This window comes from Peromyscus leucopus, chromosome 1 (assembly GCF_004664715.2).
Source record: "Peromyscus leucopus breed LL Stock chromosome 1, UCI_PerLeu_2.1, whole genome shotgun sequence".
Lineage (NCBI taxonomy): Eukaryota > Metazoa > Chordata > Mammalia > Rodentia > Cricetidae > Peromyscus > Peromyscus leucopus.
Genome location: NC_051063.1, coordinates 65418317 through 65704354, shown reverse-complemented (window position 1 = coordinate 65704354; position 286038 = coordinate 65418317). Strand labels below are relative to the sequence as shown.

The 286038-nt window shown below is 47.6% G+C and overlaps 5 protein-coding genes across 19 annotated transcripts; 3 read left to right on the top strand and 2 right to left on the bottom strand.

The window, feature by feature from the left end:
• Window positions 1–14003: 14003 nt before the first annotated feature.
• LOC114693052 (MAPK-interacting and spindle-stabilizing protein-like) lies at window positions 14004–27447 on the bottom strand. Of its 3 annotated transcripts, none has more exons than XM_028869282.2 (2): window positions 27360–27447; window positions 14004–15237 (listed from the first exon to the last, which is right to left on the bottom strand). In XM_028869282.2, the coding sequence occupies exon 2, from the start codon at window positions 15146–15148 to the stop codon at window positions 14087–14089; it is 1062 nt and encodes a 353-aa protein (XP_028725115.1). In that variant the 5' UTR covers window positions 15149–15237; window positions 27360–27447; the 3' UTR covers window positions 14004–14086. The 3 variants fall into 3 exon arrangements, with proteins under 3 accessions (XP_028725115.1, XP_028725103.1, XP_028725095.1); XM_028869270.2 differs by lacking the exon at window positions 27360–27447 and adding an exon at window positions 27123–27204; XM_028869262.2 differs by lacking the exon at window positions 27360–27447 and adding an exon at window positions 26177–26296.
• A 113-nt stretch (window positions 27448–27560) lies between these two features.
• Ppp2r2d (protein phosphatase 2 regulatory subunit Bdelta) lies at window positions 27561–65697 on the top strand. Of its 3 annotated transcripts, XM_028869231.2 has the most exons (9): window positions 27561–27679; window positions 27762–27854; window positions 49090–49187; window positions 51056–51221; window positions 51752–51864; window positions 54247–54424; window positions 55394–55558; window positions 57362–57623; window positions 64864–65697. In XM_028869231.2, exons 1-9 carry the CDS (start codon window positions 27673–27675, stop codon window positions 65141–65143), a joined length of 1362 nt encoding a protein of 453 aa, XP_028725064.1. In that variant the 5' UTR covers window positions 27561–27672; the 3' UTR covers window positions 65144–65697. The 3 variants fall into 3 exon arrangements, with proteins under 3 accessions (XP_028725064.1, XP_028725073.1, XP_028725084.1); XM_028869240.2 differs by lacking the exon at window positions 51752–51864 and having other exon boundaries at window positions 27570–27679; window positions 54374–54424; XM_028869251.2 differs by lacking the exons at window positions 27561–27679; window positions 27762–27854; window positions 49090–49187; window positions 51752–51864 and having other exon boundaries at window positions 51092–51221; window positions 64864–65381.
• Window positions 65698–75282: 9585 nt separating this feature from the next.
• On the bottom strand, window positions 75283–95740 carry Bnip3 (BCL2 interacting protein 3). Its single transcript, XM_028869294.2, has 6 exons — window positions 95589–95740; window positions 84955–85102; window positions 84261–84342; window positions 78671–78777; window positions 78448–78597; window positions 75283–76264 (listed from the first exon to the last, which is right to left on the bottom strand). The coding sequence occupies exons 1-6, from the start codon at window positions 95617–95619 to the stop codon at window positions 76219–76221; spliced, it is 564 nt and encodes a 187-aa protein (XP_028725127.1). The 5' UTR covers window positions 95620–95740; the 3' UTR covers window positions 75283–76218.
• Window positions 95741–131501: 35761 nt separating this feature from the next.
• Jakmip3 (Janus kinase and microtubule interacting protein 3) lies at window positions 131502–265367 on the top strand. Of its 11 annotated transcripts, none has more exons than XM_037209519.1 (24): window positions 131502–131906; window positions 185430–185673; window positions 203451–203948; window positions 218761–218976; window positions 220308–220427; window positions 221355–221501; window positions 222102–222233; window positions 224007–224042; window positions 224740–224799; window positions 227099–227230; window positions 228578–228706; window positions 229540–229623; window positions 231092–231154; window positions 233098–233196; window positions 234369–234467; window positions 234553–234612; window positions 237483–237548; window positions 238364–238432; window positions 238519–238596; window positions 240832–241035; window positions 242008–242073; window positions 244032–244073; window positions 244656–245558; window positions 262134–265367. In XM_037209519.1, exons 2-23 carry the CDS (start codon window positions 185539–185541, stop codon window positions 244788–244790), a joined length of 2670 nt encoding a protein of 889 aa, XP_037065414.1. In that variant the 5' UTR covers window positions 131502–131906; window positions 185430–185538; the 3' UTR covers window positions 244791–245558; window positions 262134–265367. The 11 variants fall into 11 exon arrangements, with proteins under 11 accessions (XP_037065414.1, XP_028725241.1, XP_037065422.1 ...); XM_028869408.2 differs by lacking the exon at window positions 131502–131906 and adding an exon at window positions 131917–132283 and having other exon boundaries at window positions 227102–227230; XM_037209527.1 differs by lacking the exon at window positions 131502–131906 and adding an exon at window positions 131917–132283 and having other exon boundaries at window positions 234553–234606.
• A 1186-nt stretch (window positions 265368–266553) lies between these two features.
• Dpysl4 (dihydropyrimidinase like 4) lies at window positions 266554–279899 on the top strand. Its single transcript, XM_037203045.1, has 12 exons — window positions 266554–266716; window positions 270413–270501; window positions 271242–271426; window positions 273008–273172; window positions 274686–274747; window positions 274849–274929; window positions 275449–275517; window positions 275938–276058; window positions 277304–277460; window positions 277806–277947; window positions 278939–279109; window positions 279582–279899. Exons 1-12 carry the CDS (start codon window positions 266678–266680, stop codon window positions 279897–279899), a joined length of 1599 nt encoding a protein of 532 aa, XP_037058940.1. The 5' UTR covers window positions 266554–266677.
• Window positions 279900–286038: the final 6139 nt, after the last annotated feature.

Below are 286038 nucleotides of genomic sequence, written 5' to 3'. Positions count from 1 at the left end.
TACTGAGTGCTATGGATGACTTAAATCTCCACTTGACACAGCACAGCAGCAGCTGTCTCTGGGGAACTAGAGGCAAATTTCACCAGTCTCTTGGTATTTTCCTGGTCTCCACTTTTTATAATACAATACATGACTTCTGAAACTGAAAGCTATTTCTAAGGATATGTTCGATTTACATCCCTGAGAAACTGTCCCACAGTAGGAACCACCACCCCTAGGGGACCCTGACAGAGGGTCCAGTTTCCTTCAGGGAAATTCTGGAGTTTGTGAGGTGTTGGGGAACTGGGTCTGGTCTTAGGCAAATGGAGAAAGGATCAGAAACCACCACCTTGGATCGAGGATGAAGCTCAGTTGGTAGAGTGCTTACCTAGCATGCACAAAGACCTGGACTGCACCCTCCGCATCACTTAAACCAGGTGTGGTAATGTATGCCTGTAAGCATGGCACTCAGAAGGAGCAGGCAGGAGGATCAGAAATTCAAGGTCATCCTGGGCTACAATAGACCTGTCTCAAAAAAAAAAAAAAAAAAAACCACCACTCTCCCTCCCCACTGAGGGCAGAAAGCACTGGGCTTTACCAGCATTGAGGGTATCCTGAAACAGACCTGAAGTTCACTGTCCCTGACACTCCAGGACCCCATGGGACCCTTCCCCAGCTCAGACTTTCACAGAGCCTAGGATAGCCACAGGGCCCACAGGGACAGCCGTCTTTGATCTCCAACAGATAACAAATTGAAAGTGCACATGTCTTCCTGGGCTAGTTACTCTGGAGAGTCTCAGAGCAGCCTGTGATCTGCGTTGGGACACTGCCCCCTGTGGACATGAGAGCAAACAGTACTGCTCCTCCTGCCTCCCTCAGTGGAGCTGGCCAGCCCCTGGGGAACCCTTCCTCCCAGAAATCCCCAAGAGCAGAGCCCCGTGTGTCCCACAGGGGCCAGCACAGGCCAGCCCCCTTGCCCAAGCAGGACCCTTGCAAAGCCCCAGGAGCCTGAACACCAAGCACCATACACCGTGCCTTCCCCCAGGACCTGCAGGGCTGAGGCAGATGTGGAGGGGAGATGCTGGGGTGGTGCAGCTTCACCCAGCACCCCACCCAAACACACACACACACTCACACACACAAACACACACACACACACACACCCCACCTTCACCTTGCCTCCCCATAAGCAGTCCATGAATGGAAGTGGAGTACAGAGTGACTTTGTACTGTGGTCAGGGAAGAAAGTTTCCCCGCTGGCCAACCTGAGAACCCCCTTCCTCTCCTATTTTCCCAGGTCTGAATGATCCTATCTCCCCTGTCACCTGACAGTAAAGTGCAAGCAAGTTTTAAATTCAAAAGAGATTTAAGAAACTGGCAACAGCACCCATGGACACAGTTCCTGCCCTGCACTTCTGGGAATGCAGTAGCCACACAACAACAAAGTGACCCCAGGTTAGAGGTCAAGGTGAAGCTGGTGAAGAAGTGTGGTACAGGAGTCAGGAGCTGGTGCCCTGAAACGTAAAAAGGAGGCCTTAGTCGCTTTTCCTGTGGCTGTAGACCTGTGTTCCAGGGTTAACAAAAAGCCACCCTTGTTTGTTTGCCACTTTAATACATCAAATGCTACACAGGTCACTCTGCATCCCAGGCCAGTACCCACTAAATGCTGGACAGTCATCTGAAGCCAAGCAAAATGAAGAGCCACTGTCCAAGCTGGAGGTGTACAGCCCTACAGTGGCAGACGTCTTAACCCATGCTGGGGAAAGGCCTGTACCTGCCTGGGCTTCCGGGGGCCCTGCCTGCCATTCCAGGGCCTTCTGGGGCTGGGGCCTTCTGGGAAGCCGTGAGTGTGGGCCTTCCTAGGTTCCTGTCAATAGGCATGCTCCAGCTGGAATGACACAAACACTGAGTACATCCATCGGGATGGTACTCAGGGCAGACTGCAGCCCCCGACTGCAAGTCAGCTTTGACACTCACACAAGGCACTGCTGTCCCACCCCCACCTGCCAGAAGCTCTGCAGCCAGCTGAGCCCTTTCCAACTGCCAGATCCTGGTGATATCTGAAAGAAACAACCAGACACTGCCAGTGCAGTCTAACCAATTAACCTCAGTGAGCTCAGGGGTCAGGAGAATGGGGATGACCTGGAAAGAGGCCAATGGTTCTGCCTCTCACTCTGCAGGTGGTCTAGAGCAAGCTCAACTCACCTTGTTTGTGACAGTGGGGCTCAGCAAGGACATAGGAGCTGGAGATGATATGCTGAGAAGTCACCAAGGTCTGACCACTCGGGCCCTGGGCTCCAGGCCAAGGATCCCCATGTAAAGGTTTGGCAAGAAACCAAGCCAGAGTGTGCAAAGGCTTTGTCAACTGTCAAGAACTAAATAAATGCTGGGATTGTTATTTCTTGCCAAGTTACCCACCTGTGTTCTCTAATTGCCAAGTACTCCTGAGCAAAACAGATCTGGACGCCGGGGCTCATTAGGAATTCCAGGCGATTCCATGTCTTTTGCTGACCTCTGCATTAATTCTTGCCCCGTTCTTCCCTCATTAAATCCTATTCCTGGGAGCTGGTATTAGCTCCCTAGTCTCTCCCCTGATTAAATAATGACCAGGGATCACTCATTTTAGGTGTTCCCCACTTTCATGACACCACCAACCTGAGGCATCCCATCTTTGGATGTGTCTGTTGCTGTGGGTGCTGACTGACCTGGCAGATGTCACCAAATCACCTTTGGTCTCTCTCCAGGCAGATGCCTCTCATGCCATTTTTTTTTAAAGCTTGTAGCTTTCATGGGAGAGGAAAATGCACTTCTATAAATAATTAGGTTGGGATTTGATCTTCCCTGCAGTTAAAGGACACTAATGAACCCATTCTGTCAGCAGAGTTCTCATCTTGAAGTTTGGGGTGGTTTGAGATGCCCCCACTGATAGCCATGGAGCCCTGTTCTGGGGTCTGCCTATAACCCTGCCTCTGCATTAGCCCCAGCTGGTCATCCAACTAGTGTTTAACAAGTCACCCTTCACAGTCCCTGGCCTGGCTTCTGAGTGTTTCCTGGCCTGGATTAGAAAAGCCAGCCCTAATTTCTTACAGGTACAAATACGAATTATTTACAAATGCAGTATTTGTAAATAATCAACAACCCAATTCAAATATGGGCAAAGGACCTGAGCATCTCATTTGGCAAAGAAGGTTGCACAAATGGTGAATGAGTACATGAGAGCCATCCCAGACCACCAGCCTCCAGAGAAACGCCAATCAAAACCACAGTGAAGTACTGCCTCCCACTGTCAGATGGTCACAGCCAAAAGGTGGGACACAGCAAGTATGAATGAAGACGAAGAGAAAGTGAAACCTGTGTACTGCTGGGAAAGTAAATGGTATGGCCCGTGTGGAAAACAATACAACCCTTCAGAAAATTAAAGACAGGGCTTGGAGGTGGCTCAGCGGGTAAAGAGTTTGCTGTGCAAACATAAGAACCTGAGTTCAGATTCCCCAGTACCCACAAAAAAAGTCAGCCATGGCACATATCTGTGATCCCAGTTGAGGAATTGGAGACAGAAGGATCCCTGAGGATTGAGGGCCAGCCAGTCTAGCCAATCAGTGAGAGACCTTGCCTCAAAAACTAAGGTGGGGTGCAATGGAGGACAACACTTGATGTCAGCCCCTGGCCTCTACATATGCACATGTGAGCACGTGCATGCACATGTACATAGGCACACCCACCCCCAGCACACACACATTGAAAACACAACTACTTTATGATCCAGAAAGTCTACTTCTGGTTAGACACCCCAAAAAATTGAGAGTAGGACTAGGGGTGTTGCACAATCGTTAGAGCACTTGCTTGACTTGAACGAGGCCCTTGATTCAAATCCCCAATTCTGAAGAAAAAAGAATTGAAAACAGATTGAACCACATTTTGTAAACCTTGTGAACAGCACTGTCATTCGCAGCCCAAGTACCCATCAGTAGGTAAGTAACAGGCAAATAGATAAGGAATATGTTGCTTTGATCTGTTCAGATTGCCGTAACAAAATGGCATAAATTCAGTAGCTTATAAACAACAGCTCTGGAGGCTGAGATGTCCAAGGTCAAGCCACCAACACATTCAACATCTAGTGGGCCTGCTGTCTGCCTCACGGGTGGCACTTTCTCACTCTGTCTTCCCATGGTGGAAGACACAAATGAGTTTTAAATGATGGAAGAGACCTCTTTTACAAGGGCACAAACCACATTCACGAGGCCTTGGTCCTTGTGGCCTAGCTGCCTCTTGAAGTCTCAATCTCTGAATCCTAGTACACTGGGAATCAGGTCTCAGGGTGACACCAACACTCAGGCCTTTATATAACTGTATATACCCTGCCCTATCCACGCAATGTAACATCAGGCAGCCTTAAAATGGAACCTGGAAGATACAATGCTGAGTGACGTACACCAAAGAAAGGTAATCTCCTCAACTACGACTGTTGTTATTAAAAACTGCCCGGTGTCACTTAAGTTCCAGGAGTCCTAGAACCACACCATTCAAGTGATGTGGCGTCACCGATACATGCCCTGTGGCTGCAAGGGCCTGGGAAGAGATGGCTCAAAAAGCTAAGAACAAATGGGGTCACGAGTCACCAGAGACTGGTATGTTAGTTGGGCTTTTGCTGCTGTGACAAAGAACTTAAGTAAACAGCTTGAGAGAAAAGACTGCACTCACAGCTTCAGAGGGTCAATCCACAGTCACTTGGCTCCATTGTTTCTGGGCTGTGGTCAGACAGAGCCTCACGGTGGGCCGCATGGGGTGAAGCAGAGCAGCTCACCTCATGGTGGCCAGGAAAGAGAAATCAGAGAACCAAAGAGACCAAGGGCAAGCAAGGTACACCCTTCAAAGGCAAGCCCTAGGAAACCTCTTCCTCCAGCCAGGCCCGACTTCCTAATGTATCCAGCTCTGAACTCAGTGTGTTCATCCCCGGATAAAATCTGCACCCTCCTGAGGCAATCGCCTTTCAACAGCGCCACCTGCTGGTCACCAAGCCTTGGCAAATGTACCTGTTGGGAACACTGTATCCTCAAACCATAACAATTGGTCATAAAAATCAAACAAATATGATATTAAATATACATCAGTGGAGATAACAGGAAGTTGGTTCGTTAGAAGAATCAGAAGTATGGTCAAAGGGTGGACTTGCCATGACAGAGACAGTTGTCATTCAAATACTAGCCTCTCTGTGGTCCTTTAGGGCAGCGGATTTTCCCAGCATGCACAGTGGCAGCCTGGGTCTTCCTTAGGAGAAACCAGACCAGATACAAAGAGAGATCCACTTCAAGCCTCCCGCTAGAACTGCACATTCCAATAGTAATCCCTGGCTACATATGGCCACTTCATTTTGATTCAAACAAATTACAGATAAATAAAATAGTCTTTAACCCAGTCTCCAGAGTCTTGTTTCAAGTCCTCAACAGCTGTGTATGGCTAGCAGCATATACTGAGCTGCACACAGAACTCTCCCAGCATGCAGTTCCTTCATGGGGCCTTCCAGCCCTTGGGATCATATGCTCCCAGCCTGTGCTTCAAGGGCATCTGGAGAAGAGGTGGGTTCAGGTCTCCTCAGCAGTTCTAGGGCACTGAGGAGTCCCAAAGGCAGGAAGCAACACAGGAGAGTCACCCTCCTGCTCAGGGGCGGGCTCCTGGAATGCACCCACTTGGAAGCAGCAAACTGGGTCTGCACCATGTTGGTCTCCCGGGAAAGTGAAAGAAAGGCAAGTTCCTAAGGCTGGCTAGAGAGAACGGCACTGCTCTTCTCCTGGTGAGGAATCTCGGGTGACATAAATCCATGGTTAGTGATTAAACCACCAGTCTCACCCACATAAGGCCTACCATTGACCTTTCTCCTCCTAAAGCCTTCATAATTGCTTTTATTATTATGCCAGAATTTTATCTCAGTTGAAAGTTTCTTTTTTTGCACCCTATTAAAAGTGTTAATAAGCTGCAGTTAAGACCTTACCTCACAATTATGTTGAATAGGCTAAATAAATCAACACTGGTTCTTAGTCCATTTAGGGGGAAAATTGAACTGCTGTGAACTTAAATATTTTAAAAGTCAGAGCTGATGAACATGTTAATGCTGTCCAAAATTAGCATGCTTAATTTATGGTGACAAACAGGAGGCCATTCCCTGAAGAGCCCTGGGAGGAAGGACCACAAGAAGGCAGGAGCAGTCAGTAAAATGCATTTGGCAGAAGGCTTCTAGGAGCTTCCTGGTTCCCTGGTCCATGGTGTCTCCTTCTTATTTACACTCCAAATTCAGATGAGAAACCCCCTTTGTGTGTATGTGTGTAAGGTGGGAAGGGGGTGCCTCATGTAGCCCAGGCTAGTCTTGAGTTTGCTCTGTAGCCAAAGATGACCTTGAATGTCTGCTCCTCCTATGCCTGCTTCCAGAGTGTTGGAATGATAGTCATGTACCACCACACTAACCTGAGAAGCAGCATTTTTTGTTGTTATTGTTGTTGTTGTTGTTTTGAGACAGGGTTTTCCTGTGTAGCTTTGGAGCCTGTCCTGGAACTCACTCTGTAGCCCAGGCTGGCCTTGAACTCACAGGGATCCGCCTGCCTCTGCCTCCCAAGTGCTGGGATTAAAGGCGTGCGCCACCACTGTCTGGCGTGAAGCAGCATTTTAAAAAGCCCCTGCCTGGCAAGAGCTGGTGAGAGGGCTCAGTGGGTAAGAAAGCTTCACAACAGGAAGACATGAGTTTGCATCCCAGTGGCCATGCAAAAGGTTGAGCATGGCCAGGTGTGCAGCCTGTAACCCCAGCAGTTTGCCGGGGAGGGTGGCAGAAATAGGAAGATAGCTGGGGCTTACTGACAGCCAACCTAGGATTCAGTCAAGGGATTAACACGGAGAATGATAAAGCAGGACAGCTGACATCCTTCTCTGGCCTCTGCAGGAGTATGCACACAGCTGCAGGGCATACCCATGCACACACATACATGTGCACATACACCACACACACAAATACCACAGGTACACACAACAGCAACAATAATAAATAAAAGCCCCTGACAGATGCTTATGTGGGTAAGCTCCATGGGAGCCATGCAGCTCTGCACACTTCCTGCCAGCACTCTGTGAAGCTCATCTCATTCTCAACCATCCTACCCCTGTCTTCCCCCTAATATGGTAGAGATGTGCCTTGAGAGTAAAATCCAAATGGACCCCCAGACCAACGGTCTAACATACTTGGCCTGCCGCATCTTTAATGAAGAGATCCAAGGGCCGAAGTTGAAGAGCTGGGGAGACTTAAGGGGTGGAGTGCTTACTGTGCACTGAGTTCAGATCCCCAGCACCCATGTCAAAGCTGGGTATGGTGATGTACATCTATAATCCCAATGCAGGGGAGACAGAGACAAGAGGACCCCAGAGCTTGCTCTCTAATGCAGCTAAAATGGCGAGCTCTGGGCTTAGTGAGCAACACTGTCTTTAAAAAATAAGGCAGAGAGTAATAGATGAAGACACTCAACATGAACCTCTGGCTTCTGTATGTGCACACACAGATGGGCAGGTACTTACGCACAGGTGCATACATAGGCATACATCGAACTCAGAGAGAGAGAGAGAGAGAGAGAGAGAGAGAGAGAGAGAGAGAGAGAGAGAGACCACGGTTGGAGACTGGGTAAGTAGCCCAGTAGCAGAGAGCTTGCCCAGTGTGATGGTTAATCTTCATTGTCAATTTGACTGGATTTAGAATTACACAGGGAACACAGCCCAAGCTGTGCAGGTCAGGGTGTTTCCAGAGAGGTCTCACTGAATGGCAAAACCCACCCTAAATGCGGGTTGTACCATCATATCCCATGGGCTGGGGTCCCAGGCTGAATAAAAAGAAAGCTAGTCTAGGCATGGTGGCATACACCTTAAATCTTCACACTTGGGAGGCAGAGGCAGGAGGACCTCTGTGAGTTTGAAATCAGCCTGGTCTACAGAGCAAGCTCCAGGCCAGCCAGGGCTCCAGAGTGAGACCTTGTCTCAAGAGGAGCAGGAGGAGGAACAGGAGGAGGAGGAGAATGAGAAGGAGGAGGAGGAGCAGGAGGAGAAGGAGGAGGAGCAAGAGGAGGAGGAACAAGAGCAGGTGAAGGAGGAGCAGGAGGAGGAGCAGCAAGAGAAGCAGGAGGAGGAGGAGGAGCAGAAGGAGAAGCAGGAGCAGAAGGAGAAGCAGGAGCAGAAGGAGAAGCAGGAGCAGAAGGAGAAGCAGGAGCAGAAGGAGAAGGCGGCAAAGCCAGGTGGATCTCTGTGAGTTCAAGGCCAGCCTGGGCTACAGCGTGAGTTCCAGGAAAGGTGAAAAGCTACACAGAGAAACCCTGTCTTGAAAAATGAAAACAAAACAAAAAAAAAAAAAAAAAAAAAAGAGGAAGAGCAGGAGGAGGAGCAAGAGCAGGAGGAGAGGGAGAAAGGAACCTGAGCAGGAACACTTGTCTTTCCTTTCCTTGACAATAAGTGCAGTATGGCCAGCTTCCTCTTTCCTGCTGCCATGCCTTATCTGTCATGGTGAACTGCACTCCCAAACTGAGTAAAAATAAAGCCTGCCTTCTGTACGTTGCTTTGTTCGGGCATTTTATCATAGCTATGAGAAAAGTAACCAAAAGCAACTAGCATATACAAGACCCTGGGTTTCAGCCCCAACACAGCACAAGGTCAGTCCAGGGTGTAGTAGCTCAGTGGAAGAGTGCTAACCTAGCCCAAGTGCTGTGGGATGGTTGTGGTGGTATTGTATTCCCCAAAATATTGTGTACCTTAATAAACTTATCTGGGGTCAGAGAACAGAAAAGCCACTAGTTAGGCAGTGATAGCACACACCTTTAATCCTAGCATTCCAGAGGCAGAAATCCATCTGGGATCTCTGTGAGTTCAAGGCCACGTTGGAAACAGCCAGGCATGGTGACTCTCGCCTTTAATCCCAGGAAGCAAGCCTTTAATCCTAGGGAGTGATGGTAGAAAGCAGAAAGGTATATAAGGTGTGAAGACTAGAAACTAGAAGCATTTGGCTAGTTAAGCTTCAGGCTTTCGAGCAGCAATTCAGCTGAGAGCCACTGGGATGAGGACACAGAAGCTTCCAGTCTGAGGAAACAGGACCAGCTGAGGAATTGGTGAGGTGAGATAGCTGTGGCTTGTTCTGTCTCTCTGACCTTCCAGTATTCACCCCAATAACTGGCCCCGGGTTTGATTTTATTAATAAGAACTTTTAAGATTCCTGATACAGATGGTCCTTCTGTACACTGTGAATATGTATTACTCATTGGTTAGCAATAAAGCTGTTTGACCTATGGAAAGGCAGGAGGTTAGGTGGAACAATCACAGTGAGGACTCAGATGAAGAGGGGCAGAGTCATGGGAGACACCAGTGAGCTACCCAAGAAGCAAGATGCTAAAGGACAGGTAAGGCCACGAGCCACGTGACAATACATAGATTAATAGAAATGGATTAATTTAAATGTAAGAACGAGTTAGTAATGAACTATGGCTGAACATTGCGTAATTAATATAAGCTTTTGTGTTTATTTGGGACCAAAAGGTCAGGACAGAAAACTCTGCCTCCGTTTACACTTGAAAACCCTGGGAGATTCCCCTTCACTACAAAAGCTGGCCCTAGGTTCCATCTCCAACACCAAGGGAAAACGAACTAAACCAGAGTGGCTGGCTCCAGGCTGGGGGTAAGGAATACCAGACACAGGCCTGCCCAGGGATGGGTGCCACACGCAACTGGTGAGGCTTTCTAACCCGGAGCAACTTGCCTTAAGAGAATGGGAGGGTGTTGGGGGGAAGGGGGACACAGATGATGACACCACATGCCCAATAAGAGGCCAGGGCTGTGGAGCTTCTGCACAGAGAGACAACTGGATACACTTTAACAGGCATTGGGGGTGTGGCCTGCAGTTGACACTCATACGAAAAAATATAGCTTAGTTGTTTTCTTTGTAAATGTCAATATTTTGTGATACATAACAAAGTCCTTAATTCTGTCACTGGTTAATGGGGTCTCTGTTTAATTTTATTTTGAAACAGTTTCAATATGCAGCCCAGGCTGGCCCTGAACTCACCATCCTCCTGCCTCAGCCTCCCAAGTGCTGAGATAAGGAACAGTATGAGCCACCATGCTAAAAATAGGTGAGCAAGTTCTTGTGGAGCAAAATCAGTGTTCAGGGAAGCTCATCATTTTTCTCCAGGACATTGCTTGTTTCTGAGACAATAGAACACAGAGCATCCACTTGGAGAGGTGTGTCTAAGCTCTGCCCAGCAGGGGGCGTTAACGCCGAGCACAAATCTTCTCCCGCCAACTTCATTTCACAACAGCCCTAGAGGTGCCATGAACCAGGCCCAGGAAGCTTCCACACCTGTGCTGGACCTCTCATCCCTCCCTAAAGGGAGAGACAAACACCTCTGCTGTAGTGGGTAGCCACTCCAGTTTTGATCTGGAAGTTCCAACCCCCATTGAGGCTTCGGTAACTGTCACGCCTACAAGGTGGGGCCGAGAGGACCCTGAAGACCTGAGATGCGCTGGCTCTCTTGGTTCCTGGACCCCAGGACGCTGAAGGTAGACCAAGCAGAGTTCTCCAAAGAACACTGCCGGACTGCGCTACATCTTTCCCAGACTCTGCAACCGATCCCTTCACTTGTAAGTTACCCTACAAAATAAACCTCCCTTTTAACTACGTGGAGTGGCCTTAATAATTTCACCAATACTCTGCCATCAGCTATATGGCCCAAGAGCTATAAGGGAGGGAGGGGGAGAGGTGGGGCCTCTAAAAATCCTCTACCTCCAGCACAGGTCAGCATGAGTCCTGTGTTGTTAATCAGAGTATGCAAAACTCTAGGCTGACATTCCACTTCAGTATTCTGTAAATGTACTCAAATTGCTTATGTATTGTTATTTATTTTATTTATGGAGTCTCGATTTTCCAAGTAAATTATTCTCCCCTGACTCTAATATATTAGTTTGAAATGACAAGTGTTGCAACATTCAACACAAAATGAGCTCCGAATTAAAGAGATGTGAATCTTCAGATGTGGCGATAGAAATGTCCAGAAAGCCATTTGAAGTATGCGTATTTAAAACGTCAAATAATGGAGAGGGTTAGTGGAATTTAATGAGTTACGGCCTCATGTTTCTTAAAATAGTTTCTGTCACAGGAAGGCTGCTCAGACTGTAAAGTACCCAGGGAGGAGAGGACCTTGTGTGCCCACACCATGAACATTGCCTATTTCTAGCTACAGGCTTTTCAACTGTTCATTGGCCACATTTAACCAGGGGTAACTCGGGTGACCTGGACGGTGACTCAAAAAGGTCTTGCTCAGTTCCCAGGACAGCCTCTGACCCAGGATTCCCAAAGGGTCTGCTCCTATGTTCTGAGACATTTGTAGCCCTGGAGAGACATGGGGACTTCAGATTCACTGACTGATGGCACACTAGGGGACAGCTGGCCTGCCTGTGGGTGTAGAGGGTTCCCAGAAGCATGCTGGAAAGAAATTTAAACAAATCCATCAGTCCACAACCAAGAGTAGGAAATCCACATGGGCCAGGTGCCAAAGGGCCATAAAAAAAGGTGGCCTGGGGTTTTTCAGTTCTGGTCTTAAGAGGACATTCATTTTTTACTCAAGAATGTGTCAAACTCACCCAAGTTGGCCTTGCTGCCCTGAGGGACAGAATATCTGTGGCTTTTCAAAGCAGCCAGGGCCACTAGCCAGTCATGGGGAGGCTAGGGTCTCCATGGTCCCTGATGTGTTCAGGTCCACCAAAGTTCCCTCATACAAGGCTGTCTCAAAATAATTTCCTGAGCAAATGATGGCACTACACACACGGCAGGCAGGCTGTATGAGACTAGTGGTGTAGGACTGAGCAATCACTTTGCTCCTAGCTGCTGCAAGCACCATCCAGCCCAGGTCCCTAGCAGCACTGAGCAGAGATCTAAAGGACTGGGACTCATTCTGAACATATTCTGCTGCAGCCAGGTCATCTCCTGCGGGCACTCCCCTAATGCCCGCTTTGAAATAGGAGGTTGCTCCAGTCTTGGAAACACTCAGCCCTAGGCCACAGAAGTAAGAAGCCTGTTTTCAGGAGAACTTCCTAGAGGCCAGGAGCATGGGATAAGGACCAGGTGCCTGGGCTAGGCTCAGTGCTAGGGGAGGGAGACCCAGTGCACAATCCAATCCTGCAGATCAGAGCAGGGGGTCCCCACCACTCCGCCCAAAAGGAAGATGTCCCTTGCTCTGGATCTTCCTTCTTTTTCTTTCAGTGTCTCTTAGGTGCTACAATCTAGATAGTACTTACCCACTGTGGCCTCGCCCTGGAATTGGTCATCTGGTGCTCCCTCAAGCTGCAAGATATCCAAAGACCTCAGGACTCTTCAAACTCACTTTTGGTCCTAATGAAGGATCCAGTCCTGCACCTGCAACTTTGCACCATGGAAGGGCCCTGAGAACTATGGCAGTGCTCAAAAGACCCTCGGTTACACCTATAATTCTATCAATTATATCAAATTACACCTGCAATGTGGTAAATCTGCTTTGTTTGTCAGAGTCTGGTGTAACTCAAGGGCCTCAAACTCACTATGCATCGATAGCTTTGAACTTCTGATCCTCCTGTTTCTACCTCTGAGTGCTGGGATAACAGATATGCAACATCATGCCCGGTTTATGTGATGTGATTATACTAAGCAAGCACTCTAGTAACTGAGCTACACCATGGCCAATAGCTTCTTTTTTACAAGTTTATTATTTATACTCATGTGTATATGTGCAAGTCTCTGCATGTGAATATGTACCTGAGTCCAGATGTCCATGGAAGCCAGATGCATTGGATCTTCTGGAGCTGGAGTTACAGGGCCTTGTGAGCTGCCAAGGCCCTCTCTTCCCATAGTTTCTTTCCTCTTAATGGACAGGTTCTCTAGCACCAAGGTGAAAGAAAACTTCTAAGCCTTTTGTTACAAAGCCTTTTAGAAAACTCACTAGTGGCACATTTCTGTCTATCTAGGAACTCTAGAGGAAACCTGATTCCTGTTAAAAAATGGAACCCAGACAGTATAGTTTAGCATTTCCTTAGAGGTCACAGCAGTGGGGATTGGCAACGTAGTTCACTGTTCGGGGTTCCCAGGTCATTTCCCAGTGCAGAACTGTGTGCCCTTTCTGCAGCTGAGCAGAAAATCTCAGCACCCAACCAATCCAATGAGCAGTGAGCATCTTGCTTCCTTCTTTCTTGCAGGGGACAGCCCAATGACTTACACCTGAAACAATGGATGCTAAAGAGAGAAGATGGCTCTGGTGAGGAGGAAGAGGAAGACAAGCCCGAACCTCCCAAGGAATCCCAACAGTACTTATCTCACTTCAGGCCTCTTCTTGTTCATTTTACAGACAAATTAGTTTAAAAAAAAAAAAAAAAAAATTGTTACCTTGGGGAAAAAAATCCCCTTAAAATGAGATACAAGAGCACCACCCTGTGGTGAGTCTCTTTCACATCTGTCTATACGTTTCCTACCATGTTCTGTACTTTCCTTCTAACAAGGTCATGTGTGTGAACACCTGCAGTAGCACATGTAACCCAGAAGGTACATGTGGCATCTGAGAAGGGGAGCCTCACTGAGGTAACCCTGCCACCCCAACCAAGGAAACCTGGTGAAGGCAGACTAGGGTGAGGGGTCTCAGAGGCTGACTTCCCCCCACACCCCACAAGAGGCAGGTGCCAAGCCTCAGGGCAAGCTTCATCCCTGGTACGCCACAGTCCTCAGTGGTGTAGGCCTGGTCTTCACCACCAACCCTGCAGTGTTGCGGCCCTGACCACTGATCTGGAAGGGTGTGGGCAGATCCTAATGGAGAGCCAGGCCTCCTGGGAAGCCTTTAGCTGCCACTGCTTCTGTGACTTCTGCACTAGAGAGGCCAGAACTTGATGCTGGTTGGTATACTGGTGAAACCTGAGGACCCAGCTGTCCCTCAAAGGGACCCCACTAAAAACAACCAAGCCTGCAAAGTTGGACAAGGCCCAGAACAAAAAAGTAGTGGTGTGGTTTTTTTTGTTTTTGTTTTTGTCAAAACAACATCATACTGTTTATTACAAGTGTGCCTTTTATCCCCACTGACAAGAGTCATTCAGATTCTGAACTGACACGCTGAGAATTAACATGTAATATAGTCATTAAACATAACAGCATCATTTTGGGGTCAGTAGTATTGTGTCCTTGTTGTTTCCCCAAGGTCTCAGCTTCATGAGTTAAAGTCTTGATGTCTCCCCAAGTTACTGGCTTCCTCTTCCTCTTAGAACGTCTCCTCTTGATGGGTTTGTCATCGACCTTCAGCTGCTTCATTTGTCCGGTGGTCTCCGGGGTGCTCTCCGGGGTGCTCTCCTGGTTGGATGCATCAGGACGGGAGCCACCTGGGACTTCGTTCGTTTTCTGTGGGCCACCAGGCACTGATGGAGCACCAGAAGGTCCTGAAGGCTCCATCACTTGGTAAGAATTATTCGGAGCAGAATGGGGTCCTGGCACGGGATATGATCCTGCAGGGGCAGGATATGATGCTGGTGGTCCCCAGGCTCCCGGTGGCACAGTGCCCCATGGAACAGGCGGTGCTCCTGACACTGGAGGAAGAGCAGTGGGATGTGGTCCTGGAGATGAATATGGCATATTAGGATGCTGCCCTCCTATTCCTGGTGCCCAAAGTCCAGAAGACATGGATCCCCGTGTACCTAAAGTACCAGCTGCAGCTGGATCTGCGGGTGTACCATACGGCTTGGGTAGCTCTGGAAAGGGTATATTTGGTGTGGCATAAGGCCCTGTAGGACCAGGGCCTCGTACAGCAGGGGCTGAATAAGGGCCACTAGGTTGGAGACATGAAGGTCCAGAAAGAAGAAGGGATGCTGGAGATTCTGGTGGTGGTCCAGTTGGAGGGATGGACGGATACATCCCTGTTGGTGCTGGTCCAAAAGATACAGCAGAGGGTGCTATACTTGGTGGGAGTCCAGCTAGCACAGCAGGGGGAGCACTTATGATACTCCGAGGGCCGGAGCCTGGCCAGCCTTGAGGATGCTGGCCAGCTTTTGCATTGCTCACGGCAGAGGTTCTGGCAGGGGACTGTTCAGGTAGCACATACGCCAACAAAAATTCATCTGACATTTTCCCGGCAAGATCTGAACCTGTGGCATGACGCATAGTGGTGATGAATCCAAAGAGACAGGCAATGGAGAACCAGCCTGAGCAAGCTGACTGCTTTAAGTCTGCTTCATAAAGGAAATCGTGCCCTAAACAAAACAAAACAACTGGTTGATCAGATCCCATTGTGAACCTTTAGTGGTCTGGTCACTTCTGCAAAATGAAAAGAAGGCCTGGGAAGACTCAAGTGGTAGAGACTGGGTGGTTGGGGACAGAGACAAGAGGGGCCAGCATGCAGGGAATGGGGGTAAGGAGAGCATGTAAAGAGCAGCAGTGTGAAAAGAGATGGTTCTAGAAATGTTTCCACTGTTGTTTTTGGAAAATAGTCTTGTAACTGATTTTAAAAGGGGTAGTTGTATATTAGAAAAATTCTAGTAGACTGAAAATACCCAAATTGAGAAAGAACATTTACAGAAAACTAAAGTTGACTTCTTCCTTAATGGTGAGAAAGTAGAGTGTTTCCACTTGCAATCAGGAAGTACAAGGCTGGGGTGCCCATTTCACCACTCCTACTTGGCCAGCATCAGAGAGAAGGCCCAGTTAATGGGAGACAAAGACTACAGCAAGGGAAAGACCATGGAGGTAGATGAACAAAGGGAACAAGTCTCTGTTCCAATTATTCGACTGTCTACATGGAAAATTCCAATGAATGGACCACAACAAAAATACCTCCAGGAAGATATGAGTGATCACAGCCAGGCTGCAGGACAGTCACCACACAAAAGCCCATTTCTTTCCTGTGTACCAGCCCTACAAGAGTGCATAAGCAGGCTGGAGAGATGGCTTAGCGGTTAAGGGCACTGGCTGCTCTTCCAGAGGTCCTGAGTTCAATTCCCAGCAACCACATGGTGGCTCACAACCATCCATAATGAGATCTCGTGCCCTCTTCTGGCCTGTAGGCACACATGCAGACAGAACACTGTATACATAATAAATAAATAAATCTTTAAAAAAAAAAAAAAAAAGAGTGCATAAGCACCAAAAGAATTAATATCAGAATTCCAGAATCATCAAAACAGCACAAAGTCAAAGAATCGACACTACCTAACTTCAAATAAGTTCGTAGAGTGACAAAAAACAAGACAGCGGTATACTTGGAATAAGTAAATAAATAAAAACAATGGGATGGAAAAGCTAGTCTGGAAACAGGTCCACACAAGTTTCAACAGATCTTTGACATGACAATGGTACAAAGAAAGTCTATTCCACAAAAGGTGCTGAAATACCCAGATGTCCACAAGCCAAAACAAGTAACTCAGCCAAAGATGGACTCTTCTCAAAAAAGTAGCTCAAATGGATTATAGACCTAAAGACAAGGCATAATAAAACACATAATATTACAAAAAAAAAAAAAAAAAAAAATAGGCAAGACCTTTGTGACCTCAGGTTTGGCAATGAGTTTTTAGACACAATACCAAAACCAAAATTGTGGAAGAAAAACTAAGCTGGGTTTCTCTAAAATGTAAAGCTTCTACTATGTGAAAACCTGTCAGATTGAAAGAAATGGTCTCAAAATATCCCTGGTAGGGCTGTCCAAGAGACTCCCCAAATACACGGTGTATTGCTGTTGTCCTTGGTTATCACCACTCCCCAGAAGTGGAACCTAAGTCCCTACTGCTAAAGATACCATGAATTAAAGATACCTGTTCAGAAACTGGGCCCAGAGACCCCTGAGCTAGAACTGACCTAAATACCCCCTCCTTGAGGGCTAGCTTTCATGGTACAAGAAGACACCATGCAAGCTTCTAAAGAAGGGAAGTTAACCAACAGTCCGACCCAGCATCTCACAATAACCCTAAGGGTGCAGCAGTGGCCCACATACCTTGGCAGTAACCAATAGGTCTCTAATTGGACTTGAGCCCCATTCAAAAACAAGGAAATGATGCCTGGTACTGGAAGCCTAGCTAACTACTCAAGTGCTAGTGAAGGTATAGATACTGGAGGAAAATCTATAACCACATATTTACTAAACCATCAATCATACTCTCTAACAATAATTTAAACATTTGTCTGTCCTTATATCCATCATCAAGGAAACTTCCCTTTGCAACAGACAGAAAACCACAACCAATGAAAATGCAGTTGTAGAGCCCCCTGCCAGTGGATACATGTACAAAACATTCCTGCACCCAAGGCACAGAGAACATTGTGGAAGAGGGGACAGAAAGACTGTAAGAGCCAGATGACTAGGAACTTAGTTGGCTGTAAGAGTGTGTCTCCTGGTAATATCAGAAGCTACATCCATAAAGTCTCACCCACATGAGTTCCCAAACATGAGCTAAACAAGGACAGCACCAATGGACATGCCGTAGTGGACAGAGAAAAGCCCACAAGGCCTCAACCCTACACAAGGAACTATAGGCAACTAAGGAAAGCTGGGAATGGGAGAGACTATCTTCCCTAGGGAAGGGCACACTAATTGGTTGTCCAGTGCCAAACGGTCAGCCCTGAAAACATATAAAAAGGTAGCATTATACAGACTGAATAGGTTATATTTAGGAATATATTTATACATACACACACACACACACACACACACACACACACACACACACACACACACACACACATATATGCAATAACAGTTAAAAAGGAAGCCATAAATTTGAAGAAGAGCGGGGAGGAGTACATGGGAGGGTTTGAGGGAGGAAAGGGAAAGGAGAAATGTTATAATTTTTATAATCTCAAAAATGAAATAAAAATATATCTCTGGTAGAGCTAGTGTCAAAAAACACAGAGGCACCCAGAGAAAGAGGGCTGGTTGGTATACTGGTCATCCAGCTACTGTAACCAATTGCCAGACTTCATGACTTTCAGCAACAGAAGTGTATTCTCCCTCAGCTCAGGATACCAGATGTTCACAACCAGCCTCACTGTAGGCTCAGCTAGGCACCTTCCAGAAGTTCTAATGTCCTTCCTTCTTCCTTCTAGCCTCAGAGGCAGACAACGAGACAATGAGAGGACATCACTGCAGCGGCCCCCTCAGTCTCCATCTCATCTGCTCCTCTGTTTTTCTCCCTTTACCTCTACAACAAAATTACTTTCCACGCTATCAGGGGCTCCAGATAACTATGTTATCATCTCAAGTACCTTAACTAGGGACTGGAGAGATGGCTCAGCAGTTAACTGAACCCTAGCTGCCCTACAAGCACTAGACACATAGGTGATACACAGACATAATGCAAACAAAATACCCATACACATAATAAATAAATAATTTTAAAAGCCTCTCAGCTTGATTATATCCAAAACCTCATGTCCCAATGAGGCTTCACTCACAGTTCAGGGAATGGAAGCATAGATACATCAGCCTCAACAGTCAGCACGGGAAAGGATTAGTCTAAGGAGAAATGGCATATGAGATCGCATGGAGGCATAAGGGGGCCTCAGGCCCCCTGGCTGGCTTCAGCACCTAGGTAAGGTTTAGAGAGGCTCTCACATTTCGAGAGGAATCATGGGAAGTTTCACTAAGAGTAGTATCAGACAGATGCTGGCATTTTTTGTTTTCATTTTGATTTTTCTATGTGTAACCTTGGCTGTCCTGGAACTCACTCTATAGACCAACCTCTCCTCAAACTCGGAGATCTGCCTGCCTCTGCTAGGTTCTTATGATGACTCCTGCAGATGGTTGACAGAAGGGCTGAGGGGGACAGAGATCACTGAAGAAGGGTCAGCTGGACATTCCAGCTCAGAGAGAAGCTAGGGCAGAAGCTGCCAAATTGAGTCTGTCTCCCAAAAGAACTTGTGGGCTTGGCTTGTGCCCTGGGAGAACCAAGGCAGCTCAGACCTGAGAGCAGACATAGCCACGTGCTCAGACCAAAAGCCTTGGTCAGCCTAAGTTTCCTGCTTCACCAGTACAGGGGACAGACACTATTGCTGCTCTTCTAAGTTAAGACTTGATTTCTACATCAAAATAGTAATAAACCACAAGGAGTACATGGGATATGTTTTGCCAAGGACATGGGTCATGTTTATCAAAACTTCACAGTCACAAACAAGATGTCTGGCTGAAGGCCAGATGGGTCTCCTGTGAAGACCTGAGCCCAAAAGTCTCACCCTTGAGCCAGACACAGAACAATCAGCCATGCCTTAGAGGCAGCCATTGCATTTTCCCCAGAAGCCCATAGGGCAGAAACCTCTTCTGCTTTGTGAGGGTGACTGGGCCAGGTCTGTCAAGAAATGAAAACTTGTGTACACACACACACACACACACACACACACACACACACACACACCTGCCCTGTTTCCATTCACTGTTTCCTGCTTTCCCTTCTTCTTCCTCCCACTCCCCCATCTCTGGCAGCAGGTGAGAGACAAGGCCAAAGGTCAGGGACAGGGCATGTCTAAGCATCCTAATGACCTCACCCCCACTCAAAAGGCTGATAAGAGGTTTCTGTCCAGGATTTTACAGTGGGTTTGCGAGTGTGTAAAGATTCTGTCAGCTTATAGGGGTAGGGCTCAGTTTCTGATCTCAAGAGATTTCTGCTTCCAGGATGCTTTTGTGAAAACAGAATTCCAACCACCTCCCCATCACCTTGGTCTCTTCCAGGACTTCCAAGGTTGGCACTGAGCTGCTTCGACTGTCTCAACCAGCAGAGGGCAGCAGCTCCCTGATGAAGAAAGCACCAGCTGCCAGCTTTGTGCTTAAGGAAGCTCCTCCAAGAAGGGCTGGATCAGGCATCTGATACTTCTATGGATATATATATATATATAGTGTGTGTGTCCTGATACTTCTATGGATATATATATATATATATATATATATATATAGTGTGTGTGTGTGTGTGTGTGTGTGTGTGTGTGTGTGTGTGTGTAGACTAGGACCCATAAATGATTCCCACCTCTCTGTGTGTGTGTGTGTGTGTGTGTGTGTGTGTGTGTGTGTGTGTGTACTAGGACCCATAAATGATTCCCACCTCTCTGAAGCTCACTAACAAAAATATCTCTCATTGAGGCCACAAATAAGGTTTATGTAGAATTTTAGTTTACTTTCTGGTACCCTCCTAACTCCTTATGCTAAGCTAGGAACTGTTACTCCTAACTATTAATGATGAAGAAACTAGTTCAGAGAAGCATTGGTGGCACACACTTGTCAGTATATACCTGTGTGCACACCTGTGATCCCAGCATTAGGAATACAGAGGCAAGAAGGCCCAGGAGTTCAACATCATCCTGGACTACAAGGTCAGACTGGCCCACATGAGACTTACAAGAAAGAGAGGGAGGGAGGTGAGTCTTCCAATCTGGTGGAGCAGAAGCTTTGGTTCCTGACTTTGTTGGGCTCCTGGCCTTGGCCATTAGGGTGACACCCTCTATATTCACCTAACTCCTGCACTGGAGTGTGGTGGTGGGGAGCGCTGCTCCAGCTGGACACTCACATTAGGGTAAGTCCCAGCAGCTACTGCCAAGTTCCTAAGACCAAGCTCCTGTGTTAGTCTAAGGGATCAGAGGACAGGACATGGGGTCACCTTGGGTTAAGTTTTGAAGAACATATTCTTGCATACCTGTCCCTTCCTTGTTCTGGATGGGCAGGAGATTCAGCTACAATGAGTCACGAGGCTTCATGTGGGTTCTGTTCCTGGTGGTGGTGTGTTTCTAACAGTGACTCATGGGGTTAATGTCAGGTGCTAATATGAAGAGGCTGCCCTAAAAGGGCTTTCCACAGAGCAAGCAATCTGAGTTGAGGCAGAAGAGAGAAGACTGTGCACTGGGGCTCTCCTCAGAGCAGCCTTCACTCCCCAGATCACATCAATCAAGCTGACATTTCCTCCCACGAGAAGATGAGACAACTCACATTGTTAAGGAGCTTTGATGTACAAAGAGCTTTTCCCAATATACAGGATTCCTAAGTTACTAAGATAAATGGGGGAAGATGTGACATTTATTGTGCATAATTTAAGTTCCAATAGGTTCCCAGTGAAGAAAAACTGCAAGTCGCTGAGCTGAGTGTGCCTCCAGTTCCATGCCTTCTGCTGCCATTCCGGCTCTGCACTGCTCTCAAGCTGCCTTGATTTTGTAATTTAGAGAACAAAGCCATATTGCAGAATATTGGGAAGCTGTATTTTTATTTTTGAAATGAAGTTATCCCCATCTGTGAATTTTTCTTTTCAAAAAAGCACTCAAAATGAGCAAGTGTTTTTCTCTCACTTTAAAATATGTGAGTCAAAAATTCAAAAAAAAAAATCAAATAGCTGACAGTTTAAAAAAAATAGAAAGTGCACAGGTATCTACCAAATTTAGAGAGGAAACGTTTTCACAAGCCTCTACGCCAGAGACCTGCTGTGCATGGATTCAGTGAAGTCTGCTCTGCTTTTAATTTAGGGCCTGCTGTGTTGCTCCAAAATGTAGAACAGAGACGTGCCTGAATATCTGTGTATCAGCTCAAGATGAACAAACCAAGCTGCACCCTATGTCAACAAGGACAGCAGGTCTCAGCCCTCTGCTTCTACCTCTGCCTCCCCTTTAGAAATGGGAGGAACAGCACCATGGAGGGCAGCAGACGGAGCTGATGCACTCCCATAGGTTAACATCATGGCCTCCGGAGTTCCTGAAATAACGCAGGTAAGTGGTAAGGCAAGTGCTTTCTACTGACACCAGGACTTGTGGATCCTGAAAGTTATGAACTTGGTGCTGAGTCTCCACTCCTAGGTAGGATGCTATGTCTAGAGTGTGGGGAGAGATTAGCAGTAAGTGCCTGATTCATACACTAAGCTCTTCAATGGCCTCTGAATTGCCAATGACACACATGCACAGATACCAGGAACATCTTCCAAATCCAATGGGTACATATCAGGTAATGCACCTGCTTCTGATACCTTGGGTGACACCCTAGAGATTCCAGAAGTGTCACTGGAATCTGGCCAAGAGCAATCTCAGGGGTTCCAGGCAAGGAGGCTGGCAACTGGGTAGCAAATACAGCAAAGTATAATTGTCCCAGGACTCCTGCTCCTGCCTGTCCCCAGGGCTTCTCTGTGCTCACCTGCCTTCTCCCCCAGGTTCCTGCCCAGCCCCAAGGAGCTCCAAAGTCTGAATCAGAATGGTAGCTTAGACTGAAGTTAGTGCTGGCATATAGCTACATGAGTCAACCAAGTTTCTCTAGTCTTGCCAGATTAGGCCATGATTGACAATACTACTACTCCCATTGAATTCCTATTAACAGAGTCAAAGAGCTTTGGAAACAGAACCTTTTAAGAAACTGGAGACTCCTGTTAACCATGATCCTCGTGGCTGACCTGCACTGGCTACCTGACTACCCAGTATAGGGACTCAAGGTCTGTGTTCACAGCCCAAGGTGGTAGCAGCCCTGATGCTTCACCCTCTACAAGACAGGTGTGCTGCAGAGGCCTGGACTTCTTCTCCAGGCTCAAGGTTCTCAGGCTCCTTGGATTTATGGTACAGGAGAGCTTGAAGAGAATACAGGGTGAGCACCACCAGAACAATCCATAGCTTCTCTTGAGGTCCCATTTCCTGCAGCAGAAGCCTCTTGGAGGATGCTCCCCTGCATGTGTGGGTGGAGCTAGTTCCTTAGGTCTCCATGTTGCTCCCCAAAGAAGATAAGTCTCATCTGAATGACATTCCACTCCCACTTCAAAGACACTGAACTTCCCGCACCCTCTCTGTCATCTCATTGCTTCCTCAACCCTTATCACCCATCAAGCTCACTGATGCTCCCCCAATAGCCTCAGCACCCACCTTTCTGGCTAAAGCCCAGATCCCTACTTTTTGCTGAGCTCTCACAGACTCCCTCCTGTCCCCCTCCTTACACAGCAGACAGATATGACTCAAAGATGACCTGTTCCTGATGGACTCTGAGCTCCTGTGCACAGAGACTAAATCAGTCTCCCTCAACAGACAGTATTTGTCTTATCATTACTTACTACTGCTGTGGAGACCTTAAGACCAAAGAAGGCAGGGGCCAGAACTCCTATGGGCCATTCTTTAGAGACCTTAAGCACAGTAACTTAAGGTCTCTAAAGAATGACCCACAGGAGTTCACATGAGGACAGGACCACACACTTAGAGGAGGACAACAGAGACAAGAGAAGCAAGTGGGGATAGAGTGGAGGTGGGGAACACAGGCAGGTACTATCCTACTCCATATTAAAGTAAGCAGTAAAAAATCATGAGGCTTGAGATGGCTCTGCCGATCTTCCATAGGTCCTGATTTGGTTCCTAGCACCCATGCCAGGCAAATTACAACTTCCTGTAACTCCCAATACTAGAGGATCCAACACACTCTTCTGGCCTAAGTATAGACATGCATACATTAAAAAATAATAAATTTGGCCTGTGCTGGCTCATTTTATGTCAAGTTGACACAGGGTAAAGTCATCTGAGAGGAGGGAACCTCAATTGAGAAAATGTCTCCTTAAGATCTGGCTGTAGGTAGAGACCCTGGCAACAAAAGTAGCTACCACCGTTAGTTAATCTTTCATTCTATTGGGCATGATAAATTTAATTCAGTAGTTATATATACATCTCGATTGGCTTTGAAAATTATAAATTTATAAACTCAAGTTCCAGTTGCTTCTGGGATACTATCTTACAAGGACTTCAACGTACAGTATGGCTCATTAAGGAAGGGAATGGCTCAGTTGCCTTTAGCCTACTGGCTATGGGTGAGATAGGACCTCTGTTGGTCTTTTCTGTATTGAACACATAGATTGCAAGCCAAGGGCCACTTTGAGATCTTTGGCAGCAATTAACTATGCAGCTCACACACGATTGAGCCTGTATGATAATGAGTATTCAGAGACGGGTAATGCCTGGGGGGCACTCACCAAACTAAGACAGAGCACCTGTGTGGCCTGGGCAGGCATTCTCCATGATGGGTAAGGTGACCTGCTAATGTCCCACACAACCCAAGTCAGAAGCTTATTTTTTAATAAAAGAGGGACCTGTAGGGCCCTGGCCCCCATTTTGGGTAACTGTTGTCTTGCTTGGGGACCTTGACCTATGCTAATTCCCTGCCAGGTTTCACCCTCCTGAATGCTTAAGGGAAGTTCCTTATCTGTGTATCCTGAATAATGGGTTTTAACAGCTTAGATGCAAGATTGTAAAACATCAGTGGCGAACTTCTGCCCTCCAGAGTCCTCCCATTGTGCTGTAAGACTGTATTTAAGACCTCCTCCCCCTTCAAGAAATGACATTAGGCATTTAAAATTTAAAATATATATATATATATATTTGAATGAATGTGAATGTAATCTATGAATACCACAAATGTGATTAATATCATGAGTGTAACTAATGAATATCATGAGTGTAATTTAAAAAAAATCAAAAAAAAAATCTGGCTGTAGGCAAACGTGTTAGGCATTTTCTTAATTAGTGATTTATAGGGAAGGGTCCAGTCCATTGTGGGTGTGGCCACCTCTGGGCTGGTAGTCCTGGGTTCTATAAGGAAGCAGGCTGACCAAGCCATGAGGAGCAAATCAATATGCAGCACCCCTCCATAATCTCTGCATCAGCTCCTGCTTCCAGGTTCCTGCCCTGTTTGATTTCCTGCCATGACTTCCTTCAATGATGGACTATAATGTGAAAGTTAAGTAACTCCCAACCCCAAAGATCATGGTGTTTATCATAGCAATAGTAACCCTAACTAGAACAGTGGTCCAAGCCTTTAATCCCAACACTCAGGAGGAAAAGGCAGAGGAGTTTCTGAGTGAGGCCAACCTGGTCTACATAGAGTTCCAAGACAACCAAGGCTACATGGTAAGTTCTCGTCTCAAACAAACAAAACAATGAAAAAAAAATTTAATTAAACTGCCTTTTAAAAAGAAAATAAAATCATCAAAGCCAAACTCATCCAAAGTCACTATAAGAAAGGTTCTAGTAAGCCAGGTGGTGGTGGTGGTGGTGGTGGTGGTGGTGGTGGTGGTGGTGGTGCACACCTTTAGTCTTAGCACTCAGGAGGTAAGGCAGGTGGATCTCTGAGGCCAGCCTGGTCTACAGACTGAGTTCCAGGACAGGCTCCAAAGCTACATAGAGAAACTCTGTCTCAAAAAAAAAAAGGAAAAAGAAAAAAAAGGATTCTAGCCCCAGACAGTGGCAACACAGAGGTCAAACTATGACCCAGTACTTCAAAACAAGCCACAAGAGCCAGTTCAGCATTAAAGTCTTATTCTTCAACATCTAATGATTTGTGACTACACCAATGATCACAGTGCAGCTACGCAGAGGGGACTCTGAGAGGTGCGTAAGGACAGTCCATTTAAGAGGTAAGGAAGTTGAGGTTCTGAGATGTGACATTCACAGTCTGTCTGGATCTAAATCTCTGCTCATTGTCACAGTGCTGCATCAAAGACAGAGCTAGAGCTGATGCACAGACAGATGCCCAGGGCAGCAAGAGCCTGCTTTCCAGATGCTTCAGATAGAATGTGCAGAAGCCACGTGTGCCAGCATCAGAAACTGAGTGATTCCCCATTCTTCACTTCAGTGATGTCAGGTTGGATGCAATAAGGGTGGTAGTGATGGCTATCTCCTCCTCCAGGTGCTCACGGCCCCCCTTTCCTCCTTGATCCTTCTCCTCCCTCTTCTTTTTACTCAAGAGTTCATTTTCTGATACACACTGCCCATCACTAGTTATTAGGGCAGCTATTCACATTCAGACTACTATTCTTCATACAGATGCATCCCGGTGCACATGGACACACATCTGACAGTGGGAGCCATTTTTTTCACGGCATGTTTTAAACATGCAGCTACAATTTGGCAGAATGGAATATTTAACCTGGTGTTACTTGAGATACCTATGCTCTATATGGAGTTCAAATAAACTTAACTTAGACCCCAGTTCTGCAAGCAGTCTCAGAATGTTCCTTCCAAGGCCTGGAATTCCTTCTTCAAGTCTCTTTGGCTGCCCAGGGTCAGCTCCTCCCCAGCATGTGCTCCCATGATTATGCATGTGCTCTTAACAATCCTGAAGCTCACTACTCCCACACCTTCAATGCCCGTGTCTCCCTCTTATTCTTCTCCATTAGTCTCACATACCCAGACACCTGCACCTCATTTTATCCTCCTACTTACCGCACAGTTTCTTTCCGAAGCAAACCTGGGTGCTGCTGATGGAAGGCACTGTTCCATCATGACTCTCCCCACTCGTGGCCACGGCCAGCCGTCTCATTAGAGTCCACCCTCCTGAAAACGGCTTCCTGCCCCTACCTCCTCGCCTCCACTACTAGCCTTCCTCGGCCATTTTCTCTGGTTTCTTGCTGCCCCTTAAACAAATCAGGAAGCTAGGTGTGGTGGAGGCCAGCCTCGGATTACATGGCAAAACCCTGACCAAAAGCGTGTGTGTGTGTGTGTGTGTGTGTGTGTGTGTGTGTGTGTGTGTGTGTGTAATTGCAAAAGAATAAATTCAAAGAACGAAAAAAGAAAAGGTCTGGGTGGACCTGCGTGTGCACTGGCTGTTCCCACTTCTACCAGCTGCCCAAGACTTCGCAGGGCTTGCACTCTTGTCTCCTCCAATCGCTCTCTTAAGATGCCAACGCTCCTGCTTCTCCTTCTCCTTTCCCTCCTTCTCTGCCATGTTTTTCTTATTGTCTCTTCTCCATTGAGGAGTAACCTCCACCAGGACAGATGAAATCAACTCTACATATGCAGCGTTCCAGCCAAGACTGAGAACAGGCAGGAGCCTGCTAAAAGGCAGACCAGCATTTGTGGAGTGGGGAATGCTGTGGTTTGGAACAACTGCCCTCTAGTGGTACAATACGCCCACTGCCAACTTCACAGTATCTATGAAAGTTGATTTCGAATACGTCAAGCCCACCAGCGAATAATCCCTCTTTATGCTTTAAAAAAAAATGAAAAATAAAAAAACACCCACAATAAAAGCAAAAATCGACAACAGCTCCCTAGGGCTATACTAAGAGATCAAGGACCCCTCTGAAGTAGCATTCTGATGCTAACGGTGCGCAGAGGCTAAGAAAGATACTGGGGCAAGAGAGCGTGGGAGATGGGCAAAGTTACGCACTCAGGTGCTGGGCTCCAGATGCTGGTGGCTCAGAGGCCCCGCCTGCCCACTGCCGAGCGCTCTCTATCTGCAGATTCACGGAGGTACCGCGTCTCCGTTGGCTCAGCTGTGGGGAAGGGTCTGGGCCTACGGGCAGCGAGTCCAGCCGGCTGCAGATGCAAGTCTGAAGGCCTTAAAGACGCAAGCCTGGGGCGTCGCGTCCTAGCCTTCAACACGATTCGAGAAGGCCACCTGTACCTGCCGGTGGACTATTCCGAGACGTTCTTTCCACGGCCTGCAGCGGCTACGCGTGTCCAACCTCAAGACGGCTCGCGCAGACGCAGTCGGCGCGCGGTGCGCTCCCGGCAGCCCCCGCGGCACCGGCCATCGGAGGAGGCGGAGGGGGATGACGTCATCCAGCGGGGCGACGGACATTGGGCGCCATTTTGAAAAGGGAAAAAATTCCCTCCCCGGCGGCGGCGGCGGCGGCGGGAGCGGCGGCGGCGGCCGAGGCTGAGCGCTCGTAGCGCCTCGGTCGGCCGCGCTCAGCTGGGCGCGTCCCGCCCGCGCCATGGCAGGTAAGAGCCGTGCGCGAGCGGGCGGGTGGACGGACGGTGGTGGGACGGGGCGGGGCCGGCCTGACGGCGCGCTCTGTTGCAGGAGCCGGAGGAGGCGGCTGCCCGGCGGGCGGCAACGACTTCCAGTGGTGCTTCTCGCAGGTGAAGGGCGCTGTCGACGAGGACGTGGCGGAAGGTGAGACCCGACCGACCCCCGAGCCCCGGGAGCAAGGTCACGCTCCGCCGCCGGCCCGATTGAGGCCGCCTGTGCCCTCCTGGCCGGTGCTGTCCTGTGCGACCCTCGGGCCGGCCAGCGGCCGAAGAGAGGGAGGGGCGGCTGTAGGGAGCCTGCGTGGGGAGAGTCTGCGGCGGAGGCCCGCCTCGGGGATCTGTTGGGGAGACGGCAGTGGACGTTAGCCTTGGGAGGCTCTGTGGGGGATGGCCGTGGACGCCAGCCTCGGGGGGTCAGTGGGCAGATGGCTGTGGACGCCTGCCTCGGGGGTGGGGGGTCAGTGGGCAGATGGCCGTGGAGACCAGCCTCGGAAGGCTGTGGGGAGTCTTGAGGAGGTAAGGCGGGAGACACACATCAAACCATGCGGGGTAAAGTAGGTAGGTCTGTGGCCACAGTCTCTGGAGTCTAGGGTGTACAACTGTCTTGAATGCGGGCCCCCAGAGTCTGTAGGGAGGCAGGGCTGTAGACACTGGTCTTTGACTGTGGCCCTGGGATTGAGCTAAGAGTTGGTACCGTAGGCCCATATGTTGGGGGGTGGAGGGGCATGGCCGTTGGTCTTGAGGCCCTGTGGGGTAAATCATGTCTCACACACTGATGTCGGGGCCCGTGTGGTATAAAAGGGGACCGTGGACTCTGGTCTCTTTGGGGCCTGTACAAGGGAAAAGGAGATCCATGCAAGGCTTTTGGTCTCTGGGGCCCATTCGTGAGACTGAACTCTTGAGACATTGTGTGCTCCGGGTGCCCTCCTCAGGGGACGTAGGTGTGCCAGTCTGCCCAGTCCGATCTCAAGCCAGAGAGACACTGGTCAGCCCTGGGCTTCCATGTCTTGGTTGTGAGGCTCTGCAGTAGTGGCATTCCACTGCTGAGTGTCTTCTCTTCCTCTGCTGCTCTTTCAGAGTCACCCCTCCAGACTTCGTTCTCGGGTTTTTTGGGTTTGGGTTGGTTGGTTGATTGGTTGAGAAAAGTTCTTGGTTTTGTAGCCCCGGCTGGCCTTGAACTCCAAGGCCGTTGAGTCTGCCCCATCCTGCCCAAGTGTTGGGATGTCAAGCACACACTTAGCTTTCTTTTCTACGCTTTTATTTATTTATATTGTGTGTGTGTGTGAGTGTGTACTTTACCCTGCACAGGTCAGGGTTAAAGGACAACTTGTCGGAGTTGATTCTTTTTACCTTAAGAGTCCCAGGGATTGAACTCGGGTCATCAGGCTTAACAGCAGGTGAGCCATCTGACCAGCCCCCCTCCTCACTTATTCCTTAAAATTTGTTTACATATTTTTGGGTGTTTTTGTTTTTGTTTGTTTTGTTTTGTTTTTGAGACAGGGTTTCATGTAGCCCAGATTAACCTCAAACTCCTTGTGTAGCTGAGGCTGGCCTTGAATTCTTTTTGTTTTTGTTTCTTAAGATGGATTTCTCTGTGTGACAGCCCTGGCTGTTTTGGAATCAGCTCTGTACACCAGGCTGCCCTCAAACTCATAGAGATCCGCCTGCCTCTGCCTGGAATTAAAGGGGTGGGATGTCAGGAATGCTAGGATTAAAGGCGGACACCACCACACCCGGCTTTGGCCTTGAATTCTTTGGCGTTCACCACAATGCCCTGCTTTCTGTAAGACTGTTGCTTTGTCTTTCCCCTAATCCCAGCTTTAAATGTGCTGTGGCTGAAGGTTAGTAGACAAGGAACTAAGAGAGCTTGAGGGTTGTGGAATCGATTCCTAGAGACTGGAGCATCAGCATTTTATAGTAGAACCATTGAAACTTGTTCAGCCATCTAATAAACATGGACCTTTCCCTTTCTTTTAAAAGAAGTCTGTTCACCCCACCCACCTTCCTTGCCACTAGCAGCCTCTTCTCAGATATCTTGTCCTGCTTCTTGTTTCCCCCTTCACCCTGTCTCTTCCTGCCAGTGTCTGGCCTGACTCATGACCCTTGAGAACATCTGGAGGTCTGTGGTCCCAGGGGACAGACAAGACCAGACCAGGTAAAACTGCTCTCCGAAAAGTTGCAGAGATACGTGGTTTGAGATTGAAGCCAGATGACTTTTATGTGAAGTAGTTTATTGATTTTGTTTCTTCTGTGTTGGCATAAAATGTATTACTGTGTTTCATTTTGCATGTGCCAAGTAGGTGACAGGTCAGCCTTACTTCTGTGATTATTGTAGCTATGGGAATAATGGTGGTAAGAAGGTGGGTTGGCCTTAATTTCTGGTTTCTGTATGGTTTGGTTTGGTTTCCATTGGTAAGTTAAATGAAAATAAACTGACTTTATACTTTGGAAAATGGTGTTCTTTCTTTTATAAATCTTGACAGAAGTATTTTGTTGCTTGTGTTAAACTGATTAGAACTTCTTGTGTTTTGTTTTAAATTTTGGTTTTTTTTGTTTTTTTAGACAGGGTTTCTCTGTGTAGCTTTGACTGTCCTGGAACTCTGTAGACCAGGCTGGCCTTGAATTCAGAGATCTGCTTGCTTCCACCTCCCACCATAAAAGGTTGTGTTGAGACTAAAGGCGTGTGCACACCACCTCTGCCCATCCTTTGTATTATAGTAAAACTTTGAGTACATCTAAAATTTTAGTTAGCAAGTCTATTGTATGTGTGTATAATATTGTGATAATTACCTGTATTTTTCTTTCTTTCTTTTTTTTTTTTTTTTTTTTTGGTTTTTCGAGACAGGGTTTCTCTGTGTAGCTTTGTGCCTTTCCTGGAGCTTACTTGGTAGCCCAGGCTGGCCTTGAACTCACAGAGATCCGCCTGGCTCTGCCTCCCGAGTGCTGGGATTAAAGGCGTGCGCCACCAACACCCGGCCTGTATTTTTCTTTTTAATTGTATGTGTTCACAGTTTTCTGTTTTAACACACATACTTCTTAATTCATCATTTATAATTTCATCGCTTTTTGTCAGACAGAGCTGTGGTATTGTTTGATTTATCAGTGATGGTTTAAAAAGGCAAAGGTAGTCATTGGCAACTAGGACTTGTTGTAACAACAAGAATCACTGCCCCAGTCCTATCCAAACTCAAGCTTGAAGAAATGTTGGTGAGAGATAATTAAAGGTGGCATTTCAAGGGTTTATTTCGTGTGCTGATGCTTGGACTTGAGAACTTAAGATATGGCAAAATTTATCTGTTGAAACTTGTAGCTGGTGAGACTTTTTGCTCAGCTCTGCAAAATTCCATGTAGCCCTGCTCCTGGCTTGTCTTTCTTTGGTCCTGGGCATAGGCAGTCAGATGTGTCCTAGAGGTTAAGTCTGAGGTCTTCTGACCTGGCAGGCAATACCCAGAGATCATGGGGGACAGAGGGTAGGGTGTAAATAGACAAGCCAGGCAGAGCAAAATGAAAAGGGCTTTTGTTTCCTCTTTTTAACCTAATAACCTCTGATACAGTATTGAACTGTGCACACTTTGATTACTTTTATGTATATAAGAATGAGATTTTTGCTGTGAGTCCAGTTACCATTTCTGCTCAAAACTATGGTTTCATTGTGTGGTCGGTGAGTCCTTTATGCCTGCAAATGGGAGCAAGCTGGGCACACAGGGAGATTAGTAATTGTCGTACTGATGGCCAGATGTGAGAGTGACTGACAATAATGATTGGTTCTCCTTCTCCTGTTGGAGAGTAGACTAGGAAGCCAGAATCAAAATAGCAAACCTAGGGGACTTCCAAGTACTGGGCTTTAGTCACTGCTTTAGGGATTAATTATTTGGGCAGATTTTGTGATGTGCAGTGATTCAACCACCAGCTCCTGCTCTTTATTCCTGAACATTCTTCCTGCAGGTGAATATTGCATGCCATTACAACCTTTTGCATGTTTGTACTTGGTACACTGAGTCCTCAAGCCTAAAGGCTTGTTTCCTAGGCCTTGCACAGGATCCAGCCATAAAGCGGTGATAGCTAACATTGAGTGCTTTGTGTGCCAGAAATTGTGCGGGAGCACTGCCTGTGACAGTTAATTTTACCTTTACCCATCTGAGAGGCTGTTCTTCCCAGTTTCAGATGCACAAACAAGGCACAAAGAGTGGTCACCTCAGCTCCATAGCCATATTAGAACAGAGGCTGCCTGTTTCCAAGGCCTGTGTGTGCTTTGCTGCTCTAGTAACCACTTTTAGCCAGCCCTGGGGAAACCCCTTGCAGAATCTATCTGTTTGTTAGCAGAAATTGTCCCACTAGCTGTTGAACTAAAATGCCTTTGAAAACACAGGAAAACCGCATGCTTTAAAAAGGAATGTTTATCGCCTGGAGTGGTAGAACACGCCTTTGATCTCATCACTCTGGGAGGCAGAGGCAGGTGGATCTCTGAGTTTTGAGGCCCGCCTGGTCTACAGGGTGAGTTCCAGAATAGCCAAAATTACACAGAGAAACCTTGTCTTGAAAAAAACCAGAGAGGGGTGGGGTTGGGGGATACTTAACAGATAAAGTCAGAAGTCTCAGAAGTAAAGCGTTCAAGTGTAGTGTCGTTTTCTCAAACCTCACATCAAAAAGTAAGCCTCACAGACAAGTTGTAACTGGAGCCCTACAAGGCAGACACCTACTACTTTTAAAACAAGCTTGGAGTCAGTTCACTCACAGGGAACCTCGGGGACTCTCCCTTTTTGTGTTCGTTGCTTTTCCAGAAGAAATGAGGGGAACTGATGGAGAGTCTTATGTTGAATTTGATGTTTTTGAGCTTGGTATCATAAGATCAGCCCATGGATAACAGCCAGTTTCTTCATGTCAGAACTCAAAATATTAAATGCCTTGTCTTTTTGTTTATTTTGTTGTAATAATTTTTTTCTTCATTTATATCATGTCTATACCTTCCTCAGACCCTTCCAATTCCTCCTATGTCCCCCCACTACTACTCAGATTCTTGACCTCTTTTATTACTGTTACACACCTCACATACACAGGAAGAATAAATCCAACCTATAGAGTCTATTTAGTAGTGTTGCTATGTATGTGTGTTTAGAACTGACCACTTGGAATTGGATAACCTGTTGTTGTTGTTGTTCTTAACTTTTATAAATAGAGCAGACATCGGAAGACAGTTTAGGGGAGTGATCTATGTGGGTTCCAGGGATTAAACTTGGTTCATTAGTTTTGGTAGCAAGCGCCTGTCCACTGAGCCATCTTGCCAACCCTGTCATTTCTTAATTAATCCATGAGGGAGTTTATTGCTTTAAATTCAACTTTTAACTTCTTTTTCTTTTTTAACCTAAGGAAATAATGCAAAATCAAACTAAAGGTCTATGTGCTTAACTCCAGGGTACACCTTGGGAATTATATAAGTGAGCTGGCAAGCTGAGTATCTGGCATATAAATAAAAAGATTTAAAAAAAGGAAAAAAGATAAGCCCTCCTTTGGGTCACAGAGTGTTTTGAAAGAAGCAAACTCCAGAAGGTAACAAAATGAGTGGAAATTGGGCTAAAGTCAGGAGGTAACTATGATTCACTGAATGTAAAATGCATCTCAGCCCAGCAGTGGTGACATACACCTTTAATCCCAGCACTTGGGAGGCAGAGGCAGGCAGATCTCTGTGAGTTCCAGGCCAGCTAAGGCAAAGAAACCCTGTCTGCAAACAAACAAACAAAAATTACATCTCATTTCATAGATAGTTAAATGTGGGGAATGTGGTATCAGGGATGGGATATTTAGTCATAGTCTTTATGTGTTAGGACTGATATCACATATGGAAATTGATGCTTAACACAGGTCTTTCTACTTTTTTCCCTTCTTTCTTTTATAGTGGCACAGGGTGTTTGGTAAGGTGAATTATTTCCAATCTGAGTTCTGCACTCTGTTGCAGCATTTTCATTTTGTCTGTAGGAACGTGTGTCAGGGAGAGCATCAGTGAAGTGAACCAGTAGTAGTAGTTTGCAGTGGAACTCAACTGAGAAGGAGAAATCAGACACTGCCTCTTCCCAAGGTCCCTGCAGTTCTTCATCCTCACTGCATTGGCCACTTGCATCTTTGAAGTTGGATCTATGACCAGGGAGTTGACCTGGTCACAGTTACATAATTAGGTGCAGTTTGCAAGATTGTCCTTAGCATTAAATGAACACTGTGTTTTTAGTCCTTGATGTGAAGATTTCTTGTTTGAAGGGAGATCCTCGGTTCAGGGTATATTCAGCAGTTATCAGTTGTGAGGGCCCCTACAGACCCTTGATTGTCTAGAAATCACACCAAAAGATTTATAATTTAAAAAAAAAAAAGGTGCAGTACTTTGGTTACTGGTTAAAGTACTAATCTGGATGTTAAATAACCAACTTGAAATGTTTGCTTTTAGCTGTATTTAAGCAGAGATTGCTTTTTACCTCTGCAGTCTACTGAATCCTGTCTTCTGGACCTGGCATTTTGATTTTTTTTTCACTGTTACCCTACAATGTTGCCATCTTTGCATCATTGCTCCTGTTTCTTTCCTGTTCAAGGTTATTCTTTTTGCTTCCTGTCTATTCTCAACATGCCACTGATCCTTCTCATTCCATCAGATTGCACCTGGTTGGTAGATCCCTGCTCTATCTGCTCTTCACACCTGACTGAGGACTGTCCTTTGACTTGACGTCACGTGTTAAGGCAGGGCTCTTCAGCTTGATGCCAATCAGTACAAAAAGGCAGGCTATATGGAAAGGCAGTGTGCAGAGATGTAGGTACAAACCCTGTTTCTACCCTCTTGCTAGCTTTGTGTTGGCTTAGCAGGACATTCCATTTCCCCATCCAGAAATTGGGGACTTTACCTATAACTATTACAGAGTTGATGAAATTCCAGAGAAAACTGGAAAGCTCTGGCAAGCAGGGACACAGCTGGTACCTAGGATACAACTTAGAGGAGCTGACCCTGTGCTGCTGTGGGAGGCATGGAAAAGGAATAGTGATATGAGGCTTAAGAAGTGCACTGAAGGGCTGCCCGTGCTTGGCCTAAGAAGTGCAGAAATGAAATTTGGTCAGTGGGTAGAGCATTGCATCCCTGCTAGGTGTAGGACATGTGGAGAACCAGAGAGGAGTGACCACTGCACAGAGGAGGTAGAGGTGGAAGGGAGGAAGTCAGGGCATGACAAGAAAGGAAGAAGAGAATGTGAAGTAAAGAGTGCTTTGAGGAGAGGTATAAGAAGCATGGCTTTCTGAGAAGTATGAGAACACAACTTGGTCCTTTGGCAAGCAGGAATGCCCTGAGAGGCAGGCCAGCCCAGCTAGTAATAATGCTACAGACCTTGAATCTCATGCCAAAGGCTTTGAGTTGTGCTATGAGTGACTGTGATCTGAAGGTCCTAAGCAAGAGTGATAAGAACTCTAACTGTATGAAGGTCACCATGGCCTCTGGAGTATGACTGGGTAGAGGAGCACAGATTCTAGGGAGGAAGTCAAACTCTCAGGAATTTGTACACTTCTCCACAGAGCCAAATGGCAAATAGTTCAGACTTGGCACTCTGAACTGTCCTTTCACTTGGTGTGACTTGGTTTGACAGTGTCCTATGTCAAGTGTTTTGGGGTTTTTTGTTTTGGTTTTGGTTTTTTTGGGGGGTTGTTTTTTTGTTGTTGTTTTGTTTGTTTGTTTTGTTTTGTTTTGTGACAGGGTTTCTCTGTGTAGTTTTGGCACCTGTCCTGGATCTCGCTCTGTAGACCAGGCTGGTCACAGAGATCCGACGCCTCTGTCTCCCGACTGCCTCTATCTCCCAAGTGCTGGGATTAAAGGCGCGCCACCACCGCCCTATGTCAAGTGTTAAACCTGTCTCTTCAGCCTGATGCCAGTCTAGAGTAAAGAAAGGTGGGACACATGGAAAGGCATTGTGCAGAGATGTGGGTACCAACTTTTTACCTGCTGACCTCAAACCTTCAAGGTATACCTTACTGGCCTTCCTGACTCTCAGGCATCTTACTTGGGACCCAGAAAACTTCCATGTGACTTAGACCTTTCAATATTTACTATATTTGAAATTAGAACAGCTTAATTTTTAATTTTTAAAAATTTTTTTACTGCAAAATAAATCTATATGTTAATCTATTAGTGAAAAACTATTTTTATGAAACAGGTTTAGTGAAAAGAATTCTATTGTCTTCCACTTAGGAATTCCCTTAAAAATGGCTTAATAAGAGACAGCTAATCCTCAGATCTGTCCCCAGATTGGGTCTGTCACAGTTGGTTGTTGAAGTTCATGAAGAAAATTTGGCCTCATACTGTAGTTAGAAAATGGAGAAGCAATTACTCTTTCCAGGGAGTGGTGGATGTTCTGCTCTTTACTTAGTTGGGGCTTTGTTCTTAAGCTAAACGTTGGGATCTGGACCATCGGGTTTTTTGTTTGGGTTTTGTGTGTGTGTGTGTGTGTGTGTGTGTGTGTGTGTGTGTGTGTGTGTGTGTGTTTTGGTTTTGTTGTTGTTGTTGCTTTGTTTTTGTTGTTGTTTTGAGACGGGTTTTTTTTTTTTTGTAGCCCTGGATGTCCTGGAACTAGCTCCGTAGACCAGGCTAGCCTTGAACTCACAGAGATCCTCCTGCCTCTGCTGCCTGGCCATTGGGGAGCTTGTATATCCTGTCAGGCCAGACTCCATAGTTCTTACTCTTGTGGGAGTATTTGTGTGTGGCGCTATTCTGATTTTTGAAGTTTTTTTTTTTCTCATTATGTTTGACCCAAGAAAATTATGTTAATGTTACCATTGATTTCCTCAGAAACTTCTCAGCAGGGGTAAGTGGTCAGCAGCAACAGTAGATACAGGCTCCCCAAAGTCTAATGTGTTCTTGAAAACCTGGATTTTATTATTGACAATAGATTTTATTCATAATTTTCTCTAAAGTAAGATACTCACTTTGCTCATTTTCAAAAATCTACCACATGTCAAAGTCTGAATGACCAACCTTGGTAAGCCTTTCCAAATGAAGAGAGCATTCTGTGAAAACAATGGCAAGGAGGTACCTTTCCTGGAAACAGATGTGCATGAAGAAGTAGCAGACAAACTTGGTGAAAACACAGAAAAGCCTGGTTACAGGAAGGGGAGCAAGTCAAGTCAGTGATTCTGGTGTTGGTCGGGGACAGTCCGAAGGAAAACTGGCTCTTCGCCTTTTCTTTTGCCACATGGATGTCCTGCAGAACTTGAGGATGCTGCTGCAGCATAGTGCTGGACTGGCTGCCAGTGGCCTCTACTTATCCACATTGGTCCAGCAGAGCACAGATCTGCGTTATTTCAATACAGCTTTGACCCTTGAGTTCTCCAAGGGTTCCTAAAGGTTCCACAGACCAAACTGTGAGGACCTCTGCCATGCAGGAAACTATCAATAGTGGAATGACCAAGACAAGGCAGGTTTGAAGAACAACCACATTTTTTTTTTTTTGTCTTGCTAGATTTTATTGTTTTTGTCCCAAAACAAAAATACAGTGATATTTATAGAAAGCCAAATGGTAGAGCTGCTATAAAATGAAGCCTCTCTTGGTTTTCCCACTGTCCTGGAATCCCTCCTAGGTCCCCATCTGTAATTAACAGTGTGTATGTTCTCAGCCATTCTTTGTATCATCTATCTTTATATTTTATGATTTAATTTATTTATAAGCAGCAGCTTCTCTCCTGGACTTGTAAATTCTGTTTGTGGCTTGCTTATTAGTGTATGGTTTGAGATCCCTTGCTAGGAAGTTTTGTGTTTGACTCCTTAAATCCTGGCCACGGCCCTTGAGCTGTAACTGCTGCATTAAGGTCATTTCACATGTGAAGAAATTGATTCCCAGGAAGAGTGAGTGGGTCACTTTGGGCTGCTACAGAGCTGCAGGTGTTCCAGTCAAGAGTTCTGTCCAGGTGTGTTATACCCACTGTCTATGATCAGATGTGCTAGATCACCTTCATCTGTGGTTCCAGTCATCCTTCATGGTAGCTGCATTCTGTTTTTTATATAGGTGTCTTAGTTAGGGTTTCTATTGCTGTGAAAACACACCATAACCACAACAACTCTTCTTATAAAGAAAACATTTAATTGGTGTGTCTCGCTTACAGTTTCAGAAGTTCAGTCCATTATCATCATGGTGGGGAGCATGGTAGCGGCGTGCAGGCTGACATGAGAGCCCTACATCTTGCAGGCAACAGAAAGTTGACTAAGACATGGGTGGTATTCTGAGCATAGGAAACCTCAGAGCCCACCCCCAGAATGACACACTTCCTCCAACAAGGCCATACATACTCTAAACAAAGCCATACCTCCTAGTAGTGCCACTCCCTATGAGATTATGGGGGCCAGTTGCATTCAAACTACCACAATAGGTACCCTCATCTATCATACTGACTGTACTTAGTACTAAAGTGATGCCCCAGGACAATCTTGTCCATTCATCTGCCTACCTTTTAGACTTCCATCCACTGAGAAGTAGGCACATATCAGTAGCTATGAAAAATGGTAAGAATTCAGTTTGCTTAGCATTCTAGAGTCTCTCTTTACTGGTGTTTTAGAGGGCAATTGCCATCTGTCTGAAGAGGTGAGATCCCAGCCAGGCATGGTAGCACATGCCTTTAGTCCAACACTTGTAGGGAGCAGAGGCAGTCAGAGTTCACTGAGTGAGTTGATTCAAGATCAACCTTATCTGCAGAGAATTCCAGGCCAACCAGGGCTATACAGTGAAACCCTATCTTTGTGGGGAGGGGGACAGAAATAATTAGATGAATAAATAAAATAAAAGACATGTGACCCCATGGTTCCATGTGTAGGAATCCTACAGAAATGTGCTGGCATTTCACCAAGAGGTGCTTTGCAGTTATAAAGCCTCAGGGCAGTGAAGCAGTGAGCTGGGCCATGGTGTATAACTGGTTAGAGGGGTCTGTGCTTGGTGAAAGCAACATGACCTGCTGAGTGACAGCACTTACCAGTCAGTGAGCCTGTATAAAAGGTGGTGAATGCCTGGTAGGATGGTACTGGCAGTTAATGTGTGTCACCTGTGGGTGAAGATGGAACTGTCATTGAAGAGGTCTTTTGCTTTTATTTTATTGCACACCAAAGAGCCTTTCATTTTTACAGTGATAAGGAGGGAAAGACCAGCCAGAGAAATCAGATCGTTGGTAACAGCTAAGAGGTGGCAGATCTCCCTAGTGAAGATCTTTGTGTCCACATTTCCAAGGCACACTGGCTTTTGTAAACTGTTCTAGGCTACTACTTTTTCATGTTTAAAATTACTTAAGTTTTTATTTTTCTCTTTTAATTGCCCTGCTCTGGGTATCTAGAACAAAACAGCTGTTTATAAAAGCTCCTTTAGGCCTGGCAGTGGTGGCATATGCTTTTAATCACAGCACTTAGGAGGTAGAGGTAGGTGGATCTCTGAGTTTGAGGCCAGCCTGGTCTCCAGAGCTAGTTCCAAAACATCCAGGGCTACACAGAGAGACCCTGTCTCGAAAAAAAAAAAAAAAAAAAGCTCAGTTACTTACATAAATAGAACTTCTCAGTTTCGTTGTTGTTGTATGTAGGAACCTGGGCTAGAGTACTGGTCATTTGTCACATCTTGATATACCCTATATATCTGACAGTAAAGCACTAGTAGCGATGTAGTGATGGGAATAATGCAGGCATCTACATTCTCAATGCCTCTACCTCAGCATTTGGTCTTGTTTGGATTTCTTTAAGAAATTAAAGCCACAGTTAGAGTTGAAGTCTATACATGTAATTTCTCAGTTGTACACCTCTGTCTCCTTGTCCACAGCAACAATGTCTGCTGTGACCATTGTGCAGCTTGCCCCTGCCTCTGAGTTGATGAGTCGGTGCACAGATAGTTTTTGCTTGAGCAGACTGACTAGGATCACTTTCTCTATGCCTTTTCCTACATCTTTCTTTATCTTCTCTCTTGTTAACTCTGACCCACATGGTGTATTCTGTGCCTGATGTCTCTGCATGGACTGTGCCACTGTGTATTATACCAGAAAGGACATGAGGCAGTTGTCAGAAGTATTCAGGATGTCAGAGATCATCCTTGAAAGAAATAATGTCCTCTCCTTAGAACCCTGGTAAATTCAGGTATGAAATAGTGGCATTCATGTGAAACAGACACTGAGAATATTTACCCTGTTTATAGTTTACTTAATCATTTGTTAAAGAGTTCAGAATTCAGTGGTTTGTTTGGTTGGTTAGTTTTTGGGGTTTTTTATTTTATTTATTATTTATTTATTTATTTTTAAGATTTATTTGTTTATTATGTACACAGTGTTCTGCCTGCATGTGTCCCTGCAGGCCAGAAGAGGGCACCAGATCTCATTACAGGTGGCTGAGAGCCACCATGTGGTTGTTGGGAATTGAACTCAGGACCTCTGGAAGAACAGCCAGTGCTCTTAACCGCTGAGCCATCTCTCCAGCCCCCTGAATTCAGTGGTTTTTAAAAAGTAGTCAGTTTACATCATGAGAATGTTTGTGTGCAGTTTTTGTAATCTAAGTAAAATACTACTACGAATGGGGAGAATTTATGGGTGAACAAGTAAGCATTGTGTACATTGTCATTTCTTTTCTTCAGATACTAGAGATTGAACCCAGGGCCTCAGACATACTGGGCAAGCATTCAAGCCTTTTTTTTTTTTAGAAAGCTTGCTGAATTGCCCTGTTGGCCTCCCAAGTAGCTGGAGTTATGGGTGCATGCCACTGTCTTGAGCTAAATTACCACTTGGATGTGTGTGTGTTTGTTTCAGTCAAGCTCTCACTGTGTAGCCCAGGCTGGTCTCATAATTGAAATCAGCCTCTTGGGTGCAGCATTTCAGGCATGTGTACTCATTTGCATGGCCTGTACCTCGTGGTTGTTCATTATCCCCACCAGAGCCTATGCCTGTGAGTATTCTCTTCCTCCCTTTGCTACACTGCTGCCAGCATACTCAGTCTTTAGGGAGTCTGTGTGTTAAGTAGGAGGAGCACACTAGTCATCCACCTGTCTCTGCTAACTCTTCTGTATTCCAGGCCCCTCACAACGCTGGGGGCATCAGCACTTCCTTCAGATTTACCTATTTCATGGCAGGATCTGATGAGGACTTTTGAACCATGGGTTTTCAACCTACCTTTTTGTAACACTGTTTTTAGTACTTGTTATTCTTGTTAAATTTTTATTTTCAAACAAATGTGTATCAGTTGGCAAACTTAGCTGTAATACAGTTTCTTCAATTTAGCGAGCTTTGAATTCCTACCTATATATTTAAACATATGTTGGTGTTTAGTATAAGGAAGAGTCTTTCAGGGTTGTGTATATTCCTAGTGAATGCTAATGAAGATGGAGAATGAGAAGCAAGCTATTGGGAAGGATTAGCAGCCCTGTGTTAGGTTTAGAATTCCAGCTTGAAATTCTGAGATATTTCTCCTTTTTGTACAGTTCTCAAAATGATGACTTTATTACATTAATGAGGAAATCTCGGTCCTTATAGTAGCCTGAGTCTAAAGTAAAGCAAATTTGGTCACTGTTTCTCTTGGAGAAACAGTTCCCTCTATTTGAGGGACACAGAAAGAAGAGCCTCAGTAGGGCCACCTTGATTTTGGACTTCTTGGCCTCTAAAACTATGAGAGAACTTTCCGTTCACTCTAAATGTACTGGCTGTTCTATGATCTCAGCAGAGATTGACTAGCCCTGGGAAGCTAGCTACCTCTTACTCATGGGGCCCCCACTCCTCAGCCTTTGCTCTCATGCCAAAGGGAAGCCCCGTGAAGGCAGGGTTTGCCCTGAGCATCATGTTCTCAGAGCCATACCTGCCATAGAGTGGTCCCAACAGTGTCTGTAGTTTAAAAAGTAAACTTCACTGACAGGTGGGTGCTGATAATGGAAGATGATTTACATCTGTTCCCCTAAACTGCCTGTGCCCTTATTGTTCACACTCAGCATTTTAAAAATTGGGTAAGAGGACTTGGTGGTGAATGCCTTTAAATTAGCCTTTAATCCCATCACTCAGCAGCAGGCAGAGCAGATCTCTGTGAGTTCAAAGACAGCCAGAGCTATATGGAGAGACCTTGTCTCAAAAATAATTAGTTAAAATAAAAAAATTAAGCATGGCCTGGAGAGGTGGCTTAGTGGTTAGAGCCTATACTGTTCTTCTAGAGGACCAGGGTTCCATTCACAGCACCTGAATTGGGTAGCTCATAACATTCTGTAACTCCAACCTTAAAAGAACTGAAGCCTTCCTTTGGCATCTGTGGATACACACACATAAATAAAAGTAAATCCTATGTAGGTGCATGTGTATGTTCTTAAGTGCTAGCACCAAGCTGTGGTGTGGCCTGCAGTTCATGTCCTGTCCTGCTGTGCTTACCATCACCTTGCTCATTTTCCTCAGCCACAAGGACCTCCCTTCCTAGTGTGTCCTCCCAGTACACATCTGTCACTGGCTCCCTACCACCTGCTGCTCTTCTGCCCTGCCCCCTCCTGGCCTTGAGGCTTCTTCTGAAGCCCATTATCAAAGTAAGATGCTTTCTGATTCCTGCTTTTGAGCAATAAGCACTACTGGTGGCTTAGCTTTTTTTTAGTAACATCACCTTCAGCCCATAGCTACCTCTAAAACAGCAGAATTGTGCTAATGGGCTATCAGTTTTATTGCAATGTGTTTCTCGTTACTAAACTAATTTGTATGTTTTCTTATATGGTTTTATTTTTCCTGGAGTTAATGCTTACCTCATTTTTATACAAAACCAGTTCCCCATCTCTCTCTTGTTCCCCCCCCCCCTCATTTGGCCAAATTGTAACTTTTTAAGATTTTCTTATTTGGATATATGTGAGTATGTACACGTGCATGAGCATGCCCACAAAGTTTCAGGGTATCAGATCCTTTGCTGCTGAAGCTTCTGTGAGCTGTGAGCTACCCTACATGGGAATCAAACTCTGGTGCTCTGAAAAAGCAGCAAGCAGTCTTAACCACATGAGCCATCTCTCCAGGCCAGCCAGTTTGTAGCTTCCAGCACTTTCTTGTAAATGGATTTGGCTTTTTACATATTCAAAAGCATTTTTATTCTCTCTTCAACCTTAATTAAAACTTAACTTTGTATAGAATCTTAAGTTAAAATTAGTTTTTTTCTTAGAGTTTTAAGGATGGTATTTATCCTTCTCTCTACAACCTTGGGTGGCCATCAGATTCTTCTTCCTTTTGTGAGGTTGGAGTCTCTGCTGCTCTGTGAGGATGTCCTTGTTCTGCACCTATGCCTCAGTTGTGGTGGGCTCATCAGCCCTTCTGCCTGCAGACTCTTGTACCTAGGAGACTCTGGTCCTAACCCTCTGATACTCTTCTCTTCTCTTGTCTCAGAACTGTCAACTGGGCCATATACCTCTGGAGCCCATCCTCCAGATGTATTTTTCTTCCTGTTGCCCATTGTACCTTGCAGTTTTTAGGCTGCTTACATTTCAGATAGAACTGCCTTCTCAGTCAGGCAGGGGTGATTGTAGCTGCCTCCCAGCCCTAAAGCTCATCCTAGGTGAGACAGGTTGTATGTGTCCCAGGAAGAGCTTGGTGTAACACTAGCACGGTGAGTGCTGTTAGTAGACAGCAGGGCTACAGACATTAGTGGTCACTTGTGATCCTTCATTAGTGGACTTCTGCTTTCCAAGTGTCTGCTTTGTTTGATTGACTTTTCTCACATCTGCAGATTCTGGGCTGTGCATTTTGTTTTAAAAGCAGAGCCACTATGAAGACAGTTTTGTGAGCAAGTGGCCTTGGAGAACTGTCTGCATTCTGGGCTTTAGCATTTCAGAGTGGTATCCTGGGGTGGGGGTGCTAGACTATCACCCAGCATCTCAGGAACAAGAAATGGGAATAGCCCCAGGGAATATTTCTCTAACTGGACTGTCTGGCCTTGGGGCAGAATAGCTAGAATTGTCTCAGTGAAGTGATCTAGGCATTCACGCAAGACCTGTATCAGCTGGACCACCACTTCACAGTAAAGAGCCTCAGTGACCCCTTTGCCCCACCACAGTGAAGTTGCAGCCAGTTCTGGGTGGGCAAACTAATACATGGTAATTTAGAAATCATTCAGTTCCTGTGGCAACACCATGTTTATGCTAACATCAGTCTCCTATTGTAAAATGGTATCCAGCAGAATGAATTGGTGTTGATCATTTAAATTTTCTTGGTTTTACAATCTGTTCACATTAGTTCATGTGTACATTTAGCTTTAGAGCTTATCCAGGCTTTACAAAGAACATTTCCATCTTTAGGCCCATACATGATTTGTGACTTAATGAAAATTATTTCTCGGCACTGATAGGCTTGGGAGTTCCTCTCTTAAAAGATTCGGTTTGTTTTAATTAAATCAAACTGAAAAATCATTGACAGCTAAAACATCATTAATTATGTAATATTGTCTATCCTCTGGGTATAAATGACATAGATTTTTTTTTTGGACCAATAGAAAAAGTTTTAATTTCATTGAAGCATATTAAATTATTTTGAGTAACTTAAGGGTAATAGATTGGAGGTGTGACTAAGTGGTAGTAGATCACTTGCCTAGTATACAAGAGGCTCTGGTTTTACGTAGGAGTGGAGTGTGTGCTGCTAATAAAAGTAAAAAGTGGTGCACGCCTTTAATCCCAGCGCTCGGGAGGCAGAAGCAAGAGGATCTGTGTGAGTTCGAGGCCAGCCCGGGCTACAGAGTGAGTTCCAGGATAGGCTCCAAAGCTACACAGAGAAACCCTTGAAAAAAGGAGCCCAGGTGATCATGAGGCTCATGCCTGTAATCTCAGTTCTTGGGAAGTGAAGGCAAGAGGATCAGAAGTTCAAGGTCAGCCTAAGCTACATGAAATCCTCTTAAAAACGGGAAAATGTGGTCTAGTATGCCACATCCAACTGAAGCATTCTGAGGAAAGTAGCCCCCACAGTGGGGTCAGCAAACAATACCTGTACAGTCAGGCCAGCTCTGAGATGTCTGCAGAAACTCTTGGAACTATTTGATTAGTGCACTGTGCAGTGTTAAGAGTGCTCTCTCAGAAACACTGGCAGATGAATTTCTGCCTTTCCACTGTGTCCAAGTTTATTGAATAACAATAAATTCACAAGGGGTGGGAGTTTTATTGGTTGTAATTTGCCAGATAGTCCTGTTTTTCTTGACAGCCAGCTAAGACAAACACTGGTCCTTTTGTTCCCATTGTAATTACTAATATTAACACTCAAATCCTACATTATACATCATCTAGTAATAGCTCTGTACATGTATGTGGGCTGCAGAATACCAAAGGGGTTAAAGAGGCCTTAGCAGAATTCAAACAGGGGCCTGCTGGAAATGCTGCTGCCACCTGAGGGTCAGAGTTCAGCCACAGAAGTGAGATGTAGAGAGGCTGGAGAGGCAAAGTGTAAACCACATCTAGGTAACTATGGGAAGATGATTGAATGGCAGGTCCAGACAGAGTGCTGGGTTGAATGGAGCAAGCAGTTGGAGCAGATCACATCATAGACCAGGCCAAGCTGAAATCCCTGAGACAGTCAGTTTTCTGCTTTTGGTGCCTTGATGCACACCCAGGTGGTCAGATGACAGATTAGTATGGCCGTTACAGTGTTAGGTGCCTACCTCTGCATAGGTTCCATTTGAGGGAGCTGCACCTTTTCCCCAGTCTGGACATACTAGACTTGGCTTTCCTGGTGATGACTTGAATATGCTCTTGTGCTCCTGTAGTTCTCATTTGCTTTGATAAATTTACAGGATGGCCACCCTTTCTACTTTTTATCAACCCAGTTTGTGTCTGTGGGCAGTACCAGGCAGATGGCATTTGTTTAGTGTCCACCCAAATGCAGTTAACCTACATTCTCAGAATGGAATTAAATACTGCTTATAAAATGGAGTCTCTTGGGACAGGGCATCCTAAAAAAAATAAGTTTTTTGGTTTTGTTTTTCGAGACAAGGTTTCTCAAAAATCACTGTTTTATACAGTAAGGAGTAACTTAGAGCAGGGCACAGTTTGAGCTCATCATACAACCCTTAGGAATTGCATCTATTCATTTGGGAGTTCTTTCCGTCATTTCAACCTTTGTGGAGAAGATGCTTACAGCTTTCTCTCGTCTGCCTGTCTGTTGTGACAAACACTATGACCAAATGAAACTTGAGGAAGTTTCATTTGAGGTTATTTCCACCTACAGGTTATAGTTTGTTGTTGAAAGAAACCAGGGCAGCAGAGACCTTGGAAGGAAGCTGCTTGCTTGTTTACTCCCTCTGACTTGCTCAGCCAGCTTTCTTATAGTCAGGGCCAACAGTGAACTCTGCCCTTGAATATCAATTAGCAATTAAGAAAATGCTTCACCAGGTAGTGGCACACACCATTAATCTCAGCACTTGGGAGGCAGAGGCAGGCAGATCTCTATGAACTCAAGGTCCTCTAGACTACAAAGAAAAGACCCTGTCAACACCCACCCCAACCTGCTCGCCACTGCTGCCACCACCAAGAAAAAGGAAAAGATGCTTCACAGACTGGCCACAGGCCAATCCGATTGAGGCAGTTCTAGTTGAACTCCCCTCTTGTCATGTAATTCTAGTTTTCTGTTAAGTTGACAGCTGAAGCTGACCTAAAAAGCTGTATAGTATTTATCTCTGTAAACTTCCTGCTTTAGTAGATAGTGTGGGAAGCACAGAGATCCATCTGCGACATGACTGGCCTCAAGGCAACTGTATTATAAATCAGCTGTCCTTACTGCCACATGAACTGCAGTCCCCTCCACAGGATATGCCCAGACTTCCTCAGAGAGTGTCTGGGCCTTGTTCTCATTTAGGCAGCAGGTGAAGTAGCCTAGATCCTTTTCTGGAAAATATGACAGCTTTTTCCCCCACTCACAGGCATGGAGCATGTTTCTTCCCTAGCCCCCACAGGGACACACACCATTTATTTGCTACAGAGGTTCTTCCCACACCTTGGAGCTGGGGAAGAGCTCATAGCCTTCTGGTTTGCCAATCTTGAACAGGGTGGCTGGCCATGGTGCCTATGCTTACACAGCCCATGGCTGCAGTCCCTTAGCTGTAAGAGTAAGCTCCCAGAGTCAGGCCTCCCTCGTAGCCTCTGACATATCAGGGAATCTCCCACTTCTGACATAGGAGGCAAATCCAGACTCCACCAGCAGCTACAGTAAATGTGTACTGCCTAACCCAGGCCACTATTTCAAGGGCAGAGGGTGGAGTCCGCAGGGTTAAGTGTGATGCTAGGCTACCAGGCCAACAGTGCTACCCCTGGCAATGTTGATATAGGCCTTGCAGTGAACTTAGTGTCTTCAGGGACACCCACATAGACACAGGAGCTGCTGGGCCTTGGATCGTATTTCTTCACCTAATATTCTGTATTATAAGTTCAGACCTACTGTGGAATATTAGTTTAAGATGTGTTACATTTGTATATGCTGTGGAACATTTTAATGAAGCAAAGATGTGTTGCATTCTTTTATGTTGTGTTTGTTTAACTCTGTGAAGCTTTGTTACTTTTCCTGTCTAAAACACCTAATTGGTCTAATAATGAGCTGAACTGCCAATAGTGAGGCAGGAGAAAGGATATGTGGGGCTGGCAGGCAGAGAGAATACATAGAAGAATTCTGGGAAGAAAGGAGGGAGGAGTAAGAAGAGAAGGTGAGGAGGAGGCTGGGAGCCAGCCACACAGCCAGACATGGAATAAGAAGGAAAGAAAAGACATACAGAAATAGAATAAGGTAAAACCCCAGAGGCATAAGGTAGATAGGATAATTTAAGAAAAGCTGGCTAGAAACAAGCCAAGCTAAGGCCTGGCATTCATAAGTAAGAATAAGCCTCCATGTGTTTATTTGGGAACTGGGTTGGCGGGCCCCTAAAGAGTAGGAAAAATAAACCAACTACAACCTACTCTCTCTAAACCTAAGGGCTTGCCACAAGCCCTGAAGAACTTTTTCAGTGCTTATATTGGTTGCTCTTTGAACCCATGATCTTTATTTCTGGTAAACTCATGCCTAAAATCTTGGTGTATGTGTATGTCTTAAGAAATCTTGAGGATTCTCACTGCCTCACTGTATAAGTGAACTACTGATAATGAATGGTCTTCATCCAGGCAGTGAAGTACAGGACACTGAAATGTACTGTCTGTAGTGTTTACAGAGGCTAGCAAAATAATAGAATTTTTTTTTTTTTTTTTTTTTTTTTTTTTGGTTTTTCGAGACAGGGTTTCTCTGCGTAGCTTTGTGCCTTTCCTGGAGCTCACTTGGTAGCCCAGGCTGGCCTCGAACTCACAGAGATCCGCCTGTCTCTCTGCCTCCCGAGTGCTGAGATTAAAGGCGTGCGCCACCAACACCCGGCTCGGAAATATTTTAATACTTATACTTCCTGTATTAAAACAGCCCTACTATTATTTTGTAAGAATCACATCTAGGAAGCTGGAGAGGTGATTTGGTGGTTAAAGAGCATTGACTGCTCTTGCAGAGGAGCTGGGCTCAGTTTCCAACACCCACGTGGAATATAACACCGTTTTCTTTTTCTTTCTTTCTTTTTTTTCTTTTTTTTCTTTTTTTTCTTTTTTTTCTTTTTTTTTTTTTTTTTTTTTTTTTTTTTTTTTTTTTTTTTGCTGTATACCTGTAGGCAAACATTCATGCACATTAAAAAAATATCATTTATTTTAAAAGTTGACATTTTAGGGCCGGGTGGTGGTGGCGCACGCCTTTAATCTCAGCACTCGGGAGGCAGAGCCAGGTGGATCTCTGTGAGTTCAAGGCCAGCCTGGGCTACCAAGTGAGTTCCAGGAAAGACTCAAAGCTACACAGAGAAACCCTGTCTCGAAAAACCAAAAAAGAAAAGAAAAGTTGACATTTTAAAATTAGGTACCATTCTTCTAAGACCAACCAGAGTGTTTTATGTTGTTTCCCTTTAAAAATTATTTGCCAGGGGCTAGAGAGATAGCTCAGCTGTTAAGAGCACTGGCTGCTCTTTCAGAGGACCTGAGTTTAGTTCCCAGAACCCACATGGTGTCTCACAACCATCTATAGTGGGACCTGATGCCCTCTTCTGGCATAAAGGCATTCATGCAGATAGAGCACTCATGTACATTAAATAAATAACTAAAGTAATAATTTCCTTAAGTCTTACCCTACTTTGCGAATAAAAGCAGCCCAATTTAGATAAGTTTGGTGTGTGCCAGGGACACCAGGTACTGAATCAGTGAAATCAGACCCTCAGAATTCACGTGTACTGGTGGTCTCTATCTTAGATCCAAAACGCAGCCAACAAGTGTATATATTTACCATGGAATGTTTGTTTTATCTGGGGAGAGAGTTTGTATGTGTTCATTTTTTGATCCTCACAAAAAATGTCAGTTGTGATTGACTCTGTCTTCTGTTGACAGCCGACATCATCTCCACCGTTGAGTTTAACTACTCTGGAGACCTTCTTGCAACGGGAGACAAAGGTGGCAGAGTTGTTATTTTCCAACGGGAACAAGAGGTCAGTGCTTTACAGTCCACAAATCAAAGGCATCACTACACCCTGCACATACTGCTTACCAGAAAGGAAGCCTAGTTTTCAGTGTTGGCTTTCTTTGACACTCAGTCCTGTTGCAATAACTGTGTAGAACTTTTTTTTTTTTTTTCAAACACTACCCTGGTAGATGAAGAAGAAATCTACTACTCACTGTGAGTACTCCTAAGCTGACGATGCCTTCATCCTATTGCAACAGGTACTTAGAAAATATTTTTGTTAAAAAAGCATGCCTGTCTTACATGGGTCCATAAGACAGCTGGAAAGAGTATGAAAATGTGGTATCTCTGGATCACTTGTATTTGACTACTATCCTTTGGGTTACCTGCTTCCCTGTGTCATAAGTACATTAAAGCACAACGATAAGTCATTGTCCTTTTTTCAAGACAGGGTTCCTCTGTGTAGTTTTGGTGTCTGTCCTGGATCTGGCTCTGTAGACCAGGCTGGCCTCAAACTCACAGAGATCCTCCTGGCTCTGCCTCCCAAGTGCTGGGATTAAAGGCATGTGCCATCATCACCCAAGTCATTGTCTTTTATCCTTGGATTCTGGGAGCAGCAGAGTTAACAGGGCTACACCCCAGACATGAGCAGTTATCCACAGGACAAGGCTTCTGCACCATGGAGCAGAAGGCAACATCTCCTGAGAGCTAGTACAAGCAGTAGGAACCAGAATGGAAACAACTAGATAAAAACACTCTGAACAAGACTCCCAGGCTACACATACCTCTTGTGCTTCGATTCCAGTTTTTTCTCTATTTAAAACTCATATCCCTATAAATGAGCCTTTAGCCATTAGGCCCTGATGTGGCCACATAAAACCTGTGTTTGTCTCGCTTTCTTTTTGTACTGGTATACTGGAACTGGAGGCCAAGGTTAGCTGGCAGGGACTGCAATAGGTAGGACTTGGGCGTTGTTCTTTCATTGAATTGTTGCTGCCTTTTAAGAACAGAGGTCCAAATCAGCAACTGCAACTCCCGCTGCTACAGCATTGAGGCTGCCAGAGCCTCAGCCTGAGGGAAAAGGGAATTCTGTTCCTTCACGCTCCAACTCTTTCAAAGCTACAAAGAGAACTTAACTAAATCTCTGTCCCTCTAAAGAACTCAAGATTCGCCAGCCTCGTCTACAGGGTGAGTTCCAGGACAGACTCCAAAGCTACACAGAAAAGAAATCCTGTCTCAAAAAGCCTAGATAGATGGATGGATGGATGGATAGATTTGCAGGTTGAGGTGGAATTCTGCTCCTCAGAGAGGCTGAATAGCAAGTTGCTCACCTCCTCTCAAGCCTTGGTGCTCCTCCTTGCCCCCACTTAAAAGCCCTTCTCCACCTGGCTCCTCTCTACCACTTCCTGTCAGCTAGTTGCTGACTCAGCCTCCTGGCCCCAGGTGAATTTTATTTAATCAAATAAATATAACACATCTTTGCATCATTAAACAAAAGTTCCAGAGCATAAACAAAAGTAACACACCTTAAAATAATATTCCACAACACTTAGGCCCTGAAACTTTGGCTACATTGTAAACTTAAAGGACCTGGGGCCAGTTTAACAGTTACAAGGAAAGAGAAGGTGGAGGAGGGGAGCACATCTACAAACAAACTTAATCATGGCCCCACAAAGCTGCTTGTCCACTGCAGAGAATACCTAGATGTGCAGTGAAAGGCTGCAGCCTTCTGTGTTTCCTTCCAAGTGCATTAATGTAAGCTTCCTCAGAGGTTTTGAACTAAGACCTTTATTAACTTCAGAATCTGTGGGATCATGTAATGCTCATGTTGATAGTAGTAAAGATGTAGCTGCATTGTGCTGTGTTCATTAAAGAAGCTGTCATGTTTCCTTGCAGAATAAAGGCCGCGGTCACTCTAGGGGAGAGTACAATGTTTACAGTACCTTTCAGAGTCATGAGCCAGAGTTTGACTATTTGAAAAGTCTAGAAATTGAAGAAAAAATTAATAAAATCAGGTGGTTACCGCAACAGAATGCTGCTCATTTTCTACTCTCTACAAATGGTGAGAATTGTAAAAGGCTATTTGATTTAATTTATTTTTAATTTTAGTGTGGATGGATTCTTATTTCAGATAATTCTAGAGGTTGTCTCTGCTTTAAACTTTCGAGAGAGTGAATTGTCAGCTAAGGTGAAAAAAATAGCTAGGAAATTCAAACTCTGCAAAAAGAAGTATTTGTATATTTGTCTACATCTTTATTTAGTTCTTGTATGTGTATGATGTATGTGCACATATGTGGTGAATGCGTATGTACACATGCTTCTGGAGGCCATTGGATGTCCTGCACTATCACTCTCCCATCATTCCTTTGAATAACCCCAAACAGTGCTGGGGTTATAGGGACATGGCTAGGAATTTGAACCTGGAGTCTCATGCTTGCTAAGGAACTGCTCTTAACCAGTGAGCCACCTCCCCAGTGCCAAGCTTAGACACCAGCTTAGGCAGGCAAAAATGTCCTAGAACGGCCAAATGATAGTGATACATGTTATTGGTGGTTTTTCTTTTAATATGAAGAATAAGGTTTTTATTTTCAGATAAAACTATTAAATTATGGAAAATAAGTGAACGGGATAAAAGAGCAGAAGGTTATAACTTGAAAGATGAAGATGGACGACTTCGAGACCCATTTAGAATTACGGCACTACGGGTATATGCTGTATTTTCTTTAACCTTTCCAGCACTTTTCAGAAATTAATCCAAAACAGTTAGATCATCTGTTGAAGTGTAACAGGCTCTACCTTCCTGGCTCATCTGTAATAATAGTAGTGGCCCTCCTTGTTGTGTACTTGTTGAAAATGGCATTCGTCAGTGTCACCAAGGTCACAATCTTCAGAAATACAGTGGTGCTGAGGGAAAGGCTCATGTTTGGTTTCCTGGCAGAGCTTCTAGTAAGAAGGACTCAGGCCAGCTGAGCTTCTGTGGTAGAATCCAGAGTGCTTGCTGGTGGAGTAGGATGACCAATGACCCAGCAAGACATTACCAGTGGAGCTGGTGAAGTTTCCTCTGAGCTAACTGTAGGACACTAGTAGATTTTTTTATTTTAATTCTTCCCCTCTTGGACCTGATCATTGATACTTTTAATGGTGGCCTCAGTGCAAACAGTGGCACCTGGGAAGGAGCAGAGCACAGCTATGTTTTGGAAATAGGTGGATTACAGGTGCTTCAGTGAGGTTTAAGACTTTGTTTGTTGAAAGTAGCTGTCTCCAGTGCTGCTGATATGTGGCAGCCTTTTTCCTAATAGGATGCCTCAGGCTCAGCAGCTGGAGTGTATGCAGTCTCTGATGTCCCACATGCTTGTGAAAGCTAGAGAGTGGTGACAGCCCCATGAGGGCTGTCCCTGCACAAAGATGGTGGGCAGACTTGGGCTGATTATCCAGGACAATTTTCCTCTTCTAACAGTTAGTCTGATACCAGGCCAAGAAAAGAGATACTGTTTGTTCAGGTCTAAGTCCTAGGAACTCAGATACCCTCTTCCATACCATTGATCAGTTTTGGCATAGTGTGCTGTGTTTGCCTGTCTGACTTAGTGTGGATACATTTTGTTTTATATATCCCATGGTGTACGGTGCTGCTGCCAAGTTCTCTGAAACCCCCTGCTCTGGCCTTACCTTCCCTGCCACCAGCTCCACCCCACTTGTGCACACAGCCCTTCACAAACACTGAGATCCTCTCCTCCCAGACCTCTGCATAGCCTATAAGCTCATGTGCTTATTGAGAAAACTCAGGTCCTACCAGGTCCGGTGTGATTTTATTCCAGGCTTCTTTGACAGAGTTAACCTGAATAAAACCTGTCTGATTGGTGGCCAAAGTGAACCATATGAGAGAGGTGATATTGCGTTGGCACAGTGTGAGGACAGAATCATTGGCCGGCAGTTCTGTGATATTCTTAGGTCTGTATTGGAGTTTCTGCTTCTCAGAGCTCAGAGTGAACCATCTGGCCTGAGCAAGAGATGGAGACATTAGTCTTTCAGGCATTTTTTCCCCTGTTATTTTAGTTCTTTTAACTGTGGTTAAAAGAGCCCTTTCAATTAGGATTGCGGTTGCTGCTGCTTTGGTTAGCTGGAAACAGTAGAGGATCATGGCAGTGTGTGTCTTAGCCCTGCACATTGTAGAACTGTCATTTGTGTTCTAGGGAACCCCAGGGTGTGGCCAGCACCAACCTAGGCTAAAATGAGAACAGCATCACTACACATTTACCTAGGCAGGCTCACTTTTATAGATTTGGACAGGGAAGACTCAATTGAGAGGTTCTTCTAAGCCTTTAAGTTTCTTAGTGTCTAGTTAAAGCAATAAAAATGACTCTAGCATTTGACCTTTACTGGAACCTTAGGCTTCCCTTCCCTGGATGAGAGAGATAGAAGCCTTTTTCTCTTCTCTCATGTGGTGCTGCTCCTTTAGACTAACTCTTAAGCCTGTGTTGGGCACAAGTGCTCTGGCTAGGCCATCTTTCTCCCTGTCTCTCCCTTTGCACCTAGCAGCTTATACCCCCAGAAGCCTCTGGGACCGTGGCACTGAGACCTTTACATGAAGGATTCAGACTGTAGTGAGCCCTACATCAGGAGGTAGAGCCTTCTCAGCCCAGAGGACCTCTTGCATGCTGTGTATTGATCCCTACATATGCATACACCCCACCTCTGTGGCCCATGAGTGGACACTGAAGCAGACTGCCAGTGCTATGAGAGCAGAAGTTTGTGCACTCAGCTATAAAGACAAGGTGTTGCTATCTCATGACTCAGCCCTGGTCACCAGAGAACTGCCAAGAGAATGGTACCTTGGTGACCTGGAGAACATTGATTAGGGCAGTTTACCTTCCTGTTTCCAACAAGGCCATATTACCTCTATATGGGAACAAGGAGGAATAGCTGTGAACAGATAGCTTTCCACTCTATATATACTCTGTAGCAGCTCTCCTGGTTTGAGGTGTTGCACAGCTCTAGTAAACTTCTGTTTATCCCTTTTCTTGTCTAAATACCATGTGCTATGCTGTTGTGACCTTTGTTTTGAATTCCTTTCTCCATTCCATTTTTAGGTTCCAATATTGAAGCCCATGGACCTTATGGTAGAAGCAAGTCCGCGACGAATTTTTGCAAATGCTCATACATATCACATTAATTCCATTTCAGTAAATAGTGATCATGAAACATATCTCTCTGCAGATGATCTGAGAATTAACCTTTGGCATTTAGAAATCACAGATAGAAGCTTCAGTATCCTTTACCAGGTACTGCCCCTTCTTGTTTCCATCATTATTGCGCAGTTACTTCTCATGGGCAGCTATAACCTGGTCCCTCAGACACTGACCTTTTGAATGCAGTATGTTCTAGAGTAGATCTTTGTGACTGGGTATTCCTAAAGATACATATCTCTGCCTGAACGTTCGTGTGAGAAACTTTCAGTCTCCTTGGATCAGCCTCTGCTACTGCCATCTGCCTCCCACCCCTTGCACTCAGGTGAACCATTCATGTCCTGCCTGACTGCTCTGCCATCAGGGGTTTGTCGGAGCTCTAAGCACTGTAGTTCTTGTCCCCGTAGAGGTCACAGTACTTATTCTTGCCCCAGGCTGCCTTGCTGTCTCATCACACAGTTTCTGTGAGGTCTCAGAGCCTTGACTCCCAGCTGCTTCTCTGGTGCTTTACCCTGTAACTCTGTCAACTTTCCATCTCCTTAACTTGAGGGTGTCATCAGACTCTGGGTCCCCTCTCTTCAGCAGCGTGACACTGACTGGGCAACTTGAGGCTCATACTGTCTCTAGTCCCTCTGGTTTCCTGTCTCTTAATTGTGGCAGCCAATGATACAATATAGACTCATACATTGCATTTTGTTTTTCTTAATTTCCATTGGCTGATCACCATGATTGACTTCTGCTGTGTTTGTATTGCTCTGGCAACTCTAAGCAAGCTCTTAAAGTCAAATAATTAGGAAAGCAAAATCATTTGTAATTTGATAATGTTTTATATTAGTTATAGATAGAAATATGTGTAGATGGCACTGCTTGCCTTTGTAGGTGTCATTCCGTGTGCTCTGTCATAGTCAGGCACTGTCCTGCGTCCACCTGAAGCCCCTTGCTATGGGCTCCTCTGTGGCAGTCTCCTGCAGCTCTTCCCTTAAGCCTCACTGCACAGTTGTCTGTCAAATTTCCCTTGGATGGCCAAGTATGCCTTAACATCGCACTCCAGACATCGTGGACATCAAGCCAGCTAACATGGAGGAGCTGACAGAAGTCATCACTGCCGCTGAGTTCCACCCACACCAATGCAACGTGTTCGTCTACAGCAGTAGCAAGGGGACCATCAGACTGTGTGACATGCGTTCCTCTGCCCTGTGTGACAGGCATGCCAAGTGTAAGTCTCCTAGGAATACCCTTGTTTTCCAGAAACTAGCTGTTTGCACTGGTGGACATCTTCCATGTCCTCTGCAGACCTGGAGCATGCTCATAAAGAGCTGCTCCAGCAGCTTTCCTCTGCTCTGCCTCAGCTTGGCATCTTCCCTGAGTTCCCCCTGACCTGGGTCCATCCAGGAGAGTACCATCATCATGGCCTCTTTTGTGTGGCAGGACCTGGGCCATAGCCATCAAGAGTGCATTCCACCTCTGTTATCTGTAGCTTTAAAGAACTGACCCAGGAGATAAAATGCTGTATGCCTGAGGCCCAGGAAGAGACTTGATCTCAACTAGAGGGTGGGGATGGAGGGTTGGAAAGATGGCTCACCTGTTAAGGTATGTACTGCTCTTAGATAGGACCTGAGTTTGGTTTCCACTACCCATTTCAAGTGGTTTACAACTGCCTGTACTCCAGCTTTCCAGCAAAAACAAAGCCACGCCCTTCTGGAGGAGCTTCAAATAAAGGTGCTCTAGAGGCAGAGGCAGGCAAACTTCCAGGCAAACTGTCTATAGAGTGAGTTCAGCCAGGGCTACATAGTAAGACCCTGTCCTAACAACAACAAAAACTCCAGTTCCAAGGGGATTTTTGTAAGACCCAACTTTAAAGCCTACTGTTGATGTCTGTGTTATTCTCATACACCATCTCAGAAAACCACCATGTATAACTGTCCGGTAGAGCTTCCCACTCTCATACTGGAGCACTTTTGCAAACAGGGAAGCAACTCTTGCTCAGCTACTCTGGAGTGCGGCACCGTGAAGTGTGTGCAGACCCAGGGGTGCTTAACAAAGTGTATCCATTGAGAAATGCTTCTCCTAAAGCCGAAGTGTATCATAGAATGCTGTTCCTGTTACAGTTCTGCAATGAAACGCTGCCAGGATGTGTAGCTTGGGTCTTCAGACGTGGTTCCCTCAGTGAACAACTTTAGGTTCCAAGAAGAGTTGACCTTGTCAGCACTACGTTAATTGAGTAAATGCTTAGTGTTGGCACTAGCTGGCTTCCAGTCTGTATGTCCCACGCAGAGCCAGCAAACATCACAAACGCCTACACAGAGAAGAATGAAGGAAACTCTGGAGAAGCTTCAAGTAAAGGAAATGTATCTCCCAACCTGAAGCATGATATGGCATGGGCATGGCTGTGTGCTGGGAGACCCAGTAGCTTGGGTAGAAGACCTCCCTCGGCAATGGGTACCAGGTGCAGGGAACTGTCGAGCTGCTGCAGACAAAGCTAGTTCTAAGAGGAAGCGATGATACTCTTCCATTCAGATCATGGTGGAGCAAGCCACTCACTGCAGTAGACAAACTCCTTTGCTCTCTGGACTGGTCCAGGAGTCCCATCGTGTAGCTAGCCACGATGTTGGCTTAAGTTAAGTGACACTCAGTCCTGCAAGCTCCGTGCCCTCCACATAGCAGGCTCTTTCAAGGGGCCCAGAGCACTGTGTTTGTGTGCTACATATATTCCTGTGGTGTGGTCAAATAGGCAGCACATCATGTCCCCAGCCCAGTGCCTTGAGGTTCAAACACTGGCAGTTGTGTTCCCATGCGTACTAAGGTGCTGGGTCCCCACAGGACTGTGGTCCAGGGTCTGCATGAATTTGAAGGCCTGTACCTTGCTGTGGGCACTGATGGTAGATGAAAGACAATCAGAAAGCTAAGGGAGTGAGGGTGACACCGAGTCCCCCAGGATCTCTGAGCAGCCCCTGCTGACTTTAGGATGGTAGTCTTCTGATGTAGCACAGTAGCTGAAAGTGCTCGCTTTGTTTTTCAGTTTTTGAAGAGCCAGAAGACCCCAGCAGTAGATCCTTTTTCTCAGAAATTATCTCGTCTATATCTGACGTCAAGTTCAGCCACAGTGGTCGGTACATGATGACCAGAGACTATCTGTCGGTGAAGGTATGGGACCTCAACATGGAGGGCAGGCCTGTGGAGACCCACCAGGTACATGAGTACCTACGAAGCAAGCTCTGCTCCTTGTATGAGAACGACTGCATCTTTGACAAGTTCGAATGCTGCTGGAATGGTTCAGACAGGTGAGGCTGCCGGTGTCATACCATGCTGGCATCCAAAGTGCTGGTTCTTTTCAGGGTCTCTAGCAAGCCCCTCAGACTGAGTGCTACCAGGAAGGGCATCTTAGTCAGTTGCAGGATGCTGATGGCTTTATTTGTTCTGTGATCTATCTCTGGAAAAACCAGTCATTTGAGCAGACCTTTCCTCACCAACAGTGCACCGTGGTTCATGATAGTTGTAGAGTGCTCAGTGAATGATTACACAGATAAGTGGAAGGAGGGAAGGGAGGAAGGGAGGGAGGGAAGGTAGGAAGGAGGGTCATCTATTAGTCCAAAAGGCTACCTTGCAGTTTGCCTCTATTTAGAGGGGTTTAAGAAACAAGCTACTACTGGGGCTGGAGAGATGGCTCAGAGGTTAAGAGCACTGGCTGCTCTTCCAGAGGTTCTGAGTTCAATTCCCAGCAACCACATGGTGGCTCATGACCATCAGTAATGAGATCTGGTGCCCTCTTCTGGCCTGCAGGGATACGTGCAGACAGAACACTGTATACATAATAAATAAATCTTTGAAGAAGAAAAAAAAAGGCTACAGCCCTCCTATAACTGCTGGGGCATGCTGCCTCAGTGCAGTCTTAGGCTGCATCATTTATCTCATACACATTCTGTACAGATCAAACTGTTTTTAGTGCTGCTGAGAGGTCTTTGAAATCATCCCAAAAGAAGTCATGTCTCAGATGATGTAATTAGATTCTCTGAGATCATCATTTTATAGAATTTCTGTTGAGAATTTAAGTGACTAGACACTGAAATGCCCTTCAACATAAATGGCTGGGATATAGTGGCACACAGTCTGAATTACAGCATTTTGTGCTAAGGCAGGACCACCACCAGTTCAAAGCTAGCTTGGGCTATACAGCAAGACCCTGTCTCAAAATGATCTCTAAATACCCAGAAACATTAGCTACAGTACAAGTACTTCATTAAGTAATAGTTGAGCTCACACACTAGAATTGCTGCCTCAGCCCCAAATGCTCATCCCTACAATGTGTCTCTATTTTGTACCCTTGCAGAACTTTGAGATCTGTTCTACCTGTGTGTTATGGGAGACCTACCTCACACTGAAGAGCTAAATGCTTGCCCAGGGGCAGAGCTGAGCATCCTTGGCAAATCTTTTCTTGGACTGCTCACAGATTAACTAGCATGCCAGTTTAGACGTTCAGAGGCCAAGCACTGCAGTCATCAGGCTAGAACAAGCAGCATGAGCTTCATGCTGGCATGGCTGCCAAAGTGATTTGTGGGCCTGCCATAAACCTTGAGGCTCTGAGTCTGGCATTGCAGCCAACTTATCCTGAGCTGGAGGAGAAGTGGGTTGGTTACTGTTTTTACAGCATGCAGACTCTATTTAATACCCTCTTCCTTAAGGTTCATGAATGTAGAAAGCATTCATGAATATTTTAAAACTCAATGAAAAGCTTGCAAGGCTGCTTCACGGTGTGTGTTGTGTTCCCCCACCCCACCCCAGCTCTCAGGACTCTACCAGTATGAAATCAGTTAAGCTCACAGGGAAAATTTATCAAGTGTATTCAGGAAAATGCTGTCACACGCAACAGAAACAATAGAGTTTCTAGGAATCTTCTTTATATTGTTTGTTTTTACTTTGACTGACAGGGTCTGATATATCCCAGGCTTGCCTCAAACTCAAGATTTAGTTGAGGATGGCTTTGAACTCTTGATCCTCCTGCCTTCACCTCCCATGTGCTAGGATTATAGATGTGTTACCTCGCCCAATTTATGTGGTACTAGGAATCCAGCCCAGAGTTTCATGCATTCTAGGCAAACACTCTGCCAACAAAATTACATCACTATGTCCTCGGCCCTTTTTTCTTTTTGGCACAGGTTCTTGCTTTGTAGCTTGGAGGGCCTTGAACTCACGATCCTTTTACCTCAGCCTCCTGAATTATGGAATTAGAGGTGTCCACTACCACACTTGGCATAACACCTAAGAATTCAAATGTAGTTAAGTCTAAGTTACAGATTATAAAGTAGGTTACAGATCTGAAGTAGGTGCAGATGAAAGGCAGAACCAAAAAGGTGAACAAAGAACAAAAGACTATTAAAATGTTCTAGGAGATTTCTAGCACAAACAACTTCTAGAAATGAGAGATACAACAGAACCCAGTCTAACTAAAGATTGATCAACTACAAGGAAGATCAGAAGTTACCCATAATACAACTCCAGAGCCCAAAGAGCTGGGAAACATGACAGTTAAGAAATATGGAAGTAGGGCTGGAGAGATGGCTCAGCAGTTAAGAGCATTGGCTGCTCTTCCAGAGGACCCAGGTTCAATTCCCAGTCACCCACATGGCAGCTAACAACTGTCTGTAACTCTAGTTCCCTGGGGTCTGACATCTTCACACCAATGCACATTAAATAAAGTTAAATAAATTATTTTTTAAAAAAAGAAAAAGAAATATGGAAGCATGGTGGCATGTCCTTGTAACACCAACACTGGGAAGCTGAGGCCTGGGCTACATATTGAGACTCTGTCCTTAAAATGATGACAACAATGTACTGAGGCTGTAGAAATGGCTAGGTGGTTAAGAGCACTAACTGCTCTTCTAGAGGACCTCAGTTCAATTCCCAGCCAGCTCACAACTGTCTGTAACTCTACTTCCAGGAGATGAAAGACCACTTTCTGGCCTTCTTGGGCCATAGGCACACATATGGTATCTACATACATGTAAGCAAAATACCCCAACACATAAAATAATTTTTAAAATTTTAAAAGGAAACAATATCAAGTGCAAAGAAGATACAATATGCCATACAGCCAACTGGAGAGGAGTCTCCAAAACTTTAGGGCTTTTGAAGGAGCTAGTATTAGACTGATGATAAATCTCCCGCTATATGATTAGTACATCCTAATTTTAAAATAGTAATGTCCAGAGGTTTTCAGCAGCTCATCCAGGAAGCACAGAACTCCACAGCAAAATAAGTGCAAAGGTAACCTGTCCACATCATAATGAAATTACAGGACACCAGAAGTGGATGTTAAAAGTGGTCTGATGGGGCTGGAGAGATGGTTCGGTGGTTAAGAGCACTGGCTGCTCTTCCAGAGGACCCGGGTTCAATTCCCAGCGCCCACATGGCACCTCACAACTGTCTCTAACTCCAGTTCCAGGGGATCTGACACCCTCATACCAATGTACATAAAGTAAAGTTTAAAAAAGTATTTTTTAAAAAAGACTTATTAAAAGTGGCCTTAAAAAAACACACACTATGCAGAGTGAATGTTGAGGCTGAAAACATACTTCTCCACAGAAGCTGCCTAACTCGGTTCTGTGTGACATCAGAATCCATGAGCCTGGTGAGTTCATAAAGAAAAGGTTTGTTTAGCCTCTGGTTTGGCCCACAGTTTTAGAGACTGAAAGTCCTAGATGAAATAGTTTGATCTGTTCAGTCTCTAATGAGCATCACATGACAGGTGTCAGAGAAAGAAATCACATGGCAAGAGGACGCAAGAAAACCAACAAAGCCAGACTCACTTTCTGTTCCTACAGAACTAACTGACTTCAGGAGTTAGAAAACCATTGTACACTTAGTGAAAGTTCTGGAGTAAGAGCTGAAGAAAGTCACCACAGGGTGTCCTTCAGCAGGACAGAGATCTAGGTGAACATCATGGATGCCAGTTGTAAGTAAAGTTGATGCCTTGTGACCCTATGGACGAAATGGTATTAACTTGTCCTGGGTAGGCAAAAACCAGAGCCCTCCCCACACTGCAGTAAATAAGGCCGGTGTGTTTAAAGACGGGGAGAAAATTCAGGAGAGCACATTTGCAGGGTCTGAAAATGGAAACAAGGCCTCAGAAGCCCAGGTCTGGAGGAAAAACATTACAGAATTTAACTGCATTAAAAATAATAGCCACAGGCTAGAGAGATAGCTCAGTGGTTAAGAGGATTCACAGCTCTTGCAGAAGACTAGTTCAGTTCCCAGCACCCACTTGGCAGCTTAAAATCACTTGAAACTCAAATATTTGGGAATCCAATTCCCTCTCTACAGGCATCTGCATGTGTATGATGCACACACACAATAATACTTTAAAAATAAAAAGGAGAGCCAGCCAAGAATAGTGGTACACCTCTTCAGTCCCAGCATTGAGGAGGCAGAGGCAGGAAGGTTTTTGTGAGTTCAAGAATAGCCTGGGCTGCATAGACCCTGTCTCAACCAAAAAAAAAAAAAAAAATCATTGTTGTGGCGATAGCTCAGTTAGTAAAGTACTTTCCATGCAAGCATGAGGATCTGAGTTTGGATCCATGCCACCACCTAAAAGCTAACTATGGCAGTGCATAGCTGGCTTCCCAGATGCTCCAGCATCTGGGATTCAGTAACCCTGTCTGAAAACAGTAAGATGGTGGGGCTGGAGAAATAACACAGCAATTAAAAACACTATCTTTTTTTCCCCAGAGGACCCAGGTTCAGTTCCAGCACCACATGGTAGCTCACTGTAACTTCAGTTCTAGGGAGATCTAAAATGAAACCCTCCTCCAGTCTCTAGGGGCAGTAGGCACACAATTGGTGTACAGATGTACTCACATGCAGAACAGGCACCCACCGGAAATTTTTATTTTTAATGAAGTGACTGAGAAAGAGACATGAGATCAACCAAAGACCTCCAGGTTCATGTGCATGCACATGTACCAACACACAAGTGCACATATAAATATAAAAAATAGTAGCCATGGAGATAAATGTTCATAATATATGAAGAATTACAAGTTTAAAAGAGTGACCACCAGGTATGGTGTGCATGGCTTTAATAGCACCTTGAAGACAGAGGCAGGTAGATCTCTGAGTTCACAGTCACACTGATCTACATAGTGAGCTCCAGGGCAATTAGAGCTACACTATAAGAACCTGCCTCAGAAAATAATAATGACTACTAGTTTGCTTTAGAAGAACAAAGTGGGAATAATGGCCAATGGTATTACCCTGCCTCCTGTAGTACTCAGGTAACAGCAGTGTGCTGGAAGAATTTTGCATATAAAGACAAGAAAATGTTATCAACCAGCCTGCTCAGTGGCCTCTGGAGAACATACAGCTAAATTACCTATGTGTAATAATAAAAGGCCCTGGGCATCAGTGAACAGACTGGCCTGGATCACAGAATTAGGAACAGGACTCAGGGTATAGCTAAGTGGTAAAGCACCTGCTGAATGTGGAGAGGTCCTGAAATTGGAATCCCAGCAACAAAAAAAGACCTGTAACTATTCAAAATACATCTGCATGGAAGTTACATCCATTTGCTTTTCGGGGAAATTGCCTTTCTGGGAACGGTGGGAGGTATCCTTCTAGAGAGTAGAATTTAACTATCTCAGAGATGACACATCCCCAAGACTATGCAAAGTTCTAGTAATGTTTGCTCAGTCCATTCATTCCTGGGGTCTCTCCTCCATCTGCTTGCCCAGAAGCTTCTCCATGGGTCCCAGTGAACTGGAGTGTAGTCTTTGGTACAGTCGCTGTCCGTGCCTGGTACCCTGCTGCTATGAAGCACTGCCTTGCTCTGCTCCATCTGCTTTGTTTTGGTCCCTGGGCAGGGGCAGACCTGACACTTGCTACCATGATTCTCTTGCTGCCCTCAGGTGCTGGGAAGGTCAGGAGATGCCTACTTTAGTGCAGGCACTGTCTGTCCTCATAAAGGACACCTGCTGGTTATTGTTTCACACCCATGCTGATGAGAAGATACTTCTTCCTGCTGGGTGGTGGCAGTGGTGCGCACGCCTTTAAGGCAGGAGTTTGAGGCCAGCCTGGTTTACAGAGCAAGTTCCAGGACAGGCTTCAAAGCTACACAAAGAAATCCTGGAGTAGGAGAGCTTGAGGTTTTCCAAGGAGAGGACAGATGTGGTTGGTTGGTCTTCACTTGCCAGGGAAGTCAGAGGGCAATGTGGAGTGTAGTTTTTTGGTTTTGAAATAGTATTATGTATTGTGTAGACCAAGCTTGCCTCTATTCACTGTATAAGTAGGTGTGTTGGCACACAGCTGTATTCCTTGCACCTACAGGAAAATCAGGAGTTTGTGGTCATCCTCCTCTACATAGCAAGTTTGAGGCCAGCATGAGCTACATGAAATCTTATCTCTATAACACAAAACAAAATCCTCCCTGTATGGCACCTGCTTGTAATCCCATCAGTGGAACATAATTCCCACGGGGACAACAGACACATAATATCACGGGCAAGCTGGGCAGCTAGACTAGTTAGAATCAGGGCAGTCCAATTCAGTGAGAAACCCTGTCTCAATAAGTAACTTGAAGAACAATTAAGGAAGAAACTTGTCAGCCTCGGCCTGCATGCACATATACAGTTAAATGACTTGCAAACCAAATGCACATTACTCTTTCCAAGTCGTGGATCAGATTGCTACTCTGACTCCTGCCTCAGCTGTCTGAGTGGTAGGTAGGATTACAGATGTGCACCATCCACTGAACCAGGCTTTGAAAGAAACTTAGAAATTAAATTAGTCACATTGTTTGATAAATGAGTTAGCCTCCATTGGGAAATATGACTGGCATATGACCAGCTTTGACTTAAATTATTGATGAGACACTAAGGCTTAAGGTAAACTATCAGTTCTTGACTAAGACAGATGGGATTTGTTGTTGTTGTTGTTGTTGTTGGGGGGGGGGGGTTGGTTTTTTTTTTTTTTTTGAGACAGTCTCTATTACATAGACCTTGGTGCCCTGGGCCTCTCTATATAGACCAGGCTTGGCCTCAAACTGACAGAGATATGCCTGCCTCTGCCTCCCAAGTGCTGAGACTAAAAGTGACTTGGACAGAGTTAGTTTTCCTCCTCTTCCTCTTCTCTTTCCTTCCCCTACCCTACTCTCCCTACATTCTACTCCACCGCCTCTGTCTCTCCTCTCCCCTCCCTTTCTGTTCATTAGTTTGATTAGGAGAAGTGGAGGAGTTCCGTCCCCAGCCCCCATGTCTGACAGCTCACGACCTCCTGGAAGACCCTCAGGGGTGGGGTGGGGGGTGTGGGCTCTGACACTTCCTTCTGGCCTTCATAAGCATGTGTTTAAAATGATGGGCCCATGACTTGTTACTTGGACATGAAAATCTGTGAATTCACTGGAGAACCTGCACTGCGTTTCTTTCCTCATAGTGTAGAAATTGGGGCTCGTGGAGCGTCCATGCTTCATGCCATTGCCCTGGGTGCTTCTCGCTCTGCGGGGTGCTCAGTGTCCCTCTTTTCTCTCCCGAACAGTGCCATTATGACGGGGTCCTACAACAACTTCTTCAGAATGTTTGACAGAAACACTCGGAGGGACGTTACACTGGAGGCCTCCAGAGAGAACAGCAAACCCCGAGCCAGCCTGAAGCCCCGCAAAGTGTGTACAGGGGGGAAGAGAAAGAAAGACGAGATTAGCGTGGACAGTTTGGACTTCAATAAGAAGATCCTTCACACAGCCTGGCACCCCATGGAGAGCATTATTGCTGTAGCTGCCACCAATAACTTGTATATATTCCAGGACAAAATTAATTAAGGAAACTGACTGGAGGACCAAGTGCTGTCTTGCATAGTTAAGCCGGTCGTTTTCTATCAAAGAAAAGGCATTGTCCTCTCCATTGAGAATAGTGACGCACCTCCACTTCCCTCATAGACACAGGAGAAGAAGGGTCTCAGCTGGAGTCTTGGGAGAGATGAGTGCTGCTGCTGAAGGGAAAACCTACTCGACGCTAAATTGGTGGACTTTGTTCAATAAAGGCCGTTACTCAAATGTATTTATTTAAGTCTGAGCCTTCCTTTCCAATTTATAGACCAAAAAACTAACATCTGAGAGGAAAAAAATCTCATCACATCTCTCTCCAGCTCTCCCCTCTGTCTCTGCCATCCATCCCTGGGCCTTAACCTGGACATGGTGTGGCCACCGCCCACGTTCCTCTCTGGCCCTGGAGCCCCAGTGGACTGCATCACCACTGGTGCAGGGATCCGCCCGAGCAGGCTCAGGCAGCTTTACTCACCCACTGTACCTGCCATCACACCTCTGTGGAGCTACTTAATAAACACAACACACTGTGAAGTGTTTTTAAACCCAAACGCCATTGCAGCCTTTTTCTTTGTTTCAGTTGCACATAATGAAATTATTCAGAATATTGCACTTTGGAACAAATTGAGCACTTTTTGCCTTTGGCAGAATGGTTGAGTCCGTACAGATTCTAAATGTAACTATCCTAAATTGCCACTTGGTTTCTCATCTTGGGAAGCCATAATTGGGTCCACCTCTGAAAAAGAAAATTACATGAAAGAGCAACAGAATTGTTGCTAACAGATTAACGCCTGGTTTAAAGTAGATCCCAGAGTCACTACATTTAGTGTGTATGTACTTTTTTTTTTAAGTACTTTGAAGAAAATATACTTTTAAAATATTGGTAAGATTATATGCATGCTAGATTTTATACTGTATCTCAGTAGACCTCAACAACTGTAGCTGGGATATGATGCCACCTGTACCTATGATTCATTTTAAAATACCTTGGAAATCAGGTCAAGATTTCCTGGCAAGAAATGTAAAAGTTAAAAAGAAAAAGAAACGGAGAAGTTAAAATATAAAAGTTTTTTAAAAAAATTAAAAAGTTAAAAAAAAAAAAAAAGTAAAACTACCAACACTTGGTCTGGCAATGGTGACTAACGATTTTAATCTCAGCACTTGGGAGATAGAGGCAGGGGTTAAAGGCAGGCAGATCTCTGAGTTCAAGGCCAGCCTGGTCTACTATCAGCACTTAGTGTTTTTGAAAGTCAACCAATGAGCTCCTGCAGGTCGGGGAGCTGGGCCTGTGCCTGCTAAGTAGGAAGGTGTGCTGATGACTGCTGATCACAGAACTAATGTTAATACCACTCCCTTTCACACTGAGTTCAAGATTGAAAACCTACAAGTATTTTTACCTAAAAGTAATCACACTCTCTGCCAGGCGTGGTGGAACATGCCCCTAATTCCAAAAGCAGGAGGCAGGAGCAGACATATCTCTGTGGTTTTCCAGTTCAGCCTGGTCTACATATCTAATACCAGGCCAACCAAGGATACATATGGAGACCCTGCCTCAAAGAATAAAAGTAGCTAGGTGTAGTGGCACACGCCTTTTATCTCAGGACTAGGGAGAGCAGAGGCAGGCAGATCTGGATGAGTTTGAGGCCAGCCTGGTCTACATAGTTCCAGGACAATCAAGACTGTATAGTGAGACTGTCAAGGGGGAAAAAAAAGTGTCCTGGATCTTGATTGTAGCAGCTTACAGTGTCTGAGATAAAGCCAAGTTATAAGCATCAGTCCCAGTACCCAAGGAAAAACAGTCCTAATATAGCAGGACTGTATGCTGTCTGTTCTGCCAAAAGGTTTGATACATTCCAATGTTAACCTGCATTTGCACTGGGGTATTTAGAAAACTTTCCATGCCATCCACTTGTAGAGGAGGCAGAATAGAGGTGAGCATGCAGCTTGTCTGAGCTTAGCTGTCCCCTCACAGCCCTGGACCTGCGTGGTCTCTTCCAGGGAGTCCAGGCTCTCCCACCTCTGGACTCCCTGTGTTGCTGTAGTATAGGCTATCAGGTGCTTTGGATGCAGTTACTAGTGTTGGCTAAAGAGTCGTTTCTGACAAATAGGCACTCTCTGAAGGCCTGTTTTGTTTCCATACACGATTCTTAACTGCTACAGCCCAGGCTGGCCTCAAACTTGAGACCCCTCTGCTTCAGTCTCCCAGGTACATGTCACCATGCCTAGCCTAAAGAAGGCAAGAATCCTACAGTTTTCAAGTTTAAATTGGTCTTATTATATTCAAACTTGGAATGCCTAGCATTTCTTCCTCTAGAATATTGCCTTTAAGAAAGCAGTTTCTGTCTGAGAGGTGGTGGTGCACACCTTTGATCCCAGCACTCAGGAGGCAGAGGCAGGTAGATCTCTGTGAGTTCGAGGCCAGCCTGGTCTACAGAGTGAGATCCAGGACAGGCTTCAAAGCTATATAGAGAAACCCTGTCTCAAAAAAAAAAAAAAAAAAAAAAAAGACCAGTGTCTGTCAAATGTTTCATTGCTGTGCTTCTGGGCTGAGGACCTAGACAAGAAAAATCATGTGGATTTGTTTTGGAGAGACAGACAGGTCTTACTGTGTGGCACTGGCCTGGAACTCTGGAGCAGGCTGACATCAAACTACAGCATCCTTAAGTGCCTCTGCCTCCTGAGTGCACCACTGGCGTACATGTGGAATTTTTTATTTTGAGACAGGGTCTCGATCCCTAGCAAGCCTAGAACTCTGCTTAGTCCAAGTTGGCCTCAAGCTCAGAAATCCTCCTGCTTCTGCCTCCACAGTGCTGGGGTCAAAGGTATGTAGCACCACAAGCACCCTATACATTTGAATTTAAACATGCATTTTTGCCTAAAGGAATGCAATCCGAATACATTGGAGGAGGAGCAGGAGTATTAAGTCATCCACTGATATAATGAGTTAAGCCAACCTGGGCTACATGAGACCCTGGGGGAGGGGTACCTAAGCATGATGGCATACACCTTTGATGCCAGCACACAGGAGGCAGAGACTGATAGATCTCTTGAGTTCAGCCAGCCAGGATTACATAGTGAGACCCTGTCTCAATTTTTTTTTAATTAATTAAAAGAGGCTGAAGAAATAACTCAGCAGTTAAGAGCACCCGCTACTCTTGCACGGGACCTTAATTCACTTCCCAGCACCCAACATGTGGCTCACAACCTGCTGTAACTCCCAGTTCCAGGGGGCTCAGTGCCCTGGAAGTACCAGGCAGGCAGGCAGGCATATGCATGTGCATAAACTCAGGCTAACCACTCATACACAGATAATAAGAGATCTTTTTTAAATTTTTTTTAAAATTTTTTTTCTGCCAAGAAGTGGTAGTGCACGCCTTTGATCCCAACACTTGGGAGACAGAGGCAGGCGGATCTCTGAGTTTGAGGACAGCTTGGTCTACAGAGCAAATTTCAGGCCAGAGCTACACAGAAACCCTGTCTTGAAAAAATCAAATTTTTCTAAAGTTGTTCTTCATGATGCAGTTGTGTATCAGTCATGTCATTTGACAAGCTATTGATAGTTGCATTCATCAGTGGCAGTAAAACAGATGCCAAGTAGAAACTATCCCAGAGGTCCTGGGACAGCCTTCCCGGCTGTTGAAAGTGGAGGAATGGGGGTGCCTGGCACTGTTCTGTGCTGTTACTCTTAGGTCCTGTCCCACTTGCCATGCCTGGAAAGTTCTTGTCCAGAGCTAAGTGTGGCAGCTGGCTTCTAGTCAGACGTCACACACTGCTCTCCTCAGCTGAGGGCCTGCAGTGGGAGCCCCGCTCATAGTGAGACCCAGTGGAGGAATGGTGGGTACCTGCTGTGTGCCTGGCATCATTATTCTGTGCCGGTGCTGTTAGGCCCAGCCCCAGCTACCATCCCTTTAAAGTCTAAAGAGCCAAGGTTCTTGTGTAGGCTAATGTGATGGCTAGCTGCTTATCCCTGGACATTGCAGATAGATAAAATACCCAAGGGTGCTGTGAAGGGGTCATTCTCTGCATGCAGCATGGCTAGAGAAGAGAACGGGCAAAATTCCATTCTGGGGAGCTGTCTGCCAGGTGACAGTGGGACGTGGATGGTGCAGGTCGCAGCACTTGTAGGGACTCAGCAGCACTTGCAGGGACTTGCTGCTCGCAGGCAGTTCAAGGCCAGCTTCATCTACATAGCAAGTTCTAGGACAGCCTGGACTACTTCAAGAGACCCTGTCCCTAAAACTAGAAACCTGACATTCCCACCTGGTCTGCCTGCTCCTGCCTGTAATTCCATCACTTGTTCTGCCTCAAGTCCCACATGCATTTCCTGAGGTATGTGTCACTCAGGACCAGCAGAGAGATTTTTGAGGCAAAGCAACAAGGAAATGATCAAAAGGGTGATGTCTCCAGTCCAGGAAGAGCCAATGTGGTCTGGAGCTCTCTCCCCAAAGTGGTCCTGCACAACCGGTTTTTGTTTTTTGTTTTTTTTTTTTTAAGATTTATTTATTTGTTATGTATACAGCATGTATGTCTGCAGGCCAGAAGAGGGCACCAGATCTCATTACAGATGGTTGTGAGCCACCATGTGGTTGCTGGGAATTGAACTCAGGAACTCTGGAAGAGCAGTCAGTGCTCTTAACCTCTGAGCCATCTCTCCAGCCCCCACAACTGGTTTTATGTCAAGTAAAAAAACTAACATTTTAAAAATGGAAACTAGTACCTACATATACCCAGAGCAGACAGGACCCTGAGCTATCAAAATGATGGGGTTAGAACTCCTGAAAGTGTCATGAAGTCAAGTGTTAGGTTGAAAAACAAAATCTTGGTGTGCAAGAGCATTATTCTAAAGAAAGCTTTTGGACTCAATTTTGCGGCTGTTTTGAGATGATGATTAAGTGAAATGAGGCTTTGGTGGCAGTCCTGAGCTGATGAGTGACTGAAGGCAGCATGTCCAGTTCGTAGTGTCCAAACAGTTGTTTGGAAATACTTTTGAAAGCTTTTGATTTTTGCAAAGCTTGTGGTCTGACGTTGGGTCTTGCACAGTTCAAGTACTCAGGCACAAAATCGTGTCCACCACTTAGACCTCACGCCATGGCTTGAGCAGCATGGCTCCTGGCTCTTGTGGCTGGAGGGCACTGTACAATGGCCCTACGCCAAATGCCACCCTGGGAGGGGCACAGCCAAGAGTGAGAGGTGGCAGCATTGTCACAGAACAGAGCTTCAGGGACTTGGCCAAATTCCACCATCACAGTAGTACTTATTTTCAGGTTATTAGGTGAACTGGGTGTTGTAAAGCATGCCTGTACTTGGGAGGCTGAGGCATGATATACAATGAAATCATGCCTCAAAAAGGGTCGGGGCGGGAGAGGGATAGGAAAGCACATCTTTAATCCCAGTGCTCTAGGATGTGGAGGCAGGCAGATCTCTGTGAATTTGAGGTTAGCCTCGTCTATGTAATGAGTTCCAGGACAGCCAGGGCTACATAGAGAGACCCTGTCTCAAAACAAATGCTTTAAACTCATCTCTTTATCTCAGGCCACAAACTCACTATGTAAACCAAGAATGACTGTGAACCTCCTGTCTCTACCTCCGGAGTGTTACCACACCCGGTTTGTGGTACTGGGGATCAAACCTAGGGCTTTGCAAATGCCAGGTGAGCACTCTTGTCAGCTGCTGAGCTACATGACCCAGATCTTGTTTTACCTTGCCGTGTTTCCCAAGCTGGCTTGAATTTGTGATCCATTTCCATATCCCAAGTGCTGGGATTACAGGCAGGTGCCACCACACTGCCCAGTTTTAGAGATGTTTTTTTCTTCCTTCCTTTATAGTCCTGACTTGGTTTTGGTTTTTTTTTTTGAGACAGGGTCTCTCTATAGTCCTGGCTGTCCTCAAACTTACAGAGATCTGCCTGGCATCTCTGACATATGAAACCATGCCCAGCAAAATTCGGTTTTTTCTTTTCTCCCTCTCCTCCACCTTTTTTGTTTGTTTGTTTTGTTTTTTGAAACAGGGCTTCTCTGTGTAGCCCTGGCTGTCCTGGAACTTATTCTGTAGACCAGGCTGGCCTCAAATTCTTGAGATCAGCCTGCCTATGTCCCCGACCCCATGCTGGGATTAAAAGCATGTACTGCCACCACCACCTGGCTAATGGGTTTTTTTCTTAATTAAAATTTAAAAAGTACTGTATAGACTTTGAAGTCCTCAAAGGAGTAAGGAAGGTCTTGCCCTGCTTCTGACCCTTGTATATTCTTGAATGTGTTTTCAGATTTTTAGACATCCCAGTTTTAGGTAAGGGTAGCTACACCTGTTACTTCACAGTTCTCCACTCTCTCCACAGCAGTCAAGGCCACAACTCTGACCAGAGGGCATGTATCTCAGAATCTACACTTCCAGAAATGTTCTGATGCTACCAGCCCAGGACCACTGTGAGTAAAGGGCACTATTTACTTGTTTTGTGGAACAACTGGGAAAAAGATGAGACCATCTTTTTTTAAAAAACTGACAAGAGCTGGGTACATGTGTGGAGGTCAGAGACCAACTTGTAGGAATCTGTTCTCACAGGTCCAGGGCTAGGACTCATCAGGCTTAGCAGCAAGCACCTTTATCCCCTAAACCATCCTGCTGGCCCCAGAACATCTCTTCTTGCAGTTCTGTAGTTTGCCTAATGGTAATTTTCCATTCCCATCATCCCCTCCTTTTGTATTAACTTGGAATTCTGTTAGGAAGAATGCTACCTGGTCAAACATGTATGGATTGAAGGGTACCTGTTTTATGCTGTGGGCAAAAAAGCGTATGTGATCATGACCTCACAACTCACATGGCCAGCTGGGACCCTTCAGGATGGGCACACAGGTATCTCCAACTTCAGTGGCTACTATCTGAGCTCTTCCTTTCTGGCAAGTTCCAGACTTATCTTCCTCTAATTATTGACTTCCTCAGTGAGCCAGGCTTTTCTCGTTAGAGTGTGACACTAAATGTAGGATCTATGTTTAGTGTCACTGTGTCCAAGGTGCCCTAAGCTGAAATGGCTGGACCCATTTCATCTTTCATCCAGTTAGATCCCACCATAGGCTTCAAGCAGCCTACTCCAGCCTGATTTCTTTGTAGAACAGATCAAAGACTGAGCTTTAATTACCCTTAACTTACTTTTTTACTCAGTATTAATATACACAACCTAGTTTCACGGTGCAAACTTTACTCAGGCAAGAAAACACCTGTTTACTATGATGTCCTTGTAGGATCTAGTCCAGACACTACTTGCCAGCTACTGGGCTCCTGCTTGTCACCCAGCCCCTCCGACAGCATGCTTTTGTAATTCACTTCACTTGTAATTCAGTGAAGTGCCCTTGTGTACTTATGTCTGCCCTCCCCCACTCCTTCCTATCCGCCCACTCCACCCACCACTCCCTGCCTCCTATGAACATCACATCCCATTCACTTCTGGCTTATTCATCTCAGATTTTTACACAAATGAGGAAGCGTGCTCCACTGTCTTCAGCTCTTTTCTCCTCAAGATGAGTATTTCTTTTGGGTTGAGCAGTACTGTGGGCTCAACTCCAGGTCCATTAGCTGGAGTTGGAAGACTGTCAGAATGTGCCAGCAGGGTGAGCTGGCCAGCAAGCTTCCCAGCCTTTGACTTACAGGGAGGCCTGTCCACTGGGCAGTTTGGCTTCTTCCCAGTATACAGCCTGGGGTCCAAGAGAAAGTGCCCCAATAGAAAAGTGCAGCTGCCTGCATTAAATCTGGATGGACCCAGGAACTAGGCTACATCACTTTGTCTTTGTCCTACCCATCAACTTTTCCAGAGTTCCAGGGGAGGGAGCATACACACCCATCAGAAACTACAGAGTAGACCTGCTTTAGAACCATCAGATTTCCGAGATCAAACCTTCATCTTCAGCACCCTTTTAACAGTCATGTTTTGCTTGCATTTTTCATGTTCTATTTGCTATGTCGCAGGAATCCATCAGTTCCTTCTATCTTAGCAGCATGCTCCTTGTGCCATGGCTTTGTGAACCAGCCTTTTCATCCTGCACAGGTACCTCAGAGGCTTAAATATGTTCATATTCTTGTGCTTTTTTATTTTGAACCTGTTTAATAGCACTTTCCTATGTAGACCAGACCGTAGGAGAATATTAACTATGTAAAGGTGTGTTGCATTTGTTTAACTATGTGAAGATGTGTTGCTGTTTCACCTTGCCTAAGGTATCTGACTGGTCTAATAAAAAGCTGAATGGCCGCCGGGCAGTGGTGGCGTACGCCTTTAATCCCAGCACTCGGGAGGCAGAGCCAAGCGGATCTCTGTGAGTTCGAGGCCAGCCTGGTCTCCAAAGCGAGATCCAGGAAAGGCGCAAAGCTACACAGAGAAACCCTGTCTCGAAAAACCAAAAAAAAAAAAAAAAAAAAAAAAAAAAAAGCTGAATGGCCAATAGCCAGACAGTAGAAGGATAGGCGGGGCTGGCAGAGAGAATAAGTAAGGGGAATCTAGGCTCAAAGGAGAGGGAGAGCCAGGGGCCAGCCAGACATGGAGGAAGCAGGAAAGTAGGACATAGAAAACGAAAGGTAAAAAGCCCCGAGGCAAAACATAGATGAAGAAAAACAGGTTAAATTAAGTCATAAGAGCTAGTGGGACAAGCATAAGATAAAGCTAAGCATTCATAACTAATAAGTCTCTGTGTCATAATTTGGGGTCTGGTGGTCCCAAAAGGCCTGCTACGCCAGACTGGCCTCAATGTTGTGGTCCTTCTGCCTCAGCTCACAGTGTAGAGTGCTGTGAATTAGAGGGAGGCATGAGCTTATTTTGCAATTCTTAAGGTCTTCAGGGGAAAGTTCTGACAATTCAAAACAAAGTGCTTATGTTGGCTTCTTGATGGGGTTTTTGTTGTTTTTTCTTTTTTCTTTTTTTTCTTTCCAGATCTTTGAAATATACCACATGCATGAAGATCCAAGGTGTTAGATCTCCTAGCTAGAGTTCTACACCAGTGCTCTTCTTAACCACTGAACATCCCTCCAGCCTGCCCTGGGTTTTAAGGTACTGCCCAGGTCTTCTCCACAGTTGTAACCATCTGCACTTCTGCCATGTCACATTCTACACTGTTAGCTCAAACCTGCAAGTCAGTATAGTTCTGCATCATCAACCGCATTAATTAGTGGCCAAAGCAGTTTTGAGTCAAAACAATTGGATTTTGCTACATTTCAAATTTGTTATTCAGTAACTGAACAGTAGTAGTTATGTTTAAATGGATGAGTGTTTTGCCTGCATACATATCTGTGTAAGACTTCTGTGTCTGGTGCCTGCAAAGGCTAGAAAAGGGGCATCAGACCTAGGACTGGAGTTACACATGGTTGTGAACCACCCATGTGGGTGCTGGAAATGAAGCCCGGGTTCTCAGAAAGAGCAGCCAGTGCTCTCAACCACTGAGCCAGCTCTCAATCCCCCAGGCAGTCATTTTTTTATATAAGCAGTCTGGTTGTGGTGGGACAAGCCTGTGATCCCAGAGGCAGAATGATTCTAGATTACTTAGTAACTTTCTCACAAAACAAACATACATACCTAGACTAGAAGCATAAAGGTGTGCAGGGCAAGGTAGCTCACACCACTAATCCTAGCACTCAGAAGGCAGAGTTCTCTTGAGTTCAAGACCAGCCTGGTCTATATAAAGAAAGAGTTCCTATCGCAAAGAAAAAATCTTTTCACTAAAGCCATTTGGAAGTATATTTCTGACATTCTGCCTGAAGGCTGAAGCATGAAAAAACTGCCCTTTTGCAACTATGGGTTAAAAAGAAAAGAAAAAGAAAGGCAGTAGGAGGGTGCCGCAGGAGAGATGATTCAGTTTCCAGCACCCTAGAGGGTGACTCACAACCACCTCCAGCTCCAGGGAATCCAGTGCCCTCTCTGGCCTCAAAGGGCACTGCACTCATATGCTAGTGTACCATTTAAATAAAAATAAAATATTCAGGAGTCAAGCGTGATGCTGCTTGCCTTTAATTCTAGCACTTGGGAAGCAGAGGCAGGCAGATCTCTGAGTTCCAGGTCATCCAGAGCTACACAGTAATACTATTTCAAAAAAAGAGATACCATCCCACCATCTTTCTCCAAATGAAAGCCATTTCCAGTAATCATTTAAATATAAACAAAAGACTGTTAAAATGTTACTTTTATTGAACTCACCTGAGTTAAGTGTGGGACAATGAAACAAGTACATGTTTTTATTTATATGGATATATACAGCATGTCAAGGAGGCAGCCTTTCAAAAACATGCTATGGAAAAGAGGAAGACTGACAATATGCCTGAATTAACAGAAGCTCTGGATACTGATTAACCCATATGCAAATCCAGTAATCTCCAAAGGATTTGGCAAAGATGTATTTTCTTTTCATTTCCAGTCTTTTAAAGTAAGACAGATTTGCTTACAATACAGCTGATTTTAAAAGCACACAAAATTTAACTACAAACAATGGGATTAAATGCAGCAGAGTGGTGAAGGTGCCAGCAACAAAACTGACAACCCAAGGCGGTGATGGCAGACAATGAGGCTGCAGAGTGGGGTTTGTGGATAATTTTAGCTTCGCCTGGCTGTTTAATTCACATAGTAAGAGGTCTTTACAGACACACCTGTTTAATTAACTACATTTGTATTTTCTACTATGTAATAGGATTATAAGGCCACAATATTCCTTTGGGACAAACCCTTTAATGATTTTAATATCACTTACTCATTCTTTTGAAGTGTAAAGTGTCTTAACTGGATTATGATTATAGATCATTTTTAAATACACCATTGCTACTATATTAAAATTATTTATACTATTTATATCTAATATTCAAAGAAAATTTACTAATAAATGCTACAATAGGTATCAGTCTGACATGCTCATTAATTGATCCCATAGGTATAATTATAGGTCATGATATTAGTCTATTCTGTCTAACTAAATCAGGAACACTGCATTTACAGAACAAATAAACACACGTAGTGCAGACACCCAAGGATCATGCTAGTTCTTCAGTTATCTGTCACAGCTCAGACATGAATCCTCACTGTGTGAACAAAAGTCAGCTCCAGTTCTTCATCAAAAGGTGCTAGTGGACGTTGTCAGACGCCTTCCAATGTAGATCCTAGACAGAAAAGGAATGGCAATCAATCAGGTCTCACAATTCTCAGGGCAGGGTCACTGTGATTACAGCTTGCAGAAGGGAACTAGCCACCTTATACTTAATAAAGTATGATTATCTGTATCTTTATCAAGTGTTTTAGTCATCAAATATGTATTTCATATTGGTCTAATTTTTCTTAAATTAAAATTTAATTTTGTTTTTTTTTTTTAAATTATATTCTAATGGCACAAAAGACTGAAAGTACAAAAAGAAACTAATAATATAACAACAGGGATTGAAACTCAATGACAAAGTACTTATAAGGGCCTTAACACACAGGTTTAAACCCCAGGACTGCCCTGCCCACACACACACACAAAGTACAAAACAACCACAAATGTCATCACTATAGAGCTTCGCAGTTCCTTCGGTGTGCAAAATGAGCTACACAGCTGTACCCCCCAAGAGAGGTGGCTTCACATCCACATCACTACTAACATCAAAGCCCAACCCAGGAATAAGTAATGAAGCCTCCCTTCCCAGTCAAGTAGAGAGGAGTGAAAGTCTAGGAAAGGAGACAGGAAAGAATTCCAGCTGGCCAGGTCTGTGCAGAGTTGGGAGAAAAAAGACTGTGGGCAGTGAGCTTTTCATCTCAAAAGACTGAAAGTTGCTAAGAGATCTTAGGTAGGGTGGCACCATCAAGTTCTGAGACTGGGAAGGATGCAGGACAGAGACAGTAGGTAGGAGCTGGATGCAGAAATGATTTCCTGAAGAGAAACTCAGCTTGGGTACTGAACATGTAGATTCCTAGACCCAATCCACACGCCTTGCTGGTTCTGTTCTGTTTTTGTGTTTTGAGACAAGGTCTCAGTGAGTAACCCTGGCTGGCCTGGAATTCAGAGATCCCGCCTCTGCGTCCCAAGTGCCACTGAACCCTACTACTTGTTAGTTCTGAGAAAAGTTCCAGGTGATTGGATGCACCTGACCATGAGACCAAGTACCAGGAGAGAACTACACATGGGGAAGAGATGAAGGCAGGTAGGATTCCAGCCCAGCAAGCTCAGGAGCCTCTGGCACCCAGGAAGCCATTTCTATAGGAGGGTCCATACATCTGTGGGTCTGCAGTACAGGAGTTAAGGGCAGTGAGGACTGGAATTGAATGTACCTGAGACCCACAAAATCCCAACAGATCAAACATGAAACAGACCAGGTGTCATAAACCACACGAACAGCCTTGGGGGTTAAGAATAAATAAGCAGACAACAGAGCCTTCAACCCAAAACATATCCCCAACTAACCAAGGCCAGAAGCCCACAGTGCCATCCAGGCCATTCCGATAACTCAAAGCCATACCACACTGTCTTTATATATGGTCTTATAAAATCATCCCCACGTGGATAGAGGAGAGGGTAGCAGTAGGCCTAAAGAAAGTAAGGGCTGGGGATGTAGTTCACTTGGCAGAGTGCTTAGCCACCATGTATGAAGCCCTGAGTTTAACCCCAGGGTCATATAAATTGGGTGTGGTGGCACATGCCCATAATCCCAGCATTCAGGAGGTAGACACAGGAAGAATGAAGCCTTGTGAGGCCAACTGGGAATCCATTTGTCCCAGTCCCTAGTGTCCCCTTGGTAGCCTGCTCTGGCTCTTCAGCACTGGTCTCATCTAGAGAATCCACAGCTCTATTCCCTGGTCTATTTTAGTCTAACTTGATACAAAACCAGAAAACCTGAAGGCCTTATTTATTCTACTATTGCCAAGAATTCAACAGAACCATCCACCCACTATAGAGGTGGCACAAGAAAGAGGCTGGACATGAGAACTCCTGTGTAAGACATGCTGGATATAGGGGCAAGGGCCTTTCACAGCACAGTTTCTGTACTTCTTGACATAACAGCAACTTGGAAGTAAGTTTGTGAAAATACACCAAGCTATGATCGATCTATCGATCGATCTATCTATCTATCTATCTATCTATCTATCTATCTATCTATCCTCTCTCTCTTTCTCTCTCTCAATAACCAATGAGAAGAACATCTATTCTGGGGTCTACAAATCTATCTATCTATCTATCTATCTATCTATCTATCTATCTATCTATCCTCTCTCTCTTTCTCTCTCTCAATAACCAATGAGAAGAACATCTATTCTGGGGTCTACAATTGCCAAGGCCCACCCTGCTAGCACTCACAGAAGCATCACTTACCCCAATCCAATGGCCAGCAGGTGAGACAGCAACAGAGAAGGAAGAAAAACCTTCAGAAAGTCTGCTGAGAAAATGCCTCCCTTCTTCATAACACTTGTGTTTCTCATGCTGAGAGTAGTTGTGCGCTTCGGGTGTTTAAAAAGGAACTCCCTGGGTGGAAAGAAACTACCATTCAGTATGTCCTCTTGTGAAGGGAAGAGCCCATGATACTGAAAACACTTACTTGGGGGGGATATTTTCTGGCCGACTTGACCAATCCCATATCCAATCTGAGTTTTTCTTCAAGATGCTTTCAACTTCTCTTCTTCTCTCAATGTAATCTTCCTCAGACTAAGGAAAAGTATTAATAAAACAAGTGAGCTTCCCACATTCACACCAAGAGTACCCATAGTCTCTTATGTCCTTGTTGAGGCCTTTCTACAGACTGCCAGGAGAAGGTGTGGTCCAGATTAAAGGTGGATCTTCCCACCTCAAAGATCTAGATGAAAGGTTTATCTTCCAACTTCAAAGTGGGTCTTGCAACTTCCAATGATTTAATTAAGAAAAAATCCCTCCCAGCTATGCCCAGTCATTTGGTTTTTAGTTAATTCTAGATGTCAAGTTGACAACCAAGAATAGTCATCACAATTTCACCCCTTTCGATTTAACACACAATCCTATCTCCTTATGCCATGCTTAATTTCCAAATGAAAACAATAACCAGGCCATAACTACACCTAATATGGTATTAACTATCCCATGTACAACTGCAAATGCATTATAAATTTAGACATTTAGGTAGCAATGTCCTTTGAGGGACATTCTTAGTATCTCAAACTAAAATATGTTAATCACTGACATTCTCTTAACTTACATTGTATGATAACTAAATCAAGTAAAGGAAACAAATATCTGTAAACACATTTTTAACAAAATATGACAGAAACATTCATGTCAATTATAGTCCTCATTTCTACAACTGGTCACATGGCCTTAGCAACTGAAATTTAGAACTACCTTCCTCTACTACCCATTCTGTATTTCCTCCACCTTCAGCAAGTATGTCAGGGAATCTTGGTTCTTTTCCTGGGGGGGAAGGGATATGTGACCCATACCTTCAATCCTGAAGAGTCTGTGCCCTTTGTCATCCTGCCTAGATTAAACTGCTGTAGTTTCCTATTGACTTCAATCACAGGACATAGTAGCTCTAAAGGATCCCCTGCATCCTAGACATGTTTCTTAGCTCCACGGTGGAGAAGCAATCCAATTTCCCCCTGCTAATCTAGATCAATCACCCTTCCCAACACTTTTATTCCTTTCTTAGCCTTGGAATTTTGCCTTTATTGGCTTAAGGGGATCACAAAATAAGCTTCCAGTTCAATGGAATGTTTGCTGTGTCTCCTGGCAGAACCACCCACCACCATCACGCAAAAAAAAAAAAAAAAAAAAAAAATTCTAGACCAGCAGAACTTAAGGTCACAGAACAAAAGAAAAAAACTCCCTAGGAGTAATCACGGGTGGAACTACTCCCTTTTCCAACCCTTGATTTTTGGATCCATGGATCCTGGTTATAGAAGAAACTGTACCATATACTGGGCACTGATTTAAAGGGTATACCACCTTCTGGAGAACCTTGCATGCCCTCCAGGCTGCTGAAACCTAATTGGCCCTGTGTCTACAGAAGGTTAATCCATCTATCAGAACAGCTGCTTCAGATGGTGGGGAACATGGTAATGCCAGTGGATTCCATGATCATGGGCCTACTGTCACAATTGTCTGGCTGTGAAGTGAATTTTTTGGTCAGAAGCAATGTTGTGTAGTGGATAAGCATTCTGTAAGCCCACTGATGGTGGTTTTGGCAGAAGCATTATGTGCAAAAAGAAAGGCAAATCCATGACTAGAATAAAAATCTACTCCAAAGTGTTGTCCTTTCCATGGAGAAAGTGGTTCATGTAGTCAACCTGCCACTAGATCTCTGACAGTACCATCCATGTCTAGGGCTCAGTGCTGGTCTCTGCTGTTGGCAGATCTGGCACTCAGCAGAAGGTGTAGCCAGTCAGCCTTGGTGAGTGGCAATTCATGTTGCCGAGCCCACACATAACCGCCATCTCTGCCACCTTGGCCACTTTGTTCATGGGCCCACTGGGCAATGACAGGAATGGCTCTGGAAAGAGACTGACTCTCCACAGAATGGGTCATCCTATCTACTTGATTACTGAACTCCTCTTCAGCTAAAGTCACCTTTCAATGAGCATTTACATGGAACATAAGTGTTTTCACATCCTTTTCCCATCTGGAGAAATCTGTAACACATACTCCTTCCTGAGATGTCCTCCAAACTCCTGACCATCCAGCCAATCCATTGGCTACAGCCTATGAATTCAGTGAACGGTCGTTTCTCTTTCAAAACAAAATGTATGACCATGTATACTGCCCAAAGTTTTTTTGCCCACTGTAAAGATTTCCCTTCTCTGGCGTTGTCTTTCAGGGTTGTCTCAGAAAGGGGTTGTAATGTTGTAGCTGTCCACTTCTGATTCACTATTTTCCCTGGCAGAGGCAACTTGAAAGGCCTTCAATTTGTCTTTCCAACCATAACAGCCCTCACTCCACAAGTCAGGGAACCAATGCAAGAATTCTGCCAAGAGTTCACGAATATAACTCTAGTTCCAGGGGATCTGACACACTCATAAAGACATACGTGCAGGGAAAACCCCAATAATTAATTAATTAATTAAATAAAACTTAAAAAAAAAAATTCTGCTAACTTCTTTTTTTTGTTTTGTTTTGTTTTTGTTTGTTTGTTTGTTTTGTTTTCTCTGTGTAGCTCTGCGCCTTTTCCTGGAACTCACTTGGTAGCCCAGGCTGGCCTCGAACTCACAGACATCCGCCTGTCTCTGCGTCCCGAGTGCTGGGATTAAAGGCGTGTGCCACCACCACCCGGCAGAATTCTGCCAACTTCTAAGTATACCTATCCTAAGTAAACATTCTGGGACTGGGGAAATAACCACCGGATGAGCTTAGGTACCACTGGACCTACTCTGAGTCAAACTTCAGCCAAAAATCCATTAACTGCCACCATAAACACCTACTTTAACTAGCACAATGTTTCTTGGGGTCTCCTGGAATCAACATCAATTCATATCCAGTATCCAAAAGACCCTAGAATATCTGGTTATTCCCTTTCCCCCACTGTACAGTTACCTAGTCTTGTCTCACACAAGCTGTCCTTTATGGACACGCCCACTTTGTCCAAGTCCTACTCAATCTGCTAATGTAGTAGGTTTAGGGACTGGAGATGTAGCTGAGTTAGCAACATGGTAAGCATCTACCTACCATGTACAGAGTCCTGGGTGTTCCATTTCCAACACCACATCAACAGGGTTCAGTGGCACGTGCTTTCTGTCTCTGCACTTGGGAGGGCTAGGGCTAGGGGAAGTTGAAGTACAGCCTAAGCTATAGAGTAGGAAAGGCTCCACCTCAGAATACTAGAAACATTGTTGTAATGTCATGAGGACCTAGATAACACCAGAACCTATTCTAGCAGAAGAAAATGAGAACATTCTAAAATGAATCAAATAGGTGTGGCTAAGTAAGTGGAATATTATAACAAGCTAGTTTAAAAGATGATTTTGAGAAAAAGCAGACTACAATTTCAGCTACATTTAAAAAATTATGTAACAGCACAAAATACTAATTAAGATGGTCTTCAAAATAGGAGATAATAGGAAATTTTCTCTTGTGTTCTTAAAATTCTGAGTACTTAAGTGGGGGTGGAAGGTATTTAAAATAATACAAAAATTTAAAAATATGACTGCTCCAAAAGTGGACATGCACTCAAGTATATTGTAGGTTGAGTGAGTTCCAAAAGCCTTTGGAGCCCAGATTGGGGCCAAACAGAGTTCCCCGAAGAAAGCCTAGGCTAGAAGTAAAGACAGTCGGTTTCTGGTAATGGGATACTGGTAAAAATCGGCACAGGAGGAAACAATGCTTTTAGTAGAGACCTTGCTTCCTAAGAGAGCTGCTGAACTATTAAAGATGTTATTCATCTTCACCATATTAAACATTATGCACTACCAGATAAAAATGATCAAGATTCCACTGCCTCAAACTACTACATAGAAATGGTATGGATAAGAACAGTCAGCTTAAGCAATAATCCATCTACATGTCTCACTCTGAGGTTCTGTGGTGGTTTAATTAAGAATGTCCCCCCTCCCCCAACAGGCTCATGTTTGAATGCCTAGTCATCAAGGAATGCCACTATTTGGGAGGAATTAGGAGAGGTGGTCTTGTTGGAGTAGGTGTGGTCTTGTTGGAGAAAGTGTGTCACTAGGTGTGGGTGTGAGTTTCAAAAGCCCAGGCCAGGCCCCTAGTTCTTCCTCTTCCTGCTGCTTACAGATCCAGATGTAGAACTTTCAGCTACTTCTCCAGCACCATGACTGCTTCCTGCCATAATGAGAATGGACTAAACCTCTGAAACTATAAGCAAGCCCAAATTAAATGCTGTCTTTTATAAAAAGTTACTGTGGTCATGGTGTCTCTTCACGAAAATAGAACACTGACTAAGGTTCTATCTACAATAATGCTAGGGACATCGTATATAAAGCTCATTTAAGTTTCTGTTAATATTAGAAAAGTGAGTTCATGGACTGGGATGTAGCTCAGTTTGCAGAATGCTTGCCCAGCATGCACAAGGTCCCAGGTTCTAGTCCCACACTCACTACAAAAGCCAAGTGTAGCTGTACACACCTATAACCAGTTCAGCACTAGCAAAGTGGATTTCCCAATAAATTAACTAATTTTTAAAAGACGGTTTTAAAAATATAAGCTGTGTGGGGCTAGGAAGATGGCCCAGTGGTTAAGAGTACTTGCTCATCTTCCAGAGGACCCAAATTCGGTTCCCAGCAGCACCCAGACCAGATGGCTGACTCCTGCCCATAATTCCAGTTCCTTTGGCTTCTGGACACCTGCAGTCATGTGCACATACCATACAGACATAGACACACACAATTTAAAATAATTTTTTAAAAACTCTATTAAAGCTGGACAGGGGTGGTGCTGGACAGTGGTGGTGCTGGACAGTGGTGGTGCTGGACAGTGGTGGTGCTGGACAGTGGTGGTGCTGGACAGTGGTGGTGCTGGACAGTGGTGGTGCTGGACAGTGGTGGTGCTGGACAGTGGTGGTGCACGCCTTTAACCCCAGCACTCAGGAGGCAGACCCAGGCGGATCTCTGTGAGTTCGAGGCCAGCCTGGTCTACAGAGCGAGAGCCAGGACAGGCACCAAAACTACAGAGAAACCCTGTCTCAAAAAACAACAACCAAAAAAAAAAATAATAATAATAATAATGCTGCTGTTCATGCATAGGTCTTGAATTTGGTTCCCACCACCCACACCAGGCAGCTTATAGCTGTCAATAACTTCATGTCCAGAGGATCTAATATCCTCTTCTGGACTCCTTGGACACCTGCATATATATAGCGTTCTCTCACACAGACACACATATATGCATAAATAAAACTTGAAAAACACAGATCTCCAACACTCCTGTAAAATGACAGGCACAGTGGAACAGTTCTGTAATCTCAGCCCTGGGAGGCAGAGGTAGGAGTATCACCAGGGCTCACTTGCCAGCTTGTCTAACCAAACTGGTAAACTCCATGTTCAATGAGAGACCCTTTCTCAAAAACTAAGGGGGAAGCAAAGGTAGTGGTGTGTGTGTGTGTGTGTGTGTGTGTGTGTGTGTGTGTGTGTGTGTGTGTCAGAGATATTATGCAAAAGTCACCAGACTGATGATGTGCTAAACCTTATAGCATCCTCCTCTCTATGGCTTACCAGAGTGCTGTTTTTCTCTCCAAAGCTGTGGGTGTCTATTTCAGCTCTGTTGGTATCTTGTGGTGTCTGGGAGCGAGGTGGGCTTGATTAGGAAATGGACAAAACAGAGCAGCATGTTAATTCTGTCATAAAAAGCATAAATTCCAAGCAGGACCTCAATAAAGGGGATGGAGAGGGCCCTCAATAGCATGCCTCTTCCCTTCTGCCTAATACCAGACCAGGCCAAACAATTCCTCAGTCTTTTCAAATGAACATACAGGAACCAGCTAGACAGCTCTGAGGGAAGCTCCACCCTTCTGCATGATCTGTTGCATAGCCCTCAGAAGCATCTGACCTTCGATCACTGACTCTCAGACACATACCTTGGATTCAAGCCCTAGTAGTGCTACCTAGGAAACAAGCCAGCTGGGGGGCATGAAGGAAACTGCTCAGAGTCAGTATTCACAGTGAACAGATGGGGGGGCGTATATTAATGGACTTTGTTATTTGTCCCTAGGTTTAATATGTCCCCTCCAGACTGAGCCCCAGATCACTCCCTCCCAGCAGACTCCAGGGTTCCTTGTACCAGAATTGCCGCTGAAGTTACTTCCAAATGTGGCCTTAGACCTGGAGGCCCACCCACAAAAGCATGCACAACTGTGATTATTCATCTGCTAGGAATATCAACACTGTAAGAGACATCCAGAAAACCTACCTGTCACAGTGAGAACTCTTGGAGCTACTTCGTCCAGATTCATGCTGGGCATCCAGCAGTATTTTTTCCATGTCACCATTATAAATAGAGACGGAGGCTGGAACACTGCTCCCATTCCCATTGCTGAAGTGCAATTCTACCCAGGAACCTGAAGACAACAAAAAAAGCAGTTAGAAATCTGCCCACTCATGGGACTTGATGATGTATACTTTAGTCCAGATACTCTTGAGTTCAAGGCCAGCCAGGACTACATAGTAAGACCTTGTTTCCAAAACAAGAAAGAAAGAGAAAAAAGGGGGGGGGGGGGTGAGAGAATGAGCATGCATTGCCCACTCACATTCCCAGGAAATCCCAAAGGTGGCACATGATGAGCCATCACTCTAGGCCCTACTTGAATCCCACTTTAGACACTTGCATTTCTGGTCTGCTGGTCTCCTTAGGTCCAGTAGGCAAGGTTCCTGAGGCTGAGACACTGCACTGTATCTTGACATTCCTTTATTCCATGCAGGTATTCTACAAACCTGTTGCTTTACCAGGGACCAAGATGGGGGTCTTGTTTAGGCTGGCAAAAGAACTGGAGGTCTGGCCCCTTCTGTGAGGTGGGTTACAGTCATGGGTCAACATGTCTTACCAAAGACTTAAACTATTTTCACATTCCAGGGTCATATGGCCCTGAGGCTCTGTGAAATTCACATTTATGACTGTTGGTCTGCATTTATACCAGAAATCAGATTAGCGAGTTTTGAAACAGAAGTTAATTTCTGGTTACATTTCACTCACTAGAGGGATCTACCTTTCAAGTATTCACTTACACAAATCTTTTACACTATAGAAGTATAGCATAACACACATTAAAAATGGAAGTCCAGGGGTACAGTTTGGTTCTCCAACACCACAAAAATAAAAGAACACTTTGTACTGTTACATCAGTGGCTTGCTTCCAGTTTGGGCTGCTAAGTGCATCTATAAACAATATTTTAAGACAGGCAGTGGTGGCACACGCCTTTAACCCCAGCACTCAGGAGGCAGAGCCAGGCAGATCTCTGTGAGTTTGAGGCCAGCCTGGTCTACAGAGCGAGATCCAGGAAAGGCTCCAAAGCTACACAGAGAAACCCTGTCTCGCCATAAAAAAACAAGGGCTAGTGCTGTCGCTCAGTGACAGTGTACTTGCCTTGAAATCATAAGGAAGGCCCAGTACTGCCAAATGTTTGTGTGTGTGCATGTGCATATTTTTCAGCAGGACATGGTGGTACACATTTAAATATTCAGCAAGGCTAAGGCAGGACTGCCAAGCTTGAGATCAGTTTGTGCTACAAAGACCCCTATCTTTAGAGATGTAATTCTAAACAGTCTTATTAAATAAGAAACACAGAGCCAAATAAAAAGTTAAAAGCCCAGAGATCGAGCAGTAGCCAAGAGCTAAGACCACCTTATCTTCCCAGTCCACTCGCTGCTGTCCTTCCCCTGAGAGAGACCTTCTTCCTGTGTCCTGTCTTTTTATTGCCTTTCTGTTCTGCCTTCTCATTGGTTCTAAACCCAACCACATGACTTCCTCATCACTGTGTCTCTACAGACCTCCAGGTCTCTATAGTTCGGGTTACCACTTGGCTGTGTCCTTGAACACACAGAGACTCTGCCTGCCATGTGATTGGATTAAGGGTGTCCGCCGCCGCCGCCGCCGCCGCCGCCGCCACTGCTAAATAGCTTGCTCTTAGCTCTGATCCCCAGGCAATTTTATTTATTAACATACAAATAAAATCACATTTCAGCACAAATAAAATATCACCATACATCTTTAAAAAATAAATTATGTGTGTGTATATGTACACACACATACATACATACATACACACACACACACACACACACACACACACACTCCCACCTGTAACTGTATAGTCATTTTTACTATGTATCTAATGAATGGGGTTACTGGGTGAAATGCAGTGTTTTAACAGATTAATGCTAACAAACTACTTTCTGACACAGCTGAACCAGCACGTCCGTAATCACAGCATGAGTTTGTGCTACTTCACACTGTGCCAACACTTGATTACTGGTCTGACTTTCATGCTCCTGGATTTGAATGCTATGTTTGGCAACAGGGGCGTCTTTTATTGCAGACCTGCCTCTGCTTCCCACCCTATAGTGCTTGCTTGCTTTCTGTTTATTTAGTGTTTGTGTATCAATATGTGGGCACCTGTGCATGGTATACAAATGGAGGTCAGAGAACAACCTGCAACAGTTGGGTTCTCTCTTTCTATCATTTGGGCCCTGGGGATTGAACTCAGGTTGTCAGGCTTGACAGCAGGCCCCTTCTATCTTGCTGGCCCCTGGTCTGTCTTTGGCAGAATCTGAGTGTATGTTTAAGTGTGGGCCTCATTCTGGGCCCAGGCTGATTTCTCTATTTTGATTCACAGGTCCATTTGTTTATAGAAAATCTTTTGTTGAGCCATTAAAATGGTTCAGTGGGTAAAGGTGCCTGTTGCAAGAACACATGCATGCACACAAGGCAATAACAAAAAAGAAAATCATTTAATAGATAAGAGGTAGGCTGGGCATGGTGGTCCATGACTTTAATTCTAACACTCGAGAGGCAGAGATAGGAGGATCTGTTTGAGGCCAGCCTAGTCTACCCATCAAGTTCAAGGACAGCCAGGACTATATACAGTCCCTACCTTAGAAAAACAAAAAATGGGCCAGGCAGTGGTGGGGGCACACCTTTAATCCCAGCACTCAGGTAATAGAGGCAGGAGGATCTCTGTGAGTTTAAATCCAGCCTGGTCTACAAATCGAGTTTCAGGACAGCTAGGACTGTTAAACAGAGAAACTCAGTCAGTCAGAGTCTCTCTCTCTCTCTCTCTCTCTCTCTCTCTCTCTCTCTCTCTCTCTCTCACACACACACACACACACACACACACACACACACACATACACATACACATACACACATACACACACACCCCCATGGGAGGGAGGGAGGGAGGGAGGGAGGAAGTGGAACCACTTCTAATCAACTCACTGAGTTGGGGAATTAGAGCTTGTAAGAGGCCCTAGTTTCAATCTCCAATACCAAAAGGGAGGAAGGGAAAAGGCAAGAGTCACTTCAAGTTCAAGGCCAGCTTAGTCTACATTGAGACTTTGTTTCTAAACCACCCCACACACACATCTCCAAAAAGAAAAAGGAATTATGCATGATGTCACACACCTATAATCCAAAAAAGATAGGACTTAAGAGTTCAGGGCCACCTTCAGCTACCAGTTTAAGGAAGCCTGCGCCCTGTGCTACACGTGACCTCTAAAACCAACAAACTCCCCCTTAAAAAACCAGGCATGATGGGCATACCTGCAATCCCAGAATTTAGGAGAAAGAAGCAAAACTGTTGCAAGTTTGAGGCCAGCCAGTTCCAGGCCAGCCAAAGGTACACAGTGAGAGTCTCAAAAGCAAAACACACATACATGTGCTCTGGGAGCAAGAACAGCTATACAACTTTCCAGAACACCAAAAAGAGGTGTTTTAACACTCAGAAACCTGGCCTGTGTACTTGTTGTAGAAAATATCACATCAATCAGGAAAAAAAAAATAATCAAAGGCCCAGAAATAAACTGGATTTATAGTTTATACCATCAACAGCCTCTCAGTAAGCTAACAAATCATACAACCCAAAACTGAAAATAAACACAATTTTCCTCATTAGCCTCTCAGATTGCCTCGTGGAGAAGCAGGTCTAGCCCACATGAAGCATAACACCAACTCAGAAGAAGGGCAGAGTCCAGAGCCTCTCAGCAGCTGCACAAAGGCAGAGGCCCCAGTGCCCTCTGAGACCTGCAAATCCCCACATTCCAATTCCAGACTCTCTAACGTTATTTGCTGGCCTTCCTCCCTTCACTGACTGATGACACTCAGAAGCCAGGGATGGTGGCTCATACCCAGATCCCCTGTAGTTCTGAGTCACTAAGGCAGGAATGTTACTCTGAGTTCAAAGCCATCCTGGACTACAGTGTAAGCTCCTAAACCTAGTCTACTGAAGGGTACATAGCTTCAGCTATGGGCAGTTCCTTTTGTTTAGGTCAATCTAGTATTCAGAATTTGAGCCTGTCCCAATTTATTTGATGAAGCTTAATGTTATCCAAACCTTTTCTGGTATCTAACATAAATGTTAGCACCCACCCCTGATGGCAAATATAGACTTTTTCACCCACCCCTGATGGCAAATATAGACTTTTTCAATCAGGAGTCCAAGGACTTAATACTATTCTGACAGTATCTCCTAAAATTAGTATCCAGTCCCATAAATTAAAGGCTGAAACCCACAAGGATGCCGCATATCAGACACCAGTCACAAGTAGAGTACAGGCCATCTACACTGCTGCTCAGTAAATTACAAATTTAAAAAACAAAAACAAAAAGACTCATTCAGGATCCCCACAGACCCCTCAGATTTAATACTTTGCTAGAGCTCAGAACCCAAGAAAATATGTTGCTTAGTTTGTGATACAGTTCAGAAGCAGCCAGATGAAACACACACACAGGGCAGGGAACACCATCTTCCTGTTGCCAACTCCAAAGCTCCATGAACAGCTTTGAGCTCTGGCTCAAAGCTGGGCTGTAGTGGCAGTTTCTTATATTTTAAACAGCCCATCCACCAGCTCCCTCCCTCCCTGGTGGCCCTAAATTTCCACGCTCTGATAACTTATTAGTGACCAAACTGTAGCCTGAGGCTAGCTATTCTGGGTCCCCAGTAAGTCATCTCACTAGCATAATCTTAGGGGCTCCTTACAAAATGGACCTGAGTAACAGGATCAAATAAATTCCCCCTAGCTAAGAGATTTGTTTCATGTCAGTCTCAGCACTGGGAGTACCAGGAGTTCAGGCCAGGCTGGTGCATAATGGAAGACCTATCTCCAAATATAAAAACAAAAACCAGGTACTCAGGAATCCCACAAGTTTAGGAGCTTGTAAGAGGAACTGAGCCAACAGCCAGATGTGTGTGCAGTTACTGCACCAGGGGTAACTGACAATGCAGGGAGCCCCTGTCTCTGTCCTGGTCTAGACCATTGTAACAGACTCCACAGAGACTTACACAGGAGTCATTTCTCACAGTTGTGTCACAGTTGTGGGAGCTAGCAAGCCCAAGCTCCAGTCCTTTGCTGTCTGTGAGGAAGCCAGTTCCCCGAACAAGACCTTTCACTCGGGCTCATCACAGTGCAGCAGAGCACTGGTCCTGCAGTCCTCACACTGGTAGCACTGGACGACTGTCAAAGAGACAGATTCATGTCTTGCAGTGCTTTCAAAAATCATCAGGAGGCCCAGCACCTTCGAGGGGGAAAAAAAATCCCATTTAGAATGATCTGCTGCAAAAGCCTGGGTCCAAAAGCTCCATCTCCGGGAATGATTTACTAAGGAATGAGTTTTATCATTAACCTGTGACTGGATAGGAAGTGTAAGTCCTGGAAAACAGAGAAGACTATTCATTTACATACACCCTGCAGTTATTCATCCATCTTTTTAAACAGGAAAGATTGGGTATGCAGCTATAATACTAATAGAACACTTGGAAGTTGAGGGCAAGTTTAAGGCCAGCCTGGGCTATATAAGCAAGAAAATAAATAAATAAATAAAATTTAAAGCGTTTTTAAAAGGAAAAGAGCACAGGATTGTTTCCTAACAACATTTTTGGTTTTTTGAGACAAGGTTTCTCTGCAGCTTTGGAGCCTGTCCTAGAACTTGCTCTGTAGCCCAGGCTGGCCTCCAACTCACTGAGTTCTGCCTCCTCTGCTGGGATTATAGGCCCATGCCACCACCACCCAGCCAGGATTGCTTTTTAACAAACAATTTCCTCAGTCAACACAGAAAGAGAGCAGTGCTGCTGGCCCAAAGCCCTCATCTCCATTTTCCACCCCTTTCTCCCCCTCTCTGAACCACACCAAGACACAAGGCAAGTACAACTGACATCTCCCTGCTTCGGGAGCCACTGGGAGGTGAACTCAAGTTCCCTAAGAAGAAAATGCTCTTACTCTATGTGTAAGAGTGGTCTGCCTGCATGTATGTTAGTGCACCATGTATGTGCCTGGTGCTCAAGGAAGCAGCTCCCCTGGAACTGAAGTTATTGGCGGCTGTGAACAAGTAAGTGCTCTTCTTAACTGCTATAATCTCGCTAATCCATCATTTGGTTTTGGAGACAGAATCTCACTATATAAACCAGGCTGGCCACTGTGTTAGTTGGTTTTAATTTGTCAACTTAACACAACTTAGAAACTGAGGAGAGGGCTTTTTAAAGTATTTTATTTGAACTTGCAGGAACTGGTTCTTTCCTTCTACTATGTGGGTTTCTAGGGACCAAAATCAGATCAACAGGTTTGACAGCAAGTACCTTTACCTGCTAAGTTATCTGGCCAACCTCATACATAGGAAGTGAGTCTAACTGAGGAATTATTTAGATCAGGTTGGCCTATGGGTCTATCCAGGGAACACTTGTCTTAATTGATATAAGACAATCCAGCCCCTCGTCAAGGGGTCCTGAACAGTTCAAAAGTCAGAGAAAGCTAAATAGAAAACTAGCAAGCAGGTAACATGGGTCCACTCAAATCCTCTCCACTCCTGACTGTGGATATGATGTAACTAGCTTCATTGAGCTGATCCCTCAACTTCCTCAATAATGGAGAGTAAGCCAAATTAACCCTTCCTCTCCTAACTGTTTTTGGTCAGAAGTGAAACTAGGTCAGCCATCCAAGTTAGGATCCTCCTTGAGTGTATAGTTCAGCTGACTAGAGTACTTAAAAAGCATGCTTACTTACAGCTGTCGCTTTATGGCACCACATAAATGGTGTATTGGCACGTGCCTGCAATCCTAGTGCTCTAGAAGTGGAGCGAAGAATAAAAGTTTAAAGTTACCCTTGGCTACTTACTTACTAAGTTCAAGGCCAGCCTGGGATACAAGACCATCTCAAAAAAAAATTAAATAAAAAAGCTATCTCTACTTTAGTCAGCCACTAGAGTACTGAAATTACAGGGCTGCTCTACCCGCCTGCCTTCCAGGCTGCTTATATAATGACAATCCAGGGAAGGTAATCCCCTCTGTGTACTACCCTCTATATCCCAAGGCAAAATTATAGATTGTCAATGCCTAACAATAACTACAGCCAACAGACCCCCATGTGGAGGAAACACAGGGTCCCTATTCTCAAGGCCACCCTACTTCCTGGGAGTAGCTGGACTCAATCCATGGTTTTCCAGAAACTGAGCCCAACTTGTAAACAGACTTAGAGATTCAAGCAAATATGCTGACAAGCTCAAGCAGAGACAACATCCAACCAGAGCTAGAGGTCCTCAGAGAGGAGCAGGCAGGCACACAACCTCGAAACAGAAATATAATGCCAGAGGAGAATGATGCAAGTACTATAGCATTCCAAGAAAGCCAAGCAAGGGAGCACCAAGTCTGGGGGAAGCAATGCTCCCAAATCACACAAGTCTTCTCCAGAAGTGACTTTTGCTGTCTCAACACTTGACTTAGGAGGGGAACAAGAGACTAGGCTGGCAAATGATTCTGAACAGAATCTGCCTGGTAGACAATCCAGGCTACTGGCTTCCTTTTCTGTCACACACACTTGTTTTATTGACCATGCTTCGTGTAGCCAGGCTGGCTTTAAACTCCTGATCTTCCTCCCTCCATCTCCCAATGCTGGGATTACAGGCTTACATCATGTCCGGTTAAGCTACTGGCTTCTAAGACTAACTAGTGAACTTGTCTCTCTGCCTATTGCCAGGTGGTGCCTGTCTAATGCATCCTGAGTCAGGTGCCCCCAGGTTTCCCTCTGGTACTAAGCAATCTGTGGCATGTCCTTAATTCAAGTAGTCATCCCTATTTTCACTTAACCTCTGGATCTCAGTATGACTATTTGCAGGGGTGAATTCATCTACAGCCTAGGAGGAACCTCTTCAGTCTAATGTTTTTCTCGTCATACAACCCTGCCTGAGTCTGCCTGTAATCACAGAATCACTTATCAGAACCAGTTGCAGACAGGGCAGCTGAGTGAAGACGTTACAGAGTCTATAATAGTGGGCCTTTCAGGGAGAGGTAGCAGATAAAGCACAGAAGTATCACGAAGCTTATGTCCCCTCCTGCATGCCAGAAGTCATACAAAGAGGAAAAAGCCAGCCCTGCTTTTAAACGCCTTTCAGTAAGATGGACAAGAGGTTAAAAGGAACAGAATCAATCCATTTTGTGGGTAACACCTTCAGAAAAACTAGTCCCAGAGGTTGCTAAGGGGAATATTTGCTGTCCCACCTACCAACAAGGCTTCCACAGCTCTCAGCCTCAGAAGTAAACAAGAAGTGAGCAGAACAGGCGGGCAGAGGAGCTCAGACTCCAAGCTGGGATTCACATTTCATAGGGCAGCTGAGATACGCCATGTGACTCAAATGACCCCTCCTACCCCGGCTAGACGGTGAGCCAGTGCCGGGCTGCACGTACACCCCAAACAATGGCCCAAATCCTTAGCGTGAGTTTCCACACGGTAACCATCTTTTTATAGAATAAGCAAAGCAGAAAAACAAAAATCATCTTAACCCCTGAAATGACAAATGACAGCCTCGCTTTGCCAGTGACTCAGCAGTCTAAAGTGTATGTCAAGGAATTAGAAGGTAACTGAGACCTCTCAGGAGTACCCAGAAACTTCCAGAGATGAAACCTAAGTAACAGTGTTAGAAATAAAATCTCAATAACTACAAACATGACTTTACAGCAAATGTTATAAAACATCCCTTGATTTCATTTTTAAGAGAAAAGACAGTCTATCAAAGGAGAAACTGCCACTGTTCGAAGTTAAGGAATAAGTAAAACCTGAATTACAAGATTTTTTTTCTAATGTGGTTGTAGTTTTAAAATACAGATTCTAGAATATATTAGGCTGGTTAAACTGGTGTACTAAAATCTTATTTAGAGTAATAAATGCAGATCACTAAATCTTAATAAATGCTTTTTAAAAATTCTTAACACAACCTAGCATGATGTTGTACGATTTGATTCCAGCACTCCAGTAGACAGAGACAGGTAGATGTCTGACACAGCCTCGTCTACACAACAAGTTCTCAGACACCCAGAGCTACACAAACCATGTCTCAAAAATAGAAAACAAATCTTCACACTAAGTTGGGTATGGTAGCACATGCCTTTAATCCCAGTACTAGGGAGGCAGAGTTCTGACAATTCAGGAATAGTGAGACCCTATCTTAGAAAAAAAAGTTAAAGTACTCACTTTAAAGGTTTAGATGGCTCTCTCATGTTTATTTACATGCTCATTTTACTTAGTGAACTCTTGCTTCAGAGAATACAAAGGTCAACAGGATCCTCCTCCAGTTCTTGGGTCCTTTAGGATTAAGGCTGAGCTCTTAACTCAGACCCACCAGGTGGCTCTCAGAAATGTGTGATGGCACACACCACTCTAGGGTGGCCTTGCAAAGCTAACAGCTGTCTGCTCAGTGCTGTTAGTCTGGTAAAGGCTGCGTGCCAAGAGAGCCTTTTTGTTGTTTGTTTGTGAGACAGGGTATTGCTGTGTAGTCCAGCCTAACCTTGAATTTGTCAAGACTAAGATTCACCCTCCCCATAATGGGATTTCAGATGTCTCACCACACCCAGCCTAGCTTCCATCTTCTAAATCTACAGATCACTTCATCGCTTACAGTGAGCCTACTGAGCAGAATTATAAGCACTTTACCCCACTTTTGTGTTGTTTGTGGCTCTTCCACGCTGAGCTGCACCCCAGCCCTACTGTCTCTCTCTGTCTTGTCCCCCGACCCCGACCCCGGCCCGTCCACCTCCAGGTTTCTCCGTATAGCCCGGGCTGTCCTGGAACTCTCGCTCTGTAAACCAGGCTGGCCTCAAACTCAGAGATCCGCGTGCCTCTGCCTCCTGCGTGCTGGGATTAAAGGTGTGCGCCACCACACCACCGCCTGGCAAGATAACAATCTTTTAACTCTAAGAGGTAACAGTGGTCTGAAGCCTCAGATCCTCCTCTTCCATTAGGAAGAGATGACAAAGCAAGCCAGGGCTAAAGATGGGGGTGGGCGCGAACTGTTCATCCCAGCTACTCCAGAGGCTGAGGCAGGAGGGTTCCAAGTTCAAAGCCACTATGTCTTTAAAGCATAAAATGAAGACAGGTAGTGTTGCTCGGTGGTTGAGCTCTTACCTCGCACATCCAGACCTGGTTCCATAGCCGGTACCAAGTAGGAAAAGTGAGAGGCACCATGACCATAAATACTGATGGGTTCAATCAAAGCACTGAAAATTCAACCTGAAACCTCTGGCTCCCTTAAACAATGTTGAACCAGGCGTAGGGGTAGCGGAAGGCCTGTAATAAAGTGAGCTTGACTCAGGAAGCTGAAGAAAGGGGATCGCAGGGAGTTCGAGGCTTGCCTGACCGAAAGAGATGGAAAGACACAGAACAACTGACAGTGTGAACAACAGACCACGAAAGATTCGGCCCGGCCTGACTGTAAAGGGACTGTCTGTAAGATGCACCGAGGCTCATCGCCCAGCCCCGGCCGCACCTCACAGCATCGCGGCCTCCATGCCACCGCACCCCGGCCCCGCGACCCTGCCGCCCCCGCGGTCCCCCTCGGCCCAGAGCCTCACCCTGCAGGTTCTCCTCCCCGCTCTGCGACATGGTGGCTCGGCAAAAGAGCCCGAGCCCAACTGCGGCAGGGCAGGCCTCAGCGGCGGTCACCGAGAGCTACGAGGGCCACCCGCAGCCTGCTCAGCTCTGAGGCCAGGCGACGCGGGGCTGAGGGACAAGGGGCGGGGCGGGGCAGGACGCACGCGGCGGCGGCGCCCATTGGCTGGGGGGCGGGGCTTGCAGGTGGAGGAGGAACGCGGGGCGCGTGCGGCACGTGCGGCGCGTGCGCGGGGCGGGGCCTGGGTGGGCAAGGGGCGGGGCCTGGGGCCGGAGTGCGCTGGAGGGCGGCTGTTTTTTAAGCTCCGGAACCGAGGGGGCTGGGGGCGGGGCCTGAGGCTCGAGCAATTGGGACGAGGACGTGCGCGGGTAGGGGAGAGGCTTGGGGCGAGGTCTGATGCCGGAGCGTTGGGACTCCGAGGTGCGTGCCTTGCAGAGGCGCTAGGGGAGGGGCCTGAAGCCGGGCTAAAGTGGGCACGGCATGGGCGGGCCCTGAGGTGGGCGTGGCGTGGAGAACCAACCGCCAGGCTTTGGTGCGGCTGGCGTAGGTGTGGAGCCTACCGCTGCTGCCCGCGGTTGACCCACTCTGTGCCCCTAGCTCCCGAACCTGCGGGCGCCAGCGACGGGAGCACACGGTGGTCTCGCTGTCTCTGTGCACGCTTCCAGATACTATTTCTTTTAAGAAACCACCCCCAATCCTGGAGTGGTTGTGTATGCCTGTAGTCCAAGCCCTGGTTCGAGGCCAGGCTGGGCTGCACAGTGTGAAGCTGTCTAAAATAAAGCAAAGCAAAAAAAAAAAAAAAAACATTGCCAGCATTCTGCTGCAGCGACGATGGCGAGTTGTGGAGTGCCATGGCAAGCTGCAGTCTGCAGGCGGGGAAGAACAGAGCATTTTTGGACGGGAACAGAATTGGAGAGACCGTTGGAGGGACAGTGTTGAGAAGGATTCTGCACTGTCCCTGTACCCTATCCAGTCAATCCTCTGTTCTTGGAGGTTGGAATTCCCTCCCGATACAGTTCTGGGATAGAGAAGGGAAGTGTGAATCTTAAAAGAAGCAGTGTTAGCAGCAGTGGGTGGGGTCACAAGAAGCAACTTCTTCGGTGGTTTTTCTTTTCCAGACAGGGTGTCATGATGGAGGCTGGTCTTGAAATGTCTGTATATCAAAAGCTAGCCTTAAATTCCTGCTTCCACCTCCCAGTTCTGGGATTACAGCTGTGCAGCTCTGACTTCTTTTTTGTTTTGTTTGGAGTGCTGAGATTATACCCAGGGCCTAGCACATGCTAGGCAAGTACACTGCCCTGAGCTCTGTCACCAGACCTTGTTGGATGTGTTTTCAGACAGATTTGTAACAGATTGGGGTTACAGACAGCTCCACCACTCTCAACCGAAAATTTTCTTTCTTACAGTGCTGGAGATCCAGCCTAGGGCCTTCCAGCTGCTAAACACATTCTCCACTACTGAGCTCCAGCACCAAACCGCTTTGTCTCAACCTTGGAAGTGCTGGGATTACAGGCATACTACCACACCATGCAAGAAAGAAACAAGAGCCATGGTGCTGCTTGGCTATAGACTCACCATGTCTTGCATGCCCAAGGCCCTGGGTTCAATCCCCAGTTGCATAGTTATGTGTGCCTGAATAACAAAGGGAAAAAGAAAATGACCTGGAAATTCTCTACACAGTATACTAAAAAAATAAAATAGAAAAAACGTGGATTAGAAGTGTTTAGGAATGTTATAAGTAGACATGTTTATTATTTTTTATGAATTAGGTATATTTAATAAATAAGGCTCAAAATTTCCTAAGGTCTGTTCTAGGTAGCAGAAACTCTCTTGAAGATATCATGTCTAGCCTCCTTGTCTTTCCCAACTTTGGGTTTTTTTTTTGTTTTTTTAATAACTTATTTTTTTAGTTATAATGATTATTAATTACATTTGTGGTGGATCTCTGAATTAGAGGCCAATCTGGTGTACATAGTAAGTTCCAGGCCAGCCAAGTTACTTGGTGAATCCCTGTCAAAAGAAAAGAAAAGAAACCTATCTGGGAAAACTTTACAGTTCCTGAGTGAAATTCCCAACTTACCCCTTAGTTAGGGTTTCTATTGCTGTGAAGAGACACCATGGCCATGGCAACTCTTAGAAAGGAAACACATTTAATGGAGGTGGCTTACATTTTCAGAGGTTTAGTCCATTATGAACAGGGTTCAACAAGGTAGTGTGCAGGCAGACATGGTGCTGCAGAAGTAGCTGAAAGTCCTTAGATCTTGACTTGCAGGTAACAGGAAGTGATCTGAGACAGTGGGCATGGCTTGAGCCTATATGAGACCTCAAAGCCCACCTCCACAGTGACACATTTCCTCCAAGACCACACCTACTCCAACAAGGCCACATCTCCTAACAGTGCCACTCCCTTGGGGGCAACATTCTTTCAAACCACTACATACCCCATACCCATTGAAAGTCTCAGTGAATCCTTCCCTCAACTGCCACAATACCCCAGACACACTCACCTCCATTCATGATTAAACAAATAGTGCCAGTAGTGTAGCTCAGAAATCTGGGACCTTTATTAACAACTTCTAGCCAGCTGTGGTGTACTTATAATCCCAGCACTTGGGATGTCGGCCAGAAAGAGTTCCAGGCTGAGCTTTACCAACATAGTGAGTTTGAGGCTAGCCTGGTCTACATGAGACGCTGTCATGATAAATAGGTAGATAAATAAATAAATAGCATAAATAAAACAAGGGCCTTGGAGATGGTTCAGCAGGTAAAGGACCTTGCCATTGAGTCTGACAACCTGAGTTCAATCCCCAGAATTCACATGGTAGAAGGAAAAATCTCATGCCCATAAGTTATCCTCTGACCTTCACTTATACCAAGAGCATGCACATGCACATGTTAATAAATAATAAATGCAAAAATATTTTTAAATTAAAAACCTCAGAAAATGTTAAGTTCTTTATTTTATTCATTTATTGAGATAGGATTGTCAGGCAGGTGGATCTCTGTGAGTTCAAGGCCAGCATGGTCTACAAAGTGAGTTCCAGGACAGCCAGGGCTACACAGAGAAACTCTGTCTCAAAAAAAAAAAAAAAAACCCAAAAACAATAAAAGGAAAAGAGAGAGAGAGAGATGGATCTCACTGTGTAGCCCTGGGTGTCCTGGAACTCACTATGTTAACAAGGATAGATCCACCTGCCTCTACCTCCGCCTCCTTAGTGCTGAGATTAAAAAGCATGGTTACCCACACTGGGCTAGTAATTTATTCTTTAAAGAAATTATAGTTGACTGTATGTCGAAATTCACACCTATAATTTTCACATTCTAGCGGCCAAGACAAGATCATAAATTCATTAAAATGTATTTATTTATGCATGTGTGGGAATGCTCATGCCGTGCTCGTTTATTGAGGTCAGAGGACAACTTAAAAGAGTTGGTTCTCTCCTTCCACACCGTGAGTCCCTGCTGACAGGCACTCTTACCAGATGAGTCATCTGGACAGCCTGAGCATGCAGTAAGATCACGTATAGGACAGTGTCTTTATTAGGGTTTTCTATTACTGTGAAAAGACACCACGACAGCAACTCTTATAAGGAAAACATTTAGTTGAGGGGACTGGCTTACACTTTCAGAGGTTCAGTCTGTTATCATCATGGAAAGGAGCATGGCAGCACGCATGGAGGAATAACTCGGAGTTGTACATCCTGTGGGCAAGAGGAAGTTGTCTGAAACACTGGGTGGTATCCTGTGCATAGGAAACCTCAAAACCCACTTCCACAGTGACACACTTCCTCCAGCAAGGCCATACCCACTCCAACAAGGCCACATCTTCTAGTGGTGGCCCACACGTGTAATTGAAGCCTGTGAGAGGTAGCGGCAGGAGGATCTTCTGTTCAAAGTAAAATCTGAGTTACAAGAGACTGTCTGGGGGGAAAGAAAGAAAGAAGACTAGGGATATAGCTAAGTGTAGATTTCTTCCCTAGCACGTATGAGGTCCTGGGCTCAATCTCTAACACTGACAAAAAGAAAAAGAACAGAGTGACAACCGCCCAGAAACAAGGATCAAATTATCCTAAATGACTTTCTACCACAAAAAAATCATTTATTTATTTATTTATTTATTTATTTATTTATTTATTTAATGTTTTTGAGACAAGGTCTCTTTATGAAGCCAAGGCTGGACTCCAGCTCATGGATGGCAATATTCCTGTCTCAGCTTCCATGACACTAGGATTACAACATGGCTCTTCCACACCCATTTAAGGTTATAGAAACTTTGACAGTCACCAAACAGAAAGCCAAGAATCAATGTGTTGACAGAATGCATAGGTGAGGGACAGGAGGTGAGGGTGGGGAGATCAGAGGATGGTGGGAACATCTGGGTTTAGACGCCATCAGTGTCAAGTTCTGAGCCTGAGGGCAGGGAGGCTAGGCAGGCAAGGTGAGCTATACATTCCAAGAGTGTTACCCTTAGTTAAGAGGATGTTAGGGCAGATCCTGGGGTGGATAGTAAATACCTTCTAAAGGGAGCTAACGATAGCCCGAGACCATTTGGGCTCTTGACTTACAGCTTTCCATCTCCAAAGTCAACATGCTCTCAGCCAAGGTCAGCCATTGCCAGGATCTTGAACGTAGGTTCTGCTTCTCCGGGACCTCAGTCCACAAAGCATTATCCTAGAGGAATACACATGTGAAAATAGCAGTTGGAGGGCTGGAGAAGAGGACTCAGAGGTTAAAAGCACTGGCTGCTCTTACAGAGAACTCAGGTTCAATTCCCAGAACCGCATAGAGCAGGGGTTCTCAACCTTCCTAATGGTCCGACCCTTTCATAAGTTCTTCATGTTGTGGTGACCCCAAAACCATATAGAATTATTTTCGTTGCTACTTCATAACTGTAATTTTGCTACTGTTATGAATTATAATGTAAATGTCTGATATGTAAGATATCTGATATTTGCCGGGCAGAGGTGGCACATGCCTTTAATCCCAGCACTCAGGAGGCAGAGGCAAGCGGATTTCTGTGAGTTCAAGGCCAGCCTGAACTACAGAGCGAGTTCCAGAAAAGGCACAAAGCTACACAGAGAAACCCTGTCTCAGGAAAAAAAAAAAAAAAAGGTATCTGATATTCAACCCCTGTGAAAGGGTCATTCAAACTCCCAAATGAGTGGAGACCCACAGGTTTGAACTGCTAACATAGAGGCTCATCACAATAACTCCAGTTTCAGGGGATCCCACACCCTCTTCTTGCCTCCTTGGGCACCGGGCAAGCAAATGGTATACAGACATACATGAAGGCAAAACCAAACTCAGTATGTTAAAAACAAGGGACTTGTCTTGTTTTGTTTTGGAGACAGGGTTTCTCTGTGTAGCTTTGCACCTTTCCTGGAACTACTTGGTAGCCCAGGCTGGCCTTGAACTCACAGAGATCCACCTGCCTCTGCCTCCCAAGTGCTGGGATTAAAGGCGTGCGCCACCACTGCCCAGCTTGTTTTGTATGGTTTTAATTTAGTAGTATTGCGGGGGGGGGGCACGGCAGTATAGTTGTCAGGGCCAGGATGGAATGTGGAGGTCAGAAGACAACTTGGTGAACTCTGTTCTCTCCTTCCACTGTGCATAGGTTCTAGGCAATCAAACTCAAGCCAGGCATTTTTTTTTTTTTTTTTTTTTTTTTTTTTTTTTTTTTACCAGCTGGTCCATCTCACTGGCCCCTGCGGACCTTTTTTTTTTCTCTACCTTATTTATAACAGTAGCAAAGTAAGTATAAGAAGTAGCTGACATGATCAGCTTTATGTCTTCTGTATCCTTCCAACCCATTTTAAAATCAACTCCTCTGCCCAACTCCCTGGCACACTTATTCTATGTTATCATGAAGTGTTGCCTGACTCAGGACCAAAAATAGCAATGCCAATTAAGATCTTTAAACTAACTTGGTGTGTGTGTCGGGGGGGGGGGGGGGAGCATGCCTTTAATCCCATCACTGAGGAGGCAGAGGCAGGTGGATCTCTGTAAATTCATGGCCAGCCTGGTCTATAGAGCTAGTTCCAGAACAGCCAAGGCTACACAGAAAAACCCTGTCTTAAAAAACAACAACAACAACAAATGAAAATTTAATAGGAAGATTAAGGTGGATGTCATAGGGTAGCCTTATCTAGGCCCTTAATATTCCCATTATATGCCCTTCAGTAACTCCACACACACATCAATGAGGGGCCACTAGGCTGTCCCTCTTTATGGAAGCTCTGCCTATAACCAAGGCAAGCATATCTTTTTTGTTTGATGTTTGAGACTGTTTTATTTTGCTTTGAGATAGGGTCTCATGTAGCCCAGACTGACCTCAAGTTCACTATGATTTTGAGCTGCCGATCAGATTACAGTCCTGCACCACAACACCTGGCCTTGAGGTGAGCTGTTTTCCTTTACGTGGAGTGTCTACAGTCTGAACCAGAGCAAGCAACTGGGATGCAGACTACATCAGGGTGGAAGCTAAGTGGTGACTCTCCACGCTCACATGTGGGGTGTGCCATCCTTTCCACAGTCTCCTCTTCTCACTCTCCCTTTATGCTCACACTTAAATTTATACTGAAGCTTGTTTCTACTCTGGGCACAGGAAGTAGAAAGAGAGTGATGCCTTAATTTTGTTTCTGTTGCTGGATAAGATAGGCTGATAAAAAGCAGCTTTGGAAGAAAGGATTTATTTTAGATCACAATCCCAGGTTATGGTCTACCACTGCCAGGAAGTCAAAGCAGGGGCCCGTGCTTCTGTCACACCATAGCCACAGTCATGAATAAAGAATGTGTGCACCTAACACTCTGCTTGATTCCTCTATGCTTGTAAGATCTAAGGCTCCAAACCTAGAAATTGTGCTTTGCACCTTTAGGCCAGGTCTTCCCATAGCAGCTAAGGCAATCAAGATAATCCCTCCCAGGTATTCCACACAGGCCAAGCCCATCTAGAAAATTCCTCATTGAGATTCTGGTCTCAGGTAATTCTAGGGTGTGTCAAGTTAACAATTAAAATTAACCACTGGGGCTGGAGAGATGACTCAGGGGTAAGAAGACTGGGTGCTCTTCCAGGACCAGGGTTTAATCCCGGGTACCCACATGGTAGCTCACAACCATCTGTAACTCCAGTTCCAGATTGATGCCCTCTTCTGGCCTCCATAAGCAATACACATTTGTGGTCTGCATTCATACACACAGGCAAAGCACCCTTACACACATAAAATAAAAATAAATCTTTTTAAGGGAAGGGCCCTGGGGAAATGGCTCAGCAGTTTGGAGCACTTGCTGCTGAACCCCAGTTTTGGTTCCCAGTGGCACATCCACCTGCAATTCTAATCCAAGGGGATCTCACATTCTCTTCTGGCTCCCAATGGTACCTACACACACCTGGCAGACTCTTACGCAGACATACACAAAGATAAATAATTTAAACATAAATAAAAAATAGAACTAACCATCACAGAAGACCTCTCTAGCAAACAGTACAGTTTTCCTGAGCACAGAGCCAGAATAAAATCGAGGGTTTGGATGGCCACACTGGTCACGGCATAATAATTACCATAGTGACAGCCCAAAGCAAAAAGAAGATATGGTGCATGAGCCAAAGGTGGCAGGAGTGACAGACGTGACTCTCACCCAGCTGGGAGAAGTCACGGGGCACTGGGAGAAAGGGATTATAACAAGGGTTTGTTTCTCCATAGTACAGAATCAGAAGTGGGTAACTGAAATGAATCCCGCCCTGCTGGCTGTTTCCAAGAGATGTGCCTCTGACGTGGGAGGTAGGAAGGGTAGCTTAACGCCAAGGAGCCTGCTGGGAGTCTTCCACCTTTCTGGCAGGACTCTCCGGCATCAAGCCGTACTGACCACTTTGTTCTGGCTCCTTCCCTCCTCCAGGAAAACACCCACTTTTCCAGGAATTCACAGTGGCACCTATGCCACACAAAGTTATTTTTAGAAGCTGGCGTGATGAAATATTCAGAATTGTAAACAACATGCACACACTTTAGGTCCCAGGTTTGTACTTGTGCAGCGTCCCAGGGGGCTCCCAAGTGAGATCCCTGGGGAAGGAAAGGGTGTTCTTTGAGAAAAGCCTGGACTGTACTTGCCAGAGAATGTTCAGAACAGGAAGCAGCTCGGGCTCTGAAAGCCAGACACAGCCATACCCAGGCTGAACAGTATCCCCGGGGACCTATCAGGGAGTGCTAGGCTGCTGTGGCCGCTGCTGTTTATTTGTCCTTGCTTGGTGAGGCAATAACTTCAGGCGTGCTGCACCGAGATTGCAGAAGTGGAGTAACTAGTCAGATGGCCTGAGACCAACATGCTGACGACTGTCTCAGGACGAAACGTGCCCAACAGCATATCTGTCATGCGGCTCAAGGCACACATCCATCTCTGTAGGGCCACATGGTGGCCATGGAGTGAGGAAATGGGAGGCAACTATCTTAAGGAAGAAAGGGTTTTTATAGGGAAGGAAGGGAGGTGCCAGGGGGCTGTGAGCAGGAAAATGGCACTAGGCAGTTTCCAGCCCCCCCCCCCCCCCCGTGTCTCTTTTTTTCTCTCTGCCCAAAACATTTCAGTTGACCTTGATCTTTTGGAACAAATTCCTAGCATTCTTTTTCACACTTGTTTATTTGCTTGGTTGGATTTTTGTTTGTTTGTGACAGTATTAATATGTAACCCAGTTGGCCTCGAACTAGCAGTCAATCCTCTTGCTTCATCTTCTAGAGTGCCAAGGTCACAGGCATGTCCCACCACACCAGGCACAGTAATCACTTGCCTTTATTTGTTTGTTTTTAATGAGGCAGGGTCTCTTGTATCTCAAGCTGGCCTGAAACTCCCAATATAGTGGAGGGTGCTCATGAACTGAACCTCTTACCTTTACCCCCTCTATTCCTGAGTACTGGGATTAGAGGTGTGGCGCTAGGGATCAAATCTAGGGCTTTGTGGATACTTGGCTTCCAGCATACTACCAAATTCCTAGCCCAATCCTCTGCTTATTTTACAAAAACAAGCCTTTTGCCAGGAGGTGGTGGCACACGCCTTTAATTCCAGCAGGCAGAGGCAGACGAATCTCTGTGAGTTCGAGGCCAGCCTGGTCTACAAAGCGAGTTCCAGGAAAGGCACAAAGCTACACAGAGAAACCCTGTCTCGAAAAACCAAAAAAAAAAAAAAAAAAAAAAAAAAAAGCCTTTTCAGCTTCACAGAAAAACCGAGCATCAAGTACAGAGATTTCCCAAATGCCCTTGACAACCCAGCCCCCACACGCACAGGCTTCCTCTAGCAGGATCCTCACCAGGGTGGTGTCTCTGTTAAACCAAAACCCTACAGAATCACCGTTGCCACCCATTGCCTCCAGCTCATACTGTTTTGGGTGCATGTTCTGGATCTGACAAGTGCAGAATGGCATGGGTTACCATTTAAGTCCCTACCCTCTGCCTCAGCATCCCATCCCCTGGCAGCCCCCACATTTTTTTTCCTGTCTCCATAGACTTGTCTTTTCCAGAATACCATGGGTTGGAGCCTACAACATAGCATTTTTCAGACTAGATTCTCTCCATAATGTATTGTTTGTTTGTTTTACAAAAAGGGTCTCACTATGTAGTCCTGCCTGGCTAGGAGCTCACTAGGTAGAACAGGTTGGCCTTGAACTTATAAAGATTGGACTGCTTCTGTTTCCTCAGCGCTGGGATTGAAGGTGTATGCCACCATGCCAAGCCCAGAAATGTGTTTTTTTTTTTTTTAGTTTTTTTAAATGTGTATAGGTGTTTTGGCTGCTTGTATGTCTATCTGTGCCCCATATGTATTCAGTACCTGAGACAGCCAGAAGAAGGCATCAGATCTGGAATTGAAATTACAGACAATTATGAGCCACCAGGTAGGTGCTGGGAATTGAACTCGGTCCTCTCCAGCTCTACTGAAGTTGTTCTTAAGGGTCCTCTATGCCTTTTCCTGGCTCAGTAGCTCATTTTTGAAAACCCTTCCATTGTCTGGACGGAACACAGTACTTACTCCTTCACCTACTGAAGGATACCTCCATTACCACCACCACAGCCTCCATGAACATCAATGTGCAGGCTTCTGTGAGGATGCAGTCTCTGCTCTTCCACCCCAGCCCTCCTCTGAGCTCTCCCACATCTGTCCTGCTCTGTTAACACCCAGTCTGGCCCCATTCTCCTGACAGGACGCGCCTTGCTCCAGACACAGAGTAAGCATTTCCTCCTGACTCCTTGGCATCATTCCCTTGTTAGCTCCATTTCTGGGCATGTGCTATCTTAAGAGGATGCAGTCTTCACAGGGCAGACTTTTTCAAATCTCAGGCCAGAAAACTTAAAAACACAGGGACTGGTTTCTGATGGTTATGTATTGCGATAGGTTTTTGTTGTTGTTTCTCTGTGTAGCTCTTACTGTCCAGGAACTTGATCTGTAGACCAGGCTGGCCTAGAACGCAGAGATCCACCTGCCTCTGCCTCCCAAGTGCTGGGATTAAAAGTGTGCGACACTATGTCACTTTGTTTTTTTGTTTGTTTTCTTCTTCTTCTTCTTCTTCTTCTTCTTCTTCTTCTTCTTCTTCTTCTTCTTCTTCTTCTTCTTCTTCTTCTTCTTCTTCTTCTTCTCCTAGACAGGGTTTCTCTGTGTAGTTTTGGAGCCTTTCCTGGAACTTACTCTGTAGCCCAGGCTGGCCTCGAACTCACAGAGTGTTTGTTTTTCAAACAGCAGCAGCTGTGGCTGATAATGAAAATATATAAAAATACATGGTTCCCCCCAACTCATACCAAAAATACATGGTTCCCCCCAACTCATACCATTACACATTCTCTCACCTTGGGCATTGGGGATACTGTCCAGCTAAAAGGAAGTAGCTGCCAGTGCTGATGTTTCAGCTAGATTTAGGGTAGATAGAGAGCCTGCCACTGCAGAGGTTTGCCAAATGGAAACCCTAGCATAGCCTCATGGGTGGAGATAGCAAGAGAAAAAGACATCACCATGCTGCTCTGCTGTTTACTCCTGTATGAGCACAGTAGATGATTGTAGATAGAGTTTTCTTGTGCTGATGAACACTACCAAATAATCACTCAGAAACTTAATATTGATTGTAAATGCTCGGCCAATAGCTCAGGCTTGTTACTAGCTAAGTCTTACATTTTAAATTAACCCATATTTCTTACCTGCACTTTGCCACATGGCTCAGTACCTTTTCTTAGAACAGTATGCCTATCTTGCTTCTCTCTGCATCTGTCAGTGACTCTCCTGACTCTGTCCATCTTCTTCCCATCAGTATCAGTTTGGCTCTTCTGCCTAACCTTATCCTGTTGAGCTATTGGCCAGTCAGCTTCTTTATTAAACCAATCTCAGCAACATATATTCACCCAGTGTAAAGGAATATTCCACATTTGCCCCTTTTTGTCTAATTAAAAAGGAAAGTTTTAATTTTAACATAGTAAGATTATATACAACAAAAAGTTATCAAGTAAGAATTATAGTTACAATAGCTAGTTCATTTGTATTTGGCAAAATTAGAGATAATACTCTATTATCTATCTATTTTATCTTTGTGACACTAAAATTTTATACTTAATTTACCTTTTATCATAACTAAGGAAGACTTTGACTATCTAGTCTTCAACTTCATCCCCCAGAAGGGTGAAATGTTAACTAATGACAGGGACATCTGGCTGCCTGGACAGTCACCCTAAGTTCTTCTGTGACATTGGGGCATCCAACGTTGGCCTACAGGCCTAGTATATCTGACAGACATTTCTGAGAAGCAGGAAATTTTGAAAGACTGTCCTACCTTGTTTATCAGTTGCTTTTTTTACATCCTGCTGGTCCAGTTTGGACGGTATACTGTCAGCAGTTGAGGCAAGGACAGTTTCTTTGCCCAAATGGCTAGCTTTTTCCATAAAAAAAGGAAACTCCATACAGAATTTCTTCAATGCCCATCATCTTCTCTGAAGTAAATTGGTCTTTCCAGGAGCAGACGAGTGTCACTGTCATGAAAAGCCTTAGGTTATTAAATGTATTAAATGTCATATTCTGTAGATCTTTCAAGCGTTTAAAGACCATCTATCTATCTAAATATATCTGTGTGTGATCTTGAAAACATACCTAACATAGTGTAAGTTTGACTATTATAGATGACTATTAATCTGTATTTTTAAATTATGTATTACATTTTTAAATGAGCTGAATAAACATAATACCCCAAACAAGAGTAGAAACATAATACAGTATAACAAAATTAAATTTGTATCAATAAACCAAAATCCATACCAATGTAAAATATTTTAAAGTTAGTTTTTTAGTTTAAAAGTAGATTCAATAATCTGCCTTTTTATCTCATCATTTTTATATCATATCCCCCCTTTTTTTCTTTAGAAAGAGATCTTTTAATTTAACTCCTTTGTTTAGCTTTTTTTTTTTTAACTATATCCAATAACAACTTGTAACCAACCCCTGTTAAGTGATAATAAACATCTATAACCCATGTATTGGGATTTTGGGTGTCGTTCTCTAGACAACTTCCTGTTGTTTGGAGATGCTGATACCTTTGGGGGAATCTTGAGAAAATCAGGATAATTGTTAAATCTTGGCTGGAGTAGTCTGTGAGGTTGGGTCATCTCATCCATCAAACTTGAAGCTGTTCTGGATGCAGAATTTGGAGGAAATTGTAAAAGAGGCACTCTGAGATGTTGGATAATCTGGGCCATCTGTTTTTATTGGTGTTTTTTCTTCTTATTCTGAAAATATGTGAACTTTTAAAGGTAACATGCATTACAAGTATGGAATATGTGGTGTGCACAAGTCAGTTAAAGATGATTTTTTTTGTTTTAAGTTTGAGCAGGTAAAATATACGTCATGTGTTTTGTAGTTCTTCTAGTTTTTGTTTTGCTGTTGTTGTTGTTTAATGCCTGTAGACAAGATTTCAGGGGGTCTTCCCTGATCAAACCTGATTTTCTTTAACCAGAAATGAATACACAGCCTCTAATTTCCTGTGGAAATAAAAGCACAACCTCTCCCCCAAAGCAATACACCTTTTGACTTAAATTCTGAATTCAAGACATTTTCAAAATACATAGGTTGATTTAATCTAACAGCCCTCATAATCCAGTGTGTCCTAGCAGCCAAAATTTTCAAAGACAACACAATAACATACAGGATCCAGACTCTGTGGTTTCCATCTTTACATGTCTTTTTTCTTTTATAATACTTTACTCCCTTTTTAAAGACTTTAGTTTATTATTCCTTTTTTGTTTGTTTGCTTTTGTTTTTGTTTGTTTGTTTGTTTTTTCTGAGACAGGGTTTCTCTGTGTAGCTTTGCGCCTTTCCTGGATCTCACTCAGTAGACCAGGCTGGCCTCGAACTCACAGAGATCCACCTGGCTCTGCCTCCCAAGTGCTGGGATGAAAGGCGTGCACCACCACCGCCGGGCTGCTTGGTACCTTTTCTCAGTAGACATGCCCATCTTCTCTCTGCATCTGCTGGTGACTCTCCTGACTCCACCCTTCTTTCCATCATTCTCAGCTTCGCTCTCCCACCTAACTTTATTCTGTTGAGTTATTGGCCAGTCAGTTTCTTTATTAAACCAACCATAGCAACGAATATTCACACAGTGTAAGGAAATATTCCACAGGTGATAGAAGGGACGTGGAGGATGTCAGAACAAAAGGCAGCTGTGTCACTAACTCTGACATTTATCCTCTGTTCTCTTCATGCATCAGCCCCCTAGACCACTTGCTTTTGTTTTTGTTTGTTTGTTTGTTTTTTCTGAGACAGGGTTTCTCTGTGTAGCTTTGCGCCTTTCCTGGATCTCACTCAGTAGACCAGGCTGGCCTCGAACTCACAGAGATCCACCTGGCTTAGGTATAGCTCACTCAAAAACACCAGTCAAGACTCTCCTGACTACTTCTATAGGAGCTACCTGAACCCTGAGCCTTTAGGGAGACCCCCGCCCAACACCAATACATGGACTAGGCACACAGAGCTGTATCCAGACTTTTTTTTTTGACTGCTAGCTCCCAAATAATGACACAGAGACTTCTTATTAATTATGAAAGCTCAGCCTTAGCTTAGGCTTGTTACCAACTAGCTCTTATAACTTAAATTAACCCATTTATATTAATCTAAATTCTGCCACATGGCTCGTACCTCCCCTCTGTATTATATATCCCCTGTCTGTGTCATTCTCTCCCCCTGCCATGTCCCAAATCCTTGCTCCAGATTCTTCTTGCCTAGCTATTGGTCATTCAGTTATTTATTAAACCAATCAGAAGGTGCCTTGGCAGAGACATATCTTCACAGTGTACAAAGATTGTCCCACAACATTTCCCTATTTTTGTCTAAATAAAAAGGAAAGGGTTTAACTCTAACACAATAAAACTATAAACACTCATGGGGGGGGCTCAAGTCCTTCTGATCGAGGCCCAAAGGAAAAAATAATGTAATGATTTTGAACAGACCGGGACCATGGTAAGGGAAGTTGTATGCTTTTCAGATTAGAAGACAGATGTAGAGAGTTCCAGCTCCTTGCATGAAAGGGCTAGATCTTCTTTCTTCTTTTTCTCCCTAATAAGTATCTCAAGTCAGTAGATGTGGAGTTGCTCAGATGCCTGGTAACAGCATGTGTACATGCATTGTACAATACCATGTTATTAAAGGAAACGAGAGTAGACTGACCATCAACAAACTAACCACTTAAACTTGAACATGCAAAAACTATACATATTTACTGTCTACTTTTTCTTCTTATGTCCTGAGACAAGAAGTGTATGAGACCTACAAGTATACGAGATAAAGTTACATCTTGAACTAAAGAACATTTCTAAATGTCTGTTTACTTCATCAAAACACATCTCCATTTTTCCATCACACTGTCATGCTAAATATCATCTTGTGAACAATTCTAAAAACTTTGTTATTGACTTAGACAGTGTTCTGTTTATTTCACTTTTACCCAGGAAGTGAATATTTTAGAAACAAAAATATGTATATATTATCTTGGCAGAATATAAATTCGCAACTAAAAAAACTATAAACAATAAGAACAATTATCAGGTGAGAATTAAATTCACAATGTCCAGTCCATTTGTATTTGGAAAATTCAGAGAAAATACAATATTATCTATCCTATATTTGTGAGTCCTAATTTTTATACCTAAACCACTTTCTATCATAACTTGTATTACCAACCTAAAAATATATTTATACCTTAAAACATTTTCTTAGGTTAGTCACGTAGGCTTTTCTGACTCTCAACCTTGTAAACTTTACATCTCTTTCATAACTTTCTTTTCTGAATTTAGTAACAAGGAAGATGGTATAACTATCTAGTCTTTAACCCCTATCAGAAACCAGAGAAGGATAATATATTATCTCGAGAAACAGGAAGTGCAGAGCAAAAAACTTCCAAAACTGTAGGAGTGACAGAGATAGCTGGAGGCCTGGACAGTCACCAAAGTTTCCTCTGCAACGTTGGGGCATTCATCTTTGGCCTACAGGCCTAGAATATCTGACAGACTTTTCTGTGAAGCAGGAATTTTGAAGGACTGTCCTACCTTGTCTTGGCAAAGTTCAGCAGTCGCCTTCTTCTGTGTCCTGATTGTCCAATTTGGATAGCATACTGTAAGCAGTTGAGGCAAGGGCAGTTTCTTGCCCAGTGACTAACTTTGCCACGATGAAAGCAAACTTCATATAGAGGTTCTTCAATTCCCATCATCTTCTCTGAAGTAGATTGGTGCTGCAAGGAGCAGACGTATCTCATTGTCATGAAAAGCCTTATTAAAACATCTTAAATACCATATTCTGTAGCTCTCTGAAGTGTATTTTAGATCTCTATCTAAACTACATCTCTGGTTGACCTTGAAACATACCTAACATGACAAGTTTGATTGTTATAGATGAGTAACTACTAACCTGCATTTCTTAACTGTCCTAAATAGTTTGTAATAATAGCTTTCAAGTACTAGAACATTTTTAAATGAGCTGCATAGGTACAATACCTTAAACAAGAGTAGAAACATATATACAGTATGTTATAACAAAAATAACCTTAAATTTGTATCATTACAAAAATACCTGAAATAAGAATAGAAACATGCATACAGTATGTATAAGAAAAATAACCTTACATTTGTATCAATATACAAAAATCCATACCAATGTAAACTATTTGAGACTAGTAGTCACTTTTTAGTATAACAGTAAATTCAATCCTTCAATAAACAGCATTCGGCATTAAATAAATAAAAAATAAAAATAAAAAAGTAATTAAATCTTGAGAAAAAAAAGTAAATTCAATAATCTCCCCCTTTATCCTATCATTCCTGCAGAACAGCAGCTACCAAGCTTGGCTGCATAGCACCACTGTCTGGTGAACATGTTCAAATGACAAATTCCCAGGTCTAGAGTCTAGAAGTCTTCAGTAAGGGTTTGGTGATCCTGGGCCCACAGGCACTGCTCCACTCTTGCTGTCAAACCCGTCAGCTCCGGGTCTTCTTTTCTGCAAGTGAAGCCATCTTCATACTTTCCAGTCTCTGGAATCAGGAGTGACAGGGGACACAATGCCCCAAAGAAGATCTGATGTGAGAAACACCGTGGCCCAGGCAGTTTGTCTCCCAGGACTTTAATCTGGGTGACCTGATAGAGTATAGTTGAGAGCTCCCCAGGAGTGGCACCACGGCAGCCTCTATGAGGAAGACGTTAATGGAACAGAACTACACAGGACCCAGCTGGCCAATGTGAGGTCCAGGGACCCGAGGACCTTCACAGGGATTCATCCATACTCATCTCCTTGGGGGCGTCCTCTGGCCAAGGATGAAACACTTCATGCACAGTCACTAGTGATGAGCCACTGACAACTCATCTTTCTGTAAGCACCTTGAGTGATCCTAGAAAGTAAATGATTTGCTGCTCTTTTGGCCCAGAAACAACACAAAGTTATGTAAATCAAGAGGTCAGTTCCTCTTGTTTGCTTTATAAATACCCATGGGACTACCCAGGCCACCAAGGGTCTGCACATCAGAAAAGCCATCAAGTCTCTGAAGATGTCACTTTACAGAAGTAATATGTGCCATTCTGGAGGTGTAACAGCATTGTGAGTAGGTGTGCTCAGGCCAAACACTGGGGCTAGACTGGATCATTGGCAAAAAAAAAAAAAAAAAAAAAAAAAAAAAAAAAAAAAAAAAACTAAATTTAAGCTTCATCTGCTTAAAAATACAGATTAACCAGGTATGGTGGTTCACTCCTTTAATCTCAACATTCCAGAGCAGAGGCAGGATGATCTCTACGAGTTCAAGGCTAGCCTGATCTACATAGCAGGTTCCAGGCCAGTTCCAGGGCTACCTAGTGAGAGTCTGTCTCAAGAGGAAAAGAAAAAGCAGAGTTAGTAGATGATGAAATACATAATTTCTGTTGTTTGCAGCATGTACTTATAGTCAAATCAATCAATTAATTGAATCAATTTGTTAGAAATTACATTTAAGAAATATTTTAAACTTTACATTAGTTTTAGAAATAAACTTATTTATTTTGAAAAAAAAGAAAAAGCAGAGAGTAATGCTAACTTTCAGGTTTAGGCATAGATTATTCTCTGATTATTAGACACATTCAGGTGGGCAAAGCACTTGAGATTTCGAAGCCCTCTTACAGAGCTCATGTGTATACATACCCACATAAGAGCTCTCCTGCCATGTCAGGGGCTGGTGACTAAAGAGGAAGAAAAAAGGCGTCCCTGAGGAGACAAAAACCTGCAGCCCAGGGATACATTCAGTGCAAATAAGTGCACATTAGAAGTTAAAGAAGTAATGGGGCAGTGGCGCACACCTTTAATCCCAGCCCTCAGGAGGCAGAGTCAAGCAGATCTCTGTGAGTTCGAGGCCAGCCTGGTCTACAGAGCGAGATCCAGGACAGGCACCAAAACTACACAGAGAAACCCTGTCTCGAAAAACAAAACAACAACAACAAAAAAAAAAAAAAGTTAAAGAAATAAAGATAATGACCAGGTAAAGTTCTGACAATAACTGAGTGTTCAGCTGTGGATGGTCATTTATATCAACCTCTCCACACCCAGGCCTTAGGGACATCTCAGAAGAGGGCTGTCCAAAGGCTAGAGAGTATAGGAAAGAACTGTGACATGATATGGCTTCTGCACACATCACCTCACAGCAGCTGTGGTTACCTGCACAAGATTAACCCAGGCAATATTCCAGCAGGGATGGAGGAGGGGCTCCTGAGGACCCACCCTGAGCTGAGGAGCTACCGACATTTTGGCTGCTGAAGTAGGAAGCCTCAGTGAGCATAAGGGCAACACTGACTGAACTCAGTGGCTGAGAGAGAGAGAGACAGAGACAGAGACAGAGACAGAGACAGAGACAGAGGACATGAAGTTAGGAGGAGGGTAATGGGTATAAGGGGGATGGTATTAGAGAAGTTAGAACAGGAAGTAGGGGTGGATATAATCAAAATACATTGTATACATGTATGAAAATTTCAAAGAATAAAGAACATTATTTAAAATTATTATAGTGGTCAAAATTCCTTCATATTGACGTACTTAGTTCTTCCTAAATTTCAGAACTGAGAAGATGGTAGCAAATATTGGACCACAGATACGCCTTCCTAGGAAAATCTGAGCCCCAAGCTCTCCAGGAGGCCATTTTTTAGTCCACTGACACCCTCTGCTGTCCAAGACACAGAAGCCTGAAAATAACACAAGAAAGTGACCAAGATTGGAAGCTGTCTATAAAAATTTCTATAGCATTTTACTCAGAACAGACACAAACTAAAATGTAACTCGGTGTCTCTCCACAGGAGAATTGGCAAACAATGGTGACTACACAACAGCATAATATCTAGTGTGTTAAGACTTTCCATCACTTTGACAAAATACCAGAGAAACAGGAATTTGGGCTCCAGGTCAACCTGATCCATTGCTTTGGACTTGAGAGGTGCAGCATCATAAAGTGTGGGGGGCAAAGCTGCTCATCACAAGGGGGTGAGGAAGGAAAGGCAGAGAGGAGATATCCAGAACAACACAACTTCTTCAAGGTCCCCGTGACCTTCTTCCTCTAATTAGCCCATCCTGTTGTAGACTGGTCAGTGGATTGCTCTGCTGGTGAACTTACAGTCCACTCATCAAAGGGACCATGTCCTCAACACATGAGCCTCTGGGGATAGTTTATGTCCAAACCACAATACCCATCAATAAATAGGAACAAACCACAGAAGCAGGCAGCAGTTTGGCATGTGCATGATCACATGCCAGCTCTCCATATCTGCTGGTTCTGCAGCCATGGATCCAGTCCACCACAGACTGCAGGGTTGGGGATTGGCTCAATGGTAGAAGCTTGCCTAGTGGGCATAAGGCCTAGGTTCAGTCCCTAGTTCAGTGGGGGAGAATCAATCACAAACTGAAATTTTATGTTTTGTTGAAGACACAGTGTGGTGATTAATATAGTTAACTAGACAGGCTCTAGAATCACCCAGAAGACAAGTCTCTAGGTGTGCCTGTGATATATATTAGGTTAACAGAGATGAGAGGAGTCACTGTAATTGTGGTCAATATCATTCCACAGACTGGGGTCCTGATTGATAGGGAGAAAGTGAGCTGAGCACAAATTTCCATCATTCTCTGCCTGCTGATTGTGGGCACACTGCAGCCAGCAGCCTTTGTCACCATGACGGACTTCCCTTTGAATGGTGAGCCCAAACAAATCACCCCTTCCTTAAGCTGCTTTGATCAGATTTGGTGTCAAAGTAATGAGGAAATTAACAATACACAAGATCTTGTTTCGTCCCTTCCCCTGGCTTGGTACTTGGTCTGTAGCCCAGATAGGCTGCCCTCAAACTCATGACAATGCTCCTGCCTCAGACTCTTCAGTGATGGAATTCTAGGTATGTGTCACCACTCCTGGCAGATTGAAAATACTAAAAACTGGGCAGGAAAGTGTATACTGCTCAATCACCCATATCAGGTGGCTTTCTGGAGGAATCCAATGCTTCTGGCCTTTGTAGGTACCTGCATTCGAGAGCACACACATACACACCACACACACCACACACACACACACACACACACGGAAAAAAAAAATAGGGGGCTAAAGAGATGGTTCAGCTGCTAAAAGCATTGATTGCTCTCCCAAAGGACCTAGGAAGTTCTAGCATCCACATGGCTGCTCAAAACCATCTGTAACTGCAGCCCTCGGGACTTCTTTCTTCTGCCTCCACAGTCACCAGGCACACATGTGGTACACAGACCTACATGCAGGCAAGATACCCACATACATGAAATAAAACAAAACTAAAAACTAAATCTTTCAGAAATCATATTTGTCTATTTTTTCAGTGCTGGGATTGAAGCCAAGGCCTCATACATACTAGGAAGTTCTGGAGCACTGACCTACATCCTGGGTGTTTTACTTTATTTTCCTTTTGCTGTAATAAAATACCCTGATAAAATTCCACTCAAGGAAAAAATCATGATAGGAATGGAGGGGATGGAGGGATGGAGAGGTGGATGAATGGATGGGATGAGGGATAAAGGGGATGGAGAGGTGAAGGGATAGAGAGGACGAGGGATGAAGGGATGAGAGATGAGGGAATGGAGAAATGGAAAGATGAAGGGGATATAGGGATAGGGATAAAGGGAATGGAGGAATGGAGGGGATGGACAGATGGGGAGATAGAGGGGATGCAGGGATGAGGGGATGGAGACATGGAAGGTTGGAGGGATAAGTGACAGATAAAAGCAAATGAAGCTGTTCTTAAGTGCATTAAGTTTCTTAGCAAATGTAGGCAGTGAGTGGATTAGGTTGGAGAGAGACACACTGGAAGCCAGAGGACCAGAAATACTCACAGGAGAAAATGACTGCTGGGGTGTCTCAGCAACAGAGCACTTGCTCTGCAAATCAAAAATGAAACCTTATGCCGGGCGGTGGTGGTGCACGCCTTTAATCCCAGCACTTGGGAAGCAGAGGCAGGCTTTTCTGTGAGTTCGAGGCTAGCCTGGTCTCCAAAACAAGTTCCAGGAAAGGTGCAAAGCTATACAGAGAAACCCTGTCTTGAAAAACAACAACAATAACAACAACAAAAAAAAAACCAAAAAACAAAAAAAAAAAAGAAAGAAAGAAAAAGAAAAGAGATAAAGAAAAAGAAAAAGAAACCTTAGAGGAGTATGAGCCTCGCATCCAGGACTTCAGTTAGCCACACAGGATAGCGCTGTCGGAACTTGGAGCCTCAGCACAGCCATCCAGTTCATAGATTCACAAGCACACCAATCAGCTTTACTGAGCTCGGCTTTTGATGGCTAGAGGTTGTGTGCCTCAGTTTCCACATCTGCTCTTGACTGTGGGTGTGACCAGTTGCTCACATTCCTGCTTTGATTTTTTGATAATGATGAATGTAACTTGGAATTATAAACTGAAAAAGCCCTTTCTCCCTCAAATTTGTTTTTATCAGGGTATTTGATCCGGAAATTGAAATGAAACTTGGACACACAAATCTTGGTTAACCCAGGCTGGCCTGAAGCTCTATACATAGCCTTCACCTCCCTGGTGCTAGGACGACTGCCATGCACCACCACACCGATCGATGCTCAGAGCTTGTTGTATGCTAGGCGAGCACTCCACTGACTGACTTGCATCTCAGCCCTTCTCCGCTGCTTCTTATTCCACTCTTTGTATCCAATCGTGGTTGCACCACCTGGTGCATTGCTTTAGGTGGTATTTAATATGATCTAATGCTATATATCTTCAGTTTTATACATTATGTTTACTGGTATACTTAACATAACATATTTACTATTCATGCTATTCTTTTGTGTGTTTTTTGTCTTTTTGTTTTTGAGACAGGGTTTCTCTGTGTAGCCCTGGCTGTTCTGGAACTCACTCTTTAGACCAGGCTGGACTCTTAACTCCAAGATTCGCCTGCCTCTGCTGGGATTAAAGGAGTGGCCACCACACCCACCACCACTTGGCTGTTCCAGTTATTCTTTGTGGGGTGTTTTAGGTGTTGTTTTGTTTTTGTTTTTGGTTAGTAAGGTTTTGCTGTTGTTGTCTCTATTTTGAGGGAAAGTTGACAGTCTCCCCCCATTTCCAGTTTTCTGTGTGTGGTTGAGATGTATCTCTCTGCTTCCTGTTCCTGCGGCCATGCCTGCCTGTTGCCATGCTTTCCCTGACATTATGGACTCTGAAACGGTAAGCCAAGACCAAAGCCAAGATCAATCTTCCTTAAGTTGCTTTTTTTGTAATTGTATTCTCTATCACAGCAACAGAAAAGTGACTGATACAAGGCCCCATGCCATTTTAACAATTTTATGCACATACAACCTAGAAAAGTACCATCTGTGCTTCATATCTATGCTGTGTGGATCTGAGTTGTACTTCAGAGAGTAGATTTTCCATGAGTGGATGCTTGGTGGTTACACAGATAATACATGTGGTGAGCTCTGACCTTTAAAGTGCCAGTCACATGACTCATATCACCCTTGTCCTTGGCTCAACATTTTTACTATCCACAGAGGCTGGGAGCCCCTGCAAGGTTGTGTAATTCTTTTGATATTGTTGTATATTTTGACACTAGTACACATTTTGCATTCAATAACTTTTTGGACTGCATATGATAGCATATGCCCATAATCCTAGCATTCAGAAGGCTTAAACAGTAGAATTTAGGTCATCCTAAGCTACATAGAGAGACTCTATCTCCAAAACATAAAAAAATTTAACAACAAAAAACTCAAACCCACACAGATTTTCATCTTCTCCCCTACACATTGGGTTGGTAGAAGCTGCCAATGAGGCCATCTGTGCTTAGAATTTTATTTGGGGAAAGACTTTTTTTAATCCATTGATTCAATATCTCTAAAAATCTTTTTTAAAGCTAATTTTGTTATGTTTCCAGAGTTTTTCCATTTTATCTTTAATTTTTGAATTTATTGGCACAGAATTTACAAAACCTCTCATTTTAAAATATCTGACACATTTTAGTAAATGTATCTGAGATTTGTGAATTGAATGATATTTGTATTTATGTATGTATTTCGTGCATGCATTTGGGCATTCGCTTGCCCATGGGTGTGGTGTGCCCACTCATGTGTATGCCTGCATGTAGAGGTCAGAGGTCCAAAACGGATGTCTTCCTTTATTGCTTTGTGTTTTGAGACAGGGTCTCTCACTGAACCTTGAGCTTGCTGGTTTTGCCTGGCTAGATAGCCAAGAAGCCCATGTGTTAAAACCCCACATTACAGATTTATGTGAGTGTGAGGGTCTGAGCTCAGGTCCTCACTCTTACACAACAAGCTCTTCTTCACCTTCCAAGCCCTTTATGGGTTTTTAAAGATCTGATTATTTCTTTGTTACTCTTAAAGATTCTTATTTTTGCCTGGACTTAGAAGCAGAAGCTCTCGGCGAGGACAGCCTCTTGTATGTCTTTTGTCCATCTGTTCCTGGCATTTTTCTTTGGCTTCCTTCATTCTCTTGGCCGAAATTTTAGCACATTACACAGACTCCACCTTATTTTTCTTAGTGAGTTGTCTCCTTAGAGAAATACATTGGCATTTGTGTTTCAGGGCATGTGGAGTAACAGGACACTGAGCCTTGGATGCTTTGGTCCTGGGCTTCTTACCTTCTTGAAGGGCTTTCTGACAACGTATTGGCAGACATCAACTTTAGAGAGATTGAAAACCTTTCAGATTCTGCTAGCTTCTTCCAGCCCCAGCTGCCAAGGCACCATAGTTATCTGTCAGTCCAGGAGTTGTTCTTCCTCTTCCTCTTCCTCCTCCTCCTCCTCCTCTTCTTCTTCTTCTAACAATAACCACATTGAGAACATTCAGATTAGCATCCACAATGAATAACCAGACTTGCATTTCCTCTGTAGTTTTTCTTGGTCTACAACACAAGAATGCCCCTTACTCAACAGCAGGCACACTCTGCCATGAGTCATGAGCCTTGCTTCCTGGGAAAACCTTGTTGGTGGTTCCCACCACTGACTGGGACTATATAACCCTTCCACTCTTCACCCAGGGCATCAGCAACTACTTCTGTGGCCATGCGCTTCTCAGAAAGTGTAAAGCTTTCATTCTTCCTCCGCTTGGGTGAGTTTCTGACAGCCAGTGGCTGGGAAGGATATATTGAGCTTCATGGACTGCCATGAAAATAGAGCCTCCATGGGCATTTTTAGAGTAGACTACTGGCTCAGTTTGTTTTTCTATTGTCCTTTCCCTTCTATTTCATGAATATGAATATTTGTATTTATATTTGTCTTATAGTTATTAAATCCTCCTCTCATTTCATTTGAGTTTTATTTGTTATTTTTCTAAGTTCCTAAAATAGATAGAAAAAAATCCTTGGGTGTACCAACAGCCCTGCCCCAAAAACCATCTTGCTATTCTACTAGCTAACAAAATAGATTTGAGAAGGTCAGGTGTGGTGGTACTCACTTTTAATCCCAGAACGTGGGAAGCAGAGGCAGGTGGACCTCTGTAGCTGAAGGCCAGCCTGGTCTACACAGTAACTTCCAGGACAGACCAAGCTATGTAGAGACCTTGTCTCAAGCCAGGCAGTGGTGGCATATACCTTAATCCCAGCATTCAGGAGGCAGAGGCAGGTGAATCTCTGTGAGTTTGAGGCCAGTGTGGTCTACACAGTAAGTTCCAGGACAGCCAGGGCTACAGAGAAACCCTGTCTTGAGAAAAAATAAAATAAAATAAATTAGAGACCTTGTCTCAAGTGTGTGTGTGTGTGTGTGTGTGTGTGTGTGTGTGTGTGTGTGTGTTCCCACTAGCACACACTCATCGTGTGTGGTACTGTGCTATGTAAGAACATTTTCATGTAGACGTATAATGCTCCTGGAGCACACTCTCCAGAGCTCTCCGCTCTCCTTTCTCACCTCTCAGGAGCCACCTATTAGTCTCCCCTGTTCTCCTAGACTTCTTTCTACTTCCTGTATATATTTTCTGTATCTTATATAAAATCAGGCGTGTGGCTGGGGTGAGTGGAGGGATGGCTCAGAGGTTAGGAGTGCTCGCTGCTTTTTTCAGAGACCCAGAGCTCAGTTCCCAGCACCCAGATTAGGCAGCTCAGTCACCTTGAACTCCACCTCCAGGGTGTCTGGTGCCCTCTTCTGGTCTCCTTAGGCACTGCACTCACATGCACAAACCCACTTACATGCACAAACTCACACTCAGGATACACACAAAGAAAAATAAGTCTTTAAAAATCTAGGAACCACATAGGAAAGAAGACATTTGATATTTCTGGACTAACTTATTCTTTCTGGAGTAACCTAATTCACTTAATAGGATTGTCTCCACTCACATCTATTTCCCTGTAAATAATATAATTCCACTCTTGGTGTGTTGTTTTTTGTTGTTGCTCTTGTTGTTTTGGTTTTGGTTTTGGTTTTTTTGAGACAGGGTTTCTCTGTGTAGTCCTGGTTGTCTTGGAACTCCTCTGCCTCCTGAGTGCTGGGATTAAAAGCCTGTGCCACCACTGCAACATTTGATTTCTTTTTTTTAAATTATTTTTTTTTTTTTTGGTTTTTCGAGACAGGGTTTCTCTGAGTAGTTTTGTGCTTTTCCTGGAACTCACTTGGTAGCCCAGGCTGGCCTGGAACTCACAGAGATCCACCTGGCTCTGCCTCCCGAGTGCTGGGATTCAAGGCGTGTGCCACCACCACCCAGCTAAAATTAATTTTTTAAAAATTTATTTTACATACTAATCAGTCCCCCCCCTCCTCTCCTCCCGTTCCCTCTCCCCACCTCCTTTCCACCACCACCCCCATCCACTACTCAGAAAGGGTAAGGTCTCCCATGGGAATCAACAAAGCATGGCATATCAAGTTGAGGCAGGACCAAGCTTCTCCCCCCTGCATCAAGGGTGAGCAAGGCATCCCATCATAGGGAATGGGTTCTAAAGAGCCAGCTCATGCACTAGTGACAGATCCTGATTGCACTTCTAGGGGCCCCCAAACAGACCAAGCTACACAACTGTCATCCACTTACTGAGGGCCTAGCTTGGTACCATGTAGGTTCCTTGTCTGTCAGTCTAGAGTCCATGAGCTCTCCCGAGCTCAGGTCATCTGTCTCTCTGGGTTTCCCCATCATGATCTTGACTCCCCAACTTATATAATCCCTCTTCCCTCTCTTCAACTGGACTCCAGGAGCTCAGTCCAGTGCTTGGCTGTGGGTCTCTGCATCTGCCTCCACCAGATGCTGGATGAAGCTTCTATGATGACAGTTAGGGTAGTCACCAATCTGATTACAGGAGAAGGTCAATTCAGGTACCCTCTCCACTATTGCTAGGAGTCTTAGCTGGGGTCATCCTTGCAGATTTCCAGGAGTTTCCCTGGCACCAGATCCTCCCTAAACACCACAATGGCCCTCTCTAACCAGATATCTCTTTGGTTGCTCTTCCTCTAATATTTGATTTCTTTCTTTCTTTTTTTTCTCATTCCTTTTTTTTTTTTTTCCAAGACAGGGTTTCTCTGTGTAGCCCTGGCTGTCCAGGAACTCACTCTATAGACCAGGCTGGCCTTGAACTCACAGAGGTTTGCCTGGCTCTGCCTCCTGAGTGCTGGGATTAAAGGCATGTGCCACTACCGCCTGGTTACATTTGATTTCTTTTTATATATATATTTATTTTCGTGTGTGTGTGTGTGTGTGTGTGTGTGTGTGTGTGTGTGTGTAAGAGAAACAATGGAGGCCAGAAGAGGCATCATACCTTAGAGCTGGAGTTGCAGACTGTGATCTGCTGCCGAAGGTTGGAGCCAGGAATTGAACTCAGGTCCTCAGGAAGAACAGCAAGCACTTCTAACCACTGTGCCATCTCTCCAGCCCCTACATTTGATTTCTTAATCACTGTCATTCTTATAAGGTCTCAAGTAGGTTAGACTAGTTTAAAATCAGTACATCATGAAGGATGGCCTGATCTCTGCACCTTCTTTCTTCACCCACCATGTGCTGGGATGACAGGCATGTGTCACCACTCCTGGCTAGGCATCGGGATTTTAAATGTGTACACTTGTAACAGCAGCTCTGCCCTTGGCTGTGTAGCCCCTTTCTTGCCTTTGGATACTTTGTTTGACCCTCTGTAGTCATTTAGGGCTGTGCAGCACCAAGGGTGGTGTTTACAGTATCTCGCCTCTATAACTACAGTTCTCATTAGGGCATCTTTAAAAGCGTTTTCTAACACATCATGTTTATTCTTTGACCAAAATGTGTTATTCAAAGTGTATTTTTTATTTCCAAGCATATGGCTACATTCTGGCTATCTTGTTACTGATTTCTAGCTTAATTGCATTATGGTCAAACAATATGCTCCATGTGATTTTAATTCTTTGAATTTTTTAAAAAACTTGTTTAGAATATGGGTGGTATTCAGAATTTCTGCTTGTGTTTAAAAACATTATGTCACTGACAGCAGCTTTCTAGATGAGTCTATCAGGTCAGGTTTGTTAATGCTAATCAGAATTTATGTGTGGTTAGGCTTCACTTATTTGTTCATCTGGGTTTTTTTTTTCATTTTTATTTTATTCTGTATGCATAGGTGTTTTGTCTGCACATATATGTGTGTACCATGTGTGTGCTTGGTGGCTGAGGAGGCCAGAAGAGGGCTTTGGATCCCCTAGGACTGGAGTTATAGGTAGCTGTGAGCTACCATGTGAGTACTAGAAATGAAGGTCCTTTGGAAGAGCAGCCAGTGCTCTTAATCATAGAGCCACCTCTCTAGCCCCCTTATAACTTTTTTTTTTTTTTTTTTTGGTTTTTCGAGACAGGGTTTCTCTGTGTAGCTTTGCGCCTTTCCTGGAACTCACTTGGTAGCCCAGGCTGGCCTCGAACTCACAGAGATCCACCTGGCTCTGCCTCCCAAGTGCTGGGATTAAAGGCGTGCGCCACCACCGCCCGGCTTTATAACTTTTTTTTAAATATAAGATCTCACTATTCTGCCCAGTGTGCTCTGGAATTCTTGAGCTCAAGTGATCCTCCTGCCTCAGTCTCCTAAGTGCCACTGTGCCCAACTACTAATAATTATTGAAACAGGGGCATTAATTTCTCTCATGATCATTATAGAGTTTTGCATTTTTCTTAATACTTCTGTCAAATTTTGCTCTATGTTTTCAGTTATATCTTCGTGTACATATACATTGAAAATTCATATGTCTTCCTAATGAGTTGAATTCTTTGTACTGAGTGGTCATCTTTATTTCTGGAAATGCATGTTGACTTCAGTCTATTTTGTTAGATGGTGAGATAGATATGCCTGCCTTAGGGCAGGGTTGTTGGGGATTTACCCACAGTTTGTTTTCTCTGTTTCATTCACATTTACTTTAAAGATGCTTTTAAGTTTTAGCGGTGTGGAGTGTGCTGGAGAGATGGCTCAGCAGTTAAGAACACTGACTACTCTTCTGGAGAATCCCAGTTTGATTTCGAGCAGCTACATGGGCAGCTAACAACCATCTGTAACTTCTGTTCAAGGGAATCTGATACCCTCTTCTGGTAGCCCAGGCATAGCACACATGTGGTACACAGATATACATGCAAAACACTTACACATATAAAATAAAAAATAAACCTAAAAATTAAAAATAATAGAATGTAGGGCTGGAGAGAGAGAGAGTTCATTAGTTAAGAGTGTTTGCTGCTCTTGCAGAGGACTTAATTGAATTCCTAGTGCCCATGTTGAGCAATTCACAACTGTCTGCAACTCCAGCTCCAGGGGATCCGATGCCATCTTCTGACCTCTGTGGGCACTGCACACACATGGCATACATTTATACAGATTCACATATATCCACAAATAAAAATAATAAAATAGATCTTAAAAAATAAATTTTAGGCCAGGTAGTGGTGGTGCAAGACTTTAATTTCAGCACTTGGGAGGCAGAGGCCAGTCTACATAGTGAGTTCCAGGAAAGCCAGGGCTACACAGACAAACCCTGTCTAAAAACAAAACAAAACAAAACAAAACAAAACAAAACACACACACACACACACACACACACACACACACACACAGGAACCAATAAATGAATAAATAAATACTTTTTAGAATGTGCCTTTATTGCTGAGTACACTTTTTCTATTCTTTGCTTGTTGTTTGTTTTTTCTTTTTTTTTTTTTTCCGAGACAGGGTTTCTCTGCGTAGCTTTGCGCCTTTCCTGGAGCTCACTTGGTAGCCCAGGCTGGCCTCGAACTCACAGAGATCCGCCTGGCTCTGCCTCCCGAGTGCTGGGATTAAAGGCGTGCGCCACCACCGCCCGGCTTGTTGTTTGTTTTTTCAAGACAGGGTTTCTCTGTGTAGAACTTGGCTATCCTGGAACTTACAGAGATCCACCTGCCTTTGCCTCCTGGGTGTTTAGATTGAAGGGGTCACCATGCCCAACTAAAAAAAGTCTTTTGCTTCACTTCCTTTCCTGAAGGGGAGATTTTCTAGATGCAGATTTCTGACAGCTCTCCCTGATTCCTACTTTTTCTTCTTCCAGTAACCCAGGATGCCCTTGAAGTCACAGCAGTTCTCCAGCCTTAGTCTCCCAAGTGCTGAATTGTAGGCATCTGGCCCAAGAATTCTTTTTCCTTTTAAAATGCACAACCTTCACAGGTTTCATGTTTTCCTTGCACATGGACCATGCTAATCATGTGTCATCCCAACTTTGGTAGCAAAGTGCTACCATGGTGAACACTGAGACTTCCTGTATTTTGGAATTCTAAGATTATGTCCCTCCTGCCTTCCATGTGTTCTGCTTAGTGAGTTGTTGGTTTCCTAAGCATGCTCATTGTTTTCTATCTAGATGCTTTCAAAAAGAAAAGAGAGAAGGAGGAAGGATGGGAGGAAGGGAAGAAAGGAAATTGGAGTAGTTGGGCATGGTGATTCATGCTTGTAATCCTAACATTGAGGAGATGGAGGTGGAAGGAGTGTAAGTTTAGGGCCAGCCTGGGCTACATGAGACCGTGTCTCATGAATGAATAAATAAAACAATAAGCAAATAAGATGCAGGTAAGTTCGTCATGAATGAACTGCCTTGCCCTTGCTTGTCCTCTAAGGACTGGACTGCTCTTGATTTGCACCCAGGATTGGGTATTTTTCTCTCTGATCTGAAAGCAAACAGTGTTCTCTTTTTGCAGCTACCCTAGAATCAGGCAGTGAAAGTTCCTTTTTCACCACCCATCACAGTGTAACAGAACCTGCGCTCACTGTGGGAGGCAGTGTTGTGTTGGGATCTGATGGCCACAGCGTTTGAACACCCTGTGTCCAGCAGGTGGCGATGCTTTAGGCGCTTGTGGAATCTTTGGACATGGAGTCTCACAGGCAGATGGAAACTACCAGTGGTCCTGCAGGTAATAGTCACCTCTAGTTCTGGCCAGAACTCTGTTTTCTAATCCTCCAAGATATAAAAATCCATTCCTGAAGTTTCTCCCTCTACAAAAAAGAGCCTCTTCAGCCACCATACTTTCCCCACCAGATGGACTGTCCCCCTCTGAACTGTGAGCCAAAGTAACCCTCTCCTCCCTTCTGGCTCTGCCAGGTATTCTGTGATAGCAACCAGATGTAACTAATACAGCGTGTCTTCATGGTCTTGATTTCACAGCTTGCCAACTCTGCCATCTGTGCTCTGTGCCACAATTTAGTCCTGAGGGACCCAGGCCAGCGTCAGAGTCCTGCTGGCCATATATATTATTTATGTATTTATATGTGCTCTATTTGCATGCATTCTTGCAGGCCAGAAGAGGGCATCAGATCCCATTATAGATGGTTATGAGCCACCATGTGGTTGCTGGGAATTGAACTCAGGTCCTCTGGAAGAGCAGCCAGTGCTGTAACCACTGAGACGTCTCATATTAGAAACAGCACATCTCCAGGCTCCACAGGAAGGAAGCAGCAGCTACCCAGATGCCTGGCTACACACACAGGCATGCCAGGATGGGAGACCAAGAGCCCGTCCCAGCACTAGTTCCTGGTGACCCATGTGACTGGGGCAATGCTGCATAGTGAGAGAAGACAGCTCATTGCAAGTCATGTCTTTCAACACAAAAAGTGAACTTTGGGAACAATATGTACAAAATTTGGGCATATGTTTCTGTTTGCCGAGTAAATTTGAGTGGGGCTCAGAGAGGGGAAGTGATGAGGGGTCTGTAAGGCAACAACACCCTTGCATTTGGCCCTTTTCACCAGCGAAGCTAGTCATGCTCCAAGTGTCTGTGGCACATAAGAACATTGTGTAACAGACTTGATAGGATAACCACAATCACAGCATATGGAATGCATATATATACATATGCACACACACACACATACACACACATTTTCCCCTGAGAAGTCACTTATGGCTTCCACATGGGTCTCAGTAGACAATATATCCTACCATAGTTCATACATCACTAATACCATACAATATAAATTGCCAATTATTACTGGGTATTACTGGATCCACCAAATTTTGAAGACGGGTATATAACACAAAATGCCACTGTAAAAGGGAAGAGGTATGTTTCAGACTTGTTATGGACTGACTTATCTCTCACAAGCCACCAACAATTCATATGTTGAACCCCAGCCTTCAGTGCAACTATTGGAGACAGGTCTTTAAGACATTGGGATGCATAGACATAAAAGAAAGACTGTATGAGAACACAGCAAGAAGATGGCCATGTGCCAATGGAGGTCTCAAGAGAAACCAATGCCACCAGCATCTTGGCCTTGGATTTCTAGTCTCCAGGACCATGGATGATGACTTCCTATGGTCTGAGCTAGTCAATGTGTGCTGTGTTATTAAGAGAGCAGAGACCAGACTGACCTGCCCCGAATCTATCTGAATGTGTCCAGCTTTGAATGATTCTGTTTTCGAAAGCAACAGCCTTGACCTGAGTCACTTCGCTTTGAGTATAAATGCCAAGAAAGACCGACTCTGTACACCTTGTTTACACAAGGGACAGCCATCATCTGTCAGCAAAGCAAAAGACACAAACTGGTGAATAATTTACTCACGTCAATCAATAACGCTACCTGAAAGTACACAAATTATATCAGAAATACCAGGTGCACGAGCTTATCAACCATAGCAGATGCAACCCTGTCATCAGGACTATAAAAAACCAACTACCCTAAGACGAAGATGGAGAAAGAAAGTCTGGTCACCTGGTCACTTCCATGAGCCCCGCCCAGGAGAGCTGTTGGAGGAAAGGACTCCTGCCTCTGTCCCTGGGCTCCAGCCCAAGTGTATCTCCCGATTGACACTCAGTTCATACTAAACTAACTGTACCTTGAACAACCTGCCACCAGAGCTGCACCTGACATCACTGTACCGGAACAGTTCTGTGGTCACAGGTTAGTGCGACTTCTTATCTGGACCCTACAGACTGTTTCCTATGTCTGTAGCCCATTATCACTTCTGTTCCCACTGCCCTCATCATTGTGGGAAGTAGAGTGTGCCATCTGAAAAGCAATATTAGAAATTAAGACTGGAATGTAAGGGGCAGGAGAGCTGGCTCAGTAGTTAAGAGTCCTTGCTGCTCTTTCGGAAGAACTGAGTTCAATTCTCAGCACCCACATTATGTAGTTCACAACCTCCTATAACTCCAGCCTCCAGGGGATCTGATGCTCTGCTCTAGGTTCTGCATATAAACACACACACACACACACACACACACACACACACACACACACGCACGCACGCACGCACGCGCACACACACACACACACACACACACACACACCACATACACACAATAACTAATAAAATAAACCTTTAAGAAAAGATTGGCATGAACCTGTGATTAGCAATGGCCAGCTATCAGGCAAACTCAAGAATACTTGGTCCATTGTAGCCAATGAAACTGATGTAGCTTGTGAATTTTCAAATGTATCTATGTTTCTGATATAACTCACAACAGCCTAACAAACCAAAATCAACATAAGATTATTTCCATTTGGGTGTGCCTGTGCAGTCCTAGCACTTGGGAGGTGGAGGCAGGAGGATCAGGAGTTCAAGGTTAGCCTCAGCTCTGTAGCAAGTTCAAGGTTAGCCTGAGCTATATGGGAATCTGTCTCAAATAAAACATTTAAAAAATAAAGGATCTGGGTATAGTGGCACATGGGTTTTTAATCTCAGAGCATGAGGGGTGTAGGCAAGGTGACCAGGAATTCAATGTCATCCTCAGCTGCATGTCCTAGAGCTCTTCATCTTGTGGTATGGGCAGCTTCCCTCTGAGAGCACTCCTGCTCCCTCCCTGCCCTCCCTGCAGTGAAGGTTTTATGGAAAGGTCCCTAGAACAAGTTGGCTGAGGCATTCAAAGTAGAGCCAGGGTACAGATGATTCTGCCTGCGTGGCTGGTAGAGGCTCCGAGACTCCTGGCAGCACCAGAGCTTTCCAGCTGGCCTGCGATGTGGTCCCACACCTGGGGAGCCAGCAGTGATCTGTCTTCATTGGAACAGACCCTTGTTCTAGGTATGGCTTTGTGTGTGTATGTGAGAGAGAGGGTTTTTCTTGTTTGTTTTGGTTTTTTTTTTTTTTTTTTTTTTTTTTGTTTTTGAGACAGGGTTTCTCTGTGTAGCTTTGCGCCTTTCCTGGAACTCACTTGGTAGCCCAGGCTGGCCTCGAACTCACAGAGATCCACCTGGCTCTTCCTCCCGAGTGCTGGGATTAAAGGCGTGCACCACCATCACTCAGCTAGGGTTTTTCTTTGTGTAGGCCTGGCTGTCCTGGAACTCACTCTGGAGACCAGGTTGACTTCAAACTCACGGAGATCTGCCTGCCTCTGCTTCCTGAGTGCTGGGATTAAAGACCTGTGCCGCCACTGCCCAGCCTGGGGTATGGCTTTTGTTTTCAGTCCACTGAGATTTCTCTGGTATTGTCACCTGGAGACTCAGTGGCTTGACCACCCCCCCACCCCCTGGTGTGTGTGTGTGTGTGTGTGTGTGTGTGTGTGTGTGTGTGTGTGTGTTGAACTCAGGGCCTCACAAATTCTAGTTAGCATTCTACCACGAGCCAAACTCTGACCAGGCTTGTTGCCATTGATGCTAACCCATCTACAACTGCTTCTGAACAAAAACCAAAATCAACCAACCAACCAACAAACAAACAAAACCCAAAGAATCTAGGCACTCTGCTGTTCATGGAACTTACAATTCTTTTTGTTAGCTTGTTTATTTTTCTCTTTAATATGGAGTCTTGTATCTCGCAGGCTGGCCTTGAACTTGAAATCCTTCCATTTTAGCTCCTGAGTGCTGGGATTACAGGCAAAGTCACCACACCTGGCTCCTCATGGTACTTACATTTCTTCCCATGTAGCTGTAATCTCAGAACCTTGGAACAGCTTCTTTAAGGAATCCATTGGCCAAAGCTGGAGAGCAGGCCTTGCAGGGCAGAACCCTGTGCTATCAGATACAATTTCCTGCAATCATTAGTAAGTGGTTCTTGCTTCCTGCCGCCAGGATGGGAGACTGTAGGAACTTTGGTAGAGGTGACCCTCAGCATTGCTCCTAATGGTCTACTTGCAAAAGCATCTGCTTCCAGTGCCCAGTGCTCTGTGCTCTGCTGACTTAGAGCCTTGGCAGTGTGTGTGTGTGTGTGTGTGTGTGTGTGTGTGTGTGTGTGTGTGTGTGTGTGTGTGTGGTGCATGTGTTCTGCTAGATCATGGTCTACCTGAATGAAACTCTTCACTCCAGAGTTCACCCTCCCTGGATTTATCCTGTCATCCAATCCGTCAGCAGCTCAGAACTCACTCTGTCAGGTGAAGGCCCAGACAGAATATATATATATTTGTGGGGTTTGTTGTTTTGTTTTGAGACAGATTCTTATTTTGTAGCCCATGCTGGTCTGATATTTACTCTGTAGCCCAGGTTGACCTCTGACAAACCTCCTGACCCAGTCTTCTGGACTGGGATTATGCCACCACACCTGGCCACATTTAGAAATGGGAAAGAAAATAAACATGGAGGTACAGACCTGTAATCTGAGCTACTTAGAAGGCTGAGGCAAGAATATTGTAAGTTCAAGAGCCTCCTGGCTACATAGCCAGAGGAAGATAGTGAGACCTGTCACAGAATAATTAAAAAAAAAAAAAAAAAAAAAAAAAAAAAAGGGCCGGGCTAGAGAGATGGCTCAGAGGTCTCAGAGGTTAAGAGCACTGACTGCTCTTCCAGAGGTCCTGAGTTCAATTCCCAGCAACCACATGGTGGCTCACAACCATCTATAATGAGATCTGGTGCCCTCTTCTGGTGTGCAGACATACATACAAACAGAACACTGTATACATAATAAATAAATAAATCTTTAAAAAAAGTAAAAAAAAAAAAAAAAAAAAAAGGCCAGTTGTCACTGTGCCTGTAATTCCAGCACTCCGGGGGCAGATGCAGGGGCTCACTGTAAGTTGAGGCCAGTCTGGTTAATATTGTAAGTTCCAGGACACCCAAGGAGCCTATGCTACGGTTAGGTTATTCTATATTAATTTAGAAACAGTGTCTCATTATAAAGCCCTGGCTCCCCCTGGAACTCACTATGTAGTATATAGACCAGGCACAGAGATTTCTGTCTGCCTCAGCCTCCCAATTGCTGGGAATGAAAGGTGTATACCACAATCACTGGATGTGATTTAATTGTCAACTTGGCACAAGCTAGATGGAGTTACCTGGGAAGAGAGTCTCCATGAGAGTTTGTTTACACTGGTCTGACCTGTGGGCATTTCTGCAAGGAATCATCTTAATTAATTGATGTGCGAAGATCCAGTTCCCTGTGGGTGGTACCATTCCTGTGCAGCACCCCCACCCCCCAACTGTATAAAAGTGAAGAAATGGAGCTGGACACAAGCAAGCAAATAAGCCAGCAAGCAAGCAAGCATTCCTTCCTTTCAGTTCTTGACTGCAGATATGATGTAACTAGCTGTTTGAAGTCCCTGCCTTGCGCTTCCCAAAATGATAGACTGGAATTACAAGCTGAAATAACTTATTTGTTCCCTAAGTTGCTTTTCATCAAGGACACTAGGACACCCTATCACAGGGCAAAACAAAACAGTGAGGCAACACAGTGCTGAGATACAGCTTATTGGCAAAACACTTGGCCCTAGGTTCCATCTCCAGTATAAGAAGGGACAGGGGGCAGAGAGAAGCGGGAGGGCAGAGCTGTGAGTGTTGGGATAGAAATAACAATTGCTCGCTGAAGCCTGAAAGCGTTTCTCTCCCCACGGAGCCTTGGAAAGCCGCTCTTGGAGCCGGGAAGCCAAGGGTTAAGGGTTGGAACACCCACGTGCAACTCGCGGGCGCTGCTCATGGCTGCTCACATCCAGCACGCAATGAGGGTGAGTGATTCCTACCACGGATAGTCCCTCATATGCGCGTGGCCCTCGGCGACCCGCAGGCATATTTGAGCTGGCTGGTTTTTAGAACCCCGCCTGGTGCAGCAGGGTCCTCTGCAGCCCCAGGGTCATTTTTCCACAATGTCATTTCTCACTTTAACGGACCTGAGACTTGTTTCTTAAGAATAAGCGAAGCGATCTGGGGAAGCCAGGGGGCGGGCGACACTGGGCCGGCGCCGGCTGGAGCGCCCGCAGGGGCGGGCCGGGGTTCGGGGCGCTGCCCGCGGTGACGCGCGGCCCCCGCCCGCCGCAGCGACACTGCGATGGTTGAGCCGGGCCGTCGGACGCCGCCACCCGAAGCCTGATCGTGGGGAACCTTGGTGAGCAGTGTCGCGGTCCATGGGACCCTACGCACCCCACAGTTGACCGGGGAGGGGACGAGGGGCGCGCTCATCAGGGCCCTTTACGCTCCGCCCGGCACCTGGCGGCGAGTATCTAGGGCCGGCGGATGCGGGCTGGAGGTGGCGCGGGGTGCCGGGATGACACCGGGATGGAGCGAAGTGGTGACGCCCAGAGTGGCTGAGATGGCACCGGAATAGAGAAGGGTGACGACACCCAGGGTGGATGGGATGGCGCAGGGTGGCGACTCTGGGGTGGCACCGGGATGGAGCAGGATGGCACCGGCATGGAGCAGGGTGGCGGGGCTTGCTCGACCTCTCCCTCCTAACCCCCGTGATCAGGGGTCCGGAGGCCTTGCCTGGGTTGGGGGTCTTCTTTGCCTCTCTAGGAGATTTCTCGCGCTCCAATGGCCATTTATTTCACCGCCCCGGTTTCCCGCGGTGTGCGGGAGCAGGGCCAGCCTTGCGCAGGCCTAGGGAGCCGCGGGTGACGCTGCGCTGGGTGTGGACGCGCAGGTGCGCCACCGCCAGGGATTCGCGACTTGTCTCTACAGTACCTCCACCGAGATGGTGCCGCTGGGGCCTTTTTAGATTTTTATTTTGGGGTAGGTGGCTTAAAATTTTCCCAGGTCCCCCTTTCCGGGATGGACATACAGCAGTGGGATGCTGAGGATATGCGGAGGCCACCCAATTACTGTTTGCTTGCGTTTGGGAGTTGGTGAGAGGACACTGGCCTGGCCAGTTTACCGAGGAAAAAGATGTGCCTGTCCATTGACTTCGCCTGTTTAAAAAAAAAAAAAAAAAAAAAACAGGATTTAAAAAAACAAAAAACAAAACCTTCTGCTTCCCGGCTAGATTCAGGCTTTCTCCACAAGGTGGTGAAACGCTCAAAGCCCCCTTTTGCTGGCTGCCTGTAAATATAGGAAGCTGGCGGTGACTCACAGATCTGGGTGCTCACTGGCAGAACAGCAGGACACCAGAAATGGTTCTGGCCGTGGTTGTGGGTCCCAAACTAGGCTTGTGGTGTGGGTGGAGCGAAGAAGGCCAGGGCCTTCTTTCTACCAAGGTGCGGAATTAAAAAAGCAGGGCACAAGGCCGTCTTTGCCCTCTTCTCTCAGAAAGCAAATGTGTGGTTGTGAATTTATACCCTTATAGCATTCACCTGCAGTATTTCACTCTACACTGGGGCGGGGGAAACCTGGTTTACCTTCTTGTAACTAAGCTTTGAGGCACAGAAACGTGTAGACATTGAGAGTGTTTTCTGCAAGAAGAGCGCTGGCCAAACCCATGTGGTTCCATGTGTTTTCTGTGCCTGTGAACCTGTGTCCCCCTGCCAGGGGCTGCCCTGGCAGAGCCAGGTTCCGTGGCTGTAAGGAAATGCAGTACAAACTGGTCTGATCCTAGTTTACAAGAGTCAGCCATGTGCGAGCCACCACAGCTAGTTCACATACTAGGTAAGTACACTTGTGATTTGGAGAGGAAAAGATGGATGTAGGCTGAGTCCTGATGGCCCAAAGAACCTCTCACTAGGGGTCCTTGCTTCCTTGCCTCTCTCATTTCTCACACTGGAAGAATCTGCCACCCACAATGGCAGCTGATAGCAGGTCTGGAGTTTGGGTACCAAAGTTTGTGTTCATTGTAATTTCACAGTCCGGTAGAATGGGAAATGTTATCATAATTAAAAAAAAATATTGCTGGGCGTGGTGGCTCATACCTGTAATCCCAGTACTTTGGAGGCTGAGGCAGGAGGATTGCTTTGAGTTGGGGCTGGGCTACAGAATATGACCTTGTCTCAATACTGAGTTCAATAAAAAGTTGTTATTACGAGAAACGGAAAGATAAGAAAGAGGATCCCTGTCATAAGCAGCGGTGCAGGCATCGTCCTGATTCTCTTAGGGCGGGGGTTGCACGTGAATCCTTCTCCATCCGCTTGCCTAGGTCTCTAGTGAGAACAGCGTGGTCTTCTCCATCAGAACATCCAGATGGGCTCTTTCCCCACCTCCCTTCTATTTTTGGCTTTATTGTGGCAGGTGAGAGCACTTTTCAGGATGTCTATCCTCCTAACAGATTCTAAGCATAATGGTTTCGGTGTGAAATGTCTCCCACAGGCTCATGTGTGAACATCTTGTCTCCAGAGCCCCAGCCGCCGAGCCCCCTGCTGTGAAACTGAACTACAAAAAAACCCACTCCTCCTCTAAGTTCCCCTTGACCTAGTATTAGGTGGCAGCGACAAGAAAAGCCACACATAGAGTTCATAACACGCCTAGTGTCAAGCATGGCCAATTATCAGCTGTGAGCACAGCGTCCTATAGTAGATATCTAGAGCGTGTGTCTGCTCCCACCGCCCACCATTGCAATCTTATGAATGTCTGGCTTGACCGTGGTGGATACCTCACAAGTGGAGCCATGTGTCCCTTTCCTGCCTGTGATTGGCTTGCTTGACTTTCCACAATATCCTTAAGCAGCATGTTCAACCATGCTACTGTACATAGTGCAAATCCTTCTTTGTCAAAACCAATATCTCACCATATGTACCCCACAGTTTTCAACCCCCCCCCTTTTTTTGGTTTTTCGAGACAGGGTTTTTCTGTGTAGCTTTGCTCCTTTCCTGGAAATCAGTTGGTAGCCCAGGCTGGCCTCGAACTCACAGAGATCCACCTGGCTCTGCCTCCCGAGTGCTGGGATTAAAGACGTGCACCACCACCGCCCGCCTGGCTCAGTCCCTTCTTGATGAGTGCTCTTAGCCCACTTTACGTGAATGGGTTTGCTATGGGGCACTACAATATCATGAGCGTGTTTTAGGGAGTCGGAAGTTGGCTGGGAGGGAAGTGGCCTCAGGAGGGCTATGTGTACTCCACTGGGCTTGCCTTGTCCTGGTGTGGTTGTGTGTGGGAGCAAGGAATGGTGCTGAGGAAGAGGACAGCACCAAGGGCTGTGTTCCCGAAACTGCTGTCCCAGCTTGGGTACAGGTGCCACAGCCTGGAGCTGGGAAGAGCATGCTGCTAGCAGTGTTCACAGCCCGGTTGGGTGTTTCCTTTGAGTGTTAAGAATATAGGAGGCTTGGTTAGGGTGCAGCCCACACTGGCTATTCTAGGCCAGCAAGGCTACTATATCCACCAGGTCTCCTCAAACCCTGTAGGTATACTCTATGGTTGATGGTTGTCTAGGAATAGAGAGACTTGAACAGAAGTCTTTGCCTGGTATGGCTGGCACAGTAAAGGGAACAGCTGAGCTGCAGAGGGGCTTAAACTGTCCCTGGCAGTAGATGGAACTCAAGGGCAAGGTCTATTGTGGTGTCCACACAGATCGTCACCTTTTAGGAAACCTGGTCTGCCCCGCTGAGGCCCTGGCACCCTTTTCATGTTGTGCATCTCTTTCTTCACTCCCCTGTGTAGTAAGCCAGCTTGAATTACCTAGTGTTTCTTGTCCCTAATGGGACTGGAGAATCAGAGGGCAGGTCCAGCATGGAGCATTTTTACCACTGGGGCCTTGCTGGCCTTACAGCTATGCGTTGATGCTTTGGATTCCTCTGCAGCTCTGATACTCTTCAGAGAGCAGACATAAGCAGTGGACTGTGCGCCCAGAAATCCACTTGAGTCGGCACCAAACAATACCATGAAACATCCCTTCCTACTGGCTTATTTGCTTTCTTTCTCTCTCCCATTCTTTCTTCTTTCCTCTTTTGTGTATGTGTGTGCACACACGTGCATGCACAGTCATGATGGGTGCACACATCATTATCACACGTATATGGAGGTTAGAAGTAAACATTGATCCTCGACTTCCGTCTTGAGACAGGGTCTCTTGTTCTTTGCCACTGCACATGTTAGGCTAGCTGTCTCCAGAGCCTCTGGGATTCTTCTGTCTCCACCTCCCATCTCACAGTAGCGGCACTAGGATCACAGACACAGGACCCACACCTGGCTTTTCCACATGGAAAAGGTTTTTATACTTTCATAGAGTGTTTAAAACCTATTGAACTATCTCTCACACCTCTTTTTCTTTTCCTACTTTTCCTTTTTTATTTCTTTTTTTCTTTTGTTGTTTCAAGGCAGTGTCTTGTTGTGTAACCTAGGCTGGCTTGGGTTGAACTGGCTATGTAGCCCAGCTTGGCCTCAAACTGATGGCAAATCTCCTGTCCTAGCCTCTTGTTTGTGGGGATTATAGGTGTACAACAACATACCTAACTTTTTGACTGCTTCTTTTCTTTTCTCTTCTTTCCTTCTTTCCTTCTTTCCTTCTTTCCTTCCTTCCTTCCTTCCTTCCTTCCTTCCTTCCTTCCTTCCTTCCTTCCTTCCTTCCTTCCTTTCTTCCCTTTTGAGACAGGGTTTCTCTGTGTAGCTTTATACCTTTCCTGGAACTCGCTCTGTAGACCAGGCTAGCCTTGAACTCACAGAGATCCGCCTCCTCTGCCTTCCGAGTGCTGGGATTAAAGGTGTGGGCCACCACCGCCCAGAGACAGCTTGCTTTCTAAATTGGCTGTTACCCCTCTGCTGATGTTTTATGGCCTTTGTATTGTATCCAGTTTTGTTACACATACATGCTCCTGCTACACCCAGGCCATCTTAGGTTCTAGGCTGGTGTCTTTTAGAGTGGAGACACGCAGAGCAGGATTGTGCTGCCCCAGTGCTCACCTTTGATAGGTTGGCAGGTGCGTGGTTTTTTGCCACTTGCAGCAGGCATTGGTGAAGCCTGTGTCCTCAGCAGTTCAGAATGAAATGTCAAAGAATCACCAGGAAGCCTGAGTTAGGGGACCTTCCAGCCACCACCAGCTCAGCTGAAATTCCGGAGAGAGGAACCTTCTGGAGCCAGGACTTGGGAGCCTGTGTGCTCTTCCCTGGGCTCTAAGGTGAATGATCTTCTGCCATCCCCCTACCCCTTGGGAGGAGAAGATTATTTTGGAAGTAAGCCAGGAACTGAGATTCAAGATCTTCTCCTTCTGTGTACATGTCCAGCATGAACTCTGACTCTATCTCAGAGTGGAGACTGGCCAGGTAGGGCTACCCAGTGGAGGCCTTTCTGGAGGTACCAGAGAAAGCTGCTGTCTCCCACTGTCCCTAGGGATTCCATTACATGATAGGCTTAAAGAGGGATGGGGGGACTTTGTAGGCTGTGTGTGTTTTAACTGTGGCAAAATATACACGTTATAAAATTGGACACCTGAACCTCTTGTCTTGAGCAGTGCATGGTTCTGTGGCATTAAGTACATGTATACTTTTGCAAAACCATAATGGTCGTTACCTACCTCCGGCTCTGTTTTCATCTTGCAAAACTGAAACTTTAGGGGCCGGAGGAACAGCTCAACAGTTAAGAGCCCTTTCTGCTCTTCCAAGTGTTAGAAAAAAAGAATAATCTTGGTGTCACACAAAGGAATTTTTTTTTAATAAAAATCTATTTCTTTTTGATAGAAGGGTGTGCCATGATTCAAATAGGCTAGTAAGCACACCAGGGTGGGAGGAATCCTGGGTCTTTAAGGCAGGTGCTGACTGTCCACAGGGGCCTTTGTGTAAATAGCAACTTTAACAGGTGGGAGAGATTAAAGATGGGGGAGACTTGTGGGATACTGACTCTTGGCAGGCTGGCTACCTCCGACAGAATAAGCCTCTTTTCTCTCAAGAGGACCTGAGTACAGTTCCTGGCACCCATGTTGGGCATCTCATGAGTGCCTGTAACTTCAGCTCCAGGAGATCTACACACTCTTCTGGCTTCTGTAGAAACCTGCACATGTAGACACACAGACATATAAATCCAAAAGTAATAAAAAGCTTTTTAAAAACTCTGAAACTTCATCCCCTTAGATGCCAACTCTTCATGTAACTCCTCTGTCCCTGTTTCCGATCTGACTCTTCTGGGGACATCAGAAGTGAAATCACAGTGTGGACCTTCAGTTGTGACTGACTTATCTCACCAAGCATCATTTCTTCAAGTCTCACCCATGCTGCACGGTGATGTTCGTCTGTGTTGCTAAGTGTGCTGGCATCCCCTTCTGTCCTCTTCTTTTTAATTGATTTTTTAAAATTCATGTGTGCATGTCTCTGGTGTCAACAGGCTAGAAGAAGGATGGCATCCGGTTCCCTGGAGCTGGAGTTGCAGGCAGTGTTTAGCTGCCTGACATGGGTGCTGGTATTGAACTAGTATCCTTTGGAAGAGCAGCAAGTGCTCTTAACTGAGAAGCCATCTCGCCTTCTTTCCTTCCTTCTTAAGGCTGGGGAGGACCATTAGCTGTTTGCATTTATCCTTCATTGTATGTGTGTGTTGTCCACATTTTTACCTTGTGTACAGTGCCTCTGTGAACATGGCTGTGGGAATAACTGAGGTTGTTTTTATACTGTCTATATCCAGAGTCCACTATGAACATAGCTGTGTGGATGCCAGAGCCACTCTTTATTTATTTATTTTGAAATAGGGTATCACTATGTAGCCCTGGTTGACCTCAAGCTCACAGAGATCTACCTGCCTCTGCTTCCCAAGTGCTGAGATTAAAGCTGTGTGCTGTGCTTATCCCTGAGACCTTCTTTTTGTTTGTTTGTTTTGTTTTTGTTGTTTTGTTTTTCAAGACAAGTTCTCTCTGTGTACCCCTGGGTGTCCTGGAACTTACTTTGTAGACCAGGCTGGCCTCAAATTCAGAGATCCACCTGCCTCTGCCTCCTAAGTACTGGAATTAAAGTTGGGCATCCCCACCCCCTGGGTGAGACCCTTTCCAAACAAAACAAAACAAACAAAAAACCCAAAGCAACAACAAAAACAACAAATTAAAAAAAAAACAAACCCCAAAGCACTGCCTCCACCCAGAGTGGAGCCCCGGATTATATGACAATCTCTTTGAGGTGCTGTTGTGCTGTTTCCACGGTGCCAGCCTCAGTTTCCATTCCCACCAGTGGTATAAAAGGTCACAGTTTCTACACAGCACTTGCTTTTTCTTCATGCTGTGGGCACTCACCATCCTGCGGCTGCGAGGTGGCGTCTCACTGTGGTTTTGATTGGCATGTCTGTGGTGGTTATTGACAGCAAGCATCCACTCCTGTGCTTGCTGCCATCTCTCCGCTGGTGTCTGTCTTCCTCTTGACATCTTTGGGGGGGACCCATCTGCTTCTCCCAGTAGATTTTAAGCTTTTTTTTTTTGAGAAGATCCATGCTTGACTCTCTTCCCTACCTCCTGGGTGCAGTTAAGGAAGGCTACCGGTGGAGTACAGATCCCCCATACCTTCCAAGTGTTAGAGGGAGCCTGCAGTGCAGTGGGCAAAGTAGATGGAAAATTAAGGCATTTGTTTATAGTGCTTTACTAAACTAAGCTTTATGTTTAGATTTTTTTTGGGGGGGGGATAAATTTACACAGTGGCATCTCTTGGTGGTAAGCACCTTTTCTCCTGGGGTTGCACAGATATGAGGACACATATCCAGCCCTGGCACACACAGGAGAATTCCCCCATGCCAAGAGTCCTCCCCCCTCCAGCCCTGTTGCCCCGACAGGAAGAGGTAGCTCTGTTTCCTTGGCACATTAGCTCAGCCCCTGCACTTCACAGGAACAGGCCCACCTGGCTGTGCCTTTGTGTCTGGGCTCTTCCATGAGTGCTGTGTGTCTGGGTTGACCCACTTTCATCCGAGGCAATAATTCTTTCATCGTTGCTGAGTAGTGTTCCGGTGTCTGGTTACATCTCTCTTTCCTCCGTTCACCTGCCAGTCTGGGGCCCTCATGAAAAAGTGCATTCCTGATACTCTTTCTCTTTTTCTCCTCCTCCTCTTTTGCCCTGGCTGTCCTGGATCTCACTCTGTAGACCAGGCTGGCCTCAAACTCACAGAAATCCCCCTTCCTCTGCCTCCTGAGTGCTGGGATTAAAGGCACACACCGCTATGCCTGGTTTGATATTCTTTTTCTAAAAAGCAAAGTTTTATTTTATTTTATTTTATTTTGGTTTTTCGAGACAGGGTTTCTCTGTGTATCTTTGGAGCCTGTCCTGGATCTCACTCTGTAGCCCAGGCTGTCCTTGAACTCATGGAGATCTGCCTGCCTCTGCCTCCTGAGTGCTGGGATTAAGGTGCAAAGTTTTATTTTTACCCAAATCTGTTTGAGTTTATTTGTTTGTTTTTTAAAAAACATTGATGTGTGTGTGCGTGTGCGTGCGCATGTGTGCATGTGTGTAGGTGGAAGGACAATTTGCAGGAGTCAGTTCTCTCCTTCCATCACGTGGATTCCCGTCATTGAACTCTGGGCATCAGATTGGCAGCAGATGCCTTCACCCACTGAGTCATCTTGCTGGTCCTAATTATTTATTGTCCAATTAAATGTTTTAGATGAGCATACAAAGTAATGAGTTATACCAGGGTGCCTTCATACATATGTTAAAATTATAATTAAGTTTTGGTTAGCATACAAAGAAATGGGTTTCACTATGTCATTTCCGGACACAGATACCATGTTTTATTCTCATTTATCCCTCCCCAGCTTCCCTCCTCTGTCCCCTCTTCCTTTTGCTGGTCCCTTCCTCCCCACTTTTCCTCCCTCTTCCCCCCTGCCCCTCCACTCCCCTTTCCCCCTCCCCCTGATTTCATGTCACTCTTACCCTGTTACCATCTCCTCTCCCTACTTTCTCTCCCTTTACACCTCTTCTTCCCTTTAATCCTAGCACTCAGGAGGCAGAGGCAGGGGGGTTTCTGTGAGTCTGAGGTCAGCCTGGTCTACCTAATAAGTTCCAGTCAGGGCTACACAGTGAGGCTTTGTTTTACAAAAAAGTGGAAAATGGACTATCAACCTATCCTTATTCTCTGTCTCAGAGTCCCGTCCTTGGTCCTCAGGTTGTACCAGTGGTGTGTGCTCTGGCTCAGCCTTCCTGTTTTCCATGACCTGGAGGCTGGGGAGGCCACTGGTGTATTTGGAGATGTTGTTTGTCACTTGAGTTTATCTGATGTGTCATGATCAGAAGGAGGATGTGATCTGGGACAAGAACACCTCAGCAGGGACATTGGGCCCACCGTGTTGGACGTCCTGTAGTTCCCAGGACCAGTGCTCCTGCCCTGTGTGAGGTGCTCTGTAAGGTGGCAGCTTTCCCTTGCCTGTCGTCGTCAGGAAATGGCATGTGGAGCCCGTGCAGTCATTTCCTGCTTCTGACTCCAAAACTGCACACTTGCACCTTGTGGACTCTGGTGGGGCGCCCCCAAGGCTGCAAGCCCCTTCTTCCCATTTACACCCACTAAGTGGAGTTTTGTGGTGAGGACAGGTGGCTCCCACTTCTTGGGGATGAACTTATTTCAATCAGCAGAGGACTCTGGTAGTTGCTTTATGCCAAGGCTAACTTCCAGGGATCACAGCCTTTACTTAGCTTTATAAATGTCTCTAGCTTCAGCTTTCAGAGACAGGGAGGCCCCTGCGAGCTCTCCACAAGCCTGGGTCAGGGGACAGGCTCTCACTCTGCAGCCCAGGCTGGCCTTGGGCCTTCTGCAGAGCTGGGATGACATGAGTGCACTGACAACACCTAGCTCTGCATCCCGAGCTTGATGCCTGTTTGCTCTTGCTTCTGGAACTTAATTGATCTTTGTGCCTGAAAGCCGTGGAGGTTTGTCTTTAGCTTTGATGTCTCGTAGTTTTACTAGATATGTGCTGAAGTCAATAAACTGGATTTAGTTTTCTAGGGGCCTGGGGAGCCCTTTGAAATTCAAGTTTTTTTTTTTTTTAATCTATATGGGAAGCTTCCTTGTTATAGCTTTAAACTTTATTTATTTATTTATTTTTATGTGCATGAACATTTTTGACTGTGTATATGCCAGTGCAGTGTGTGTGTACAGTGTCCAAGAGGGCCAGAAGAGGGCGTTGGATCCCCTGGAACTGGAGTTACAGAAGGTTTGAACCTCCATGTGGGTGCTGTAGTAACACATGTCCCTGGAAGAGCAGCCAGTGCTCTTAACAGCTGAGACATTCTCCAGTTCCCCTGGTTATAGTTTTAAGTCGTCTCTAGGTATTTGTATATCTGCCTTTGCCTCTCCTCTCTTCTCCTCTCCTCTCCTCTCCTCTCCTCTCCTCTCCTCTCCTCTCCTCCCCTCCCCTCCCCTCCCCTCCCCTCCCCTCCCCTCCCCTCCCCTCCCCTCCCTTGCCCTCCCTTCCCTTCTCCTCTCCTCTCTTCCCCTCCTCTTTCCTTACACTGTAGCCCAGGCTGGCTTGGAATTCACTGTGTAGCCCACACTGGCCTTGAACTCATTATGGATTCTGCATAGTCTATTCAGTGGCCGAAGTGGCTGAAAATTAAATACGTGAGCTCTGTAGACCAGGCTGGCCTCAAACTTTGAGATCCACCTGCATCTGCCTCCTGGGTGCTGGAATTAAAAGCATACGCCACCACGCCAGGCTCTTTTAATGTTTTCTCTGTGTCATTTTATTTTTTTGGATTTCCTGCCTTACTGATCATCAGTGTCTCTTATTAAATTTTCATTTGAGTCTCTTCTCCCTTGAGCATCTTAATATGAATTTCTCATTTTTAAGATATTTTTTTCTTATCTCTGCACTTGGGAGGTAGAGGCAGTTGGATCTCTGTGAGTCTAGGGCCAGCCTGGTCTATGGAGTGAGTTCTAGGACAGCCAGACCTACACAGAGAAACCCTGTCTCAAAACAAACAAACAAACAAATAAACAAACAAACAAACAAGAGGTATTTTTTCTTCTAGTCATTTCAATAATTCTTTCATTTCTTCTTTTTTTCTGTCAATTTTGGCTTTGCTGTTTTTCTTGTTTTACACCCTCATGACAGGATATCCTATAGTCCAAGTTGGCTTTGAACTCACGGTGTAGATGAGGCTGGCCTTGAACTACTGATCATCCTGCCTCCACCTCCAGAATGCTGGTTCCTTGTTCAGTTTTCCTCGTGTGAAGTCTCGTTTCTCAGTCTCTCCAGTTCTCTCCATGGACTTGGCTTTTCTGTATAGGATTGCTCTGAGGGCACACTGAGTCAGGTTGCTAGAATCCAGGCATCCCAATGACAGCTTTCTCTTTCTCCTTTTCTCCCTCCTTTCCTCCATCATCCCCCACCTCCCTTCTTCCCTCTGTGTAGCCCAGACTGGCTTGGAGCTGGCCTGTTCTCTGACCTCAGCCATCTCAGGCTAGGATTCCAAGTGTGTACACTGTGCCCAGTTGTCCTTGCCTCGTTAGGCAAGAGCTGTAGCAATGAGATACAATCCTAGACCTTAGATTTTTATGGGTGGCTCTGAGTATTGAACCTGGGCTTCAAACAGTCTAGGCAAGCCCTCTGCTGTGGAACTACATCCTCGTCCCTACCCTTAACCTCTCTTTAAGTCACATGTCTGCTCTTTTCTCAGGAGGTGGCATTCTGGGTTCTTTGAGATCCCTGCTATGACCTGGCCAGCAACTGCCCAGTGTCCTCTAGCTGGTGGCTCTCACTGCCCAGTGTCCTCTAGCTGGTGGCTCTCACTGCCCAGTGTCCTGAAGCTGGTGCCTCTCCCTTGCCTGGGCTGTGCACGCCTTCCTTCCCCGTCTGTGTTTGTGAGTTTTCCAGGCCTTCCTTTGCTTCCCATAAGGGCCTGAGGCTGGAGTGGGTGAACAGCAGGAGCGATGCAGACTGGGGTCTGTTCCTTTTCTTTTCCACTCACATTTGCTCGGCAGCTTTGGTGTTTTCTGTCTTTAAGTGTAGATTTGTGAAGACTTCTTAAGGCTGTGGAGTTATTTGTATGGTTTAGGGAGTTGATTAGTCCAATCATGCATGACCTTCCAGGATGACCATTCTTGTACAAGTCTGTGGACACTTTAGTATTTCCGGGGCAATTCCTCAGAGTAGAATTGTTGGGCCATAGGATAGGTGTGTATGTGTGTTTGTGTGTGTGTGTATATGTGGTTATATGTGTGTGTGCATATGTGGTTATGTGTGTGTGTGTGTGTGTGTGTGTGTGTGTGTGTGTGTGTGTAGCTCAGAGGTTGATATTAATGTCTTCTGAAGTCCATCTTTACCTTATTTTTGGAAGCAGGGTCTCTCAAGAAATCTGGAGCTCACTGATTTCACTAGACTGGCTGGCCAGCAAGTCTTGGGATCCTTCTATCCCTGCCTCCCAGCCAACTGTTTTAGGACTGACAACTGGCACTCTTGCTGTCCCTTCTGTCGCTTCAGGAGCCTTTCAATGGCTGTGAAAGTTGGGCTCTTGTTTGGGAAGTGGGCAGCAAGCTATTTCCACAAGAGTCCTTTGGTTCTTGGTAGGTAGAGAAGTTAGTTCACCACCAAAGGACTCTAGACTCTTCTCAGAGTCCTCACAGAAAGCCTCAGAGAGGCTGGATCAGGTGTGAAGTGGGCTGTCCCAGTATCCATGACAAATGCTCTCTAGTGATGTGAGGGGCACACACCAAGTTGTACTTTGGTGCCTTGTGTGCAGAACATGAGCAGCATTGGAGAAATGATGTGAGTGAATTAAAACACAATCTTTCTCCCCCAGCACTAGAGGGCATTTGTCATGGATACTGGGATGCCAGTCAGCTTTGCCAGAACTCCTGGTGACGGCAATGGAACCAAATGGGGGAAAGAGACGTTGTGGCAAAGCACTGTCATGGTCCACATGGCAGCAGAACCAGTGGCAGGAGCTGGGTGTGTAAGTTGCCTCCAGTCTCAGCTTTAGTTAATGCTGGCTTGTGTGTCATGTCCCTGCCTGCCTGACCTTCCTGTTTCTTTCTTTCTGACATCTTAAACCTTTTGTTTGAACTTGAGAACACTGCCAGCAGGAGCTTAGCACTGGTGTCCTGGTTTTGACTCCTGTCACACCAAAGTTTGTGTGCCTTCATACTAATAAATTAGCATTCTCCCCATGAGAACTGTGGGTCTCAAACCCCAATTTCCTCATCTGGTTCAAAGACTCTGAGGAGAAATTTCAGCCCCACCTATACACTGGAATTTGACAAGGAACAATGTCATTTTAAATTAATTTTCAAAGTTTTGTTGACCCTGGTCTACCTGGGCACTATGCTGTCCTTGTCTGTCTGTCTGTCTATGCTTACCAGCATTGGCTACACTTGTCATTATGTGTGAGTGTTTGGGTGACTTTTCTGTTATTATGATATTCAGCTTACAAAGAAGAAAGGTTTATTTTGTAATGATGGCAGAGGCCATGACTAACTTCTAGGATCACTGGGCTGTTGATGGCCCTGCACGTCATAGATGAGATGGCACTGCACATCGTAGATGAGATGGCACTGCACAGCATAGATGAGACGGCACTGCACATCATAGATGAGATGGCACTGCACAGCATAGATGAGATGGCACTGCACAGCATAGATGAGACGGCACTGCACATCATAGATGAGATGGCACTGCATATCATAGATGAGATGGCATTGAGATGGCACTGCACAGCATAGATGAGACGGCACTGCGCATCATAGATGAGACGGCACTGCACAGCATAGATGAGATGGCACTGCACAGCATAGATGAGATGGCACTGAACAGCATAGATGGCACTGCACATTGTAGATGAGATGGCACTGCACAGCACAGATGAGATGGCATTGAGATGGCACTGCACATTGTAGATGAGATGGCACTGCACATTGTAGATGAGATGACACTGCACAGCATAGATGAGATGGCACTGCACAGCATAGATGAGATGGCACTGTACAGCATAGATGAGATGGCACTGCACATTGTAGATGAGACGGCACTGCACACCGTAGATGAGATGGCACTGCACAGCATAGGTGAGATGGCACTGCACAGCATAGATGAGATGGCACTGCACAGTATAGATGAGATGGCACTGCACATCATAGATGAGATGGCACTGCACATTGTAGATGAGACGGCACTGCACAGCATAGATGAGATGGCACTGCACAGTATAGATGAGATGGCACTGCACAGCATAGATGAGATGGCACTGCACAGTATAGATGAGACGGCACTGCACAGCATAGATGAGATGGCACTGCACAGTATAGATGAGACGGCACTGCACAGCATAGATGAGACGGCACTGCACAGCATAGATGAGATGGCACTGCACAGCATAGATGAGATGGCACTGCACAGTATAGATGAGATGGCACTGCACATCATAGATGAGATGGCACTGCACAGCATAGATGAGATGGCACTGCACATTGTAGATGAGATGGCACTGCACACCATAGATGAGATAGCACTGCACATCGTAGATGAGATGGCACTGCACACTGTAGATGAGATGGCACTGCACAGCATAGATGAGATGGCACTGCACACCGTAGATGAGATGGCACTGTGCATCATAGATGAGATGGCACTGCACAGCATAGATGAGATGGCACTGCACACCGTAGATGAGATGGCACTGTGCATCATAGATGAGATGGCATTGTACAGCATAGATGAGATGGCACTGCACACCGTAGATGAGATGGCACTGTGCATCATAGATGAGATGGCATTGCACAGCATAGATGAGATGGCACTGCACACCGTAGATGAGATGGCACTGTGCATCATAGATGAGATGGCACTGCACAGCATAGATGAGATGGCACTGCACAGTATAGATGAGACGGCACTGCACAGCATAGATGAGATGGCACTGCACAGCATAGATGAGATGGCACTGCACAGCATAGATGGCACTGCACACCGTAGATGAGATGGCACTGCACACCGTAGATGAGATGGCACTGCATGTCAAGGCACGGGAGGCTGCTCATCTAATGGTGGTCAGGAAGGCTCTGCAGTCCCAGTGTCCCCTTCAAGGCACACCCTCTAACCTCACATCCTCCACTAGAACCTACCTCTTAAAGGTCCTACCACTTTCCAGACTTTCAAACTGGGTCTTTGGGGAACTCCTTCAAGTCACCACAGTACTCACGGCTCAAATTCTGGCCCTATAGTCTAACATCTGGCACAGCCTGCCTTATTTCCAGTGGGTAGTGTGCTTTGGGCACATCCTCTTTCCTTGTTGCATTCTGCCTTTCCAAAATCTTGATCTTTTCCCTAGCTTGGCCTGTGAGGCTTGGATAAGGAAGGTGCCGAGAGCCAGGTGTCTGGAAATGGTAGCTATGGCACATCCCTAACAACTCCTGCTACTTAACTGTTGTCCAGGAGGCAGATAAAAGCCTTTGAAATGTACATGTATAAAAGCCTTGGCATTGAGGGATGTCCCACAGGGTGGGTCTCACATCTGGAGAAGGGGCACCAGGCTCTTTAGGAGGTCGTGGAAGGTGTGACTCTTCCTGCCCCTGCCACGGACTTAAGCGAATTTTCAGAAAGCCTTTAGGTGTGCTCCTGAGTATAAAGGCATAGAAACTGCCCGCCTTGCATTGCCTGCACGCTCTGTCCTCACAGTCACGGCAAGTGGGCCATAAAAGCTTTGAAAGAACAAAGCAGTTCTTCCTTAGATTCAACACATAAAGCCCCAGACCAGACTCTGCCTGCTGCTGCTGTTTGGGCTGCCAGGTGTCCCAGGTGAGCAGGGCTCATGGTGCATGCTCTTGTATGGATTCCCCTGTCACCTATGCCCTTGGTACCTTCTAGCTTTGGTATGCCCAAGTTCTGCCTTGGGTCCCTTGGTGTCAGATTAATACGCACACATGCTGCTCTTCTGCACTGGGTCCTGTTTGCATCTGCGATCTGCTCCATATGTATTATGGCAGGAGGTTGTGGACCTGGTTCAGAGAGGTAATAGATTTGTTCTGTGAACTGCTCTTGAAGGCAGGCATCTGAATTACAGGATTTCTGCCCTACCCATGGCCCACAGGTGTGACTGGCAAAGCTCCATTCTACATGCTTCCTACAAGATGCCAGACAACATATAATGGCATAAATCCACAGAGTCTATTTGATGGTCAAAGGAGAATTTATTTGGGAATTAACTCACAACCAAAATAAAGAAGTTGGTTGCAGAATCCTGGAGGGGTGGGGCATGGTCCACTGCAGCTCTCGGGAGAGCTCAGCATCCAAGACCATGAGGTATCAAAGAGAAGAGACCACATATATGTGCATCTCAGGTCTTAAGGGTCCCTGGCGGCCCCGCCCAAGGGCCAGGTACCTGCAGCTACCTGCTGTCTTACTAGGGGTGGTACTTCAGGCCATGGCACAAACAACCACCCACTACAAACATAGGATCTGAGGTCTGCTTAGATCTCTGTGAGTCCACCCTGGATGGAGCTGGGGGGTCTTCACAACCTTGGACAAGGCCAGGGGAAGGGGGGATAACTGATGCCCCTCACATACGCTGACATGTTGTTGTCCTTCCTCTTTGCCATTGGAGCTTGAAATGGAGGCGGTTGCTAAGTGAATGGTGGAACAGATTGTCTGGGCTTTACTGTTCCGAGCTGTGAAGACTTGTATCATTCATGGCAGCTGCCACTGGAGCATAGAGTTTCTCCTGCTCCTGACCCTATGGTGACTGGCTGGTTCCAGGTCTTCCAGGTGGACTGGGAGGTGCTGGTGTGGTTGCCCCCTGAGCCTCTGAAGCTCGTTGCTGGACCTTGTTCTGGAAAAAGGAGATTCTCTCTGGTGGCTCAGCCAGGGTGTGGGGTGTAGTTGTGGGGACCTATGTGCTGCTTCTGACTGTGCAGAGAAGGAGCTCAGTATGGAGGCTCTGAAGATCCAGGGTCTCTCTCCCAGCTCTGTACCTGGAAGGTTGTGTGTGTTTGTTTTTGTTTTTTCCTCTGGAGGGATGTTAAAAAACAATCTATTCACCCAAGGTAGACAGGCCAGTGACAGAACAAGGGAAGGTTTCCATCCATGTCTAGGTTGGCGATCCTGTGAGTTTATTAGGGTTACTTATAAAGCATGGGGGACTCACCACTGGGAAGTTCCCTGGATGACTCACAGGCAGCTACGCCTTTATCTGTTTCCCACCCAATGTATTGGTTCTTACATAGCGGCAATCGGAGTCTTGGGGAGTTTAAAGACTACCTGTGGATCTCAGGAAGGCCTTTTGGGTTTTGTGACCCTCTTCCCTCCTTCCACAAGAGGACGTTAATGGGCACAGACTCATGAGGTCTCAAGTAGGTCATCACCGCTGCTCTACTGCAAGATGCTGATGGTTATGACAATCAAATCTAAAGGAAACAGCTGTACAACACTTGCTTCACCCACTACCTAGGAGAGCTCAACATCACCCTCCCCAGGAATCCTCAGAAGAGTCATGCTTCTCTCCCCTGATACAGTCTCTGTGGCGGGTAGCTGCAGGCCTGGGGAGGGGAGGAGAGGAGATCATGGTGTACTTGTGACTAGTCCATGTGAGGCTGTAATTCTTCAGAGACTGGCTCTCCCTGCATGACATGGGCTCTGGATCCTTGACAAACATTTTTTAATTTTTTTTTTTTTTTACAATACCATTCAGTTCTACATATCAGCCATGGGTTCCCCTATTCTCCCCCCTCCCACCCCCTCCCCTTACCCCCAGCCTAGCCCCCATTCCCACCTCCTACAGGGCAATTCCTCCCCCAAGGACTGTGATCAACCTGGTAGACTCAGTCTAGGCAGGTCCAGTCCCCTCCTCCCAGACTGAGCCAAGTGTCCCTGCATAAGCTCCAGGTTTCAAACAGCCAACTCATGCAATGAGCACAGGACTTGGTCCCACTGCCTAGTTGCCTCCCAAACTGATCAAGCCAATCAACTGTCTCACCTATTCAGATGGCCTGATCCAGTTGGGAGGGCCCTCAGCCTTTGGTTCACAGTTCATGTGTTTCCATTCATTTGGCTATTTTTTTAATAATTGAGTAAAACCAAAGTTTATTATAAGCCACAGCTTTGACAAGCTTTGATCTAGTGACTGGTGAGACCTGAGGTGTACTGCAGTGACGTAACTCCTGTGCTCACTCAGCTATGGAGGCCTGGGATCCAGCAGAGGCTGCAGCCCCTTCCTCCACCACTTCCCTTCCACCTCAGGTGAATGTTGGATGCCAGGGACAAGACCACCTCAGGCCCAGCAGGAGCAGGAGCTTGCCCAAGCAAGTATGACAAATGCTCTTTTGAAATCCCACTCACAGAGTGCCAAAATCTGCTCTGAGTTAAGACTCCCATCCTAGATCCCAGACTCCCATCCTTGATCCCAGACTCCCATCCTGGGTTCCAGACTCCCTGTCTTGGGTTCCAGACTCCCTGTCTTGGGTTCCAGACTCCCTTTCCTGGGTTTCAGACTCCTATCCTGGATTCTAGACTCCCATGCTGGCTTCCAGACTCCCTTCCTGGGTTCTAGATTCTTGCTCTGTGTTCCAGATTCCATCTTAAGCCCCCAGAACCACATTCTGGGGGCTTCTACCTCTAGCCCCTGACCCTAGGTAAAAGCTGTCAGCCTGCATCCCACCAGAGTTCCTCTCCTCCTCATTAGGATCTGAGACAAGGTGTGTAGGTGTTTTAGGAAGGGACCCCAGGGAGCAGGGACAGGGAGGACCACTTCAGGGAGGGAGAGTAGTACTGTTATTTGGCTCCTTCTATGGCTGCATTTTGGGTGTAATCCCCTTGCAACAGAAGCAGGTGGGAATAGACTCACATTTGCCAGCCCCAGAAAGGGAAGGGGAGTGTCAAATGCCCTCTCCTGACCCTGTTGGCAGAGCATTGCTTACAAATGCCTCGTGTGAAGGAGACTCTGCTTCTAGAGTGCTGAGCAGGCCTTAGGCCACACCCTGTGGTGGCAGCAAAGCGGGAGCCTGGAGTGTGCAGGAATACATGGCCAACTGCTCTGCTGTCAGGCCGTGCCCGACAGAGGATGTTCAGAACATACACACCTTCCCAGTGCGGAGCACTCAATTGAACCCAGCATACAGCCGAGGCCAGGAGACCAGCACTGTGGCATGACAGGGATTGTCTGTGCCCGTTTGCTTTGGTCTTTCCACACCTCTGCATACAGTTACCTCTTCCCTTCCAGTGTGGCAGAAATGTGGGGTCCTCAGCTCTGGGCACTCTGGGCTGAAGGCAGCAGCTGTGCCCCATATTAACCCACGTGAAAGTGGCACCATCCTCTTCTCTGCTCCACCAGTGTGAATGCCGGGCATTCTCTGCTCTGGTTTGCATGACATATGCCAATTAGCAACGAACATAATGGTGCTGTGTTCACTTTGGGTACTGAGTACAAGTCAGGGAGAGGACTCAGAAGGCATCCCATTGAGAGGACCTGCCACCAGCCCTTCCCAGGGCCAGAACGAGTGTTTTGTGGGATCCTTGGCCGTCTTTCCTGTGAGTGTGTGCTGGCCCATGTCCCTCCTGGGCACTGCTCAGGTCTTGGGGCTCCTGGAGATGAGTATACATGGTGCTGCTCCTAGAGCCTGTGAGTTCTATTTGCTCCAAAGTGGGCCCAGGGCCTAGTTAGTGCGGCAGATTGGTGAGTGACTTCAATTTGTGTGTGTGTGTGTGTGTGTGTGTGTACATGCACGCTCACATGGGAAGGGCTGTATCAGGGAGTAGAAGATCACATTTTTCTGGGTGGATAGCACTATTGAAAATGTATACCTTAGGTTCCAGAGTCCCAGCTGCAATTCACTGGCCATGCCTTCCAGGTCTGTGGTGTCCCAAGGTTCAGGGGGCCTTCAGGGCTGGGCATGGCAGAGGGCCATTGCAGGGCTATCACATCTCCATGCTGTGGGATTGTTGGGTGGCCCTGACAGATGATGGCTTCTAACCTGTCTAATCCTGGACAGCTGGTAACAGTGATGACAACTGTATTTTCAGCTACACACCAGTACTTGAACCCTCTTTGGGTTTTCAGGGGTGGGAGGCCCCAGGGCCAGCCTTTCTGTTGCCAGTGTCCAGCAGGCAGGGTGGGGACATCATGATGCATCTCAGTGGTACTGGCTGTGCGGCCATCAGCCTCTGGTCTCTAGCTGGGGATGGTTCTGTGGAGTGTTTTTTTTTTTTTTTTTTTTGTAGAGGCCAAGCTTTTCTAGGGGTGGGGGAAGGGACCAAGTGTTTGGGTCAGGAGGCAAGCACCCTGATATGCCAGTGCCCACCGATTTCTACAGAAAGTGTTTAACATAGTTAACCTGGCCACGGCCAGGAGGCAACTCTGACCATGTATGGAAGGAGAGGTCAGGATGAGGCCTGCCACTTCTGTCTTCCCAGTGGTGCTGAGCTAGCCATCGGGATGCCCCAGCCTCAAGTCCCACACTGAAGTCATTTGTTCCGTAATGGTGCATGGTGCCCTCAGGAGAACGTGGCCGCTGATAGTTTGCAAGTTTCAGAGATTGTGGCAAAGGTCCTATCTACTCACAGTGGAGGCGGGGGACAATTAGAGCTATGGCCTGAGCTACCCACCGCTATCACCAGCTGCGGTGACTCTCAGTAATCAGCCACGCAGAGAAAAAGCTTATTTGACCTCTGACCTATGCTTTTGCCTTTTGTTGTCAGAGCACAGGAGCTACTTTAAAAGGGGAATAGAATTGTTGGCAAGATTACAACTGTGCTACATTCTCCTTCACCAACTGTCACAATGCTGGGCTTAAATGCCACTGGGATTGGCTCTAGCCCCAGGGTTTCAGGAGGGAGAGGAAGAAATGGAGAAATAATAAGGGAGGGAGGGAGGGAGGAGCTGATCTAGGCATCAGAAATATGAACCCTGGAGCTACAAGGCCACGAGCCAGAGCTGTAGCTGCTGTGGCCAGCGCAGGTCTCCTCCATCCCCACGTGTATTTTCTTACCCATTCATAGACAGGGGTGAGAGGGTAAACTCTACTGTAGGAAGCTGCAGCTTAGGCCCTGCCCAGTGCTGAGACCACACCCCCAAGAGCTTCCTGATACGATATCAGACTAAAAATCCCTATGAAGCCCCAAGAAAAACTTGTCTATCACTACCAGCTCTGTGTGGATGCATTTTAGGGAGACTGTGAAAAGCCAGGCCTTTCCTCTCCCACATTTGAGGCTCAACTTGAGATTTCCAATGTGGAGGCAATGGTAAGATGGGTCTGGGTGGCACCTTGGTCAAGAGGGACAGTGAGCAGCAGGCACGAGGTAACTCTGCAGGGGCATGGAGAACACAACATTATGATTCTAATAGACACCAAGAAAAGAGTTCAGAAAAAGGCAATAACCATTCATGATGGCAAAACACAAGCATTTAGCAAAGTCAGAACACAGATGGGTCTTGAACCCGATGAAAGGCATCCAGTGGATCTGCAGCCAGCGTGGTACTCAATGGGAAACTGTTGGGAATTGCTCAAGTCAGAACAGTAAGAGGCTCTCACTGTTCTCAAGTGTCACCGGTACTTCTCTAAGGCAATAGAAGAAAAATAAAAAGTAGAATTGGAAAGGAAAAGAAAAAGAATCTATCTTCCACCTATATTGTCTATGCAGAAGAAAGAGTATGGAACATACTTTCAGAACTTATTAGTTTATTAACTTTCTTTTCTTTTTCTTTTTCTTTTTTTTTGATTTTTCGAGACAGAGTTTCTCTGTGTAGCTTTGTGCCTTTCCTGGATCTCGCTCTGTAGACCAGGCTGGCCTCGAACTCACAAAGATCCACCTGGCTCTGCCTTCCAAGTGCTGGGATTAAAGGCGTGCACCACCACTGCCCGGCAGTTTATTAACTTTCTATTCCAACGTCAATATCAAAAGGATCACTGGTGTTTTTGTGAGGGTTCTCTAAGAACAGAACCAATGGGAGGTGTGTGTGTGTGTGTGTGTGTGTGTTGTGCATATATAGATATGTATGTGTATAATATATATGAGCTTATTACTTCAGCTAAATAATAACAGCTAAACCACACCTGAGATGCTGAGAACTGGGTAGTTGTATATTCCTTGAGACTAAATGCCTCAACAGTCACACAATAGCTGTCTCTCCTGAGGTAACAATGGTTAGTTACTCAGTCTACACGGCAGATTCCTCAACAGTTCCAGTCTGGTGCCAGAGAGCCTCTAACCTCAGAACACTCCCAAAGTCCAAACAGGACTTCACTGAACATGGCAAGTTGGCTCAGAGGGGTTAAGTCTGAACAAAATGGCAGAGGATCTAGCTTTCCAGACTTCAGGCCTTCATCCAGCAGTAGAGGGGTGACCCTGGTGCTGGTGCCAATGCCAGAGGCCAGCTCGCTGTGAGCTGACTATGGCCTAGTGAGAGTCACCAGGCTGATTGCTGATATGGGAAGACCAAAACAAAAAAAGACCTTCCAAAGAACGCCTAAAGATTTTTTTTTTACTTTACACAATAATGATTTGTTAAACAATAAATTAAAACATCATAAAACACAGGAGAAAAGATGGATAAATGATTAACATCACTGTAGAGAGAAGAAAATCTAAAAACTGAAGGAAAAAATAAAAATAGTGACAACCCGTAAAGGGTTAATAGCCAAGAAAGCCTCATTCAAGGCAGTGAATGACAACTACTCCCACAGAGACAGAGGATGAAGGAAGGACCACGTGCGCCCACAGAGGCCCGAGCAGCCAACAAGCATGTCTAAGATGGCTCTCACCTGTCACTAGGGAAAGCAAACCAAACTCAGTCAGTGTGGCCAGCATGGAGCGTGGCCAGGTGTGGTGAGGAGGCAGCTTACCATGACTGGTCAGTACTTTGGAGACAAGCTCCAGTGTTTAACAACGTCAGGATTCCTGTTCCCCCTTGCTAGCCACGCCCACCCCACCCCTGGGTATCTGCTTCAAAGACACCAGAGCAGGTGGGTGTGAGATTCATACCAAGGTTTCACTGTAGCACCATTCATGAAAATAGAAACCGCCTAACTCCTCATCAGTAAAGAGGAGGAGGAAAACTCAGTAATGTGATTTTTTTTTTTATATCTGTGGGAATACAGTGGAGACAACTGAGGATCTACACACCCCATTGTGGATAAACATCAAGAGCACAATGTTGGGCAAAAGGCTCTGCAGAGTATGACATCACTTCTGCCATGTTCCACAACACACGGAGCAATAATAGGATGATCATGAATATGGGCTTGTGAAATGAAAGCCCGAAGCCACCCATGGGAGTAATGAAAATAGGTCTGAGCTATGAGCAATTGCCGTAGGAGGTGTGACCAGGGATGGGACATAGGAGCCCCTCACTCCTGCCAGAAGCTGATGTGGTGGTAGCTTAGATGGGTGATGGGTTCTGATGCTAGGTGGTGGGGCTGTGAGGGGCAGGAGAGGCCGGCAACAGGTGTTCAGTAAGCTGATTAGTGGGTGGGGAATTAGGAGCTGAAATGGAAGGAAGAATGGCCTTTGGGTGTGGGGGCAGATCACCTGGACTTCACAGGTCTGCGGCATCCCTGAGTGGGAGGATGTATGGAACTGGGTTTCCAGTGGTGCGCTGGCAGTTTGGGAATCACTGAGTACCCAAGTTTGCCTAAAGAGAACAGGTGACAGTGGCCCCCTAACGGGAAGGGAGGACAAGGGTGAGGCTGTCAGAGGTTAATCCAGGGGCCTCTTGGTGACAAGAAAGATGGTACAAGATTCCCTAGGGGGTTACAGTTGCCCACGCGCTGTGCGACAGGAGTGGTCCTGTTATGTGAAGCCCCATTCCTCGGGTTGGCCGTAGGGCCGACCTGTTAGTCTGTTGGTTCCACTCTGGGGGCTGAGCCCTGGTTCCGAGAGCTGCAGGCTTCTGCAGGAGGTCCGTGAGGATTGCTGTTTTCTTATCACTCCTTTATTCTCCCTAGTCTCTACAGTGAGGAGATTTATGTTGTTAATTATGTGTATGCACGTGTGTCTGTGCACATGAATGTAATTGTAGGCGCCTGGCATGGGTGCTGGGAATGGAAATCAGGCCCTCTGTCAGAGCGCTACACGCTCTTAACTGCTGAGCCATCTCCTCACCATCTCTCCAGTCCCCACAGACTTCTTCCTTTTGTCCCTCCCTTTCTCCCTCCCTCCCTCCCTCCCTCCCTCCCTCCCTCCCTCCCTCCCTCCCTCCCTCCCTCCCTCTCTCCCTCCCTTTCTCCCTCCCTCCCTTCCTTCCTTCCTCCCTCCCTCCCTTTCTCCCTCCCTCCCTCCCTCCCTTCCTTCCTCCCTTTCTCTCTCCCTCCCTCCCTCCCTCCCTCTCTCTCTCTTTCTCTCTTTCTTTCTGGGTCTCACTGTGTAGCCCCTTGGCTGTCCTAGAGCTTACATTGTAGTCCAGTCTGATCTCAAACTCACAGAGATCCATCTGCCTCTGCCCCCCCACTCCAAGCACTGGGTATATTTTCTTTGTATAGCTAGGAAACAGATATGTTTCAAATCAGCTAGCTGCTACTGAAGGGTTATACCTTAGTGTGGTGCCCAGACCCTGTCCCTTATACTCCCAGTCAGCCTGGGGACTCTAGAAGGGGACTGTCCCTTTCTGAGGCCCAGGTAAGGACAGCCTTTGGGGAACACATTTGTGGCAGTGACAAATGAACATACCTAGTTAACACATTTGCATAAGTTTGTTTTAAAATAAAAATAGATTTTTCTGACTTACAATACATATTCATAGTCATAAAATACATGTAATTTAGAAATTCATAAAGCAGAAGGTTAAGTCCTCTGGGTTTCTGTGACTTAGAGGTAAAACCGTGCGATGTTTTGGTAGATGCATGTTCAGACTATTCTAAAATGTGCGTTCCGGGGATCAGACTCAAGTTTAGGGCTTGTGCAGCAAATACCTTTACCTGCTGAGCTATGTCCACAGCCTGCTCATTTATTTTTCTGTGAACAGCCCATGCAAAGGTGTGAATGTACTCATGGGCTCACACACGTGTGCACACCTCCCCACCCTCACCCCCCTACACACACACACACACACACACACACACACACACACACACTCACTGTGCACACTTTTTCTTTTTCACCGTGCTGGGACTTGAGCCTGGGACCCACCATGTGGTGGGTGTGTGTATACATTTGCAGCCAGCTTTTCAAAAGCTTAGCAATAAGCTGTTTCTGCCTTACCCGTTGGCAGCACAGACAGAGGGCCCTGTCAATGGTGCCATTACGCACTAGTGTTTGCCTTTTGCTGTTGGGGTGGATTCCGTCTCTATTGTTGGACCTTAAGGTGGCTTCCAGTTTTACATTCTTGTGTTATTGGAAACATTGCCGTAATCCTCTTCAAGGGAGTCATATTTAGTTCCTTAGAGCACTGCCTGGCTCAGGGTGTAACCAGGTGTATTGTGAAATAAAATACAACCTGAGTATGTTCTAGTAGTTGCCAGCTCCTGACATGGCGGGAAGGGGAGCTGTCCTCCGAACGGTTGCTGAGACTCAGGATGGCCCCTCTGTGTTGATGCTCTGGCACCATGGTCCACCCTGTGCTACAGCACAGGGGGTGGTTGAGAACCTGACCTCAGACTCCCCATCCCGCAGCACACTGGTTAGTTGTGGGTTTGAGGGCGGGTGGCTTGACCTAAGTTTCCTCGGCTGTGAAACAGCAAGAACAGCAGTGACCGGTGATGGGGCTGCCGTGATTGGCAGGGGAGTTAGGACAAGAAGGAGCACACAAGAGCATCTTTGCAGAGTGTTCCTGTTGCCACTGCAAACAGGTCATTTGTTCTAACAGACTGGAACTAACCAGACCCGGACAGACAGCAGATATCAGGCCTTCTGCCTTAGTGTGCTGCCTTCTATTATTACCTGTCCCCCTGGAAAGGTCTAGTGTGGGGGACATGACTTTGGGGCCTGACTAGAAGAGGCTGGTGGGAGGAAAGGGTGGTGCAGGCCAGGGCACTGGGGGTGGGGCAGGGCTGGTGGGAGCAGAGTGGGCATGCAGGGTCTCCCTGCCTGGCGCTGGAGAGCCAAGCCTGGGTGCCCATATCTCAACTGGATCTAGACTCAGCTGTAGCCACAGTTCTCTTCCTGGTGGTTAAGTCCTGGCAGGGCAGCCAGGGTTACATTGTTTTCCCCAATTCAAGCAAACCAGATGGAGCCAGAGTGCTGCCTGCTGCGGGGGGGTGGGGGGGGGACCCAGGAGACCCACACTTTCTAAGGAACTGCTTTTCAGGCCAGCAGCGTTCCCCAGAGTCACTCAGACCATGATGCTGAGCTCCATAGCACTCTTCTATTTTCATTACTCAGTGCTCTACCTACGCGCCTTCAGAATGAAAATACCCTTCTTAGTGGAAACACATTCCAATAGTGACCTTACAGTGACATAAAATCCCTGTGGGGATTCAGTGCCCCCAGAGGAAGAGAGGAGCAGAGTGTATGCAGAAGCAGCCCGAGATTGGGACCCACCCTGAGTGGGAGCTGTCCAACCCTGGCCTCTGCTCCTCACTCTCCCATTCATGTGAGAGCCTGTCTAGATCTTCTCGGGAGTCAGCATCTGTCCCTTGGCTGTGTAGCTCAGAGCAATCAGGGTCCCCACAGCAGTACAGTGCCAGAGCCTCCCCAGCTGTGGTCATCCTGAGCCTCCATATCCCGTGAGGGAGCCCAGAGTACTGAGAGAAGCCTCTGTGTTTTGGGGAGAGCTCCAGCCACGCTGGCTGCAGGCTCTGCTTAGAAACGGCTGGAGAAATGGTTCCTCCCCCCTGGATGTAGTCACAGCATGGTAAGTTCCATCTGAAAAATAAAAGCAGAGTTCTTTGCTGAGTCATAGAAGCTTCAGAGCTGATTTGCACAAGCCGGGCTGAGTCTGGACAAACAGAGAGAGAGAGCCACAGCATCTAGATGAGAGATGGGCAAAGAGAGCAGAACCTGAGGCTTGAGAATGTAAGTATGTGTTCTGAGTACTGCAAATGCTTTGTCATTTTCCATCCGGCCTAAGGTTTGCCTCTCCAGGTTTATTCTTCTTGAATTCTCTGCTATATTGAGTGTGCACATATATGTGCTAAAAGTTAGCAGTGTGATATCTTCAGTGTGTAGGAACATGTAGAGGAAGATGTTCCAGGTCTGCTTTTATATGCACACTCATGCATGTACTTGGGGGGTCGCTGGGCCTGATTCTCACATAGTGTTCCTTTAAACATGGCTGTCTGTTTAATTGACTATGCAAGTGGAACCTTCCCCCTGGCAGCTGGGATGGGGTGGAGGATCTGGGTGGCAACTTTGCTTGATTCCATGGAGACAAAAATCCCATGAGCAGAGCCTCTGGAAACTCTGGGCACAGCCTGGGAGCCTCCACTGCCTTCCCCTTCCCAGATGAATGGGGTGATGAATTGGACTTGTCTCTTGTTTTCTTGTGTGGTTTTGGCTTCCGTCCTCATCTTGGAGGGTGTCTTCTCTTTAAAACTTAGTTTGAAGTCACTTCTAAGCAAGGCACTAAGAGAAGCAGCAGCTTGTATCAAAAGATATCCTCTTGTTATCTTAGAAAGGAGCCATCATTATTACAGGGTGCCTCAGTTTCTCCACTTGCTCAGAGAAAACCTGGTGTGGACTGGGGCTGGCAGGGCCACAGTGGAAAGGTATTGCAGGTAACTGGTAATAACTAAGTTATCCTAATGATACCATGAGACAACTGAGCAGTTGTGAACCTGCACACACAGGCTGTTTGCAGCCCATCACCTGTCATTTTTTTTTTTTTTTTTTTTTTTTTTTGGTTTTTCGAGACAGGGTTTCTCTTGTGTAGCTTTGCGCCTTTCCTGGAACTCACTTGGTAGCCCAGGCTGGCCTCGAACTCACAGAGATCCACCTGGCTCTGCCTCCCGAGTGCTGGGATTAAAGGCGTGCGCCACCACCGCCCGGCTTCACCTGTCATTTTTGTTATTGGTTTGTAAGGTGAGAAATGTAAAGTTGCAAACAGGTCATTCAAATCCAAGATCAGAGTTGGAGACTTGAGACTTCTTGGATTATAGACTTTGAGTAGATGAGAACCAGCACGAGATCTTTATCCCCTAGATAACAGAACAAGGCTGAGCATCAGGTGATGCTCAGACTGCATCCTCCATCCATATCCTAGCACCCAGCACTGCTTGCCCTGTCTTGGAAGGACACTTTATCAAACACTTGACCAGGTTGAAGGCAGCTCCCTGCTTGCTCTGCACTTGGGTTCCCCTGGAAGACCCCAGGAGCTGCCCCAGGGCAGGTACACTGGGTGACAGCTTGAGAAGTGTGCCCAAAGCTGTCTGTGTTGTCATTCTGCTGGTGTCTCAGGGCACGGGTGTCCCAGCGACCATGTCAGCAGCACAGAGAGCTGGAAAGGCCTCACAGGAACTGGATTCTTTGCCGGGTGGTTCAGTCCAACTTTGTGAGAAGGGCTCCACTCAAGGAGAAGGCTGAAGCCATGGACCTAAGCTGTGAGCTTGATATGGAGTGACTTTAGCTTCCGCTGGGCAAATGGGATGGTTAATCCAAGAAAGAAGAAAGCCTGCCCAAGGGTATGTTTTCCCTAGGCTGTTAACTTATTAAAATTCTCTCTGGGAGCCAGGTGGTAGTGGCGCACGCCTTTAATCCCAGCACTCGGGAGGCAGAGGCAGCAGATCTCTGTGAGTTCGAGGCCAGCCTGGTACATAGAAAGTTACATGGACAGTTCTGAGCCAGCCAGGGTGTGTACATGTGTACAATGAAACCCAGCTTGGTATTTTTGTTTGTTGTTTGTTTAAATGCTCTCCGAACCAAGAGTAGCAGATGTGAATGTTTTAGTTTTTTTTTTCCTGTTTCTATAACATTACCTCAATGAAAACAACTTGGGGGGGGGGAAGGGCTTATTTTGTCTCACAGTTCACAAGTCCAGTCCACCATAGTGGGGACATCCTGGCAGCAGGAGCTTGAGGCAGCTGCTCATACTGCACCTGCAGGAGAGAGGTGGCGAAGGTTTGGGCTCGCTGGCTCCTTTTTTTTTTTTTAATTTAAAGTATGAAATCCCCTGCCTGGGGACAGTCCCACTCACAATTAAGAGGGGTCGTTTCACTACAATTGACACAATCAAGATAATCTCCTACAAGCATGCTCGTAGATTTGTCTCCCAGGTGCTTCTTGAGTCTGCCTAGTTAACCATTAACATTCACCAACACAGCACACCTGTGATTCTAGTACTTGGGGACTAAGGCAGGGGGACAGCTGAGAGTTTCAGGCCAACCTACAAAGGAGGCTGTCTCAAAACAATAAACATCAACAACAACAAAACTGAATTTCCTCTGAGCCACCCCTTTTAAATTGATTTCATTATTCTTGCGTGTGTACACAGCATGGTGGGGCGTGTGGAAGTCAGGGGACACCCTCAAGGAGTAGGGTTCCTTCCACCTTTAGGTGGGATCCGGAGATCAAACTCAGGGCTCCGAGCTTGTGTAGCAAGTGTGTTTACCCAGTGAGCCATCTCACCAGCCCTGAACCACTGCTCTTACATACGGCCTTGACTTCTGGTTGGTTGACTGGGCTGACTTTGACTCAGGGGAATGCTAGGGTTTGAAGTCCCCACAAGAAGTCTGTGTGAATACCCAGTCAGGGCCAGCCATGCCATAACCCAGCCAACGGGGGCTGAGCTATGAAGAGCCCTGTGTCTGTGTGATGTTCACACTACACAGGTCCACACCATTGTCTGCTCCGCAATAAGCTGAGATCCAGTGTCATCTTGGCTGTGGGGAGGGGTGTCAGAAGTGGAGGGGCCTTTGTCTGCTTTATTCCCCTCACGGAACCCCCGATGACCTTCGTGGGCCCCTGATAAACTCTCTCACTGACAAGAGATAAGACTAGGATAGTTCCTGAAGTTCAGGGGCATGTTTGAAGTGGCTTCCTATGGTTTGCAGCGTGCTAACCCTGAGTGCTAACCTCAGGTCTCTGTGGTTGGCTTCCTGCCATGCCAGCTGGCGAATATATCCCACTACAGTTTATTAAAAAGCACAGTTGGCAGTAGTGTGGGTTTGGTTGCCTTTGACCTCAGAGCAGGAAGGAAATGAAGCCAAGGGCAGAGGCCCTACCTGAGATATTGATGTAAGAATGATGAGCTGGGTAGGAAAGCTTGGCCACTCTGGAGCTTTCCCTGACCATCTCTTCTGTTCATGCATCAGCAAGCGTCCCCTCCTGTCCTCCAGCCCCCTCCCTTCCCTCCTCTCTCCTCTTCTCCTCCCCCCTCTACCCTTCCTTCCTTCCCTCCCTAGAGTCTTGCTAAGTGGTCCAGGATGATTTGGAATTTGTTATCTTTCTGTCTCAGCTTCCCGAGTGCTAGGATCACAGCGTTACCATCCCCATTCAGGTTTCCACTATTTTTTTTTGTTGTTGTTGTTCTAAGCAATCTTTTCCTGGTCCACTATTCTGAAGATGCTGTCTGTTTTCTTCTTCACATTTGCCTTTGTCTAAGTGGTCTCTAATGGTAGTGGAGTGTGGTGCTTTGTCATGTAGATGTATAAAACTGTCCTAGCATGATGGAAAGGCCACCTTTTCTTCATTAAATTTATAGTGTTATCATTGTTGTGGCAAAGTCCCTGGCAAAAGCAGCTTAAGGAAATGTAGTGGCTTCAATAGGTATGGCCCCTAATGGACTCATGTGTTTGAATGCTTGGCCAATAGGGAGTGGCACTATTAGGAAGTGTGGCCTTTTGGAGTAGGTGTGGCCTTGTTGGAGGAAGTGTGTCCCTATGGGGACAGGGGTTGAGGTCTCATATGCTCAAGCTATGCCCAATGTGGCACACAGTCTCCTTTTGCTACCTGCAGATCAAGATGTAGGACTCTCAGCTCCTTCTCCAGCACCATGTCTGCCTGCATGCCATCATGCTTCCCACCATGACAATAATGAACTAAACCTTTGACCTGTAAGCCAGCCCAATTAAATTTTTCCTTTAGAAGAGTTGCCATGGTCACGGTGTCTCTTCACAGCAACAGATCACTGACTAAGACAGAAAAGAAAAATAATTTATTTTGGTTTAAGGTTTAAGAGAGCGTATGGCCCATCATGACGGGAAATCATGGCAACCCAAGTGTGAGAGTCTGGTCATGTTGCATTCAGTCAGGAAGCAAAGAGATGAATGCTGGTGAGCAACTGGCTTCTCTTTCTTTTCATTCTGGGACCCCATTCTATGGGACAGTGCTGCCCACATTCCATGGTGGGTCCTCCCACCTCATTTAAACCTCCCTAGGAATGCCCTCATAGATACCTAGAGGTGTACCTCCTTGGTGACTCCGAGTCCCATCAAGCTGACAAAACCGACTATCACTGAGTTCTTTTGGACCCTTGTCATAAAGTAGAGACTACATAGTATGAGGATGTATTTTTCTTCCTTTCTCTCTCTTTTTCCCATGTGTATAGCAGTCCTTAAGCCAAAACACACCTCCATGGTTGCTATATCTTAACTGTAAATTTGAAATCAGGTAGAAATTTCTAAGCCAAATTTGTCCTTTGTCTTCCAGAATTGCTTGGATAATTTAGATACTTCTTTTCCAATACTTATTTTAAAAGCAGTTTGTTTAGGATTTTCACTGGCTCATTTATTTATTTATTTATTTATTTATTTATTTATTTATTTATTTATTTATTTATTTATTTATTTATTTATTGAGACAGGGTTTCTCTGTGTAGTTTTGGTGCCTGTCCTGGAACTCACTCTGTAGACCAGGCTGGCCTCGAACTCACAGAGATCCACCTGGCTCTGCCTCCCGAGTGCTGAGATTAAAGGCATGTGCCACTACCGCCCAGCCTTATAAATCTTTTATTTTTTTTTTTAATTTCATGTGCATTGGTGTTTTGCCTACATGTATGTCTGTGTGAGGGTGTCAGATCCCCTGGAACCAGAGTTACAGACAGTTGTGAGCTACCATGTGGGTGCTGGGAATTGAACCCGCATCCTCTGGAAGAGCAGCCAGTGCTCTTAACCACTGAGCCATTTCTCCAGCCCCACTGGCTCATTTTTTCAAACAACACCTTAACCTTTTCAAGTTCCTCAGGCCCTGAACATGGTTTGTTTTTGTGTGTGTACTTCAGGATTCTTTAATTTCTTCTCAAGAATGCCTTCTAGCCACAAGCGCACAAACACTGTAACAATTCAGTTAAATTTGCACCTAAGTATTTCACTTTATTTTGGTGCTATAGTGTATGGAATTGTCTTGAAGCAAAATTGTTGCTGCAATATAGAATATATAATGTTAAACAGCATTGATGAACATAAATTATTTTTCTCAAAAGAAAAATAATTTTTGTCTTTCTAACATCTTAACTTTCCAAACTCTCAAATGTGCTCATGGTAGATTCTTTGGGCCTTCATATTTTTGGTTGTGAGCCTAGCCTCTAATGACTGAGCCATCTTTCCAGCCCCTTTAGGCCTTTCTGTGTAGATGATCACATCCTGTGTGATTACCAATGAATCTTTGTCTTCATTAAGCATGGCCCTGAACGTTTTCCCCAGTACAATTCTGAGAAGTAAAAAAGGAGAGAGGGCCATGCATTGGTTTCTGTTTTAGAGAAAGAAAACAGCTCTTCACTCTTCACATGTGCTGTTAGTGTCTTCATTACATTTTTATATTTGCTTACTTTGTCGGGGGACATGCACATATGCCACGGTGCACATGCAGAATTCATGGGGCTGTTTGTAGGATCTGGTTCTCTCTGGGTCTCAGAGCTGGAAATGAGGTGTTCAGGTGTAGTGCCAGGTACCTGTACCCACCTCACCACCTCGACAGTCCTGCTATGGTTTTTAAGTAGCTGCTGTTTATCAAGCTGATGGTGTTTCGTTTTTATTTCTAATTTGTTTACATTTTTTTATCATGGATATATTTGGAATGTTTTCAAAGACTTCTGCATCTTTTTTTCTTTTTTCTTCCGAGACAGGGTTTCTCTGTGTAGCTTTGCACCCTTTTCCTGGAACTCACTTGGTAGTCCAGGCTGGCCTTGTACTCACAGAGATCTGCCTGACTCTGCCTCCTAAGTGCTGGGATTAAAGGCATGCACCACCACCGCCTGGCTCAGACTTCTGCATCTTTTGAAGTTATTTTTTCAGTATCTTAGTATAGTGATAAATTGAATGGATTCACTTAAAATTAGTATTTTAACCAATTTTCTCTAATGTGTCCCCATATGATAAAACTTTCTGATGAATTTGAGTACCTAGTTTTGTTAAAGAGATTTTCATCCATCCTCATGAGGGATATTCATTCTCGTTTTGGAATATTTTGGGTAGTTTTTTTAATGTGTGTGTGTGTGTGTGTGTGTGTGTGTGTGTGTGTGTGTGGTGTGGTGTGTGATGTGTGTGTCCTTATGCATGGATGCCAGAAGTCAACCTCAGATGCCATTCCTTAGGAACCATCCACTTTATATTTTGATACAGGGTCTTTCACTGGCCTCAAGAATTAGGTTCTGTTGTCTGGATAACAAGTCCGAGGGACCTGTCTGTCTCTGCCTGAACACTGAGATTTCTATCACACACCACCATGCCTGGATTTTTCCATGGGTTCTAGGTATTAAACTCAGATCCCCATGCTTGCTGACTGAGCCATCTCCCCAGACTAGTTTTGGTGTCAGGATGGCTAACCTCCTGAGATGACCTGGGAAGTGCTCTCTTTTGTGTTTCTGAAAACATCAGTACAGAGTTGGTACCATTACACTTTAGACATTGGGTGCATTGTACCGGCAGACGCCTCTGTGCTGAGGGTTTTCTTTAGCACATGAAAAGCTACCCCAGTTGCCAGTGAGCATCCTTCTCTGGGGGATTTCAATGTCACAGGGTGAGTGGTAACACCCCTCTTCCATCCTGATGTTGATACTGTGTTTCCTCTTTTTATTTCATCAGTTTTATCAGATTTTTTTTCTAAAAAAATCTTTTGGTTTTATTTTCCTGTTTTCAAATATATTGATTCCTGCCAGTGTCTTTCTTCATGATTTACTTTTCTTTTCTTTTTTTTTTGGGGGGGGGTTGGTTTTTTGAGACAGGGTTTCTCTGTGTAGCTTTGCGCCTTTTCCTGGAACTCACTTGGTAGCCCAAGCTGGCCTTGAATTCACAGAGATCCGCCTGCCTCTGCCTCCCGAGTGCTGGGATTAAAGGCGTGTGCCGCCACTGCCCAGCCTTTTTTCTGTATTCTTAAGAGAGGAGAATTTGTGGATGATTAGAAATGTTTTTATGTTCCAGCTTAAGCATTTTTAAATTTGTATCACATTCATTGATTGACTGACTTGTATGTGTATGTGGGTGGGTGGGTGGGTGCACACATGTCACAAGCCGTGGAAGTCAGAGGACAATTTGTGGGAGCCAGTTCTCTCCACCATCTGGGTCCCAGGGACTCCCCTCAGCTCCTTAGGTTTGATGGCAAGTTATTTTACCCACTGAGCCATCTTGCTAGCACCCCAACATAAGAATTTGTTTAGTTACAAATTGATAAGAAATAAAATACTTTATTATCATGATTCCTCTTTTTTTTTCTACTTTTAATGTGTTCCATAAATCTTGGTACATTTGTTTTCAGTTTTATTCAGTTCAAAAATAATTTTCTAATTTCCTTATTGGTAACTTTTTTTGTATATGAGTTACTTAGAAACTTTATTTGTTGTTGTTTAAATTTCAAGGTAGTTACCTGGATGAGGAGGCACACATCTGTAATCCCAGGACATGGGAGGTGGAGGCAGGAGGGTCAGGAGCTCAAGGCCATCCTTGTCTCCAGAGGGGCCAGCTTGGGCTACACGAGGCTTCGTCTCACAAACACACACACTTAATTTTTTTATATATATCTTTCTAGTACATGTTCCCAATTCATTTTCTTTTTGGCCAGATAATATACATTGAGTCATTTAAATAAATTAAATATTAATTGTATTTGTTTTATCACCTAGCATCCTGCTGTTTGGAGGTAATTACATCCTACTGATATCAGTTAGGTCACATTGTTTGATAACACTGTTGGGGTCTTCTACATCCTGACTAATGTCTGTGTACTTATTTTATCTCACTGAGGTTACATGTCCCATTGTAACTGTGAGTGTGGCTGTTTCTACTCCTGTTTCTGTTAGCCTTTGCCCTGTGTATTTTTGAAGCTTTGTAGTTGGAAGCACACACAATACGGACAGTTGTGCCTCATTGATAAAGTGATTGCCTTATTGTTATAGAGTGCCCTTCCCGGTCCCTGGTCCCTCCCATGCTCTGAAGCCAACCCTTGTCTAACACCAAAGAAGCCACTTCAGGTTCTCACTGAGACTTGGATCCATTTACCTTTTCTGTTCTTTTCAGCAACCTGTGTCTGACAGTTAATGTGAGATGCTTTACTGTTTTGTTGTTGAGTTTTGGGTGTTTTTTAATAATTTGTTTTATTTTTATTTGTGTGTGTGTGTGTGTGTGTGTGTGTGTGTGTGTGTGTGTGTGTGTGTGCACCCTTTGGTGCCCTCAGAAGCCAGAAGAGGATGTTAGATCCCCTGGAACTGGAGTTTCAGGTGACTGTGAGCTACTCCACATGGATGCTGGGAACTGAAGTTGGGTCCTCTACAAGAGCAGTATGCGTTCTTAGCCACTGAGCCATCTCTCTAGCCCCTGAGTCTGGTTTTTTGAGACAGGCTGGCTTTGAATTTGAGCTATAGCCAAGGATGTCTATCTTAGTTAATGTTTCTTTTTCTCCCCCCCCCCCAGCTGAGGACCGAGCCCAGGGCCTTGCACCATTGAGCTAAATCCCCAACCCTAGTTAAGGTTTCTATTGCTCTAAAGAGACACCATGACCATGGCAACTCTTACATAAGGAAAACGTGGGGTTGGGTATTTAGCTCAGTGGTTAGAGCACTTGCCTAGCAAGCACAAGGCCCTGGGTTCAGTCCTCAGCTCCCCCCACAAAAAAAAGGGGAAAAAAAGGAAAATGTTTAATTGAGGTAGTGGCTTACAGTTTCAGAGGTTCAGTCCATTATCATCATGGTGGAGAGCATGGTGGTGTGCAGGTAGACATGGTGCTGGATGCATCTTAACCAGAAGGCAACAGAAAGTGGACTGTCTCACTGGGTGTAGCTTGAGCAAAGGAGACCTCCAAGCTCAACCCCACAGTGACACACTTCCTCCAACAAGGTCACACCTCCTAATGGTGCCACTCCCTGTGAGCTCATGGGGGCCAATTACATTCAAACTACCATAATGCACTTGAACTCTTGTCCCTCCTCCTGACCTCTGTTTGGAAGTGACTTTATTGTAGACAGCAAAAAGCAGAGTCTTGCCTTTTACAAAGTCTGACCTGAAAGTGTCTTATGTAGTTAACTTATTTTGTCTAAGACTTGGTGATATGGTTGGATTTAAATCCATTTTTTCTATTTATTTTCTATATGAGTCATCTCTTCTTTTTTCCTCTTTCCTTCTCTTGGGTCAAATATTTTTGAGGATGCCATTCTGCCTCTCTGCCTCCTTGTCAATCATGCCTTTCTTGCTTAATTTTCAGTACTTGCTTTAGAGTTTTAAGACCACTAGCTCACCACAGTCCTTCCTGAAGGTGAGTACTACTGCACACACCATGACTTCTTGCCCTGTTCCTTTGGCTGTTTTTATCAGGTGTTTTATGGATGTCATCATTCCCACAGTGCATTGTTACTGGTTCTACTATGAGTGACCTATTCTTTCAAGGGTAAAAAGTAGGAATTAAGCCTCCCGTGACATGCACCCTCACGTTCACCACCCTGGGCTTTGTTGGCTCATGTGTGTAGATTTAGCTTCTATGCATCCATATCTGCCTGGAAGGCTTCCTCAGCATTGTCTGTGTGCAGTTTTATGTGCTGCAGAAATTCCTTTCAACTTGTGCTCACCTGGAAAGCAAGCTGTAGCTTGAGTTTTCTCCAGTCCTGCTTGGGGCCACAACCACTCAGACCCAAGTAAACACACAGAGACTTATATTACTTATAAACTGTATGGCTGTGGCAGGCTTCTTGCTATCTAGTTCTTATGTCTTAAACTAACCCATTTCTATTAATCTATAAGTTGCTACGTGGCTTATGGCTTACTGGTACTTTTACATCTTGCTTCCTCTGTGTCTGGCTGGCGACTCCTGACTCAGCCTTCCTCTTCCCAGCATTCTCCTCTCCCTTTATCCCACCTATACTATACTTCATACCTGGCTACTGGCCAATCAGCGTCTTATTTATCAACCAAATCAGAGCAACACATTCACAGCATACAGAGTAATGTCCACAGCAGCAAGCATCTCCTTTTCACTTTTGGGAACCACTGTAATAAGGTACAACTCTCTCTCTCTCTCTCTCTCTCTCTCTCTCTCTCTCTCTCTCTCTCACACACACACACACACACACACACACACACACACACACACACTACCTATATAAGCAGAATTCATGAGACTTTATGTTAATGCATTAAGAACATCTCCATCAACCCTGAACTTTGAAACCTTCAGCAGTAAGTCCTTTGTCTGCCTGCCCCAGCCACAGTGTCTGCCCACTGTATTTCCTGCCTCCATGGCTTCACCCATTCTGGACATTTCATGTAAATAGAATCTTATATGCGGTGGGTGCTTCATGCCTGACTTCTGTCATTGAGAACAGTGTCTTCAAGGCTCATCTTGCAATAGCATGTATTGGTTCCCAGTTCTTTATCATTGCTGAACAATAATCAGTTGTGTGGATAGACCCCATTTGGTTTATTGGTTAATGGTCTGGTGCACTTTTGGGTGGTTGCCACCTTTAGACTAAAATGAGTAACACTGCTGTGAATGCTCGTGTGCAGGCTTTTGATTGGACATGGCTTTCCCTTTTAGGTATGCCAAGGCATGGCACTGCTGTTTTGGAAGTAGCTGCAATGCTGTGCATTCCTACCTGTTGTGTATAAGAATCTGCCCTGGCAGCAGCCAGCTCTGCCTGCTCTACAAAGGACTCTGTCTGGAGAGGCTTTCCTTTCTCCAGCCAGTGTTTACCGCTGCTTTCCCCACATTGTCCAGTTCCTGGAGCAGGCAAAAAGGAGGAACTTCACCCCCTCCATGGCTCAGCTGCCCTCCTCCCAGGGGCTTAGGGCTTCTGTGGTGTCTGAAAGACCAGCGCTGGGAGGTAAGAAGAGCTTCATGTTGTTTGTCCCCAGGGGTGGCCGTCCTTGCTGCACACTCCCCCAGTATCTGGGTTTGGTCTCTCTGGTGGGTGTCTGGCTTGAGCCTCTCAGGAGGAACATGGTCTGGACTCCTGGTGTGCTAGCAAGTCTGATTTTGTTCACCTGGATCCTTCTTACTCAGGGCTTTCTCCTGTGTTCTGCAGGTTCTCTGGGGTGAGGTTTGTCACTGGCAATTAGCCCCCTGGGATCCCTTAAGTTCTTCAGTAGGCTGGAGGACAGGTGGGATTTTGTAGATTATGTGCCTTTTATCTTGTGATTTCCTAGATCTTAAGCAGAGGTGGTTATTTTCATGATTAATTCATATTCTCTCTCTGTGTGTGTATGTGTTGGCTGCAATTGAAACCCATGACCTTGTGTATTAGGTAAATGATCTATCACTGAGATATACATCTAGTTCTATTAGATTCTTTTTTTGTTTTATTTTGTTTTTGTTTCTCAAGACAGGGTTTTGCTGAATAGTCCTGGCTGTCCTGGAACTCACTCTGTAGACCAGGCTGGCCTGGAACTCACAGAGATCCTCCTGCCTCTGCTTCCTGAGTGCTGGCATTAAAGGCATTAAAGGACTACCACCGCCCAGCTCTTCTCATGATTTTTAAAATCAATTTTACTTCTCTTTTTTGTAAATTAAACTCATCTGGTATTATATCTAGTAAGGTCTTTTTTTCTTTTTTTCCACAGCCTGTTAACATAGTGCAGATACTTCCCATTGCATTCCTGCAAACATGGCCCCCGCTGTTATCAGCCTCCTAATTGCACTGTACAGCTATAATAAAGATATGTGGTGTGGAAGCTATTGATCTTTCCTGTGTGAATCCCTTTCATCTGTTTAAGCCTGAAAGAAAAGGCTTTTCTCTCCAGAGCTTTGATGAATGCTCACTCTCACTTGGTCCCAGTAGCTTTCATGCTTTGATTTTTTTCTCCTATCCACAATTCTCTTTAATCCACTTGAAGTTTTGCAGTAGATAAATAATATCCATAGTGCTATTTTCTTCTCTCATCAGCCAGCCAGCCCTCTCAATGCTGTGGACAATGTTCTGTACTTGCCCACTGCCTAATGTCTTAGTTGGGTTCCTATTGCTGTGATGAAACAACATGACCAAAAGCAACTTGGGAGGAAAGGGTTTATTTCACCCATAGTTCTATATAATAGTTCATCATCAGAAGCAGTGAGGGCAGGAACTCAAGCAGGGCAGGATCCTGGAGGCAGGAGCTGATGCAGAAGCCATGGAGGGGTGCTGCTTACTGGCTTGCTCATCATGGCTTGCTCAGCCTGCTTTCTTATAGAACCCAGGACCACCAGCCCAGGGATTGCACCACTCACAATGAGCTGGGCTCTCCCCCATCAGTCACAAATTAATAAAATGCCCTACAGCTGGATCTTTTTTTAAGATAGGATTTCTCTATGTAACAGTCCTGGCTATCCTGAAATTCCTTTCTTAGACTAGACTGGGCTTGAGCTCACTGAGATCCGCCTGTCTCTGCCTCCCAAGTGCTGGGATTAAGGGTGTGCTCCAGCACCACCCAGGTCCTCCAGCTGGATCTTATGGAGGCATTTTCTCAATTGAGGTTTTTTTTCCCTTTCATGACTTGAGCTTGTGTCAAGTTGACATAAAACTAGGCAGCATGGCTAGCACATTCCATGCTTACACAGGAAGGTAGGCCTGTTCCAGGACCTTGTGCTCTTTTACAATCATCTGGGCTCTGATGAGGTCTACCCACCCCACTCCACCCCGGGGTTGCAAGCTTGCATTATGTAGAATAAAGAAATTATCATTTTTTCCTGTTAGAAACAGGTGTTTCCTTTATAGGTCCATGCTAAGTGTGTCTCTTTCAGAACCTTCACAGAGATTGTTTTCTGCTCTTCATGTACATGTTGTGGCTTGTGGGCCCTTCATGGAGTCTGAGTATTAACCTGGCAAACCAAGTTGCCCTTGGCAAGCTGGCACATGGTCAGCAGGCTGCAGTGTTGGACAAGCACAGGCTGGGGTAGACCCGAGGGAACAAGTGCAGACTTTGCTTGAAGAAATGACGCAAATGCTGGTCCTGGTCTGCTCTGTCATCCTCCCTATCCCACGCTCACCTTTACTCCTGTGAACCGAGGAACTGGAAATCGGGCCTGGTTTGCAGATGGCTCTGTACAATGTGTGGTGCCGCCTGCAGGGAATGGTGCCACTTGCAGGGGACAGCTGCTGCACCTCAACCCCGCTTCTGCCACTAAAGCCTACACGCATTTTCTATTGCTGTTGTGAACAGCTGCTGTGGGCTTACAGTTGAAAGCAAGGCAGTTTGTGTGTTAGAGCCCCAAAGCCAGCAGAGCAGGGTGGGCTAAGGCAGGTGCTGGAGAGCTGCTCTCCTGGAGGCTCTGCATCCCTTTCCTTGCTCGCTTAGGTGATGAGCTCCTGGGGGTAGCTGGGCTGCCGTCCACGTCTTGTTTGCGGTTTAGGTTCGAAAGATATTTATTTAAACACACATGCCAATAGTTAGCTGGGTGCTTCCCAAGATAGAATCTGAGCTGGTAGGTTTGACTGTTTATGTACAAACAAGAGTAAAAATGGTGTTGTGGGACACTGGTTCACACCACTTCTTAAGCTTTTAATTGTTTAGATGCATGTAAGATAGAACTTACCTTCATCATTCACAATCGAACAACTTGGTGTGTTTAATGGACCCATTTTGCTGTGCAGCTGATCTCCAGAGCTTTTTCATCTTGGGAAACTGAAACGTCTCCATTAATCGACTCTATGTCCCCCTGGTCAGTCCTACAACTCTCTCTCTCTCTCTCTCTCTCTCTCTCTCTCTCTCTCTCTCTCTCTCTCTGTGTGTGTGTGTGTGTGTGTGTGTGTGTGTGTGTGTGTGTGTGTGTGTGTGTGAAGCTGACAATCCAATCCAGTACCTCCTGTGAGTGGATTTCCACGTACAGTGTCTTTTTGTGGTGACTTATTTCATTCAGTGAAATGTCTTCAAGGCCATCTATGCTGTGGCATGTGCTATCATTTCCTTCCCTTTTGAGGTTGAGGAAATGTTGCAGTTCAAATGAAAAATGTCCATCGTGGGCTCAGTAGTTCGATCTGGAGGATGGTGGAAGCAGTATAGAGCAGAGGCTTGCTGCAGGCAGCGGGTCAGTGGGAGAGGGCTTTGAGCATTTGTTGCTCAGCCCAGCTTCCTGTCCTCTTTCTGTTTCCTGGCTGCTTCTACCCTGTGACCAACCACTTCACACTTCTGCCTGCAGACCTTCCCTGCTGTGAGGAACTATACCTCTTCCTAAACATGCGCCAGAAGAGACCTGTTCTTAGCTTGCTTTTGTCATAACTAGCAATAACAATAAAAGTAACTAACACAGTGGCATTCCTGCTTACCTGTAGATGGGTCCTTGGGCTTCCACCTCTGGGCTGTTATGAGTCATGACGCTATAAACGATGGTGTGCGGATATTTCTTCAAGATCCTACTTTCAGTTCTCCTGAGTGTGTGTTCAGAAGTGGAATCACGGGGCCCATGGCAATTCTATTTTGAATGTTGGGGGAACCGCCAGACTGCGCTCCACAGCAGTCACACCATTTTGCATCGCCATCAGTACCGCACAAGGTACCAATGTCCCACGTCCTTCCCAGTACTCTTTTTTGGCTGTAGTCATCTGAATTAGTGTCAGGTGGCCTCTCTCAGTGGTTCTTGATTTTCCTGACTATTAGTGACTCTGAGCATCTTTCCATGTGTTTGACTGTTGAATATCTTCTTTAGAGCAATAGCTGTTCAAATTCTTTACCCACTTAAGTCAGATATGTGCTTTCTCTGTGCCACAGGAACCACTGCGTGCTGTGGATATAAACCTCATGAGGTCCATGCTCTGCCAATATTCTCGCCCCGTCTATGGGCTTTTTTACTTTTTGGTGCATGGAAGCATTTTCTCCAGTCCAATTTGTCTTATTTTCTCTGCTTTAGGGTCTGAGAAATAATCACTAACTCTAAATGTCATGAGGCTTTTGTCCTGCATTATCTTCTAAGCCAGTGGTTCTCAACCTTCTTAATGCTGCGACCCTTTAATATAATTCTTCATGTTGTAGTGACCCCCCAACCATAAAATTATTTTCATTTGCTACTTCATAACTGTAATTTTTCTACTATTATGAATCATAATGTGAATATCTGTGTTTTCCAATGGTCTTATGGCAACCCCTGTGAGAGGTCATTTGACCCCAAAAGGGTCACAACCCACAGGTTGAGAACTGTTGGCCTAGGAGTTTTTGTGGTTTTATCCTGAAGACTAATCTGCTTTAAGTTAGTTGTTGTATGTGATGGAGGCCAGGGTCCAGCCATCTGTGCTGTTGGGTCTGCAGTTTCCTCAGTACCATGAGCTGGAAAGGCTGCCCTGTCTCCCCTGAGTAGGTGCTCTTGTTAAAATGCTTTACTTACATGCAGCCTGCAGAGAAGCTAGCGCACACTCAGTGTCTGGGTATAAGCCCGCATACTGGAGGGTTTCCTTCTAGGTTTCATTCTGTTGCATGCATATTTAGCCTTATACTACTCAGTTCTTTTTTTAAAAGAGTGTGTGTGTGTGTGTGTGTGTGTGTGTGTGTGTGTGTGTGTGCACCCATGTGTGGAAGCTGAAGGACGATGTTTTTTTTTTGGGAGGGGTCAGTTCTCCCTTCTACTTTGTTTTGAAGAATGGACTCTCTAGTCTCTGCTGCTGTGCAGTGCACCCCAGACTCTCCCGCCCCATGATCCTCTTGCCTCTGTCTCCCATCTTCCTCCTGGGATTAGAATGCATGCACTGCATCTAGACTTTTTCATGAGTGCTGGGGATCAAGCGGGTTGTTGGGCTTGGATAGCTAGCATGTTTACCGTTCTTACTAGCCCTGCCACTCAGCTCTTATTCCAGGGCTTGGTAATAGGTTTGCAGGCCCTCTTCCTTTGCTCTGTGTGACCTAGAGGTGCATGCTGGTACTTGGTTTAGGGTCACCTTCTCAAGGCCAGCCAGTCCTTCTTACATCCAGCTGCCTGACCCTGTGTGGAAGGTGCTTGCTCTTTAGGACTCATATGGTTAGATAGAGCCACCTGACCTCCAGGTCCTTAGTCATATGTGTAGTACTGCCGTGTGAGATAACACGATCACAGCCCTCTCCAGAGCAGTGGACAATATTGGGGCATCATTATTCTGCCCCAAACACATAGTATACCCAGGATGTTTGCTGGGTGTCCAAACCTAGCCATTCAGTCTCTGCCCTAAACTAGTGGAGTTTCTCATGCTGTGAGAAGAACTGTGTTCCTGGGAAATCTAACATTAAAGAAAAATGCTTTATCTACATGGGTGTATTGTCAGTTTTCTCATGGCTACGATAAAGTACCTGGCTCAAATACTGTAAGGGAAGGATTTACTTCGGCTTACAATTTGAGGAAATGAGGTTTCATGACAGAGAAGATGTGACAGAGGGAATTCGCTCGTATATGACTGATAGGACCGTCATGTAGCTTGCTCCATCTGGGCTGCTGAGCAGGAAAAGCAGGGACCTCAGGTCACAAGGCACCAACAACCCTCTAGTTCTGCCCATATGATTGCCTTAAATCCACCAGCTAGATCCATTGCATAAAATATCCCACAGCCCCCCCCCCCAAACAGCGCCACCAGCTGGAAACGAAGTGTTCAAACACATGAGGTTGTGTGGGATATTTCACAATCAAAGCAACTTCCTGGGCATGTGGGTGCATGCCTGGAATCCTAGCATTTGGGAGACTGAGGCAGGCAGATTGCAAGTTCAAAACCAGGCTAGACTGCACCCTGAGTTCCAGGTCAGCCAGGGGTATATAACAGAACCCTGTTTCAAGCAAAACAGAAATAAACATATCTAAAATAAATTGTTCCCATAGATAAAATTGCAGGGAACTATGGGAATTGTTCCCATAGATAAAAAGGCAGTGATTTTGTTTGATAATAACAATGATAGTTTTATATAAAAACTCACTAAAAAAGCATTTTATAACTCTAAGTATATTTTTATTGATAACTAAATGACATGTACTAGTTAATAAAAATAGGCAAAATCAAACTTGAGTGGTATGCAGTAAGCTTTGCAAGCACAAGCCCACACCAATGAAGGAAATACAGGGACTTCAAGGGAATTATGGGACATTTTATTCCTGCCAGAGGTCCATGGCAGCAGTGCTTCCGGGCCCATTGACCTATCTCTGAAGCAGCCAGTCCTGGACTGTGCATACCAGGAACTAGTCTCTGATGTGGGGTGCTAGTTATTAGTTGGTTGTCAGAACCAGTGGCAGCCTGAAGGATGTCTACACCCATACTTCCTCAACCAGACAGACACACTGCTGCACAGGTTCAAGGACTCCCGTGTGGGAGGAAGTATCTTCAGCTGGGTGTTCAGAGGCATGCTAAGCAAGGCCCTTGTTTCCTAGAGAGCAATTTCTTTTTGGTTTTCAAGACAGGATTTCTCTGTGTAACAGTCCTGGCTGTCCTGGAGCTCACTATGTAGACCAGGCTGGCCTTGAACTCACAGAGATCCACCTGCCTCTGCCTCCTGAGTGGCTGGGATTAAAGATGTGCACCACCACATCCAGCTGTGCTAGAGACCAATTTCAAGAGTAAAAGTTTGAGATTCAAGGGCTAGAGGGATGACTCAGTGGTTAAGAGGACCCCAGTTTGGTTCCCAGCATTCATGTCAGATGTCCCCAACCACCTGTAACTCTAACTCCAAAGGATGTAGTACCCTCTTTTTGCCTCTGTGGGTACCTGCACACACATGGCAGGCACATACACACTTAAAAGTATATATATATGTGTGTGTGTGTGTGTGTGTGTGTGTACATATAAATGTATATATATGTATATATACACACATACATATACATACATACATACATACATACATATATATATATATTTGAGGTTCAGGGTCACACTATCCTCAGCTCTCTTGTACCAGCAGGGAGCAGCCCTAAGGCTGTGTGTTCCTGGCTTTCTCATTTCCAAGCTCCCATCACAATTCTGTTTTATAAACTAACATTATTTTTCTTTCTTTCTTTTTTTCTGAGACAGAGTTTCTCTGTGTAGTTTTGGTGTCTGTCCTAGATCTCACTCTGTAGACCAGGCTGGCCTCGAACTCACAGAGATCTGTCTGGCTCTGCCTCCTGGGATTAAAGCTGTGCAACACTGTCACCCGGCATAAACTAACATTATTCTTAAAAGGATACATATTTCTTTTCTAGCTACTTTTGTCCAAGAATAATACACTGAGACAACCATGGTAGTATTTCCTCCTAAATTATATTTTCAAAATATTGATCCTGCAAGGGTATCGTGAAAAGAGGCTTGCCTGGATTTGTCTTGTGGTTGTGATAAAGCAACTGTTCTGAGCCTCGTTCAAGACTTTCAAACTGGTCGCCACAGTGACACTGCACCCACTGTCCTCTGCCACTAGTCCTGATGGTGCAGAGTTCTGAAGCTGGGACAGGAGACCCAGGCTGTGAGTCCAGCTGGCACCTGGCCTTTGACTGCTGCTGGTTTTCACAACGCACACTGAGCCAGACTGCAGGACTGAAGGAGATCTGGAGATGGGAGTATGCACACGGGGAGGCTTGATGTGACCTGAATGGAGGTCCACCAGGCCTCCCAGACACAGGGCAGGCTCTGACCTCCATCCCTAATTTGGGCGGCACCATGGCCCTCCCCACCCATCGTGAGGAGCTCTTTCTGTGTCCCGCTGCTCTGCCCCTGACATCCCCCAGACCCATTCTGTGCTCATGGCATACACATGCTCTCTGGGAAGTGCCTGTCCATGTCTTTTGCTATTTTTCTACTGAGTTGTCTGACTTCCTTATTGGCTGTAAGAGGATATATATATATATATATATATATATATATATATATATATATATATCACAGCCCCTTGTGAAGCATTTGTGTTCTGAGTGTTTTCTTTGATCCAGGCCTTTTCATGATTCCAAACATTTGTCAAGAGTTCTTCATGTAGCCCCTCCATTGCGTGCAACCTTTCACTGAAGCAGAGGCTACAGGGCACAGGGCATCACATGAATCCTAAGCAAAGTTGAAACAGTGCAGAGTGATGCATGCCAGATGCTTGGTTTTTGGTAATAAACTATAAAAGCTCTCTTGAATGGATAGATCCTCATCTAGACCCAGTAAAACTTCAGGAGAGGTAGGAAGAATCAGTGCGACTTCAGAGGGAGGTCTTCAGGAAGGAGGAAGTGTGGCTTGCCTCTATCCTTCCATCTGCCCATCCCTGTCTACCTGCCAGCCCAGCTGTCTACCTGCCAGCCCAGCTGTCTACCTGCCAACCCAGCTGTCTACCTGCCAGTCCAGCTATCCACCTCATCTCAGGGTCTCCCTTCACTTACTCAGACTGGCTGCTGTTTGTTCAGCACAGCTGGGACATGATAAGAAAGGCCCTGAGCACCCCAGCTTTTCCAGCCATCTCTCCAAGTTAGAGCCATGATGTTCTGGTTCATGAGGCTGTGGCCTTCAGTCTGGATGGTGGACTCTGGGGCTGGAGTCCTGTTGTTACCCAAGACTTTCTGAAGGTCCTGAGCTGAGAGGAAGCCTTGTCTGTTATTCTAAAACACTTCATATGTCTGAGTTTGTAGCAGGCTTTCTTTTGGGCCACCAACCAGCTCCCAAATCATGACACAGAGACTGATTATTAATTATGAATGCTCAACCTTAGCTTATGCTTGCCCCACTAGCTCGTATAACTTAAAGTAACCTGTCTCTCTTCATCTACATTTTGCCTTGGGGCTTTTTACCTTTTTTTCACTCTGTATGTCCTACTCCATGGCTGCCTGGCTGCCTGGCCCCGGGTATCTCCCTCTCTTTCTCCTTTATTCTCTCTCTTTCTTTCCTTCCCTCCCGCCCCCCCTCACATTCTCTCCTGCCTAGATTCCTCCTCCTACTTATTCTCTCCACCTGCCAGCCCCATCTATCCCTCTCCTGCCTAGCTATTGGCTGTTCAGCTTTTTATTAGACCAATCAGGTGCCTTAGGGAGGCAAAGAATACATCTTTACATCATTAAACAAATACAGCATAAACAAATGTAACACACCTTTATATAAAGAAATATTCTGTAACATAAACAGATGTAATACATCTTTACACAGAGTAATATTCCACAACATGTGTTCATTTCATAAAATAATTGTAGCTGCCCATTTTTTCTTTCATTTATTTTGTCTGTGCACATACATCCATGTGCCATGGCACATATGTGGATGTCACAGGACAACTTGAGAGAGTCAATTCTCTCCTTCTGCCAGCTGAGTCCCCAGGATCAAACTTGGATCATTAGGCTTGGTGGTAATAATCTTTACCTGCTGAAAAAAATGTTTTACATTTTATTTATTTGTTTGTTTGTTTGTAGTGTGTGTGTGTGTACACGTGTAGGCCCACACATGCCATGATGTGCATGTGGCAGTCAGAGGACAACTTATAGGAGTCAGTTCTCTCCTCCCACCATGTGGATCCAGGGGATTAAGCTCAAGTTGTCAGGCTCAGCCACAAGCGTCTATCTGTTGGATTTTTTGTTTTTTGTTTTATTTGTTTTTTTTTTAAAAAAAAAAAAAAAAACATCAATTTTTCTGGTTTCAGCACAAACTGAAAATTTAACCCGGCTCCTGTCAATCATAACCTCATAGTGGGTGCGGCTTGTCTGGCTGGGTTGTGAGTACCTCACAGAGACCCCAGACAGAAGCTAAAGCTTTTTCTTATTGGAAGGATTCTTTTCTTCTCTCCTCCCATTCCCACCACCTTGTTTTCTATCAACTTCATTTCTCCCGGGGGGGGGGGGTCTATAAATGATCAATATAAGTGATTCCTTTGAAATGCGGTTGGAAGTGTGGCCACAACCCAAATCTCGGATAACTCCATCTTTCAGCCAGCACACTGACAGCTGCTATGCCTGTTTCCAAGGGCTGCTGTCAGCTCGTCACAATGAGTGCTTTTTTCACACGTCTCATCGCACCTGCAGCAAGCTGTCCCATTGATTGTCATAACTGGAGGACAACATGTCAGGAGAAGTCCACCCGCCTCCTGATGACTTTGACAGTACTCAGATAGAGTATTTTGTTTTTCTTGTCAAGTTGGTGATATGCTACTTCCTGTAAATTTGTGGAAGGACAACATAGCACAATAGATGTTCATGAAGTTGAGTGCAGGACAGATGGGAAAAGGGATGTTCTTTCCAAGAACAGCAACTTGGCGCCCCGCCTTAAAGGCCAAAGAGGAAATTTCTTCAGCCACCCGTAAGCCTGCCTGGTGGCAGCTTCAGCAGGTGCCTAGCCATGTTCCTCTCTATCCTAGGAGGCCGGAGAAAGTTAAGCCACAGTGCTTTGAGTCAATGGCTTTGGAGAAAAGCCTCACTTTGGTGGCTGGCTTGTATGTTGCCACTTCCCTGGGCCTTTGGATGCCCACGAGGGCCATCTGCTAGGCAGCTGTACACACAGAGGTCAGGCTGCCCAGCTGGGCTCCCCCAGTGCCAGAAGCCAATGCTGAATTCCTAAGAGAAGGAGAGGTCTTCCCAGTTACTCAGAGCTGTGGACTATTCTCATTCCAAACATGGGATAAAGGACAGGTAGGAGTATTTAGAGGCTTCAGCTGGAGCCTGGTGCTAGGTCTGGCCCTGGGGGTACTTTCCTCTTGGACACACAGCAGCTGACATGCTGCCCTGGAGCCACCCCTATACCTGGCCAGCCTAGGGGCTGCCACAGAGTGACCACATGGCTCTGCTTCCACTTGGGGCCTCTGCCTCTAGCTGCTAGGAAACACATATGCGGTCAGACTTGCCTGGATGTCCTTCCATGTACTGCCTGCTCCTCATGTGATAGTATATTCCACATAGGACCCCCGGGTACGGAACTTTTTAGTCCAAGGCTCTCTCTGGGATTGGCAATGGCTGCAGCCAGCAGATTTGGGGGAAACTCTGGACACTGAGATTCAGCACATCTAGTCAGACTTCAGCTTTGCTCTAAGTTGCTGTTTTCCCTCCTATGACTTCCACCCAAAGCCTCCTCCCACAGCACCCAGCTTCCCATCAGCATTCAGAGTCAGTCACCCGGTCCCACAGCCACTCAGACCCAATTAAATACACAGAGGCTTATATTACTTACAAACTGTATGGTCTATGGCAGGCCTTTTGCTAGCTAGCTCTTATATCTTAAATTAACCCATTTCTATTAATCTACATTTTGCCACATGTTCTGTGGCTTTACTGATCTGTTGGCATGTTGCTTCTCCTTCAGTGGCAGCTGGTGTCTTTCCCTGCCTTCTTCCTGTCTCTCTGTTTGGATTTCCCACCTGCCTCTAAGCTGCCTTGCCATAGGCCAAATGGCTTTATTTATCAACCAATCAGAGCAGCACATATTCACAACGCACAGAAAGATATCCCCCATCAGCCCATCTCTTCCAACAGTCCACCTTGCTAGCCTCTACTCCAGAAACTCCCTATTCCACCTGAGGAAGGTTCTTCTTCCTCCAGCTTGCAGGTTGGATCTCTGATCTCTGGTCACCAGCATTTGCAACTAGACACCAATGGCCAATTAATTTGCCCCTCTGAGTGGCGGTTCTATTTACAGGCATTTAGCTGCAGCAGAGGTGGTTCTATTTGACTACCATGGGCCTCACCTGGTCTGCATCCCTGGAAGAAACTCAGGTGTGGACTCTGCCGCCCTCCCCATGGCCCTCTGTGGGCACCAGGGCCTCTGGATCACTGTGAGGGTCCTGCTCAACAAGAAAGTGCTGGCCCCATGGCCTGTGGCTCCTTTCTGTCTCCTCCTACTTGTTCTTTCAGATTCCAAATTTGGTGGACATGTGTCACCTGCCTCCCTCAACATCACTTTATGTTTCCATGGAAGTGAATTGTCAGAGTCATAATCTCTTCCCATAAACAAGTTAACCAGAAAGAACCTGAGCCTGCTTTTTTTAAAAAAAAAAAATTCTTATAACTTTTATTGATTCTTTGTGGATTTTGAATCATGCATTCTGATCCCACTTACCTCCCTGTCTCCTCAAATCTGTCATCTGCCCTTGCAGTCTCCCCCTGAAAAACAAAGCAAAATTTAAAAGAAAAACCAAAACAAACAAAACAAAACACAACACAACAATTAAAAAAGAGAGAGAGAGAAATAGAGAGAGAAGAATCTCACTGTAGAAGCTGTATTGTGGCTGGTTGAGTCACACAGTTTATTTACCGTTTGGTACATTCATCTTCACTTACAAGTGTGCATTGCCACGAGTCATTGGTCTGGCTTAAGGCCTCTGACCAAGCCTGCCTTAAAGACAGACTGCACGACTATGTGTGACAACCCAGACAGAACATGAATTATGGAGCAGACCAGAGAGGGACGGTGCCCCAAAGAGTGCTGCATGTTGAAGGCTTACTCTGACTTCTCCATGTCCTTTAGGTCACACAGTGACATCAAAACACATATCATAGCTAAACATTAAGTAAACCCAAGGGCAAGCAGGGACAGAGAGGGGAGGGCAGTCTTCCCCAGATAGGCCCCCAGTGAGCATCCTGAGGTTTACAGAGGTGATTAACCCATGCCAGGGTGCATCCATCAACCGTAAATCTCTGCCGCCTGCAGTATCTCTTATCACAGAGAGGCTGGCGGAGGTCAGCCCAACCCTTCTACCGTGGTCTTGGAAAGAAAATTTATTACTTCCTTGGAGACCCCAAAACAAAAGATGGTAGATGGAGCTATTAATTTAATGACTTCACCAAAGAAAGCATGAAAAATTCAGTTCTGCTCAGCACTAACAGCGAATCAGTACGTGCCTGGGAGCTGAGAAGGCCTGGGATGGAGCCCAGGCTTTCCCTCAGACTCGGAGGAGAATGTCTAGGGCTCTTTATTTCACTAATCATCAAACACATTTTAACAAACATTTGAGATACTCAGCATATTCTTTTAAAGACTTGTTTTTATTATATATGTGTGGGTATTTTGTCTGCACATATGTCTGTGTGCCACGCTTGTGTATGGTGCCTGCAGAGGCCAGATGAGGGCATTGGATCCCCTGAAACTGGAGTTGCAGATGGGTGTGAGCTGTGATGTCAGACCTGGGGCTTGAACCTGGTTCCTCTTGAAAAGCTGCCAGCGCTCTTAACCCCCAGTCACCTCTCTAGCTCCACAGTCAATATTTTTATGCTAATTCTAATACAGAGCAAGTTACAGATGCTTAACCAGAGCCACTCCAAGTGACTGTCTCTTGGCTGTCCCTGGCCTGTGCCCTCCTGCGTTGAATATAGTTCAGGACTGCCTAGCTCCCTTCCTGTGACTCCCCTCTTCACCCTCTCTGCATCTGCGGCTGGGGCTGAGCTGACTCGAAGCCAAGGACGTCCTTAGTCTCCAGGTCTCTGCATCTCTGGGTTCCATCCCTTGGGAGCCCTTGCTCCATCGCGACCTGCTGCTGACTTCTGCCTCCAGTGCTACTTCAGGCAGGCAGAGCTTGGCAGAGTCCCGCCCAGTGGTGGCTCAAGGGCTCAAGATGGCCCTTCTCTTCTGGAAATGACACACACACACACACACACACACACACACACACACACACAGTATCTTTCTTGCTCTCTCTTGAAGTTGGTTACCTCTGTGTGTGGCTAATAACATGGCTTTATCGAGGCAAGACCTATAGATTCTTTTTCTTTTTCTGTTTTTGCTTTTGTTTGAGACAGGGTTTCACTAGGTAGTCTTGGCTGCCTAGGGTTTGATTTGTAAACCAGGATGGTCTTTAACTCACATAGCTCCACCTGCCTCTGCCTCTTGAGCTCTGGTATTAAAGGCATATACCACTTTTTTTTTTTTTAAGAGTTTTATCTTAAAATAAGTAAAATAAGCTACTGAAGACACTGGGTAAATGTTGGTGCCTTGGCATGGTCATGGTGGGCCCTACAGGGGCCCTGAACCTTGCTGGCAGCTGCTGAGGCAATGGGAGGAGTCGGGGATAAATTAAAGCAGGAATCTTATGTAGATGGTTCTGGGCTGTGTCTGATATTCTGGACTGGAAGCTGGTACAGAATTGCTCCAATGGGATGTGGGCAGGATGGGCAGCAGGCTTTGCTGGGCAGGGTATGGCGATCCAGAAGCTGGAGAAAAGTCTATACCTTGATCACAGGTTAGTGAAGCAATATCAGGGCCCATGGCTCCTTCCATCTAGACCAATAGTTCTCAATCTGTGGGTGTCAATTTCTTTGAGAGTGAAACAGCCTTTTCACAGGGGACACATATCAGATATCTTGGATGTCAGAATTTACATTACAATTCATAACAGTAGCAAAATTACAGTTATGCAGTAGCAAGGAAATAATTTTATGGTTGGGAGTCACCACAACATGAGGAACTTTATTAAAGGGTCACTGCATTAGAAAGGTTGAGAATCACTGGTCTAGACCAAGGCCTGAGGAATCCTTGCCAGGTGGCGAGTCCACCATTCAAGATAGCTCCCTAACCAAAGACCATCTGGGTACTTGAATGCCATCAGCCATTTTGCTCAGCTGCTTTTATAAAATGCTGGTGTTTCTAGCCAACGGTATAAACAGAATAAACTTGAATCCATTTAAGGGACCAGCCTAGGTGGCTCCCAGACCCTAGGCATGGGTGATGGACAGACAACTGGGAGGAGTTACAGCTAGTTGTGTAGCAACAGAGAGCTCACACTCAAGGCTTCCATTCCCAGGAGGGAAGGGCAGCAGGCAGCTGCCCAGGGCTAAGCTGGGTTCTAGTGTTCCAGGGAGCCCAACCAGGGTTTGTGGGTTCTTCCTTGGTGAACTGGTACCCTACCTCTGTGTGAAAGTACAAATACCTCACTGAGACCTGTGTGTTCTCTTTCCTTCCCCACCCCTTTCCTCCCCTCCCCTCTCCTTCCTTCTCCTTCCTCTCCCCTCCTCTTGATTCCTCCTGTTCCCCGAACCCCTGCGTTTCCTGGATGAAGTTTGTGTCATCCCTGGGATGACCCTGGGTTGTGGCCTCTGCTCCACCATCTATTCTTAGCTCATGGTTTACACTTACTGCTGCCATCATGGGTCTCACACACACATATGAAACTCTAGGTTTAGAGTTACACACCAATCTCTTCTTAAAGGAGCAAAGGAATAGCATGTCCAATGCATGGAGTCCCTGTCTGGGGACACCGAGCAATGGCAGATGCCTCTGTGACCAGTGCTGGTCCTCAGCAAGCACAGTCAGGACCACATCCTCAGCTCTGGCATGAGAGGAGATGAGAGAGAGTAGATGTGCCCCCACCCCAACACCAAGGCCCTGAGCTCTAGGCTTGAAGGCCCCTGGCTGAGGGGCTACTGTAGCAGCTGGCCATATACAACCTGCTCACTGGGGGTGTGCTTTTCCTCTAGGTGAGTGAGAAAATGTAGCGGAGTGGCACCTGCCAAGAGCTTGGCGTGGATACCCTGGCCCAGACGGAGCAGCTGCCCCTGGGCGTCTTTCTGGCCATCCAGCCTCACCATGTCAAAGAAGGGCGCGGGCAGCCGGGCCAAGGGGGACAAAGCAGAGGCACTCGCCGCATTGCAGGCTGCCAACGAGGAGCTGCGAGCCAAGCTCACGGATATCCAGATTGAGCTGCAGCAGGAGAAGAGCAAGGTGGGCGCTTAAGCCTCTGCCCCAGGTCCCCTGCCCTGAGCTCCTGCCCCAGCTCCCCTGCCCTGAGTTTCTGCCCCAGGTCCCCTGCCCTGAGCTCCTGCCCCAGGTCCCCTGCCCTGAGCTCCTGCCCCAGCTCCCCTGCCCCGAGCTCCTGCCCCAGCTCCCCTGCCCCGAGCTCCTGCCCCTGGAACCAAATGGTCTTATATAAAGGAGGATGTGGCCAGGTCTCTACAGAGGTACCCGCTCCTTTATCCTGGTGGATATCTTTGGGGAAGAGAATGGCAAGTGGAGAGAGTTGGGAGTCCAAAATCCAGTGGGAGTGCATGCAGGGACCCCTAACCAATGGGACATCCCTCCCACAGAGGGCGTATGCTGTGGGTCCTCCAGGGCCTTGTTAAATGGCATAGTCCTGGGGTCAACACTGAGCTTCCCCTGAAGAATTTGTAACAGGATAAGCTGGTGTGAGTACACATAAACTCAGTGAAGCCAGCCATGAACCAACACTGGCTGTGCATTGAGAAATAAACTACCCTCTGTGTGCATGCAGGAAAAGATGGGCCAGAAACAGAGAGCCTCTTACTTACTATGGCTGAACCACACTTGTGACCATACTTGTAGCCCCAAACATTTGGCTTACCCTCCTCCAAAGCATTTTGCAGCTAGGAGAAATGACTTGTTAGGGACCCAGCAGGTGCACTGCCTTCTGTTCTCCTGTGACAACAAGGGTCTTTTCATATGAAGAATTGGGGGCCATGGAGATCACCAAGCAGAGCGTTTCTGTCACATCCTCAGACACTCTGTCACCAACCCCACTGCAGCAGCACCACGTGTGTTTTATGTGCAGCTTGTCAAAACACATCCCTCTCATGACATCCTGAGGATACCTTCACCTGCTCATAGCATTTCCGCTGCTTCTTCCAAGTTCCAGCAGCCCTGTCACTCATCTGGAACCCTGTGCACAAGGCATCTAGCAGGACAGGTATTTGCAAGAGTGACAGCAGCAACAAGGTACTCCTGGGCCTGTGTGGACACAGAGCCCACTGCAAGGACAGGAAGCTGCAGGAAGAGACCCTAGAGGCCAGGTGTGCTTAGAGCTCCCAAGTGCCGATTAGTGGGAAGACATGGGCACAGCACACCACAGGGTGTGCATCCCTGGCACCTCGCCTGAGACCTCCTTCCCCAGGTGTCACCTGCGCTTTGTCCCTTCCCTTTCCAACCCAGTCAGTAAACGAAGACACACGTCAGAAGCAGCCTTCAAGTCTCCCACCAACTGTAGCTTCTCTCGGCAACTAGAAATCAGACTGAAGGAAACTATCAGGCATGCCTGTGGCTTGCATAGCCCCACCCACTTACCACTCACCGGAGGAATATTTGCTCAATGAAGTCATTGTATGAGTTATTTTCCTTGTGGCTGTCACAAAATAGCAGACAAAATCAGCATATTTTGGCTCCCCGTTTAAAGGTAACATCCATCATGGTGGCGAAGGTGGCGTGGCAGGAACAGCTGTCTCCACTGCATCCACAGTCAGGAAGCAGAGAGATGAATGCTGGTTCACAACTTGCCAGGACCCCAGCACACAAAATGGTGCCAACCAATTTTAGGATGGATCTTCTGACCCTAACTAATTCAATCTAGAAACTCCTTCCCAGGCATGCACGAAGGTTGATCTCTTAGGCAAGTCTAGATCCTGCCAAGTTGACAATATTAATATCCCAGTCAGGGCCAGCTAGGAAGTAAAGGATGAAGTTGAAGATCACGGTCACTAGCAGTGTTAGTTCTCTGGAGTTTATCCTCCATAGGCGTCAAAACTAAGATCTTAATTCCCACTAGCTGTAGAGCTGGTATCTCTGTCTAGTTTTCAAGAGATTCCAGATTCTTCTGAAGCTTCTGGTGGGTAAGGAGCACCAATAGATGGCCAGGGAGGCCCTTCCTAGGTAGGTAGCTCTCCCTAGACCTCCAAACATGTCTGGAAGAGACCTATAGCCCCTTGAGCCCCATGGAATGCCACTGGGCTAGTGGTCCCCATACTTGACCGGTGTTCAGAACAGCTAGACCTGTGCTGTGGGTAGGGACACAGGCAGGACACTCCAAGGAGTACCACTGCCCGGGCAGAGCCTGAGCTGTCACAACCCCAAGGGAAGACCCAGATTCAGGCCCACGGGGGGAAAAAAGGGCACAGATACAGATTCCATGAAATCGCTTCCACTGGGTAATGCGATCTCAGTTTGGACCTAGCTACCCAAATGTCTCAGCTGTGATCCTGGCCTAACCACTGCAGGCTCCTTTCTCCGTCTGAGAATTCTTTGTGCACTGATGCTCCGAAGCAGCAATTTCTTACTCTGCAAGGTCCAGAGTCAGGTGTGGACGTGGACGGAAGCCAACAACTGCAGCCGCTAAAAGCTAAGCACCTCAGACTTCACCGACAGCTGACTTCTTGAAGAGCATTGAGTGTATTAAGGCTTGTCAGTGAAGAACAGGGGGCCACCAAATCCAACAGAACTTTCCCCGGGCTCACAGAGCGGAGGCTGGGTAGTTCAATGATGGCTGTCGGCTGTTTGCTGTCTGCACACTGGGGAGGTTGAGAACCTGTACGGGCTATGAAGCCGGGTCCCTCTCTCAGCAGTCCTGATGCTGGGCTGAAGGCCTGGAAGTTCCTCGGGGGTCACTGGCATTCAGTCTGTGTAGGAAGGTTGAAGAAGCTGCACACGGAGCTCAGTAGAGAATGGCAGCAGCAGGGGTAGACACACTCACTCAGAAGTGAAGGCAGGCGGGCAACACTGCTTTGCCTCAGACCTCTTTGTATTCAGGCTGTGTGGTGGTTTGACTAAGAATGACCCCACAGGCTCGTAGATTTGAATGCTTGGTCACGGGGGGGGGGGGGGGGGCGCGGGGGGGGGGAGAAGGGGGAAGGGGAAGGGGGGAGAGTGGCAGGACTGGACAGGATTAGGAGGTGTGGCCTTGTTGGAGGAAGTGTGTCACTGAGGGTGGACTTTGAGGTTTCAGAGCCCAAGCCAGGCTCAGTGGCTCTGCTCTTCCTGCTACCCATGGATCTGGATGTAGAACGCTCAGCTACTTCTCCAGCACCATGTCGGCCCGTGTGCCGCCATGCTCCAGCCATGATGACAATGAACTAAACCTCTGAAACTGTAATCAAGCCCTAATCGAATGCTTCTCTTTTATGAGAGTTGCCATGGTCATGGTGTCTCTTCACGGCAACAGAACACTGACTAAGACAGACTGCCTGTTGGGATGTGCCACTTTGTTTTTTTAAAGACATAATCTCATTGTGTAGTCCTGGTTGGCCTGGAACTCAATATGTAGACCATGCTGGTAGTCTGGAACTCATGATGATTCACCTGCCTTTGCTTCTCAAGTTCTGGGGTGAGCCACCATACCAGGCCACCATTCATTTTTGTTTTTTTGAGACAGGGTTTCTCTGTGTAACAGCCCTGGCTGTCCTGGAACTTACTCTGTAAACCAGGCCGGCCTCAAAATTACAGAGATCCACCTGCCTCTGCCTCCCAAGTGCTAGGATTAAAGGTGTGTGCCACCACCACCTGGCTCAAATGGTAGTTTTTAAGAATGAACATCCTAACACACTACCATTCACAATTATACTAATTTGATACTTAGATGCTGAGAGATGATCGTAGGGATATATTAAAAATCTTTTCCCCCATAATTAAGTCATTATGTGTCTATATTATGAGCAAAAAATACATACAATAAAAATTCTGTAACTCACAATATCTATGCCTTACATCTAAGCCCCAGTGTTTCAGGCAGTATTTTCTGGTTCTGAGAATGGCTGATATACTGTTTTGGTTAGGAAAAATCTCTTGTTCAGGACAGATGCAATTTTCAGTTTTGAATATTTCCTATAACCTCAGATCCAGGGGGCTGAATGCACATTGACAGATAGTTCAAAACACCAGCAGGCTATTGGGGGAAGGGCTGGGGAGACAGCGTGAGAAGTTGGGAGGGTGGAGGGGAGAGTAGCTGGTACCCTGTGCCCTGGTTGGACCCAGGCAGAGATGAGGATGAGGATGAGCATGCATACAGGATGGTTCTCGGGTTTTGGCCTAAGGCACTGAGAGAAGTCTGGATCAGGAGTTTGTAAGGAGATCCAGAGCTGTGGTTTGGCAGGTGCCTGGGAGACCTGCCAAAACAGCCAAGTGGAGACCGCCAGCTGGGCAGCTGAGTGTCTGTCTGTCTGCATTCCTTGGAGAACACTGGGCCTAGGTGAGTGTGGAAGTTACCAGGTGTTGGGTGATGTCAATTTGAGAGTATATAGGAAGAAGGGGATGCAGTGCCAAGTGCAGAGCCTTCAGGTGGTTGGTAGTGAAGGAAGACCAGCATCAAGGAAGCCACATGGTGCTGGCCTAGTGCTAGAACTTTCTTTGGGTCTTTATTATTTTTTTATCATTAAGAAATTTTCTATTCATTTTATATACCAACCACAGATCCCCCCTCTTCCCACCCCCCAGCCTTCCCCCCAAGCCTACCCCCACATGCCCACATTTCTCAAGTCAAGGTCTCCCATGGGGAGTCAGCAGAGCTGGGCACACTCAGCTGAGGCAGGTCCAAGCCCCTCCCCGCTCTGGGTCTTCATTTTTAAGTTACGTGCCTGATGAGCACAGAACTTGAGCCTTTCTTCTGCTTATTGTGCCCAGTCATGGCTGATTTTGTGTTTTTGTCTGCACAGTCCCAGGTGGCTGTATTTCCACAGCACTTGATGCCAAAGTCTTGAACTTAAAAAGAACTCGCTAGTGTTTCCCTGGAGAAACATGTGCATATTATTCTGGGTAGTAGTGCTTCTGTGTTCATGGAGTGGGAAAAATATTCCCACAAGGAGCTTTGGAGGTAGCCGGGGCTCAAAGAATAGGATTCTCCTTATTGCACAGAGCCATGGCTCTTTCTGCATGGAGCAGGCAACCTGGTTTCCCTGACTCTGACCAGAGGCCAGCTTTGTTCTGTACATATATCAGACAAACCCATGCCCTCAGCTATCTGGGTATATAATCCCCTCTATTCCTTATCCCACATCTCTCTGCAGCCATGTCTGGTTTTCCTATTTCCCTCAGTCCTCCTAATGAACCAGGCAAAAGCCTTTGGACCACTAGATCTGATACTGCAGTGTGGCTGGGTTTTCCCTTTAATTAAGTATTTTATGGGTATGGGTGTTTAGTCTGCATGAATGTCTGGGCATCACATGCATGACTGGTGCCCTTGGAAGTCATGGAGCTAGAGTTAAAGATGATCGTGAGCCACCATGTGGGTGCTGGGAATGAACTCCAGCCCTCTGGGAGAGCAGCCAGTGTTTTTAACTGCTAAGCCATCTCTCCAGCCCCACAGCTAGCTTCTGAGACCGCGACCTTCACACCTTTTCGTAGATGTTAGCATGACCTACAGTAAGAAATGTGCTTGCCTCGTGATTGCAACACTGCGCACACCTAGTCTCAAAGCATTTGGCACCTAAATTCATGGCCCACTAATGGTCTTGACCCAATTTTAGCAAATCAAGCTTCTCCTTTCCAGAAGTCCCTAATCTAGCTCAGGGAACCATAAACAGTGACCAGAAGCTCCAGGGAGGTTTCCCCAAGGAACACAAATAAAAGCAAGTGTCTATCTGCCACATTGTTTTAACCTGTCACTAGTTCTCAAGTTCCCCGGGTGGCTGGTTGGGTTAACACCCTTAGAAGTTGCTGAAGACCGTGGAGCAGGTCCCCTGCTCTGCAGGTGACTCCTCGGCAGGGACCAGGACATGGGAGATGCTGCTGGGTTTTCATTACAGTGAATCCTGAGAATGTCTGTAGAAGAACATTCAGGGATGTGCACAGATGTGCCGGGTACTAATCTCAGTTCTGCTAACAAGAGTGAGACCATACACAGTCACCTCATTATCCAGGCTTGGGAAGTGGCTAAGGAGATCAGGGTGTGCATAGTACATAGTGTGCCGATTTGGGGCTTTGAGACCTCACGGGGAATGAATGTTTGATGATGGAGAAACCATTGCTGTGTGGTTAAGGAGGCCTAGGAAGCACAGGCACGATGTCCAAGCGGATTTCTCTTGAGCTTCTTTGTTCAGAACCTTTCCCTGTGCCGAAGGTGAGAGACACTTTCTTATGCTTTATACTAGACATTCTCCCTCCCTCTCTCTCTCTCTCTTTTTTTTTTGAGTGTATATGTGGTGTATATGCATGTATGCACATGTGGGGCACACATGTGGGTGTGGGTATCTATGTATGTATGCATGTGTGTTCACATGCCTATATAGGACCAAGGTTGACACAAGTATCATTCTCAGTTGCTCTCTGTCTTAGATATTGAGGCAGGGTCTCTCACATGACCCAGAGTTCACTGATGAGGTTAGTCTAGCTATCCAAGTTTGCTCCTTGCTCCAGGGGTCCTCTGTAATCCAAGCAGTAGGATTATGAGTGGATTGCCACGTTTACCCCACATTCATGTGCAACCTCTGGTCCTCCGGCTTTTCTAGCAGTGCTGAACTTCCTGAGTCATTCCCCCAGCCTGTCTCTAGAAAACCGACATTTTGCCTTTCACATATCCAAAACCCTCCTAGAGTTGACGTTTGTGCCTCATACAAGTAGTGACTGAGTCTTCACTATGAACGTGGAATAGCCCTGGCACCACATATTTACTTTTTTTTTTTTTGTTTTGTTTTGTTTGTTTTTTGAGACAGGGTTTCTCTGTGTAGCTTTGAGCCTTTCCTGGAGCTTGCTCTGTAGACCAGGCTGGCCTCGAACTCACAAAGATCAGCCTGCTTCTGCCTCCTGAGTGCTGGGATTAAAGGTGTGTGCCACCGCCCAGCTAGATTTTTGTTTTGTTTTGTTTTTCAAGACAGAGTTTCTCTGTGTAGCTTTGTGCCTTTCCTGGAACTCGCTTTGGAGATCAGGCTGGCCTCGAACTCACAGAGATCCGCCTGGCTCTGCCTCCCGAGTGCTGGGATTAAAGGCGTTCACCACCGCCGCCGCCTGGCTTATTTTTTTAAAAAAGTATTTGTTTTATTTTGGGGAGGTTATAGCATAATTACATAATTCCCCTTCCTTTTCTTCCATCCACATATTTATTTTTTAATAAACACAGAACATGGAGGACACCCATATATGATCTCAGCACTTGGGATGGGGAGGCAGGAAGATGGCAAGTTCCAGGCCAGCCTACGACACCTAGCAAGATCCTGATGATAAAGAAAGAAATGGCCTTCCACTCCGCACTACAGCACATGTTTATAACCAGCAGAAGACACTTGTGTGTGAGTCCATGCAGGGGCAGCACTGTGGACGGCAGCCTTTGCCCTACCGAGTTAATGCCCTGGGTCACGTGACTCTGCAGTCCCACTTTGCTTTGACAGCACAGTAGTGACCTAGACTTGAGCCTGGTCCTCTGTTTTTCTCTGTTTATCTTCTTGCCTCTGGCATTACTGGAAGGAAGATGCATCTAGATTAGCTGCCATTCCCAAGAGATGTGCAGTTTAGTCACCAGCTGCACCAACCCCGTTGTTGTGAGCCGGGGGTCTGTTTTCCCCGAGTCTGTCTGTCTGAGGCTAGCTCAGTTCCTAATTCTTCCAAGGCAGACTTAATTCTTTAGTGAGCATCTTCTTGTTCTGCTTTTTTTTTCTTAAAAGCTGCTTTAGGGAGTCTTGAGTCTTTGTATTTCCACACAAATCTTAGAATATACTTGTTAATTTCTGCTTTCTTAGCACCCCTGTGGATTGAGTTGCATTGAATTTACAGGTCGTTTGAGGGAAAGCTGACTTCTTTATAATATTGAGCATTTGGACTTATGAACAGAGCTGATTCTGTCTATTTAGCCCTTTTGAATTTCTAACAGGCGGTAGCACAGAGGTCCTGACTGTATTTCTTAGCACATATTCACAGGCATTTGATCACCTAATATTTGATACATCCTAACATTTTCATTCCTAATGACACAGAAATCTAGTTGATTTGTTCACAGTTGAACTTCTTGTCTCTCTTCACAGTCATTCAACCCATCTGTAAAAACACACCTTTTGTCAGGATGTGAGAAAGCCACAAGCCAGTGAGGGGGCATGCCCCTGGTGAGAGGACATGCCCCTAGCAAGCAGGTGCGCAAAAACACCACATGCCAATCTGTTCAAATTAGAACCATCAGCTAATCACAGAACACAGCTCTGAATCATCCTACAGCCTAGCTGGGCATGCTCTGGGACTGTTCTGATGAGCAGAGGTCACCTAAGGACACACACACACACACACACACACACACACACACACACACACACACACACACGACCAGAGAGACAGCTGAACTCCTCCCCAGCTAATGGCCATTTGAAGGCCTCAGCAAAAGCTGCCACCTGTCGTTCCTGTTGTTCATTTGGGCCTTCCCAGGGCAAAGCTTCGCGTGGCAGTTCTTTTTATTATCTTCCAACCATCTCTGGTGAGGTTAACACAGACAGACCATGGGCACAGACAGAACCCATGGCAGATGGGTTCAGGTATATGTGTTCTGTTTGGTGTCTGTTCCTATAAAGGAATCAGTCATCAGAGAGCTGATTGATAAAGATGACCTTGGATTCTAGAGCACTCATAATTGAAGGCTTGCAGATTTTCATTTTCATAAAAATACTCAGAGAGCATGTCCTTTCCAGCAAAAAAATGTGGCCAATTAAGTATCACTTTTGAGCTAAGGGGTAGGCTCATACCCTGTCATCTGTCTGATTTAAAACCTCCAAACCTTCAAGCTGTCTGCAGGTCCCGGCAGTATTGCTAACTATTATTTGAGAGCTGTACATACTCTTGTAGCATGAATGCAGACGGCTGTTGCACCTATAGACAGCTGGGCTAGAAGCCTCTGCAGGATGAGATGTGGATTCCTGGGGGTGTGGCACCCAAGCGGGTCCCAGCACCCGGTCTGACACAGGACCCCGGCAGCTTGCACCGCACTTCTGGCTCAGATACCCTCTGTTCTGAACAGCATCTTGCCAAGCCTTCCAGTGCGCTGCCTCTCAAGTCCATGTAGAAGTTTGCTGCTTGAACTACGCACTGCTTAGGAGACATTTTATTTTTAGGTTTATTTTTATGTGTCTGAGTGTTTTACCTGCATACACGTATGTGCACCATGTACATGTAGTTCCCACAGAGGTCAAAATAGGGTGTCAGATACCCTGGAGCTAAAGTTACAGATGGGTGTGAGCCACCATGTGGGTACTGGGAATTGAACCTGGGTCCTCTGGAAGATTAGCAAGTTCTTTTAACCACTGAACCATCTCTCCAGCCCCTTAAGGAGACCTTTCTAAAGTGAGTGAGCTTCAGCCTCCCCTTCCATCTAAAAGGGAGCCTGATGTGTATTAGTCCACAGTACGAGGCAGAGGCAGTGTGCTGACAGCTGATGAAGCCAAAGGTCATGGGCTGTGCTTGTGTTCTGAGAAGTGCTTAACTATTTCCTTACCTTTGGTGGGGGGAGGGCATTTTCTCCCAAAGCTGTAAGTCCCAGGGGGTCAAACTGAACCACTGACCTACAGTCCCTGAATTCTAATCTGGGAGGATCAATGGGCAAGAATTGGTAGGAAATGGCTAACCTGGACAGTAGGTGAGAGGAGAATTGTTCTAAGCAAATAGGAGTACACACTATGAAGCTACCATTTAATTTTTTCCCATACAAGGTAGGTAATCAGATTAGAAAGTCCAGAAGCTGACTTGAGTTGCATCCAGTGGCTGCTTTGGCAAATAGAGACACAGGAGAGGTCCAATGTAGTGGTCATGTCTGGTGCGTAATTTCACAGTCTCAACGAGGGTTTGGCTTCTGTAACTGGCTGAGGCTCAAACACTTGGCTGCAAGAGACAACTCATGTTACGTTGCAGTCTGCTGGAACATCCAGCCGGGCCAAAGTTCACTGTATACAGAGGCCCCTTTGGACCAAATTCCCTGTTTAAGGGTTCTGTGGTGATTGTGTGACCGTGTGTTTGTAGTGTCACAGCCTTCAGCATCTGTAAGCAGAAGGAAACCCTATGGATGGAGCTGGAGATACTCTCGGTGGTTAAGGGTACTTACTGCTCTTGCACGGGACCAGAGTTTGGTTTCCAGCACCCATGTCACATGGCTCACAACAGCCTGTAACTCCAGCTCCAGGAATCTAGTCCCTCTTCTGGCATTGGCAAGTACTCACACACAGGAACATATGTACATGCACACATATATAAATCCAAATAAAATATGTTTTAAAACATGGAAACATGAGAAATGGTGATCAAGTTCGACAGTAAGAGAACGGGCTTGGAAACATGATGGAGTGTTAAGAAGCTCTTTCAGCTTCTAAAATGAAGGTGATTTTCAAGATTTTTGGGTTTTTTGTTTGTTTGTTTTTGAGACAGGGTTTCTCTGTGAAACAGTTCTGGCTGTCCTGGAACTCACTCTGTAGACCAGGCTGGCCTCGAAATTACAGAGATCCGCCTGCCTCTGCCTCCCGAGTGCTGGGATTAAAGGCGTGTGCCACCACCGCCCGGCTCATGTGATTTTTCTACAGCTGGTTACAGTGAATGTTTTGAGTAGGGAAGAGGGAAAGGAAAGCATCACTGGTGCTTACATCTGAGAAGTGAAATTTAGGAACATTTAGCATCAGATAGGGTGGGGCTGTGACCCTCATGACAAGCCGTGTTCCTAGCCTTCCTACCACCCCCTCAGCTGCCACCCAGCCACTGGGGCCTTGCAGACTTCCAGTCCCCGTGTCCTCTGCTGTTTACTCCCCAGGAGAGAAGGGGTGAGGCACATGGTGGTTGTCTTCCTGGAGATGAGCTGATTTCCTAAGCAGTCATGCTGGGATGCTGAGCTGACCTGAAGCGGGTGATGATGGGGTGAGAAATGAGCAGCATCAGGTACATGGAGAAAGGTGGTCACATGTGTAAAGCACCAAGGGAACCAAGCAGGTCCCACTGCCAGGGAAGGGACTCTACTGTGGGACCCAGGCATCTTTCAAACGGCATTTAAAAAAAAAAAAAAAAAAAAAAGTAGATATGGTGATAACTGCCTGTAGTACTTACTGATAGCCAGGAAGCTGAGGCAGGAGGCCAGCCTGGGCTACCCAGGTGAGACTCTACCTCGAAATTATATATGTGTGTATATGTATATGCATAATGTATGAATACAAATTATATACACATACATACGTAAAATATAAAAAACAAAGGGGCTGTGTGGGCAATGGGAATACCCCTCCAGTTGCCCACACCAGAGAGCCATGAGGACAAAGGACTCCAGAAATGGCAGGTGAGGCGCTCAGCCCTGTGGAGTTGGTCATTTGGAAATTTTCCAGTGACTCTTGCCCCAACCCCCATCCCTGGAGTGTGCTGAGGAGGTGGATACATGGCTTACAGCAGCTACCACGCTGTGGAGAAGTAAGGGAGAAAATTCCAGAGCACTCTGTGTGGTGCAGGACACAGCACTCTAGAGGGAAATGCTGGGGTGGGGGTGAAAGCCGGGATGGTTCAAATGTCAAATGGCCATTGGAGAATCTCAGGTCCTATCCAGTTACTGTAGGGAGAGAAAATGAATAAGAGACAGAGGAATGCCCCTACAAATGGTAAAAGCGCATCACAGAAACCCACTCTCATGCAGAAGAAGCTACGAAGGTTATTTACAATGGACCTGAAAGACATCCAAAAAACTGGGTAAACAAGTTAGAAAAATGCATAACTGATGTGTCCGGACTCACAAACTGGAAATGGAAATTTAGAAGTACAGATCTAGAAGGAACATGGGCATATAAACCCAACGAATAATACTTTGTGAGGAATTGAAGGAGAGACTAAGATATAAACAAAGTGAAAAAAAAAAAAAGCTTAAAAGAAAATAGGGCCGGGTTGTGGTGGCACACGCCTTTAATCCCAGCACTTGGGAGGCAGAGCCAGGCAGATCTCTGTGAGTTCGAGGCCAGCCTGGTCTACAGAGCAAGATCCAGAACAGGCACCAAAACTACACAGAGAAACCCTGTCTTGGGGGGGGGGGATAAGTAAATACTGAACATGAGCAAAGTCACTCTAACTTAAGGACAGTAGCAGTCCCTGAAGATGATGGGGACATAAAAACAGAATATAGAAACCTGACACTTAAGGAAAACGTGGCTGTGTTTTAAAAGGAGACAAGGGGCTCCTGAGAAGGCTCAGAGAGTAAGAGTACTTGCCACCGAGACTGGCAACCAGAACCCACATGGCGGAAAGAGAGAACCAGTTTCTACGAATTGTCATTGACCTTCACACTTGCAATGTAGCCTGGGCCTCCTGCCCACATGTAAAAGTAAGTAAGTAAATAAATAATTTTAAATGTTACTTAATTTTTTTGTATGTACCTGTGTTTGTATGAGTTTATATGTACCACATACAAGCAAGAGCCAGCAGAGACCAGAAGAAGGTCCTGGATTCTCCTGGAACTGGAGTTACAGGCAGCTGTGAGCCTCAATATGGGTGCTAGGACTCCAACCTGGGTCTTCTGCCAGGGTAGTGAGTTTTCAAGGAAATTTCTTTTTTCTTTCTTTCTTTTGCTTTTGTTTTTGTTTTTTGAGACAGGTTTTCTCTGTGCTGTTTTGGTGCCTGTCCTGGATCTGGCTCTGTAGACCAGGCTGGCCATGAACTAAGAGATCCACCCTGGCTCTGCCTCCTGAATGCTGGGATTAAAGACGTGCGCCACCACCGCCGCCGCCGCCGCCGCCACCCGACTAAGAGGTCTTTCTTTTGAAAGAGCGTGCATGAAACCAAGACCCAGACCAGCAATCCCAGAGTGTGCTCTAGTAACATGAAAGAAAGCATAGGTGCCAGTGTGCACTGTACACGAAGCAGAGGAGACTCCAGGGTGACTGGGGACAGCAGAGAGCAGCTACGGATGGAGAGAAGAGTGAGCAGCAGGCAGATGCTGAGGGGGTTGTGTCTGGTAAAGCCTGCATCCAGTCGTAAAGCCTGCATCCAGTCGCATTCACACAAGAATCCAGGTGACATCGTTCCTATGGCTGCTCCTAAGGACTCTTCAGACTCTGAAGTGGACAGGGACGCTAACTGGCCTATGAACATGGAACCCAGAGCCCCTCTGTGAGTTGGACCCCAGTGAAGGCATAGACGCCACCTGTGACTTGTGCTTAGGGCAGCCTGCCAGGCTTGACATGTCTAAATCCATTGGGAATTATGAAGTATTTTGAGATTTATAAAGTACTTTGAGATTCCTCAGGGAGAATGTAAGTATGAAGAGAGAGTGTAGAATGACTGTGGAGCCGGCCACGCAGTGAGGCAGGGGGGGGGGGCTATAGAAAGGGCAAGAACACCAGCCATTCATGGTTATCACACCCAGGGGTGTCAGTATCAAAACTACCGAGTCCTGAAACAATTGTCTGTATAACGTGGGTATGGGGAACGAGTGACTGCATGCCCTCCTGATTCCTTGAGAACAAAAGTGCTCAGTGTGAAAGAACAGAGATTCAGCTGTGGGCAGGGGGCTAGGCAGAATCTCTGTGGCCCTGACTTTGAACTTAATGTTAATGTGAACTCGAAAGATGTATGTGCATGTGATATTAATACATACATGCATACATACATACATACATGCATACATATATACATACATACATACATACATGCATACATACATACATACATCAGTAACCTATCCAGGAGGAATGAGCAGTCCTAGGGCCGTGGCTGAGACCTTGAAATATCATTTTCTATGAAAATGAAAAGCAGTCAGAGCAATAGAGATAAGCAAAGCAAACCTGGACTGCGCCACATCCCACAGTTTGGGAAACGACTTGGGTCTCAACAAGAGGATTCAAGAGCCTCCTGAAGAGGCATTCACTGGCCCCAAATGGGACCAACACTTCAAGCCTCGCTGAAGATGAGATTTACAAAGAACTGAGGCCCATCAAGTATGCTTGAATCCATACGCTCCTCGGGCAACAGTTAGTTAGTACTCCGTGGTTGGCAGGGAGCCAGTTTATTATCTCACAACTGAGTAATTAGAGGGAAGAATCAATTATTTATCTTGCTTTTCCACCACAACCAAACAGCAGCTGAAGGAAGCCCCCCCCCCCCCGCCCCTCCAACCCCGAGTAAAGCAGCCTCCCTCCCTCCCATTGCATGGTTTGGAAATGCTGAGAGGCCAGAAGCAGCAAGAGGAAATGAAAAGGCATGCATGAGAATCCAGGGCCAGGCCCTGCCCCTCTGGCCCTGGCAGGCATCGGTGGCTGCCCTATGTCGGAGAAGGCTGCAGCATTTCTCACAGCAGCCAAACACCCCAGTGCCAGTCTCTGCCAGCTGCAGGCTTTTGTGAGTGTCAAGTGGCTGTGATGATTAATCTTGATTATGGACCTGGCTAGATGGAGAGACATGCTCATCGGTAAAGCACACCTCTGGGCATGTCTGTGAGGGTGTTCAGAGCCAGGTGGCATGAGGGACAGCAGCTAAGAAGACAAGAACCACTCTAAATGTGGATGGCATTTCCCAGTAGTCTTCAGGGCGGGGAGCAGAGAAACGAACGTGGAAGGCAGAAATTGGCCAGCATCGGCTTCTGTCCACCATGAGGCTGTTGACTTTGCTTCCCCACCTGTCTCTTCCCAGCTATGATGTTCTTCCTTCACACACACAGGCCTAGAAGCAGGGGAGCCAAGTGACCATGGACTGAAACCCCCTGACACTGTGAGCCAAGGTCATCTGTCCTCCCCCAGCATGTCTGTCTTTACCCAGCTTCCCAGAATTCCAGGAGAGCTAGTTAGCTTTTGTGTTGAGCCTTGAAGTTGACTAGTGGCATTTCTCTAGGTGACTCCCAAGATTCTCCAGGGCCTAACTTCTGCCCAGCTTTCATGGCTGTCCTGGGATGGGGATCTCACTCTGTCACATGCTTTGTTGGAAGCTAGTGGCCCAACCTCGGCACTGTGGGTGCTTTGAGAGGGGCAGGAGAGGAGAGGGCTTCTGGTGGCTGACTGGATGTTAGCCAAGCCTTCCACACATGGGGCAAAGTCTCAGGTCCTGGACAGAAGTAACCTCCTTATCTCCAACAGCTTCAAGGTGGGGTAGAGCTTCACCCTGCCTTGGGCTGTTCGGCTCACACTGTTCTCCACTCTCCGTGATCTACTCTGTGACACAGGATGCACTCACTCATCTCTTTGCTCATTCCCACTGGGACGTTTTCACAAGATCTGAATATGTATCTGCTGAGAGAACAGAGCCAGGCTCTGGGCCATAGATACTGGTGTTGGTTCTGGCCTACCAAGTCCCACTCAGGACGCAGTGCGCCCTCAGGACCTAGCCCTCAGGAGAAACTAGCTATCCCTGCCCCACTCAGCCATTGATTCTTCCTTCCTTTAAACACATAGAACATTATGGAACCATTCAAAGGATCCATGGAAGAAGAGAAGGACTTTCTTCAAATAATTCAGAAACACTATGTGGTAGCTCATGCCTGTAATCTGTAGGCTGAAGCAGGAAGATTTCTGTGAGTTCAAGGCTAGCTTGGACCGCAGAGTGTTAGCATGGGGCAAACCTCAGCTAAAATGTGAGACCCTGTCTCAAAAAACTGAAAGCAAACAAACCCCGGCTTTTTCTTTTCTCATCTCTGGGGTTCAGTTGAATCTGGAAAAGGAGGAGATGCACATTAAATGGGGGTACAGGTACCTGCTTGCTCTAGCTTCCATTAATGGTCTGTTAAGCAAAGCAGACGTCCACACTGCTGGATGGCTGCCTATGGTCCAGTGTGCAGGGACAGGCAGAGGCATGCTGGGCCATAAGAGGACAATAGGGCCACCAGCCCTGGTGCCAGCTGTGTGAGTCAGTGTCACACGCCTGTCCTCCGGGGAAGCAGCAGCAAACAGCCCCTGAAAAGTTGCCTCTGGTGGGGGAGGGAGGAAGGCCAGCCTCAGAGGCAGATAAATCAAGAACAGTTTGGACCTTAACTGTCCCCAAAGACCCCTGTGTTAAAGGTTTTGTCCAGAGATCGTGGCACTGATGTAAGTTGGAGGAGCCTTTTAAGTAGGCTAGGGCTGGGGAGAGAGCTCAGGAGGGAGATGTTTGCTGTGCAAGCATGGGGACCTAGGTGTGCTTGGAGCTGGAGTGGGCAGCTTGGCTGCTGTTTGGGGTGGTGGGTAAAGAAAGTGGGAGCCTAGAAGATGGATGACTCCAACAAGATTCTCTCCAAAGAAGACAAGGGAAGAACTAGAAGACGGAGTGGCATGCAAGGATTAAATAGACAGGAATAGACAGGAATAGACAGCACAGGAAGGACTCACTCACTATGGACTCCTCGCTGGCTGCTGTGGAAAAGGACTATGTGGGAAATATCAGTCATTTCAGAACTGATGGCGCCCACTACAGGACGAGAGAGTTGAAGGCCATCAAGACCTGGGGAGGCCTGTTTGAACAAATTCAGCATAGAGTGACTGTTTTAGGGTCCCAGCAGGAAGCAGGTAACTCCCCAGGTGTGTCTTTGAGATTCATAGAGGCACTGTTTTCCAGGAGCAGGTGTGAGGACTACGCACACCTACTGTGAGCAGGAGATTAATCAGAACAGAAGCAACCTAAGAGAGGGATGTTTTTCCAACAGAAGCAGGCTGCTCCTTCCCCTGGCAGTGGGTTGCAAGGGGCTGTGACACCCATAGCCTGCTGGGTCACTATTGGCTGATCCCCTAGATGGCCTTAGAAAGCCAGGATAGCCTTCGGGCACAAAGCAGCCTGCAGGTCCTTCTGGGAGCAGGTGATAGGGTGTGGCCCTCAGTGTCACCAAGTAAATTGGCCCTTGGAGACCTGAGAGTCAGGACCAGAGAGAAAAAGAGTGTTTGGGGACCTGTGCACGTGAGGGCATGGAGCCTTGGGAAGCAACAGGAAAGGAAAGGGGTTGTTTGGGCTGTGGGTCCCCTCCAAAGTGAGTGACCAGAGAGGCGTAGGCTGCAGAGCTAGGGCAGATCCTGATGTGGGAGCCGCCAAGAGGAGCCTGTAGGTCTCATGGAGGGAAGCAAAGTCAAATGCTGCCAGGAGGACAGACCACTCTGGACTCCACGCTGTGGAGCTTTGTGGTTTCATCTGCTTATCAGGGAGAACGGGAGCCCTCCATGGGTGAAGGCAGAAGGTGAGCTCCATGGATCACAGGGGAGCTCTTGGGTTCTCCAGCCACAGGACAGACAGGGCACATGGGGATTTCAGCCATTATCCATTTTATATCCATTATATAGTACATGCTATAGTGAGGCGACCACCCAATCAGAGCCCCAAAACATCTGGATGAATAGGAAGCACATGGTCACATTGTTTCCAAAACCTAGACATGAGGTGTCACCTAGAAAGACAGCCTGGCTGCTAAGAGGCTTCCCCATTTCCTGTTGAAGGTAAGTACAGCAGGTTCATTGTGTGTCTGCAGAGTGTTAATAGAAACTGGCTTGAAGGCTCTGCACGGACACAGACCTGCCAGTGCCCCTCCACTGCCCCTGTGGGGCAGTGTCTATTGAGAAGCTCTCCTTCTTCTCCTGCTCAGCTTCCTCCTAGAAGGACCTGGAGCAGATTCCCATGGACAGAGAGTGTCCATGACCACCTTTTCTGCGACGGTGCAGGGCCATATGGTGCCGACCACCCTGCACATCCATTCCCTCCACCGAGCAGGGTGACTCTTGTTTTAATTGCCACCTAAAAGCACATTTGGAAGCCAGGTAACTCCGAAGTTTGCAGGAAAGCAACCTTTTAACTATGCAGGCCTGCCTCGGCCGTTGCAGGTGCTCAGGGCTCCAACAACCTCCGTCTCACTTATCTTCCAGGTCAGCAAAGTGGAGCGGGAGAAGAGCCAGGAGCTGAAGCAGGTGCGTGAACACGAGCAGCGCAAACACGCGGTCCTGGTCACCGAGCTCAAGACCAAGCTGCACGAGGAGAAGATGAAGGAGCTGCAGGCAGTGCGGGAGGCTCTGTTGCGGCAGCACGAAGCCGAGCTGCTGAGAGTCATCAAGATTAAGGACAATGAGAACCAGCGGCTGCAGGCGCTGCTCAACACCCTGCGGGATGGCGCGCCCGACAAGGTGAAGACCGTGCTCCTGTGCGAGGCTAAGGAGGAGGCCAAGAAGGGGTTCGAGGTGGAGAAGGTCAAGATGCAGCAAGAGATCTCAGAGCTCAAGGGGGCCAAAAAGCAGGTGGAGGAGGCCCTGACGATGGTCATCCAGGCCGACAAGATCAAGGCTGCTGAGATCAGAAGTGTCTACCATCTGCACCAAGAAGAAATCGTCCGCATCAAGAAGGAGTGTGAGCGTGAGATCCGCAGGCTGGTACGTGGCTGGTGGGCAGGTGGGAAGGTGGGCAGCAGGGCACAGCTCTGGTCCCTCACCAGCCCGTTTTCTCCACTCACTTACCTCACACCCTCCCTATTAGTTCTGAGGACTTCGGAGGTGCAGGAGTACAGAGCCAGGTACCTACAGGTAGGCAAGACCCCATCTGCCCCTCCATCGTGGACAGCAGTGCTCCTGATCCCCACTCAGAATAGGGAAATTTCAAATCAGAATTCCTGTCATCCCCAGAGGGGCCATGGAGGAGCCCCAGGTTAAGCTAGAAGCCAGGTGAGGCTCACACACTGATCGCAGGAGGATTCTGAGTTGCTGGACAGATCAAGAGGGCAGAGACTAAGAGGTCTCTGTGCTGGTGAGGTGCCTGGAGCAGCTTTGAGATTCCTGTGCCATGTGTACCTCTAGGGAGACATTGTCCTAGGTCTGACCCTGTAGATGCTCAGGTATACTCAATGTCTGGAAGTGTCTGTGTATTCTAGGAATCCCACAGACTAGCCAGCGTTCTCAGGCCCAGTACCAACAAGCAGAAGAGAACATCCAGGAGTTGTGGGGAATGGGTTAGGTGTGACTCTTCTCTTGGAAAGTGTACTTCTCAGGGATTTGGGGGAAATGGAGTTCTACCTTAGAGTCACACACACCTAACCTCATCTTGTGCTTCATTAGGACAGTACTGGTTACTTTTCTACTGATGGATAAGACACCATGACCGAGAGAACTTATGAAAGAAAGGGTTTATTTGAGCTTGCAGATGCAGGGGGATAATAGTCCATGGTGGCAGAGTGGAGGTAGCCGGTGATAGGCCTGGAGCAGCAGCTGGAAGCTTGCATTTCAAGCCACAAGCAGGAAACAGAAAGAGTGTACTGGAGATGGTGGAAGGCTTTTGAAATTTCAAGCCTGCCTCCAGTGACACACCTCCTCCAACCAGCCACACCTCCTGATCCTTCCCAAACAGCACTAACTGGGGATCAACCATTTAAATGCCAGAGACTTATGCATGGCATCTCATTCAAATTACTGTAAGTATCCAGGTATCTTAGGTATTGAGGCACTCTGTAGTAGGATGTAGCCATCTTTCTAGTTAGGGTACCCAGGGAGTCATCCTTCCTCCACTTCCCTGGGTTTCTGGTATTCAGAGACATGCTTTAGGCCACACCACTTCATGGAATTTCAGAAGATAGCAGCAATTTTCTGGACACCACCAGAAAGAAGAATTTGGGCATTGTGTAGGAGACATGACTTTACCATGATGAACACAGGGTGCCTGCCCTATTCCTAACCTGGAAGCCCTGCCCCTTTCCTGCTCTGATACCTCTACCCCCTCTCTATCTGTCCAGAACCATATGCTGTCATTGCCTTTAGTAACCCCAAGATGTGGCCTGAGATCCCACATAATATGACGTCACATAGTGGGACTCTGCCCTAGCCTGTCTATCTGGGGAAGTGAGGAAGCTGCCCTCAGGCCTCTGGGAAAGCTCACTCTGCCCGCTCCATTTGTCCTTTCCTTTGTCCTGCTTGGAGACCGTGTCCCAGTGTTCGTAGCAGAGGAAGGCAACCTTACTTCTCCACAAAGCTTGTAAGAAAATAACTGTGTTCCATAGTCCCCCTCCCACTCTGGTTTGGGTCCGTAGAGGCAAATGCCTGTGACTCCCCCAGCTGGTGGCCCTGGACCTTACCCCAGACCGGCACAGTATGTTTGAGCTGTTACCTCACTTCGGTCTATGCTGCCTTCTCTCTCCTGCATGCCACGCCTCCCCCCCCCCCAGTGTTGCTTCTAGCCCTGCTTCACCATAGCGTCCTGGGTACATCTCAGCAGGAACCAGATGGTGCATCCTCTGAGAAGCCCTGAGGAAAGTTGAAGGAGGGTGATGAGAAGAGCACCCCCTCCCCCGTAGGATGAGTCATCCCTGGGTCTGGGCACCGGGGCTCCGGATCCAGAGGGAAAGGCAGCACTCAGCACAAGAGAACATGGGGGGCAAGACTCAGCCAGCTACCGTCAACTCCCAACCCAACCGGGAGCAGGGAGCACGCGTCCAGACCACTCACCTCCCACTGACCCATAGACCAGACACGAGCATGGAGGAACAGGTGGGATCATTGCAGGGACCAGCTCCCCCATCCAGGGTAGGGATTGAGTCAAAGGCCTCACACATGCTAGGCAAACACTTACTGAGCCACATCCCCAGCCCTCCACCTCTTGGGTTACAGAACCTGACAGGAAGGTCGAGAGAAGATCCAGGGGGGCAGAGAGAGCATCCGGGGTGCAGCTCTATCTTGGGTGAGGGAAGGCTGTACAGTTCCGTTCTTGCCGTGAGGGTTACACACCGGTGGCTCACACAGTGACTCAGGGTCCATCCCTTTGTGTCATACAGCTCACACATCCGTACGTACTCCTCTGAGTTATTCCTTCGTTTGCTTAGTCTCCTGAGTGTCTGTCACTAATGCACGCCACATTTCCAGTAGGACGGTGAACCTCTCAACGCTGTCAAAACAGAATTCCAACCATTTGCCTTTGAGGTAAAGGCGTTAGGCACTGCCCCTCCTCCTGTCTCTATACCCAGCTAAACAGCACAACCCAACAATTCTGGACCTTTCTTCATTGCTCGAATACCCCGTCCTTTCTTCTGCCCCGTTCCCCACCAGCCCTGCCTTCTCCTTGAGCTTAGGACATCTCTGAAATGGCACTGAGCTGTATGGATAACACGGGCACCTGCTCATCTACAGCAGGCAGGTGGATGCTCTCTCCAGCTGTCCTCCAGCTGGGGAAAAGACACTGTCAGGGTTCAAATCCCTTCTTGCCTCTCATCTTCCCTCTATATCTGCTCAGCAGAAGCTGGGCCTTTGAGTTCACACTGAATTTATTATTCTTCTCCCAACCTTGGCTTTCTGTTCTATTTTCTAGGTAACATCCTCAACTTCCTTGTTTATATCAATCATTCTAAGTGTCAGAGATACTTGCTCTCTGAAGTAAATCCTTTGGCTCCCTCTCCCCCCAAGTCACGGATGTACCAGCAGCTCTTACTTACTGAGAACGGTCTACTCTTGAAGGTTCAGCTCCTTCATTGTCTGTGCTGCCGCAGAGCCCCCCTCCACCTGTCTTTCCCGTTGAACAATTCTCTTAGCCTCTCCTTTACACCCCAACTGGGGAAACACATGGTGTGCGTGTGCGTGCGTGTGTGCGTGCATGCGTGCGTGCGTGTGCGTGTGTGTGTGTGTGTGTGTGTGTGTGTGTGTGTGTGTAATATGCAAGGGATCTGATACCAAGGGCTCTAAAGTGACCTTTCAAAAATCACACAAGTGGATGAGAGTGGTTTCTTCTTTTTTCTTTCTAAAGAATTCCTGCCACTTTAGTTGGGGAAAGAAAAACTAAAGACCTCAGGCAGGAAAGGAAAAATTAAACCTTTAATTGTAGGGGAAGTGACTTTTTATATAAAATATCCTAATACATACACAAAAATAGGACAGAAGATCTAGCTCAGTGGTGGAGTCCTTGTTTCACATCCTCCAGGTCCTGGGTTTGGTTTTATCCTCAGAACTGAATAGGAAACAAATTCCTATACAACCAAGAGACGGCTCTCAGATGTGCACCATGCACAGGAGATGCCAGCGGTGTTCGCCATGCTTATCACTCTCTCCGCAGAGCCTTGCAACATCCAAGTTGAAGACACACACATGGTGTGCCTCTCTACAATACTACACAGTCCCCAGCGGCCCTGGCATTCTAATGAAAGGACAGTCAGGAAATACTTTTGCCTGTTTCAAAGTCTCTCAGGGTTTTTCCCTATAGAATCCATATTTAGTCTAGAGAATATCCTTTGCCTGTCATTTTAACACTTGGAGATATACACTTCCTATTGACAAGGTCAGTACTTCCCTCTTGAGACCATGCCCAGTAATCCAAGAGCTGTTGCTCATCTAATCCAGTCCAACACTGAAGGGCCTTGGTTTCTTTCCATCTGCTGCATTACTCACCATCCCCACCAGGTGTCACTGTTGGAGACTCTTCATATTTTCATGCTGGGCTAGGAGTTTTCTTCTGACCCTTGACCTCAGGTATCCACACATAAGCCATTGGAGGTGCAGCTGGCCTCTTCCCTACTCCTGAATCCATCTTCAGCCACTGCTTCCAGGCACCAGCCACGGATAAACTGTACAATTTGATGACATAATGAAAAACCCAAAGAACAGGCTTGATCCTGTGCCCAGGAGACAGGAAGTGCTAGAGCAAGCCAGTGTTGCCCTGGGTCAAGTCACTGTTCCCTATGGGTCCAGAAACTAGGCCCAAGGCTCTGGGTGCAGGGCCACCTCTTCTTGTGACACTGGCCAATGGGGGCTCCTTATTGATGACACCTCAGGACTGCCTGTATCATCTCACTCGGCCCCTCGTTGGTAAGAGGACACCCTGTTTTCTGAATCCTAATTGTGAATTTGGGCTGACTCTCTAGACTCCACAGCTCGGATGCACCTGAGGTGGGTGTCAGGCTTATAAACTAGATGCTGGGTACTTTGAATGTCTCCCTAGAACGCGGGGCCCAGGAGCTGTAGCTTGGGGAGAGAGGGCGAGAACTCGGTATGGACAAAGAGCCTGAGGTATTTCTGAGGACACCAGAGACAGAAGCTGAAGCAGGGCAGAGCAAAAGGGGGTGGGGACATCGCCCGTAGGCGGGCTAACCCCAAGGGCTGAGGACCGGGTTGAGAATATGGCTCTGGATCTGGAACTGTAAGAGCCCTTGAGTCCCAGTTCAGCGCCAGTCTGTCTGGGTATACAGATGTTGGCCGGGCCTTTGGCCTAGAGATGGAGCCATGGTCTCCCTTGGCCTAGCAGGCCAGAGAAATCTTGTTCCCAAGTCCCTAGGCAGCAGACCAGCTCAGCTCACTCACGTAGGGAGATACCATGAGCCCCACAAGGCAAGATAAGCTTGGGATTCTAGGGGCCTTCCCCATGGAGAAACCTTGGCTGCAGTTACACTTGAAAACATTTAACTGTCTATGTTCTTGCACTGTCTGGCCGAGACGCTGCCATTTCTTCACAGGGCACACTGCTAGCATGGAGCCTTAGGCCAGTGTGGTGTGATAAAGGCCAAGAACTCCAGGTCAGGAGGGATGATGGGGCTGAAGGAAGAAGCAGTGGGCCTTGGGAGCTCTTCCCAGACTGATGTCATACAAGCTGGAGTATTTGAACACATGTCATACAAGCTGGAGTATTTGAACAGGGGCCGTGGCCCCAAAGAGGGATGGCCCATTAGTCAGTGGACAGGGTTACAGCTGGGGCTGCTGTGGGGGGCACAAGTCTGGGAATCCTGCTGAAGTCTAGGCCCTGGGGACACAACACAGTGGATCCATCCCCAGGTGTTCTGGGCTGGGGAAGGGAACTGAGAAGGTTCTGGGTTCATCTTAGAGCCACCAAAGCAGATGCTATAATTTGAAGTTCGGTCTCTGCCCGGCCAGTGGCATTGTCTGACTACAATTCAAGTCTGTTTGAGGGAGTGCATATAGTAGGTACCCAGCTGATCGTTACATCCTGACCCGCAGTCAGGCTAAGCCACACCTGCTATCAGAGCCAGCAGAGTGCTGAGCCCAGGGCCCTAATGGATGGGCTAGGACGTGGCCTAGTAGAACTCAGGAGCCTCAGAGGAAGGCTGGTGGAGAGAAGGAAGCATGGCCAAGATGTCACCTATGGACACTCGAGACACATCTGGCCAAGGCAGGGCAAGACTTGGGACAGCCAGGGCTTTGAGACTCCTGTCTGAGTTCAACAGTCTTCTCACTTTTGCCCAGAAAGTCACAGCATGGGAAGTAAAGAGTCAGAACTGTCTGTCCACCTCTGTCCTGCATGGGAGTTCAAGACAGACAGACCCTCTCTGGTAATAGGTGGGTCCCCTTGGTTTCACCTGTGCATGCCCTACTCCGTGCTCCTGGGTAAGCCAGGCCCTGGGAGCTTTCTTGGCCAAACTTTCAGTAATGTCATAGTGAAGTGGAAGGGGTGGGAAATCTCATGCTTGAAGGTTCTGGGACATTCTGCACAGGCTCGCTGTGGCCTCAGATGACCTCACTTCACAGTTTTGCCTTCATCAGAGTCTCCATCCTATGATACTCCAAGAGCAGGACTGTGCTGAACACTGGAGCATTCGTGCAGGGTTGCCATTGAGTCCAGGAGGGTTCTGCTGTGCAAGCACACAGCAGTTGCACACAGAGTGTATTTTATAAAGTACAACCTCGGACTGCTATTCACAACTCTATAAAATAGAGGAATTACAGGCAAAAAGCAATTTCCTCTCCCTCATAAAAGTCTGTGGCTTACAGTATTAGTCCCTTCTGCCCAGCCATTAGAGCAGTTAGCTAATGTGATGTGCTAATATACAGCACTAGTGAAAACCCTATAAAGAAAAGTATAAAAGTGAGGCCAATCCCCAAAGCGCCAAGTGCCTGGTGGAGGGCTGGGCCTGGCCTTGCGTTTCCACGATTTTGTTTCACCGAGGACATGTGTCTTGGGGAGGTGGTCAGAAAGGCATGGAGGCCCTCTTCTCAGATGGAGCAGACAGAGTCACAGTTCTTTTAAGACAATGCCACCAGATGGGACAGTAGCTTTCCCAAGTCCCTGAGCACTCTCCAGCAATGCTTCGGGTTTTGCCAAAAGTCCACGAAATCAATTGAAGCCACCCCAGCCCATCGGCCAATCTCACAGCCGATTTGTCTAACTTCTGGGGAACATGTCCCAGTGGCCACTGCTGCGCAAGATGAGGGAAGATCCCGGGGGCGAGGTCTCGGCCACAGATGTCCACCGAAGATGCTTATTTGGAATGTGCTTAGGCAAATCAAGAGCCTTTGAGAATGTCAGTGCACAGACAGACTGTACCCAGACATAGCTGGAGTTGAACACTGGGCACCCACACTTGCTTTTCCACCCATCTTGCTTAGACTGCGGGACAACTGCTGTGCAGGAAAGGCACAAATGCAGAGGACAGTGCAGTGGCTGCAGCTTGCAGCTGAATGTAACCATCATTGAATGAAGAGACCTAGTACCTGCAAACACGTCCCAGAGATGCCCTTCCCACATATTGCTCTTGCTTCTTCCAACTTCCTGGAAACCACACCAGCATGTTCCCTGGCCATCCAGCAGTGTGTTACCCATTCTTCTCTAAAGGAGTTTCAGGTTTGAGCTGTTGCAAATATCCCATTCATGTCCTTGGGTGGCCTCAGGTACTGGCTTCTGCTATCTGTGTGGCCAAGGGGAGTGCTGGGCCATAGGAAGAGCCAGTGCCAACCTCAGAGCACTCAGTTGACCAGAGCGGGTGAACCCACTTCCTCCCTGCCCTCGGGGCGGGGGGAGGGGGGGAAGGGCCCCCTTCATTCCACATTGGAACACAATCCAGCACTGCAGCTCTGTCGCAGTAGAGAGAACAACGGCCCCATCCTTGTGCCATTGACACATTGTCTTTTGTTCACATTGGCTCTTTTAATCTGGAGAATGTTTTTCCTGCTTGATTTCCATAACTTCTCTCTATATTCTGGCTAGCACGGCAGTCTTCTCAATGTGGCTGCCCCAGACACCCCAGCAGCATCTGTGGATGAACATGGCTCCTGATATCAAGGACATGCAATCTGTCTGTTCTTGTAATGTGCAGTTTGTGTCCTGCTTAAAAACCCTTCATGCAAACATGCCTGTGCTGTGACCAGACAGGATACTGTTTCGTTCTGTGGTCCACGTGATATCTGCTCTTGTAAATGGTATGAAGTGGTTTCTTGCTTGCTCTCTGAACGTCTACCGTTGTGGAACTAATTCTGGGACGTCTGCTTCCTCCCATTAACTGTAGTCTCATTCTAGCTCATATCACGTGTCCTTGCACCGTGGGTTGGTTTTGACCCTATGGAAATCTGTCTGCTTTTCTACCCTGTGTCTTTAGCACAGCATCTTAATCCTGTCACCGTGAAGCGAGTCTTGGCATCTCACCAAGTGTAAATTCTCCAGCTTTGCTCTTTATCTCCTATGATATCATCTTCATTTCCCTGTACCGTTTAGAGCAATCAGTGCATCAGCTTCCACAGAAAAGCGTTTCTCCCTGCCTTTAGGAAGAGGTAGAATCTGCTGTCCTGCTTTTTCTCTGACTTCACTCAGCCTTGCTTCATGTAGCTCTCTCTAGGTCTTGCCTTCTTTTGCTGGGTTTCTTTGTATTTGATATTTGGTGTTATTTGACTTGGCATTGCTTTTTTACATTTGAAGATCTCTTTTCTAATTTGTGCTGCTGATGCATAGAAATATCATGGGCATTTTAACTGATTTTGAACCTGGCAGTCTTCACTTGGTAATTCTGATAAGCTGTATGTAGATTAGCTTTGGATTTGCGATGCAGAGCCAGGCCTGATGGCGCAGGCCTATCATCCCAGCTACTCAGGAAACAGAGAGGAAGGTTGTGACTTCAAGTCCTGCCTGGACAAGTTAGTGAGAGCCTGACTCAAAATAAAGAGTGAAAGAGGGTCAAGGTTATATCTAGGTGGTAGGACATTTACCTGTATGTGCAAGGCCCTCACTACCAAAGAAACCCCATGATTTTTATGCATGCATTCATGTAACCATGGATAAAGACAGCTTGATCCCTTCCTTTCCACTCTCATACCTCTGATGTCTATTCCTGTCTTAGTGCACTGGTTCAGATCACAAGTATAATTTTGCAGATTATTTCTGACTCCATCCTCTCCCTAATCTCAGGGTAAAGGCACCAGCCTGCACTTTATCACTGAGGATGCTGTCAGCTGTAGGGGGGTTAGTTAAGCCCTTGATGAGAGTAGGAAACTCCCCGAGACTTACCATGAGTGGCTGTGGAACCTCATCAAGTGCTTACTCTGCATAAACTCAGATGACGTTATGGGCTTTTTGCTTCTCTCATTGAGGGGAGAAATTGCATTCATTGCTTTGTAAACGCAAACTCAACATGACATTCTTGGGATAAATCTTACTTGGCCATGATACATTGTTTTGTTTTTCATTACTGCATTGAGGATTTCCTCCCACTTTATTATAGGATTCTTGCCAAGTTGTGCAATCTAAATTTGGCTGGCGTTATAAAACAATTTTTAGAAACATCTCCTTTTTTCTGTTCTCCTTATGAGCTTTTGAAGGGGTGGGCAGAATCTTGCTCTGTAGCCCAGGCTGGCCTTGAACTGTATGAGTACATAGCCTCCTAAGTACTGGAATTACAGGGGTGCACCACCATCCATCTCTGCTTTGAGTTTCTTTTATTAGTAGTACTAGTAATATATTTCTTCTTCCAGTGTTTGGACAAATTCACTAGTGAAGATCAATGGGACTAGAATTTTCTTTGTGGAATATTTTCAAATTATGAATACAATTTATTTAATAAATAGAAACCTTTTCATATTTTCTACTTCTTGTGTCAAATTGAGTAAAAATGTATTTCTTAAGGCACATGTTCAATTTATATAAACCTTTAAATGTATTGCTATAAAAATTGCTCTTAATGTTCTCTGATTGTACTTTTAATGTCTGAGGAGTCTATCATGACATGAGTTTCCCCCGCCCCCCATGCCTTCTTTCCCCTTCCTCCCTCCCTCCCTCCCTTCCTCCCTCCCTCCCTCCCTCCCTCCCTCCCTCCCTTCCTTTCTCCCCTATCCCTGCTCCACTATCCAGGCCAATAGAGCTTCTTAAATCTGAAATGATGTCTCTCAGCAGGTTTGAGAAATTCACAACTATTACATAGGCAAATATTTCTTCTCCCTTCCTCTCTGTCCACTCACATGTGTATTAGACATCTTAATTATATCAGCTCCTTCCTTTTTTATGTAATTTATTTTTATTTTATGTTCATTGGTGTTTTGCCTGCATGTTCATCTGTGTGAGGGTGTTGGAAGCCCTAGAACTGGAGTTACAGACAGGTGTGAGCCGCCACGTGGGTGCTGGGAATTGAACCTGAGTCCTCTGCAAGAGCAGCCAGTGCTCTTAACCACTGAGTCATCTCTCCAACCCCCCACCCCTACCTCACTCCTTCTCAAGAAATTCTTTTTGTATTTCTTTTCCCTCTTTACCTCCTGGATATTTTCTAGGATTTTTATTCTGGGTTTGTGATTCTATTGCATCCAGTTATGCTAATAAAATTCCTAATTTAGATATTGAGTGTTTTCATAGATTATAATTCTCAACTGAATTGCATTCTAACCATTTTCCATCTCTATGAGAAAATACTTGTATGCAACAAATTTGTATTTGTGTGCTGCATGTGTGTACTGTGTTGCTGCATGTGTGTACTTTGTGTGTTGCATGTACACACGTGTTCATGGGTGCATGTGCCCTTGAATGCATACGGAGGCAACAGGAGGATGGATGTCAGGTACCTAGTTGTACTACATTCCACAGTTTCCTTGAGACACGGTCTCTCACTGACCCTGGAGAAGGCCAGCCAGCCCCAACAGTCCGTCTGTTCTCCACACAACACTGGGGTTGCAGGTGTTGGGATCAAAATTCAGGTTCTCATGCATCTGCAACATGTCTTCTTACCCACAAACCATCTCTCTAGACCCTCCCCCTTTTTTGAGACAGGGTCTCACATTGTCCAGGTTCCCCATAGCCTTGTTATGCAGTTAAGGATGACTTTGAACTTCTAATTGTTCTACTTTCCAGCTAATAGGATTACCAATGTGTGCCCTCACACTTGGCAAGAAAAATATTTTTTAGAAACTTTATTTTTATCTTATGTGCATTGGTATTTTGCCTGTATATATGTGTGAGGATGCCACATCCCCTGGAACTGAAGTTGAAGACAGTTGTGAGTTGCCATGTAGGTGCTGGGAATTGAACCCAGGTCCTGTGGAAGAGCAGTCAGTGTTCCTAACCACTAAGCAACCTCACCAGCCCCAAGAAAAACATTTTAAGTCACTAACCCTATTGATTTTTGTTGATCACAATTATTTCTTTAGGTTCTGTTCTGCACCAAACTCCAATATCACATTTATCTCCAGGTCTGCTTTTACATCTGATTTACCTCTGTGGTTGTTACTTTTCCAAGTTTTCCAGCACATGTTGCCATTGTGGCACATCCCTGACACTGCGGGGGAAGTGTTGTTATAGCTCTGCAGAATGAGTTTCCTTCTGGGTCTGGCTGGGTTTTAGAGTGGATCTGTTTCACCCTCATTACCCTGAAGTTCTTGCTTATAGTGCGTTGTGTGGATTCTGCAGCCGCCTTTTCAGCGTCTGGCCAAATGCCCACCCCACTCACCAAGGTTAGCTGTTCCAGGGAAGGAGACCCCCAGGGAAAGTCTGGGCCAAGGCTCCCTCCCACATGCCTTCCTGTCTCCAGCCTCCCACTGCCGCACTGTGTGCTTGTTCAGCACACAGAGTTGATGACTGCACAAGGCTAAGAGCAGGGCCAACTTCCCCTCCATGTCTGGAATTAGCACTTCAAAGGATTTTTCTAGAAGATTCCAGTGACGATCCACCATTGTCATTCTGTTGACAGACTGCCACAAGATTGTGGGTACCTGAGCATTCTGTCTGTAGTTCAAGTTCCCAGTAGCCATGCCACAAATCCTCCTGTGTCTCTGAACACTGAGGGTGGGGAATGTGCAAAGCCTAGAATCTTATTTGCCATCTCCGTAACAACACTCAGACTGCCTCTGAGGATGACCTGAGGCTGGAGTAGCTGTTACTCTGACATCCCCAGATCCAACTCAGCTAGTCCCTCTGTACCTTCTGCTGTCTAGGCTGCACCTGGGCCACCTCCAGGCTCTCCATCTGGTCAGCATTTTCTTTCCCATCTCTCTTTTCACCCCCACCCCTCAAGGACTCTTCCCTACTTTTACCACTTGACTAAGCCCTTCCAGGACCAGCTTTTAGGAAAACGAGTCCCACTACAAAGCACTGTGTCCTTCCTCACCTCTCACATACCCTGCTGAACAGCAGCATTCGCTGGTGCAGAAGGCATGTTTATCTGTGTGGGGTCATCTGCAGAACCTGGAGAGCCACTGGAAGAAGACAGGTGGTGTGAGCACCCTCTGTCATCAGTGAGAAGCACTGGGTAGCAGGTGCCTGTCCTAGGAACAGCTGTGGGGGACCCACCATGGTGAGAAGTGTGCCCTGAGTGGCAGACATGCCTGGTGGCCATTTGGGGTATAAATGGAGGAATGATTCTCAGTACGGCAGGATGGGGATAGATCACGTTTACTATCAGCTGTGGCGGGGGAGGTGCCCCTAAGCTCTACCTCTGTGCCTGAGAGTGCATCTCTGCTGGTTGATGGGGTTGACAGGGCCCCAAGAAGTTTTGATGCAGAGCTCAGGCCACTTGTAGGGAAGCATTGTAATGAGCATGCCCTTTGAGTCAGGATATGAGGTATTGTAAGTCCTCGACAAGCATCCTCCTAAACACCCCTTCCTGGAAACTCAAAGTCCCCGGAACCCCTTTCCAGACAAGGTCTATAACTGAGAACTAGAGGCAGTAGCAAGAGAGTGGTAAAGAGCAGGAGGAACCCTGGTAGTAACCAGCAGGTTCCAGCACGATTCTGAATCTCCACCTGGAAAGGGCATTCCTATCACAGCAGCAAGAACACACGGTTTCATTTGTCCATGCTGGTTCTGGTGCAGAGCAGAGGGGTACAGGAGAGGACATGGGCCAGCATGCGTTATCAGGAAGCTGTCACAGGCATCTAGGAGAGACAGTAGCTTAGATGACCTGCTCCTCCAGGTTTAATGGGGCTTCCCAGGCTTAGTGGTAGGGTCGTGCTCTAGAAACCCCTCAGTCCAGACTCACAGGAAGGTTACGTGCCAGATGTGGGGATGGGTGTGGACCCAAAAGAAGGTAGCCTGCCCTATGGACCCAAAAGCTACATGGGAGAAGGGGAGAGAGGGAAAGAGTGAGGGGCAGCATTGGCCTAGGACCCCCAACCTCCAGCCTATAATGACACAAGTCATATTTGGTTAGCACCCCCTCCCAGAAAGGGGGTGACATTTGTGGGCACCCGTATACATGTGGGCAGGAACCCTATGCTCTTTGCTATGGTGTCCTGGGCCATCTTAATCTTTGTGGTTCAGTACACACAGTAGCGTCTGCCATGAGTGAGAAGCCATCCTGCGAGGCAGAGCACCCTAACCTGGGTAGGGCCTGGCATACTGCAGATACACGCTCTCTTCCCATGAAGGCTTGTAGATATATGCCAGCATGATTAAGAGACAAAAGGTTCAGACAGATTCAGCTTAAAACACTGAGTGAGTGCTGGACGTGGTGGCACGTGCCTTTAATCCCACCATGTGGAAGGCAGAGGCGGGTGTGAGTTCGAGGCTCACTTGGTTTACAAAGCAAGTTCCAGGACAGCCAGGGCTGTTACATAGAGAAACCCTGTCTTGAAAAGACAACAAACAAACACCACTGAGTGAGAAAACCACAGACTTGGGAGACCCGGTCACCAATCTCTACATGGGCATCCTGTACCTATTGACCTCGAAGACAGGGCTGCATTCACTCCCACCAGATGCTCAGGCAGCCACCTCACGCTTGCATGGGGACTCTCCTGTTCACATCCCCAGAGGAGACTGTTGATGAACAGCTGGGTGAGAACCTAGCCTCGGAACCTAGCTGCTTTCATAAGGTTTTATTTTTTACCAGCCTAGCCGTTCCGCCTCCCTGATTGACCATGTTGCCCTTTCAACACCATGGTGTGCACCACTGAACAGGAATTGAGCCAGTAAGGGTTTCTTTTATCTTGTTCTGCCCATGGCTTGCCTGGAATTTGTGGCCTAGGTTAATTACATATCTGTCTGTGTGTCCAGCTAACGTCAGCAAAGACTGGCTTATTGGTGTTTTTAAACCTTAGCCAGCAAGCAAAGAAGTCATCTTTGGAATTCTGTTTTGAATTGAGTCGCTCCCCTCATTCTGTCCTGTTCCAAAGCTAGTGCTGGTTGTGATACTTACAGCACCCAGGTCCCCCCTTCCCCTCCCCAAGTAGGGTCAGCCTCAGGCAGAGCACGCACCTGTTTGGGCAGCCCCAGTAAGAGGCCCAGGACACAGGTAGCATCCATGTCCAAAAGGGCTTCTTGCTGCCATAACTAGGCTGAGCACAAAGCACACGGCCCCTTGGGGAAGGTGGGAGGGCCGCCACTAGCCCAGCAGTGTCAGGGGCTGTGGCAGGTGAGATATGGTGGGTGTTGCCTTCTGGAGCCTGCTGGGCCAGCTGCCCCTGCCCTACCCTGAAAGCCTTAGCCTTCAGCAAGATTCACAGGGAGTCTATGTGACCTGGAGGTGCATGGCTGTGCAGTGTTCAGCTTTTGGCTGTACTTCAGAGCCAGCTCCGCCTCTTACCTATTCCAAAGAAGAATCTTGTCCGCCATGCCTTTAGTGGCAGGAGTGGATATGTCAGGATGAGTCTCTGCTTTGCCCGCTGTACTGCTGGAGGCAAGAACTGCAGGGCTTTCAACCCTGACCAGTGATGCCCATTGCCATGTAATATGTATGTATTACAGATATGTAATATGTACAGCAAGGGATGGAGGTTTCTTGATGGGCCACTCTGACTGGCAGACACCTGTTGCCTGGGGCCTCTAGAAGGGAGTCCTCACTGGGACCAGCCCAGGGTGAGCCAGTTGGATTTGGGTGGCCCAGGGCTGGGGTATTGTATAGCATGGGTGCCCAGCTCTCATCCAGAATATCTGCTTTTGCTTCTGATCCCAGAGCCCAAGACACTCGCTGGTGGGGCTGCCGTCACAGGGACTTTCTCTCCTAATGCCACTCTGCCTGTTTCTATAGTAACTGCAGATCTGTACCCTGCCTGCGCGTGTGATTGTGTTCTGTTCTCCTTGTAGATGGAGGAGATAAGATTTAAAGACAGAGCAGTCTTCGTGCTGGAAAGAGAGTTAGGGGTTCAAGCCGGGCATGCCCAGAGACTGCAGCTCCAGAAAGAGGCTCTAGATGAGCAGCTTTCCCAGGCCAAAGAGGCTGAGCGGCACCCAGGCAGCCCCAGACGGGAACTTCCTTATGCAAGCGGTGCAGGAGATGCCTCAGACCACTCAGGAAGTCCTGTAAGCAACCCCAGGTCTCGTCTCAGCCAGCCCCGAGTTGTAGACACATAGTGCCATGTAGCTGTATGCCCCGATGCAGCAGCTCCATGGGGAATCCAGAACCTGGATCCAGCCAGACCCTCCTGCCCCAGACACTGTACAGCCAGCCCCTATTTACCTGGCTCTGACCAGGAGGGCTGATACACTGTCTCCCTCCCTCCTCAGCCCAGTAGAAGCACTGATCTCATTGCCGCCTGGGCCCCAGGTTGCTAAAGGTCACTTGCCGATCATGTCCTACCCTTGGTTGGCGGGGAGAGCCCACTCCAAGCATGAATTGTTTCCCTTCCCTTCCATCTCCCTGTGCACGGGCTCCACCTCTCCCTCACCCATGTCTCTGGCTTGGGCCCTCTTGTGATTGTTGCTAGCACTGGCATTACCAGTCACTGCCCACCTGCTTTTCATGTGACCATGACACATTCTGCTCCTTCTCAGGCTGCTAGTGTCCTTGTGGGGCAGCCAGCAACTGTGTATCTGTGAGCATATTCATTTCGTCACCTCTCCTCGTTCATATTCTCTGTGGTGGTCTGCAGTACCCTGGGAGGCCCTCAGTGCTAGCCCTCTAAGACTTTGGTCCCCAGCCTCTCCTGCACCTGTTGAATGAGGAATTTGAGCCATGTCCCGTACCTTCCTGGACATCCTTTTCTTTGATTCAGGGACAAAAGTTTGAGCTGATCCAGCCTTGGGCCATTGACTTTGGAGAACATCGTTTATGATCATATTACAAATGACTTACTTGAGTTCGAACCAACTCCCTGCATGCCCTGGGTCTCTACAGACCACTGCAATAACTCTAGATTCCAGACGTGCATTAGAATGTTCTCATTGATTTTTTTTTTTTTTTGACATTCCTGTTGTTCCAAAAGTGAGTTTTAGAAACTCAATTTGAGGGAGCACACTTTTTGGGGAAACTACTTTAGAAAGTCTACAAGGAATGTCTTTTCCTGTGCTCATCCTTTGAGAATGACTTGCTGCTTGGCAGGACAGGCCCGTCTGGAAGGCACAGCTGGGCAGCGGCCGAGAGAAAGCATGGGGCTTATACTCACCCACAATCGGGCTCCTGCACTTCACGCCCTCACCCGCCACATTTGCATATTGCAGACATCTTTGCTTTCCCATCTTGCTGTGTGCAGCGCATGAGCTCCAGGCCAAGTGCCTCTGCCAGGAGGGTCCTGCCAGCAGGCACGGGGAAGCAAAGGCAGTCACAATGCAGAAGTGTGTTGGTCTCCAGCTGGGTTGGGGTTCACAAAGGTTTGCATCTAGGAACAGTTATTTGCAGTTGATTTTTGTTTTAGGAACAGCAGTTGGATGAAAAGGATGCCAGGCGCTTCCAACTTAAAATCGCGGAGTTAAGTGCCATCATCCGTAAACTAGAGGACCGCAACGCCTTGCTGTCTGAAGAAAGGAATGAGCTGGTGAGTGGGCTTTGTATTCCAGAGGTTAGGACTGCAGTCTGGGGAGAGGTGGAGGTATCAGTACATGAATTCCTTATGAAAATAAGGAGTGGTGATGTCAAGGGACAGCCTTTCCTCAAGGCTTCTTGGTCACACTACAAGAAAACCTTATAACAAAAACCTGGTGGGCCATATCACACCCCCACTTACTTCCTGGTGAGCAGAGCATTGGCCCCACCCTGCTGGTCTTCCCCTTCCTCTCCATCTGCAGGTGAGCAGAGACACATCTCTTGAGATACCTCCGGTTCACCTGGGTGTGAAGTGGGCGGGAGCAGTGGGACTCTCCCTGCAGCTTGAGCCACACTTTCCACCTTGCACTCCATACCTATAAATTCTGCACCTACAGGTTCTGAATCTGTAGGCCTCACATCTACAGACCCTGTACCTATAGATTCTGTATCCGTAGACTCCCTCACCTACATATTCTGCATCTACGGTTATGTATTGACAGGCTCCACACCTATAGGTTTCATATGTGTCTATGAAGCCAGCCATGGGTCAAAAATATTTTTCAAAAATTTCATCCATTCTGCACAGTAAGTCTCTCTGTCTCTTTTGTCTTTCTGTCTCTCTGTCTCTCTTTCTCTCTCTGCTTTGTTTCCTAAACAATATTATTCATCAACTCCTATATTTACTCTGTAAGTAGATTATTATAAGCAGCCCTACAATGTACAGCACACCAGGAATGTGGTAGTCTCCATGCAAATACAATGCCACTTCATACAATGGACTTGAGCATCTGTGGGTTGGGGATCCTCAACGTATCCACATGCTCACCTAACACCCCAAGACACAGAGCTCCAACTGGTCAGCTTGCTGTCTTTGTGTAAAGACCTGTCAGCTCTATGTCCTGTAAAGGCTCACATGATGTCATAAATACCGTTCCAGCTGAAGCGCTTGCGGGAAGCTGAAAGTCAGTACAAGCCGTTGCTGGATAAAAACAAGCGGCTCACTCGGAAAAATGAAGACTTGTCTCACACTCTGCGGCGCATAGAAAGCAAGCTGAAATTTGTTACGCAGGAGAACATCGAAATGGTAAGCACCAGCTAGGGGTCCACAGAAACAGCTGCCTGGGCAGAGCTAGGCAGCGTCTCGTCTCCTCTGTCCTCCTGGAACACCAGGGGCTCGGGCAAGTTGCTTAGAGCAACAGGTCCTGTGTATGGAGGGATGGGACTTCCAGGCCTGCTGTGGAGCACCGGCAGGTGTCAGGGTAAACTCCACTCTTGCCCCTGACACTAAGCCAGACTGCAGAGTGGTTAGCGCTGTCTGCCTGTCCCTTCATGCCCTGAAAGTCCCAGACCCCATGAGCCAAGTTAGATTAAGAGTAAGTGACTCGATAGGATGTCACAGGAGGCATGTCGTTAGCCCTTCCAGCCAATAGCCCATCTCCTCAGACCCTGACCTGAAGGAAGAGCACAGATCGTTCAGGAGGTTTGTCTGGGCTTTCTGAGGCCTGATGTATGACCAAGATTTAGGCCTTGGTTTCCCCGGTGCCCTGCCGCAGGCTGCTCCAAGCCCAAGCAGAACAGTCCTTGGCCACACCAGGGAAACCTGATCTGTCACTCAGCCTGGTAGGGAGGTCCTCCGCTCTTACCCTCCAGGTCAGTCACTCTACCACCATGCTTGGTGTTTCAGAGGCAGAGAGCCGGAATCATCCGGAGACCCAGCTCCTTAAATGACCTTGATCAAAGTCAAGATGAGAGAGAGATCGACTTCCTAAAGCTCCAGATTGTGGAGCAACAGAACCTCATTGATGAGCTTTCCAAGGTGAGCATTGCTACACTCCCCTGCTGCCCTGTGCCCTCTGAAGGCATACCCACTGCTTTCCTGTGCCCTCTGGAGCCACACCCCATGCTGCCCTGTGCCCTCTGGAGCCATACCCCCTGCTGCCCTGTGCCCTCTGGAGCCATACCCCCTGCTTTCCTGTGCTCTCTGGAGCCACACCTCATGCTTCCCTATGCCCTCTGGAGCCATACCCACTGCTTTCCTGTGCCCTCTGGAGCCACACTCCCTGCTTCCCTGTGCCCCCTGGAGCCACACCCCCTGCTGCCCTGAGCCCCCTGGAGCCATGTCCCTCTGCTACCTTGTGCACGCACTGGAGGAAGCTGTGTTCCCCTGAGACCATGTGCCCCTCTGGAGCTGTAACCCCGCTCACTGCATATCCTCTGCTTCCATGCCCTCTATCTGCACCCACATGTCCTCTGCTGCCACGCCCCGCCCCCCATCTGCTGCGCACACCCTCTACTCTCTACTGATGTGCTCCCTGACCCGTCTCTCTAGGGCAGAAGTGAGGGGAAGGGAGAGCAGGGATGCACTGGTGGGGTCTCCTCAGCCGCCCTCCCCCATCACAGTCACTACCTAAAGTGACCTTCTTTCAACAGCTCTCTGCCTCCGAGTCTCCTAACTCTGCGGGCCTCAGAGCCTAAGGCCCGCCAGTGTTGATAAAACCCTGTAGCCAGAAAGCTTAAGAACATGCCGTCTATTTACGTTTTGGAAGCCAGGGACACAAGTCCAAAGTCAAAGAGTAGGTGGCTATATTCCATACACGCACTCTGTCTGGGGCCACTCGTTCCCCTGAGCAGCCCTGTGGACCCCAGTGTTCCCTGCTGTGGCCCTATCTTTCCACTTAATACCACCATGGATGGCCTCCTCCTCTTCTGTTCAAATAGTCTCCTCTTCTGTTTCTTGTGGGAATCTTGTTACTGGGTTTGGGATCCATCCTAGTCTAGTATGGTCTCATCACAGCATCTTTACATCTTCAAAGACCCTATTTGGAAATCAGGTTCCATTCACAGATTTGGTGGGTAGAGCTGTGGACACCTTTGAGGGCTACCATGTCAATGGTTCCATTTCTCTGTCCTTGTGTGCTGGCAAGGGTTTGTAAGTGGTACTTCCTGGAACTCTCCACTCTATCCTAAGAGTACCTTCTGCTTCCTGCTGGGACCCTGGTTGAGTCCACGATGAGGCTATTTCAAAACGAGCTGCCTCTAGTCACTCTGTGTCCTTTGGAAGGTGGCAGCAGAACATGGCGCAGATTTCTGTCTCCGGCCTGTCTTGTAATGACCAAACCTGCCCCCCATGAAACTACACAGGACGATCCTTCCCCCGACTCCCCAGACTGCGGGTGGCCTCACTGGGGTCTCACTTTGCTGACCCTGCTGGGGACCTGAGTTCTTTTCTCATTCAGTCACAACAATGATGATTGATGAGAGAAGCAGAAAGGGTTGAAATCCTGGTTGCTTACGGGTGCGTATCATGACAGTTTCTGAAAGGCCTCTTTCTCCTGCTCTGAGGGAGTAACAAGATGCCCACTGTGAACAGAGACTCCTAGTATTCTGGGAGGTTCCGGGAGTCCTCAGAAGAGAGGAAGGAGTATTAGGGCCCAAACCTCCTTCTGGGGAGTGAGTACATGGCCCTTAGGCCTCTACCAGCCATGTAACCCTGAGGTTAGAGTTCATGGATCCTGGGGGCCATTCTCTCAGCCCCTGTAGAGCAAGGTCTGCCCTGTCCACTGCATCACATGGCGTTTTCTTCCCCTAGACCCTGGAGACGGCAGGCTATGTGAAGAGCGTGTTGGTAAGTACCGACTGGCACTACCTTGCTTGCTGCATGTAGCTGCGGGGAGCCATTCTGTGCCCAAGGCCCTTTATAGTCGTGACAGAAGCAGCCGTAGCAGCCTTGAGTGGGACTTAGCACAGTACTCCCTGACCAAAGCACTAGGAACCAGTTCGTGGGTCATAGAGGAATAGCTACCCCAGGTGACACAGCACCAGCTCCGGTGATTTTTCTGTTACCTCCCTAAAGGCCAGAACCAAGAGGCCACCTTTGCCACCCCTACCAGTTTCTCTAACTAACATGAAAGGCTATCCTGGCTGGTCCTCCTCACCCTCACAGTGAACACACAAAGGCACTGTTGGTAACTTCCCAACAGCGAAGCAGGCACTGGTCTGTACAGTGTCTCAGGAACTACTTCTCCATAAGCAAGGGCCCCTTTCCGTGGAGCAAAGGGGCCTGGACCAGCCGTCCTCCGTGAGTGTCCAGTTTTCCACAAGCCCAGGGCCCATCTACATGGGGCCTTGCTTGCCTCAGGCCGACAGAGGGTTGCTAGTGTGTGTGTGTGTGTGTGTGTGTGTGTGTGTGTGTGTGTGATCTCTGTAAGAAGCCTTCATGCCCAAGACCGCCTTCTACAAGATTCGGAGCAAACCTAAGCCCATGAACTTTGCCAGACATCCATTCAGCTACTTAAACAGACCCCTCCAACTGGCTTTTGCAGGAGCGTGATAAACTGTTGAGGTACCGGAAACAAAGAAAGAAAATGGCGAAACTCCCCAAGGTAAAAGAAGGGAGGGCTTGGGCATAAGACACAAGCTTCTAAAACCTGTACAGGAGGGGTGAAGCTCTTCCTGTGCACATGAAAAGAAAATTCTATTAAAAAGCGTCACTCTGAAATAACCCCACGTAGGACTCAAAGCAAGTCCTCTGTTTATCATTTTAAATTTTGTCAACTGAGATCAGGCCAACCTGCCTTGGAGAGAAGGACCCTGTTTATCTGAGGGTTGCAGGGTCGTAGTTGGGAGCATCAAGTTCAAGTGGCCTTGGAAGTGTGTTCCAGGGTTTTTGTGTTTTGTTTTGTTTGTGGCCCTGGCTACTTTTAGAATTTTAGAATTCATTCATTATTTGAGAATTTCATACATTGTATTTTGGTCATATCAACCCCCTGCTCCTCTCTCTACCTCCTCCCCAATTCCTCTCCCCATCCACAGGCAGCACTGAGAGACTCAGTGGGTTATAAAGAGGCCCTGGCTGTCTTTACAGCTCAAGCCCCAAGGTGTCTGAAATGCCGATTATTTGGGTAAAATGTGAGGAAGAAACTCGGGCTCTGACTGGCAGGTAGACAGGTGGTCTCACAGTCGCATAGACGGGCAGTAAGACCGTTTCCCTGACTTGACGTTTGGCAAGTTCACCAGGTCGGTGGTCAGTGTGCACCCAGTGGTGTGTACAGCCAGCTGAGTTCAACAGTCGGGGCATCGGACACACCTGGGACCTGTTCCACCAAAACATCCCCCACTCTAGCCTCAGTGTTCAAGAGAAGGGAAGTCCGAATCAAAAGGCCTGGAGGCTAGGAGGCCTGGGGCCAGGCAGCAGACCCCAGCGTGTGGTGGGCACTGGTCAGTGAAAAGCTGGAGCTGGAGGCTCTTCAACACAGATGCTCTTGCAACACCAGCAGAGTTGAAGCCGAGAGGGAGGTGGAGTGTGTGAGAGGGACCGAGGGTTGAGGAAACTCCCTCAAGTCGGTGTTTATTTGACTTGCCTGCTTTCTGTATTTCTATGGAGATGCCTGGGAAAGACTGGGGTACAGGAAAAAGGTTGGGGCACAGGCAAGTCCTTCTTTTGAAAGGGTACGACTCCACTAAGCAAGTGTCCATTGGTCATTCCACTAGAAAGGCGGGCTAGCGGTCAGCTCACTGGAGAAAAGCCCGGAGCACTGCCAGGCAGGAGGAAGATAGAAGATGTGGGTACCTGGGAAGGGACATGAGGAAAGGGGCTAGAAAATGCAGTCTGTGAGGGCACCTGGTGGTCCTAGACCCAAGTTCAAGCTTTCCTGGTAGGTTCTGAAAGAGGGACCAATAGAGAGATTGAAGGTCACAATGGCCAGTCTCTAGTTCAGAATCAGTTGAGGAAGGGGGGGGGGACCCTGAATGTGTCCAAAAGAAGATGGGGGCCTATAGCCGGAGGCTTTCTGCATCCCACGGGGTCCTGCAGCCGCTTATAAAATAATCATTCAGAGGCTTGATATTAATTACAAACTGTTTGGCCTATTGCTCGGGATTATTATTAACTAGCTCTTACAACTTCAACTAACCCATTTCTATTCATCTAAGTATGGCCATGTTGCGTGGCATTACCAGTCTGCTGGCATGTTGCTCCTGGGGTGGCTGGATGGTGTCTGTCAGACTCTGTATCTCTGCTTGGATTTCCCGCCTGACTCCACCCTGCCTTGCCATAGTCCAAAGCAGCTTTATTTGTTAATCAATGGGAGCAACACATATCCACAGCTTGCAGAAAGACATCCCACAGCAGGGGCCTTCTGGGCTTTATAGCACTCCTAAAGCCTAGGTGAACAAAGCTAAGGGTTTTGAAGGAAAGGTTTCTGAAGCTAGCTGGTGGTGGACCTGGTTGTGCCTGGGGTCTAGTCCAACCTGTCAAAGGTAGACACGTGTGAAAGTACAACAGAGACGCGTGGCTGCAGAGTGAATGCCCAGCCCAGTGGAACTCACTGGCCGGCCACCCTGTATGAGTTCAGCAGGCATGAAGGTCAAGTTCAGGGACCATTTATCCGGGCACCATGGGCCACTTCCCCATCTACCCTCTACCACCCTTCCTCTAGGATAACCAAGCTGGTTAATAATGCCCAGGCCTCTATCTTGGCCCGTGGGAGACCAACCCCGGCCCTTCTTGAAGGATAGCAGCAAACTGAGAAGAGGGTGAATTGTACTAGAGCTGCCCAGTGCGGGGACAGCTACTCAGCTGTAACCCCACACCTGGGCAGCAGGAAGAGGAGGCCAAAGGAGGTCGAGGGCTGCCAGCCACCCCTGGCCGGGGTTCACACTAATACATTGCCTTTGGGTCAGAAGCCAGTCGTTGTGGAGACCTTCTTCGGATATGATGAAGAAGCTTCCCTGGAATCCGATGGCTCTTCCATTTCTTACCAAACTGACAGGACAGACCAGACCCCATGCACCCCTGAAGATGACCTGGAAGAGGTAATTCGGGTCTCCCACAGAGTTCTTTGACTAGCCAGCCCTTGGGGGTGGGTGAGGCACTGAGTCAGGTGGGGCAAGGGGTAGGGTGGAGGTTTCATGCGAACGCTGTTCCCTGTGGATCTTCTGGCCTACCCCTGGCAGTCCTCCCATTTGCACAGTGAGGAACGCCGTTCACAGTGCTTGGGTGTGTGGCTGCTGAGGGCTGCTCCTTGCCTCCAGTGTCTGGTCATGCTTCCTCCTTCCATGCAGCGTGAGCCCCTTATAGGGCTTTCCACTCTCTTCAAAGGCTCCCCAGGAAGGTCTTAACCTCCCAGCAAGAGGCCAGCACCATTTCAGGCACAGCAGAGCCTCCATGTATTGAGCAGAACCTTTTAGTGTAGAAAAAACAGCCAAGTATCCTGGCTGGCTAACCCCTCCTACCAGAATGATGGCCACCTCAAGTCCAGCAACTATCTCAGCTCCCAGGCCTGAAAAATCAGGATTTTTTCCCTTGCAGGGACTGCTCTCACTTGGCCAGCCCCTGTGCACAGGAAGTGGTGGTTCACAACCTTGACCAGATCCAGTGGCAAGGCTATTAGATATGACCTTCCCTGGTAGATGCTCGAGCATGGCCCAAAGGCTTTGGACTTCCTTAGAAATCTAAGCTATCATAACACATCCATTACAATCAGCCTTAGGGAACAGGTGGGGACAGGGAGGAAAGATGGACTCGGCCACTCCTAGATACGTCCTGCTCTCCAAACTGAGGGACACCGGGACTCCAAGGTGACAGCAGACCCACTTGCATCTGCTCTGTAGCGGTGGCAGCAGGTGACAGTGTAGCTAAAAGCACATATCCGGGGTGATTCTGCCGGCGTGAGCCTGAGGTGAACCATCTTGGCACAGGCCTGTGGGGGGCTGCACTACCTGGGACCCTGTATTCCTTTCGCAAACCTCGGTGTACTTCTCCTGACACATTTCTGCCAGCAGAGCGGTGGGGGAGCCTCATCTGTCCTAAAGAGCCCTCTGGGTCAGGGCAAATAGGAGTTCCAACTGAGCCCTTGGTCACTGGCTGCCAACCAATGAGGCTTATCCTAGCTTCATCACGGCCAGTTCAGCCGCCCATCCCAGGAGCCAAGGGTCACCTCCCAGGAAAACCTCCCTCCGTATATCGCTGGGTCCCAAGTAGTACCCCTCCCCACAGGCTTCAGAGTCCCTCTGGCGTGTTTCTTAGAAAGACTATTCACTCTACCTCACTGGGAAGAGTGGATTCTGGCTGTTTGGGGGTGCTGCTGTGTGGGGCCCAGGTTAATGCTACATCTCTCTTTGCACGTGTGGTGCCTGCGTGGCGCCCATGCGCTTCTCTAGGGTATGGCCAAGGAAGAGACGGAGCTGAGGTTCCGGCAGCTGACCATGGAGTACCAGGCGTTGCAGCGAGCCTATGCCTTGCTGCAGGAACAAGTCGGAGGGACCCTGGATGCAGAGCGAGAAGTTAAGGTCTAAATGACTTCTACTCTGCGACGACGTTCCAGCTCCCACTCAGCTCCTCCCCGCTTGTCCCCAAAGCTCTACAGGGACTCACTCCACTTACTTAAACTTTTGAGCTACGCTCCTTCTATCCCGCAGTTCCTGGGTCCTGGGTGTTAGCACTGAAGCCATTAAATGCCAGGGTTCTGGAACCTGAGGTTGGATCAGTCTGAGCTAGGGGTGGAAATGGCATGGGTGGTGGTGGCAGAGTAGATATGGGTGAGGATCCTTGTCTCTGCTAATGGCTGTAGTCAGGGTACACAGGGCCTTCATCCTGTAAGATGGCGCCACCTTTGCAGCCTCTGAAGGCACAGAGAGAGGTTCGGGACAGTGTGGCAGTCAGGGTTTGTAGGCAGGGGCTGCAAAACTCCTGTCTCTTTCATCAGTCAGCAGCACCCAGGTAGGCTGGTGGGTGGGGGAGGCGCTATCTGCCAGCTATTGGGGGCAGTGAGGGCACCAAATCTCAGGGAGGGACGCAGGAAAAGGGATCCTCCTCGCTACTTTCCAGGGGCAGCTGCCTTAGGTGTGGCTGGTGCAGTACGTGGTGAGGCAGGCTGCTTTCCGGGGAGGTGGGGCTCTCCTGAGCAGACAGCTGTGAGGTCTTGGTCCTGGTTGGCCACACTCTATTTACCCTGCAGGACAAAAGGCAGTTCTACAACTTAGGGTTTTGGAAACACAGCACGACTACTTATCAATTAACTGGACTGAGGCAGAGCGCTCTGCAGCCTGCATCTCTAAGTACGTCTGTCTGACTGTCTAGGCTGTTAGAGAAAATTTGATGTATTCTTCCTCCTTTCTTACAGACCCGTGAGCAGCTGCAAGCAGAAATCCAGAGAGCACAGACACGAGTGGAGGACCTGGAGAAGGCGCTGGCTGAACAGGGGCAGGTGAGTTCCTCTGGTTGCTTGTGGGGTTAGTATCCTCTATCTGTACTTGGGGGTCCTGGAAGAGGCGTGGCCCTCAGTGGTTTCCAAGTTTCCTGTTCAAGAAAGATGGAGGGGGATGAGCACAAACCTACATAGGAATTATTCACTGCATGCTGCCAAGCTGAGCAGGTATAGTATGTTTCACAGTTTCTAATATCCAGGAGGGATGCCCTAGCAAGCTGCGTGTGAAGCGAGAATCTACCTACCCATGGAACAAGACTCTCCTTGCCCTGTCCACCATTGCTCTGAGCCAGGGCAGAACTTCAGGTCCCATGTTCCCTCACCATAGACATCAGATGCAAAAGTCGAAAGCTACTCCTGGCTTAGCCCCTGACCTGGGTTTCTGGGGACCCATCATCCCCCGGAATCAAATGGCTCAAGGTGTTCGTTATCACTCTCTCATACCGAATACCACTTCCCGAATCTCTGATCCCATGGAGGGATCTGTCCCCAGTGGCCATGCTCCCTTGGTCCTGTCCAACCCCAGTGCCAGGTGGCTCTCAATGTATTAACTGCTAATTGGACAGGCAGGAAGACACTCCATGACCAGTGTCCCCGAATTCAGTGCGATTGAACCTGTTGTTTCTTGATACACAGAACCCACTTGCCTCCATTCCCCGGCCACCATGCATGTAAGCCTGGACTGCCAGTGCTCAAACCACACCATGCACAGCCTTCACAGACCAAGGCATGGTCCTGGCCCAGTCATCACAGCTGGGTCTTGTCCCAGGTGGCTGCTGTCCTGTTGTTTGTATTAAAAAGAAAAAAGAGCCACGCGGTGGTGGTGCACGCCTTTAATCCCAGCACTCGGGAGGCAGAGGCAGGTGGATCTCTGTGAGTTCAAAGCCAGCCTGGTCTCCAAAGTGAGTTCCAGGAAAGGCACAAAGCTACACAGAGAAACCCTGTCTTGAAAAACCAAAAAAGAAAAGAAAAGAAAATTGACCAGGGAAGAAGGATACAAACAACATGTCCCAAGCCCCCATCCCTAACCCAGAAGCTATCTCCAATTGATAAGCACTTGCAAAGAAAAATTAGTTTTTTCCAGCAGAGTCTCACTGGGTCTACAGACCACTCTCAAGGTCAGGCTGAATGCCCAGCAGTTGATGGTCAACACAAAACAAACTCGGTGGTATTGGAGAGGTTTTGTCTTAAAGCTTTGTCTGGGCTTTTTTTTCCCCCCTTTTAATTTTTTTTAACCCTGTAGGTTTTTTTTTTTTTTTTTTTAACCTTGCAGGTTTTTTGATTGTATATTGTGGTTTCTGGTTTTGTGTTTTTATAGGACTTCTGTGCGTGTGCGTGCGTGCGTGTGTGTGTGTGTGTGTGTGTGTGTGTGTGTGTGTGTGTGTGTGTATGTGTGTGTGTGTCCCCTGTAGCTCTGCGGTATTCTCCTGCAGGGTATTCATGTCTGCATTTCAATTCCATTTTCAAGGATATGAAGTGGATCGAAGAGAAGCAAGCGCTGTATCGAAGGAATCAAGAGCTTGTAGAAAAGGTATGCCCCGCCTCCCAGGTGTGGATGCATCTGGCAAGATGCCTTTGCGCTCGTGGAGTATGTGGTCGACTTCGTGGGCTGGTGATAGACTTGGGCATGAGTTTGAGGACTTTCTGTGGTTCACTGTGTGGCAGCCCACTTCCTGGAAGAGGAAACCAGGACTGCTTCTTCCAGGTCCAACAGAGCTGTGTCTTCAGCCATTGTGGTGATTCTGTTGTGCTGATGGGTAAAGACGGCTGGAGAAATCACTGGAACCATCCTGGTCAGAAGCCATGTGGCTCAGGGAACTTCTAGCAATGTCCACCATGAGACTGAATGTCCTCAGAATAGAGTCCCCAGGTGAAGCTGGACTTTTGTTCCTGACTGTGAAACTCCAGCAGGGTAGTTACTAGTCGTACCTTCAGCTATGGGCTCTTTTGGTCGTCTCTACTAACTAAAAAAAAAAAAAGTCAACTCCATTTCCCTGGCTGTGGCTTAATTGGCTGTAATTTTTTATCTAATTAGAACAGGTCAGAAAACATGTAATAAGAGCCACTATGCCAGGCGGTGGTGGCGCACGCCTTTAATCCCAGCACTGGGGAGGCAGAGCCAGGCAGATCTCTGTGAGTTCAAGGCCAGCCTGGGCTACCAAGTGAGTTCCAGGAAAGGCGCAAAGCTAAACAGAGAAACCCTGTTTCAAAACACCAAAAAAATAAAAAATAAATTTTTTTAAAAAAAAAAGCCATTATTAGAGCCTTAGCAGCTGCCTGATGTCAACACACCTTCCCCAAGGTGGGCCTAGACAGGAGAGGTGTGACTTACACTTGTGGTACACACTAACACTCATGCACACCCACACTTGTGGGCACACCCGAATGCTCAGGTCCATTTAAAAAATCTGTGCTCTCCAGGGAAGTGAAGAGATGACAGTCAGGAAAGAGCTTCCTGAGCAAGCAGGAGGACCCGAGTTCGGATCCAGCAATCATGTAAACCTGGGTGGAATGGCATATGTCTATATTCTCAGCACTGGGAGGGCCTCTGGGCCTTGATGGCCAGCTGAACCAGTGAATTCTAAATTTAAAGCTCTGTCTTAGAAAAAAAAAGCAGAGAGAGGTTGAAGGAGATGTTCTGTGTTGACATCTGGCATCCACGTGTACACACGTAGATGTGCATATCAAACACAGGTAGGAGCACATACGTGCACACACGCGTACGCCTGTGCTCTCCTCTGAATGTGATGAGCACAGAGTCACAACGTGGCCCTGCAGGTGCTTTAAAGCTGCCGGGTGCTCAGTACGAGAACCAGCACTGTGGAAGGATCTAGCGCAGACTGAATCGGCTCACTTACAGGATATCCTCCTTGCTGGCCTCCTGAATAACAGAACAGGCTTACAGGTCTCCAAGTTCAGTGCTGGGAGAGATGGCCCAAGCTGCCTCCTCCACAGTGGACCTCCTGTCTTCATGGAGCTGCTGAGTATGTGAACCATGGGTGGCAGACACTGTGTGCCTTTGGTTTTGGTTTTGTTTGTAGTGACAGTGATCAAACCCAGAGCCTTGTGCATGCCAGGCATGTGCCCTGCCGGTTAACACTGAGTTCCATACCAGCCCTTGTGTGTTCACTCTCAGGAAGACAGGACCCCACATCAAGTTCACTCATTACTAGTGCTGTTTAAACACACCTGAATTATCCGCATCAAATCTAGAATGTGATCATGCAACTACACACCCATCCATTCCTCCCCTGGGCCATGGACCAGCCTGAGCTCCAGGAACGGCGCAGGGGGCAACTTGTCCTCAATAGCTTCCTGCCTTCTCCATCTGTGGGGAGCAGTTCTCTGAGCAGCCCCGTGGTCCTGGGCAAGTGCCCTGATCTCACAGAAGCAAGCAGCTGTCCAGAAAGCCGGTCTATGTGTTCTCTGAAAGAATCAGATGCCTTCTCTCCTCCCCAACTTCCTATCCTTCAGATAAAACAAATGGAGACGGAGGAGGCCCGGCTGAAACACGAGGTCCAGGATGCAAAGGACCAGAATGAGCTGCTGGAATTCAGGATCCTGGAGCTTGAGGTAGGGTAGGCTATGGGGGTGGGACGCACATGAGCTGGTGGGGTGAGCTGGGATCCTCTTCTCAAACCTCTCAGCTCTTGTGATGAATAAAAACCCAAAGGCCATATATGAAATAAAAGAGGCCAGGTAGGGTCCACTGTATACCTCCCAGGAGGATGGGGCAGATGTGTGGAGTGCGGTCACTTGGGGTAGGGGTGAGGGGTGGGCAGGCAAGAAACCAGCATTGTAAAGGAAAGGAAAGCAAACTAAGGCCTAGGACTGCTTTCAGACCTGTGACCTCAGCAAAGCATCATGGCTGCGGCTGTACTGAGGTGACCAGAGGCAGGGACAATGCCCAGGCTCTGGTGCAGCCCAGCAGACATTCGTTCTTGTTTGGAGAAGCCTCTTGGTGGGAAGAGGTACTATACAGTGGTCAGGTGCCCTTCAACTTTGCCCTGCTGTCCCTGGCCTGTGCCCTCTGTTATGACCTACAGAGAAGGAGAGGCAAAGATCCCTGGATTCAAGGGGGTGGGTCATGTCACTGTGCCACCTTTCACTGTGAGGATAGATGGGCAGTATTTCTCACTAAGACTAGAGGAAGTTATTACACGATATGTCCTTAATGGACATTCCCACACAGCCCTGAGTCTTCCATCTCAGTTCAGGGGGCAGCAAGCCTGTTGGACACTGAGTCCAGATGGACCCCCTGCTCAGAGTCCTCCCATCCACCTCCCTGGGCACTGGAGGGCTATGAAGCTGACTGGCTGTCCTCCTTGAGTCCTGGGCTCCTGTGTGCATCCTCTTTGTAAGGGCTATGAACCCCATCCATGGTCATTTTGCCAGTCCCATGGGCGACTCTACCTGAGCTCTATCCTCTAAGCCTCTTCACAACCCCTGGGACTTGGGGATGAATGAGCAAGTGAACCCTGGGATGAGTCCCAGTAGGCCGCATGGCCAGGGCTCCATAGAGACAGCATCCTACTATCTGGGGCAGCAAGCACACAGGACCAATCTTCTGGACAAGTCCATGAAGGTTTCTCCACTAGAGCCGAGTTTGGGAAACATCACCTTGACTCCCCAGTGGGTGGCCTTGGCCAGTGTTCTCCTGGAACCAGCTCAGCACCAGGGAGGGAGGAGATAGGGTGAGAACAGCTCTGCTCCTGCCCCACCCAGCCTTCTTCTCTTTGTCTCAGGAGAGGGAGAGGAAGTCACCTGCCATCAACTTCCACCATACGCCTTTTGTGGATGGGAAGAGCCCCCTGCAGGTGTACTGTGAGGCCGAGGGTGTAACGGTAAGACTCCCCTCCCTTCACCTTGCATGGCCCACCAAGCTGCCTGGTGCTCACATGTCACCCTGTCCCTCTGTCTGCCTCCTAGGACATCCTGGTCACGGAGCTGATGAAGAAGCTAGATATCCTGGGGGATAACGCCGTAAGTGTATGTTGCTCTCCTGACTTGTGCATGCCTCTCCACGCTGACCACCCCAGTCCAGCCCTCAGGCCCAGGGGCCCCTGAAGCTCACCCCAGGCCCATCATAGGCTACCCTGAACAAAAATCCTTCCTGAGGGGAAGAGCCTGCTTAGAACGGCCCCTTGCATTGGGAAAAGTCGGATCCTGGCTCATTGTGACTATACCCTTGGGGCCCAGTCTCCCGGTTCTTGCCACTTCCGGTCTCCGTCCCTTAGTGTCTGGACCGTCTTTGGATCATAGCTCTTCTGTGAGCACCGGGTATTGGTCTGGGGGAGTGTTGCTCATAGGCAACCCAGGATCATTGGGGTTCTCAGTTCTTCGATTTGAGGGTGGAAGCAGAGTCCATAGGTAATCTCCAAATCTCATTGGGAGAAAAGTTCCAATTTCTGCAACAAACTTCTCAAAAGACTACTAATTATCAAGTGAACAGAGTAAATGCAAGCCTCCACTACACCTCCTATCCATCCTTCAATCCTCTGTGTCATCCTCTGTCCACACTCTACACATGCACACATACATCTTCCACTCCCTCATCCGTCTTCTCTCCAGCCACCCTGTGTAGTCATCTCCCCAGCAGTTCCTTGTCCATCAATCTATCCTTTCAACCATCTTCTGTACACCATACCCTGCCCATCCACCTTTTATATATCCCCATCCATCCATCCTTCTATCCATTTATCATCTATCATCTTAATCCCTTCTGTCCATCCATCCTCCATCAGTCCTTCTCTACCTCCCTGCACCTTCCCCTCTTCCCTCCGTTCACCCATCCTGCATCTACTTACCTATCTATTGTCCATGCATTATCACATATTTGTTGACACCCCCACCCCCGGCATTGACAGGAGCCTTTCTCTTTATCCTTTCATTTCCTGGGAAGCAGTGAGGAGCAGAGCAGGAAGAAACACCTCCAGGGAGTTCCCTGATGGCCATGTCTACCCCTTAACACTCTTGATAGTTCCTTTATAGCAAAGATGGTGAAGTCCCATTCAACCATCAGGGATAGCTGTGGTGCATTGTGCCCTGGGGTCTAGCCTTAGGTGTAGGTTCTGTCATGGATTCTAACTTCTGGTTTACAGCTAGAGTAATTGAAGCCTCAGGTCTACAGAGATGATTTAATGTCAGTTACGGTGATGGACCCAGCCAGTTCTGTGTTCAGGTTCTTCCTTAACCCAGTAGTTTCTCACTTAAAAGTACCACTAGCTTGATCGCTCCAGGATCATCATAGAGCCTCTGAGGTCACTGCCACAGACCACCAGGGCAGAGAAGGATGACAATTGGAGGAACCTGGCCAGGTCTGACATGTAGAGACCCTGACAGTTCCTGCCAATGGGCCAAGTTCTAACTGTTATTGTCACAATCCAACAATGTACTGTGAGAAGCCTGAGCTTGTGAGTTCTGTCTGGAAGCACTCAGTGGCCCTGCTGGTGAGGAACCAAGTGACTGTCACCTTCATAGTTAGGGGACATGAGTGCCATGGCTGCCGTCACCAGACATGGCACATTTCCTACCTGCCTCAGGTTCACCAGGAGCCAGGGCACCAGGGTCAGAGCAGAGAAACCAGTGGGGCCAGGACAGAAGCCCACCCTTCATGGCGGGTGGTGCAGCTCCAGCCGCTGCAGCCATCTTGCTGTTACCTGGACAAGAGAGGGCTGTAGAGTGATCGAACAGTGTTCCGACAAAGCAGGGCATTAGAGCATGACCTCCAGGGGTCAGAGGGTCAGACCACATACCCCAAAATGGCACCAAGAGCACTTCAACCTGCTTTGATCCATCCAAGTAGATCCCTTCAATCATTTTGAAGCTGCTCTGTTCAACCTCCCCAACGTTCATCGTCCTACCCAGCAGACAAAGCTGTGGCCGCACAGCTCTGCTCTGAGGGGGAAGGAGCTTCTAGAAGCCTCCGAGGCTCCTAGAACAGGAGGAATGAAGAGGAGTAGGAGGGATGAGGAGAAGTGAGGAAGAATGAGGAATGGTAGAGATGAGGAGTCATGTGAGGGAGAAGAGTAGGGTAGAGGAATAAAGAACACTGATGCCCAGCACTGGCAGACAAGGCTCCCACTGTGCCCATCCCAGGCAGTGCAGCCATCTGCCTCCCTGCCTGCCTGCCAGAGCAATCACTTGTGAGGAACCCCTTCTGACTCGAAGATTGAGAAAAAGAAGGCGGTGCCTGCCTTCAGGGAGCTCACCTTCTAGAGGGGAAGACCTGGTTTCTTGTGTGGCTCAGTCATGGAAGTTCTAGGAATGGAGTGCAGCTCCCATTCCAGCCTTAGCTGCCCTTCCCTCCTGCTCCTCTTGGTGCATCTCACATGGGGCCTGGGCAGCCAGATGCGATGTAGATGGCCGCCTTACTCTGAGTGTGTGGCTGGCCACATCCAGACAGGGCCCCATTTGTCCCTAAAGTCAGACAAATCCTGCTCAGAAGGACCACCTGGAGGCCCCTGGGGGAAAAACATGAATGCAGAAAAAGGCAAAAGCAAACACACACATACAGAAACTGGGACCATTCACAGCCACGGATACTTGGTTTTCACCATGGCTGCATGTGCATGGTGCTGGCTTCAGCAAAGATCAGGACAGGGCAGGCCAGAGGAACACTCGCCAGCTGGTTAAGCTGCCCCGGCTGGTTCATTGAGACTTTGGATGTTCTGACAGTGAGAAGGTGATGTGGCTAGTACCCCAGAGTGGACAAGGTGGGGGTAAAGGGCATCAGAGATGCAGAAGGATGATTGAGTAAAAGTGCCTTTTAGCTATTGCCCCAGCCCCATGTCCATTCATCACCCCCACTCACCCTACACCTACCTCTGACATTGACGGTGTTCTGCTTTTGCACACAGAATCTGACCAATGAGGAGCAAGTGGTTGTCATTCAAGCCAGGACAGTCCTGACCTTGGCAGAAAAGGTAACAGAGATTCTGTGGATGTCTGGGAGGGGCCTGGCTCCTGTAGATAGATACTCTCCCTGGGAGGAGGGCCTTCAGGGCAGGGGCATGGTCCCCTCGGTCTTGTCTGGGGAAACTGGCCCACACAGGTCCAACAGCAATGCCATGTACCTCTGCACGGGGAGATTCGGCCAAACACTGGCCCAAATAGCTCTGTCTCCACCTCCTCCCACAGACTCTGCCCAGTGCTGACTCCCCCTCTCTCTCCTCCCACAGACACTGCCCAGTGCTGACTCCCCTCTCCCTCCTCCCACAGACACTGCCCAGTGCTGGCCTCACCTCCATCTCCTCCCAGAGGTTAAAAGCTCCTTGAGCCTGTAAAACTGACAGTGTTCCTTGGTTCCCTGATCTAATTCTGTTTAGCCTCTCAGCCTCATCCTGGTCCTGCCCCCAGCCTAGACTTGCTTAGCAGGCCACCCTCAACCCTTCCTCAGACCTCCAGCCATGCAGGAAAAGGGGATCCTGGTAAACAAAGATTTTAGGAAACAGGCCACCAAACTTCTGGCAGAGTTCTAAGATGCACCTACTCCTTCTGCTCCCCAGGCCAATCTTTCCTCTTTTCCCAGGGAAGGCAGACATCCTGAACTTTAGGCAGCATGGGTCCTGGATCTGGGTGGAGCCCACAATAGCAGCCCAACCCTAACCCCCCTTTCTTAGTCAGGTCTCCCTGATCTTCCAGGCTGTCTCCTTGGAGTTGGGTGGGAGGTGGTTGGCATTGATGTTCACATGGGAGGTGCTAGGAGTCACTATCATCTGTTCATTGTGTTTGTGTCCAGTGGCTCCAGAGGATTGAAGAGACAGAGTCAGCGCTCCAGCGGAAAATGGTAGACCTGGAGAGCGAGAAGGTCAGTGGAATCTCCCGGAGTGACCCTGAAACTGATGTCACCAGCTCTGAATGTCTGAGGCCAAGGCCTGGCCCTCTGTGTTTCAGGAGCTGTTCAGTAAGCAGAAAGGCTACCTGGATGAGGAGCTGGACTACAGGAAGCAGGCATTGGACCAAGCCCACAAGGTAAGCGAGTGGAGGGGCAGACATCTGCCTGCTGATCCACCCAGTGAACATCTGAAAGGCCTGTGTGGCCAGGCTCAAAACTTTAGGAGACATCAAGACTCAGTGTGGGGTCACTCTTTGCCTTTCTCAGTCTGAGTTCTGAGGACTTCAGCAAATACTTTAAGAGCGCAAGCACATAAGGAATCACATGGATACAGGCGTGTGGGCACATTGAGAACTAATATAGATACATTCATTTAGTTGATATGTCAATTAATGAGCACATAGTGCATTTAGGAATTAACTGGAGACAAATGAGTGTTCATAGGGAAACATCGTTCTGCTGGAGACTCCCCTTTTGTTCATCCGAAACTTGAAGAAATGCAAGTTTGGCCTGCTCTGTGTATCTGGTCATCCTTTGAGGACTCAGAACCTAAAGGGAATATCCCTATTTAAGGATAACATTGAAAGAGATGCTTCATGGTTACCTATATTACTCTGTATTCTATTGCTATAACAAAAATACTGGAGACCACGTAATATATAGAGAAGACAGGTCTATTTAGCTTACTGTTCTGGAGGCTGAAAGTCCAAAACTGGGCAACCACACCTGCTGGGCTCTGGTAAGGAATCTGCCTATATCCCAACATGGCATCGTGGTGGGGGTATGTGGAAGGGAGAGATCACAGCGTGGAAGGGAGAGATCACAGGATGGCAGGCAGCCCGAGGGATTTGGAGGCCAGGATAGCTCCTTCTACAGCAGCCCGAGGGATTTGGAGGCCAGGATAGCCCCTTTTATAGCAATCCACGTCTGAAGTCCTGAGAAGCATGCTGATTCCTTCTAAGGACAGTCCCCTGGTGACTATATGGTCTCCACAGGCTCTTGAAGGTTCCACCACCTTAGCGCCATTATGCTAGGAGCCCCACCTCAAGCACACAAACTCCCCAGAGACACGCTCAAGCCATTTCCAGAGCAGGCGGCACTTGCGTCTCCTCTGATAAGCCAGTCCTTGCTGGCTTCGGCTTGGGAGCCTAAGGAGGTTCCACTGGGACATTTGCCAACCTTTCTGTTCCAAGGACACTGAACCCAATCAAGTGTTGAATCACAGCTGGTGTAACAGGGAGACTTAGTGGCCAGCTGCAGAGACCTCCTAGGGGAACCAAAGGCCACACCTATCCTTTTACTGGGATTAGTTACACTTATACAAGATTGTTAGCTTATGAGTGATGTCTTGTCCAATTGAGTATCCTTAAAGGCACAGAGAGGCTATGGCAGTAATTCAGGAAGAGCACCTAGTGGTCTAATGTGTGGCTGAGGGCAGGTGTGGAAGCTGGAACACAGTAGAATGATCCTATGGTGATCTTGAGTGAGCAACAATCTATAGGTCCTCGGGGTTATTCCCACATCATCTGCTTCTTCAGGCTGTATGTCAGATGGTAGTAACATCTACTCTAGGGCCATTGCTAGTTCAAGACACGGTCTACAGACTATAGACTAATTAAAGGCAGGGAAAGTCCCTCCGGTGAATGACACAGGCTCATCCCTCAGTTTATCCTGGACTATAAACAAAGTCCATATTAAAGTTCTCACCAGCAGGAGTGTGTGAAACTTCTGCAATGTGTGCTCTAAACCACACATAACCACGCTTATTTTAATTTTTTTTTTGGGGGGGGGCGTTTCGAGACAGGGTTTCTCTGCGTAGCTTTGCGCCTTTCCTGGAGCTCACTTGGTAGCCCAGGCTAGCCTCGAACTCACAGAGATCCGCCTGCCCAGTGCTGGGATTAAAGGCGTGCGCCGCCACCGCCCGGCAGCCACCACGCTTATTTTAAAAGGCTGGTGCTCAGGATCTGGGTCTGACTCCATTGATAGAGTTGTTTCCTGAGGTTCTGGGAGGCGGGAGAGGTTCCCTCCCCAGCACCAAACAAACAAACAACAAACATACAAACAGTGAAAGTTGAGTTCTGATCTCCCTAAAGTTCCATTTTCTCTGAGCAGCAGCTGAGGCAGAAACATAAGCTCACTGTGGTACCAGGACATCAGCAGGGAGTCCCGGCTGGTGTTCAGCCCCACCTCTTCTAGGGTGCCTGCTAGATAAGAAGTAGGGTGTTTGTGACACTTCAAGCCTTTCCCCCAGAGACCGCTGGGCACACTTCCTCCCCAGTAGCAACTCTGCTGAGAGGCAAAGCTGTCCACCCTGGAGAGGGTGAGCCCACCCCTGAAGACGGGGAGGGCTGATGCCTGTCTCCCGTCCCCAGCACATCCTGGAGCTGGAAGCCATGTTGTATGATGCCCTGCAGCAGGAAGCCGGGGCCAAAGTGGCCGAGCTGCTGTCAGAAGAAGAGCGCGAGAAGCTCAAAGTGGCCGTGGAACAGTGGAAGCGCCAGGTCATGAGCGAGCTGCGAGAGCGCGATGCGCAGATCCTGAGGGAGCGCATGGAGCTGCTGCAGATTGCGCAGCAGGTGCCGACCGCCGCCGCCGGCAGGGTGGGCGGAGAGGGTCAGCTGGGCTTCCCGAGACCCACACGTCTGTCCAACAGCTGTGGCCTCCAGTGGCCACCCCTTCCATACTCAGTCCCTGCCCCTCCCTAACTAGCTCCTAGTCTAGCAGTTGTGTTGCTAAAGCCTTTGCGTGGTAGGTAGCTCTCCGTGGACTCCTGACTTCCAGGTCTCCTACGTGACACTGTCCCCTGGTGGTGTGAGTGTGGTCTGTGGACAGCGGCTAACCAACCGTTGCCCAGCCCTGTTGTGTATGGCAGTCTCAGCTTCTGCCTGTGGGGTTGGCCTGAAAGCAGCGTCTATGGACACAAGTCACACCAGACCATCCTACACACACAAACAAGCTCAGCCTGCAGACTTCGATGAGCTGCTAGACTGGATGCTTCTTTCCCGTGATGGTCAGTAGGCCATCGGACAGGGCTTGTCAACCTGTAGGATGTGCCTATACCCCTCTACTCATGGGCCCACCCTGGGCCCCTTTGGGCTCCAGGGTAGTCAGGGTTAGGAAGGTCACCCCTGTCCCTCTTGCTACATCAGTGGACTGTCATCGATGGTCAGTTGCTTCCAAGGCCCCAGGCCTCAGCTGCAGAAGGAAGGTTCTTCTAGTTCATAGCTCTGACTACTGGTTGCCTGTTGCTCTGTATAATGGCCCTGGGGAGGACATAGGCTGACTCCTTGCTCTACCATTTAAACACTAGAGTTTCTGACCTGACCAGGTCAGAGGACATTGGTCCCGTCAAAGGAGAATGACTCTCACTCTATCTGAAGAGAAGTGGCGAGCTGGGGACCAGAAGTGGCTCAAGGCTGGACCAACACAGTAGCTGCTTTGTGGGCTATTGCCCACCAAATAAGTGAGGGAAAACCTTGACCCTTTTATAGCTGGTACCCTAATCCCCTGATTCTTGAATATCTATCTTCCTTCTTTTAATGTTGCAGAGAATAAAAGAGTTAGAAGAAAGAATAGAAACTCAGAAGAGACAAATAAAGGAGCTGGAAGAAAAGGTAAAAAAAAAGTGAATGGGGGAAGGCAGAGCTGGAGGGTGGGGGTTGGGCTTGCCTGACATCTATAGATTAAAAAAAAAAAAAAAAAAAAAAAAAAAAAAAACGCAAGCTCAGGTCTCACTGCTGAGACCTGGCCTGCAAGGTAGCCCATGCAAAGCAGAGTGGAGGTGAACAGAAAACAGCCCATGGGACAGGAGCTGTGGGTACACTGGGCCAGAGCCAGGATACCCTCACACAGCCTAGTCCTGTAGCCTTTGCACTGCCTCAGTTTCCCCTCTGGATCCATATGTTGGACCAGTGATCTAGGATCCTGTTCCATGCTGGTACCCTGGGTGGTGCAGAAGGGTTTAACCCTCCAGGTTCATCATGCTTGGCTGTCTAAAGATCAGGTTCCTGAAAGATAGGCCACAATCCCCAAGAGCTGCTCTCAGGACACAGGGACCTTTTGCTCCTGACCCCCAGGTAGTGTCTCCAGGACCAGAGATGCTGGGGTGCCTGCTCAGGTGTTTTCTCTGGATGCTGGCTCTGCAGCCCGGGGTGCAGGGCCTCTGTCCACTGGTATCAACAGACTCAGAGCTCCCCAGACCAAGTTGGAAAGCATGTGCCTAGAGATCCCTGCTCCCTGTGGGATGCTGTGCTTTCTTTTCTGTAGCCTGTGTGCTTTGGGGCCAGTTCCCAGGTTGCTGGAGTCTTGAGTCTCATGATTGTTCCTCCCTGTGGATAGATCTCATCAAAGTGACAAGATGCAGAAGGTGGCCAGTGGGATCCACCTTCTGCCTTGTTCCTTCTGAGGAGAACAGGAGGCAGGGCTTGGGCGAGATACCCTCTAGACCACCTCCTCACCAGCCTTAGCCATGCCTTGGGGTGGTCTCTACCTTCTGTAGACCAGTCCCTAGCAGCTGTCCATTTCAGCCAGCCCAGCCAGCCTTAGCAGCGACAAAAATGGCCATCGGTGGGGCATTTTGTTGCCACTGCCCAGGAGACCTCACATAAATTCCTAGGTCTGCCATGAAGATAGGATTCCAGAGTCAAGCAGGTATACTCTTTGAAACAAGGACTACCTACAAACTCCAGGCCACATGGGCAAACACCCGACATGCACACTGGGTACCCAGCGAAGCCAGGAAGGGACACAATCTTGTTGTTCACCTGAGTTTCTAACACTACACTTCTGACCTGACAGTCTGAGGACGCTGGTCCCACCAACGGTGGAGCCCTGGGGAAGACTTCCACTCTTTAGGGAGACGTGGTAAACTGAGGGCTGCTAGATGGCTCAAGGCTAGGCCGACATGCTAGCTACTCTGTGGGCTGCTTGCCCATCAAATCAATGCAAACCCCAGAGGTGGCAAAGTCTTCCCCAGACGGTATGCCTGTTTCATTTTGTGTCTTAACCTAAGGGCACATGTTTGAATTACCACTAGAGCAACATTTAATGGCTGAACGTAATTGCTTCTTTTCTCCAAGTTAGTTTGGCCCGCCCTCCCCCCAACCCAACCAATCCTTCAAGTCAAATCTATTCAGGGTATCAGAATACTTGGTTGTTTATAAAGGAGCCATTACCCAAACTAGAGTATTTGTGCATGCTGGGTCCTGGGAGCATCTTCCTGTTCTGCTATGGTTCTCGGCTCAGTGACTCTCCATAGACTCCTGGCCCTGGGAAGCTTGGCGTGCTGTGTGGGGGTGTGGAGCCCACAACTGGGTCTTAAATGATACCTAGTCCCCCACCGTTATTTGGGGTGGCATTGTCACCCTAAGCTTTGGGTTCTCACAAAGCCCCTTAAGCATGTCCTGTGCTGGCCTGCTCTTCCCAGCTGGCCACGGTCCCTCTCTGTCTATGATCATGGCGCGTTGCTTTACAGACACGCTACAAACTCTGATTTTTCTTTCTTTCTCCTTGTGTTTCTCCATCCTCCCCTTTCCTTTTCAGTTTTTATTTTTGTTCTTGTTTTTCTCCCTAGCTTTCATTCTCTGGTCATAGCTGTTGTTGGCACCCTGAGCTGGTGAGTACTTGAGAAGCTGCCATTTCCTGGTGTCAGCCCTGCTCCTTTTTCTGGGAGACAGCAATGGTCTCTGCCACCCAGCCAGATGCCCGCTGGCCCTCACAGAGGCAGAAAGACCACTCCTGGGTCTTCCAGAAGGCTCCTTGAAAAGCTACCCTCCCTTCAGAAACCAAAAGCCCTTCTCGAGGCACTGGGTCCACAGGAGTATGGTATAAGGCATGCTCGTGACCAGCACCCACTGCAGAAGTCAGTATCCACCAGGCAGCAGAAGGTGGCTTCATGATTTTTCTGTGTCCTCTGTTGCTCAAGTCCCGTGTCCCCAAGTCACTGGGCCACCTACAGTCACAGGAATGGCACTAATGTGTAGAGTCTCTGCTCTGCCTGCACACAAAGACCACACACCACACTTGGTCACCACTTTCTGCTCAGAGGTGAGGAGGACACTCGGGACTTGATGACATAACTCAACTCAGGCCCCTAGCTCTGTTCTCTAGAGGGCACAGGGAGATCTTTTCAGGGGACCAGCAGTGACGTTTACTGCCCCTTCACCCCCTAAGTTCCACGCTTGTGTCTTTCTTCCAGCCCTCTGCAGAGGTGGACCTTTGTCCTCTAACAGGACCGGAGAGCAGCAGGTGCCGGAGAAAGCGTGGGAAGTCGGGTCTGGACACTGACGCCTCCGGAGGGTTTGGGCTCTGTCCCCTGCCCTGTGGAGGATGAGGGCAGAAGCCCTGTGAGCTACAGTCACTGTCCACTCGGGGCGAGCCAGGACAAGAACTTACCTTGCTGACTAGCGCTTCTCTAAGAGAGGCCCAGCCTCGGCTCCTGGGTCCTGGCGACCTTCAGCCCAGAGAGTAGGCCTCATCCCAGTCACAGCGATGTATAATGTTCCCTGCCGTGCAGGGGAAGAACTGCTCCTATGCTGGAGCCCACACTGAACACCCCCCGACCCCGTTCCCATAGTGACCATCAGTACTCTTGGAAGAAGATCTCAGTCCTGGCCAGACTTGCCCCTAATGGCAGGATGAAGGCTGTGGTCTCAGTGGTGACCCTGGGTGTCACACTGAAGTCACTCACTGTGGTCCTGAACACTTGCTGATGAACAGATTCCATGCCCAACCTTGTTCTGTCACATTGGTGTCTCTGTGAGGACAGATGAGTTATGCCCCCCCACCCGCCCCCCAACTGGCTTCCTCCCCTACCCCCAGACACAAAGGCTAGACCTAGCCTGGTCGGCTGGCCAGGAGCACAGCGGGAAGACGAGAGGAGAGGCCACAGAGTGGAGGCCCCTCCTGGCCTGGAAGACCCTCAGCCGGTGGGCCTAGGCTGAGAACTGCCAGTGGCAAGGGCAGGTGGTGATGTCCGCTGAAGATGGCCTCGTCCGGAGCCTGTGTACACAAGGAGCAGGGTCCAGGTGAGAAGGTGAAGGGAAGATGCACCCAAGGTTCCGCGAACTTCAGAAGGCAGCCACCGTACAATGGCCTACAGGTAGGTGGCGACATCTGTCCCCTGGGGACAACCCTCCTTCCCGCACTGTTCGGCTTGGTTGGATGTGCCCTTTGAGACGTGGATGAGGTCTCCCCTGCCAGAGTGGCGATGAGGACCAGTGGGTAATGGGCTGGGAGCTTCCTGTATCCGTTTCCAGATGTAGCCCACAGATGTGGGGTCCTCGCCTTCCCTGTTCATGCTACCTCAGATGCCAGCACCCTCTGAGGAAGCAGCCGGGCTGCCATGGCTTCTGCACTCCAGCCCCGTCCAGGTGCTAGCGAAACTTCTGAGGCAAAAGTTCCCTGTCTCATCTGAGGACCCATCTGTGCCTGTGGCTGGACCCCACACACAGCGGGGACTTCCCTCCCCAGTGCCGTGATGTCCCCAAAGCTCAGATAAACACAGGGTACCTTCTTCCCCATCCCTACAGACAGGAAGCTCTTCCCTGAGACACAGGGTGCTCCATCCAGCCCGATCCCCGTGGAAGATGGCAGAAACAGCTGTAGTGTGGGTTAAAAATCTCTATCCACTGCACACACCATGGATTGAACCTGGCACCTGGCACATTCAAGGAAACTCTCTACCCCTGAGCTAGAGCCCTAACCTTTTTTACTTTTTATTTTCAGGGTCTCATTAAGTTGCCCAGAACTCATTCTGTACCCAGGGGTTGAAATGGTGATCTCACTGACTCAGCTTTCTGAATAACTGGGAGGACAAGCCTAGCTGTACTGTGTGTTTTGAATAGAGATACCCATGACGGGGTGATCCTGTTGGCCCCAGGCCCTGTGACAAATCAGAAGAGCTTGCTCCCCTCTGGGCTACATCAAGACCCTTGTAGGGAGAAGGTGACTGAGAACAGGTTTCCCAGAGGCACTCTGAGGCTCTTTGGAAATTGGGCAGACGCTGTGTGTGTGTGTGTGTGTGTGTGTGTGTGTGTGTGTGTGTGTGTGTGTGTGTCTTGAGACAAGGAGGCCTGCCGTAGCAGATTTCATCCCCTAAGGATGAAGCTTGCCCAGTTTAGGGAAGGGCACAGAAATTTTAGGTCCTCGCACCCAGGGCTACCTTCAGGTTGCAGTGAGGTGTTTGGCTCCAGTATGGCCTAGTTCAGTGGAGACATCCCACCACCTAGGACTGTATTGTGGTTTCCTTGTAAGGAGTCCTGGTGAGGTCACTTGTCCTGCCACTGATAAAGCATAGCCTGGAGCTTACCAGGGAACATGGAAGAAGCTGTGGCTGAGCATAGGGGACAGGGAATGTATGGAGGCAGGGATGGGAGCTCTGGACACATCACATGTGGAGGCCCAGCACATGCCCCAGGGTGGTAGAGGCTAGCTCTCTTTCCACCTACAATAAAAGAGAAATCCCGTCTAGCCAATGAGTGTTTTCTCCTGTGCACATATTCCTCCTCATGAGTGCCCACCTCATCTGGCTCAGTGTAGACGAATTTCTAAACAGTCTTAGTAAATAAGAAACACAGAGCCAAATACACAGCCAAAGAGATCAGAGCAATAGCCACGACTAACTTTCGCTTAGCACCAGCAGTAGCTTCCCCAGACAGAGCTTCCTCCTGTCTGACTTGTCTTTGTATTGCCTTTCTGTTCTGCCTTCTCATTGGCTTTAAACCCAACCACATGATTTCCTCATCACTGCCTGTCTACACAGACCGCCAGGTCTCTATGGTTGGTACTGGGATTAAAGGTTCATATCACCACACTTGGCTGTGTCCTTGACCACACAGAGACTCTGCCTGCCATGTGATCAGATTAAGGGCGTGGGCTACCACTGCCTGACTCGCTTTGAGCTCTGATCTCCAGGCAACTTTATTTATTAACATACAAATAAAATCACATTTCAGCACAAATAAAGTATCACCATAGGCTCAGCACCCGTATGTTGGCCTTGTGTCCATCTCTCCCACACGTCTTTCCACTCTGGGAGGCCCTGCAGGCTGGGCTCTCTAAGCTGAGCCTCTCTTCCTCAACAAGGGTGTCTATGATTCAGTAAGACTGGCACGCTCTGTGGAGAGCGAACTGACTCTTGTGAGTCACTCAGCAAAATGGTCTTCCCTCTTCCTAAGGCTATGGGTGTGTCCCCTTGTGAGGCTGTGCAGGAGAATTCCAGGAGACAACCTTTTTCTGAAAAGCATGAGATTATGAGACCTGTCTGTTCAGCAGGGTGGTAGGAGATGTTTACTCATATTTCACATCACACTAGGGTGTATTTCTTACAAGCATGCCTTATATAAGTCTCTGGTCTTCAGTGTGGGCCAGGCCTCCTGTGCAGGGCAGTATGTGGTCTCTAGTGTCTGTCACAGAGGCTTGTTCTAGAAGGGAGCAAGCAGTAGGCTGCCTGGCTCAGTGCTACAGGAAATGCCAATATGAGCCACACGGGGGCGCTCCAACCAAGCAAACGCTGCATGACAGCAAGGGTTTAGGCTGCAGAGGCTCGGGCCCTGCTGTGTGCCTTTTGTACCCAACCCCACTCTGCCACTGTGGAGTTTTCCCACTCGCTTGGTAGGAACAATCCCAATCTCAGATCATCCCGTGCCCGGCCTTAAAGGTTACCAGAAGCTGGGTGAAGGACAGTAGACACAGGTCCGCTCAATGCTGGCTTCCGGTGGAAACAGTCCTAAATTCCTGGCGGGGCCCCTAGGTGGCAGAGTGTGCCTGTCCCATCGGTTGCAACCATTCCTAAGCTTGTGGGCAAGTGGGCCTCTAGGTTTGCAGTTACTGCACCTGAAGTCTGAACAGTTCCCACATGACAGAGACAGTAGAATTTCTATTGCTGTGACAAACAACGTGACTAAAAGCAACTTGGGAGGAAAGGGTTTATTTCATGTAGTCTCTCATCCAGGGAAGTCAGGGCAGGAACTCAAGTAGGGCAGGAATCTGGAGGCAGGAACGGATGCAGAGGCCATGGAAGAGTTAATTAGCTCAATTCTCCTGGCTTGCTAAACTTTTCTGTGTTTTCCCTTCCTTCCTTCCTTCCTTCCTTCCTTCCTTCCTTCCTTCCTTCCTCCCTCCCTCCCTCCCTCCCTCCTCCTCTTCTTTTTCCTTTTTTTTAATGTGCATGAATGTTTTGCATATGTGTGTGTGTGTGTGTGTGTGTGTGTGTGTGTGTGTGTGTGCACAAAGTGCAAATTGATGCTCTCAGGGCCAGAAGAAGGTGTTGCATCCCTAGAACTGCAGTAATGGATAGTTGTAAACCACCGTGTGGGTGCTGAGATCTGGGGTCCTCTGGAAGAGCAGCCAGTGCTCTTGACCACTGAGCCATTTCTCCAGCCCCCAGCCTACTTTCTTATATGTCCTAGGACCACCTGCCTAAGGGTGGCGCCATCCACAATGATCTGGGCCCTCCCACATCACTCATTGATTGAGAAAATGTCCCACAGGCTGGCTTACAGGCCAATCCGATGCAGGCATTTTCTCCATTGTGGTTCCCTCTGCTCAAATAACTCTAGCTTGTGTCAAGCTGACAACAAAGAGAACCAGGACAGAGGGAAAGCAGGGCCATGGGAGGAGTTCTGGGGGCCATAGGCAGGGCCGGGCCCCTCAGAGATGCTTCTCCCCATCTGGACAGTAATAGACACAGGTGGTGTATTAATTATGTTTGTGCTGCTGTAACCAAAATAACCTGATGGAACAGCTTCCAGGTTCCAGAGGTCTCAGTTCGTTGTGGCTGGATCTAGGGTTTCTGGGACCGTGAGGAGGCATAGATAGATCCTGTTGGCGGAGCTGCTCATCTCAGATCAGACAAAACGCAGTAAGGAAGGGGGACAGGAGGGGAATAGGGACAAGACGTTTCCAAGGGCCCATTCCCTATGACCTACTTCCTCCAGCTAAGATTGACCTCCTGAAGATTCTAGACCCTCTCAAGACAGTGCCACCATCCAGGTGTGATGGCATAGACCCGTAATTCCAGCACTTGGAAGGCTGAGGCAGGAGAATCATGAGTTTCAGCTTAGATTGGGCTACACAGTGAGACTGTATTTCAAAACAAACCACTACCAACAACAAAACAAACAAACAAAACCAAAAAGAATGCTACTAGCTAGTGACCAAGCGTGATTGACAACATGAATCTGGGGGGATATTTTGTGTTCACACTATAGCTATCGGTACCCCCTTCCCCCAAAAGCATTTTGTGAGTCTGGGCTCAACTCAGACCATCTCCTGCTCCCTGGAGACTATAGTCAGGGTGGTCAAGGTGGAGGGAAGGAGAGTGAGACGTTGTGACTACACTTAGCTGGAGTGCCAGCATGCTACCGAGCAGCCTAGGAGCCAGAACCCGAGAGTCTCTGAAGCTGGCTGGATTACCTGCCTATTATACAGCAAAAGGAAGCAGGGATCTTGGAGAAGGGACCGATTCCAAGAGTGGTGCAGGGACAAGCAAACATCTCCTCATTCTCCCGCATCAGAGAGAGCGGCTGCTCAGACACAACTGGTAAGGAAAGGTGCATGTAACTGTAGTGCAACACTCTAAGGCCTGCAGAAGTACTAGCTCTGGGGGTTCAACAAGGGACAGTCACCCCAGGCCCCTACCTCCAGTGAGACAGAAACAAAGCAGCGAGCCAGAAACCTGCCCAGCAGCTCCCAGAGCCGGCTGCATGGACCAGCGTGGGTAGAGGAGAAGAGCCCTGACTCCTGAGGCTCCAAGTGAGGAGGCCCGGAACTGGCTGTGGGTGTGTCCACCATGACAGCCCCTTACTCTACCTGAGGCTGCAGCACTAGGGTCCTCATCTATGGTGGTCAGTCCAGCCTATTTGTGAGGATTCTGTGCCATAATCGCAGCTCCTGGCACAGGACTCCCACCCATGGGCCAGGAAAGCCTGAGACCCCTCTTGCCTGAGGACTACAAAGCCAAGGTTCTGTGTCTGTTTCTGTCCCAGATGCAGCTCTGGGGACTGCTGGTTGATATATGTTTGGCACAGTAAATGCAGTGATGGAACCTGCTTTCTGACTAAGCATCACCATTCACTCTGATGAGCCTTCAAAGAGCCCTTATTTTAAGATGATTTTTAGATACAAAACTGCAAAAATAGCTGGGCGGTGGTGGCACACACCTTTAATCCCAGTGCTGGGGAGGCAGAGCCAGGCGGATCTCTGTGAGTTCGAGGCCAGCCTGGGCTACCAAGTGAGTTCCAGGAAAGGCACAAAGCCACATAGAGAAACCCTGTCTCAAAAAAAAAAAATTGCAAAAATAGCTGTAGAGAAGTTTTGTTGCTTTAATTTTTAAATTACGTGTGTGCGTGCATGCACACATATTCATGCATGCTCTTCATGCCATGGTACTTCATGATATGGAGGCCACAGGTCAACTTGCAAGCTACAGCTCTCTCCTATCATGTGGGTATGAGGTAGGAAGTGAACTCAGGCCATCAGCCTTGGGAACAAGTGTCTTCACCTGCTGAGTCATCTCACCCACTCTGTTTCGTTCTTTCTATGCAGTTCAGACTGGTCTGGAACTCACTATCCTTTTGCCTCTGCCTTCCGAGTGTCATAACAAACACCAAACTTAATGGGTGTTTGTTATGACATCTGGCTGGGAGAGTCCTCGTGTGCCCTTTACCTAGCTTCTCCTGATGTTAATAGCATGCATGATAATCTTAAGGCATGTTCCAAACAACCAGTCCACAGGCTGACTCAAGCTTTGACAGTTTTCCTCTGGCAAAGATGTTCTGTTCCTGGATCCCAGGCTGCATCAGTCATCATATCTCTCCACTCAAAGGTATCAGTTCTCAGTGTTTCCTTTTCATGTCTGACATGACACGCTGATATTAACATGTGGGCTATTTTGTAGTGTCCCTAAGTATGATCTACCTTGTGCTTTCTCATGGCCAGCTTGAGGTAAGCATACTGCACCTTGAGAACCCTCATGTACCAAACAGAGGTGCCAGGGGGCAGCATGTTGAATCGCGTGTCTTAGTTTTGATGCTCACTAAGGTGGGATCCCTGGGTGAGATTTGCACACAGTGAGCAGAGGGCAGTGGCACAGTACAAACATGCTTTTTCTCCCCAAGCTCTTGGTCACCTCCAGTGAGTTTTCCTGTGTTCTTGTTCGTTGTGTCTATTCTTTCTGCAGGTTTCAGGCCAATCACATCACTTATTTTCTAGAACCTCGAGTATTCTTTCAGGTTGACATTTGTCCTGGTTCCATGTCCCTTCCTTACTTACACACTTTCTGTTACCATGAGGTACTCCAGGCTCGTCTTACATTGTCCCTGTGCTAGGCCTTAGGTCCACCCCTTCTCCAAGGAGTGCTGGGCCCCTGTTGGAGAATATGGTTAAGAAACCAAGATCTCTAGGTCTGGGTGTCCTTGCTGCTGGGTGGCTTTATTCTCCAGTTTCTCTTGGGCAGGGCATGTGTCTTTGTCACTGTTCTGTGGCTGTGAAGAGACACTAGGACCAAGGCAACTCTTTAAAAAGAAAGCATTTAACTAGAGGCTTGCTTACAGTTTCAGAGGGTTAGTCCGTTTTCATCATGGCAGGGAGCATATCTGTGTGTTAAACTATGGAGACTTACCCATCTACTATCTATCTGTCTGTTGTCTATCATCTGTTTATATATAATCTATCCATCAGCTACTTATCTGTCACTTTAATTTTCACCCATTTTTATATCCCCCCCATTGTTATCTATCTACTTCTACCTCTCCATCTATCATCTCTCAGTTGCTATTATAACACCATGAGTTCAGAACTACACCCCCAGATTCAGACCAGTGATGCCAGATTGGCTCTCACCTCACTCTTTTCTGGTCTCCCATCTCTTGCTTTGACAGTGGTGGGGCACGTGGCTCTTCCTCCACAGTGCCCTTGCTTATTATTCAGTTATGGTGTATCTAAAGTCATCTCAGAACCACTAAGACACAACTTCACTACTGGGAATGCAACACATGTATAGTTCTGGTTGTCCTTGGTCTTACCGTGCCTAGACAAAATGTTTTTCTCCAAAATAATTAGCTTAGTCAGAGTTACTATTGCTGTGATGAAACGCCATGACCAAAGCAACCTGGGGAGGAAAAGCATGTATTTGGCTTCCACTTTCATATCACAGTTTATTACCACAGAACATCAGGTTAGGAACTCAAGCAGGGCAGAAACCTGGAAGCAAGAGCTGATGCAGAGGCCATGGAGGGATGCTGCTTACTGACCTGCTCCTCAAGGCTTGCTCAGCCTGCTTTCATCACATGGAACCCAGGACCACCAGGCCAGGGATGGCACCACCCACTGAAGGCTGGGCCCTCCCACAAGGATCACTAAACAGATGCCCTCCAGGCTTGCTACAGTCTTGTAAAGACATTTCCTCACCTGAGGCCCCCTCTCCGATGACACTAGCTTGTGCCAAGTTGACGTAAGACCAGCCAGCACATTAACTTAGGGAGTCCTTCTGTCTTGTACCTTTCCAGGACAGTTATGCTGTATCCCTAACAACTGAGGTCCCATGTCACAGCCCGCATTCTCTTTATCCCACATTCTGATTTTTTTTTAATTTCACGTGTAATAGTATTTACTGTTTATGATGTGTAGCGTTCTCTGGGTTTTGACACATGCATGACACATTGTCTATCACCATCTTGACAGACTCCTCCTTAACCCTTTGTATCGAGCCCCTCAGCCCATCCAGGTAGGCCCAGGCTGTTTCCTCCTTCAGGGTTGCCATCTCAAGCCATAGAAATGGAATCACACAATCTCCAGCATTGGAACTGGCTCTCCTCTGCATTGTTTGGTGGATGACCAGTGCATCCCTTTTTATGTCGGAGCATCAGGGCTGCTTCCAGTCTGGGGCAGTTATGAGCAGAGCTGCCGTAGCGCTGTGTACAGGTTTAAATGAGTGGGATCCTTCCTTCTCCTTGGGTCAATACCTATGACGGGGCTTCTGTGTTGCCTGGGCTGACATGTTTAATTTTATAGGAAACTGTCCGATGCTGCTGTGTACCACAGTTTGTGTTCCCACGGGGAATGCAGGAGAACACGCTGTTACTCTGGTGGGGGGGGCTTTGTCTGTGTTGAGTGTCTTTGTTTGTTTGTGTTTGTTTTTTGAGACAGCCCTAGCTGCCCTGGAACTAGCTCTGTAGACTAGGCTGGCCTCGAACTCACAGAGATTCACTTTCCTCTGTCTCCCAGGTGCTGGGATTAAAGGCCTGTGCCACCACCACCTGGCTGGAGTGTCCTTTTGTGTTGACTTTTCCATCCATGTATTTTCTTTGGCAATATTTCTCTTATTATTAACACCCCTTTTTGAGATGGGTTATTGTTATATTCTCCTAATATACTGTTTTAAGTTCTTTTTTCCATATAGTCTGGACACACTTGTTTATCGGATATACGTATAAAATTCAAAGGCATTTCCTCATGTCTTTTTTTCCCCACAAGTCTTTATTGGGAGATGGCTCATTTGATAAAGTGCTTGCCATGCAAACAGGACTTGAGCTTGATTCCCAGAATTCACATTTGAAAAAAAAAAGCCAATCATTGGTACACGCTTGTAACCTCGGCGCTGGGTGGGGGTGGGGGTGGGGTAGAGACAGCTGGATCCCTGCCTGCTCAGCCCAGCTTACTTGGCAAGTTTCAGGTCAATGACAGAAGTCATCTCAAAAATAGAAATGGATGGTGCCTAAGCAATAACTCTGGAGGTTGTCTTCCAATCTTCCTTACACACATGTGCATACATGTACACACACACCTGCAAACACATGCATGCACACAAATAAGAAAGAGCCTTGCTATGAAGTCCAGACACTCATTGTGTAGCCCAGGCTAGCCTCAAACTCACAGCATTTCTCTTGCCTCAGCCTCCTGTGCTGGTATCACGGGTGTTAGCCACCCTGACTACCCAGTCCTTTGTTTCTCTCGAGTCTCTTGAGAGCGTGTTATATAGAGCTTGTCATTTTGATGAGGTCTAATTTATCAGCTGGGACCAGGCAGGCTGCTCAGCAGGCAAAATGCTTAATTGCAAACAGGAGTGAATGAAAAAAAGAAATAAAAAAGAAAACACGACTGCTCCTAGGTATGGTGGAGGAGACGGTCTATTGTAGATATACCACGGGAGAGCAGAGCTAGAGCCAGAGACTGGGACATCTAGGAGAATTCAGGGTGGTTGTGACCAGACTGAGCTGTGTCGTGTGGGGAGGGGGAAGGGAAGGGACAGGGGAGAGAGGGAAGCCTCGTGCAGCAGCCAGGAGGCTCGAATGTACAAAGAGACAAAAAGAGCAGGAAACCAAAATGGTTGGATTATATAGGGAAGAGCAGCCCAGCCCCTGGGCTGGAGAAGTTCAGAGTAGGGGGCAGGGTATACCAGCTAGGAGGGTCCTGTAACAGGTAGGGACTGAGGGATGCTGGGACCTCCAGGCAGCCAGGTCTGCTTTGATGTGTTAAATAGGCACCTCAGCCTTTTGTTCCGGTTTGAAACCCAACAATGAAGACTGGAGTTTCCAGGCCCAACTCCCACATAAATCCTGGGTCTGTGTGACAACCAGCTTATAACCTCTCAGATGGCAGTCAGAGGGACCCCCAGAGCAAGCTGATGAGCTAGACTGTCTGAATCAGGGAGCCCCAGGTTCACTACAGACCCTTCCTCATATAAAGTAGATGGTGATGGAGGAAGAACCAGATGTCAACCTCTGGGCTCCACCTACATGTGTACACACATGTGCGCCCACACGCATATAAACATGCATGTGCACACATACATATACAGACAAAAAAGTATCAACATTTTTATAGTGAACTTTTTGGTGTGAGGGCAAAGAAAACACTGACTTGTTCTGAGTCACAGATAGTTCCTTCAAAATGTCTGATTCCTTTTGTGTTGGAGGTACCGTGAAGGTAGTTCAATTTTCAGGGGTAGCCTTGTTCCCTGAACCCCTTATAGGGAGCTCCTCTCCTCCCTGATTAGCCCTCCTTCTTGGCTGGAATAAGCCCCCATTTAGTGGGACATCCCAGCTGGAGTGCCCCTGCTCTGTGCCCATGCTGGGGTACAGACAGGATATGGCTGCTGGTGGTATCTTCCTTGTTGGTCCCATTTGATCCTGGGGGCTGGGGCTGGATCTCCAGGGACCGTATTCCTTCCAGCTCTGGGTCTGGAAGCTCACGGAGTGTGAGATTAACTGTCAGCAGCCTCAGATTTACAGCTCCTCACGAAGCCAGCGCCCGAATGCCAATGAGCAAGCCCTTCTGAGCACAGTCTCAGGCTGCTCCCAATGTGCTGTGGCCCAGGCCAGCCAGAAAGGATGGTGTTGATCTTCAATACAGGGATAAACTCTTCTTCTCAGAATATACCCATAGTCCATGAGCATTGTGCAGACATAGAATAAAAAAATTGTATATGTGTAATATTCTCCATTTTAACCCAAGGAATGTATCTTCTTACTGACTTGGTCTACATCATTCAGAAATAAAAAGGGATAGTGGTTTAGCAATGGTTCCCTAGGTGTGAACACTGAGTTTGAGGCTGGCCCCTCCTAGGGCAGTTGCTATATTTGAAAAGATTTCCTCTAGCCTTTCCTAAGGAGCATCTAGTCCCTGCCTGGCTCGAAGGGGCAGGCTGTTAGGCTGCCCCACCCTGCTACTGGAGCCTGCCACACAGTAGCCACAGGATCTAATCAGTTCTTGCTGTTGGGTCCTTTCCTATTTGTGACCTCCGTGGGGCCATTGCATACAACCAACACCCAGCTCTGACACACGGCCTACTTGGGTCCTTCCCTCATAGAGCCTTGCAGGGGACGCTGGTGCTGCTAAAGATTGCTGTCACTGGTTCTCAGGTCTTTGTGAAGGATCCAACGCAGGTGGGTTTTGCATGTCACATCATTGTGCTGAAATTCACCCAGAAACATCCCTAGACATGGGTGACTCCCTCCCTGCTGGATGTTACCTCTCATCAGTGGACCTGCATGCCGATTACCTGTGAGTGGTCCTTCTGAGGTGTTCGTGTGTGTGTGTGTGTGTGTGTGTGTGTGTGTGTGTGTGTGTATGTGTGTGTGTGTTGTTTCTGGGCACGCACTGAGGAGTAAGATGCTGTGTCAGGTGACATCAATATCCAGCTCAAGGAAGTACTCCAGACCCCTTTCCAATTCGTCCCAGCTGCAATGCTTTTATTTGTGCTCTGCCTTTAAAAATCTTTGTTTTTCCTGGCAAAGATGTTTCTCAAATGTTCCTGGGTGTGTTGCACAAACTCCCAGACCCGACTGGAACAACCGCTGGGAAATTGAGGGTATCCCCTCCCCCTTACCGCTCCATTGTCTAATTCACTCTTTTCCTCGGGAGCTTTCTCCTGGGGGACAGCTGCCGCCCATCTATAATGTGACCATTTTGGTCTGCACAATAATGGATCCTTTCATAGCACGACTGTGAGGCCATTAATAAGAGACGTCATTGCTAGAGAGGTCAGTGTCAGAAACGGAAGCAGGACACCCCCACCGTCAGCTGAGAGCAGCTGCCGGCAGCCAAGACAGGAGAAGAGTCCAAGAACCAATAGGGTGCAGGTGAAAAGTGCTCACACCTGCATGTGCCTTGGAGGGATACAAGGGTAAGTGCTCATGTGTTTGATTATGTGTGTGCACCCACACATAAGTGCCTGTGCATTTGGTCGTGTGTGTGCACACCCACCCACTGGGTTCGTTGTATCTAGTCAGGCAAAGGGAGGCTGAGCAATGTGCTCGGTCAGGAGTACAGGCAGAGCCTTGAGGAGCACTGGCCTTCGCCATGTCCACCATGAACAAAGAAAGGCCTGGAAGTGTCTGGCCTGGCCCAACCCCTGAAATTACTCCTTGCCTTTACCCAGGCCTGGCGTCTCACTTTTGACAGTTCTCTGAGAGCTGAGGTGGGGCTCCTGGGTAGGAACAGGCCAGTGCTCCGTGTCTCCAGACTGAGCTGACAGGATTCGGGGAGGGGACTGTGGTGCTGGGGGACTGTGTCGTTGTGTCACTCTGCTGGCCCAGGCTCTCCAGAACTCAGGAGCTGTGGCCCTGGGACTCTGGCTCCAAGCTTTAGGCAAGACCGCTGTGTGCCCTGGTGTGGTAAAGTAAGCCTGGGGCACAGCACAGATCCCCCTTCCGGCCTGGTGTGAGGCCCAGAGGGGGGTTCTTCCGGTTCTAGTGGGACTGGGCTCCTGCTCTGGCTCTGGGGGCTGCGCTCCCTGGACTTCACAGCTGCCCTTTGCTGCCTCTGTCTGCAGAGGGTCGGGAGTCTTCTCTCAGCATAGAGGACTCAGCAGCTGCTCCTAAGGCCTGAAGGATCACAAAGCAATGAGAAACAGCAGGCAGAAAGCATTGGTGGCCGCAGAGGTGCCGGGTCCCATCCCACGTGCACACCTTTCTCACAAGCATGGTGGGGGGGAGTGTCCAGAGATCCTGGCGTACCCTCTTTCATGAGCCTCCGATTCTAAGCCTTCAGATCACGGTGTGCTCAGTTGTGTTGGACGGAGCCTAGGGCATAGCACGATTCCCATAGTACAAATCTCTCTTCCTGCCTGGTGCTGGGCTCTTGTCTACCTCCAGCCTCTGCTTGCCTCCTCCTTACCGTGGTGCCGTGCCGGAGTGCAGCACTCGATAGCAGCAACCCACCCGCTCTCTGTCCTATCCAGGGCCTCCCCTAGAGGATGGGACAAAAGAGAGATCACTAGAGTTTTCCATTGGTGAGCTTTGGGTGGGAGCATTGGAAATGTGAGGCGTTCTGTGTGAGGTCCCAGGTTGTGGCCCAGCCTTCTCCATGAACCCAAGCCTTTCTTGCCTGCCGTCTGGGGAATGGGTGAGGTTGGGAGATTGAGCTCCTGGATTCCCACCTAAACAAAGTGTCTCTCAGAATCTTGAATTGGGTCCTCAAAGCATCGGGGTCCCAGAGGCAACCACAACTCTTTCCCGGAGCTCTGCCTTTGCTTAGCAGGGAGGGCAGCAGCCACCCCAAGGTGAGCATGGTCCTCTAGAGAAACAACCCACTGAACGAACGAACACAGTCGTATGTATATACAGAACAGACTGATGACAGAGGTTGGCTCCTGTGACCCCAGAGGCCAAGACACACCTCCCCAGTCTGCAGCCTTCAAGCTGGAGCCCCAGGAGGAGGGGCTGAGAGGGCTGATCTCGGTTCCCAGTCCTGCAGTGGCAATTTAGATGCTTCAAAGGGAGAATGAGTTTCAAAGGGAGCTTGAGCCAGGGATCAAGCTGAGCCCTGCTCAGGAGAGTCGGGGAAGTGAGTTACAGAGCAGCAAGAGGCTGGGCCTGGGCAGGATCCGCAGCTGTGCCTGCCAGCTGGCAGATATCAAAGCAAGGAGACCTGAGACCACCCCCATCCCCCATTCCGTTTCAAAGGCGGGGCTCTTAGGGCCTTGGAGAAGCCTCTGAGTGGAGAGAGCCGAATACAAAGTGGTCAGCACCTCTGGGAAGCCCCAGAGGGAGGACAGGTATTGCCAAGAAGTCAGTGTTCTTCTCAGGAGGCAGGCGAGGGGCTGGACTGACCTGAGGCTGCGGGAAGCTGAGGGGAGCTAGGGAACTGGGCCCATGTGCTAGCCCAGAGGTTTAGATGGAGCAGTTGTGGGAAAGAGGGAGAAGACTCCCAATTGCTGTCTGATCAGTTTGTTCCTTGATATCCCAAATTAGAGTGTTGGGAAGAAGGCTTTGGCTCCAAAATAGCCTCAGTATACCACTTGGTTCTGTCTGGCCTAAACGTGTTTGGCTAATGTGACTGGACAAGCAGGGCTTATCAGGAAGATTCTGCTTTCAGCCCGGGCTCTAGTGTCTTGTGGTGGGTTACTTTGGGAGCCCTGGAGCATAGTGTTCAGGGGCAGCAGGGTCCCAGCCTTCCCAGTGGGCTCCCCAGATGGGAACTCTGTCTTTGCAGCCTGACTGAGGCTGTGGCCCCCCAGCTTTTTCCAGTGTTACCATCTGCAGCAGTTGGTTTTGATCCAAGCTGCACTCTTGGGGACCCGGGAAGGTGTTCATGTCCTGTGCCAACAGCTCACTGTTTCCCAACAGCTGAGAGCCTGTGGAAGTTCTCAGTGCAAACACAGGCGGCGGGCGGCGGGGCCGCTCCCTGCCTCTGTTTTGACATAAATCAGCATGCTGTTTCCCCATCCATATGCCAGGGCCATTTCTTGCACTCCCCATGGGTGTTGCTTCTGCAGCTCCAACAGCCTGGGTCCTCCTGCCTGCTGGCTGAGCTCCCCACTGCAAGCGCAGGGGCGGGATCAGGGACAGCCCTGTTGTCACCACCCTACCCTCAGCCCCACCCCCCTCTACCCATTTTGGTTCCATGAGCTGAGCCCCTGGGTGTGTTTACCAACTCACAGGGTATCCCCAGCCTCACTGCCAACCCATTACAGCCACGTTTACGCAGCACTTCCGCCAGGAGGAGTCCACCTGAGATGCGTAGCCCCAGGCTTTGCGGAGGTTTGCTTGGTTGGGCCCCCAACCCCAGTCCACTAAGTTCCAGACCTGGGAGGGAAGGCAGGGCCTGCTGTAGCCTGATCCTTTGTGTGGTCCGAGCAGGTAGTCTTGTTTCAGAAGTTGTATTCCCAACTCCAGGTTGTGGGCAGGAGAGTAGCTTCAGGCTTCCTGACTACAGGGGCACTTGTGAGTGAGGAGTTGGGGGTCTGAGGTAGCACTGAGCCAGCAGTTACATGGAACACTGGGGAGCCCCATGGGCCACAGATACCGAGGCCAGACACACAAGATGGTTTTACTCTGGCTAACACTGTGCCCCGAATGGCTCCAACCCGAGCTGAAGCTGAGCTAGTGTCCAGAAAGGGAATAGATGAGTGGAGAATAGCATATTTTCACAGGCTTGGACTTGGGGAGTGGGGCAGAAGGGATTTGGGAGAACTAGAACCCTGGGACCAAAACGATGTCTCTGTATATATGTGTATGTGCCCAGTGTGCATGTTATATGGATGTATAGGTGCATGTATTGTGTGTGGTGCAGTCACGGGTGAGGACAGAAATTCAACCATTCTAGAAACGGTGCGTGTGTGTGTGTGTGTATGGATGCACACTGTGTGTCTGTATATGTATGTGAATTGCTGTATGCATGTATATGTTGTATACAGATGTGCACAGATGTATGAGTATGTTCAGTGTGCCTATGTCATATGGCACCATCATGGATGAGGACAGAAAGCCACTCATTCTGGAAACTGTGTGTGTGCATGAGTGTGTGTGTGTGTGTGTGTGTGTGTGTGTGTGTGTGTGTGTGTTAGCACTCGTGCACCTGCACATGCAGTCACAGATGAAGGCAGAAAGCCATCCACCTGGAAACAGCAGCAATGAATGGAGTGTGTGAGCAAAGCAAGGCAGCTGCTCACTCAGAAAGCGAGAGGGAATGACCCCAGGCGGTTGAAGGTCCTTTCTCCCTCTGACTTTGGGAGTGGCTATTTAGAATTCTGCACTATTTTCAGTGGATTTTTATTTCTTCTTGTTCATGTGTAGTCCATACTCTGGACAGTTGATCACATAATTCATAGAGTCAGTACATGGGGTGGGAGGATTGATGGGCATGTGGTAAGAGCCTTGGGTGGGAGAGTTGGAGAATAGATCCTCAAGGCCTCAGGCCTCATCAGCCTCAAGCGTCACCATGGGAATCCCCTCTTGGAGCTTTGACTTTGTACCTGCAAAATACAAGGTCTGGAATGGAAAAAGTCCCTCCCCCATCTTAATGTTCTAAAAATAGATGGTTCTGTAACAACTTATTCAGAAGTGAATCAGGTTAAAGGCAGAGAGCATGCTGTGACAGCATCGATTCCAACAATAATTTGTGCAGACATTAGCATATGTATAATGTGACCACTTATTTTAATTCTTTAAAACTTTTAAATCTTTATTATTTAAATTTTTTTGTGTGTGAGTTGTTCTGCCTGCTTGTGTATCTGTGAAGAACAATCATGTAGTGGAGGCCGGAAGAGAGGACTGGATCCCATGGAGCTGGAGTTACATTAGCTGCCATGAGGTTCGAGGAATCAAATCCTGGTCCTCTAGAAGAGCAACGAGTGCTTTTTAACCACTGAGCCCTTTCTCCAGCCCCTATTTTTCTTTTATTCTATGTGAGGTAATATCCTCTTAGGTTGGTGTTAGCATCTGTGGTCCTGAGTCTTCCTGCACACCCTATAGCAGGGGCTGATCTACTTGAAAGAAACCTCAGCAGCTCTTTTGGTGGTTAGAAACATTAAAAACTTGAAGGTAATAAGGGAAAGTCAGAAAGAAGCTGGCAGAGGCACATTTTTTTAAGCTTATTGAAGAGAAGGATATTGAGAGGAAATTGGCAGCCTCCAGGGACCGCTGGGGGAAGGTTCAGATGAATTCTCCACGGAGGAATACAGACTAATTCCACTCTGTGTGTGAATGTGCAGGATCCTAGGAGGGTGTCTGCTCAGCCGGAGGCTCCAGAGGGGCCATTAGTGGGGGCTCCACAAAGCCAGCACCATCGTGATGGAGCACCTGCTGCCTGCATGAAGAGCACTCCGGCTGTAACCCTCATTCTCGGAGCTTCTCTTGACCCTGATCTTCGAGCGCGGCCCCACATTGTGAACACTCGTGCGCATGTCTCAAGTACGTTACACTAAAGCCCTCGTTTCTACTCTTTTTTTCAGAGAGAAAACAGTGCATCCATGAGGATGGTTCAAGTGAGATTTCCATTATGCTGGCTGGTCCATCCACAGCCCAGGAAAGTCTTCCCTTGTGTGGACCAGACTGCATCCCTGGTTGGAGGTGGCTCTTCTGCCTCATCACATCCTTGCTAGTCTAAGGTTGTCACCCTCTGTACTGAAGTTAGGAGGGTGTGTGTGTGTGTGTACATGTGTGTTCATGTGTGTGCTTGCTCAGTGAGAGGTCAGGGAAGGGATTAGAGCCCTTTCAAAGCACTGGGTAGTGAGATATGCAGGCAGGTGTGACTGTTACATTGAGCATTGTATATTACAAAGCCCAGTAGCCAGGGGGAGGAATGAGAAGGTTGTCTGAAAGTATTAAGTTCATTGTATATTTGTGTCAAGAGAAATGTTCCGGTGTGGTGCAGATGACCGAGTGGTTATAAACCCCTAGGTCAAAATCAGAGGAAAGCTTACAGGATTGGACACATGGGCCTTTTCTTCAGTGGCTGCAGGATTTCTGCTGGGAAATGCACTAAGTGCACTTGGTCCTTCCTTTTGCCATTCGTGCCATGGTTCCTGATGTGTGTGGATAAGGTTCTAGCCTCGTCATGGCTTCCCTAGCTGAGCCTGACATTGGGTTTGGCCTTTGAGTCTGAAATCCTCAGCCCCGAGTGCATGCTGTTGTTTGATTTAAGTGACTGCCTTCTCTTGGTCCATTTGCTGTATACTCAGTACTGAATGGCAACAACAGCCTGTATTAGCAGTGCTGTCCAGTCTGTAGGTGAGGTAAACTATTGGGTTAGAGACTGAGGGACGGACGGTGCAATACAGGCATCTAGAAACAACTGTCTCAGTTCCATGCAGCTCCCTGCCCAACTGAGCTCCTGGCCCAGCTCCAAGTGAACTCGCAAGAGAACAGTAGCTGATTGGGAACAAAAAAGTTGCACTGGAAACTTGCCCCACCTCACATCCCTCTGGTTTAGTTAGATCATGGCTTTGCATGTTGTGTGTGTGTCTGGAATAACTTCATAATACCCCTGACACTCTAAATCACAGGTCCGGGAACTTTAGTTTTATTTGTTTGTTTGTTTGTTTGTTTGTTTTAAAGAAAGACTATACAAGACAGAGAAGCATGTAAATAGATACCAATGATCATGAAGTCATTATTGTTTATGTGTAAAGTATATGTACATAGAAAGGAAAATGACTCAATGAATGTTAGATAATAGCCCACAAACCAAACTGCATTTCCACCTGGCTGTATTCCTGAAAGCACATGTTGAGCCGGGAGGCTGTACTCTCTTTAGATCTCCTTGTTTTTATCCATGTGTCATATGCATCTTCTTGTCACATGATCCCAAAGTCAGATCTGAACTTTGGGGAGGGGTGGGCGGTGTACATGTGAACCTTTGTTACCGATTCTTGCTGCCAGTGAGCACCTGAAGAGCTCAAGCATTTCAAAAGTAAGGTGCATTTTCTAAATCCCAGACTGAAACTTTTAACCCACGTGCTGGGTTAGAGGGGCTTCCCTCCCACATCTGAGATCTTGCTGCTAGCTCCTAAAACAGGACATCCGTGTGCCAAGGCACTGCCCCGGTGAAGCAAGAAGGGGGACCCTGACATGTCCCCCAGGGACTCAAACCGTGTCACTGAGGTGTGGGCCTCGACTTCATGTTGCGTTAGATTGTCAGCCCGCCAGCTCTGTGTGCACGGCACAGAACGGCATAAGCATTTTTGTTTGTCTAAACTAGAAATCCACGTAAACCGCAGAGTCCTTTGTGAACAGCCACATGGTGTCTACTTCGTTTCTATGGTCTAGTGTCCTGTTGCAGAAGGCCTATGGCTGTGACTTAAGTCTCTGCCCTCGCAGACTCTGTAGCCTTCAGGAAACCTGAGTGCCTTACATGGCTTGGAAACACCAACTGGGAGTCGGGAGGGAGGGTGGAGAGCAGCCTCAAGGCACTGACAGTTGATCAGCTCTTGCCATCGCTCCGTCATTGAACCCTCAAGGTGGGTTGTGTGTTATAACACAGTGCTGGATTTAAGTTTAGGCTCAGGAAAATCCTATTGTGAATATATGTATCAAAGCATATATTTATTGTATCTTTTCTAAAAAGCTTTATTGTAAACTTATGCAAAGAGGAGCAGAACTTGGTTTCCTGTGGCAAAGTGCCAGGCAGTATTTGTGTTCAATGAAACAATCCTTAACACCCCCCTCTAAACACGTGACCTTTCCGTTCAGTGCTAAACAGTATTCCCAGGCTTAAACTAGGTTTGTATGGTGGTCAATTACAAATTTTACACATATTTTTGTATTGTGGTTCCTATAATATATACCAGAGACTTTTTACTTATTTGTAAATTATTGTACAGTTTTAATAAAACTTGTTTTAAATCCTAGCTCAAGGTGTCTCCATGAGTATTATTAAAGTGTGAATTTATTGTCTATATTAGCCTTTTCTGTCTCCACCATCTGGCCAGCAGTGCCTCTTTCCATGCCAGAAAGGGAATTTGGACCTTGTACCCACTGGGGAGGGAAGCACACACCTTACCTGCAGCTTCATCCAGAGATCTCTAAAGCCCTTGGAAGGGCAGCCTTTTAGTCAGAAGAATCTGGCAGCCACTAGCTGAGAGTGACTACCAAGAAGGCCTCTTCCAGTGGCTTTACCCAGTACTCTAGCATGGAGAGGAATTCAAGTAGCTAAGGAAAGGAAAAGGATTTTGGCATCTTAAGAGGACAGTTGGCTACACCCATCCTAGAGGCTCTCACACCGCTGAGGAGTGGAGGTTTACAGGTGCACTTGAGGGAATGGGAGTCCAGGGCAGGTGGGAAGGAAGATGATGGCCTTGGCTGGCCCATGGCCCCCCCAGATTGTCACAGCAGCTTATTGTCCCAGCATGGGTTCTAAAGGAGTTGACTGAGTGGACAATGTGAAGGTGGGGTCTTTTTGTTTAAAACCCATCACAGTAGACTCTACAATGACAACAATGATTGTCCTGTGACCTTCTGGGGCTGGGGGTGTGTCTGAGAGCACCTCTGCCTTGTCTCATCCCAAACCCTTGACTTTGGCTTTAGAATAGGCTGCCCTTGCAAATCCTTAGACCTCTCCTTGTATCATGGCCCAGCATGGACGCGCCCACAGCACCTGGAATAGAACAGATACCAGCTTCATGGCTTTCACCATGCCTTCTGAGTGTGGGGCAGAAGTTGTGTCCTGAGGGCAAACCACCAGGGTCCTATAGGATTGTAGGTGCCTCTGGTCCTGGCCAATACATTCAGCACCCTCTGCACATGGACAGCATCAGCTCAGAAAGGCTCTGGGGAGACTACGGGGCTGTTGCATGTCGGGTTCTATGTGTCCTGTGCACAGACCTCATGTTGGGGGCTGAGGCCACTTGGCCACAAATCTCCCACTCCCATCATGATGGCATTATGTCCCTACGTGTCTGTGAAGCCTCTGGCTGGGCTCAAGTTCAGCGTTGTCTTCTGCTGCCTGGAGGACGCCTGGGAAAACAAGGCACTACCAATGGATGGATGCATCACTTGTCAGCTGAAGATGTCCTCAGGTTGGCAAGCCACACTGGGAACCACGTGACCCCTTGGAAGTAATCATGAAGAGCCAGGCAGAGTTGATCCAGACAATGAAACCTGTCCCTGGGCCACTCAGCTTGGCCCTAGCCTGTGGGGTCCAGCAGGTAGAAGAAGCAGGACCCAGGCTGTTGGCTGTATGCCCTACAGGCAGCAGGGACCAGGAACCAGCTATCAGTTCCACTGGATTTCTCTACCCTGAGTCTCCACCTCCGTCTTCCGTGGCAGTACCGAGTCCAGCCCTTTCATCTATCTATCTCTATCTTGGCTGTTTCTCTCTGCCCCTCCAACGTGTTCTCTCCCTCCTGCCCTAGGCTGATGTGGCCTGCCAAAGAACAGTCTGTCTAGGCACCACGGTCCCATGGTCACATCAGGCTAGGCTCTTGCACTCCAGCCTGAAGTCATTTCTTGAAGATGTCTGGATTTTGCCAGAGATACCAGGCTATATTCTGGCTCCCGCAGCGCCTCCGCCCAGAGAATTAGTTTTGAACCCTGGAGCGAGCCTGGGGTGCAGGCTATCACAGAACAGGCTAGGTGGGGCCCGGCAGGACAGGTATCTCTCCTCCTGTCCTTCCCCAAATGCAAACTTAATACATGTTGGTCCCGACAGGTCACAAACCATCCCTCTCCACTCAGCATAGGCGGACTGGGGTGCAGTGGTCACAGCCTGTGGCCTCCAGGGTGCTTTTGGAGGAGGGAGGGAGGGAAGGAAAAGGAGAGGGGAAGGGAGAGAGGGAGAGAAAGAGATCGCGAGCAAGCTAGCACAAACTAGAGCGGGGAGGAGGGGCCAGAATGCAAACGAGGTTGGTGGGCGGGGCCCATATGCAAATGAGCTAATCGGAGCTCTGAGCCCGGCTAGCTCACACTTGGACTCTCTAAGCTCCGCGCGTGTACCCCGCCGGCACGTCCGCGCCCGCGCAGCCCCTACCGGGGATTCACAGCCCGCCCGCGGATCAGGATGTCCTTCCAAGGCAAGAAGAGCATTCCCCGGATCACGGTGAGTCTGGTCCCCCGCCCCCGCCCCCGGCCCCGCCGCGTCTGGCGCCCCTTGCCCACAGCGGGAGAGGCTTGCAAGCGCAGCAGAAGGTCCTCCAGGCCCAGCCTGTGAGTCCCACGCCTGCTCTAGTCCCCGGCCAGGCGCCAGCCTTCCCTGTCCTCTCCTTCGTGTGCCGCCAGCAGCGGAGCTCTCCAGGCCGCGCAGAACCCATTGCTCAGCGGGTTCACAGGCCCGGGGCCCGCCAGCTCTCCGGACTCGGGTGATTGGCTCGGAGAGGCGGGGTGAGCGGCCTGCTACCCGGGGCGTAGGTGGCCGGCTTCCTGCCCGGTCTTGCGTGGGGCAGATGGGGATCAAGTGGACATTGCCTGGAGCTCTGTCTCCAGGATGGCCGGCGGACACAGCCTTTGTTGGCCCCGGGCCTCAAGGCACTCGGATGTCGGATGCTGTTCCTAGAACAGCCCGTGGGCAGCCTACCCCCCTGGACGCGCCGCTTCCGTGTCTTTAGTGCTTTGTCCGAGACAAAGCGATTTAGCCCTGACTACTAGATCTGGTGCCCCTGGAGGCCCCGAGTCCCTGAATGAAGCTGGGTTCGGAGACTCCACGGGAGGTGAGTACTAACTGACCACTCTGACCAGCATCCTTTCAGCACCGCCTTGCAGGACAGACCTCCCCAACACAGACATGCAGAAAGCAGAAGGTCAGTGTGTCCACCCGGCTGGCCAAGAAACAAAGCCTTCTCACGGGTCACGGGAGGGGGTGGGGGACGAAGCCTGGGAGGAAGAGGGGGAGACTCCTGGGATCAGCTGGACCAGGTCAGGGAGCTCTAGGAGTTCTCATCAAAGCTCTGGACTTGTTCTCAGCATAAGAGCTCTGGAGTCTAATCAGGCTGTTGGGGAGGTCAGCTCCCTAGCCTTCTGGGGGGAGTTCTCTCCTTTAGAAAGAAAGGGGGGGAAGCCTCAAAGAGGAAAGAGGCCCCTCTCACAGGGACCAGAATTAGTTCCTGCCTCTTGACTGCCTACTACTCTTAGGGATCCAGGCCTAAGGAGGAAGTGCCATCAGCCATCTGGTAGTGAGTGGAGATGGTGATGGCAGACTCCTGCCGAGTCAGGCAGACCTGTTCATGATGATGGAGTGGGCTCACGGGAACTTCCATTCATCTAGATGGGGCCTGTCACAGCATCACATGTTCCTTCTGGTGCCTGAAAACTGGAGTCTAATATAGGGACCCCGGAACTCAAGACTTGTGGCTCAGGGATTTCTCCTAATGGCTGAGTTTTCCTGAGAATGGCTAGAACAAGGGGGGAGCAGAGGGGTGTGGTCCAGAGTAGCAGCCCTGCAAAGTGGGTGGCTGTGGTGGGCCTGGGTAGACACCAGTGCTCAGTGGGACTGGTCAGGGAGCACCCGCAGCCAGGCTATGTATGGTCAACAAGCTACTTCCACGATGGGCCAAATGGTAAGTCCTGTCAGCTTTGTGGGCCATACCATGTCTGTCTCACTAAGGACTCCTGGGCAGGGTGGCTTCATGGACATGAATGGATCTGCGAACTTCATCGGTAGACATGGAAATGTGGATTTTATAAGATGTTTACAAGCCATTCTTTTCAGTTTTCCCCCAACCAATATAAAACTTGTTTGTGGTTCTTGGCTGTACAGGCAGAGGGCTGGGTGGCATGGGCTGGCTGGGCCATAGTTGCCAGGCCTTTCTTTGGAAGACTGTAGTAGTGGTAGAACAGGAGAACCCCGAGAATTCAGCCCAACACTCGGCTGTTGGTCAGAACAGTGAACTATACCCCGTCCTTGTAGGCTCACAGGGTTCTGCTTGCCACACCCTCAGCTGGTTCTCCTGGCCTCAGACTATAGGTATAACAGGTAGATTCAGGTAATACAGAACTCAAGCTGGCCTGGAGGCCTGGCCCGGCTGCCGCATGGACTGCAGGAATTTGTGGCCAGGCCTCCTTGTTTATTTAGCGTAGAGTGCCTTCCCTGGGCCGTTCACAGGGAGAGTTGTGGCTCATGATGGGTAGGAAAGGGACATCAGTAGGTCCCCCCCTCACATGTGGTTCTGCATGTGCGTCTCCATTTCCTGTGTGCTTCCACTATTCTCCACCAAAGCTAGGCCATCAGTTCTGAGGTCCATGCAGAGTTCACCTGCAGTTTCCTCTTTCTGCCTGACCCGTCCCTCCTGGTTGGTCTTAGACATGTCTTATGGGTGCTAAGCATTGGGACCAATCCGATTCCATGCCTCCGTTTTGAGGAGGTTAGCCCACAGGGAGCTGGCCTTACCCACAGACCCTTTCTTTACCCATGTGAATGTCTTCACACTGCCTCAGAGCCTGTGGCCATCTGAGCCACAGCCCCTCCCTCCCATCCTTCACGCCCATGGCCTCTCTATCTGTTAGTTCTTCACATCAACTCCCAGCCACCCGTCAAATCTGTTTTCTCGTGCTCATGTACCTAACACTGGCCAAGAGCCTCTCACCTTCCCTGAACAACCCAGGAAGCCGCTCAAGCAGCTGCCATGCTCCCCTTTCCACATCCTAATCCATTTTCTTCCCGACAGCCCAGGTGATCTCTGCATCAGTTAGAAGCAATCAAATGCTTCTGCCCCCAGTGTCTTCCCATCGACCCCCAAACCTTGGGTGTCCCAACTTGCACAGCTCCAATGCCTGCTCTTCCTCTTGCTCTTCCCACTAGTTATAGCCCTCATGTTCTTCTGAGGCTTAAAACCAACCCAAGGACGAGCGGCGGTGACGCACGCCTTTAATCTGCACTTGGGAGGCAGAGCCAGGCAGATCTCTGTAAGTTTGAGGCCAGCCTGGTCTACAGAGTGAGTTCCAGGACAGGCACCAAAAGTACAAAAAGAAACCCTGTCTCGAAAAACCAAAAAAACAAACCAATAAACAAACACAAAAAAAACCAACCCAAGCGCTTTCCTGCCTCTGGGGCCTTTGTACAGCTGCTTCTAATCCCCCCACTTCTGCCACACCACGCTAGTTCCCCAGAAAAACCCTTGTGATGCTCAGGGTGGCCTGAATTCCTCTCATCCTGTCTTTGTGCTCTTCTGTCTGTTCTGAGGGACTCTGGACGAGGAGGTCCTATGCCATGCACACATCCTGTAATTGGTCTTCCCACAGAAGCTGCCCTGTCCATGCTGTCCTTAGTGGAGAGTGGTAAAGACACACTGCCTCCATCTGTCTGTCCCTAGGCTACAACCTCTGGAGTCAAGGCTAAGGTGTCCGCTCTGCCCCACACCTCCTGGCACCGCCATGGGCCTGTAGCATTGTGGTGTAACAGTTTGGCTCTGTTATTGCCCACCTAGTTTTGTCGGTACAGCAGCGAGGGATGCAGCCAGGTGCCCCTTGAGAATGGTGAGGTCACCAGCGCTCCCCGTAGGCGGGTCTTCCTTCTCTCTGATAGTCAGATGGAAGGCTTCAATGCCGCAGCTGCTTCCTCACACTGTCACCACCACGGCTTTGCCGCGCTGTTCTCACTCAGCCCCCGCCCTCAGCATCTGCTAACAGTTAGTGCCAGGGCCACACTGCTCTGAGCACCCTGTTTTGGAGTACTGCAAACAAACCTTTGAGCGGGTTCTCAGGGCTACAACACGCATCGAAACATTTCAGTCATTCTAGGGGGAGACGTTCCTAATAGTCCAGAAAGTCTCCATCAGCAACCCCTTGTTTTGTCTCTTGTCAGAGTGACCGCCTTCTCATCAAAGGCGGGAAGATTGTGAATGATGACCAGTCCTTTTATGCTGATCTGTATGTGGAAGATGGTCTGATTAAGTAAGTTTCTACACGGGGCTATTTATAGATATGTGTACGTGTGAATGTTGGTTACCTGGAACCCAGGTGTCTGCTTGGGGGTGAAAACCATGCAAATGTGTTTTTTTCCAAAACCCTGACCCTGGGAACAATCCTTGAGGCATGGTAGTCTTGCTAGATAATCACGAGGCCTTGAGTAACACAATGGGTCCAGTGTCCATGTATCTTTATATTATCACAGCACTTAGTACAAGTCTGGGCTCCTGCCGATGAGCAGAAAAAACTGACCTGTTCCCTTCTCCGCTTTCTGTGTCACGGAGCTCCAGTATGGGTGTAGACAACACCAGAGACTCCAGTTATGGTCAGTAGACAGCAAACAGGGCCTTCAGTGGAGACCAGGAGGAAAGCCATGTTGGCACAGCCCTGGGCCCTACACACTGCCCTCCCGGGATAGTGAGTTTTAGTCTCTAGCATCTGGACAGGCAAGTGGTTGTTCTCCTCCTCCTCCTCCTCCTCCTCCTCCTCCTCTTCCTCTTCTTTTACCAAGACAGGGTTTCTCTGTGTAGTTTTGGTGCCTGTCCTGGATCTCACTCTGTAGACCAGGCTGGCCTCGAACTCACAGAGATCCGCCTGGCTCTGCCTCCTGATTGCCGGGATTAAAGGTGTGTGTCACCACTGCCCGGCTAAGCCCTCACTTCTTAGAACTACGGCATGGAGCTTACGCTCTCTATGAAGTGACCACTCTTTTTTGTTGCTTTCAGACAAATTGGAGAAAACCTCATCGTCCCTGGGGGCATCAAAACCATCGATGCTCATGGCCTGATGGTGCTGCCTGGGGGAGTTGACGTCCACACCCGGCTGCAGATGCCTGTGCTGGGCATGACCCCAGCTGACGATTTCTGTCAGGGCACCAAGGCGGCCCTAGCGGGCGGGACCACAATGATACGTGAGTGCGCAGGCTTCTTGCCAGGCAGTCATGAAGTCTTGACTGACACAATGGCTCTGGCTTCTGTGCGCGTTTTTGTGTTATCACAGCACTTAGTATGAGGCTGGGTTTCTGTCCATGCTTAGGTGTGCTGAGACAGTGCATGGCCATTTCTTTATTGCACGAAGTGGTTTTTCTCAGTTCTGTTTTCTCTATTATATCTCCATCTAAAACACGCTGGGCACACCCCTGCCGTGCCTGCTTCTCTTTCTGGCCCAGTTGCCTTGGCTAGCCCTAGGGTGCTGATGGGCTCTGGATAAGCAGATGTGTGCCCACTTACTCCTTCCAGGGGACTGGCTTCTGGCCAGGAACTGGGGTTCAGAAATCCCAGTGCTCTGAGCCTCGCCTCCGATGTCTGCTTGCAGTAAGTTCTTGCCTGTGTTAAGAACCGAGGCTGTGCTGTTGGAAACAGGACATTTATACCACCCCGTTTGAACTCCTTCTGTGCGCATCTCGGGATTTGGTCTCAATATCATGACCCCACATACTCATGCTGTATGCCTTCACGGCAGGAGGAAAGGGTCTCTCCTCTCCTCTAGGGTCTGAGGATGGAAGATGGACCACACACATTTCTTTGTGCACCTGGAACACGGTAAATGCTGTCCCTGCTGCTACCAGGGAGTACAGTCTGGAGACGCCGGGTACTTCACAACAACACTCAGCCATCGCTGCCACCACAGCCTGGTTTGGTTAACTCTGTCACAGACTGGAGGGAAACGAGCAGCAAGGTGGTCACCTCAGGCTCCTGCTGCTGGAGGGCATGTGGTGGGCCAGGGCGGCTAGCACCGCGGCACTGTTAACATCACCTGTTTGGGCGGCGTCTCCAGACACACCAATGGCATGCACACGAGGCTGAAGCACAGGCTGTGTGGTGCTTGTGCCCACTCCCAGGGTCCTGGTGGGTGATCTGTGCGATGGATAAATGGAGTGGGGTTCAGGGAGCACGGCATGGAGGTGAAACAGCCGCCGGTTCCTGGAGTGCACCGTTTTGTTTAGTGGCCCCTCAGCTCTCTCCTGGCACATCCCAGGATTTGGCCAGTGGGCAGTGTTTGGACCTTGGAATGGGAAGGAGACGGCATGATGGCCATGTACAGGAATGATTTGTGCTATTTGGGGCTTGTGGAGTCAGTGAGGCCAGGGGGACTGACTCAGTGGAGGAAGTTTTCTAGAAGCATGCATGTCCTCAGGGCCAGCACTGTGGACAGCTAAAAACCCTGACTGTCGCTGCTGTTCTGCGAGGAGCCAAGGTCTGCGGGAAGTCGGGTGATGTGAACTTAGGGTCCCTTCTCGGTGCTCTACTCAGAGAGGCTGGAGAGAGGTGTGACAGAAGATAGCTATAAGCTGATGGGAATGGGGGACAGAAGGTACCTGTGAGCTGACTGGAAGGAAGTGGGAAGGTGGCAGGGCAGGACCTCCTTTTGCCCTGTCTTCCTCAAACCCCACTCTGGTCTCCAGAATGCAAAACCACATCCCCCTTGGAGACAGTAGTGGGACATCTTGGCCAGGCTCGGAGGCCTGGCTGAACATGCTGTCCCTCCACAGTGGACCATGTGTTTCCTGAGGCTGGTGTGAGCCTACTGGCGGCCTATGAGCAGTGGAGGGAGCGAGCGGACAGTGCAGCCTGCTGTGACTACTCCTTACATGTGGACATTCCCCGCTGGCATGAGAGTACCAGAGAGGAGCTGGAGGCCCTAGTCAGGGACAAAGGTGAGCGGCAGTGATGGGGGGGGGGGTGGCACCTGAGGACCGCTATGCCTACAGGCAGACTGAGGGGTCCCTTCTAGATCCCCTGGAAATTGCTACAGTCTGCCACCCTGATCTGAAGGCAGGCATGTAGGAACTGAGTTGGAGAAGAATCGCTCAAAGTCAATTGTACTTTCAAAGACTCTGGACGAGGAGATCCTATGCCATGCACACGTCCTGTAATTGGTCTTCTCACAGAAGCTGCCCTGACCATGCTGCCCTTGGCTCTCTGTTTTCTAGAAAAGAGATGCCCAGAAGACAAAGAAGCAGCCACACTTCCTATCACTTGGGTTTTTCTATTAAGAGGTTCTTTAAAGCTCTGTATCGAAACTGACTCACCTGTAAATAAAGATTGGCTCCATTCTGCTCAATCGTCCTAAAGCTAAAACCACACCCGAGTTTCTCAGTGGGCTCGACAAAAGGTCATAGTGTGCTGGATGCTTGTCATATCACTGCGTTCCACACAGTGTCGGTAGTTCATAGACGAGCACGTTCATAAGGGACACTGCTGCCTGTGTGCTATGGCCCCGAGGCCATCTCCTTTAGGCTGCAGTTCCCAGGGAATGACAGTCCTCACACTGGTGCCCTTTGGAGCCTAGGCCCCTCCACCTCCTCCGCCTGGGGATAGTGGAATCTGCTGTCCCGAAACAGACTCCCTGCAGCCTCGTATCTCGGAACCGGTGGCTGCAGAGCTCCCTCTCCCTGTCAGGATGGCCTTCCAATCAGAAATCGCCATCAGACATCACGCGCAGGTCATCACCTGGGAGGATGGCAGAGGATGACTCGGTTCTCCCCAGTGTGACCCACATTATTACTGCCTATCCGGCAAGGGGGACAGGGCTCTGGGCTGGGTGGGTTTGGGGCTGCCTTGAGGCCTCAACGGACCTTCCTAGGTCCTGGTCCTGGGAGGTGGGCAGATTCTGGCTGTCCCAGAGTTAGGAAGGCTCAGCCTTGCTCTGCTCCTGACTGGACTCCAATAGTGTGAACCTCAGCCCCTCTTCTCCCTGTGTGTCTGAGGTCTCAGCCCTGCCCTTCTCAGAGTTATCCTGAACATTCGCTATGAGCTGTGGTAGAGTGAGGCAGGACTCAGGACCTGTAGGCAGGTGACATGCCAGATGGCCCAGGAGAGGCTCCCCCAGCATGCCAGGCCTGGCTGCCTTCCCCGAAGGGAGAGGATGGGGCTGCCAGCCAATTACACTGCTCTGTGTCTTACAGGAGTGGAGATCTGCCTGACAGGGTGGTGGTGATGGTGGGTATAGTCTTACCTGTGTGCCCACTAGGTGGGCACACAGTCCCGATCTTGAGCAGCAGGGAGGGAGTGGCTGGGGCATAGGGACTCTGTCCATGTGGCTTGGCCTGTTGATGGGGAAGGTCTGCCTGCAGGGGGCTATGCTATCCAGCACAGCTTCTGTGGGAGGCATGTCCCTGTCTCTGGGCTCCTGGCCTGGTGTCTGAGCCCCTCTAGCCTCTTTTCCAGGTGTGAATTCCTTCCTGGTCTTCATGGCATACAAGGACAGGTACCAGTGTACTGACGGTCAGGTGAGGCCAAGTCCAAAGGGAATGAACAAGTGGGGTGTCTTGGGCTATTGCTGGAGGGACAACCCTACAAACACAGGACTCTCTGTCTGCCTTCTTCACAGATGTATGAAATCTTCAGCCTCATCCGGGACCTGGGAGCCTTGGCCCAAGTGCACGCAGAAAACGGGGACATTGTGGAGGAGGTGTGAGAGGCTATGATGCCCCTGGGCTTGGCTGGGTGGGTCAAGCTGGTGCCTAGTGTGTGAGCCCCAGTGGGCAGGCAAAGCTGAGTGGAGACCTTATGAGAACTGTGATCTCTGTGATACTTGGATGGGAGCAAGATGTCTAAGGAAGAAGGGAATATTATAAGTCAAAGGTCAAACAGCCCATGAGTTAGGGGGTCTTAAAGGACACGGAAACCACAACATCGGTTTTTCCATGATGTCACAGATCTTACCAAAGTACCCTTACCCATCCCTTGGAAGACTGCAGTGTGATATCCAGGGTCAGGAAGGGTAAGGGGAGCTGGCTGGCTGCCAGTCACCTGCACCATGGGCCAGCCTTCCCCAAGTCCACTCTGCTATGCGTTCTTTGTGGTTGTTCTGTTCTGGGATGTTCAGGGCCATGGTCTATGGTTAAGGTATGGGGCTTGCTGCCAGGCACCTCATATCCAGGGCCTGGGATCCTTGGGGCTGGAGCAAAGCATCCTATTGGTCATTTAGGAACAGAAGCGCCTCCTGGAGCAAGGCATCACTGGCCCTGAGGGCCATGTCCTCAGCCACCCAGAAGAGGTAAGTCTGCCCTGCTGAGAATACCATTTCTCCCCTGGCCCTGGGCTAAGTTGGCCCTGCTTCATGGCCTAAGCTGTACCTTGCTCATCTCCTCATCTTGGAGGCTTTTAATACAATGACCTTCCAGTATCCATCTTAATACAAATGACCCTCTGCCTTCCCAGTATCCATCTCAACCACTTGTTACCCCACGGCCCTTACCTGAGGCAAGAAGGCAGTGTGCACTTGGGCCCTGAGAACTGTGTGGGTCAACCCACATTCTAGACACTGAGCCAGAGGCTGGGCCCTTGCTCCAACAGGGATGCATACCTCCAGTGCCTCCAGTCTTGGGGGTGATCTTTGGGTATCCCAGAACTCACCTGGTCAGGAAGTCTCAACGATTCTTGTGTTCTGATTGTCCTCTCCCTTCCCCATCTTCAGGTAGAGGCCGAGGCTGTGTACAGAGCGGTCACCATTGCCAAGCAGGCCAACTGCCCACTATATATCACCAAGGTGATGAGCAAGGGAGCGGCTGACATGGTCGCCCAAGCCAAACGCAGGGGTGAGTGCCGGCACTCTCTTCCTACATATTCCTACCCTCCCTGAGCTCTGCTGAGAATTGAGAACCTCTAGGCACTAAGGAGGGAAGACCCAATGGGAAAGTAGGCCTCCTCATGGGGCACCTGCTTATGTTAGTCCTAGGGGAGCAAACTCAAGGGACGTTTAGGAGCCCTGTGTCCCCATGAGGGATAGGGCTGGACCTGAGTCTCCAGACTTGTTAGAATAATAACTGCCTACTAGGGGTCCTTAGCAAACTGGGACCCTGTGTATCTGTTCCTGGGTGACCCCAATGGTAGAATTCTGAGTGTGTAACTAAGAGGAGTCCTCAATTCCATAGAAGGGCTCACTTTCATATTTGCTATGGGTTCAGGAGCTGGGTACACATCCTGAGGGCTGAGGGGGCTCCCTGATGGTTATACCTAGACTAGTTAGAGGCAGACAGGACCTAAGTCCTGGCAGGTCCATAGCTATGGTTTCCAGGGGCTAGACTGTGTGGCTCAGAGAGAGTCCGTGAGCTCAGAGGGCCAGCGAAGGCCCAGCAGTCACCAGGGCACCAGAGAGGGCCAGGACTGGGGCATAGGACCAAGATCACATATAAAGAGGCAGCATGTTCACTAACAGTGGAGGATCTGGCAACCATTCCCCACCCTGTCTCATAATGAGACCTCATTTCCTAGGCCTGCCTTGAGACTGTGGAGTCCCTGGGGTGGAAATGGATAAGTACAGGGACGAGTGTTCTCCCCAAAGATTGGCACAGAAACCCACCAGGTTTACAAGTTACAAGATGAGCAGCGGAGCCAGCACAGGTCAAGCAGGGCTTGCAGGGCTCACCCAGGAGCCTCACTCCCCCTCCTCCCAAGAAGATGCTCTGCAGCAGGACCAGTTCCCACCCCACTCTGAGCCTGGTGCTTTCCCATCATTTACAGGAACAGCCTCAGCCTAGTTCAGAGCGCTGGTACAATGCCCAGGCCTGGGACTCGGGGCCTCTCTCTCTGAAGTGACAGGTTTAATTGGTCAAGTCCTATTCTGTGGCCCAGAGGGAGTGCCCAGCAGCCTGACCCCTAGTGGAGGTTGTGGGTATGGAAAGGATCGTTGTCCCAACCACTATCCTGAGAACCACCCCACAGGGCCAATGTCTACATGTAGACCAGGAACAGAGAGGTAGCAGTGTGAGACTCATGCTGTGCTCAGGCTCCTAGTGGGTGCAGGTTGGTGGGGTGCCTGCCACAAGCCTTGCTCACTTTAGGGGTGGTCGTCTTTGGGGAACCTATCACTGCCAGCCTGGGCACTGATGGCTCACACTACTGGAGCAAGAACTGGGCCAAGGCTGCGGCCTTCGTCACTTCACCCCCTATCAACCCAGACCCTACCACTGCAGACCACCTCACCTCCCTGCTGTCCAGGTGAGCAGCCACCCTACCAAAGCTCACGTCAGCCTGAGGCCTCCAGGTGTCCCCCCCCCCCAGAGGAATCCCAGGCTTCTGCAGGAAGGCCGGTTGGGGAGGTACAAGGTGCTCTGGTCCCAGCTGGGGTTCCCCACCCCCCTACACCCTGCTCTTAGCCCCTCATGATTCTGTTCTTGCCCTCCATATTATGCCCGCATTGTCCATTCTCTCCCTTCCGTACTTAAGTACCGGCTCAGGTCTCTCCTAGCCTTGGCTGGCTGCCTGGGAGGCTGGAGCTGACCCAGCGGTGGCCGGTTCGGGAGGGCCAGCCCCTGGGCCACTCTGAGCCTGGCTTGTTCACAGTGGGGACCTCCAGGTAACGGGCAGTGCGCACTGCACCTTCACTACTGCGCAGAAGGCCGTTGGCAAAGACAACTTCACGCTCATTCCGGAGGGTGTCAATGGTATAGAAGAGCGCATGTCTGTGGTCTGGGAGAAGTGTGTGGTAAGTCTAGGCCTGGGGGCATGGGGGTGTGGTAAGGGCTGTCAGCAGCATGCCGTGGGAGGACTCCCCTACCAGAAATGCTCATGAGAGAGACCAGCCTTATCTCTTCAAGCTGTAACTTAGCAGTCCACGGGCACCTGGTATCCTCGAGACGGTACTGTCACATCTGTGGAGTCCCCTATGGAGGTTAATATTGTCATATTCATCACCCTGCACACCATAAGTATGTCGTTGTTACATGTTAATGAAAAACTTTGAATTTTTAAAAAGAATTCATTATAGCTAGGCAAAGTGGTGCAGGCCTGCAGCCCCAGTACCCTGGAAGCTAACATGGGGATATTTAAAGTCAGCCTGAGCTACGTAGCAGAACCTTGTCAGGAAGAAAGGAAGGAAGGAGAGGAGGGAGGGAGGAAGGGAGGGAGGGGGAGGGAGAGGGGGGAGGGAGAGGGGGGAGGGAGAGGGGAGACGGGGGAGGGGGAGGGAGGAGGGAGGAAGGAAGGAAGGAAGGAAAGGAAGGAAGGAAGGAAGGAAGGAAGGAAGGAAGGAAAGAAGGAAGGAAGGAAAGAAGGAAGGAAGAAGGCAGACAGGCAGAAAGCAGGCAAGCGGGTATACAGGCAGGCATGTACACAGGCAGAGGTTTAGAGGGCAGGTCTTCTTCCTCTGCATCTTGGTCCCTGTCTCAAGATGTCTTGAGGTCATCCCTCTGCCACACCTAAAAACCAGGGTGACTGTCACAGTGTCTCAAGAGGCACAGGTGTTGGTATCGAAGTGTCATCATTTATTCACAGAGGCAGCTAGAAATGAGGCTGTGTCCACAGGAGCAGTCACACCACTGGACTGCCTGGTCACTGTCCTTGGCGCACCTGTGGGGGGGGGGTGTCCGCCGGGCTGTTGCCGTGGCGAGGCCGTGGCTGGACCCCCTCCTGAGCTTGGAATACTCTGGGACACCTACAGCCCGACCTTCCCCTCAGCTGGCTCTCTTGCTTCTCAGGCTTCGGGGAAAATGGACGAGAACGAGTTTGTTGCTGTGACCAGTGCGAACGCTGCTAAAATCTTCAACTTTTACCCCAGGAAGGGGCGTGTGGCCGTGGGCTCTGATGCCGACCTGGTCATCTGGAACCCCAGGGCCACGAAAGTCATCTCTGCCAAGAGCCACAACCTGGTGAGGCCTCCGTCCTTAGCAGGGCCTAGCTGAACCTGCTTCCCAGGGGAGTTACCAGGACAGGTGGCAGGTATCCACCCTCCATGTGGCTCTTGGTAGCCTTGACCTATCCAGAGCCATATCTGCCCAGCACCTCAGCACCTCACACAGCCAGTGTCTTGTCTCTTGCCCCCAAGGGTATGTGACTGGGTCTATTGACCCATCCTATAGATAAGGAGACTGAGGCGGAGGGTGCCACACCTGCTTAGGCAAGGACAGGTGACCCCCTTGCTTGCCTCCCTTTGACTCCATAGGAATCCCATGACTCAGGGTGCTGGGTCAGCTGTGGGTAATTCCTTCGGTGTATCACTTGTCTGACTCGGTTGCCTTTTTTCTGGGTGGGGCCTGAGCACAGCACATGCAGGTTACCTGTAGTGCTGGCCAGCCCGGGGGTCAGGGCTGAAGGAAGCTGCACATGTGAGCCTCTCCCCAGAATGTAGAGTACAACATCTTCGAAGGAGTCGAGTGCCGAGGAGCGCCCACGGTGGTCATAAGTCAGGGCAGAGTGGTGCTGGAAGACGGAACGCTTTGTTACTCTCTCTGCCCCTTAAGGCACTCTGTGGCCGCCGCCCTTTGTCGTCCCAGTATTTCTACTGTTGGCGAGCCTTTATCCAATCTTTCCTCCTTTAGACAACAAAGTCAGGGAAAACGTTTGCGGGGTGATGAAGGGGCGGCGGCCGCCGGGGTACCAAAGGAGGGCCTTCCGGCCGCTGTCTTTTCCAAGCATCACCCCAGCTCAGCTGACCGTTGAACTTCTATGCAACTGCACCGTCGTGGCGCTTGTGTCTCTCAGTCGAGGATAAAGAGCTCGCAACAGGGTAAGACAGCTGAACCCCTCGCGGACTGATCCGTGGATCGAAAGATTGTTGTAAGTACTCTATCGTTGCCTGGTGGGGCGGGCAGGAGGCTACACGGTACTCTGTGCAGCTTATGTCTCGCGGTTGTCAGAGCCCTCGAACCCTGGTCGCTCGACGTGAGGGTCTGCCTCCTGGCCTTGACGGTGGGCGTCCTATGGAGAGCACTAGCAGGAGTGGTAAATGCCTAGTCATTCTGGAACTTGGCTCCCAAGGGCTCTACATGTTGCACCTTGCCTCGAACTTGCATAAAGGAAGGGAAAAAGGCTGCACCAGAAGGGACGCTCTCATGACCACAGGGTGATCACAGGACCCTGGCCTCCGACCAGGCCATATTGCTCAATCAATCAACTCGCCTACTCAGTTGGTGGTGGTATACGCCTCCTGTTTACAGCGGTTAGTAGACAATACGGGCTCATTTATAACCATACGTTCCCTGCACGTAACACTTACACATAAGAGTGCGTCAGCTGCAGTCCCCGCGATGGCAGTACGCCTACGCCTATGCCGACTTGTCCTACTGCGCGAGCTCCACTCCCGGTGAGAAGGCAGGGCTAAGGGGGGGTCCAACGGCACTGTGGGGCCATCTCGCGAGCCAAGGAGCTATAGTAGAGGCAAGAATGTCGTGTTGGATCAGAAGGTCCCAGTCTCCTGCCCATAATTCTCTGTCAAGAGAGAGTGCGATAACTTGGTAGGTGTAAGGGAATAAGGTGGTGGCAAGTATTACAGTCCTGTGTCACCCCAGACCTGTCACCTTGTTGTGGGGCAATGAGTGACAACCCGCCACACTTCCTGCAGATCGTGTGGACGCAAGTAGGATGCGATGTCACTGCATGGGCTGGCTGCATGTGACCTCAGAGTGTTGCTCAGAAGTAGGCACATTAATTCGCAGGGGGGTAGGCTGGTGCCCAAGCCAGGGAGCTATAGGGGCTAAGGCTACCATCCTAAAGAGCCCACTTGGAGGGTGGATACCTTGCTCCACTCATGGGGTCATTGGTCCTCCAGGTAACTCCCCTCGGGAAGCAGCTGGGCCTTTCAGCTAGCCCTGGGACATGGCCTTTAAAGGACGGAGGAGGCGCCTCATTGGGAACGCAGTTTTGTGGTTCTCACGTTGGGCGCAGAGCAAGGATGACTTTTCGTGGGCCCAGGGTTCAGATGACCCAGGTCGGCCTAGAACTCCAGCAGCCTCGAAGGCCACACGCCCTTCCTGGTAAAGTTGAAGATTTTGTCAGCGCCTTACGCACTGGGTAGCACCATGCCATACCTAAGACCCTCGTATCTCAAATTTGACCGTTCCGCGGATCTGGGTTCTTTCACACCGAAGGCTCTTGACCAGAGTGGGAGGCTTGAGAGGACTCCATGTGCCTCTGTCAAGAGGGTGGAAGGGGCCTTCGGTGTCTCGTACGTGAGACATTGTTTCTCCTAGTGTGACGTTGATTCCAAAGGTCTTCAGGAGAGGCACTGGTGGGTTCTGTCGTAGGTGTCGTGTGCGTTGTTGTGGTGTGCTGTGTGGAATGCGCTTGCGGCCCACGGCGCAAGCCAAGGTCGCTCGGACACATGCAGAAGCCATTCAGGAACTACGGACCAGGCTTACTAGCCCCCCAATGCTAAACGCGATTGTGGCCATAGGGTACGGAGTGCTGGATTGATAATGCTCAACGCTCACGTTTGTCTCGATGGTGGGGAGCATGGGTATTTTTTGAACTGATGGTGACTTCGAGTTCCGGGGTGTCGAGATGAGCAGCCCGTTCCCAGATTTTCATGGGTAACTGCCCTCCGCATTTCAGACGCTCTTTATGCTGTGGCGATAAACCCACCAGCTCTCTGCGAAGTCAGCACACACAGGTCTAGCAGATTCGAGTGCACGCTTGACCGAGACCCTGTACGTTGTGCCATGGCTGGGTCCCAGAGAGATGATGTTACCTGCCAAGCTGGTGACACAGTTGGCTGGCACGCCAGCTCGCACATCCTGTCCGGCAAGATCTCATGCCACCCGGTGCTAACCTGCTACCAGTTCGGTGTTCAAGGGCCTTTCTCTGGTTGTGATTGCGGTCTGGGACATGGGTAGAGAACTCTGTCCGTGCCAGAGTAATCTCAGCCCTGAAAGCATTGCCCAAGGTGCTGGATCGTACCAGGCTGGGGCCAAACGATTTGCGAGGCCTGGTACAATACGAAAACAGGGCGAAGATACCCAGGGGATGCGGTTCCTGTGGGCCTTCACCGTGTTAGCGCTTTCATTAGACCAGAGTTAAGCGTGGGCGGCCCTTATTGCTGGACCGTATTGCAGTGATGGTTGGTCTTCATTGCTGGGCCTCTTGTGAGGGCAAAGAAAGGGGGTGCTGCCTTGACTGCTGGCCGCAGAGGCCCATGCTCTGTCCTTCAGCAATTTGGCTTTAGCGCGTACGTCGCTTGTAATGATCTGCACCTTGTAATGCAGTCACCCTGAGGAGCGACATGTCATCCTGCTCAGGACTGCTAAACACCTTATACTAATTGTCCCTCAATCCCTACTCCCATGGAACGAGAGGTGTTTCCACCTCTTGCTGCGTGGATTCTTCCCTTCCAAGTTTTCCTTATTCCTTCATTTCATAGCTCTTGCCTGTCGTCTCAGCTCCCTCTCCCCCTTCCCCCCTGATCCTTATGAAGTCTTCATCTGTAGGCACTGGGTTTCTGGCTTTAGGGTATGTCCTCTCAGCCACCTCCCTCCCTCCCTGCGGCTGCACCAGCCCCAGTCTGAACGTACTTCCGCAAATCCTCCACCTGCCATGCTGACGCTCATAGAGTTTGCTCGCTCCTCCTTTACCCCTCTCCCTCCTCGGTGAGCGCGCGCTTCCTAACCTCCCATCCCTGGCCTGCAGAACACATAGCTCAGACCCTCCCATCACTTCCCCTACCTTTCCCCCTTTGAGTGGGGGCGCATTGCTTCCTCTGATAATACTTTGGCTCTCCTCTATCTCTCATGGAAGTGAGGTTGCAGGTGATACGTGTCACCTGGCTTCACTAAACTTGATGTATCGCTCAAGGTGTAAGTGGGGAAGGGTTCCTACGAGGAGATCGGGTAAGCATGAGTGGCGCTTGTGCAAGGAGGCGGGGTCACAGTCCTCTAGCTTATTAGCAAGGACTCAACACATATCCCAGGCTTCACTTGAGAGGGTTGGAATTTGTCCTGTCATGTCTACTATCGATTTTTTTGTAGGGTAATATAAATAACTCCTATACTCAATATAGTAGCTCTTATGGGATAAGTCCTGCCTGGCTCCTCATCAGCATGATTAACATGTAACAACGAGGAGGGAAGTCAAACACCTGACTAGTATTGTGTGGTGCAGTGGAGTTGTGCATGGTGAATACTTACCGTGATCGGTCACTGTTTTATAAGATGTTACCACTTTCCCATATTTATGGAATCGGAAGTGCACCGGTAGTATGGAGTTGTGACTAGTCCCCCCACGTCGTGACGAGATCACCCCTTACGCTGCACACGTTACTGGTACCCTTAACTTCCCTCAGGGTTCTCAGTGTAATATATCACATTCTTGCCAGGAAGCAGGATCTAGCATAAGTAAGGAGTCATGGTGCGCTACCCCCCTGGAGGACGCTCAATCATCAATTCTCTTATCCTGAGACGCATATGGGGTCTGGCAAGCTGGTGCTTCCCTCGGCTATGGGGGGTGGGGAGTACCTTCACTTTCAGTTAGCTCCTTCCTTTGTGATGTTCATTGTGAAAGGTGATTCAGCGGCATAGCCTTGCCCTCCATAGTCCCTATAAACTCTCGTTTGAGGGAGTGCCCCAGTATCCTCAACAAACGAAGGTCCCTCCAAGGGTGCTCACATGCCGCAGGAGAGTCTTACTGCAGAACACGAGTGACAGGTATCTTCAACGCAGTAGCAGCATGAGGAAGACCATTGGCGCCTCTCTGTCTCACTACTGCCCCTTAAACATGTAGACGACTTCTCTACTGCGGATATCATGATACTGCCGATTGAAGCTTCGTCGTACCTTGCCAAGGGTCTGGGACTTATCTGCGCACGGAGTAGTGAGGACGGATTCATGTGCTTGCTGCCTGAGCGAGGAGGAATCACCTGCCTGTTGGATAGACCCCCAAATCTTCCGCCAGGACTCAGTGTTTCTCTACCTGGAGTGGCTAGAATACCACACGCTCTCGCAGGGCGCTCTCGATGCGCCTGAGACTCCCCCATGGGGTCTTGTCACGGGAATGGAGACGCGCATATCGAAGGCTGAGCACGCGCTTCGGGTTCCGCTTCGCGAAGGCCTTCCCATGGGTGTGACTTCCAAGCGGATCAAAACGGTTGAGTCTATACCGTACAGCTGCATTGGTAGCCCTCCCTGCGCTACACATCATACACTAATCCAAGGACAAAGACCTGAGCTCAGGGGCACTAATGAAGACAATGCGAGCGGCGCCTGTCCGTGTCATATATAGTGGACTATGTTTATGATGCGCATAGTAAAAAGCTAAGACAATCTCCTTATTTGCACTAGCAAGAGTGGTGCTTTCCATAGAGAGGTTGGGTATTGTAGAGTAGGGGCGGGTGTGTTGGGGACTGTGAGCGAAAACATTAGCCAGGGATCTGCATGCTGCTGTACCAGATGCCTGGCCACCGGCCACACGCCTGCTGTTAGCCTGCGGGATACCATAAGCACAAGCTCTTGTGTTGCAAGTGCCCGTCAAGGACGTCCGGGTTACCCTTAGCAGCTAGCTATGACCTACCTCACACCCATCAGTTTGCACAGGGCCTTAGCGGAGCCCTCTGCGGGGGGACGTGAACACCTGAGCATAGGCACCTACAGGCTAGCTAACGTGAACTCTTGGCCTAGGTGCGCTACGCGATCGTAGGCAGTGTGCGCACCTGCGACCTAAGGCTAGGGCAGTGTGCCGTGGGCATTTGGCCTGACTGATTTGAGTGCGCTGGGTGAGACAGTGGATCATTCGCGTGCTGTGTGAGAGGGTTCTGTTAGGTCTGATGACACGACAGGCGCGGTATGGATACAGTGCAGCGAGGACAGCCATGCGCTCTGGCAGCTGCGCCGGCACTCATATACACCCAGCGAGTGTGGTCGCAGGTGCAGTAACTCGGGAATTGAGGCCATCCAGTGACCAGCTGCTAGGTGGGTGGGAAGCTGCCAGTGTGGAGAGCAGCCCAGGAGACCAGTGCAGCCAACCGGCTCAGTGGAGCCAAGGTGATACCCACCGGTTCCCAGAAATAGACAGCAGGCCTGGCCAGTATTCCTATCACGTAAATGCCTTCCGAGGTTGATGGATTGCTGAAGGCCCCTGTGTGCTAGCTGGCACGTGGCCTTAGCACTCTACCTTCAATGCAAGGTGGCTCTCAAGTGTCTTCACTACCATCCTAGGTAGGGAACCCCCTCCCAGAGCCATGGAGGTTTTTTTCCCACACTGCCTGTCCCTTCTCCTCCCCACATCCATCCTCAGCTGCAGGAACATTTCAGTGGGAGCTGACAGCAGTTGGCATCCAGGATCATAGAGTTTCTCTGGTCTTAGCAGCAGCTCTCCTGAAGACCTACCCAGCAGCCTTGACACCTTTGGAGGGGGGGCACTTCCTCTGGGCCACATAAACACATGGTCAGTAAGGCTTCAGACTTGATTTTTTTTTTTTTAAACACAGTCCTATTATGTAGCCTTGGCCGTCCTGTAGACCTAGCTGGCCTTCTTGAACTTAGAGATCTGCCTGCCTCCCGAGTGCTGGTATTCAAGGTGTGCACTACCATGCCCAGCAAGGCTTTAGACTTGAACCCTGGGCTTTGGCTGGATGCTGTGCTCTATGCCAGTGTCTTTCTACTTCCCCCAGCAAGGACAGGGGTGATGAAGGGACCTAGGAAGTGACTACATCCCTGTCAGAATAAAAAAGGAGAGTGCACTCTCCCCACAGTCGCCCCTTACACACTTAGACAAACCCCCAGAATTATCCCTTGTGTGCGCCTGACCTCAGAACCTGGCTGCCTGGAGGGGCTGCAGGGAAGCAGTGGTGACCGGGTTCTGTGTCCGGCATCCT

Bases quoted from the DNA above. Each gene is read 5' to 3' on its own strand.
- Dpysl4 (XM_037203045.1), top strand. From the start codon at position 266,678: ATGTCCTTCCAAGGCAAGAAGAGCATTCCCCGGATCACG. The intron at 270,502-271,241 runs GTAAGTTTCTAC...TGTTGCTTTCAG, and splicing joins GTGGAAGATGGTCTGATTAA to ACAAATTGGAGAAAACCTCA. The intron at 273,173-274,685 runs GTGAGCGGCAGT...CCTCTTTTCCAG, and splicing joins GGCCCTAGTCAGGGACAAAG to GTGTGAATTCCTTCCTGGTC.
- Ppp2r2d (XM_028869231.2), top strand. The intron at 49,188-51,055 runs GTCAGTGCTTTA...GTTTCCTTGCAG, and splicing joins TTTTCCAACGGGAACAAGAG to AATAAAGGCCGCGGTCACTC. The intron at 51,222-51,751 runs GTGAGAATTGTA...TTTTATTTTCAG, and splicing joins TTTTCTACTCTCTACAAATG to ATAAAACTATTAAATTATGG.
- Jakmip3 (XM_037209519.1), top strand. From the start codon at position 185,539: ATGTCAAAGAAGGGCGCGGGCAGCCGGGCCAAGGGGGACAAAGCAGAG. The intron at 221,502-222,101 runs GTAAGCACCAGC...TTGGTGTTTCAG, and splicing joins CGCAGGAGAACATCGAAATG to AGGCAGAGAGCCGGAATCAT. The intron at 224,043-224,739 runs GTAAGTACCGAC...TGGCTTTTGCAG, and splicing joins GCTATGTGAAGAGCGTGTTG to GAGCGTGATAAACTGTTGAG.
- Bnip3 (XM_028869294.2), bottom strand. From the start codon at position 95,619: ATGTCGCAGAGCGGGGAGGAGAACCTGCAGG. The intron at 85,103-95,588 runs GTGAGGCTCTGG...TGTTGTCTTCAG, and splicing joins CGGGGAGGAGAACCTGCAGG to GTTCCTGGGTAGAATTGCAC. The intron at 84,343-84,954 runs GTAGGTTTTCTG...TTCCTAATCAAG, and splicing joins AAGAGTTCTCACTGTGACAG to CCCACCTCGCTCCCAGACAC.
- LOC114693052 (XM_028869262.2), bottom strand. From the start codon at position 26,273: ATGAGACGGCTGGCCGTGGCCACGAGTGGGGAGAGTCATGATGGAACA. The intron at 15,238-26,176 runs GTAAGTAGGAGG...TGTTTTGTTTAG, and splicing joins CTTCGGAAAGAAACTGTGCG to GGCACGATTTCCTTTATGAA.